This window comes from Symphodus melops (genome assembly GCF_947650265.1).
Source record: "Symphodus melops genome assembly, chromosome: 9".
Lineage (NCBI taxonomy): Eukaryota > Metazoa > Chordata > Actinopteri > Labriformes > Labridae > Symphodus > Symphodus melops.
This window is the reverse complement of record NC_136699.1, coordinates 10,181,714-10,425,340: the sequence shown is the minus strand read 5'-3', so window position 1 is coordinate 10,425,340 and position 243,627 is coordinate 10,181,714. Positions and strand designations below refer to the sequence as shown.

The 243,627-nt window shown below is 41.6% G+C and overlaps 4 protein-coding genes across 17 annotated transcripts; 3 read left to right on the top strand and 1 right to left on the bottom strand.

Moving 5' to 3' along the window:
- Positions 1-27,020: 27,020 nt before the first annotated feature.
- On the top strand, positions 27,021-67,523 carry atp11c (ATPase phospholipid transporting 11C (ATP11C blood group)). 6 transcript variants are annotated; one of them, XM_079352358.1, is made up of 31 exons: positions 27,021-27,627; positions 41,020-41,139; positions 43,034-43,123; positions 48,237-48,317; positions 49,782-49,889; positions 50,568-50,696; positions 51,110-51,198; positions 51,790-51,840; positions 52,250-52,314; positions 52,405-52,486; positions 52,802-52,952; positions 53,459-53,656; positions 54,038-54,208; positions 54,567-54,778; positions 55,204-55,275; positions 55,367-55,440; positions 55,536-55,639; positions 55,810-55,991; positions 56,843-57,109; positions 57,247-57,424; positions 57,821-57,923; positions 58,010-58,155; positions 58,477-58,536; positions 59,019-59,146; positions 59,575-59,710; positions 59,799-59,864; positions 60,007-60,110; positions 60,231-60,387; positions 62,820-62,928; positions 64,459-64,490; positions 64,800-64,862. In XM_079352358.1, exons 1-29 carry the CDS (start codon positions 27,601-27,603, stop codon positions 62,922-62,924), a joined length of 3,456 nt encoding a protein of 1,151 aa, XP_079208484.1. In that variant the 5' UTR covers positions 27,021-27,600; the 3' UTR covers positions 62,925-62,928; positions 64,459-64,490; positions 64,800-64,862. The 6 variants fall into 6 exon arrangements, with proteins under 6 accessions (XP_079208484.1, XP_079208488.1, XP_079208485.1 ...); XM_079352361.1 differs by lacking the exon at positions 27,021-27,627 and adding an exon at positions 34,221-34,402; XM_079352362.1 differs by lacking the exon at positions 62,820-62,928 and having other exon boundaries at positions 64,800-67,523.
- A 672-nt stretch (positions 67,524-68,195) lies between these two features.
- mcf2a (MCF.2 cell line derived transforming sequence a) lies at positions 68,196-89,715 on the top strand. 5 transcript variants are annotated; one of them, XM_079352310.1, is made up of 30 exons: positions 68,196-68,829; positions 73,165-73,233; positions 73,413-73,527; positions 73,882-73,972; positions 75,306-75,425; positions 76,085-76,201; positions 76,373-76,522; positions 76,661-76,776; positions 76,968-77,082; positions 77,302-77,421; positions 77,572-77,763; positions 77,853-78,044; positions 78,283-78,454; positions 79,754-79,830; positions 80,152-80,237; positions 80,405-80,471; positions 80,677-80,792; positions 81,536-81,605; positions 81,713-81,805; positions 81,979-82,071; positions 82,351-82,476; positions 82,631-82,852; positions 83,778-83,870; positions 84,265-84,343; positions 84,689-84,752; positions 85,997-86,097; positions 86,568-86,680; positions 87,239-87,351; positions 87,516-87,619; positions 87,720-89,715. In XM_079352310.1, the coding sequence occupies exons 1-30, from the start codon at positions 68,715-68,717 to the stop codon at positions 87,758-87,760; spliced, it is 3,342 nt and encodes a 1,113-aa protein (XP_079208436.1). In that variant the 5' UTR covers positions 68,196-68,714; the 3' UTR covers positions 87,761-89,715. The 5 variants fall into 5 exon arrangements, with proteins under 5 accessions (XP_079208436.1, XP_079208437.1, XP_079208438.1 ...); XM_079352311.1 differs by lacking the exons at positions 87,516-87,619; positions 87,720-89,715 and adding an exon at positions 86,279-86,387 and having other exon boundaries at positions 87,239-87,347; XM_079352312.1 differs by lacking the exons at positions 86,568-86,680; positions 87,239-87,351; positions 87,516-87,619; positions 87,720-89,715 and adding an exon at positions 85,070-85,254 and having other exon boundaries at positions 85,997-86,087.
- A 936-nt stretch (positions 89,716-90,651) lies between these two features.
- On the bottom strand, positions 90,652-93,670 carry f9a (coagulation factor IXa; the record flags this gene model as incomplete). Its single annotated transcript, XM_079352766.1, has 8 exons — positions 93,604-93,670; positions 93,238-93,425; positions 93,139-93,163; positions 92,816-92,929; positions 92,344-92,478; positions 91,951-92,252; positions 91,718-91,841; positions 90,652-91,241 (listed from the first exon to the last, which is right to left on the bottom strand). Exons 1-8 carry the CDS (start codon positions 93,665-93,667, stop codon positions 90,652-90,654), a joined length of 1,542 nt encoding a protein of 513 aa, XP_079208892.1. The 5' UTR covers positions 93,668-93,670.
- A 9,036-nt stretch (positions 93,671-102,706) lies between these two features.
- On the top strand, positions 102,707-195,620 carry fgf13a (fibroblast growth factor 13a). 5 transcript variants are annotated; one of them, XM_079352591.1, is made up of 7 exons: positions 102,707-102,942; positions 104,989-105,151; positions 148,627-148,794; positions 173,430-173,540; positions 179,468-179,571; positions 188,282-188,480; positions 192,505-195,618. In XM_079352591.1, exons 2-7 carry the CDS (start codon positions 105,103-105,105, stop codon positions 192,639-192,641), a joined length of 768 nt encoding a protein of 255 aa, XP_079208717.1. In that variant the 5' UTR covers positions 102,707-102,942; positions 104,989-105,102; the 3' UTR covers positions 192,642-195,618. The 5 variants fall into 5 exon arrangements, with proteins under 5 accessions (XP_079208717.1, XP_079208716.1, XP_079208719.1 ...); XM_079352590.1 differs by lacking the exon at positions 102,707-102,942 and adding an exon at positions 104,133-104,737; XM_079352593.1 differs by lacking the exons at positions 102,707-102,942; positions 148,627-148,794 and adding an exon at positions 104,134-104,737 and having other exon boundaries at positions 192,505-195,619.
- Positions 195,621-243,627: the final 48,007 nt, after the last annotated feature.

The following is a 243,627-nucleotide window of genomic DNA, read 5'->3' as shown; positions in this document are numbered from 1 at the left end:
CTGTCTCAAAGGAATGTTTTTTTTTTTTAATTGTCGGGGCTGTATGTTTACACAGACAGGAAACTTTGTACTAAAAAGTCTGTAGCTTTGGTGTTACATCGACTCCAGATAAACTCATTTGTCACATTTCATCCTTTAACATTTGAATTATACCAGAGCATTTTGAGTGGAAATTTTGAAAGATTACAGCACACAAACCAGTTTCAACGCGGCTGCAGGCCTTTTAGGTTTGTTTAAAGACATATTTGAAGCATCGTGAGCTTACCCTTTATCCAAACAGCTGCTCATCATACTCCCTGCTAGCATGGGAAACATTCCCTATCTGCCCGTCTCCATAAACCTATGTATACCCTACTTTCTTTTCCTCCATCTCAGCTCCAAACTGGGCCTCAAACAAGAAAACATAGGCTGGAATATTTGGTTACGGATGCATTTCCATTCGATTGTCCTAAAATGGGACAAGAAGAAGTAAACGATATGACTTAAGGGGATCATAGTAGTGTGACACACACATGCTCACATACACAATAATCCCACAGGACTTCCTTCCCATTCCCATTAGAAACCACACCCAAGAGGAGCGGTAACAGGAGAACACCTTTCACAGGGTCAGATTGGATGAGGTGGGAAAAAGAGGAGAGGTTGATCTCTCTAATTACTGTCACCTATTTAATCTTTTTTATTTGATTTCCATATTTACCCCTTACTTTAAAACTGTATTTCTTACTCGTTTCAAAAATGATCCGTTTTAGTAGTTATTGGCTGATAATTTGAAGTGACTGATTCTGATAGGCCAGTCACTTCTCTCCCCCTGCAGGCTGAGTGTTGGCGCTGTCAAAGGGACAGTAATATGCACTGATGTAATGTGTGAGATAGGGATCTTTTGTGGGGTGTGTTATAAATTGTCACCGTAATGCGAGTGCGCAGGGAGTTTGGGTTGATTTGGAGGGGGGAGGAGAGGAGAGGAGGATCAAGCAGTGTCACTGGAATCCACAGTGTTGTGAGAGCCCCATACCTTTCAGCTTCATTAAACCAATTTCACGCCGAGGTGAGCTAAGAGAGGAAGCTCTGAATCGCAGCCGAGGCAACAATGGTGCATTGAAGGGATGAGGCGAAAGTAAATTAGGTACCACTTCACAGACGGCAAATTAAAATCTAAAAGTTGGATAGGAAAAGTTGAGGGTAGATGATTATGTCTTTATTGTGCCCTCCCTCCTCAATCTCAAAAACCCTCCCTTCCTTTTAGCAACCACCTTTGCCCCCCCACTCCACCCCACATCCCCGCAACCCAATCCTCTAAGAAAAAATAATGATCTATTTCTTGTCTGGTAATTGGTTTCTAAGATGCTCCTACTCAAAGACCCTGATCTCAAATACCGAACAGCTTATGGCCCTCCTTTCAAACACTTAATTTGCTTGAGCTTATCTGTAAGATTTCATATCCAGGAAAATCATATAAATTAAACATTAATGTAGCGCTTATTTCTCTGCCATCATTGACCTCCCACAGCCATTGAGCTGTTGTATCAGGCCTGAGGCTCTGTGTTCATCCCTCAAACGAATGTGACAGTTTCAACCAACCCTCTTTGACAAAGACTGTAGCCTTACACGTTAGAAGTTCTGATGTGTCTTTGGATATATTACTTTTAAAGCACATTTTCCTTGTGTGTGTTTTTTGTAGAGATTGAATCAATTTGAAGCAACATTTTTTCTCATGAGAAGAAAGGATGCATATAAGGAACTGAAAAGTTCCTGAGTCAGGGCCACAGCGATTCTTAAGACTGTTGTGTCTTAAAAGGGCTTTGCATACACTCAAGTAGTTGATAAAAAAAAAAAAAAATGAAGAGAGAGAAGTGGAAGATGTTCAAAAGTTGTGAGAGGAGGCAGAAGTACTTGTCCTTTTACTCTAAATTTCACATTGTAAAAGAAATACTGCATAAAGTCCAGAACATAAAACTTTCTAAGTCAGGTGAAATTAAATAAATGTTTTCTTTTCATCTGAATATATTTAAGTATCAAAGGTTAAAGTAGTCACAGCTGTAGTTGCGTTAAGTTCACTTTATTGTAATCAACCTTTCTAATCCTTTGTGAGCATTTGAATGTTGCATCTGACCAAGGTGAAGCTTGAAACGTTACATTGTGCCATCCTGTATTTTTTATAGGAGGATTATAGACCTTGGGATTTTGTATGTAATGTTTTATTCTGCGGAATAACTTGTAATTTAAAATAGCTTATGTTCTTAAAGCAATGGAGTAAGTATTAAAAAGTTCCATCAAATTTATGGAGAATAAATGTAGCATTAAATAAACTAGGACATCAATTTATACTGAAGTTGAATGTTTTCCTAAATGTGCACATTCTCTTCACGCCCTCTATCACTTTGATGTTGTGTGGTCTTTTCTATCCCTGGTCTAAAAAGTACCTATTTCATCCACATCAGATAATACTTAACTCATATTTTGAGAAAATTAAAAAGAATTAGAAGCGAAAACAATGACCAACATCAAAGAGTTCTTCTAAGTAACACACAGAGGAGTGCTCACTACAGTTTAAGGGACTGCACAACTTTATGTGTGACATTTATGTAAGTGCATACAGGTTTTAGGGATATTTTTAAATTCTGATGTAAATTCCTGTGTGCATGTGCACTGTAATTAGTTATGTTGGGTGCTAAACTGGTCCCTCTCGCTGGTTGGTGGGGTCACTCTGGGAGCCACAGGGCCCCCACACAATGCCCTGGCAGCAGTGTGGCTTTTTACTAGGCCTCACGCCGCTGGCTTTACGAGAGCCAGACAGACGGATCCCCTTCACGCCATAAAGCCATCAACAAGGGAACAAAGAGGGCAGGTGCTGGGGGCTCAATGAGAGCTCACCTGCACCCAGCAGGGGAACAGACTGTGTCCAGCCGAGCCAAGAGGCCCTCCACATTCACAGCCCCACTCGCCACCCTCTAACAGGCGAGCGTGGGTGCACCGCCACAGAGAGAAACAATTTCTCTTCAAAGACAGAACCAGATCTGAATCTGACAGTGTAAATGATGACATATATGTTGTATGATAAATGATTTTGTTGAATGAATGTTGGCTGCTGTGAGACCAAAAACAGGCTCCAACAGGCTGCCACTAAACGCTGTAATTATCAGAGTTTGACAGCTAGAGAGAGTTTGGGCGCGAGCCAAATAAGACTTCCTTCCAGTATTTTTGAAAGAGGTAATTTTAGAGGATGTAAGATATCAGATATTTGTGTGTGCATTTAAAGTTGTTCCAAAACCTGAAACGGAAATGCCTCTGATTCATCCTTAAAGTCAGCATCTGTGAGTACACAAGTAAATGCCCAGCCAATAATCTAATTCATTACCCTGAGAAAAAAAACTTTACCAATAAATACACTATTCTGCCTCCATGGATGCAGAATAGTGCATCCATGGTAGTTTTCATGGTAGTTTGTATCACTAAATACTTTGGCCGGTTTTCTGGCTCCATACAGCAGTAATTGTTTAAAGGGTCTAAAAAAACTGATTTCAGGTACATCTAACATCTATATAACATCTAACCATGTTATTAACCCATTGAGATCAAGATCTTTCACAAGGATGGCCAAGAGGGCAGCAGCAGCACACAAAAGGCAGAAGGAAGCATGTGTTCAGTATTTTAACTTGGATTAATTCCAACACTAAACAGCCATGTGCAAAGTGATCAACAGTTCAGTTTTGAGGTGTGTTTTGCCATTCAGGGTTAGAAGTATGAGTCTAAAGTTGTGATATATTATGTTCTTTTTTTATCACGCTTGCCTCGCATTAGTGCCCGATATCAGCCAATGTACAAGTTGAGGCATTGTACTGCATATGGTATTCCGGAGGAGAAGATATTGTTTTGGAAATCTGTATGAAGTTGTCACACTGAGAGTTGGGTTTACATAAAGGGACATTTTTGGGAAACGGTTAAGATGACTAAATAGAGAGACATGTCAGGCATCAGTCTAACAGACCCCAAAGAAGAAGCAGATGGTAAAGCCTACCAAAGAACCCAACCACAGCCACAGGTAGGCATGGCGTCAGGCAGGCAGGCTGTCAGCGGGGGCAGCCTGAGAGCTGCCGCCCCGGCTGGAGTGACAGATGTGTGGTGAATCTTTAACTCTGCTAGTTCCCCACTGTCACCGCATCTGTCTCTGCGCGCCACAAGGTTGGCTCAGCCCCATCCTGTGTGAAAGAGGTGACTTAAAAAGAGAGCTATCACTACACTTATTGATTAGCCCAGGCTGTCCTGGCTGACTTCGTTTAATGACCTCTGGGAGTCATTATTGAAAAGTCATTGTCTTTGTGATTAGTTTTACACTTTCTCTTGCCATATGGGAGGCCTCCAGTTGCAACCTCAAGAGTGAAAATCGTGATGTGCTTTGGCAGAACAAAAGCACACTTGTTGAGAATAAATCTGAAGGTTTTTGATTTTTGTTGACATTTTTAATCCTCTTGTTTTGAAAAAAAAAAAAAATTAGGTCATGCTGAGGGACATGTTCAACAACAATGACATAAATAAGAGGCCAGCATATGCTTTCAACTGAAACACCAGCTCCATTCACTGTCTGAATTTAAATCCCACTATAGAAAAACATATCACTGATAAAAATGATACATCCCACTTTATTCTCATTTAAACATGTGGTCTAATCTCCTCAGACGGGCCGAATGGCAGGGACAGTGTCCCTCTCTCTTTCCCCACTCAGCCATGGCACTGGCAAGAGATGGTTTATTTTAATTGAAAATTAGCAAAACAAAACAAGGGCAAGAGGATCCCTGAATGGGGCCCCTTTCTCCGGGAGCTCCTGTGCCGTTGAATAATGCATATGGGAGAAAGTAAACAGCAGCCGCGGGCCTTGCTGGGGGAACAATGGGCTGCACACAGCCCAACCAGGGCACCTGATTTTATTACTGGCCTGTCAATCCCCCCAGCCTGGGAACTGTGGGACCTAGGCCAGGCAGCAGCTGCTGACCGCTCCACACTGACCCAACACACCCAACAACCTGCAGGATGAGACTGTCACCCTGCTGCATACCTCCACTGACTGCACCGTCCAGCCCTAATCTATCCATTCACACCATTTGTGAAGAGGGATATGAAAGAGGAATCCATTTCCAAGTGTACAGTTGGGCGATCCATTTCGACTTTCAGATAAACTGATAGGAACTTTTTTATTTCAGGACAAAATGTTGGAAAGTGGGATTTCTAAATATTGATGTAAGCACATTTAAATTAAAGTGTGGTGTACAATTTAAAGTACACTTCATTTGTGATTTCTTTCTTTCTTCTTTTAGTTGGGTTTTCCTCTTAAACTAAAATGTTGCGCTCTACCCTGTCTTGGAGGCAGTAGTCAAGCTTGACCTGGCCACTTGTAAACTTTTTCCTTCCTCTGGAACAGTCTTTGTGTGTTAGTTCACCCTCTGCACATTGAGATTCTGGTCTTGCTTCTGGCTTCAGCCAAGTCCCGGTTGCCATGCCGACTGGCAACTGGTCTCCCAGGATGAGTAATGATGTGATGTGGTTGTGCTCTAAAGTCCCAACAAAGACCTTATTACCGCTGCAGCACCTCATAACACACCATTGTTGTCAAGTGCTCCTGATATTAACCTGCCTGCACCGGGGCCACCTCTCTTTACAGAAGAGATGTGTGTATGTGTGTCTGTCTGTGTGTGTGGGTCGCTATCGTGTAAGAATTTTTAAGGCTGCACCTGATTAAAGTTCTGTAAAAAGAGACACTCTTAGAAGTTTACTCCGAGGTTGGATAACTTTAATGAGCCAATGGAAACCAAAATCCACAACAGTCTCACTTTGTATATTGCTTGTTTTGTTGTTTATAGTAAGCAAATCAAAGTAATGAAACAATTAATTTCAAATCAAAATGAAAATATTATAATGTATTTTGACACTAAGGTCAATTGGGCTGTTATACCATAATATCTTTATATTAAAAAATACTGTTATCCAATATAACCAAAAGTAACAGTGCAGCTATTTAGCTGGTGTCATCTGTTAGTAAAGTAAGTAAGTAAGTAAGTAAGTAAAGTTTATTTATATCGCACCTTTCCCAGCACAAGGTCACAAAGTGCTTTTACATCCTGTGCCAGTAAGCCAGGTATAGATGGCCGTAGGTAATTATGGAGAGCCACAGTTGCTGAGGGATGTGTGCTATTCTCAGTTTTACACTGCATGAGTAAGAAGCTGGTTGTGATGATGTATTTTGCTCAGAAACTTCAGTGTTTCCCATTCATACCTCCACTTCCCATACCTCATACTTCTCGCCACTTTATAAAACATACTGCAGAGAAAGATTTTCAAAAGCAAAGTCAAACAGAGGGAGGCGATTGAGGTTTGGACAAAAGCATTTGCTGAAGTGAATTGTAGGTGTTGACCCTAACCCTTGAACAGGCAATCTAGATAGGGTTTATGGAGACTGCTCTATGTCTGTCAAACCCTGATTCTAGTAATAATCAAGTAAAAAAAAAAGGTCAGTACAGCGCTTTAGAACTAAGTCAACATGTTTTTAACAGTAAAAAGAATATTGTATTTTTTATTTATGTTAAAATCTGCCTGTATAACGCCAAAAGGCAGTACAAAAAAAATAAACAAATGACATGGGGCCACCTGCCAGGCCTCCTGGCCCATTACATTAAGAATACCGTCACTCTGTGGAAAACACTGGGTTTGCTAAGCATGGACAGGGGAAGTTTATGATGGCTAATGTACACAGCCATGGTTTATCTTGACATTATTAGCGTGGGAACAAATCAGGGGTGAACTTTACACGTTTCACCCTCCATTAAGTGGCCTATTGAAATGAATATTTTTTGATCCAGGATCCTCAGGCCTTTGAATTATCTACAGTTGTAGGCCCCATTTAAGTGTGAACTGCCATAAAGGAGGTGTGTGTGTGTGTGTGTGTGTGTGTGTGTGTGTGTGTGTGTGTGTGTGTGTGTGTGTGTGTGTGTGTGTGTGTGTGTGTGTGTGTGTGTGTGTGTGTGTGTGTGTGTGTGTGTGTGTGTGTGTGTTGCAGGGGTGACAGGCTATAGGCAGGGTGATGCCACAGGATGTTTGAGTGTTTGACTTGGTTTAACAACATCCTCTGACAGAGAATCCACAGGCTGCAGATGAGGTGAGAGATAAGAAACGACTGTGATCCAGGCCTTCATCCCAGCCATTGTTCTGCTTATCTGTAATGTATCACTATCTGCTAATACTGGGAGGAGAGAGGAGGAGAAGAAGGGAGGGGTTGTCATTGATAAAGAACAGAACATCCTTTATTGTTTATTAACGTGTGATTTGGAGAGCCTATTTATGTAAAACCGGTTTGTTAGTTAACCGCTCATGTTTTTTGGGGGGTTTATTGCAGAATTTTTTATTTGAATCTAAATAATTTAAATAAACACCTTTTCATTATACAGTCATATGATATTGGAGAACGAAGTCTGTTATTTTGATGAGCCTTAATTGGAGTTTTCTGGATCCCTCTTTATTTTAGCCTGATGAGGCATACACTCAGAAGCATTACACAGGATGTCTCATCCTCTCCAGTTCCTTCATCCCGGCCAAAAAGAGGTGCACCGACAACGTTATCTGCAAAAATTAAAACACCACCACTCCAGGTCCAGACTCAACCAGTAAGAGAGGGGGTGGGGGAGGTTGTGGCCCTGCGTACATCACTGTCGCCGTGGGAAACCGCATCCATCAAATAAAGTCAAGCATTTACCTGTGTGGCTCAGGTGACAGTGGAGGAGGGGGGGGGGATGTCGGTGGGCCAGGGGTGAGAGAGCAACCCTGACCCTGTGGAAGTAGGGGTGAGAAGGTTGGGGGGGGGGGGGGGGGGGGGGGGGGGCGCTGCTCGGATGGGTCAGTCCGGCAGCGCCCTCTGTCCTGGAGCCAGACAGGCAATTGTGGGAACTTTGCCTCTCTCTAACCAGGCCACCTGTCCCTTGGTAGACAGTCCCCTTTCTGCGAGTATCAGTGGCCTCTCCCACCATCCTCCTCCTCTTTCCAGCAACTACGGCAGGACTGGGAGAACAAGTTTACACACACACACACACACACACACACACACACACACACACACACACACACAGAAATAAGACTTCCTCTCTCGTGGAGTAAATCCCCCACAATGTGTTAACTGCATTTCTATTTTTGGAGTAAAATGAAGTGAAACCTTTTCAGGAATTTGTCATTTTTAAAAACATATTTTTCCTAAAACAGAAGCTGTATAAGATTTTCCCCACAGCAACTGTGTCATCCATATTTACATGGGAGCTAAAGACCATGGGCATGCACATATGTCATCTGTAAAACGAGCAGGGTGTGGCTCTTCACTCTATGATCACTGACTGTGTCATATTTCATAGAAAAAGTCTTATTTCAAAACTGTTACGGAAGTAATTAAAAATAAATCACCACCCCCACATTTATTAGAAACTCTGTTATAGATACTGAGAAGGAATTAATGACACTCCAAAGTCATTAAAAGTAGACTCTGGTTTTAATTACAACCATTCTTTAATATAATCATTTTGAAAATTCATCATTTTTCTCAAACTCAAATGAAGCTGATTTCCAATTGCTAATATAAGGCAATCTGTTTGACATGTGACATTATTTATATTCAGCCCCCCAACCCCCGGGATAAATCATCCCTGTGACAATGCAAAACAGCACCAAAGACACTTTGGTTGATAAGAGAGAGATTTGGTTACACCTGGCGATTATTGATAAGGTTAAATTTGAGACAGAGGGATGAGGTGAGGCAGGAGGAGGGTGGAGGAGGGGTTTCCTCATTGGTGCATGAAGAACAACATCTAAGATGGTCGGGGTAGGAGCCATGAGGTTGTCTGAAGACCTGGTCTGATGCAGACTGTTATGTGTGCACAAAGGTGAGACTTGGAGCTATAGGTGCTAAGACTCATGATGGAGCTAATCTGTGGATTTAGACCGAGACAAGCTGCAGGGACCGGGACGGGGTCTGCTGAATGTGGATGGCCGAGGGGTCGGGGGTCGTGTTTACCTGCAGCAGGTATTTCCTCTGGGAACTGATAAGACTCAGGGAGGGGAAGTGCTCTGTTCCAGGTGAGTGCAGAGGGGCCCGCAAAATGACACCATATACAATCTTAACCTTCCCCTCATCCTTCCCCTTCAGGCTTCTCCCCAAAAACATACAGAAAACAGGCCTGTTTTCAGTATGATGCTTTGACCTATTTTCTTATCATGTTAATGCCATATATTCTTATTTAAAGGGCTTTTAAATATCCTCGAACTCTAGTGAATTTATTGTTGATACTGAACACCAAAAGAAATGTAATGTCTAAATTAAATGCATTGCAGCTTTTGTTAAAGTATAAATTAACACTGACTTTCTTTTTTCTTCCAAGTTTGTTTGTTGACTGCGTAAAGTGAGCTGCAATAAGTGGGCAGGACTTCATTCTATCAGGTGTGTCTCTGTGTCAGGCAGCTGTGATACGGCTGAGGTGTCACCTTGTTTGTTTACCTTCTCTCTTCCCTCTTCCTCTTCCTCACCTGGCCTCGGCTCTGCTGCTCTGCCCTCCCTGCCCCTGGGCGCTGAGAGGAGTCAGTGAGCTAGAACATGTTAACAAGCACAGCCTCGACCACTGTATTGAAAGACACCCATGCTCACTGCACAGGAGTGTAACAGGGCGGGTTGGGGAGAGGGCTGGCTTTATTTTATTAAGCCTGATTTATGTAAATTATCAGGTTTATGCAAAGTTTTACCTTGGTTTAAATAAATAAAAAATCTACCTGACTGGACAGTTTTTCCACTATAGCATAAACGGTTTCTGAGACTATTTGTCCAAACCCCATAGAGAAAAACAAAAACTTAAAACATCTCTTGAAAAACCAAGCTACATTAACAACTATTTACATTCTGGTAGAAATGTAACTTTTTCTTCCAAACAACAGATAAAAAGATCTATAACAGATTATTATATTTCTCGTAATGTAAGCAAAGTATATTTATCAAAACTTAAGGGGTTAAATAAAGTAAGTCTAAACTGCATTCTACTCCTTAGTAAAAAAAAAAAAAAAAGAGTGTTGCGGAAGCAGGACATGACAAAAAAAAAGATACTGTGGAAATCTAAGCTAGCACACAAAGTTGCAGAGTCCCACACTCTAAGCACAGTTTTTAATCAGATATCAGTGCTTCATGTTATTGGATTTATCCACAGAATCAACTAGCATAAAAGAGTATGGAACTGCTTCATTTCAACAATTAGTCGTGCAATGGTCTCAAAAAACAACTCTCTTCCTCTCCTGCTGTGAATTATCCTGAATGGTACCCGCTGCATTTACAGGTCAGCTCATCCCAACTTCTCAAGGAAACTTTACAAAGGGGCTGGCAGGATCAATGCCAGGTAACGCATGTGAGGGAAATTGGTCAGTTTGCATTCACACATACAGCTCAGCCTGTTTTGTGCATGTGGGAAACACCAATAGTGAGTATTGGCTATAGTAGCTGGTTAGCAACATGACTTTAGCTTGCTTACTTTAGCACAAGTAAGCCACATGATTACTAGCATATCGACTCTTCGTGTATCTTCCTCTGTTGTTGTTTGTTGGTTTTAACTGACAGCATAGATGTTTAGCCTATAGCTTGTTGCTACTAGATATCAAGATGATTTTTGGGGTAATTCTGGTGATTTCATGGGATTTGTTGAGCATGAAAAAGGTTAAAATACAGACGATTGTTAGTCAACCTACATTCTCAGATGCAGGAACATACAATGAAAAGAATAAACAGTGAGACAAAAAATTACTGAAAATTACTTTACTGTTACTTTATTGAGATCGAACAAAGCAAAACTCATTGGTCATACATACTGTATAGATAATAATGCTTATATTGAGCATTAATACTAGTGCATCAACAATAATGGTAAAAAAAAATACAAAAAGATTCATTCACACCTGCCTGTTTTCAAAAGTCAGTGCTTTTTTTGTCGGCTGATGATTAAATTGTAATTCCCTACAGACACCTATCTTACACTGTATGTTCATTGTAGGGTTTAATAATGGAGAGGCCGAAAGCATTTCAATCTTAATGACTTTTACTTAGAGCCTGGCAGCTATCCAGAAAAACAGCTTAAACAGCTTTAATGCATGGAAAAAGTATTGTGCTCTAAAACCTGTTTTCTTTTAATTGTCGTAAAAACATAAAGATCTAGACACCTGTTCTTGGACATTCAAAAGAGACACGAATAAGTACTTGGCTTGCAATACAAGATCGTTGGTGTGTACCTTCAAGAGTTAGCATCGCTGTTATCAGCCAAGGAGGGGAGGGTGGTGTGTGAGGTAGTTTTGTTGTGCTTCACTCCTCCTCTGTTCTCCTCTTCTCCACCTCCTCATGCCCTCTCCTCTCCTCCTCCATCTCTGCAGAAAGCCTCATTAGTGCTGAGGAGCTTCTGAGGTAGCACACGGCTGCCATTGTGGCCAATCCAAACATCAGAACCTCTCCATCCCCGAGCCCCTCCACTTCAGAAGCCCCCCGACCAAATCCCATTTTCAGGCTCCGCAGCTGCCGGGCTCTGCCAGAGCACTTAGCCGTGTCATTCTATCCGGCTCTCCAGGGCCGCGGAGGAAACAGGCCTGTTTTGTGCTTGGCAGTCTCTGATATGACTCCAGAAATGGAAATGAAGCCATGGATCTTCATTAGGGAGAGGCAGGTGTCCACAGAGACCCAGCCCAGGTGAAGGAGCGGGAGGGGGGTGGGCTTGCAGAGGGTGAGGGGGAATTGGATTGGTGGGGGTTTTCGATCCTTAAAAACTCAATGATGGGCCTCGGTTTCCTCTCCATACACACATACATCCATGCGCACATACACACTTCTTCCCCGCTCCTCCACCCCAGCACTTAATTGCCCATGTAATGAGCTGCAGTGAATGGGATTACTTGTGTGGAGGCACTTGAGGACCTTGTGCATTGGGGGGCACCTCCTGCAGGCCCTCATCTCTTTAGGGAATACATTTAGGATGATGTTTTCTATGAAGCGCAGGGGCAAAAACCTCAGCTCTCCTCGCTGCATCTGGCCTCGTTGCATTAGGCCCTCCATCCACAGCCCCACCCCACCCTCCTCTCACCCCCTCGGGCTCTTTTGTTTCCTTAATTATTCATTACAGAGAGGTGGCCTTCGCTTTGAAACCTGTGGAGGTGGATGAGGCTTGGCGCTGACCCATGAAGCAGCCGAGCATCCTGGAGCCTGAGACGTGTCTTTGTGACTGGACACCTGTTATTTCTCCATCCTCTAACTACACATTAACAAATCTGAGGTGAAAATAATACCGCCATTTCTTTGTGCGGATTAATGGATTACATATGACATTAAGATGATGTCCATCTGTCTTTTGAACACATTTTGCTAAGATGTTTAGCAATCGACACAAAAAAGATGAGCTTTAATTTCTGGTTATGCAAAAATTAAAACTAAAGCAAGTGATTAAAGTGCAGCTTTAAATCAGCAATGAGACTTACTTTGAGGACTATGCAAATGTTATTTTTAAAGTTCCTAAAACTAAAACAGACTTTACTGTCCTGTTATCTGTGTGTTAAGTGTGAAGGAGCCCTCTCCATGGCGCCCAGGGCCGCTTCTCTTCTCACGCTGTTTTTGGTAAAATATTAGCCCCCGCAGCCCTGTGCAGGGCGGCTGACAAATAGAGGGCTGTTGTCCCCCTTCTCTCACAGGGCTGAGGGTTAATGATCCCAGTTTCGGGGGGTTAAAGCCTGCCAGTAGGCCCTTTCTCTCGCACCCCAACAGATGTTGCTAGGACTTTAATGTGGTTATCAAATCGGAGTGCCCTCTGAGCCCCGGGAGCTCTTTGTGTGCCGTTGCATTCCTAGGCCTCGCCGTGGTGACAAGGCAACCCGGGGGCCAAGCTGGACTCCTGCTGAGTCTTCCAGCAGCCCCTCAGAGCTGACAGCTCAGGCTGCCCCCTCTTCCTTACACCAGCACCATCTCCGCTGGGCCCCCTCTCTGTTTGTGGCCCTGATCCTGTCCCTTCAGTGTCATAAAGTCATCCTCCTTCTCCCCCTCCATCCCACAGTGACCCTCTCCGTCATGTCACTCTCACAAACGGGCCCACTCACTCTCACTAGCCCACTCACATTTTTTGTCACACCTGATTAAGCTCTCTGCCACACATATGTGCAAACACTGATTGCAAAACACAGATGTATTTCTAAAGCAATAATTTATTGTAGCTAAAAACGAAACGATCCTGTTACACGTCTCTGCAGGTGTGGCTGTGTTTATACACTTAGCATGCTTACATTTTTGAATGCAGGTGATTCAGCCTCTACAGGCGTTATTATTTAATGCATAGGTTTAAAAAGTAAATTCAAAATCCAAGGCAACTTCTCAAAGTTCTATACTTTCACAAAATGTCAAGCAGAGTTCTTGTAAATGTGTAAAAGAAATGATGCACGAAACACCAACAATTTACAAATGGATTGAAAATGGAAGAGACAGCCACAAAAAGTACATTCGAATCTTCACCATGATCAAACACATTAAATTAAGAGCAAGCAGCTCAAAAGACGTGAAAGAAAATAAAAGAAAAAAAGTTCACACTTTAAATCCAAGGAAGAAGAACAGAAAAGAGGGTTTCAAAGCTTTTCCATCTGCATCCATAGAAACTCCTCTTCTAAGAAATTACAAAAAGTAAAAAACAAACAAAAAAAAAAGAAACAGACAAAGGATTTCAAAAGGACCTAATTTCAAGACATTAATGAAATACCATAACTCCAAAAAGAGCAAGAGAAATAAAACACGTGCAATACTGGGAAATGATAAACGGTAAAACAAGATTAAATGTGCAACCTTGACATTACTATGGAGAGGAAGGGGTTAATTTTAAAGAAGGAGGAACAGGAACATTTCAAACGCTTGTGTCTATATGATGGCTTTATGTACTTCTCTTGTACCACATTTCGTGCCATACTACACCTGAATGGAATATTTTGGCCGAGTGTGATTTCACACTTGAGAAATGCTCTACAGTGGGCACCTGATAATTTCTGTTTCAACATTACAAAAAACCTTTTATGTCAACAAAGAGCGCGCGCTGTGGTGAACAGTGTGTGACAGCTCATTTGTAATTGTAAACAGGTCGAGTGTTCATAGGTGTCACAAACACCTCCTGGATGAATAGGTCACAGTCTTGGAGGCGACACTGGAGCCCAGAGGTCAACCAGAGCTCTCTCTGCTCCTCTCTGCACATACAGTATCAATGCCAGCAGCTGTGGGATTGTTTGTACACAGATGCAGAGCAGCTTGATGATAATTGCCTTGCAGCTGCACTCCCAGGCTTGTACTGGTGTTTATTTCCTCCTTAGTGCAGGCTCATATTGTGTGTCTGTGTGGAGCATTAAGATCAGGAATGTGGGAAACAGTCGTAATTAAAGTATTCCGTAACTCAATTAAGGAGCCTTCCCCCCCCTGAGCACAGACTGCTATCCTACACCTTTACCCTGCAAGAGGAGATCCCAGTCTGTGGCCTTTGCCTGGCCTGGGGCCTTCACTGTTTAACTAATGTCAGGACAGGTTGCACTGAGAAAAGGGGGATTTGTTACCTGAACATTTGAAGGTAAAAGTGAACACGAGGTGGAGAAAAGACAGTGAAGTGGAATAAATGGGGAATTGCTGTTCCACAGAGGGGCTGCTTACGTGGTTAGCGCTCAAGAGGTGAGACACTCATTACAGCCAGCGGCCATTTGTCATCGACTGTTATCAACTCACTGTGCACTGAAGATGGATGGATGACAATTACACAGATAAAATCCTCACATACTGTTATATAGCACTCAACTAAAAATAATTATACCATTTTTTTAAGAATAGCTGAGTGTAGAAAAAAAAAACTATTTCACATCATTATGTTCATCTTGGTGTTTTCTAAATAGTGGTAAAAGTGGTCATTGAAAGAACAACTGTAAAGAAACTAACTTCATATCTTTTGTTTTAATGTTCCCACACTGCAGCAGATTATGGTCCTGGGTAATGTATCTGAATACTTTAAACAATGACAGGCAACAATCAAGGTGCTCAATTAACTGTATAATGATGAAGACATCAATTACCAAATTGATTGATGAGGCCAAATGATCCGATTCATTTTCTCCATTGGGCATAAAAACTGGGAGCAGCAATAAGAGAGAATTTGTTGATTAATGATTTTGAAAGTGCAGGAAGCTCTTAGCCATAATATTATATGCCATTTAGTATACCAGAAAATACTATAACACTTTTAAAAAGATATTCTGAATGGAAAATGTCGAAATAGAAACATTAAAAAAATGTATAACAGAGCAATATAAAATACACTCTATAGGTTCATGGTTATAAAGCACCAAGTTTAGCTTATTTCAGAGTTGTCAAAGATAAGGCTTTATTTACTTTTCAGTCTTTTCTCTCGTAATTCTCTGATTTGTATAAAAGAGGTTAATGTAAAAGATGGTTGTATTTCTTTTCTCCCCTGCCATTGATGCTGGTGATGTTCTTCAGCCCCTCAAACAATAGAAAGAACAATGTTTGAAGAGCGCCTTGAGACCAGCTTGGACTCCGGCTTTACTTTTTATTCTGTCCTTGTTGTCAATGTGTAGAGGGATAATTGAAGCGATCCTTGACTATGGGATCTATTTATACAGAGCATAATTCCCTCTGTATTCAGGCATTATCATGGTGTCAGAACAGGCACAATGGCACAATAAGGTCAATATAATGAAACTCCAAAACAATATGGTGACATTCGTATAATAAAAAGTGAGCCACTCCCGGTCTGTTTGTTGCTGTTATAGTGCTTGTTTTTTTTCAGGTCATTAGAAAATCATCACGATCTTAATATGAGACATAAATGGTGAGATGTTGTTTTCTTAACAATAGAAGTAGTTGTGCAAACATGATAGTTTGTTGCCTTTACGTTCTAAGAAAACCCTCTCTGACTAAATGTGGGTAATTGGGTTTATTATATATTACATTTTTGCTTCAGTCATTTACTTATTTTTTTTAAGAATAGACACTTTTTAATGAAGTTCTATATAATTAATAGGGCTATGTAGTTTATTTTTTTGCTGACATATTATGGAAATGACTGTAACATAGGAGTAGCAGTATACATATTTGCATTAGTAGTTTGCCTTTCCATACATAGATAGATACTTTAATATATACAGACTTATATACATACTTTTAGAACCCAATGGAAAGAAATGGTAATGACTGTATAATTACCTAAAAGCTGTTTTATCAAAATTACATTTAGTACTTGGAACTACATTTTATTTGTATTGCTATTACTTTATTTCTTTATTTTCTGTCTTTTGTTTTACTTACCAGCATTTGGAGCCACAATTACATCAGTTATCCTTTTTTTCCCATTAGCAAATTTGACATCCCCCCTCCCCCTTTATAACAGCCCCATATCATTCTGCTTGACTTTCCCCTGGGCCTGAATTCAGTTATTGATTGCCCGTTCAGTTTCACTTGGAAAAGGTTGATAAAAGGAGGTTTTCACTTTCTCAATTTGATGTGACAGCTCCCTTAACAAGAATAATGGAATGCGCCCATTCACAGGCAAATCAAGCTAATCCAGCGTGCCCCTCCGCTCTCAATGGAGAAGTCACAGTCCTTCCCGGCCCATTCCATCACAAGCCTCTCTCTTCAGAAGCCTTCGAAGTTAGTCCAACTCCTCCAAAAGACAACATCGCTCTTTGTGTGCCCTCTCACTCACCATCAAATGGATAAATAGCTCGATAAATGTATACAAAGTTAGTGGAAACTAAACTAAAAGCATATAATCACATTGTTCTATGTGTGATCTGATTTCACCGATTACCACTCATCATTCAGTCTTTTGTCGGAAGCAGATAGAAAGCTATTATCAGAGATGAAAATTAAACTAAATTAACAAAGTGGATTTTAGGACGGTGTAATAAATTAGTTACAAGCCTTATTTGTTTTGCGTATAATTTAAATGTGTATTTTTCCTCCTAAAAATCAGCAGCAGGTGTGATAGCAAAAGCTACCTGTCTCTCTTCACCGGAATTCACCGTGGCTTTTCTTGTGATCCTTTTTTTGGGGCAGAAACCAGGTGGTAAAGTAAAGCTGCATGTGTCTATGAAAGTCACATTAAGTGAGTAAGCAAGAAAGCTTGTCTTTGTGCATGACTTGTGTAATGACATGCATGCCTGCATTTGTAGGTTTGTGATAAAGCATATGCAAAGTATTATTTGAACTTTAACTATGTTCAATGTTTGATGACACTTCAGGCACTATGGATCTATCATTACTTGGGGCCCGAAAGCAGCAAGTAGCCTTTATTTGAGACAAATTCAGGCGCATTGATAGGCTCCTTTTGATTCAGGCAAAGTACCCAAAGGGAGATGAAAATCACTTAATTTAAATGTCTGTTGCAGTAGCTATATTTACGCTTTCAATGGACACTCTAAAGTCTGTTTTGGATCCAGACACTGCTGAGGTCTCATTCACATTTGACTTAACAAGACTGAACAATGACTTTGTAAGACTTTGGTTATACCATTAAAGTGCCTAAGGTTCACTCACAATCTGCTTTTAGACTAGAGAAAAGGGAGATTACCATGATTTTGCTTTATCCAGCACATGCAAGCCTCAAAACCATAAAACACTACCCAAAGGCATCCCTGTCCCGCTCTGAATGTGCACTTGTTACTGCTCTCAATTCGGCTTTCAGCCCCCTTAAAGGAGACAAGGCCCAATCACAATATTGTCAAGGCTCTGTTGGTTTTCTGGTTCAAATCCTTGTTCACGCTGTTTGCTGAGTACTCATCTGCTGTGACAGCCTTCAGACAAACAGTGAGTCCTGAAAGAGGTCTCCCCCAACCAGATCTTTCCTGCTGGGCAGCGGCTGAAACGTTCCTTTCTCTCTCCATCAAGTGGAACCCGGGCTATTGAGTTGGCCCCTGGGATCCCTCCATTGAGGTGGGCTATGGGCCAGTGCTTCGCCCCTCCTCACCCTGGGCCACCCTCATTCTCCCGGCACACCTGTACCCCTTAAACCCCATCGTGGGAACCTCCTCGCTGCCTGTGCCACCTGAGTGGATCACTGTGCCAGCTGGGCACATCTGACAATACCCACAGGGAGTCTAACTAAGATAGTCACAGAGTGCCAGATTGATGATCTCTTAGAACTTTTATACTGGCAAACTGTCGTTCTTATTGAAGTCAGAGAGATAAAGGAATCTCAGCAGGAGTTATGAATCGGAGTTGTTTTATTGTGTCATCCATAGAAGCTTTTTAAGACTTGCGTGTCTGAAAAATGCATTTAAAAAAAAAACACATTTCCAGCCTCAGATTGCTGTTCTCCCTGCTTCCCCTATCCTCGACATCTCCATGGCACACTGCAAAAAATGGCATCAATTAATCAACATTCATGAACCGTTTACTTGAGCTCCCCTTTGTGTGCTGCAGGGCCTGATCCAGACAGAGACCAGGCTGTTCTGCAGCAGTGCAGACTGCGTCACTCCACCCTTTGTGGGAGAAACCCATCAACTGGTGTTTCAGGGAAATGTTTCCCCCTACTGAGAGCCTAACCTTCCCCCCTCTCTCACCCTCTTCCTCTTGTGCCCTCTTGGTACTCAGGGCAGGAAGCTCCATCTCTTAAAGGAGGCCATCCATCCATCTTGCCTCTTCCCATCCAATTCACAGCCGCTCCACATGTATGAAGACATCTGTCCATATTTGATCAGATATTCCATTTTGCTGCAAATGATCCCACCCTCTATCCCCACCCATGAGGGAGGCAACTGTTTCAATGTGCCGATACTTTCCTGCATAATAACCTGCCAATTCTTTGCCCTTGCAGAAGAAGCAAGTTTAATTGGGCCTTGCATTTAGAGCTCTTCTACAATTACACAATTACAGCGGAGATGCATTTCTGCACGTTGCGATGTTTGCCCCAATTTGCTGCACTTTTCATACAGTTTAACGCTGGTTCCCTTTTCAGGGGATGCAAATTTGACTCATTTGGCTTCAAATGAAGCATAATTGCTCATATTGAAATCTACACCTTTCTACAAGAGGTTCCTGCCAGTTAGTTCTCATTAAACCTACGGAGAACAAAAATTCTCAATTCCATTTCAGCGCATATGCCATCTGTATCATCTTGTGTTAAAAGCAAGGAAATTGGACGCAAAATGGGTTGCATGGAAACTTCAAGTCAATTTGTTCATGTAAGTCAGAGCAGAATTACCTTCTTCTTTTTTTCCCCCCTTTTTTTTAAACTCCTGAATTCTGTTTTCTAAATTTCTCATGAATTAGAAATTTAGTAGGACTAGTTTGAGAGAAGATACGAGACATGTCCAATTGGTATTAAAGCTGCTTTCATTGTTGTCAAATACAGAAATTGTTTGCTGAAAAAGCTTTCAATTAAGTGCGTCCTAATTAGTTCGAAGGGCATGCACGGTTGGTCTCTCTACTTTCAAAAAAACTGAATGGTGTGTCAACCCTGTCTTGTGATCACCATCAAAGTGTTTTTTCACTCCTTCCTCTTCTTTTATATCACTGTCTGGAAAGTTATAGAAAAAACCTCAGTTTCTAAAAGGCACTCTGAGCGTGAAGTGGTGGCCTGAGCCACACTCCAAACAATGCCTTACAAGATACTGTTTAAATTCATATCCGCTCGTCCTTTCTTCCTGGGGGACAACACAACACACTACTGACCCACTGATACACAATTAGAAGTGATGCGGCAGTTAAGGCTACAAGCAACTCTGTTTAACCGTCTGTCTTTGACCCTCCACCATTGAATAAATATAATGCCCCCAATGAGAGTAAAGACACTGAGGTGGAGTGAAAAGGGAGCCGGGGAAGATTTTAAGCCACACATAAGTAGTTAAAGACCTTTATAGAGTATAACACCATTATCCCTGCTGAATAAAAATAGGATTTAGTGTTTTTTCCACTTAATTTAAATCAAAAGAGTCCCCACCTTACATATTGCACTGGTAATGTAATGGAGAGAGAACCACAAAAAAGGCTTTGTGGCTCTGACACCTCCTATAGTGGCACTGTGTTGTCCCACGAGCAAAAGGGAGAGAAAGGTTTTTCTTCCCTGCGTTGCTATCTGCTACCGCATTCTAATTGATGCTGCTGCATTCCTCCACTGGATGCATTCAGTGAATAACGAGCCTCGGACTGAATACCCATGAATTGGTCCCCACCAAGCAAAGCAGTAAAGCCTTTGGCCCCCCTCCCATCCCACCGCCACCATCGCAACCACCACCAAGCATCACCTCCCCTCCAAAAAACCTTCCCCAAAGCTCTCCTCTAGCTTCACCGCCCATTAAAGCACGACCATTGTGCAGAGATGCAGTCGACAAAAGCTGTCAATCTCTCCGGGTCCTCCAAAGCTTGGACTCACACAGACTAGAGTGACAGAACCCCCCCTCCAAACAACCCACCCGTGTTACCCCAAAAAATCCTCTCCCTGAAAACTTCCCAGCTAACTATCCCCCACCACCCCCCTCCTCCCCCTCTCTCTCTCTCTCTCTCTCTCTCGCTCTCTCACTCTCTCACTCTCTCCAGCCCCAGTGCACAAAGCATCAATCTGTCTTCAGCCCCAGCACCCTTGGCCCTTTGTCCCATCTGCAGGTGCCTCTGAAAGCACCCACGGTTGCCCCAGCCTCTGCGCACGCCACGCCTAGTCCAGGGACAGGAACTGCTGACAAAGGCCCAGTGTGGGAATGAGGGATGCGTGGAGGGAGGGAAGGGGGTGTCGAGGGGGGAGGCTGCTCTAAGACAGATGGCTGGGGAAGTCTACCAACTCCTCCACAGGGGCTGTCAGTTTAGATTCTGGACTACGAATGAGACACAAGGGGGAAGAACCAGTGAAGGAATGCCCACTAAATTCTGCAGCTACTGTACATTTAAATAAGGACCAGAACACAGAACCAGCAGCCTCCTCTGCATCTTCTCTGATATGATTCGAACACTCACAATTTATTTTCTTCTGAAATTATATATGAACCCTTTAAAATGTTAAAACAGCTATCACATTATAAAATACATTTCACATATTTAAAATAATCATTTGCTGTTTAAAAAATCTGTGTAAAAATAACAAGTAATTATTGATCGCCCTCAAGCGCTACCTCCAGCTTGAAGTGGCCTTTGAATTTCCAAGTATCAAGTTTTAATTGAGCTGTTATTATTTGCACACAGCTCGTAATAGTGTAATATCCAGATACATCTTGTGCTTATTCAATTCAATTAAAAACACTTTATTTGTCCCCGGGGGGCAATTCAAAGGCACACAGAGCAGTAAAGGAATGACAGCACAGCTACACTAAAGTTTAGCCAAACATAAAGTGTCAAGATCTAAGTGCAAAGTACAAAATTAGATAGTTAGATAAAAAAAGAAGGTATAAGTGGACAGTGATCGAACTAAAGATGTAAGTGAACAGATGTAAACAGAACTATAGCGCATTATATATATATATATATATATATATATATATATATATATATATATATATATATATATAATTAAATAAAAAATATAAACATTTAATATATTTGGAGGCAGATCCTAAATGATAAATTGATAGTGGTGCATGGCACATTGTAGAACAAGACTTAACATATACGAGAGCTATATAAAACAGATCAATACTAAAAGAATAAAGTGGGTGTAGTTCTTATATGGATATAAATATTCAGTTTAATAGGAATTTTGTAATTATTCTTTAATGCATTGAAGTATTTGCTGTTTTTGTGTGTGTGCTATCTAGGCTCACAGTTCTTTATTTATTCTGCTTTAACGTAAACATTCAAAGTTAAAATTCAAACACATTTGGAAAACCAGCTTTCAGAGATGCTCTGACGTGCAGATGTGAATGTGACTTCAATCTCAGTCTTCAGCAATATGTCGAGCCATAATAAATCACAGATTTAAACATCTAAAATGTTTGACTGAAATTAACTTATTTGAATTCTACTTGAAGCAAACTGTTCTTAGATTTGCAGCTTTTTTTTTAACTTACCTTTCCTCAGTGCAACAAGTGTGTTACTTCTGATCAGTGTCACTGTGCTGCCACCACGTGGACATGTGTTAAAGTACAACAACCAGTTGATCGGGAAATTATTTACAACTTAATATGCATGCAGGACTGGATGACAGAAAGTGATTTCTGTTTAAATGTGCCTATTTCAGAATCAAATATTTCTATTTATACTTTCTCTTCATCCCTGTTCGTGCTTCCTTGTCTTTCCTTTCTCTGGTTTTTACTGATGGCTCATATCATATCTGTCTTGTTTTTATCATGTGTTTCTGATTGGAATCAGAATCAGCCAATCTTTTTATGCACACAAGCAATTTATCTTCAGTAACTGTGTTCTCAATTTACAGAGTTTAACATAATATAAACATAAGCAAACAAACACTAATATATACAAGGCTTAACAAGACAATAGTGCAATGGAGAGTTGTGCAAAAATGCTGAAAAGTACATGACAATAAATATCTAATTATGTAACATATGATTTATATTTATAAGGTGGAGTTTGCTTTTTCTTTTTTCAGTTTTTAAACACCTAGTGTGCACAGATTGATTAGGAGGACAATATTAATATTACAGTATACACATGGTTAAGTTATTGAAAATATGTTATAAATAGTCTTATATAATCACTGTAGTGTGCTTGATCGCAGTGTTACTGGTATCTTACAGCTACAGGTGTGACATGATATATTTTTTGTTTCTTGATTTTACTTTACTTGGTTAATGGTATAGTCTTTTTGTTTTGTTTTTTTCACGTGTCTTATTCTTACTGATGGGTTACTTTATCTTGTTGTAATTGAGCACTGCTGTCACTTAATCGTGTTTTGTCCTGTCCGGTCATTTGTATGAAAAATGAGGCTGACTCACTCAATGTAAACCAAATCTACCAACAGTTACAAATAAAATTACCTTTACCTTCCCTCACCTTTCTGCCATTCAATGTATTGTGTTGTTCAAATTTATGACACATGAGCAGCCTAATTATTCATCAGTGGTCCTAACAAGTATAATTTCCAAGGAATTAAATCCAGGATTATGAAAGTGCTTTTGTAAACACAGAGTTGTTGCTGCTGCAGCATTGCCATTTTTCTCTTGGGATCCATGACATCATCATATTCTTCAGTTTTCTTAGTCTTAAAATAATCACAATCTCAATACAGTAGCTTCTCTGGAGTGTTCACTTACAGTACTTCAGATAGTAGATGAGGGTTCAGAGGAAGACCATGGTTCCAGAGCAGCCACAGAAATACAGCTTGTAGTGTTTTTTTCCCACAGTTTGTATGTATTTATGTTGAAGAACACTGAAAATGTATCTTGTGTGAAGATTTTCCTCTGAACAAGTGCTTTGACCTTGCTGTAAAGCTTCAGGGGCACGAGTTGGCTTCAATATTCATAGAGTATAAATAAAATGAAGCAATTCTCCATCTGGCCACATGGTGGAGATAGAGTACAACTAACAGCCTTTTAGCGTTTCACTGGGAATGTCTTGCTGTGACTTCTTCCTTACTAAGCAATTTCAGAATTATCTGAACAGGCAGGAGAAAGTTGTATTGTATATGGTTTTATATATATATATATATATATATATATATATATATATATACACACATTCACATGAATCTTTTTTATATCTGTAACTTTAAAGTAAATAATTGTTGCTCTATTTATCATTTTCTTTACTCAACACACACTTTTTTTATGTTTATTTGTTGCACTAAACCGCGATCAGTCCTCCCCAATCTCAATCTCACTCGACCAGAGGAGGGTGGGATGGGAGAGCTGTCGTTTGATCTCTCCTCCTGATCCCGACCCCAAAAATGGACAAATAAATTTACAAACTTAATTATAAGAAATAGGCCTAAAAGAGGTCAACTTTGTAAGCATGACCTAGTGGCTAAGGCCCAAAAATAAGGTAAAACAACCAACAACCTACTCACCTCTAAACATGGCCTTCCAAATATAAACCAAAGGCTGGGGCAGGGTTCCGCTCGGTTTCAAACTTGGTTGGTTGAGAAAGAGGAAGTGTAGGCAAGGCTGCAACAGGTGGCTAACAAGATATATTTGATATGTAGCAATGAATACAATGATTTAATGTGAAAATATTCAATGTGTGTTTTCCTTTGCTTAAAAATACAATGTTTGAAGTAATTTCTCAATGAGTTATTCTTCAGATTTCTTATGATTCACACACAGTACTTGCTGCTAGTCATGCTAACCATGCCAAGCCATTAACACAGGGCCTCTCAGTTGGCCTTTATGTTAATACAAGAGTGTCTGTTTAAACATTAGCACATGCATGTGTGTGTGTTAAGAGGCACAGGGTTGCACAGTGACAAACTTAATATAACTTAAAATCAACAAGATGAAAATTAAGGTATGAACTCAAAAAAACAGACTTCACACAAAGAGACAAAACCAACTCCAACACAAGGGGTAAACAAAAAATGGACGCAAAATTAACTGCAATCGAGAAAAAACTATGGTGGCCCTGAAGGTCAACTGTCTAAATATTTCACCTGCAGCAAATATATTTCACAGATGGAGAGGGTATGCCTATACTACTGGTTTGTGATTGGACTGAAGCCATGTAAGTACAAACCACACTCACTTTTTGTGTTAGTTTACAGTTAACTCTGGCTGCACAGCAAGTATCCACTTATTTTGAAATTTACTTTAAGAAATCCTGTCTTCCTACAATAAAGCTCTCCTGTCAACGGTCAACACCCGAAGCTGGTCTAAGAAACTAGCACCGTAGATGACACACGGAAGACAGTCCAGCAGAAGAGAGTCAAGTTTATTGACATGACCTGAGGCCAATCATAAACAAGTAGTATAGACATACCCTTTCCGGTTTGGGAAATCTATTTGACCTTCAGGCCCACTGTACTGATTAATCAGAATGGTGAGAACAGATTCTAAGCAGTTAGCACATACTTTATAGTCACTCATTTCCATAAAGCAGCGTAGTGCAGTACAAGGTGACATTATATTAAGTATGTTTGAAAAGTGCTCTGACTTAGCTTGCATAATTATCTTAGTTATTTAAGATGGCAGTCTAAATGTTAGCATTTACTCAGGTTTCTGGCCATTGTGTAGTCAAACTAGAGAATAACTGTCTTGATAGAATCACAGTTTGAATCATTTGATCATGTTATTATTGTCTGCTTTCTGTGTGTTTTTAAATACTGTGTTCATCAAGCTTGTTACTTAGTTTGAAAACACATTTGAGAACATATTGTTTCTTGAAACGTTTTGTTCTGCCTCGAGAAAAGGGAATGATTAATAACTTCCAGGAATTGCACATTTCAGTTGTTCTATTTGTGTTATGAATAGACAAAAATCTTAATAGAGGACGTTTATGGAGTTGATGTCATGGCAGCTTGGTTGGAGTTTGTGGTCTATCTTTATCAGTTTCTAATCAAAAAAACATGTGCCTGTTTTCCATCAGGATTGACTCGTCATAGTTTCCACCAGTCATACAACCAAGAAACCAAATAGTTGTTGTTGTTTCGTTTATACACATTCTTACAGAAAGACAAACTGAATTCGGCTGATGTAATTGACCTAATGGATACTATCTAAAATGTATCTGTCTTTTATATCTTATGCACCTTGACCAAAGTTCCTCTCTGACTCTATTTATCTTAAATTTAAAACTAACCACATTTTACATCTAACCAGGAAATCACTAGAGCAAAAAATGCAAACCTAGAGACACATGCAAATAGCTACTAAGGTCAGTCTCGCTATAACACACAACAGTACAAACAAAAGAGAGAGTCAGATTTCTGTCTTTAACCTACATGTTGTAAAAGTCACCAACACTGCAGGACTTGCAATATTACATGTAAAACATTTTAATTCAAGATTTAAAAGTTTAACGTGTTCTTTATGCAAAAAAGTAGTGATTATGGTTTAACTTAAAGATAATGCACATTGTCGAACTCCAACAAATAAACACTTATTGGCAACGTTTCAGTACTAGATCTTCATCAGGTAAAGAAAGAAAGAAAGAAAGAAAGAAAGAAAGAAAGAAAGAAAGAAAGAAAGAAAGAAAGAAAGAAAGAAAGAAAGAAAGAAAAGAAAGGGATTATGGTTTAGAACAACTAAAATGAGACTTGTTTTTAATGGTGTCACAGAACAAAACAATGTCCTTAAAGAATCCAAACATTTCTATTTGACTTTTTAGTAATCTCAATATGCTCTTCAATCACACTTAACAAGAATTAAGACATTGTTCTTTGTTCCTTCTTAGAGTAAGGGTATATACGTCTTTTGTGTTCCTTGTTCTTAATGGTTTTTAGCTTATGCAACATGTCTTTGCTTCAGATTGTGCCACATGTGCACAAATTTCCATTATTATGCACAATACAGCTGATGGCACTATGAGTCAAGACACTAATAGAGAAGTGTTTTTCTACAAACCAAATTACATAAAAAACAAACTATTCAGACTCAAACTGTTTTAATCTTAAGTGAGGTAACAATAATATTTTTTAATTGTTAAACACCCTGTCTGGTTATGTAAAGGCCCAGACTTTCTCAGAAACAAAAGGATTATACTGCACTGTTTTAGGCCTTTTGTCCCTCTCTGCACTGAGCTGTTTGACCTTAGATTTGTACTAGTTGAAGTCTCCTTGCTAAACAATCCAAGCACTGTAAACAATCACTGTTAAAGCTCACTGTAAAACATTTCTTAAAGTCATCAAATAAATTCATTGAAGTATTTGCTGTGGGTTGTGCTCAGATACTTGAATAATATACACCTACAGCTTATTATCAGTCATTCTAATATACGAGATGATGTTGTCTCTGCTCCATCATCTTTAAATCGAGTTATTCACATGAGGCTTGTAGTGCTCTGTGAGTTGCATTCACCAACTATCACCTCGAAAGATTGTAGTTTGACTTCAGACCACATTACCCAGAATGCCGTGTGGGAGCGAAAGCCGCCGCACCTTCGCCGGGTGGAGCTTGAGAACGTGGGAACGTTTGCGGGTTGCTGCTGCTGCTGCTGCTGCTGGTGGAGTAAAAAATTGTTTGACAGGGAGGTGAGGCGACCTGTGCGTAGAGATTACACAAGAGAAGGGAAGTTCCCGTGTGTGTGTGAGAGAGAGAGAGACAGTTTCCCAGTCAACTTGGAGGTAGACTTGAGCGCGACAAATGATTCGTACGAGTGTAAGCAACAGGGCGCAGAGCGAAATGTCAGGGACTGTCTCAGCCTGGAGCGAAGGGAAGCGCGACTCGTAGGCTACACCGCAACGCGGAAAATATATCAGGGGGGTGAGAATGCGAATGGTGCGAAGATACCGAAATCAAACAAAATGGAAACGATGTAGCGTCGCTGCGGCATTTCATATAGATAGAACTAACGTTAGAGTAGAGAATAGATAGCCAAGGAGCTAGCAGGTTAACTAACATACATGTAAAGTTATTCCCCGGAGAGACAGAGCCCGGAGGCGTCTGTTGAGTCAGAAGAGTTCATCAGTATCACCAAATCAAAAGAAGAGAATCAAGAAGATGCTACGGAGAGGACTCAACCGTTTGGTACGTGAGCATTGGATTTACACTACAACACATACACACACCCATATATAAACATTGTTAGCTTATTACATCCTCCTGCTAGCTGTGTTGTATTAACTGCTGGAAAAATGTGAGCTGCCCCCCCTCCCCTTTCTTTCCTGTAAAATTCACGAGAAACTACGGAGCTTAAAACAAACTGTTGTTACTTCACACAGGCGGATAACACGAAGCAGCTGTTGTGTGTCTCACTGTGTTATTCAGCCTGTTAGCTCACTGCTAGTTAAGTTCCCCCAAAAAACAAACCAGGAAGTCACGACAAGATGTAAGCTAAAACTGAAGAGTCCTTAAAATATACACGTCCAGGACACTGTTTGCCAGCTTATCACCATGGAAACCTCACCTTCTCACTACTCAGGCATCAAATGTAAAGTGATGAAAGCGCCATACCTCTATTATTATATATAAAACAGCCTTTTTTAAAAAACAACTGAAGCTAAATTAAGAGCGGAGCAACCTGTCTCCAGGGACCTGGACTGCTTTTCTCCAAGGTCCCAAAGGCTAAAAATATACACACCGACATGAATCAAACCGCATGCGCAAGTTTCATGGTTACATGTGTCCATTATTATCAGAAGGCAGAAAATCAATCAGCAACAAATTCATCAGTAGATCAGTTGTAGCCGTTTAACCATCCAAACGTCTGTAAGCTGTCACTGAAACCTGAATGTATTTGTTGGTTTTCTTTTATTTTTCTCTTTATTTAGAGTCACATATCAACACTTATCACATGCTGCATAGTTTTGATGGAAATATACAGTGATTCATCTTTACATGTTTTTTTTAAATGTACTTATATGAACAGAACATGGGGTGTTTTGAAATGGCAAAAAGATAAAACGATGCATTTACAAGCAGTTAAAGAAAAACAAGGGCGTTTAGGAGCGATACACATTTTACACTTTTCCCAAGTTTCCTCGAATTTAGCTTTCTCTCGTCTCACAGAAAAGGGTTATTCTTTCCATGGCGTAGATTTCATACATAATGTCATACCATTCCTCTACAAATGGGCCATTCGGCTTAAACCGAAATATTTGTTGGTTTTCATTCAATTTCTACTCAAACCTACTTTAAAACTTTTTTTTTTAAGCAATTGACACACAGGCATTGAAGGCTATCACAGTGTTCCTTTTGTTTTACTTAGACTCATGGACGAACAGTTGATCACTTCATGGAGAATAATAATCACTATTAATAATCATTCGGATGCACAAGGGTTGTCACTAGCAATCTTCCCGGGCTCCTGTGTCACTTCTATGCATTACCTAAATACACATGAGAAGTTGTTATTCGGCCTGGATGAACTGCTTTGATCTCCTGTTTCACGATTGGTCAATTTAATTGTCAGCCTTTTAAAACTCCTCCATTGGTTTCATTGCCTTCCTCATACGTTCATCAATCACAGGCCGGCTAGTTAAGAGTGGAGTAACTCTGTGCGAGGCAGGGTTTATATAGGCTAAACCACCTTTACTGCTGCTTTATCAGCCTCTTATGCACCACTAACCTGTTGTCAACGCTTGGTTGAATCCCCCAAAGGCTCCGTGAGCAGTATAGATACTGACAGTGAATAAAGGGAAGCAATATAATAATTATAGTGCCTGACCCTCCTCATGGCCTCCCTCTAAGTGTTGCCAGGTCAGCTGATTTTTTTTCTTTCCTGCTTCTGGAGAGGATTGCTGCTGTAATTCCTCTTCAGTGTGAGCTGTAAATAATATTTTGTGCGGAGCAGCCAGCCACACTGTCGTGATGCACACACAGTGCCGTTATCTCAGGCTTCTGGCTCCCTGCCTCCTGATTCACACCATCCTCCCCTTGCCCATGGGAGGTACATGCGCATCACGGGGAGGGAGAGGGATAAGGAGAAAATGTGGGATTGCCTACTCATGCCAGAAGGCACAGAGGAAGCTCCACATGTCTCACTTGACTCTCTCACTATGTGCCACTAAACCCTGAGTGTGTCTTTTGGAAACTATTAAAGAGGGCTATGGGAACGGTCGAGAGCAGGGGTTTTTTTATTGGGGGGGGGCTCCAGAGGTTGTAATACTCTGACAGGAATGCAAAATCACACACTTCCCTTTGATGTTCGTTCAAGCCCTTCAAGGCAGCAGTGTGATCTGTGAGAGGTGGAGCCTGTGCAGAAATGTGATAGCATTCATGGTGCGAGCCCCTGCTTCGACTACATGGCGAACATCACCGACCCATGAAAACACCATCAGCCAAGCAGCACCTTGCTGTGTCTTTTTTTTTTTTTTTAAATAAGGCCTCCTCCCACTCTGTGGCTCGATGAAACCGTACGTGTGAAGCGTCCTCTTTCTGTGGCCGTTGTAGTGTTACTCCTCCTCCTCCGCTTGGTTGAAGTCATGCAGCAGAGTTGAGCAGCCTCGCACACAGTCGGCAACTCCACAGGTGCCCTCATCCTGCGCACAAAGGCAGGATATTAGGCACAGTGACACCGACGGAAAGGCTTTGTGTTTGGCTTCTATAAAAACTCAGTGTTGAGACAATCAGCCAGTTCTTTGATAAATCAGATAATCTTCAAAGTTCTTTGTTAGGCGAAGATGACAAAACTTTGCCTAAAAAAAACAACTTTTTTTTTTGTTCTTCCTGAAATTCAACTCAGTATTTTAGTTTTTTTTCTCTCTCTTTTACACATCTTATTACCACAACAGTTAATCAAGTCAATAATGGCAGATTAATTCCTCATTAAAACAATGTCAGAAGGTGGCAGCTCCCTTAAATGTAATTACTTGTAAAACATAATGCGAGGTGAACCGTTTCATGCTTGTAAATGATGTTTCCTGTTGAAGAGTAGAAGTTGTCCCGGTTGGTTCAATTTAGCACCAACGTGCCAAGACTTGGCTCGCATTTTTAAGATCGGCCTCTCTGGGGTTACTTTGACACAACGTTATGGACCGGCAGGACCGCTCTCAGAGACTCCGCCTGTTTTCTGTCTCCGAAGCATTTTCAAACACCGCGAGACATTCCAATAAACAGGTTTTTACTTTGGTGTAGCTTTCAGTTCGTCGTGGCATTACACGAGTCATTTCCATAACGCAGAACATCCACCTTTGATGCTACCTGCTTTTTTTTTTTTTTTCCTCGTGGCCCGATACGGCTTTGAAGTGCATCTTTTGAGGAGGAGGATTTTGTTCTAAGGCTGAGGGGGTTCTCCACGTTCCTCTCCACCATGCTAATCCACTTATGTTCTAAGGCATGCGTCCTGATTTTTTATTTTTTTTTTGGACTCTGCTCGGGGTGCAACACTTGACTCGTGCTTCCCCCCCCCCTCAACTTTCCACCCTCCACTCCATCTCTCTTCGGACTATCTACCCTGCTGCAGGGTGAATGATGCGCTGAGCTCAGATGTGTCCCTACTTGACTGTGACCCAGGCGCCTGAGCAAACCCTCCCCATGGCAGGAGACGGAGTTATGTGTGAAGGATTGCATGTCAGCACCGGGGTTCTGTAAACTACTGTCATTTCCCGTGCACCCACAGCTCTCGGCCACACTTGACAATGTTGACATTCACAGCCGCACTGCACAGGTGATTTTCCATCCAAACATCTTTTTATGATACACACAAGATGCTAAGTTGTCTTTCTTGATAAACCGGTATACGTTTAGCTTGTGGGAAGCTCATGTTTGGTTCAGTGATAAAAATGAATGCAACTATTCTGTGAACTAGTAAAACGTCCCACATTTGGTGACACTCAAATGTTCATCCTTCTCGTTTCTTCACTGTGTTGCTCTTCTGCTTCATCGGCGTCCAAATAGGTTTTTCTGTTTTGCATGTAGGTCGGTCATGCTTCAATGTGCGCCTCACTTCTGTGAGCAAGCAAGCAAGCAAGCAAGCAAGCAAGCAAGCACCTGTTCTCAAACATTCGGGGGCTTTTTATTCGCTGATGAGATGCACGAGTCTTTGAACAGAGTTGTCACTTTATGGGTGAGTAATTAGGGTAAGAGTAGATCTGAAGGCCACGGACCACACAAGGCATGCAGGCCAGTGATTTATCAGGCCCTTTTTTTTTGATTAGGAGAGATGCGTATTGATTAGGGCTGCACTCAGTTTTGCCGCCATTAGTCTGGTATCGCGAACAGGCTGGCCAACAGAATTGCTTACTCTGATTTCTTTTTCTCTTCCTTCCTCTCCGTCCGCCTGCTCGCATGCATTCTGCCCAGTAATGGAAACCCAGCCAAAGGAGCTCATCTGCAACACACAGCAGGATAATAAATATATTTAGTGTGAGGAGGGAAGGAGGCGGTGTGAAGGAATAAACGACTGGCTGTGGGGTTAGCAGGCTGATGAAATATAGTGGGGGAGTACCGAAAGCCCTGCGTGACTCAAACCTGAGAAACTGAAGTGAAGCTGGGGGGGGGGGGAGCACCTCTCCATCTCCCTCTCCACCTAATGGACAGGCTCTTTTGGGCTTCCTGCAGTGGTTAACATTGAAGTGGGCAGGTTTGCTTGGATACAAGGGGACCACGGATGGCTTTTTGTGGCATTTTTTTTCCCACTCCCACTTTAAAAGCCAGGTTGAATTCTCAGTTTGTATCTCTAAATAATTCAGGTCGCTTCATTTATTTTGAATTCTCCTCACGCCGCTCCTCCCTTTTCTCTGACCCCGCGTATCCTCGCCAGTCTAGCGCCGCTCAGAATGCATCCTCATCATCCATATATGTATAAAGGCTCAGCCAGAGATTTCCTGTGCTACACTACAGCTCCAGCATTGCCCAGAGAGCATCGCAATGAGATGTGGAGGGAATGCTGAGGTGTGTGTGTGTGTGTGTGTGTGTGTGTGTGTGTCTGTGTTTTCTCTTTTTTTTTTTGTCGCTCTATGTCTCACTCTCTGTGTCTTTGCACGCAGGGAGAAAGAGGAACGGTAGCATCTGTGACGTTTCATCATCCCATCCCCCCCCCCCCCTTACACACACACACACACACACACACACAGTCACCTGAAGTGATAGTGCACTCGCTGACACCGAGACGGGAAACCGCGACGTCCCTGAGAGGATTTAACGAGGGCTTGAAGGCGAGCGAACGTGCCCTCTCCCAAACACACGAACACCTCAGCCTACAATCATTATCTGCACGGCGAAATCCCAGCCGCTGCAGGCGGCGTTGCTCAGTCGCAGGGAGGAAGAAAAAAAACCGAGTCTCTTTTAAAAGTGGTCACAGTTCAGTGGGAGGAAACGCTTGGTGAGGGAAAACCCAAATCAACCAAGCCCGTGTGAGCAGAAGACGGAAAGAGCCACATTGATTTTCGTCATTAGTCTCGTTAGCCCCGCTATGCAGAGTCTTTGGATAATTAATTGAAAAGCAATTACAGCCAGTGTAGCTTGGTACATTATTAAAGATAATGTCATCAGTAGGGCTGACACTGAGATGCAGATCTTTCTTCTTTAAAGCTTGTCAGCATTAAGATGTACTGTTAATGCCTCTCTGTTGTTATTGCATGGCTCTCTGCCAGCGGATTAAAGCCACTGAAGTGTGTTGCTGTTTAGTTAAGTTACAACCCGTACCATACGCAGAAGAAAAGCAGCTGGATCAAGAAACTTCATCTGAGGAGCTGAATCTTGTGATTTGTCATCGCGTGCGCACACGCACACACACACACACACGCATGCACTAAAACAGAGTACAGAGAGTATGTGCACTTGGCTGGAAAAAAAACACTCTCCATTTATGGCCACACTACTTTAAATTCTCTTTAATTATAGATTAAAGTGGGACTCGGCTGCTGCCTCGAAATGTGTTCGTCTTAAAACACAAAGTGTCTCGGTTAGAGGAAACCTTTCCGCTTTTGTCATTGGCTGGAGGACTCGCCAAGCTAGAGGATGGAAGCTCAGGGGGACAAAGTTCGAGCCAGAGGAGAAGAAGGAGTAACACGTGATGAAAAAACCCAAACCAGTGTGTGTGTGTGTGCACTCGTGCTTTAAACCTATAAACCAGTTAAAAAATAACTTGCAGAGTGAGCGCTAAACTTCGGTTTAACTTCAGTTCATCGTATAACTTCATGCGTGTCTTCTCCTTAGCCTGTAAGCTTCTTTTTTTAGGAACAGCCTCAACAACACAGATGACCACAGACTGCTATCAGCATTGTGTGACTTGCTTACACATTTCCTGTTGGAACTTCTTCAGCCATTTGTCTTAGTTCAACTTCTCGTCTGAAGCCAAGGGCCACTGGTTCCCCAACCATGATTTGCATGGTGTGTATTCACATTGTGCGCTGACAGAAACCAAGAGCAGTTCACTCCTCATATGAAAACAAAAGGCTTTCATTTCACAGCTACTTGTCACCTCGTCACAAAATGCCAACGGTTCCTCATAGCAAAACCTCTCAGTAGGCTACAGGCGTTGGAAAACTGGTATGAGTGTCTGTGATTTAAAAAAAAAAAAATATATTATTTGAGGCATCAGAATGATTGAGGAAGCGGCTGCCAGTGCGAGATCTAGATGAGTTTCCCCTCCTCCCCATTGTCGAGGGACACGGCGTAATGTAGGCCAGTACCAGCCTCATGGTACAGAACTCTCTGTGTCTCCTACAGCTGCAGGGATGCTGGCTGAACAATGGGCCTTTGCCTATCCACAACAGCTCCTTAGGATCAGCCCTCAGTTCAAGTTGAACTATTATTACGCTGTGGGGCCCATTCATCAGTGAGAGCAAACAGGGGAGACGGTGGATATGGGGTGTGTGGTCTGTGGTGCAGGCCAAATCCTGGTGAGCCCATGATGGAGGTAACTCGAGTTTTCATTTGGCTATGCTGGTACTTGGCTCTACTTTTACTTGCTTTGATATTATGGGTGAGGCAAAAATAATGACAGTACAATATATGGATGTCCTGACCATTATGATGCATTTATTGGATCACTGCTGTTGATATTTCAATTGCTTTATTTAATTTACAAAAGAATAAGCTGCTTGATGATCATGGAGTTCAGAGATGTTTGCAGGATTGCCGCGTCGTGCTTGTGTCATAATTGGAGGCCATGTATCTTAACTGATCTTACCATGAGTAACTCTGCCAATCGCCCCACGATTTGTTCGCCTTAACGTATCGACAGACTCTTTAGACACCAGGCTGAGTAACAATGTTCTGATGTAAAATGACCTCGTATGGTTTTTTTTTCTTACTCCCTCGGGTTTTAAATATTTAGAAGAAGCTGAAAAAGTGTATAAGAAAGGTCAACTGTAACTGAGAGATGTGATCGATGGGATAAATTGCTGAATGTAATTTCATTAAAGGGTAATCAGTCTTTGTTCTGAAAGAAGACAAATCAGGGGTGTGAAATAATTTCTTTATTTCAGCGGGAATGAATCAAAAAGGTAAATACTTTTAAAGCCACTCTGGTGACTAACTTTTCATGGGATGTTCGTTTGTCTCACTGCTATATTTTCTTCAAAAGAGAACCCAGCTTTTGTGCATTTTACTGCTGCCTGGAGCAATGAGCTCTTGGATGTGTAATCAAATCTAAGAGCGTTACAATTAGTGAGACAGAAGAAGAAGAAGAAGAAGAGCGACGAGTTGCTGAGAAGAAATGCTGGAGAGAATGACAAAGCATCGAGAGCACTGCAGTGACGAACAGCATTGACTCACTGTGTGCATCTTTCCCCTTTTATTCAAACATTCATCACTCAGCGCCATTCAGCCTGTCATTGTACCCACTTCATGTTGCAGTTAGTCTCCTTTTACTGTTGTCATCAACATTTCTCAAAGTGGTTTAGTGGCACTTAAGCATTTTTTCCTTTGGTCTTCCATCTTTTCCTGTTCGCTAAGACAACATTTCTTTTTAGTGTTCAGGCTTAGATGAATTACTGTAATTTATCCTTCCTTAAAGCTTCCCTGTTCCCAGGGAAAACTGCTCACAGGTACTGCATTAAGCTGCAGATAAGGTCGACCTGTGGTGAATCAACTTGCGCTGAGAGCAACATCATAAAAGCTGATAGGAGAGATAAGATGCACTCGGAGCAGATGTTGTTAAGGCGTAGAAAATGATAAGGGACTGAGGCACTCTCACACGCAGCCCACTCTCCTCATGTAGCGCTAAACCTGAATGAGTAATTAGACAGTGTGTGGCTCGGATCCTTTTTTTTTTTTTTTTTTTTTGCAAAGAGAGTTACATGAAATGGATACCGAGGTCAAACGCGAACACCAACCTAACAGCGCTTCCGTGGTTCTCGCCGCGCTGCAGAGTGTTATTAGTACACGTGCAGGACATAAAGAGGTACAAGCGCAGGTCCCTGGCGCTCTCGCTTCTTCACACAGCTCCCTCACACCTCATTAAATGTGTTTAAGTAGATTTTCTTCGAGCATTTTTTTTTTAAGCTTAATGGCACAGCTCCTGCATTCCTGACTGAATTAGCTTGTTTGTTTTTTTTTGGTCTCCTCATTCTAAATTACAAAACCACAGCAGAGCAGACTGAACAGAATAAAGCCAAACTACTGTATCCTTTTTGGAGCGTACTTTTTTTTCTTAATTTACCAGAGTGTCTGTCTATGAAAAGTAAAGCCATCCGTTTTAAGTGACCACAAGCTCTAGTAGACCAAAAAGCCTTACTCAGTCATCGCCTAACGTTCTCTCAGCCGCCACATTTTCCACCACACATCACAGCTTCATGTCCATTTCCTGTTTGCTGAAAAAAAACAAACTTGTCAGATTAGCTCGCTTGACGCCAAACACCCGCCAAGCCTCAGTTAAAAGCTCGACACAAAGCTGACCACCTCCAGATGCACACATTAAATAAAACACGTTGCTGTTTCAGAGCAGACCTCAGACGCAGAACCTTACTGGGTGCTCTCTGTCAGACTTGTAGACCTTAAAAGGTGACACGTCTTGAAGGAGGGCCATGGCAAAGGAAACTGGATGTGCTGGGAGTGCTCTATGGTTCTTATGTGATAGATAGACATAGACAAGCACACCAAAAGACGTAGACATAGACAAGCACACCAAAAGACGTAGACATAGACAAGCACACCAAAAGAAGAGTTCAATTCATGACAGAGTTGAGAAATCTGGGAAACTGAGAGGTGCCAAATCGGTGGCAGAAAGTTCCTGTCAGACAGTTGGTGCCATGATGGTTTGTAGCACAGTCCTGCATGCAGCCTGTGACAAAGCAGGATAGTCACCGAGTAGTGAGACGGTGTGACAGGACGCCGTGTCATAAGGCTTGAGTCATCATTTGGAGTTTGGCAGAAGCTGAATGCGCTCTAACAATCATTGTCGTCTCCCCCCCCCCCCCCGAACTACTTGCTCACTATGTGCAAAACTCAAGTTAAAGGCCTCATTTGTTGCAGTGTCTGAGTCCTTGAAAGCATGTCATGTTTATTTCTGACTGAGCCTTGCATTTTCAGCTCAGTTGATCATTGGATGTTTGCGTTATTGACCTTCATTCACATTTATAGAGCTGTTGCTTTTTCATCAGGGATGAACCACTGTTTGCTACAGAAATAACAGCACTTGACTCTCGGCCACTTTTGCTTTGCTTGCTAACATCCTTGGCATGGAATGGTTTTGTTTTGACCTTTGACGAAGGGGCAAACATAATGTAATCCGTTGCATTTTTGCCCCCGCCCCTCTCTTACATTAGCATTTCTCGTGAGGCCTTTTGATCCCCGTTTTGTGGATGAACATTACGATCACGTCAACGCTCCAAAATGAAGTAGGCCTGATGGTCCGACCCTCATTATATTTTCCAGGGAATCCACCTCTAATTCAATGACCGTTCAATAGTTTCTTTCTTATCTTTGACACATCAGGAGGGAGGGAACTTCTCACTTGATGTACGTACAGTCAAATTGTCTGCCTGAATTATGTGCGTGTATGCGCCACCATTGTCTTTTTGAGAATCCTCTCTGAAGACTCGAGCTGGCTTTTTGTAGATTGCTGCCACTGTGAACTAAATCTACATAAAAACAAGTGTTGATAGGCCTTTGACCTTGAAACGGCGTGCTTCAGCGTGGCCCGTGTGCATAATCAATCTTTTAAAGAGATGGGTACAGTTAAAAGATTGGCACTTCAGGGGAAGCCGGCCAACTCTTTGTGTTGACCGTATGACCTGTGATCCTGAAGCTGGAGCCCTTTGCACGTCCTCTGACTCCAGGCTAATTTGCTTTGTAAATTCTTCTGTGCTTGCAGTTCATGTTTTGTCTGCACAGCCTGTAGTCGGCCACCTGATTGCTTCTGCTCTTGCACTGCTTTTTTTTTTTTTTTTTTAAATGTTCTATTAGGTGTTGGCTGCATAGCAGATCCAGAATACTGATAATAAATTCAGAGATTGCTCAGAGGTAGTGTAGCTGCCAGCGACACGGCATCTGATTAAAACAAGAAAATGAACAAGGTAGTCCGTGGGGTTGTTCTTGTCTTGCTGCTCCTATCGGGCGCTTGTTGTTCGATATAAAAAAAAAAAAACAACAACCTGGATATCCTTGTGTCTTTGCATCCTGTTATACTTCCTCCCTCTCCCACACTTTCTCCTCCTCCCACTCTCTTTGCCTCCATCCTCTGGCAGCCAGGTCTGTCCGGTCCTGCTGACGGCGGAGAGTCACTGTGTACCGAGCAGACTGGAGATGGTAGATTTGGACAGAAACACTGAAGGTGTGATCACTGCTGCTCGTGCACACTGTTGGCTTGGTGCTCAAGACCGAGCCGTTATTGTTCTAAAAGGAAGATAAGGATTCAGCCTTTCGTTTGCTCCATTACTGAGAAGCACGGGATTGTGTAAACTGGAATGGTGTTGGAGCGTTATAATCCAGCACACATGCATAAATACGAGTCTTTCAGGTCCTTCTAAGCTCTAACGTCTCATCAGCAGCAGAGTCTGAGCAGCTCCCTGTCCAGGTGGCCATAGTTCACACGCTCCCTGGCGCCTATCCAGTGTCAGATGTTCATGGTAATTTGTCTCTTAAAGCCACATGTTACTGGCCTTTATGTCAGAGAAAACAGACCCCCTGCCTGCAAAACCTCGAACAATTAACAGGCAAAACTATTGAACGCACAAGTTGTATTTGAGCTGAAAGCACGAATGGAAACATACAGTACACGTGACCACTTTGTAGCCTATCCACTTATAAAATCCACATATAAATTAAAAAATTATTAGATTTCAAACCTGAAGAGAAGACCCAGGATATCCATAAAAACACATTATAAAAGTGGTATTACTGAGATAGTGGCAGTTTTTGATGATACAGGCCCACATGTGTATCCAGACTGATGTTTGAGAAAACCTTTTTGTCGTGGTGAGCCATGTTCATCGATTGTGTGTGTTTGCTGGATGTGTGCACATGATTCAGAATAAGATGTGCAGATGTCAGTTGACGTCAAAATGAAAGGCAGACTTAATATGTTCCCTTTTTTCTTTTTCTTTTTTTTTTTTCTCTTTTGAAAAATAAAGTTAAATTATTAACAACACCAGATGGGAATCTCATGAGTTCCCGTACATTGTTGAATAAAATATGGCCCAGAAAAATAAAGCGAGTAAAATGTCCCAAATGACAGGTATTTTCAGTATAGACAGCACAGGCTCATGAAGCAGCTGGAGAACGGCAGCGACCACATTCTCTCAGATGAAGCTGATGAAGCCAGTGATGGTCAAACATCACGCATCATACACAAATAGAATAGACCACTTCATGAATTAATCCAAATCTTCAACAATTCATCTCCCTGAAGCGCCTCAAGATTTCTTAAGTGGGACCTTGTTTGAGATTGTATTACCTTAAATGATGCAAACCTGGTTTGGTGCTTAAAATGGTCAGCAGCTTATCACCGTAATATCTTCACTATGTGTTTGTGTTATTCTGCCCCTGAGAGTGGAAAGAATCTCCTTCCATGTAGAGATAAGGATGAGAAAGAAGAGCAGGTGGAAACAAATCAGGGTGCAGTAGCTCGAGCTGATCCAGTGTGCTCGCTCTGCTGCTATCATGATCATCCAGCCCTCTCCCCCCCCTCCCCCCCCCCCAAGAAAGAAAAGCCAAAGTCAGGACAGAAATTGAGGCCATTGAAAGAACAGCAAGGGAAAGATTTCTAGGCTGCACTATTCAGGAACATTTTTTTTTTTGCTTGAGTACAGTCCAGATTCTTTTCATTTCCAAGTCCATTACAGTCAATGATATTTGTAATAAGGCAATATGCTGTATTGTGTGTGTGTGTGTGTCCGTGTGTGTGGGTGATTCTTGTGCCCTTGTTAAACAGACTCAGCATTGTTCAAAGCAGACCAGTCCACATGAAATCCTCTTACTTAACCAGTTTTATTCTGAAACTGTAACAAGGCTGCTTTATAGACTTTGATACAACCGAACAATGAAATCTCTCTAAAAGCCTTCAAAGAATGTTAATGATTGAATGTTTCCACTTGGAGATCATAAGTGACGTGTAAGAAACACCTCATGTTGCAGTTAGACTCAGTGGAGAAAAAAGAAAAAACGGATTTCCAATTCTTAAATTCTTTTTTTTTTTTTTTTAGTTCATCATTTACACACTTGTTTCTAACTTTTCAAACAAGGATACCGTAAAATAGTGTGTGTGTGTGTGTGTGTGTGTGTGTGTGTGTGTGTGTGTGTGTGTGTGTGTGTGTGTGTGTGTGTGTGTGTGTGTGTGTGTGTGTGTGTGTGTGTGTGTGTGTGTGTGTGTGTGTGTGTGTGTGTGTGTGTGTGTGTGTGTGTGTGTGTGTGTGTGTCCCCTATCACCCTGCCATCTGCATCACGACAAGACAGCTCAAGCCATAAATCTGAGCGCAGCATTTTTCTCTTGGCTGCCTGCATTTATTACTCGTTTATCATCGATGAGTGACCACCCAGGAGAAAAGAAATTAAGTTATGGTCCTCGCGCGATCCTCATCTTGGCCCGCTGACCCTTGTCATACTTTTCTTCATCCCCTCTCGGAGGGATTGGCTGGTGCTCAACTCTTTTCCGGTAGAGTGCTTCCAGAGCCTTTTTTTAAATTTTATTATTATTTTTTTTTATAATTATTATTCTCTGCACCCGAGTAGAATTTCTAATCTCTTAATTCTTGACCTGTGGGTGGACTTTAGGCTTCATCACCTTGTAAAATGTTTTATGGCCTTTACAAAAGCCTGGCTGATTATTGTGGATTTTCTGCAGCTGAGATAACAAAGAACCATAAAACATTTTATTCATGTTTGTATTGATTTAGTCTGCATCCTTCATCGTTATGTTAGACGGACAATTTAAGTCCTTTCTCTCTAATTCTTATTATAGTCATTTATTTTCATATTAAGGTGGAAGTCTAATCTCTGTTTATTTAAGAGAAGTACCTAAAACCACTAAAACATGCTTCCTTCTTCCTCTCCTTCATTGTCCTCCCCTCCCTCCTTTGCTCCCGCCTCCTCCAGTTTGGCGGCGATGAGAGAAGAGTGGACAGCCGAACTATCTACGTTGGCCATCGCTCAAGTTCAACCAATGAAGCTTTCATCCCACCCAAGTTCTGTGATAACAGGATCGTGTCCTCTAAGGTGAGAATGACACACAAACACACACGTCTCCCAGCGCAGCAGTCTGGCCTTACACTGAGATTAAATTCATATACCTCTCTGTGTGTTTCTCAGCTCCTCTGCATATTTCCTTCCAACTGCCTCTAGGCCTTTTTTTTTTTTTTTTTTCTTCTCTTATCTAACACTTGGAGTGCAAAATGAACTCTTGAACAGTCCTGAGCATTCCTGCGTCCTCCTCTCTTTATTCCTCCTCCCACTGCCGCTCATCCTCGCTCCCTATGGAAGGAGATTATTTGTCTGTCATGAGAGCAGTGGCTGTGGCAGTGAAATACACATAATGTATGTAGTAATGTACTTGCAGGGTGGGCATTTCGGCTGTCTCTCTCCCTGCCCCCCATTGAGGCTCTGATAGACCCCGAGAGTGTATAACACATGGTTGTCGTCTCAGGGACGTCACCTATTGGTTACTGGTGGGTCATTTTGAAGCGTACTGGTGGCAGCTGCCTTATTGAAAAGGCTCTCGACCTTACTTTTGCTCAACCTTTAAAGCGCGAGGTCGACTCCTGGTGAACAGCGACGACACCCATGATAAAGACGTGAGCTATTCAGAACAAAATAGTTTTCTGTAGCAGACTATAAACATGTTGTATATCCTGTCAAAATGTTACGAGGTTAGGCGTCTCTTTTTTTGGGCTTTTGGATCCAGTCTCAAGTGGACACATGAGGAACTGCAGTTCTTTTGCATTTCTGCATTGGCTTCTTTTCAATGCCAGAGCATGCTGCCCCCCCCCCCCCCCCCCCCCCACACACACACACACACACACTTCCATCTAAATCTCCCCCGTCAGTCCTGTGTCAGCGGTATGGCGCAGGTTATGGATATGAAGGGTGATGATGAGAAGGACGCACGATGTGAGAGTTCGACAGGGGACTAGGATTTATAGTGGTGCAGAGGGTCCCACTGAGGATGGGCCAATCAATTGGCTCCTGCCAGCATGTCAGGGTAAACAGCCTTTAATTACCCCGGCTGTAGTGTTTATGCTCCTCCATGCCTCCGCTCTCCATCATCCTGTTGCTTTTGCACTCTGCAACGACCAATCTCTGCCTCTCCTCCATTTCGCTCTCATTGCTGCAGCGCCGCAGCCCCCCCCCCACCCCCATCCAACCATCACCAACCCTTTTCTCATTACTTTCACTCTCTTTTCCTCTGGCAAAATGAGATGGTCCATTCTGCTGCCGTTGCATTTCAACACTATCCCCATTCAGACATTCCCCCCTTCATAAACACCGCCTTATTGCCATTTCTTCACGATGCCCTGCCTGTGTGTGTTTTTCACCCTGATGCACTGTAGTGTGGCACAAAGTTACTAACAGGGTATTGTTGAGCCACCTCTCAGGGATTTAAGCAGATAAAAGTGTCTGCGATGCTATCAGCAGCAGTCATGGCCACTTACAGAATAAGAAATAAACAGACACAGTCCCCGGCCTGATAAGTTTATTGGCTCAGCGTTCAAGGGGAGGCAAATTAAGCAGATAAATCGCTAATCCCAATCAATGAAATACCTGTGCCCCCTCCCCCCCCCCCCCCCCCCCCCAAGGGCTGTCTCCAAAGGCATAACCAAGAACAGAGACTTTTAGCTTTTGAAGGCCCCCCCCCTCAGTTCAGATAGAATGCACACATGTGAGAGTCTGTGAATATTGAATGCCTCTGATCTGGCTCCCTTTTTTTTTTGCTAAGCTTTTATTGAACCTCCCAGAGTTCAGCAGAAAACATGACGCCTGAATGAGAAAATGACACAGAAAAGATCAGGGAAAACACACACACACACACACACACACACACACACACACACACACACACACTGTTAGAACTGTTTAGTTCCTCTGTGACTCACATGCTCTTTTCCCTCCACAGTACACAGTTTGGAACTTCCTACCAAAGAACCTGTTTGAACAGTTTAGAAGAATTGCCAATTTCTACTTCCTTATCATCTTCCTGGTGCAGGTGAGGACGAGCTTTCTGTGTTTCAACCCTAACCAAGTCTTTGTTTTTGATGAATAATGATTGTGTGGCTGCTTGTTGTGACTAGGTGGAACTAGAACAGTGCAGTAGGATATTCAGATTGTAAAATGCTGTTTTACAGTCTCTCTGAACTAGCTCTGTTTGTGTGAGTGAGTCCATGCGCTGGGATAAGGAACCCACTCCCCACAAGTAAATATCCAATCACCACGCACTAATGTCGGGGAAGCTGACAACACGACACACATTACCTTTACATGGCGTGCTGTGAGGACAGGCTGCAGACGCTGTGGGGACGTTTCAGTTTCCGCGTCCAAACGGTAAACAAAAAAAATGCAAACATTGTTTGACAGGCGTCAACTACTCAAAGGGAAATACGTACAGGGTACATGTTCACAGCAGCACGCTACAGCATGCTGTCACGTAGCCACTAGCTGACCCCTGCATGACCCAGCAGAGGGAGAGTGAATGGAGATGTAGCGTTTGAAACCAAAGCTAACGTACACACTGAAATAGGAACGCTGCACAAACTGTGAGAGTCCACGAAAGCAATACAGAGATAAACATTGAAATGTCTTCTTATTTCTACATTCCTACGTGACTCTATTACGCTGCCGTCACACCAAACACCTGGATGTGTTTTCATTCCCCCGTAAAAGTAAAATCATCAACTAGTTAGAAAGTGTCCTTAACCCCTTTCTGTTCCTATAACATGGAAAGAAGTGTACACTTCGATTGAGGTCCAACAGTTCTCCTCTTCCAGCCCGTTATTCCAGAGCTGTCAGATCACACGTTACATAATGAATTGATTTATATTACCGGCTGTTAAAACTACCGACGGAGCATGTGGACATCTTTTATGTAGCACATCAGGATGGCATTAGTCTAAAATAAGATCACAAGGTTTAAAGAGTGAATCAGTGTTTAAGGGTCTAACATTATTTGGACTGCCTGTCCTTTTAGTGTCATGTCCTCAGTTTTAGCAGATGTTTGTGGGTATTGTAATAAGGTGATCCCTGAGTTCAGTCTGTCTGTTATTGTTAGCTTGTATTCTGTTTCCTTTTTCTTAGAAATGGAAGCTGTCAACTGGCCAAAAGCGCTGACAATAAGCATTGACTGGCATCCTTATTCCCCTGTTCTGTGCTCTGAAGTGACCTCTCCTCTCCTCTCCTCGTTCCTTGTCCCTTTTTTTTTCTGCTCCATGAAGATGGAAACTGATGTCTGTATTTTTAGCATAACCTAAACTTTGGCGGCACACAGCCCTCTCTAGAGTAAACAGGTGCTTGTGATGGGCCTTCTCAGGACCGCTGCGCTCTCTCCATAAGCTTACAGAATGAAACTCAGCGCCGTGCCAAACTGAGAAATATCACCGTGCTGCTGTCACAGAGTAATTCCATAATTCTCGAGCCAATGGCAGATCAATTGCTGCGTTTAAACCCCCCCCCCCCCCCCCCCCCCCCCCCCCCCCCGGCTCTTGTTTCTACCTGTATTTACAGTTCATTTCAGCTCTATCCTCCTCATGTCATCCCAGGCTCGCGGAGAGAGGTTCTGGATAACGGACAGTTGCACTCTTCTGTGTGAAACTGTCGCGCGTTAACGCCGAGCACGTTTGCATCAAACATGCACGAATCGTCAGCGTGTGCGATTTTGTGCAGCGCGCGGCGTTTGCTTGTGCGTCAACGCGCCGCATGTGCGCCCGTGCTCCGTGTGCGATGTATGACTCGGTGGGTGTGCTGACGGTGTTTACCCTCGCTGCAGCGTGGTTGGCGTCTCTCCACTAATCCAGCCTCTCTTGAGGGGCTCCTTATCCTAACCACTCCGTTTTCCAATGCAGCCTGCTATTATATCACAGAAGCAGAGTTGAGAGAGAAACAGGTACACAGACTCTGTGCGTGCTCTTTCTTTCTTTTCTTTTTTCTCTCTCTCTCTTCACTCGCATCGCACCGACGGAAATAAACCTTCTCACTTACCCCCGAGAGGCTCTATGCAAATGCTCAACCAACGACCAAATGTCATGCATCCTGCAACTCTGTCCTTGCCTCCTTTTTTGCATCTCCCTTTGTCATTTGCTCCCCCCCCCCCCCCCCCCCTTTCTCTCCCACATTCCACCCATCTCTCTGCAGCGCTGCACTGCTGACGTCAGCAGCTAGGAAGCCCTCTGTACTTCTGAGAGAGCCACAAATAGACACAGGCTGATAAAAAAGCACCACTCTGCTAAAAATAGCTCTGCATGTCTTTGCTCGAATTTGATCGAACAGGAATAGAATAGGGGGACCAGAGGGAGAGAAACGGTGATGAGAGAGCAAGGGGGGCGAGAGAAGGAGAGCGTGAAAAGGGGGTGGGAGGACACCAGGGGTGGGGGGGGGGGCACGACGCTGCCCTGGGACCCCTGGAACCTGCTGTCTGTCGCTCACTCTGACACACTTCCCCGGCACAGATGAAGGGCTTTATGCTGCTTTGCTCTTCAGCTCTGATATCACAGCGACACATCAGCATCAGCTCACTGTTCACTCCTGTCGCTGAGGGCTTTTTTCTTTTTCTTTTTTTTTTTTTGGCTTTGCATTTGGTGCAGAGCAGGAAAGGTATTTGGCCATCTGGAAGTTTAACAGGGATTGTTTTGAATCAGTGCAGATAAACAGTTGTAAGAGGAGCTCTGGGGAAAGGGGTTGTCGTGTTTTTGGCTGCTGTACAGTAGCTAAAGGTTTTGTGAAGGTTTTAGTGTTCTTTGGAGTTTGATGCTGCAGTATTTTCAATCGGGTAGTTTTGACCCTCAACCTGTTCCAGAAACGAGTTCTGTCCTTGATGCGGTTATCCACTGTGAGGCCTGTCGAGTCTGATTTCACACACTTTTTGTAGTACAAGATGAAAGAAAGCATTTTTATAGAATCAGTGTTGATGAACACTAAAAAAAAAAAAAAAAAAAACCCACACCATTTGATCCGTCTCTTTTTATAGTCCTCTATTGAACAAATGCCATCAAAATCGAAGGACCAAAGAAATCACAATCAAACAGCATTTAAGCTGAAAGTCTGCTTTGTGACGCGTACACTGTGTGCTGTGGTCACACTTTTTTTTCAAGTCTGGCCATCTGGCTGCTGCATTAGAAGGGACATGATGTCCTTAATTACTCCTGTAGTTGTTTCTTTTTTTTTTTTTTTTCTTTCCCTCTGGAAATCTTGAACCCGGACATGTGGAGGAATAAATATATAGAGTTAAAATGAAGAACGCCATCAACGCTGACCATCCGCAGTCAAGAAAAGAGCGTGACGTTGGGGATTGGATAATGCAGACAGTGGAGGTTTAACATAGTCAGGGGTACATGGATGTTTCCTGCAGAGGAATCTATAATCCTTCAGCAACGCCTCCAGAAATGTGTCATGTGTAATGGGTCTTTAACACAGAGCCCCATTTGCTATCCACATGTGCACACTCTGCTCTTTTTGAGCGTTGAGTAATCTCACCTCTGGCTTGCAACACCTGAGGCTACTGCAGCAGAATTATTACTCTCTGCTTCTGTCTTTCCACATTCGCTAACCACGACACTCCACACACATATAATGCAGACTGTCCTCTGAGTCGGCACTCCTCTAAAAAAAAAAAGTCAATGTCTACAACTCCATCTTTGTTTTTAAGTGACATTAGAGGAAAGCTTGGCTAGGCCAGCAGTAGAGTGTTTGTTTCCATGTGTGTTTGTGTGAGTAGGCGCCTGTACGGGTACAGAATGTGACTGCCCGTTCAGCTCTGTTTAAGATCCAGTGGTCCTGCAGGTTTTTTTGTTTTTTTTGTTTTTCTTCTCAATTCAAGCACAAGTGAGTAAGAACAGCGGAGACGGCTTCAAACCGCATCTCCTGCTCTTTCTTGAGTTGATGTCTATCTGACGGCGTGTAATGCTCCTGCTCGGAATACCAACCGACTGGCTACGTGGGAGCCTGCGCGAGCTCGGACACGCTCTCCGGCTCAGAGGGGAGAACAGCAGGCCTTTTTTTTTTTGCAGGATCAGAAATGCCAAAGTAAATCCATCTTATGAAGGTTTTAGGGAACACACACAAACACACACAAGCATGTTTTGTGTCGGGGGTTTTAGCTGTGAGCCTTGGTCATGTGCTCGTCTGGTCAGTATGGGATCACCTGATCACTCATTAAAGAAATACTGCACATGGCCAGTCCTCATGTTTATCAGTCAGTATTTATTTACTCGTTCACATTAAAGCCATGGCAGTTATTTCCCCTTGTTTGAGTCCAGCTCTACACCTCATCATCCTTCATAGTTCTTGTGTTTTTTTACCTGTTAAGCTCCTGGCTGGACATTGAAACATTAGTCGACGACTCGTTTCCTGTTTCAAACGATGTCTTTTTAAAGAGATCGTTTCCCGGTTGTAATTAACGGCTTGTTCGACACGTCTGCTGCTTCAGCTTCCGGTGAAGTCACGTGAGTGAGGAACACTGGAGAAGCCCGGTGCAGCTCGGCTCGCGGGGGTCATCGTGTGACGTTTTCACGTCGTTCCTTTAGAAGTACGCTGCAACACGACCTATCAAGGGGCAAATATTGGACGGACAAAACGCTTGTCACTTCAATGTTTTCTTTGCCGTGGATTTTTAAGCCGTGACTTTCAGCGAGCAGCAGCACACTACACGTAAAACGACAACACTTAGGATACAGTTTGAATTGCACACAGCTCAGTCAGGTAAGGTGAGTCCAGCAAAGATTGTGTTGGCCGTCGTCCATGCCTTGGCAGCGACACAGAAGTGCTGGCATGCCTGCAGATAAAGCACTCTGTCCCTTGCCCACTTAATTAAAAGTTCTGTGGTCCAGAACCTTACTGGCTCCCTTTGCAAAAATGTAAATGTCTCCCCTGTGTTTCCTCCTGATGATGAAACCGGGGGGGATAATAATACTGCCTCACAGAAAGAGACTACACCCGGCATTTAGAGGGCAAAAACACATCTCCCAAACTGTCACCACAAACTCCTCCCTCCGTGGCCACAAACACAGGGGCTGCAGTAAGCCTTTGAGCACGCTACATAATGCACATGTGTTGACTAAAGAGTGTTGTTGTATTTCTCTGGAGTGAAATGTGTGTCTTCTGCTCCCTTCCAGGTGATAGTGGACACACCCACCAGCCCAGTCACCAGTGGCCTACCCTTATTTTTTGTGATCACAGTTACGGCAATTAAGCAGGTAAGAGGCAGCTTAATGTTGCTGATGAGTGTTGATCAGAGATGTTTTTTTTACAAGGGGTCGACCACTATTGGGGTTTTTTTTTTTCCCAGATACTGTTTATTAGTAGTTCAAAAGGCCAATAACTGCTATGTAAAACTAATATGCATTTAGGGAAAACATGAAAACCTTTCTGCAGTTTTTGGAATATTCCAAAGTCCCAATCCAAGAGTTTGTGTAAAAACCAGGAACTCTGCTCAGCGCTGCTCGCTTCTCTGTGCACGTCACAGGCTTCCAGGCTTCAGTCTTGATTGGCTGTTGCTTGTGTGATGTCAGTGATTCATTGCAGGACTCTAGGTAGGACAGGCTGGTGAGTGATCCAGAGGGAAAAATACACGTGCAGCGGCCCCTGATAATGTTCAACCCCTTGTTTTCATATTCTGCTTTCTCTTCTCTTGTATTTCCTCATGTTGCCCCCCGGCTTTATATCCTTCCTCTAAATACAATTACCCCCCCCCCCCCCCGCCTTCTTCAATCCTGTGCTGTGCTTTTGTAAAAAGTATGAGGACAGCTGTCTAGAGTTTTGTATAAACATTCTTCATTGGTGAATTCGAACGGCGTAAAAGACAAAACGGGCTCTGGGGAAATGGGAGAAAAAATGGTTATGAGAGAGGGAGAGTCTATGACAGAGATACAAATGATCGGGCAGAGTGCTGTTCCCTATGACTCTGTTTCTGCTGAGTCTCAGCTTTAGAAATATTGTTTTAGGATTGTCTTTTTAGTAAGTCGACTGCTGTGGCTTTGAAATGCACAACAGTGGGCGGACTTCCTTCAGAAAATATGTGGGGTGCACTGATAGTGTCGGACCGCCTTCAGGCAGGCTTTGAAGTAGGACAGCAAGGCGATCTGCCCAACTCCATTAGTCAGGCTGAGGTGAACTGTATAGTTCGACTGACCATCCGTGGAATAGCCCTCCTGCCCCTCTCCCCCTTTCATCCACCTGCCATCACTGCTCTGCATCACTCAGCCACATTTTCTCTCTCCTCTTATCATCTTCCCTGGAAATCCAACTTTTGGCTTGAGAACCATCTTGGCACTCTCTGTGGTTTCCTCCTTTCGTACACTTTGCATCTCTTCAGCAGCTCCTCGACCTCTATCACTGTCTTAAAGTACTTGTGGAGTCTACACCAGGCTTGTAGGCTTCTGCTGCTGCTCCAGCAGCTCCAGGAATTATGTTTTTACCCAACTCAGTATTATTTCATGATATACTGTTTCAATTTAATGCTGGACAATTGCTTTTCGATCCTGCTGCGGCAGGCACTCTTTTTTTTTTTCTTTCTTTTTTTACATAGTAATAAAATAATAATTGTGCAGAGGATTTTATTGTAAGCAGACACCATGTGCCTATCGAACAGCTTGAGTCCCACTGTCCAGTAGGTAACAACACTACCATGATGTTAACCTGATTCTCATGTGCTGCCACAGGGCTATGAGGACTGGCTACGGCACAAAGCCGACTATGAGGTGAACAAGTACCCAGTGACGGTGCTGGAGGACGGCCGGAGGATACGCAAGGAGAGCGAGAAGATCAAGGTACCTTTTTTATATTTCCTTGGAGACGTGTTCAAAGAGAAGCTGCTGGCAGCTTGACACGACAGTGGTTTGAATAAATGCACAGGGGAGACCATGCACTGCTCAACTGATTACATGTTGAATCATGGCAGTGATTGTTATTATACATCCAGAGTGTGTTGTGCAGGGTGTTTCTCCAACGTAGAATCACCTGCTTGTTGTATGTTACAGCTGCAGGGTTAAACATGCATTAAAATCATGACGATATTAATGAATAATAAGTGAATCATATCATTTAAACATTAAATGTGAATATCTCGAGGTAAACACGTGACTTGTGATCATGTGAAAGTGCTGCTAGTGCTGCTGACTCCTCTGAGAATCAAGATCCAGCTGTCAAAACCAAAACATTGTCACTCTGTGTGTGAGCGTTTGGACAGCTGTCTCCTGCTGCTCAAAGGACAAAAGCTCAAGCAAACGTTTAGAAAGTCAAAATAACTTGGTAAAGTAGGAAGATGTTTGCTCCAATCAGAAGTGACGGATTTCACTTGAAGTCGTCCTGCACACCAGTGGTAATACTGCTCAAAGCTGTGATTGTTTACGCCTCCGACACTAACGCTGTGACGAACCCCGATGATCCGGTGACTCGCGCGACTGGGAGAAAGGGAAGTTGTGTCTGGATGTGTTTGTCTTTATCAGGTTGGAGATGTTGTGGAGGTGGAGGAAGATAAGACCTTTCCCTGTGATTTAATACTGCTGCAGTCGAGTCGAGACGACGACACATGTTTTGTTACCACAGCAAGTCTGGATGGAGAGTCGAACCACAAAGTAAGAGGGAGCACTCTGCTGAGCCCACCTTCCTACATTATGTGCATGCGCATGTTGTCGGTGGTTACTTTGTAAGGCTTATTGTCCAGAATGTGGCTTTCATTGGTTAGCGTTTAGAAACATGTGATGCTTTTAAAGATGAGAGAAGGTGTTGTGTTCTTCAGTAAATGTGTTCTAGTTTTTTAACATCTCAATTTTCTCGCTCTTTAAAAAAACATTTCTGTCTTTTTTTTTTTTTCTTTTTTTTTTTTTCCTGCTGAAGTTGGAGTCGTAGTGTTTGGGTATTTTAAGGTCTCCTTACTTTCATGTGTTGTCTGCGAGTGGGAGGTAGGGGAACAGCTAAAATGAAAAATGACCTCGCGCTCTCACTCTCCCTCTCTCCCTCTCTCCCTCTCTCTCCACCTCCTCTACAGACACACTACACAGTGCCAGACACTGAGAAGGATCTGGAATCCCTCAACGCCACCATTGAGTGTGAACAGCCACAGCCTGACCTTTACAAGTAGGAACTCATCATGTGGCCTCAACAAGTTTACAACACAAGCATGTTTTGCTATGGTTTAGAGTGTGTTAAATGTTGTGCATTGTTCGATGGAGACGTTTTTCCCGAGCCTTTATACACTTACTTTAGTTTTATATTAGGAAAGGGCAATGTGATTTGTCTTTGGTGAACCCATCCCAAAGCCGATATTTATTAGTATTAGGAATCTCAGCTCTATCCACAGACATCCTGTGGCTCCCCCTTTATGCAAGTAGTTGGAGTATTGTCATTTAGCCAGGCATCAGAAAGGTGTTTGGGACAGGCAGAGTAAGCCATGGCTCCAAATGCCTGAGATTCAGAGTCAATAAAACTGACAGCATGCTGCTGGCTAACAACCAGTAATTAGCTGGCTCCCAAATTTCTGCCACTGATTTTAGGTCACTGAGTATCTAAACTTTTTCAAAGTTACCGATGTAGTTTTTTTTCCAGATACCTCAATTTAAGATCCAGTGTTTTATGAGCAGATTGAATAATACATGAAAGAAAGTGTCAGACGTGCTGTTCTCACAAAGGTTTATTTAGCTTCTGAGTGTCTATGTCATTTTGCTCTAGGTTTGTTGGACGTATGCACATCTACAAAACCAATCAGGAGCCTGCAGTAAGGTGAGAGGACTCGTGATTCAGTGAACGCTGAATCAAAACACCGTTGCTTGGGCATTCAATTTCTTTCTTTTGAATCAACAAAAAAAGCATTATTCCATTGATCCCTCGTTGTAGAAAAAGCTGTAAAACAGGGCTGGCATGGCTGCTGCCAATGCTTCCAAAGCTCTCCCACAGGCATTTATCACTGACTATTTTGTAATGGCTGTATAAACAAACGCCAGTGTCCTTCTCAAGAACACTGGGACTGGTGAAAGCCCAGACCGCAGTCGTACTGTGTATTGTCACTGCGAATTTTAGAGTAGGTGCCTGCTTGCCTGCCAGGTTTCCATTTAGAGAATGGGGGGGGAGTGTGCTGATTACACAGCTTCTGTGTGCCTCAACTGTTTGATGTGCTGATGTGATTGTGCAGGTCTTTGGGCCCAGAAAACCTTCTGCTGAAAGGGGCAACTTTAAAGAACACTCAGAGAATCTGTGGTGAGTCAAAAGGCTTTTTGACTGTGTTACAATCCTATATAATTGAGGCTCAGTATCTTAAGACACTCTTCTCTTCTCCTCTCTCTGCAGGTGTTGCCGTTTACACAGGCATGGAGACAAAGATGGCCCTTAACTACCAGGGCAAGTCTCAGAAACGCTCGGCTGTGGAGAAGTAGGTTGAGAAGATTTGTTGTAAAGATCTTGGTCAGGGGTGGGACAAATTATCGAGGAAATCGTTTACCTCGAGGAGGGTTTTTTTTTCTGTTTGTAACAGGCTTTAAACCGAGATTGAAATTACTCAAAGATTCAATCAGATGTATTAATATTTGACAAGGGCAGAATCTCTGAATCGGGATATTATCCTGATCATGGTCTATGTATTGCATATTGTATCATGTGGTGTTATGAGTCACCCTGTGAACCTCCATCTGTAATGTTTGAAATACAACACTAGTGACACTATCTCATTTCTTTTCTCATTTTCCAGGTCCATCAATGCCTTCCTTCTGGTTTACCTTTGCATATTGGTTAGCAAGGCTCTCGTGTGCACAACATTAAAATATGTGTGGCAAGGCAAGCCCGGACAGGATGAGCCTTGGTATAACGAGAAAACCCAGAGAGAGAAGGACACCAATCTGGTGAGTACACAGTAAGAGAGTGTTTCTGTTTTTGTGGCCAAAGCATGAAACCATCAGAACAGTCAATAACAAAAATCTTTCTAAAAACTGGTATAAACACGACCTGCGAAGTTATAACATTATATCAATAGTCTTTATGGTCATTACAATTGTTTCCTGAATCTTGAAGGCTGCAGTTAACAGAGAAAATACTTACCCTGTAGAGGTTTGTAGTTAAAACTTCTAAGCTCAAAGTTTCATTGTAAAAGTGCATTTTACTAGCACTGGCCTTTCCTGATTCAGACTCATAAAACTCTTTTGGGGAAAAGGCCTCTGCAGACCTGTGTGGAGATATGGTCCATTTCATTGGTTGTTAACTTTCTGCTCTAGTCCTCAATGAACTGTCAGCACTGTGTTACAGCTGTGCTGTCGCTGCCTCCATGTGTCTGGGTAATGTAGGCCCTTTTTTTGTCTCAACTCAAGATATCACCTTAAAAGAAATTGTGTTTTCATTTTTCCCCCAACAGTACCTAAAGATGTTCACTGACTTCCTGTCGTTCATGGTGCTCTTCAACTTCATCATCCCCGTGTCCATGTATGTGACGGTCGAGATGCAAAAGTTTTTAGGATCCTTTTTCATCGCGTGGGACCGGGACTTCTACGACCCTGAAATCAAGGAGGGAGCGCTGGTCAACACGTCAGACCTCAACGAGGAGCTGGGACAGGTCAGTGCCAACCAAATACTAAAGGAATAGAACAAACTCTATTCATGTAGGTGTTGCTAGAATTAGAACAGACTTTTCCTTACTTCTTGATATTAGTCCTGCCTGTAAAAACCTCAGATTGCCTTCGTTGTCCTGACTTCACCTGCTTTTTTTTTTTTATCTCACTTTAAACTCAAACAGTGCTGCCATAGATCAGTCACACTCGGTTTGTCAGATGATTACTTGAATTAAATGTGACGCTTTGTTAAACGGATGGATTGTAGTTCTTCCTGTGGGTTACTTACTGCCTCGTCTTATTGTTAGACTTGTTAAATCCTCAGGCTGAATTTTTTTTCTGGGTTTGAAAGTGTCCGTCATGTCCACTTGTGACATTGCCTGCAGGTGGAGTACGTCTTCACAGACAAGACTGGCACCCTTACTCAGAACAACATGGAGTTCATCGAGTGCTGCATCGACGGCTTCCAGTACAAGTACCAGGACGCAAGCTCCGAGCTGGACGGATTCTGTGTCACAGATGGACCTGTGAGCAAACTACAGCAGAAAGCTGGCAGGGTGGGTTTGCTGCGGCATCCCTCCATCTGTTGGAGAAAAACACTTACACTCACGGGACGACATATGGCCATTACATAGCTCGCTGCTCAGAAAGACCCTTCATAGGTCACCTACATATATCCTCCTTGACATGTCAACATAGAGGGGAGCAAATTGCTCTTGAGCACCTGATCACACTTGACAGACTGTTGCACTTTAACAGACACTGATAAGAGGTCAGTGTAGACAAATAGCTCTAAATTCTGACCTTTATCTAAACTCCAGCTCCTGTATTTTTATTTTTTTTTTACGAGGCTGTAAATGAATTAATTTAATCCTTTATCTCATGATTTTAATCATGTTCACTTTGTGTTGCCAGGAGAGGGAGGAGTTGTTTCTTCGTGCCCTGTGCCTCTGCCACACAGTCCAGGTGAAGGAGTCACCAGAGCAAGGTCAGGGCCAAGCGGACGGACTGATAGACCAGGTGGATGGCTTAGGGGTGGACGGAGAGGTGCACCATTCACCTCATGAGGAGAGAGGCTTTATAGCCTCCTCACCTGATGAGGTTGCTCTGGTCAAGGGTGCAATGAGGTAAGAAAGAGGCTGGAGTCACACAGGGAGATGAACGTGACAGCTGTAGAAAAAGCAAGCGTGTTTTTTTGAATATGGATATATCATAGACCGTAACATTTCATCACAAGAATTATTCCGATAGCTTATGTTTTTCTTTTGTAAGACTAGTTCTTTAATCCTTTTATTGACACTCATCCTTTGTTATTTTTATTCAGCCTATTTATTTATTTCCCAGGCTGCTTAACTTCAGTATTTATTTTATTTTTCATTTTGTATTTTTCCCTTGCGTATTTATTTCCATCACTATTTTGCTGTGGTTTATTTGTCTTTTATGTACAAGCTGCTCCAAACAAATTGCCTCCAGAGGGATTAATAAAGTTTTCTGAATTGAATTTAACGAGTGTATGAATTGCTCATTTGTGAGGATTTGTCTCCATCTGCAGGTACGGCTTCACATTTCTGGGCCTGGAAAGCAAAACGATGAAGATTCTCAACAGGAACAAGGACATTGAAATGTTAGTTATTAATTACATCAAAGGTTTTACTCTTTTATTTTTCATGCTTTGATTTATTTTTGACCCCTTTATTATTTTTTACTTCCCAAAGGTATGAACTCCTTCATGTGTTGAACTTTGACCCTGTAAGAAGGCGAATGAGTGTAATAGTCAGATCCAAATCAGGTGAGCTGATGGCTTTATTGCACTGGCTTTGATTTAGTGCTGGTTAACAAGCTGTGCACTTTAAAGTGTGATTATTTCTGTGTTTGTGTGTCCAGGTGACACACTGCTCTTCAGTAAGGGAGCTGACTCTTCCATCTTTCCCCGTGTCAAACAAGAGGAGGTCGAAAGGATACGCATGCATGTGGAGCGTAATGCAACAGTGGGTGACATAACCAAACTGCCTTTCCGAGTCGTGTCGTTTCTCAAATGTTCAGACTTATATCATGTGTGACTCTGGGGTCAGATGGGGTTACATTTATAATGACGATGATGACGGACTTTTTGTTCCTTCTTTTTATGACATTGGCCGCTTTGTGTGTCGCTGTTCAGGAGGGCTACAGGACGCTCTGTGTGGCCTACAAATATCTGAGTGCAGAGGAGTACGCCCAGGCAGATGCAGGACTGAGGGAAGCTCGGCTGGCTCTGCAGGACAGAGAGGAGAAGCTCATGTCTGTTTACAACCAGGTGGAGACCGGCATGAGTCTGATAGGAGCAACTGCTGTGGAAGATCGGTGGGTGCTTACACAACACAACCACACACCTCTCACTTGAATAGCTGATGTTTTAATCTTCTCCGAAGCCTTGTTTTTTTTCCCACTTCCTCTCATCCTCCCCTTCCCTCCATTTAAAGACATCTCAAAACACATTTTAAATTGACTGGAGAAGCCACACTAGAAAGATGCCAGAAACCTCCTATTCTAAATAATTTACTGTCCTCACTTCTTCTGCTTATGCAACCTCAACACCTCCTGCAGTTGTTTAAAATTAGACACTTTATAGCACCCTTTTCCTGCTTCATGTCTGTTGTAACATATCATCCATCCTGATTGAGTTCTTCTCAGTATGACATTATCACTCTGATCACACTTATTTAAGGTGACAGCCAAAAGTCCCATCTTATCTGAACTTTTTTTTGCCTGAGTTTAGACTGCCATCTTGTGGTTGACGTTAGGTACTCTTCCTCTGTCCAAGATTTATTTGTGTGAAAGGTTCACACACACACACACACACTGTGGTGTGAAGGTGTGAGGATCATGATGTCCATTGTTGTGTTTGTGTAGGTCATTCCAGATGTGTTTGTTCACCACCTTATTTGCCTCTATGAAGGTTTATTCTCTGATGGGCCCACTGCCCAACAGAAATGTAGTTTTGCTTATGTAAATCATGTAATCTAATTTATTTTTTTTTTTTTCACACATATATATACTGTATGTACAATTTGAAATAGTGTTTTATGGGGTCATTAGATCTCCTGTGACATCAATGGTTGAGTAGCTGGCTGTTTTCTTTCTTTCTTGGTGTAAAATAATGAAACGTAATGTAGTCTTAAACGTGCTCCATTTCTTTTGTGTTCTGTTGCCAGGCTTCAAGAGGAGGCAGCAGAGACCATGGAGGCTCTGCAAGGGGCGGGCATGAATGTTTGGGTCCTTACAGGGGACAAGATGGAGACGGCAAAGTCCACCTGTTACGCTTGCAGGTTGTTCCAGAGAAGTACAGAGCTGCTGGAGCTGACAGTGCGGACTCTGGAGGATGGAGGGAGAAGGCGGGAGGAACGACTCCACGAGCTCTTGCTTGAATACCATAAGAAAGCCGTGCAGGATGCACCACCATTTAAAGCAGGCGTCACCAGGTTGGTACCGTGACAAACAGGCTCTCAGTATTTGGACTGAGTTTATTATGTGTGGTTTTTTTTTGTTTTGCTCTTGATCAGGATAATCATACACACGTTATTGACGATTAATCGGATTGCTCTCTTCTGTTTTGTAGGAGCTGGTCTTCGGCAAACCAGGACTACGGTTTTATCATAGATGGAGCCACTCTTTCGATGGTGCTAAACTCCTCCTCTGAATCCAACGCAAGCCGCTACAAGAACCTGTTCCTGCAGATCTGTCAAAACTGCACAGCTGTGCTCTGCTGCCGCATGGCTCCTCTACAGAAGGCCCAGGTCAGATCAATCAGTTACAACATGGAAAATGTTTGTTTATGATGGAGTTTAGACAATGATTGTTATTACGAATAGAATAAATAGATGTTGCGGAGCTCTAATTAAATTAGAGAAAATCTCAAGTAAAAAGTGAAGTTAAGTCAAACAAGTAAAAAAACAAAAATGAAGACATGAGGTAGAAGTTTCTGTTTAATAGATAATATGAAGTTATAATACTGCCCCTGTTTTTATTAAATCAAAATATTACATTTTTAATTGTACAGATAAATGTGCCGTATTGTCCAACTTGTTTATTCCGCCTGTAGTGCAGTGTTCAGATTGGTGATAGCTTTGGGAAACAAACTGATCAATTACTTTACTATTATGAATTGTTTCTCTCTGCATTGATTCTTTTAGATAGTTAAAATGGTGAAGAACTCCAAAGGTTGCCCCATCACCCTTTCCATTGGAGATGGTGCCAACGATGTCAGCATGATTTTGGAAGCTCACGTTGGTATTGGTAAGAAGTGTTGCGCTAGAGATCTGCAGATCTGTGTCTCGGACGAGTCGCTCCGATCACTCGATATGTGTTCTCGGTGTTTTCAGGTATTAAGGGTAAAGAGGGACGACAGGCAGTAAGGAACAGCGATTACGCCATTCCCAAACTCAAGCACCTCAAGAAACTTTTGTTGGCTCATGGACACCTTTACTATGTTCGCATTGCACACCTGGTGCAGTATTTCTTTTACAAGGTAAGAGGAACAGCGACTCCCCAGCTTCAGACTGAGAACTTGTTGTGGGTTTCAGCAAAGACTGTGTTTCCCAAACAAACCCACGCACTTGACTTTATGTGGTTGACTGAATCTCCCTCGTGAATTGAGAAGGTTTTTTGGCTTTATGTCTTTGTGATTGTATACTTTATTTATCCCTGAGGGTGAATTGTAGCTCTATATACAGTATTGCATTATTCAGCACTTCCCTGTTTGAATGCATTTCATGTTCTTTGATGTTTCCGTCCACCATTGTGAGCCTGTTCTCTCTCTCTCTCTCTCTCTCTCTCCGTTTGCTTGCAGAACCTTTGCTTCATCTTACCTCAGTTTTTGTACCAGTTCTTCTGTGGCTATTCCCAGCAAGTGAGTATGAGCGGCGGACCCTTTGAGGTTCAAAGATGTTGAGAAGATGAAAGGAGGCAGTGTCCCTAGAATCCAGGAGTCCTGGTCCTCCTCAATGCTCCACTCCTTCCCTCCCATTTGCCCCTACCCCTTTGCCCCCGGGATGTCTGACCTCTGATTGATTAGTCTTGCACTGACTTTGATTGCATGGCACTTCTGGGTGTCATTTTCTTCCACCACCTACCTTGTGGATATTATGTAATGATGACTTAATGATGCATTATTTATATATTTTGAAGTATCTAAAATATGAACGTCCTCTTCCTTGTCCCCTGACATGAACCAATCATAAGTAGATAAACGATCTATATAAGCTTGCTTATATAACATTTTGTCTGTGTAAGTATGATAGTTTGTGTGAGTTTTGTCCTCTCCATGATATTAACCCCTGGTTGACCCGCCCCCTCCTCCTTTCCCTTTCCTCCTGCTCCCATCCTCCCCAGCCCCTGTATGACGCGGCCTATCTGACGATGTACAACATCTGCTTCACCTCTATGCCCATCCTGGCTTACAGTCTCTTGGAGCAGCACATGAGTATTGAGGTTCTGCTGGACAATGCTACCCTCTACAGGTAAACCTGGGAACCGACCCGGGCACACTAAGTTGGAAGTTATACACATGCATGCTCAGTTGCTTAGGTCATATAAAGATGAGCAATATTCACATCATTTAGAATCCCTCTCTTTAAGACGCAGGAGTTATAATACTTGACTAATTAATTGCATGATCATCTTGTTTTTAATTTTTATTATTATTATTTTTAAAAAATACAGTCACAGCATTTACTTAGAATACGTTCATGCTTTTGATCCATTTCTTATGTTGAAGTGCATCGTTCTCACTGCTGTGACTTTTTTCAGTCGGGAGACATGTTGTCATTCTTCACTCAAATATTTCATGTTCAACCTTTTTATATTTGAGGCTTTGTGCACAGAGGCAGTTTGCAGAAACTAGGAACACTGATGTTGTCCTTTTTTCTCTTTTTATAACTTTGCTCAGAGACATTGCCAAGAATGCCATGTTGCGGTGGGGACTGTTCCTCTACTGGACTTTACTTGGAGTCTTTCACGGCTTGCTCTTCTTCTTTGGTGTCCGGTTTTTGTTTAGTAACCCTGCACTGCAGGATAACGGCCAGGTGTGATTTGAACTCATTTTCTTCATGAATCACCTCTCCAGCAATCTTCTCTTTAGTAACATTGCTCTTTTATCTTATTTGAATCCAGGTATTCGGCAACTGGTCGTACGGAACGATTGTCTTTACTGTCCTTGTCTTCACTGTCACACTTAAGGTAAACCATTCCTCTGATTTGTTTTTGTCTTATCTCTTGCAGATTCAGAGGTTTCATGTGAATGCACTTTAGTGCTCATTGAGATTATAGAGTTTGTAAACGCGTGTTGGATATTTGACATCTGCTTTATCTTAACTTGTAGCTTGCTCTGGACACACGACACTGGACATGGATCAACCACTTTGTGATTTGGGGCTCCCTGGCGTTCTACGTCTTTTTCAGCTTTTTCTGGGGAGGAATAATATGGTAAAGAAAAACAACTAGAAATAAATCAACCTATGTAGTCATATTGGCATAACTATTAGATTGTATTTCCATTCAACCCCCCCTGTGTTGTTGTAAACTAAAGTCCTCCCTCTCCTGCAGGCCTTTCCTGAAGCAGCAGCGTTTGTACTTTGTGTTTGCCAACATGCTGAGCTCAGTGTCAGCATGGCTGGTCATCATCTTGCTCATTCTCGTCAGCCTACTACCAGAGATCCTGCTTGTGGTGTTCCGCAAGCCCCGAGGGCCCAACGCTCGACAGGTAAGAGCTGAAACACATACACACACTTGACCTGAGACGCATATTCGCTCTCTACTTCTCTCTCTGTCTCTCTTCCACCTTTTCTCTCTTTCACCCCTCTGCCTCTTTCATCCCTGTCCCAGATTTACAGCAACCGAACCTTCTATAAATACGACACAATGTAGGCACTTATTTTTTTCAAGGGTTCTGTTGTAGATAATGGAGCCCATCTTTTGGTGTATGTTACTGTGAGGTGAAATAAAGTGAAGTCAAATCCTTCAAGTACAATTGGACAGACTCTTTACCTTTAATAACACCCTCCCTCCTGTTTATACCAGCTGGGCTTCCCACACACACACACACACACACACACACACCTCTAGTCTATGACATCACTGCACTAACTTTGATGACACACAAGCGTAGAGGTCAGGTATATTTTTCTTGATCATGTTTTGTAAGTTTAAGACGCGTCTTAAAGATATTCCACATCTTATTATTTTATGTTAAGGTATAATGTAGTTGCTGTACTCCAAAATAACAGATTAATATATACCATAACCCTAACATATAACTATTAACCAGGCTTTTCTTTGACACAATCGTGCCGTGAACATTGCTTCATAGTGTTAAATGCAAAGAAGATGCCATGCTAACAGGTTTCTATCTGCAACCCCTGTCTCTGGCTCGGCTGTTAGGATGAAAACAGAATAGCAGATTCTTTACAAGTTGCCGGTGTGACTGTCGAGGGACAGTCAGATTTTCCTCCAGAAGACGACTCATTAGCTCTCCATGTGGCTAATGTGTTTACCAAAGCAGCTGGAAGTGTATGGCGCTCGGCGCTGTGCTGCCGGGCGTGTTCCCAAATGTTGTTTTTAAATCGTGTCTAGACATGTTTTATTTAGGAAAAAGGAAAACATCTCGACCAAATGTTTTGCACATTTAAGGAGAGCAATTCTACACATTTATTACAATAAGCATATTTGTATGCATTGTTTGTTTTTGTGTTATTTCTTTTTGAGTTTTGATCCGTCAGTGAAAAATAAAAGGTACATATTTGAATACTACTGCACCAGGTGGTATACTGTGGAATTAAAGCCTACAGATTAGAATAACGGTTGCTATAAAAAAAAACAACACATCATTTATTTGATTTAGTAGACAGCCCTTTGATCTTTCTTTTGGGAAACTTCATTTCCCCCTCAACAACTTTGTTTATCTAACTGGTGCTGCTGCTTTCCCCCGTAATTTCTCTCTCCTAGCTCTGTCTCACCCTCTCGTTTCTTTTCTCTTCCTCACTGGACCCGCTCCTCTAAAGATGCAACATCGCCTTCCTTCCTCGGGGACTTCCACTATCTTCATGTTGTCGCAGACAGCTAGCACTCACAGCTTCTCGTGGAGCGACTGAGGTCTCTTTTTCCTTCTGTCAGCCCATATTCTTAAGCCTCCTCCTGCAGAGTCTCTGTGTCCTCAAGTCTCGTTTTCCACCATTTGTGTCCTTCCTTTCCCACTGTCAGACCTCTTTCTTACCTGTTGAAGTAACTCAGGGTGCCACTGTGGCATTTTAAAGTCACCACTTGGTTGACTAGCCTAATTCAGAAATACAGATGAAATGTTGCATCACATTTTCTATCCTTAGAGGGCCCTTCTTATGAACCTAGATGTGTGTTCTTTGTGAAGCAACGTGTTCCCAAGATGAGTAGTAGTTAGGAGTAGGACCGGGTGTCCCTGCTAAAAACCTGCTGTCAGTCCTTCATTCTTTGTCTTTGGAATTGTTTAAGTTGGTGTCTCTTTCTGGCCGCCTGTGCTGCTCCAATGCCTGCTGCCTCCGCATGTCAAGTCAGGTGAATGCAGCACGACAAAGCACCTAAACGTACCCGCATGAGGCTCAAGTGAACAACCTCAGCCTGGATCCTCAAACCACAAACCCTGTGGGCATCTGCCATCTCTCTCTGTGTGTGTGTGTGTGTGTGTGTGTGTGTGTGTGTGTGTGTGTGTGTGTGTGTGTGTGTGTGTGTGTGTGTGTGTGTGTGTGTGTGTGTGTGTGTGTGTGTGTGTGTGTGTGTGTGTGTGTGTGTGTGTGTGTGTGTGTGTGTGTGTGTGTGTGTGTGTGTGTGTGTGTGTGTGTGTGTGTGTGTGTGTGTGTGTGTGTGTGTGTGTGTGTGTGTGTGTGTGTGTGTGTGTTCACACATGCTATGAAGAAATGTTGAAAGGTAGCAGTCTTTGAAAAAAATCAGGGGAACAGTTTGCCAGGAAGAGGTGTCTCAAAGGGCAGCTGGACTGATTTTAAATGTCCACCTGTCCAGTTTTCAAGTCTTTGTGTTTGTGTTTGTCTGTCCTGTGTGTGTGTGTGCAGTGATGAGTACAAGATGGAGAGAGAGAGAGAGCAGCAAAGTATCTATGTGTTTGTCAGCATAGTGATGTCATTGGTGTCTCTTGCCTCACCTTTCTAGAAGAAGCTGGGTCAGTCGAGCGCCGGGGGCCCCCAGTCTCCCCGGTCTTCAGCCAGGCCCCTGCTCATGAGAACCTTTTCAGATGAGTCCAATACTGTCATTTAAACAGGTACCAGCCCAACCTCAGGCCAATTAAGCCAATCAAAGACTCACCCCCCCACCCCCACCCCCTCCAGCATTCAAACTCAGAGTCTCTCACTCTGACATTTCAAAAAAGACACAAAGAAGGTTTAGACACACAAGCTGCAATCAACAAGACCCAGTGTGTTTGTGTCATTTAAGCTGATATTGGCTGGCTGAAGAGATGCACTTTTTTTTTTTTTCAACACTTCAAGTTACAGACCATATTTGTTCATTGCTCTTGTGTTCAAATCACTATGCTCCTTCCAGCCTTCCTTTGGAATCCCAGCTTATATAACCCCTCCTCCCTGCATGTGCTTTCATAAAAACATTTTTTTTTTTTGTCTTTTCAACGTCAGCACATTGTGGAGCTGGATTGGCTGAGTGTAACGTGTTGATGCTTCTTGTGCACAAAAGAGCTGTTCGGTGATGTGAGACTCTCCAGTCTGACGCTCATGTTGGTGACGTGCTGGGTTAAACTTCAGACCGTCGTCGTCTCGTACTGTGTGCATGTTCCAAACCTGTGTCGCTGGTGGCTGTCTGCATACCTTCTTGGCAAATAATGGATGTGTTCTTAGGTGCTGAACTGAGCTCACTGCATGGTGTTACGTTGCCTTAACCTCAGGCTGAATGTTGCTGCATTACATACAGGGGGGTGACAACAAAATGAGTGAAATCATCACATTATGAAGTCGTTGAAAGATTATTTCAACGATAGCAATTATTGTTCAAAATACCTTAAAGAAATAAACAACACATTAGGGGATACATACAATTTTAAGTAGAGTTTATCTTATTTAGTATGAATCAGCCAACATCAGTAAGGTAAGCCTTGTTATGCAAGAACTCTTTGTGAAGTTAAAAACAAACATTTCCTGTCTCTAGATATGTGTAATATCAAATAAAGACCCCCAAAACACCCAAATGTAATCTGGAGACTGAAAGAAAAAAAAAAAAAGACAATAAACCAAATCAATGGTTTGTCAGTGTTGAGACTCGAGAAGGTGACAGAGCGTATCTGCTCCTTGTCAGAACCTTGAGATCTTCTTAAAAGCATAATATGTGACTTATTGAGACTTTAGCACCAGACTCTCAGAGCAAACCAAGCTACACTCTTCTTCTTTGGTGTTTGCATGAGTGCAGTACTCTGGCTACAATACGCCGCCATTATGGCTCTACAAACGGGATCCCTGATTGTGCTGGGCTGACCCTCTTCCCCTCTATTTGTTGGTCAGACATCCAAAACAAAAAAAGGGAGTTTGAATGCCCTCTTATCTTTTAGACACTCATTTATTTACTTTGGACATATTGAATGTGTATTATATTAATGTTGCATGTTGTGCCTTTAAATATCTAGATGTCTTCATTTTTTTTTGTCCACCCCCCTGTAGACAGTTCTGAATGTTTCTCCTTCCCATCACTGTTCACCAGGGTCATCAATATCTGCTGCTTAACAGAAGCACAGGGCTTTTTATGACGCCTTCCTCTGTTTAACCCTCATTTTTTATTCTTCCAATAGCTGTCAGAGAACGGCCTCCTCCCTACGTCCAGGTAAACCGCAGCCAGAGAAAGCTTAACAGTGTGCATCTGTCCTATGTCCCTGCTGAGGGCTAACCGTTAACTGGGGCTGAAATTTGGAGCTTTTCTTTAACTGATTTCTGCTCGAGTCTGGTGGTGGGGAAAGTGTCTTTTTTTTTTTTTTTTTTTTGGTTTTCTTTTATGTGTCTGGGTACGTGGCCAATCAAAGCTGATTCTTAAAAGATTTTGGTGATTTCATGGTGTCTACATGTGTGTGCATTCAATAACACTAAAAAAGAAAAGTACTATTAAAGTCAAATGTGTCCGCTTGTGCTCTTGCAGATTGCGCCCGTCACACCACTTTCCTATAAGCACCTAAAGGATGGCGACTGAAAGGCATCAAGGACTCACAACAACAACAGTGCCAGTCGAGTCAGAGCTGTATGCCTTCATACCTGATCGGGAAAAGAGGAGGACAAATAAGAAGAAGGAGCAGAAGAAGAGAGATTTGTTGACGAGGGGGAAGGGATCTAAAGGGGTTTAGCAGTCTTCAACTTGCGTTTCTCCACTCCGTCCTCTGCCCAATCCTAAACCCCCCCCCCCCCCCCCGCATGCCTGCAGAGCTGTGCCCTGCATTATTCTTTTTCTTTCTTCAAGATACAGTATCTGCTACAGCAAGACAGGCATGGGTTTTCTTTATTTGACTTCTATTTTGAATACTAGCTTAAAATGAATGCATACACGGCTGCCTTTTTGGTAGCTCTGCCCAACTGCTGTGTTTTAACTAGCGGTTGTAATTTTCTCTCCAAGAATGGTTCACCTGCATGAATGATGAAGAAAAGCTTCACTCCACTGAGGTTCAGTCACTGTTGTCAGCTTCCGTTTCATTTCACGTTGAAAGGTTATATTACTTCACAGTTATCAGACTTTTCAACAGACATTCTTTAAATTGTTTTATGTTTGAGGATATATACTCATCCACAGTGTAAAGTTACTGAACATGATTCTCGTTCTGCTCTGAGCAGCAAAATGATTCTTTTTTTTTTTCTTTTTTCTTTTTTAAACTCTGAATCTGCATTCTTAATCAAATGCTACAATAGACGGTTAACAGAGGCCATTTTATCACTCAAGAAAGTCGCGTGTGTATGTATGATTGAGAAATAGATTTGAGATGTTAAGCATGATCCGGCAATGAACGCATTGCTCCGAGTGTGACCTAGATCTCCCAACCTCAGAGATAATTTAAGGGTCCATGTAAGAGGCGTAAATTAATATATGTGCTGTACTGTATTTAGCATAAAGATGTATGATGGTATCTGCTCAAAGCCAAAAAAGATGGACGTAATACGATCAGATTCTGTCTGCAGCAGTGTGAGCTGAGAGTGACAGGTCAAATGTGTGTGTTTGTGTGTGACGGCGCTGGATGATGAAATCCAGAAACTTCAGTGCGTCATGAAAACCAGGATTACTTGAACTTTGTTTATGTAGTATGTTTAGACATTTCCTGCACTATTAAGGAAACTGGTTTCTTCATTGCATTGATGGTCACTTAAGGCACATGAGTATATGCCTGAGCACACACACTCATGCACATATCAGCTTTAGAAGAACAACACACACACATAGTAACGGCGCACATGCACTAAAGCCTAAATGAGGTATTTATGTTCATTACCCATTATCTAGTTTGTATCAATAGTCTCATACAGGCTGAGCTGGAGTGTAAAGAAAATCAACTCCACACCTGGATCATATTTAATTTCACTGTCAGGCTTTAGCTCCTTCTGTTTGTGCTCAAATCTTCTGACCAACAAAGTGACAGAGTGGACTGCTGAGCCTGTTGTCCCTCCTTCCACTTCGTGTGTGTAGTGCTTCATACATTCCATTTAAACATGAGTTGTTTTCAAATATTTTTAGATACTGTGTTCTTTTGCCCTTCCCCCTCCCCACAAATGTGTATTGTCCTTTTGGCATATTTATTATTAAGTGTAATTTTACTCACGAGTTATTCTTTTATTGTATAAATCTTTTTTTTTTTTTTTTTATTGTTGTGGAAAGTGATCAGCTTTGTGCCAGTTGAGTTCATCTGTGTCGCTCCAGAACTGCTGTGAGCCTGTGCCAATTTCATTTGAAGCCTTTTTGTCATACATGCAAAGACAGGCAGCCCCCCTAATGCCCTCCTAGTTTCCCACAATCCACCTCTGCACCAACAACACTCCTTTTGCAAGGATACACGGTATTTACACTTTTAAACCTATTGCAGATTCTTTCTGTTCTGTGTTCAAGTTTCTACATTACTGATCCCTGCTCAAACCGTAACTCCAGTACTTTTAAATGTGGGTCTTTTATGTCACCTCTCTGATTGTAACCTGACATATCTATTACAGTGCATCTGTGGCTCATGCAGTCATAATCCCATGTTGAGATACAAATGATGTACATGCAGATTTGATCTTAACAAATGGAAAATAGACATGCCTTTCAGTATCATTTGCGACTAAAACAGCTTGTTGTTGTTTTTAATGGAAAGGGGAGGAGACTGCTCTTACACGCTGTGACAGGTCGCCTACAGACTGCACTGTGCCGCACGTCAGATGAGAGAGGTCACACTAAAGAGGGGCTGCCTGCTTTGTTAACAAATGTAAAAAACAACCTTTAAGTAACATCAGAGATGCTATTTTCAGAGCTAAAAAATTATATCTTGGAATCTAATGTTTCTGCCTGTTTAAATGAAAAGTATAAAAGAATGGATTGTATTTTTAATGCAACCTTTTTTCCAGCCACTTTTTTTATGAAAAATAAAATGTCCAAAAAAAAACAAAAAAAAAAAGCAGGAGAGGCTCTGTGGTTGTGGACACTGTCCCTGTCTGTCTGTGAGGGGATGGAGGTAGATGTCTTCAGGCACCTCAGCAGCCCTTTGTCATGCAGCAGTGACACCTCGCCACTTCCAGCCCCTTGGGTGTCCAGCCTCAACACTCCAAACCTCTAAGCTGAATGTACCTCTTTAAAAACTATATTCAAAATCTGACGGTTTTCTGTAATAAAGAAGAATGTTTTAAACATAAACCTGTGGTCTCTGTGTTTGTTTCACCCACAGGAATTTCAGCAGAATCTGACTGATTTGAGGGCGTGTGTGGATGTGTGGGCGGCTGGGAGCGTGTGGATGTGTGTGTGTGCTTTTGACCCCACTAAGCAGATGCTGTGCAGTAATGAGATGGCAGTAAGGCTAAGCTGGATCAGCTGAGTGGCTGCGTATCAGGACAGAGTACGTCTGCCCTCCCTCTGCTCCTTGTGTGGCCTCACATCAAGAAATCGTCCAGCACTGAGTCAGGAGGTTTACATACATGCATACACAAGCTTTTTTTTTTTTTTTGCACTCTAATGCCTGAGCACTGATCCATTCAGAGGAGTTGTGGGCAGGGGAGTTGAGTTGAGAAAGGCTTTGTGTATCAGTATGTACACAATGACACCCTTTCATATTTGTTCTTCTGTTTGAATGTGATTGTTGTGTGTTATAAAGGCTGTGCGTTTGCATGGGCCAAACTTGTTGGCTGAGGGTGCAGTGGATTTTCATATTCTTCAACAGAGCTTTTCTCCACCGTGTGTGTTTAGATGTTAGTAAAGCAGGAGAAAGTGGGGACACGCAAACAGCAGACAGCAGACAGACAGTCCAGCCGTGCTGTAGTACAGTCCGCATAGAAAACAGCGAAAGGGAGCACGGAGTGTGATAGTGAGAGGAAAAGTTAGGAGGGAGTTGGCAGTGTGTCAGGGGAAGACTTGAGCTCTGTGCAGCGCAGAGCTGACGCACTAAAGCTCAGAGAGAGAGAGAGAGAGAGGGGAGGAGGAGCGACAGACACGGACAGCAGTGGTCAGATGGAGCCCCGTTTGTTTTGAAGAAGGTGACTGCTGCTGAGAGAGGGGACAGTCTGCCGGCACAAGTGTGCGTCTGAGAAGAAGAACAAAACTCACTCTCAGTCTTCATGAGAGTATAACACAACTGTGTTCTGGTTGGAACTGCTCTCACTCTATGCGGTTCAAGGTCAGGGAATATCCAGCAGCAGCCTCAGGGAACTGTCCCATCTGGATCTTTAGGACCCGCAGAGGCAGGTGGGCACGACTTTCTCTGTTGTCGCTGGAGAGCGACGCGCAGGGCTACAGGACTGTGAAGAGGATGTGAGGCCTGGACGACTTGAAATACCTCCCACAGCAGCGTCAATTCTCTCCCACCCTGAACCTGTGTCGGAGAATAGAAAGGGAATGGGCCCGGCCTCACTGCAGGAGGAGAGAGAGCCGGAGAAAGACTCCAGGGAGGAGATGGAGAGCTACCACTACCTTCTGCAGGCCGGCTCTCAGCTGGAGAGCACTCTGCAGCGTGAGTACACATGATGCTGACTGTCCTTATTTGACTTCTGCTAGCTACTAACAGGCGTTTGCACATAATCCTTTATCTGCTCTGCAACTATTTCCCATCCTTTTACATGATGCATGATTCAGCAGACTGGAAAATGAAATGTACTGCAGCAAAAGCCCATTTAGTTTGATTTAGAGCCCTCATTTGTAACTTCTGAGAACCATTATAGGAGGTAACGAGAGAACTGCACCTTCTTGCTGGTATTATTGATGTGCATTTCCCTGCAGCTTTGGTACAACATTAGGCCATTGCAGGGATTATGTCAGCTATTTTAAGCCTTCCCAGATGGATAGATATTTATCTATAGGAATGATTTGTAGACTGAGTATAAACTGTGTGGCACAGTTATGGTAGAACTGAAGGCCTACATTCTGTTGGTGGGAACTCTGTGTGTTAGTGTGTAACCTATCTGAAAGGAAAAAAGAAAGATTTTCAGAACAATTGAAATATTGTTTTTTTATTATTCAAGATGTTACCTTGGATTTTTTTTCATGAATTGAAAACATGTAGCACTTGTTTACCTTCAGCAGTTGACTTTTTGTTAAACAAAATGTAATTACTTCTAGCTTACACTCAACAAACTGAATGAAAGTAGGATAAAGAAATAGTTGCCTGACTTGAACGACAGCTCCATGGAGGAGCCTTCTCCAGAGGCTAATGGGATTACTTGGGGATCTTGGCAGCCTTGAGTTATTATTTAATTGATGGGCCTTTGCCTCTCTCTCTATCTTTGATAACAATGAAATGAGAGCAGGAAAGGAGACTTTGATGAGTTTCTGCTTTTTACCAGGTGACATTTTTTCATCTCCCTCTGTGTGAAATGTGAGCCCAGCAGTCAGGGTTTGTGTTAATCTGCTTAGTGGGGATGCAGTTTTGATCCTAAATGACACACTGCTGTCGTTTAGGCGGAACTATAACAGATTATTAATTTCCTTCATGGATGTTGATACATCATCCTTTATAAAGCTACCCAACTGACCGCTTCCTTTAAAAACTACAGAATCCTCAATTTGTTTTGCAAATCAGCTCCAACACACTTCCCATAAGTTTGTGAACACACAGTGGCCTTTTTTTCTTAAAAATGTAAACAATCCAGATATTATAATGTTGACAATGCTCATGATGAAGGGCCAAATGATGATGAGCACAGTCTAATACACAGTCTTGATAATATTGTCCTCCTGTTCACCAGTTAAAGTTTGTGAAACACATGTTGACACAGTAAGTCACAGACAAATATGACTGTCTGTGTTGTTAGAAATATCGTAGACGTCACACAGTCACGACAGCAGCCACATCAACCAACACTTTGACTAGCTAACTGCTTTCGAAGCCTCGAGTGACACTGGACGTGTCACAGTGTGATACAGTACTCACACTTCACCTCCAGCTCTTCACTTTTAAACTCAAAAGTTGCGTGAGACTTAAAGTTTGCAAATTATTGTGGATCAACTGACACTTCAGCTGCTTTCATGTTACTTCTCAGTTTTTAAAAATTCTCTCTTTTTTCATCTTAAACAAGTAAAGTCCATTTTCTCATGTCTTTCTTGCTCTAGGTTTCACTCCAGTAGCACAATAGTGCAAAAAACTCTTGTAATATTATGTGTCAGAAATGCACATGACTGTCGGTCCAAAGAGTAACAAGTCACAGGTACTCAAAGGTGTGAAGGCACATTTTGCCTTCTAACTCATGTCTGTCATCCATTCTGATCTAAAAACCAACCTTCTTTCAAATAACAGAGTGGTTAGATGTGTATTCTTTCTTTTTTCACCCTTTTCTATCCTAAATCAGCCGCCCACCACTCTAATCCCCTTAGCATGGAAAGCTTTGTTTTGCCAAATATCCCATGACCTAAAAGCAGTATGAGGCTCGGCCTCTGTGTACGATGAAAACATTTGAATGTGTAAGAGCGGATTTCTTACCATGCAAGAGATTACTTGGGTCCTTTTTGGTCTATATGAGGTCAACATTCACTTTCAGTATTTGCACTCTCTCCATGTAGACCAGCCTCATTTGGCTGCCAGTCTGCTACATTTAGACAAGAAAAATATATTGACTTCCTGAGTCAAACCCTTTAAATGACCAGTTAATGTGGAAGGAACACTAAAGTCAGGTTTAGAAAGAGGCCATGTTCATACAGCCTTAAAGCCTGAACATGGGTTTAATATTTTTCCTACATATTAAGTTTGACTTCTTGTTTTCATATAATGAATACCCACTCTACTAAAGCCTAAACATCTCTTGTGCTTCAGTGTTGACCATGAGAAATAAAGGTGAGCAGATGATTTTAAAGGAGCTGTATGTCATTCATTCAGTGCAGATGGTTATCACTGTTTGGACAACAGAGAAAAGCTTCCAGCCTCCAGCTTTGTCTGTAGACTCAACTAAAATCTGTTTGACCGAGGGCGGCCCAGGTTCGCGTCCGGCCTGTGTGCCTATTTCCCGCATGTCTCTCCCCGCTCTCTCTCCCCCCTTCCGACTCTATCCACTGTCCTCCCTCTCAAATAAAGGCAAAAAGGCCAAAAATAAAACTTTAACAAAAAAATAAAATAAAAATATTTTGAGTATAACTTGAAGTTTGTTCAATTAACTCTTTAACATACCCATGTATAACGGAGCTAATGCATTCAGGCATAAGTGACAGACTTCATCCAGCAGTGTCCTTACACAGGTTTGATGATGATCATGTGACAGGTTGGTTGTCAGAGAGTGTTTTGGGAGAGCTCAGTAACTCCACAGTGTTGGCAAGTTTATTATCAACACTGCGGTTTGCAGTACAAGCTGCCCTCACTTTGGTTTATTGCAGTAGAGGTCTGCACTGCGTATCCTTGTCTGTGTTTTAAGAACAACTTTCCACTGAGAGCTGTTGGAATTACATGCAGATTATGTCAGTGTTATTTATTTGAAAATGTAAGTATATATGTGCCTAAGCTGTGTCAAGAATAATAATTAATTAGCATGGCATACATGTAAGAACCATGCTACCTTCCTGAAGGTCTCGTGACACAGGGTAGAAAGGATTATATAACTTTTCCAGTGCGGCTGTAACTCTACCCTGCATCTGTGTGGAGTCAGTATAACCATTGGTCCTGCTCTGTCCCAGGATTGGCTCAGCTGCTCTCTGTTACAGACACACATCAAATATTCAGCAGGTACCAGTAGAGCTCATTACTGGCTCCCAGACAGCACAACGGACACTATTACTGCAGTGGACACGTGGAAAATAACACCTCTGTCTCCAAGTCGTCTGTGTGTCTTATCCCTGTAATCATCTTTGTTTTTCTTCTCTTCTTCTATTTATTTGTTAAAAATGTTTTTATGTGATAGGGATGAGGAAATAATGATCTGTGAGCAAATTTACTGCTATATTTATATGTAGCATTAACTGCCCATATTTCCAAAGTATCCTTATCTCTCTTTATCATATTAATATTATAGTCTACTGTAAGCCTATGTTTAAGGTACACAACCCTTTAAAGCTCAAGCTCCAGTTTTCACATCAAAACATGTACCTGTCATTCCTAAAAGTACCTCTTTCACTGCATTACATCATCCATGTATGCTTTACTACTTGTGCGAATGCAATGTGTGCATTGCACATCTTGTTGAATGACTCTCAGTGCATCAACAAAAACATCCTTAAAAGACTGTGCATTTACCAGACACTTACCTTGAAGCACTTATGGTACCAAGCATGAGACACTGGGCCAGCTGCCAGTTAACTTAATTCAGAGTGCTCTTAATGAGCTTATGGTTTTTTTTGTGATGACATTGTTTAATTTGCACCATATGCTGGATTTACGTCTGTGAAACACCATTTATAGCTGTGTATTATCATGGAGCACTTGGGAACAACATAGATGCATGAAATCTCCCCTTTTGGATAAAATGGGTCAACTCGCTGCTTTTAAACAGGAGTAACTTTCCATCATAATTTGGGTGACAAAGGCTTCAGTGTGGTTTTCCCAAGGGAAAAGTAATCACACGTTAAACTAAATTATGAATTGGCTCTGTTAAAAGCCATGCAAAATAAAACTCTTTGAGTGTTCAACGAGTTTTGGAAGATGGAAAATTGCATGACACGATCAGATCCTTAGTTTGTCTTATTTATATGCACCAGTCTGACAATGTTCAGAGCAGTTATAATCTTCTTCATCACAGTGGGTTTTCATATCTTTCCATTATGGAAGAAGTAGACAAACTGCAGACAACAGTTCTGTGCAATAACACATTAATTCACTTTTGCATTAACACACCACTTACTCAATTGGAATCATTTGTGTATGTTTTTGCAGAGGTGACTGTCCCGGTAAGCATGAAGGAGGTGGGGGGATACATACAGAAACAGGTGGCATACTTGTCAGGTGAGGCACTTTTTTTTTTTTTTTTTACTGTATGATGCTGCATAAGCTTCTTTCAGCTTGACTTGAACCTCTGTTCCATCCTCAACATTTTCTAAATGGTTAAACCCCCATCAAAATCTTACCCATTTGTTTGTCATTTTGTGTCTTACTCTCTTTAATTGATGACTTTTTCTCCCCAGGGGGCCGCGGGGAAGACTCAAGTGTGATCGTCACCCTCCCAGAATGCTCTGCTTTCAGTGACATTCCAGAGGAAGCTTTAACCAAAGTCTTCACGTACCTCACTCTCATCCCTCGGTGCGTCCTCCTTTCGTCTCTCCCTCTCCCTTTCTGCAGTGCACCAAAAGCCCTGTGCTTGTATTCTGGGCACAGCTGGCCTTCAGCTTTCTGTTGGATGTCCTATTGATGCTCTCTATGTCCCAACCACGCTCTCTGTAGGGATTTGGAAAGTTAATTTAGGACATTATTTAATCATTTAAGTGAGTTTTAAACAAGAACAAGCTTATAAATACTGTGGCAAAGCACATAGATGACATGAATGTGAAGCCAGACTATCTTTGACCCTTCTCATTTTCAAACCTGGCATCTTAACACTACCTTATTATAGAACATAATGTTACAACTGTATTTAATGGCCTAATTTTCTTGCAGGACACGGCAGCCTGGAGTCAAATTTATCATCATTTTAGACCGAAGACTGGATACATGGGCCTCTATCAAAACGGCTCTTGCCAGGATAGCTGTAAGTTTCATTGTTTTATATTTGCATTGTTAACATAAAATGTCTGATAAATATTTCCTCAACAGTTTATATATTCATCTATGCTTTTAGCTGCAGACTGTGCCTATGCTTATGTTTTTTGTTTTTTGGGGTTTTTTTACGAGTTGTTGTCCATGGTGCTGAAAATTTAAACCAACAACTTTGGCAGAAACAATATGGGCGAACTCTTCATTTTGCATGAGTCAAGGGGTTTCCTGCATTATGTATATTTCCATGTGAAGCTTAGTTTGAATCATAAACACCCTACCTGTACTGAGTGTCCCATTGCATATTAACGACTGCTGCCAAAGCATGAGTAAGCAAAAAGTGTGTGATGACGCGGGGGTGAGGGGAGGACAGGATGAGGAGGAAGGGAGGGAAACATTGCAGTTGGCGCTGCCACCCTCCGTCTGAGAGGCAGCAGCAGCAGCAGCAGCGCTGCGGCTGTGGTCAGGCGGCTGGAGGGAGCTGCTGCACATTGCAGCCTGCCATCAATTTCTATCGTTTACGGGCGGGAACGAACATTTCACCGAGATGGCTTCTGACACCATGGCGGACTGCTTTTACCGGCGGGGAGTCCCGAAGATCCGCCGGAGTCCGGTAACGAACTGCTGATCGGTTCTGATTGTACCGTGTGAAGAGTTTTGGGTTGAAGTTTTGGGCGGGCAGGGTGAATGCGGCACTGGCAGCGACTAGAGGAGGGGTGCAGCACTGCGGTGCAGCGCGCGCTTCAGCTTCATCATGCTTATTGGCTGTGTTTGACGCCTTATGAGACGGATGTCTGTGCTGGTATCAGAAGGCTTGAGATAGGGCAAATGAATGTCAGAGGTTGCAAATGCATGGGCCAGTCAGAGCAATGACAACATGGGAGAAAAATGTTTCTGCAGAGCGAGATATCATATTATGTGTTGCAAAACTGCAAGTCATTTGTTTTTTAAAAACAAGAGATGAAATACCAATAGGCCAATTGTGAATTAAATATTGTGATAACAATATAGCATCATACAGCACATAGAGGCAATGGGCTCAAACGACAACAACATTAAAAGCAGCGTATGACCTGCATGTGAAAGTTAAAGTGATTGAATCTTAAATCCTCTAAGTTATTAGCTTGAGTGACAGAATGGGGAGACCTGATCAGAGTATTTGCCTTTTTCCTCAGCGCCTATGCAAGTTCGCATACAGGAGTTATGTGTGAAAATTCACATGCTGAAAAAAAGCCACTATGCTTGTATGTCAGGGTGCTCTACAGGGAACTTTAATATGACTCTCTCGTGCAGCACCCTCACAAGAAACCTTTTCCTCCACCTTCAAGGCTTCCTTTCCCGGGAACCTCCACCTGGTCTTGGTGCTCCGACCCACCAGCTTCTTCCACCGCACTGTTACAGACATTGGCTTTCGCTTCAGCCAAGAGGACTTCATGCTCAAGATGCCAGTAAGGCAGCTCCTCCTCAGTTACCAAACATGCCCCACACCACAACAAGGTACACTTCATTCTTGTTGCATTCCTGATCTCCAAATGTTGTGTGGTGGACACAGCCAAGAACACATGTTGATGTCAGTTCCACTTTTGACACAAACATATTAAAATAGTGGGTTATCCAAGCATGCTGTTATTTCTATTTCCTATTTATTTGTGGGCTTTTATGCCTATATTCAGATAGGAGAGAGGGGAATGACATGCAGGAAAGGAGCCACAGCTCAGACTCGAACCTCTGCCACCTTCTGGACAACAGCCTCTATACGCACAAACCTACCGCTAGGCCAACTGTGCCCCTTTTCCAAGGGATTTTAATTTGTATACGTGGTACAAACCTGATAGCTGTGATGCCATTTTCAGCCACTGAGACTGTAATCAACTGTGCAGTTGTTCTAATGACCTTTTATATACATCCACTAGTGTAGCAAGGGGACATGTCTCATCTTTTTATATTTTATAAAAATAAAGGTTATAGAATTGAAAAGAAAAATGTTGAAAGCATGAGGTACTGATATGCATAAATAGATGGACAAATTAAAACGACTGCCATCATTAATTTGCTTCAAGTGCAACATTTTCTTTGTGAGGTCTCAGGTTTTTGTCCGTACCTTTAGGTGGTGATGCTGAGCTCGGTCACAGACCTGCTGCGCTACATCGATGAGAACCAGCTGACTTCAGAGTTTGGAGGCACTTTGGACTATTGTCATAGTGACTGGATTGTTTTAAGAACGGTAAGCCACAAATCACTTCAAAGACACAAAGGGAGCAAGAAATGAACAATATGAATCAATGTGATTTAGCCCAATCTTTCAACCAGTTTGATAAAGCTGCTCTTAAGACCTTCATATTAGCCAAGGGACACTTACTTCTGTATTCCTTGTGTCTTTTTGCTCCCACTACAGGCCATCGAAAGTTTTGCTGTGACAGTCAAAGACATTGCACAGATGCTTCAGGGCTTTGGATCTGAGCTGGCAGAGACGGAGCTGCCTGAAGAGGTGAAAGCCATCGAGTATCTCCTCGAGTCCCACACTGAAAAGTACAGGAAACTCAAAGTAAGACTTCTGTTGTGTTCCTATAAAATGCATTCATACATTTTACAACAAACTAAAAAAGTGTTGTTTCTTCTTGCTAAAAATGAAGTGTTTTTGGTGTACCAAATGTTATGATGTAAATTGTCCTCTATATGACAGGATGCAATCAGATCGGTGTCGAAGGAGGGTCGTCATCTTCTCTTAAGCCTGGAGACATCTGGGAAAGAGGATGAATCCCAGTGGGATGTGAAGTTGGACTGGGAGACGGTACAGAGGTGAGACATGTTTAAGCTTACTATTATTTTCATTGATTTGAGCTGTTGCTAACACGCTTATTGGTAGAACCTGCAATCTATTAAAAACAGAGCCTGCCCTCATTTAAATACAAATCTAAAATGTATCTTCATAAATTAAGTGAATGAGATCTATGGCATGGTTCCTTTCTCGTTCTTTTTTTTTCGTTCAGGCTTCTCGCACAGCTCAGAGACATGGAGTCGGCCTTTGATGGCTTCTTTGAGAAACATCACCTGAAACTCCATCAGTACCTGCAGTTGCTCAGATATGAGCAAAGCTTTCAGGAGGTAAAGAGTCCATGTAATTGCTCTGCACCTATACATGTTTTTGGTTGATGTTGCATAAACCCAAGTTTTATACTTTCCACAGGATAACACCTTTTAGTTTGGCTCAGTGTTCATTGCGGGATGTAATGCGTCTTGGAGGAAACCATGTTGTCGTTACACTTGTCTTTTCTTTTCTCTGTGTTTGATCTGTAAACATGATGCCGTGTGTTTTCTCATAAGATGGAGTTGTGTCTGGAGCACCTAATGGCTCAGGAGAGGGAGCTGTCCATATCTGTAGACACTCTGGTTCTGACAGAACAAGCTCTGAAAAGGTTGGACAGCCTAGAATTAAATGCACAGGTCAGTGTTTCTCATCTTGAATGCCACTATCTGCAAACACAATATTTATTTACCAGCTTTGTGTTCCGGATGGATATGCCAAAAACAGAAGGACCCAATGGGTTCAGTGATCATGAAACAGTCTCCTTCCTTCTTGTGTGTCCTCATCAGGAGGTGATGGCTCGGGCTCAGATCATCATTCTTCACGGACACCAGCTATCCGCCGCTCACCACTACGCCATGGCTCTTATTATGCAACGCTGCAACGAGCTTCGCCACTACTGTGATACACTAAATGCTGCTCTGAAGACCAAACGCACAAGTCTTCTGCAAACACACCAGCTGCTGCTTTGCATCGGACAGGTATTTAGGCATCTTCATCTACTTACACGTATACACACTAACACATGTACGTTAGACCTTCTTTTATGCTGAGTGTTCTCCATCTTCAGGCTCAAACTTGGTGTGATGACGGAGCGTATATGCTGGCCAATCAGCTGGTCGATAAGTTCCAGTCCAAGGAGGGAGCTCAGGCTGCTTTGAAGGACATTGAGAGGTTTTTGGAGGGGGCACCATCTATGCTGAGCTCGGGACCTGATGTCCTCGCCATCGAGTATGAGGCAGTCATCACACAACAGCTGCAGGTCAGAGACCACTACAATCATTTAATCAAAACATCGGAAGCAATTTCACCTCGAGAGCTCAAATCCTTTCTTGACCTTGAGTGAGCCAGCATATGAAATGCCCTTGAGGAGATTGGTCTGTTGTCTTAATTAAGTGGGGGGGGTTTTTTTAACGTTCCTCAGGATCAGCATAATTACTGAATTAGAAATCCAAGTTGCTAACCCTTCCTCTGTACCTATCACTCTCTCTCTGTTTCAGGCTCAGCTCGGGGAAACGTTTGAGAAGCATGCAGCAGTGCAGCAGATGATCCAGAACCGGCAGGCTTCTCTGAGGAAGCTGGCTGATAAACATGTGCGACCGGTCCAGCTGGTGGCTCCCAGGCCAGAAAACCCACCACGCGCCAAGTCCCCACTCTTCTCCCCCAAACATGGTGCAGCACACACACACACACACACACAAACATATAGTCCTCAAACAAAAAGACGTACATTTTCTCCAGCTTGTCTTTTTAACGGTTAGGTGCCCTAGTTTGAAGCATGTAAAGCATGATTTGTACAAACCAACCAATTCCCTACCCACCCTCGCTTTGTTTCTCATGCCCAGTATGGGGTCTCGTCCCAGCCCTTATGGCCTGGCACCAATCCCTAACCCCCTTGCATCTCTGCTTTAGGCATGGTGCTTACATTGACACATCACAGGGTCCCGCTGAGAAGGCCTAAGGTGTTCGTGAATGGGCTGCGGGGTTAAAAGGCCACCTTTACAAACAAGCTGGAGTTAGGGTGGAAGTTATAATCAGTCTACAGGGAGTAACCTGACTGCTCTATTAGTCAGGGCTGCTGCTATAGAACCATATGTGGTTCACATAGTGAACATTAAAGAACCTTTTCATCTTCCTCTTTGTCTCAAGGGAAGGTTGCGCAAAGCCAGCCACATACAGTGAAACTCAATTAATACTGTATGTGTTATCTACTTTTTTTTTAATGCCTCTATTTGCAACTTAATGTATCTAAATCATTATGCGGCATGTGACACTTAGAGTTTACAATTTTTTTTCCACTAAACTGAAGACTTAAGGTTTGTCCTGATAAGAAGTCATGTTAATGAATGTAACAACAAGAAAGAGAATGAAAGTGATTATGAACCCCACTGAGGCCCCCCTGGTACCAGACATTTAAAGGAAGAGATGAAGGGGAAAGTGGTTCGCTTTGATTAATCTGATCCTGTACATGCATACACACACACACGCATGTGCATGCACACACATGCTTGCGTACCACTGATGATTCCATCATGGCACATGCAGGGCCACGAGACTCGGCACAGGTTGGACTATCATGTGAGGGCTTCAGCTGCCCGGATCAAAAGGAGACTGATTGTCATGCCAAACTATCCGTCAGATCTGCACACAATGTTCCCTGGCTGCACCTTACAGTCGACACCCTATTATCATTGATTACCCGTGATGTCGATTACAGCGTATTGATGTTTTTTTAAGAAATGAAAAGGGTCATGGGCAGGTCAAGAGAAATTCCTTTGAGGCAAACGTGTTCACACTGTGCATGCAGTCATTAAAAGAAATATTTATTATTTAATGTGAGTGATCAAATGAGCCATCTCCGCAGTATTCCTCATCAGAGCACATGGCAATATACTGCACTGTATGTGAATACCACTCTGACTCCTTAATGAGCTGCTGCTGCTGATGATAATGATGACCTCGCTTTTACAGGTGATGGTTTGAAGTTTACATTCGACATCTCTCTGCCTGGAAAGAGAGCCTCCCGTAAGAGCCCGAACGCCAGAAAGGTGAGGGAAAAAAGTCATTTTCATGCTGTTTAATTATTGAAGTTCATTCCACCATCCAAGCTGTATTGAAAAAATATATATATGTATTTTAATCATCATGAATAATGTTCCTATCTTACTAATGCACGTTGATCCATTCATCTATTTATGTACTGTAAGTGACGTTGCAAAGAGCACCGTAAAGACCTGCTCAGAATGTCAATCATCAACAATCAATCCATCAATAGCTATAAAGTGATCGATTAAAAAGTTGTTACAAAGCTCTTTAACGTCAGAAAATCGAATGTAACATTCAGAGATGTCCGTCTGTGGTGTGTTCAGATAGAGGTGATTCACGACTTTCAGGAGAACCGGAGCTGCGTGTCGTACAGTCTGGAGGGTGAGGACAGCCCGGATCTCTTGAAGCGGTGAGGAGGAGGGGGAGGGGGAGGGGGAGGGGGAGGGGGCATCTGTCTCTCCTCAGTGCTGCTCTTGGATCTGTTTACTTTGTGATTCTCTTTGTTCAGTGTTAATGATGCCCTCTGGCTCTTGCTCTGTCTCCCTCTCCTTGTGCGTGTCTGTGTTTGTGCCACAGTCATGTGATGAGGGAACTCATAGAGACTGAGAGAATCTATGTGGAAGAGCTGCTGTCAGTTCTGCTGGTGAGAAAACACGTTTCGCCCCATTTTTTATCATCACACACACACACACACACACACACACACACACACAAAAAAAGGTGTTCAGTTCCTCTGTTTCTGCATCATATTTTTACATGGTTAATTGATCCTAGTTATATTGTATGTGCATAACCCATACAATATACACACGTGTCCTTAATTTTGTTTCCATGATGAAACCTTTCAGGGTTACAGGGCTGAGATGGACAACGCAGCTCTGTCAGGACTTTTGCCACCGATCCTGCGCAGCAAGAGAGACATCCTGTTTGGAAACATGCCCGAGATCTACAACTTTCACAGCAGGTCAGTCCATCACTCATACTGTAGACCTTTTTTTAAAGCAAAGATAAACATGTATTATATGCCATCAAGAGACAGAAGGTAACGTGTGCTGAATGTGTTGTGGGGTGTTGCTCCTATCATTTCCATAATTAACATCTTAAAGGTACCTGGCAGGTAGAGGTAAAAGTATTGATGAGAGCTTATTTGAAATACCTGTCATGTTGGTGAAATAAAAGTAGAATAGTATGTTAACCTCTTCCTTTAAGATGGAGGATGTGTTCAGCAAATAGTTCAGATTAATCGTTGACAGGAAAGTATGCTATTTACAGTAAAACTGAAAAATCAGCTTTGCCATAATACTAATGTGAATAAGGGTTTGAGAAGTCCCTCTGACATGAACACTGAAGGTTTTTTTGAAGCCTCATTCTGTACTAAAGTGAGGTGGATTTGGTCAAATATAGTTTATGAATGGCATGGATAGCACTCAAATCTAAAAGAAAGGGAACCATACATATATGATGCTGCTGCTGAAAATCCAGAGTAAATACAAACAAACATGTAAACATGGCCCACTTCTCTATAAATCAAATGAAATCAAACCTCAACTATCTGATCAATCCTCGCCGAGGCCCAATCAGCCACTGATTTAATGAATGTGTGTGTGTATGTGTGATAGGTTTTGATATGGTGTTTGCTTCAGTCCTTCTTCTTTTTTTGAACTTTTAAGTTCTGATACCTGATCTTTGAACTTTTTGGAAACCCAGGGTTTTTCTTCAGGACCTGGAAGGATGCCTGGAGAATCCTGAAGGTGTGGGAGCTTGTTTTCTGCAGCGGGTGAGATGATACAAATGTTTATGTTGTGCAGCTGCTTTGCATTCGGACCATTTGTAAAAAACGTGATTCAGTATCACTAAACAGACTTCTCCCTGCTGTCCCCTCAGAAAGAGAGTTTCCAGATGTACGAGTGCTACTGTCAGAACAAGCCTCGCTCTGAGGCGCTGTGGAGACAGTTTTCAGACTGTGCCTTCTTCCAGGTCAGCTGTGCCATCTTTCACTTACACTTTGTTATTCAATGTTCTGTTTCAGTGTCATGACAGAATAAGGGCTGAAAATATTTACTGTCTTTGTTGACATTAACAGTTAAAAAAGCAATGACGAAGCGTTTGCAAAACAAACATTTCCATAGTGATTTGTCGTCCTTGTGCAGGAGTGTCAGAAAAAGCTGGAGCACAAACTGGGTCTGGACTCCTACCTGTTGAAACCAATCCAGCGCCTCACCAAATACCAACTGCTGCTTAAGGTAAGACACAAAACATACTTACACCATTATCTATCTGCTCTTTAATGTCATATTTGCAATATTACTGTTCTTGAATACACACAGAGATCATAATAAAGCCAGACATTGGAGCAGCGAATGGGCCTAGTTAAAAAAAAACAACAACAACATTAAACAGAATTTTTTTTCTCTACCTTTACATCAAGTTGCGTGATACATGTGTTGACCACTAGAGGGCATTATTTAAGCCACTGCATGTGCGATTTTTCTCAGTCCGTACTTTTTGGTTTGTGTGTTCAGGAACTACTGAAATACAGTTCAGACTGTGAGGGGACTTCTGAACTGCAGGGGGCGCTGACAGCAATGCTGGACCTGCTGAAATCAGTGAATGACTCCATGCATCAGATCGCCATCACAGGATATGAGGTGACCAAAATCTGATCTGTGCTGGATTCTAGAAGAACACTGAACCTCCTAAATAACCAAACTAATTAGGTTGAGATAGATAGTCAAGATCTGAAGGGCATTTTACTGAGTAGAGATGTACAATAAAGACAAACTCTTTTTATTCTCTATGCAGGGGGACATTTGCGAGCTGGGCCGCGTGTTGATGCAGGGCTCCTTCAGCGTGTGGATCAGCCATAAGAAAGGTCCCACACGCATGAAGGAGCTGACTCGCTTCAAGCCGATGCAGAGACACCTCTTCCTGTACGAGAGAGCTCTGCTCTTCTGCAAGAGGAGGGAGGAGCACGGAGAGGGGTGTGACAAGACGCCCTCGTACAGCTTTAAAAACTGTTTAAAGGTTGGTTTCTCTCTCTGCTTGTGTTCATCTTAAACATGTAGGTATTGAAGTTAAGTACTGATTATGAGTAAATGACTTGCATGGCTAAATCTAAATAAATATGATATATTTTCATTACGTAATCTAGGTCATTGTTAGGTTTTTTTTTTTTACAAGAGGTAAAAACTGTTAGTATTTTTATAAATGTAATAAAACATCAAGAGAACTATCTCTTGCCTACTTTTAAAATCACATAACAATGACCTCTTCATGTTTTGTTATGGCGACACTGTGACTCTAGTTCAACTTAACTTCCTTAATAGCGTCTTTTTAAGCTGTATCATTCTGCTGTGTGTTCTAGTACTGCATTGCAGTCAAGTTTTAGACATAAACTACTGCATGCTGACACAAGTGAAAAAAGACAGAAAAAGTTATTTTTAGAACAAAGTCTATGGAGAGTTAAGAAAACACAATGCTGTATATAAATGCTGATGTGGATTGTATATCTGTTATACTTCTAAAAATGTAGTTGGAAGGTCAATGTCATACACAAATAGTTTATTAGATGTGTTTAAATCACACATGAGTCTTCTATAAGTTGTAGCACCTATCAGTGTCTGCCTCGTTACCTTTTCACGCCTGTATGTTCCCGCTGATGGCCACACGAGCGGCTCTGTTCTTTTGGTCGTACGTGTTGTGACTTGTGTCGCAGCTGGTGTGTCACCATCAGCAGCAGCTGCTGCTGTTGCTCTTGATTTATTATTGAGGGTGTTGGGAGGAAGCAGTCACACAGAGGAGGAATGTGTGTGTGTGTGTGTGTGTGTGTGTGTGTGTGTTAGTGTTCCGACAGGACAGATATGCTACATGATGTAAGTGGGATGTATGATGTGCTGCTCGTCTTCATGTGGAGTGTTTGCTGTTATGAGCAGTCTATGTCTCTTGGCAGATGACTGCTGTGGGGATCACAGAGAATGTCAAAGGAGATGTGAAGAAGTTTGAGATCTGGTACAGTGGCAGAGAGGAGGTGTACGTGGTTCAGGTAAGGTGTCTGAACAAGCTCATAGAGCATTTCAGCTGTTTTAAAACAACACTGAAGATAATTGAGCCTTTTTCTTAATTAAACTCACAATCAGTCTATTGGTAATCACTACGTGTCTGTTTGTACTCTGTACTTAAACAAACAGAAGGATGAAAATGTTATTAGTCCCTTTTCACAGTAACTGTTTATCTTTGGCTCTTGTGTTGATGGTCAGATTGAACAAGACATTTTAAAATTTCAAGATGAGCTTCGGGAATTGTAGTCAACGTTCTTAAAATCTAGCTGACATTTAATTTTTAAAAAAAAAAAAAAAAAAAAAGGGTCCTAACAGATACAATTAAAAAACATTGGAGCGTGGTGTAAACACATAAACACACTGTCTGTGGTCTCTCAGGCTCCTGCCGTGGAAGTGAAGATGGCCTGGCTCAATGAGCTTCGCCGAATCCTGACGAACCAGCAGAAGCTGCTCAGAGGTCTGTGAACAACAACAGCAAATATTGGACGGATGATCCAAGTGCTACAGTACATACTAGATTCATAGCGGTGAACTGTTTCTCACAGCCCCAGAGTGCTGGAGATGTGCTTCAAAGCTGTGAAACTTAAATGGAGAGATGTGTGCTTTGATTCTTCTCTCCAAACTGTAAACGGTTTCTAAAAGTAACTTGAAAGTAAATGTTAATTAAAGGATGCCAATCGTGTACGCAGGGAAAACAAACAAATAGACAAAACAAACATGTTGAACAGACACGATACAGGCATGTGAATTTGCATGAAAACACAAACAGGAAATCCTTTTCTGCACCCTTGTCTTCTGACAGATGAAGCGTATCAACATGGACAAATGGTTGGACACCTGCAGCTTTCTCCCCAGCTCTCAGAGAGGTCAGTGCCCGTGCTTGTTGACAGACTCAGGATTAATTAGTGGTAGTGTTAAGCGCATGACTGTAGGTCATAGTTGCACACATGTAAAAACACATGAGCAAAGCGCTCCCACATGCAGCCACAGCACTACTATCTGCGTTTGCTGAGTTTTCATATCTAATAGCAGCTTGAGTGAATGTGATGACATCCTCTCACGTTGCCGTAGTAGCAGCTTTGTGTGTAGCAGTGTGTGAGAACGGTTGCAGGCCCCATTTTCTCCACTGCTGTCTGGTTGCCTATCCCCAATCCTCCAATTCCTCCCCCCCCCCCACCTGCAGGGGCATGCGGCCATCCAGAGGGGTTCCTAGGGGCTGTCTGCCGGGGCTCGACTTTGTCTCGCTGTCCGCTGATGTCTTTCTGTGCCTGCGTTCCCGGAGCCCCCGTCCCAGAAGCCCCCGGCAAAGGCCCCGGCCGTGCCCTTGCCACCGCCCCCAGCGCCACTGACCCTCCCTAATGCTCAGTGGTAAACTCAGCCTGGCTCACCTTGCCCTGGCATGATCCACCCAGCCCAGCAAAACCTCAGGGCTGCTGTGTTTTCATACTGACCGTCACCTGCACACTTGTTTTAAAGCCTCCATTCTGGTTCATAACTGACCCTAAACACACCCCCTGCAGTGTTGAGAGGCCTGTGTCCTTCATGACATTTTTAACATGGTATCTTAAACTACTGTTCTCATTTCTGCATCTCAGATTTGCTATTTTGCATGTAATGCAAAGGGCAAAAAAAAAAACAGCCTGTGATTTATTTTTGATTTCCTCATGACAGCTGATTTTTTCAAGATGGGGCTGTTTTTTTTTTTTTTTTTTTCAGATTTAACAACTTCTGCAGAAGAAGCTTTCCAGAAACTTTCTTACAAAGAAAGACCAAATGTCTGAATTTGGATCTCGATCAATCTAGACCTGATATTCCCTGACACAAGCAACCCCTGTGTGAACATCAGTATTTTCCACTTGAACAGAGGAGCTTGCAAATGTCTGCTCTGTGCTGTGCCTCGCTGTCTGTCTGGCCGATGCCTGAATAATCATGATTGTGTGAGAAACAACAGGACAGAGTTGTTCTTTGCCACTGAGCTGGGGTCAAACAGTTGGATGCATGAGTCAGCTGACCCTCGTCTGTGTGGCTGAGTACAACATCTATCCTGTGTGTGTCTGCTGCTTACAGTGTTCAGCGTTTGTTAACGCATTGTTTGTTTTTGCTCCCCCAGCAAGCAGCAGAGGGCGTCAGTGAGCTCAGGAGACACTGAGTCAGGGAGGAGCAGTCCGGACCCCCAGCCTTACTCCCCTAAACACCAGCACAATCGCAGGAGTGAGTCAATTACATCCACACATTTATTTGTACAATCAAGTAGATACTTAGTAACTAAATAACAGAATATGTTGAAATCAATCCAAATCATGCTTGATTTGCACACCACTATTTCACTGCTGTTGCTGATCGTCTTCATAATCTTTAACTGATGAAGATATTCAACTTTTTCACTCCTCAGCAGTTCAGGTGTACTGTGACCTGAAGAAGCAGGTACAACGAGGAATTTTGGGGAAAAGGGTCCAACTACTGAGATTAGCTTTTGATTCTACGTTCTTGTTAATTTCCCAGTAAGTGACACAGGGCTCCTTTGAATGTCATTCAGTTACTAAGTATCTACAGTACATGGTGCCTTTAAGTGTGTAGAGAGAGGAAAAAAACATTTTTGAAATACTTGTAGAGGCCTAAATAGTGTGTGTGTGTGTGTGTGTGTGTGTGTGTGCGTGTGCGTGCGTGTGTGCGAACCCCAGGTTGGCCCGGAGCTCCTCATTCAGTAGACATCTGCGAGGGTCTGGAGGAGTGGCCTGGAGGTCAGGACGCCTTCCACCCGTCTGACATGGAGGAGGAGGTTTTGGTTCCATTGGTGAGTCCCATTACAAACATGATACCAATGACCTGCATCACATTACAAGCTTTGTGTAATTAATCAGCTAAAATCAGATGGAAGAGAATTCCTGATGAGGGGGAATCTGCTGTTATTCACAACGATCATACTGGAGCACCAAGCTTTAGACCAGCAACGAAAGTTCTTAACAAAATAAGATAGAAGTTTATTTAAAACTGTATTTCTTTTACTTCAGCAAATTATTGTCTACTGGATGATGTCAGACTTTAGATTAAGAAACAGTGGGCGTTTTCTGCCTTTTTATCCAAATCCTGAAATAGCTTCAGTTCTTTAGAAACATGTCATATTTTTTGTATTTTGTTTGACGTTATTTGTTTGTTTTTTTGGGTTTTTTTTTACTTCTTGAGCCTATTTTGATCCTGTCTGTTTTAATATTGTGTCTTTAATTGCCTTTCATAAGACGCCTGTTTCTATCCCGTCTTACTTTTTAAGAAGCCTTTTGTGACTTTCTTTGAAAAGTTCCATATGATTAAATCTACCCTTTCTTTGTTCTTGACATATTTCCGTCTGTATTAGTCTCCAGGCAGATACAGGGCTTTGGCTGACTGTCTTCAAAATGGACCAGAAAGCATCACTGTCAAATGTGGAGACGTCATCCAGCTGCAGTGTGAAGACAACAGGGGGCGCTGGTGAGTTTTCAGGCACTGGACTTTAATGACGTGAAGAGAAGCGCTCTAGATGGCTTTGCGATAAATTAAGCCCTGTAATGTATAAATCAACTCCTGTCTATAAAGTTTATTGATCTAAAATGTCTTCTCATTTTTTCACCCCTTTCTAACTTCTCATCCTTCAGGTTGGTAAAAAATGTGAGTCAGCGACAGGAGGGCTTCGTAGCAGCCGCCAGCCTGCAGCTGATTTTAGCCGACCGCAGTCGAAGTCACCACAACAGACTAGGGGGTGAGAAAAAGTAACAGACCTTCAAAATAAAAATATATTGTTCAGTCTTATTATTCTTCACTCAGCTCCTCTTTTTTTAAGTCTATGTTTTTATTTTCAGACCCAGGTACTCCCAAGGCAAGAAAGCTCAGCTCTCCATAGAAGCACAGAATGTGAATGTAATATTTACCTCTGCATGGTGACCACAGGAGGAACAGATTGAGCCATTGCTGCCTGCTTTCTTCAGCACACTTCAATCCTTGAAGGAATTAATGTGGGAATCTGCAGACCTGATATTCCTTCAGGTTTTTGACTGACGATCTTCTGGGCCAGTGTTTTCTGACAGTGTGTACTGTGACATTGGCGTAAAGGCTCAGGAACTGTTTAGCCCTTATTGGACAATCAAGAGCGGATACCTGGATCCTGATTGGTCTTCCTCTTTTTTAAATTGTAATGAGTTTTTTGTCCTTCTAGAGTTCAATCTGCGACATGAACGAATGTCAGGAAGTGCATTCCTGGCACATTGTGTGAACATAGCAATCCAGCTTACATCAACATATCCCACAGTGTGTTTTCCTGATATTCTCTGTGTGCTTGATGGGCAGTAACCCAGGATTTGCCTGAAACATTTCTTAAGCAGGAACTTTTGTAATGTTTGTGTCATTTTTAACATCAACTGTATGTCACTGTTTCATCTTTGTGCAGTCACTTGACATTTTCCATTGAAATACTCTATTGTAATTTTCTTAAATGTCATACCTTAAGGCACCTTTTCTTCTGTACAAAGGAGGAGTTAAAATGCCAAAACGTGCCATGCCATATTGCCTTTTTTATTCCTGCTCTTTGGAATGTTCTTTTGCAAGATCAAATATTGTGTTATTGCTTCGACCTGACCTCACAAATATCCAACAGGCACTTTAATTGAGACTGCAAATCCACTGTTTGCCTTCTCAGTGTGTGCTTTGCTCGCAGCTTTACCTCAGTCATTGTGTAATTGTCCTTATTTATGCTGTTTTCTCCTTTGTTGAATTTGTGATGTGTTGGAAGGTAAGGGAGACATACCCCCTGCATGCAGGCAGTGGTTGACATGTCGCTGATGCTAACACACCGTCAGACATGATGAAGATTAATCGCAGTCTTTTCCTCTGTGGTTGCCAAAGATGAGTTTTAGTCTCAGAGGCCACAGAGCACCAAACACTGTTACACTCTTCGGGATCTTTTGGGAGCCTGATGTCAGTCATGGCTAAAACAATAGAAGAGTGATTTAGAGAAAAAGAAATAGCGAGCTATAGATTGTACTGCCCTCCATCACAGAGGCAGATTGTTTCCTCCTCATCATTACAGCCCAGCTAACCTCGGCTTGCCATTAAAAGGGATCATACAGTTAACACGAAATATAGCCTCTGTGTTGAACGCTTAATTAAATATTGATTGCAGACTTATATGAATTTACCACATCAAATCGGGGCCCCAGTCGGAGGGCTGCCTTTGATACGCTGTGTTTGATATGGAAATGAGTTTAGAAAGCAGCAGGGGCTGCTGTGCACTACACATTTCCTATGTTGTTAATTTATTTATTTTCCTGTCATGTTGTTCCTTCATATTGTGAGGTATCTGTGCAGCCCCCAAAGACATAACATCTCCATATATTTACTGGAGTTCTGCTTCACTGCACCTCAAAATCCCATTTGATTCCTTTTTAACTTGTCTGGTAAAAATCAGATTGTTTCTTTGTTATTGTGATCCAAAATGCTGCATATCTTTGCACAGCTTTTCCATGGTGGAAAACAAAACAAAAAAGACTGGCTTGAATATCATTACCCTGATGAGTAAAGTAGCCTGAGCTTGTTGCTGAATGTTTCTTCAAAATGAAAATGCATGGCAACTGATCAACTAGTACATTTTATATTCTGAACAGACTTTTTTTCTACAGCTTTAGCACATTAAACAATAAACAGAAAATGATTCATGGCAATAACTAATTCATTTAGGTAGTGAAACTTGGCTGTAAAGTAAGGCTGCCTCTTTTTATACACCCTGATTTAACCCTTTGTTTTTGTTGTCTTGTTTTAATGGAAGCAAATGTAATAAAAATTGTACAGACTTTTCTCCATCTGTTTAGTTTCTGGTTTCCTGTAAGTTTTTTTCATAGAGCGCAACAAAGCATTTCTTCAAGTACTGTACTCTTTTCAAGCTTTTTTCTAGGACACCTAATTATTCAGTTCACTTGTGTCTGTCAAGTAATTCAAAGGGTAGTTTGTGTGAAGTCAAAAGTATTATATATTTCCCTCCACATTTCATAGTTATTCAAACTGTGTTAAAAGCAGAGTGTAAATATTAAGGTTACAACCTACCTGACTATGTGCCATGTCGCTGCTCTTTTTTCTACAAATTAAACAATCAAATGATAAAAAATTGGAATAATCTATGATTCCACCATTCAACGCAGCCCTACAGGATACTACTATACTATACTAGATTTAATCTAAACCAAGCTGAACAATTGGCTGAAGACAAATGCTCATTGAAATTTATTAGAATTATTACAGTGAAGTATCATTACCTAAAACCTAGTGAAGGATTTAAACTCCTCGACTACGTCTCTGCTTCTACTTCTTGTAATACATTTATTCACCAGCAGGTGGGACTAGTGTGCTTTTACATTAGTCTATGTATCCTAATGAATTGATCAGTTTTATATTGTGTTTAAAACAATTTAAAATGATGGAGGTGTCTTTAAAACATACCCATAAATACTACTACCAGTACTAGTAATAATAATACATTTTCCACTAGTTCTTTAAAATATAGCCTGTATGGAGAATTTATTCATATTGTGAGTGTAAACTACAGATTTATCCGACTGCTGACGAAGTGCTTTATTGACCAAACACACTTGAGTTAAACGAACCTGCATGGCACAGGCAGGTCAGAGTCCAGAGTTTCGCTGGCTTGCACAACAGACATATTGTTTGTTGCTGAGTCTAAACCTCTGACATTCTAGTTGTGTGGTGTCATCAGTGTCAATGCTATTTCTTAAAGAAGTAAAAATGTTAAGGGTCGGGGTCTTCCATATCCAGAACCAGCCTGTGTTTAGTTAATCCTATCACATGTTTGATCCAGGGGTAATAAAGTGACACGCGGGTGTACACACCATATTTCCCTTCCTTTGCACACTCCTCCCCCCAGCTCACGATGCCCGTCAGGAACCAGGTGTCATGTATCCTGTTTGTGTGAGGACCGCCGCTGTCCCCCTGACACGCATCTTTCTTCTCATCATAGTATCCTGCACAGAACATGACAGGGGTGATCCTGGAGCTGCTGCTGCGCTTACACTCTGTCCGCTCAGTAAAGGGAACCTCCACCTTCTGCAACATGTCAGCTGTTAATCCCTGGAAACGTGTTCTGCCCCACCCGCTTACTGTGGCCGGGGAGGACTCTCTCACCAGGCTCTCAGTGAAAGCTTTCGGCCCGATGCAGATGGGCCTCACTGTGGTGGAGAAGGTGATGGGGCTGTTCAGGTACAGCAAAGCGATGTCGTGGTTGTACAAGCTTTCGGTGGCATTGTAGCGGGGGTGTATGTGCTGCTCCAACACTTCATGATCCTGCTCTGTGCCCTCATTGATGTAGATGTTGTGCTCCCCTGAGGATAGAGAGAGTTGATTCAGATATTTCTGTTCTCTAAATAGATTTAATCTACACCAAAAACACATACTGCACATTCCCCAAAGGGAAGGATTAAAGATGTTTCTCTTCAAAAAATAATGAATAACATAAGATCAAGCTCTATTTGCTTTAATCATTAATTGTTTGATTTCTTGTTTGAACTCTAAACATTTATATTGTAATACTAAATCTCCTGTACTTTGCCAGGACATCAACATTCATGATAAAAGAGAAGAAAAAAAACAACTAAAGAGACAATTGAAGATACAACAAATCTTGTAGAAATCTCAACAAAGTATGTGAAGGTGGTGGTCCTAATGAATCTGTAATGAGAAACTGTTTAAGAAGACCAATGAAAGAAAATAAAAGAAATGTCTCACACTAGAGATTTTTTTTTTACTCACACAAGATCAATAAAAATAACACATTTTCTCAGGTGGCAGTGAACATTACCCAATCTGACGAAGAAGGAGCCGAGACCCTGCATCAGGCAGTGAGCAGCAGTGATTACCCAGCGTTCACTGAGAATGGAGCCACCGCAGAATAAATGACCACTGGGACGAGCTATTAATGCCACCTGAATCAAAGACAGAGTGAAAGATCAAGAAGAAGGCAGCTGTTTTGTTTCTCTCTTTTCTATATCCCAAACCTGACATGCTTCAAACACGTCCACCTCCAGACGCTACCTGCCATGGGATCTCTCCTGGAAGAACCACCTTGCCACCCACAATGCGTTTATGAGCCTTAGGCTGCTCCTCAGTGGGGGCCTCGTCGTCTTGGAACACCCAGAAGGGCAGTCTCTTCAAGGGATGATTTCTGACAGAGACATTTGCTGTTGTAGAGGGCGCCTGTGTGCTGGCTGGAGTTGAGGGAGGGGGTGTAGTATAGGTGGTGTTGGTTGGTACAATGATGTTACTGTGGCCGAGGAGAGACCTCGTGGATGCTCGACTAAACTTTGTCAGAGCGTTCCTGCCACAGGGAAATTCAGCTGGTGATGTGAGAAAGGACGAGTTACATGGTGGAAATCGGAGTCATTAGGAAGATATTTAGCAGAAAATAAATTTGGAAGCGGTCGATACCGTCTGCTTCACAGTTCTCGCCGTCCTGCATCAGTCTGTATCCTCTCGCACATGAGCACTTTGCTCCGAAGGTTCCCTTCGATTCACAGAAGTGCATACAGCCTCCATTATTCACATCACACCTTTTAGCTACAACTAAGGAGAAGAAAGACTAATCAAAAAACGTGAACAATTTACCACTATGTTGTAAAACTAAAACAACATCATAATAAAACATGACTTACAGCAAGAGCACTGAAGCTGCTGTTTTTAGACTCTCCAAAGAGAACAAACAATCTAATTTTAGGACCGAAACAACACAACCATTGCAGGCGACTGATTTGATTTAGAAAGCAGGAGCAAAAGGCATCTGGGTATTTATCCTCTGTGACTGAGATCTGATCAGATTTGATCTCATCTTTGGAGACAATTTGTATCATGTAGCATAAAAGTCACATGCCCAATGACATTTAAAAAAAAAAAATCCAATTACCAATCCCACAGTTCCTGCCAGTGAAGCCAGACGAACATGAGCATGTGTAGTAGCCGAGCTGGTCTTGACATGATCCCTGGTTCAGACACGGGTTTGAGATGCACTGGTTGCCATCTGGGGAAAATTCAGACACAGAGCTCAAACAATGACCTCGGTTTGTGCAGGTTGGCAATGTTTACTCAGGGAAAAAGGGGGAGAAAAACGTTAACAGAAGTGTCTGTCAACAGAATATCTATAACATTGATTAGTAGTATCTTAAAAAACCCCCCCAAAAATAACACATTATACTAGACAAACAAGGTAAAGCAACATTCTAATCTTACCTATATATCTCACCCAGAACTCCATCTAAAACACAGAGGACAGTTTTCAATCACTGTGGCTGAAGAAACAAAGAATACTTTAGAGAGCAAAATACATACCGTCTTGTCATCATCCTCAAAGATCTCCCTGGCTTCCTCCAGGTTACACGCTTCCTCTGTACACTCTCTCTCCAAGTCACCTTCGAGAAACTCCTCAAACACACCAGTGTTGTCGCGTTTGTGTCTCCGCAGAACGCTGTCTGCTGCCGGACCGGACAAAAACACGGGGCCTGAGGCTGGAGCTGGAGCTTTAATCAGTGAAAGTAAAACAAATGTTCTGGTTGTTGTTTTGAGAGGTTAAATCTGCAATTCAGTACAGACCCTCTGTTACACATGAATCTATTCTACATTTAATCCTGTAAAAGGAAAAGTACGAGCAAAATCCTCAAGAAGTATTTTTTTTAATAAAGACGTGATATTCAATACCTCCAAAGCCGAGCTGAGAGTCCAAAAGCAGCAAACATAAGAAAGACAAAGAAAACAGGTCCATTCTAAATACTTCCTATATACTGACACACTCAAACTTGACCATCAATCCAAAGTACAGACTTGTGTTTGCACATGAACACCCACAGGAAGAAAAACACAGCAAAAAAAAGACAAGGCCAGTGTGTCAACATCCACTTGCAATAACAGGAATTCATTTCAATATCAAGAATGTTTTTTTTTAATGTCATTTTTAGGTTTTGTAAATTACCAACATTAATGATTAATGACATATGAAAGGGTTCATACCAAAGAACCATCGAGTTCAGACCGTTAAATTCTCACGGCCTGGCTTTTCCCTGAGGTCTGAGGCCTGTGTTAATGCTCCAGCTCTTCACTGTCAGGGTTCATCTAGGGTTACAAATGAAACACCTTTTTCCCCAAATGCCAATTTAATTAGAGGACATGATGCCGCATCCGGTTGAGAGATGACCTACTCTATCAGCTGAGCCACATACACAGCCAAGGGTTGCATCATGTGCATATTGTCAGTACTATCATTCTGTGTCACTAATATCAATAATCACATTACAGTATGTTGTGCTTACAAATGGGAAATACTTTAATCCTTTAATAGAGACATAAAAAGTAGAACTGCACTTTGAGTTTTCCCCACAAGATGGCGATCATGAACCTCAGTCATAGACGCGATAACACAACAACAGGGTAAAAGAGATTTGTAAGATGATCTTGCATCTTTCATTTATTATTGGAGCACAGAGAAAGCTGATTTATAATCCTTTATTAATAGGGTTGAATAAAAACTTATCACATGTTGTTTAAACTAAATATCTTATGAAAGATTTTAAACTATCAAACACAGTGAGGAAAACAAACAAAGTATGTCTACAAAAGTTTTACACATGATGTTGTATTAAGATATAGAACTTTTAAAAGTGCAAAGAAGCAGTCCAAGATAGTAACACATGTCGTTACACGTAGATTAGATTTTTTTTTTTTTAAATGACGACACTTTGCTATGTTTTCACCCAGAGTAGTATCGTTTTTTTTTTCGATCAGGAGGAAGGGGGTGTCATGTTTACTCAATACTCCTGACATTGATGAAGCATTGATGCAGTGTTGATGGGAATGATATAAAGCGCTGATTCAGCGAGCCAGCTGATGATTTAACTCGGGTGTCACTTTGTGGTCTGGGTGGAAGAAGCAGACCCATCTCTGGCTCTCAAATCCCCCCACAGGGAGTCCAAAGTCTTCTCAAGTGTTGGCAACTATTGACCGGAGGCATTTATATTTCATTCAATCGTTCAGAGGTTGAATTATTCATACTTAAATAATTAACACTGCCTGCTCAACACAGGAGCTTCTCCATCACTCCAAGCCAGGATGGATAGCAGAGTAAGGTTCGGTGCCTTCACTGACGCTATCAGGACTCAGTTTGGTGAGAACGAAAGCAGATTTAATGAGGAAGGAGCAGAATGTAACTACTGGTTTTTTTTCCACATTTTCACAGATGTTTCTACTATAAGGCGGCATCTAAATACTCCACTAGTGCGGTTGAGTCGTATTTCAAGATGTCTGTGGGCTTTCTAAACATTTTTTTAATAGCAGAATGGATAGACACCTTTGATAGAGCTTACTAAAGTACTAAATGTATAAGAGAAAAAAGTAACAGCGGTTTATGCTATAAGCACAGAGGTGATGATTTGTTAGCCGAGCACAGAGTGCTGCATGGATAGATAGCATGAAGTCATATTGTCTGAGACTGACGGACGATTTGTGAAGCTCTCCCTGTCATCTCCGTCTCCTCTCTTTCTTTGGCAGCAGCTCTCAGCTGGGGAGTCTGCATCGACTCCGATTAGATTAGTCAGTGCAGCAGGGGATGGAGTCAGGGCCTCGCACATAATAAAAACTCTGATGCTTGCTCATTGCTATTGATTGTTACTGTACAACCCAGGTCTTTCACCAGGGACATGGTGTCATTTGCAGAGGGCTTATGCTCTGCTTTGGTAAAAAAAATTTACCAGTGAATGGGAAGTTTGTAAAGTTCAAACAAGACTAGCAGAATTTGTGGAAATCTATGCGAAGACAAGTATTTGCAGAATTCTTTATTTAATTATTTTTGTGAAATCCTAAATTACATTTGATTAAGTGAATTTAAACTAGAAGAGCACCAAGAGATCACAGACCTTTCAAAGTAGTTCAATTTCCACAATATACACTTACCTCTATATCTCCAAAACTACAAGACTTACAAGACTTACAAGGTTCTCAGCTGGTTAAGACCCAGGACCAACCACTAACTCCTTGACAAGAAACAACAACCCACGTTTCAGATATTTTTCAACCAAGGAGATTTGTTTTTAAAAAAATGGTGCAGTTTGGCCTTCGGGCAGAACAAAAACATGAGACCTAACAAAGACACGGATAAAAACAAACATGTTTAAAAGGGCGACATAGACTTTTTCATACATTATTTTTCCAGGAACACATTCACGAGAAAATGGAACCACAAGTTGAGAGCCACTGATCTCTGTGACAATTGAGCTTGTCAAAAATGTGATCACTGTTTTTCCCCCTCTGAGTCGGTTTTGGATCATCAGCCCAGCGGCAGTCAGAGGAAGAGGATCTGATGTACAGAACTATACAAAAAGACACGTGTGGTCTTCTAGAATGATAACATCAGGTGCAGGCAAATGTTTTCTCTGTGAAATCTTCTTGAGACGGAAAGAAACCTGCTGTACTCACTCAGAATATGATCACAGGAAGAAGAATCCCTTAAAAAGTGTATAAAAGAAACTTATGAAGAAAAATAGTGTGAAGAATACGCATGTTCAGTTTCTTTTCCAAAGTAATATAAGATGATTAATATACCACTGAAATCTCTGTTTGTTCAATATCAAACTACAGCTACAGTACTAATGGTCAACTAGACCTAGCATAAAATCAGAAAACATGAGGAAACAGCTTGCTTGTCACTTTCTGAAAGGTGTTCAAAAAGATGTTGCCAGTAAGTCTGAGGCTCAGACTAGAGAGTAGTTTGTCACATCTGAAAATGTTTAGCAAATAGCCTACACAAGCCAAAGAGAAAAAAAGACGGTTTACAAGAGTGTGGGCCTCAAGATGACAAGGTGTGCTAGGCTAACTCTTTACCTTTATGCTAAACTACAGTAAGCTAATCCTCTCATAGCTGCTGCTTTATTCTCAACAGGCAGGAGTAAAAGTGGAATCAATCTTGGTAAAGGTGGTTACATATGAGTTCTTTGAAAACATTCAAATTATTCCTTGACAGCAGCACGGACACTTTGGATTTTTAGTTTCTCAAGTCGCAGAAAGAGAAAGTATCTCCTTTATTCAAAAACACTCAAAGTCAGCCATTTTTAGTCTCTTGTTTACTTTACGTTTGAATATATAGCTGACGTTATCATGACCATGGCATTCAGTACAGAAACCTCAGGCAGAAAGCTTTAGGTCTACTGAGCCGGGAAATAAAGAGCTTTGATTTGTGTTTGATACTCACAGACTCGGGTGTTTCTGGGCGTTTCTCTCTTCTCTTTAGTGTTGGAAGCTTGTACAGTTACATCCTCAGGCAGCTGCCTATGATGGGTGCTGTAAATACAAAGCACTGCAGGCCTCAAAGCACTAATACCCCCATCACCTCCTCCTCTGGATAAAGTCATTGACATTAATGTGATATTTGAGAGAGCTTCGCTCCATTAATTAGTGCAGTCATTTTGAATCTTTTTAAAGCCTGATGTTTCCCATCCATTGCCCCTGCTTGCCCGCATCCATCCCCCACCATGCCAAACACATTTTAACAGGTTTTGGCTTGCTAGAGAAGGAGAGGAAATGTTTGTATTTACAGGCTCACAACACCAGTCACAGTCCAATAGTCTTAAATAGACTGTTGGAGGCCATTCAAATGAAATCCTGCCAGTAAAACATTAGAGAAGACGCATTTAAAACCCTGGTGCCATTTGTAGTTGTGCTTGAAATGGCAGCAGATGCAAACCTTACATACATAATAAATAAATATTACACTAATACTGCTTTCCTGTGCTTGCATTGATTCCATATTAAAGTGGGTCAGTGACCCAGTAGCGCTTTGTCTAATTAGATCATGAGTTTATCTAAATACATGTCTGCATGATATTCAGGAACAGTCTGATTTAGACAAACTATTTCATGTGCAGTTGTGGAACTAATGAGGATAAAGTAACAGAATAATCAAGTGCAATGTGAAATTTTATGAGTATAAATGAACTTAGCCATGCTTATTCCTGACAACAGTGACCCAGAAACGCAGTACTTTAAAAAGAAAAAAGATAGCCTGAATCCTCTCCTGGTCTTTTAAAGGTGATGCAGCTGAGCTGACAAACGCTGCTGGCTCGCGGATGTTCAGCCACCGTTAATGAAAAGTGGAGCTCTCATCCCTCCTGGTCAGAAAGTGGCTATGACGCTTTCTGTTTTCCTGCTGAATGTCAAGAAATTACTTTGAAAAAAAGCTACACAGCACTAACTCAATCAGGTGTGGAAAACATTTCCCATTATGATTATTCCATTCCACATTTATCACTCTTTACCAGGTAAAACCCGCTTCAGGTGCTAATAACTCAGTTGGCTGTGCACTGATGAAGTCTCCATCACCAGAGGGAAAAGGCAGAGTGTCAGCTGCACCAAATCCATGTAGATCATCTGTCCCACAGCTGAGATACATCCAGACTCGGTGACATGAGAGATATAAAAAAAGCAATCTGCAGAGCGGCCGGGTCAATTATGTGCTGCGTTATAGGAGAGACGTGACAGAAATATGACATGGTGTTGTACCTTTCGACCCTGACCTCTTTAGTTTTGAAATAACTTGCTGACCCCATTATGACCTTTAGAGCTGAGGTCAGAGCTCAGAGATTAATGAGCTGGGGGGACTCTCCTATATTCATGTTTCACTGAATGCATCACTCTGATGAGTGAGCCTATAGCCACATGTAAACATGCAGAAACAAATGCAAAACTCTTGCATGTCCTTTATTTCAGTCTGCAGTCCTTGGCTCTTTTATCCTGCATTAGCTTCTCTGCTATTACTATTCATTATATTCAGTTATGACGGCATCATGTGAATATTTCATGTGCTTTTTTAAAAAGCCTCACATATATGACATTGACCCCTCCTGCATAATGCTGCATAATCTTCTCCAGAAAGTAGAAACAGTTAAAGAAGAATGGTCAATTCAATTCAAAAAACGTTATTTGTCCCCGGGGGGGCAATTCAAAGGCACACAGAGCAGTAAATGAACGACGGTGCAGCTACACTAAAAATTTTACCAAAGTCAAAAGAATACAGTGTCAAAATGTTGGTGAAAAGTTCAAATACAAAATTACAATCTTAAATTAAAAAAAGAAGGTATAAGAGGACAGATGTGGACGGAGGACAATGTTTTTTATAGCGTCCATGTTTTATAATAGCTGCATGAATCTGCAATTTTAAAGCCTTAAATTAGCAAACCTGCAGGTCCCTGATAAGAGTGAGTGTCACCAGATGTAGTGATTAACATTTGACACGTTTGTCAGTGTGAAACAGAAGATGGTTTTGATCATTTCCACCCAGATTACACAAAACGCAGACTTTAATCCACCAGTGCTCGACCTGCAGCGTGTATCATCTGTCATCAGAACCTCAGTGTAACAGAACCAGCCTGATTACCTTATCAGCCTCACTCAGAGCCTGAATCAGCCTCACACCTACAGTGGGAGGCAGACAAATAACCTCTCTTCACAACAACGGAGCATTAATCACCCTCCAACACCTCTGGGTCTGTCCGAAAGAATGACTTTTAGGACTGAGCCCTCCCAGCACCCATACAGGCTGCTCCTCTATGATTACCTTGGGTGATTTTCAGTCCGACGGAGTTACAAATCAAACAGCTACAGGGTCAGTGTACCTTTTTTTCCATCCTATGCAACTGATTTATAAATCAGCTGAGGGTGCAAATGTGGTCATTGGCTATTACCCATGTGATGGGAAATTGATTTTCAGCTGACTTGCAAGATCAATACGCACTTTTAGCAAGAAGAATGACAATGTAGTTCCAAAAAGTTTGAGACAAATATCTCAATTAAAGTAATAAGTACATAAGTAAATTGCTTTCAGAAGCAAATTCCTATTTGAAGAAACACACCAAGCCTAAAAAACTCATTGAAGAACTGATGTAAAAGTGGAGGGAAGCTTTAAATGTTTTTTAAATGTTTGCATAGTTGAGAGATTTGGATTCAGCTGTTCATGAATGTTCATTCAACCTTTCAACAAACGACCCCCGTTTGGTATTGCTGACTATCAGCTTAAACCGTTGAATCTGTTTGAATGTGCTATTTTATTTTTTTAATGTGCTGAAGTAAACTATCAACTATCAAAAAACTATCAAACAAAACATTCATCATTTTTTCAACCAACTGCCTGAGCGCATGTGATGCTATTATTATAATATTCCATTACAGCTTTAGCTACAGCTAAATCTATACGTAAGCATGCTAAAATACACTTCCAGCCTGAACCCAGGTGTACTTAAGTTTGAAAAATGAGAAGATCATAATAGGTGTCCATAAACATGCTGGCCTCTCATAGAGCTCTTCATCAAATGTCATTAAAGTGATATATAAGGCCCCCTTCTTTTATGCTGTATATTGATATATGGAACAATTCTATAATAAGTTCTAACTTAGAGGTGAATTACCTATTACTTACAGTTGGAGCACAACACCTGAGGTAGCTTATAGGGGTTATGTAATAGACATTTAACACAGTAAATGGCTTTAAATTATCCAAAAATAAACAACATAAATCTGCAGAGTTTGCTGGGCAGTGTGAGCTAAAGGTGATGGTGCTTTTTCACACAGCAGTCGTGCAATCAGCAGCCCAACAGAAGAGATTCAGGGTGATTGTGTAGCTGCTTCGTGTGATGTGACATCAGAGGTGACAGACTGTGAGTCAGGAGTTTGTTTGAGCTGAGCCAGCCGGGCCGCAGGGTTTTTGCTTTAAACAGGCTGGAGCTGAATGTTGCGCTGTACTGTGACGTCCTGCTGGAAAGGTCAACGAGGGCCACAGGCCATGGACACAGTGGGCACACACCCCACCGACATTTACACTCTGCCTTACCCTCACTATTTAAACCCATTCCAAACACACACGCACATGTCCTGCTGCAAAGTAATCTGAGGAATTATTCCTGTGGTCGGGTCAGAGGTCATCAGGAACCTTTGGACTTTTTCTTTCCTTTATTCTACTCTTTTACTTTTGACGTAAAAAAATCATTCAGCAGCATCTTCAGACTTCTACATACAATTCATTAACCTGTAAGTTTCACAAGCTCAGTTAACATGCCCGTTTAACCAAAGACGTTTTGTGCACATTTTTTCACATCAACAAACTATTATACATAAACAGTAAACTCACAATTAGGATAAAAGGTTGTGACACTAATACCAAGGTTTAATGTTATATGTTCAAATAATTATTCAACATGAGACAAATGTTGTGAGGCGAGGGTGCTTTTGTAAATGTTTCATTATCATGACATGAAACTGTTCTAGTTGAGACTAAGTTATGGTAATATTAAATGTTAATTTATTGTAGTATTATAAGTTATTTTAAATGTCATAAAAAGACGAGGAAAACTTCAAGGCTGTTTTTCTTGTTTGTTTTTTGATGACTGCTTGCACATCCAACTACCACATCAGAGCTACACTTTATTGAGTCAGAGTGTATTTCCGCTATATTTCTTTTATATTGACGTGTGTTTACGTCATAAGTGCTGTTTGTTTGTGTGATAATGCTGATTTTGCGGGGCTCTGTTCTGATGGGACCTCTGTGACCCATAAAGCTACTCAGCTCCAATAGATTCACAGTTTTCCGGAATCGGGTACATGCTTTTAGTATTGCTGCTATAATGAATAATAAACATGCCCCCTTCTCACTGTCAGTGAAAACCAAGGAGAAAGCGGATACTGTCATTTTAAAAATAGCGATAAATCAATCCATCTTGAAGAAAAGAAAAAAAAACACGCTTACTAAGTTACTATGGGTGACTGAAAGTAGAGGATGAACTTTTCTAGATATAAACCAGGGTTTAATAACAACTAGGCACTTGGACAAGCAGTCAGCCGTCTCTATGATCATGACACTATCTACTGGGACAAGAAGGAAACAGAACAGGAAAGGTTCTGAGAGGCAACAGTGAGTGACATGGTTAAAAATAGTCCAGTTAAAATTAAACAAAGCTGGAGCTCAGGTAGTGAAATGGAGACTGATAAATAAATGTCTATCTACTGATAGAGGCTTGCACAAGGAGCGAGTGGTCTCTTTCCCTCTCAATCATAAATATCAATACTGCTTTTCTCTTTAAGCTAAAGGAGCGTGTTTACTTGTCATCCCTCCAGTGTTGTTTTTAATGGCACCCAAGAAATGAGCATCAATCTGTTGTATAAAGCGCAGGGAAGCTTGTGTTCTCAACGAGGCTCTATTCAGCTGTTCACATTCAAGGTACTGACACGTACAAAATAAGAGAGGTCAATATCACAATAAGATTTCAGTCAGAGTTACTTTTCTGTTGTCAGAATAGGAGCTTTTACTTTGACGATTATAAAGCTGTTGTAAAATCATTACTCTGAAGAAGGCACTGATTTGTTGGTTGAGGACCATTTAGTGTTCAGTTTCCAGCATTAGAATTATTTTATTTCTTGTAACATGATTGAAATAGAAATATGAATTCTGACGATTGCTGGATCTAAACATTTATCCTCTTGAATCTCACATGCCAGACATCTGAATGCATGTTGGATTTATTATCAGCTTAATTTGACTTCCACGTATTTAATCACAGAGGAGAAATATTCAACTTAACTCAGAGTAAAATCTGTTGTTAAGCCTATGATTGGAGCGTTCCAGGGAGAGCAATGAGCTGAAATAGAGCAAAAGGCTCCAGTGAGCTTTAGACGCCTCCGAAAGATTGGAGCATGTGAAGAAAGTTTGAAAGGAGTCTTGTTTCCTCTAAAAATAGCAACTATATAGATCTTGTAACAGTCAACCTGCAGGTCTTTTTTCCTCTGCTGCCACTGAGTGAAAACAGACGTGCACGTAGAGAGATGTGACAGAAAGCCTGCAGAAAAAAGGACTGTGATTAGACCGCTGATAACAAAAGACTTAGATTTTGAAATATTATATTGACCTCTGAAGTGTACTAAGAGTTCGGAAAGTCTTTGGATTTTTCCCTTTTTACCTGGACGGGTTTCAAGGACTGAGGTTTACCTTTTAGACTTGAGGCTTCAAAGGTAAGGAGCACACACCCTTTAAGCTTTAAAGTCAGCTATCTTTCTTTCTAAACAGCATGCTGTGTATTGAGCTTCCATGTCAATAGAAATGTGAGTGTTGACTGCAACTCTTAAAAACATAACACATGCCATTTCCCAGCAGTGGGGCCTCATAAAGGCTCAGATTCAGTTGTTTTATTATCAGAAGAATCTTAATGAGTAAAGTATCTGTTATCGTATTGATTACATGCTGATATGCTGTAAATCAAAGTTCTTTGGTGGCATGACTTTCAAATGTAAAGTGCTCTTAAATCTGATCATAGTTCTATAGCTGTTTTTTTCGTCTTACTTCTTTCATTTTTTGATCCTATCAATATATATATATATTTTTTTTCTAATACTTAATCTTTTTTTTAAATGTTTTTTTATTTTTTCATAATTTCTTCTGTTGTCGATTTCTTTTCTTATTTCCTGTCTTGTTTGCTCTTTGTGAAGCTCTTTGGGCTGCATGCTTGTATGAAAGGCATTTTAGTTGAGTTGATGAATTTCAAAACTATAGACAGTTTAGCTCAAAAGTAGATTAAAGGATCTGATGTTCTTCTTTTGTAATGCACACTGACTTGAACTCTCTCATTGAGTGCAATACAATTTTTTTTACATTATCTCCTGGTATGATAAATTAGATGATTTCAAATCAATAAACCGTTTTAGAAAAAGCTGGTGTATGTCTGTTTATTTAGGAATGTTAAAGATGAGGGGGCTCTGCATTGTTTTGAGAAGAAGCAGGGCTTTGTAGATAAGACTGTCCAACTTTGTCAGGCAAAACTTTGCATATAACCTGCAAAGTGTTGTAAGCTCACTGGGGAGACTTTGGGGGAATGTGCATTGTCTTCCCAACTAAGTTGATATGTTGAGCTGCATTGATCTCATTCAACAATACAGACTGTCCTGAGCAACAGATACATTGTACACGGGCCTATTGCAGGCACAATGTTCTGGGGTTACAGCCTAACCCGATGAAACATATTGCTTTTAATGCAATTAATACGAGTGTTGTCCAATAAATATCCATTATGATGGACAAAATCAATCCTCTTTGATTTATATTCTATTATGTCATCCAGCCGTCTGTTGCAAATGTCACCTCGTGCATTTTAAAAAGTCTAACAAAACCCCTTAGATCATAGAAGAAGAAATTGCGCAGGCTGCATGTGAATGGGGTGACGCATAGCTCTGCAAAGGCAAACTGAATGAGAGCAACAGCAAGATGGAGAGTACCATGCAGCACCACCTCCTGCTTTAAATCTCCAGCATCGACGGGCTGCCGCTGAACACACATACACACACTGACGGATGGAGCTCGTTTTGATCTCGGCGATGACACAGAAGGCAGAAAAACAAATGTGCATGGTGTGAATGTGCGCTGGAACGGAGGGAGCGCTCTCACGTTGTAGGCGATATCCTGTTGATCCTGCAAGCCGAGCGTTTAAGAGGACCACAGCTCGTCAGGAGGAAGAAAAGCTGCTCGCACGAGCTCCACTGGATGGCATATCTCCCAGGGTTTGTGTGAACATAGGACTGATCAGTGTTTTGACCTCTATTTTTTTTTCTCATTTCTTTTCCACGCTGATTAAAGACCACTCTAGAAGAAACCCGCTCTCCATTTTCAGCTTTTTGCTCCTCTTCTTTGTCACAGAAGAAGAAGAAGAAGATACAGGTCGTGATTTTTCTTGTATGCAACATAACGGGATTCATGGTGGGAGCGTTTCCTTTCATCAATGTGCATTGATGTAGCAGAAAACGTGGAGGAGATAAGGTAGGTTAACGCGTAAAAACACTGGGACGGCACACTGGCTTCTTCCTGATGTTTACTTGAACCATATGGGGCTCTTTGTCGTATTCCGCGTGAGTGGGCTCAATGGGCAACACTAGTTGGATGTTTCCTTTGATATCCAATTGATTACCACCTTCCCAAGTAGCTCTCACGGTCCATTGTCTCATTCCGTGGCCCTGTTTTGACTCCAAACGCTGCTCTTTGTGTGATGATGAATCTTTCTCTCTTCACAGAACCCTTATCTCAGCACCTAGAACCTTTGCTAAGGATTTCATTGAGGACAGTCCGAAATTAAAGGGATTTCGATTCTTGTCTAATTTGGGATTTATACATCCAAACTGGGATCTATGAGTGGAAAAGTGGCGAAGCCTAAAGAAGACAAGGATGCTTCCAAGGGTAAGAAGAAAGCCTTGTAAACACACACAAACACACACGCGCATACACACACACACACACACACACACACACACAGACTTCTTTAACCCTTAAATCACAGGTTTTCACCAGCGCGACCATCCAACCAGCCTCTGAGGTAAGACTGGAGACAATAGTAGTCAGTGGATGATGATCCATCCCCCCAGCATGGTGCATGTGGATACTGCTGTTTGATAGGCTATAGTAGGCCTGTAGCTGCACGATGTACTGGTTTGAGATCACATGTTTTACTTGCATTGATTGGTGATCGTCAAACACAGACGCACAATTCAGCAAAAAGGAGAACAATATGTTGCATGACACTAAGCTTGCGATTTATAACTGATTTTTTACAATAAAAGAAAACACCTGGGGTTGAAATGATGGCAGTGATTCCTCTTTTGCGTCGCTGGCATCCTGTTGAAATGTCCCTTTGTGTTTCTCGCCCCGCATACTGAGATGCACATTCACATCTGTTCCACTCAGAAAGCGCGGAGCAGTTTTTTTTGTGGGAATCTAAACCCCATATGAGCTCATGGCACATGGCGTCCAATATCGGGTCCTTCAGCACTTGGTGTAAAAAGGAAATTTAGAATGCAGCCTATCCATTGTCATGGACACAGAGCACAGACGGGGTTGCCAGAGAAACCTGGCGGGAGTAACCATTGTAAGCGCGCCATATACGCCGGGGATGTGCACGACACTTTACGCACAGACACAGACAGACACACACACACACACACACACACACACACACACACACACACACACACCTTAGTCTGTATCTACCAAAGAACTCGGAAAATAAATAGTCTAGAATACACCATTTCTGCTCAAGAATGATGCAGCTATTGCGTCAGTTCACTTGTTTCGAGATGTTGGCTATATGGAAGGATTTTCACCGCGAAAAAAATCCAGACCGCAGTCCATTGTCTGCTCAGCCTTCATTAAAACTCAGCATGCCTGACGTCTTGTTGCTTTTTCGTGTGGTGAGTGAACAGGTTTCCCTCCCGAGTGTAATATAATAACAGCTGCTTTTACACTGTGGCAGGCTGCCCACTGCATCACCCCTGTTTATTTACAGTGTGGCGATTCAATCGGATCTCCTTGTACTCAGGTTCCGGCTCCGTCCAACGTGCTCACAACTAATCAATAAACCTAATTGGCTTATTTTGGCAGCAGTGACATAAGTGATGACGTGCCTGCTGATGTCACTGTAAAGGCAGCATACAACAAGCCTAAGTGCAGAAACTTTAAATAAATAAATAAATATAGATATATTCTTTACATTGAAGGATGATATATGAATAATTGGTCTTGCCACACTGAGAACCAACTCTCACTAAGTGGGAATGTAAATTATACAATCAAAAATGATTTTAACCATTGTGGTTGAATCTATTCTGATTATTTAGAACAATGCTGTTGTCATTGAACTGTATAGTATGAGTCCTGTATAGGACATCTCTGAATGTACTGTACTTGCTGATTGATAAATATGTTATGTCCAATGCTAAAAAGCAGAACAAAACAGTAATAATTGGATATAGCCTGTAGTGCTGACAGTACAGTGAGCAAAATATACTCAAAAGAATTGATTTCAAGATTAACCTTCGCACCAACTTTCCCTCTCATCCCTGGCTGGAAATCAATAACGTGAGTGAATGGCTGACTCATGGATGCCCTGGGGCCGCAGCTCCATCTCCAAAACTCTCAGACACATCTTCACCCTGAGCAAGAAGCTTCAACAAAGAGCGCTCAACTTTTAAACATGCACAACTGAAAGCTCCGAAATGGAGGAGAAAAAAAAAAATCTAGTTGACTATCTGAATGGCTAAGAGGGTCACTCTGTGCCAGCTGCCCTCCATCAGAGACATGAGTGGCACATGAGCGGGGATTTGCACGTGGGAAAAATCAGTAGTGACCCTGCCAATGCTGGCAGTTTTCAGGGAAATAGTCCAGACACTACACCGTTTTTCAGAGCAAGAGTGTTGCCTGCTTTTGATCATCCGCCTTTATCATTAGAAAGAAAGACTTACGTTCAGTACTGATGTGAAGCATGGCTTATTTACCAGACTACTGTAATACCATTAACTTTGATTTAATTATCTAATATCAGTGTTATTTTTTAAAATGGCCTTCGGTTTCAGTTTTCTTATAAAGTTGTCTCAACATCAACAAAGAACTACCGCTAACCACTGACCAGCATTAACCTGTAACATCTATTGTTGGGCACTGAAAGGGGAAAGAGGACCACATTGTTCTTTGTTATCAGTCTATTGTTCGTTGGGGGGGGGAAAAGCTTGCGGAAATGTAGAGAGAGAGAGAGAGAGGGTGAGAGGGAGAGGGAGAGGGAGGAGGTAAGAAAGAAGAGGTGTAGCAGAGCCCCTGTACCAACATTGAATCACATTGTGTGAGCCCTTGTGAAGCTAAGTTGTGCAGACAAAGTGATGTGTCAAACCATGACGTAAACACACAACTTTCCTTAGCCTGAAAATATGGCTACATGTAGTGTTGTATCAACCCTGAATGCATTGTGCACCGATTATATGGACATACTGTAAAATGCCCTGATTACCACTTTCTTTCATATTTTGGTTTTTGATCACTTTTTCCACGTGTGTTTTCTGCATCATGAACGGCGCATAAAAGTGAGCAAATGACTTGTCGCACTTCATACTTATCTCGGTGCAGTGCATTCATGGCCTCCTCTCCGAGAATCAGCCAAGAGATTCATGTCTTCCTCTGATTGCAGAGAAGAAGGAAAAGGAGACATAAGTCTTGCATACTTGCAGGCAGATTAATTCAGCGCAAGGCCCGCCACAGAACCGGATCAATAGATTCTCAGAGATGAGTTTGGAGCAGCTTCATTAATCACAATGCAGGCGTCTCCGTCCTCCACATCTCTGACAACTGCCTCAATCTCATCTGCTAAACCACCACATGCTGTCACCAGTGTCACCAGAGTATCTCAATCTAATGCCTATCACTGAGAAGCTGTTACTCTTACTGCGAGTGCCGTAGTAAGGCACAATATCTGTATATTATTGAGACCGTTAGCAGAGTTGAACTTCCTAAGTTTTTAGCTGTGACCAGCAGTAACTGTCTGTGTCTCACAGTGCAATTGTTGACAGGTCAGAGCATTACACGCAGCACTTTCTTTCGCAATCACATTGGTGTATGAGCTCAACTGGTAGTGCAGGAGATTTCCATGTAGGGTTCCTAAATTCTAATCCCAGGGTTTGGGAAATGATTCCAAATAAATCTTGAACTCAGCAAGCTCAGAGGATTTTCTGCCGTTTGATGGGGTCAGCTTAAATAAAACTTTTTTTCCTCCGTTGAGGCTTTTTTTTTTTTTCTTCATTTGGATCTTCTTAGTGACTGTACAAACTTGACTGTGAACTTTGGTCACAACTTCAAAACAGCATGTCGTGTTTAAGGAATTCATTTTTCTTCCTGTCAGTGTAAATGTTACTCCTCTAAGTTTCACTTGAATATATTTAGAATCATGAAACACAGGACGTGATGGAAAACTGTCCATTGTGCCAATGGGTGGGAATACACGTGAGGTTTGCCGTGATGTTGAGATGTTGGCATGAGAGCTGTAACTCAGATGTGGGAAAGATGTAAATCTTGGGACACATTTGAATGTATTTTAGAAATTAACAACATAATAAAAAACAAAAAAATTCTAAAAGTAAATAAAAAAGTTACCATTCTTCGTTAGTACTTTTTTGTTGTTGATCCAATCAATAAATTGAAGAAGTAAACAACAGTTTGGGCTTTGTCAGGACACGCTCCTATGGAAGTATTTGTGGTGTCAGGATGGAGGAGTTGTTTCCTGTCAGATGCTGGCACTGACGCAGATCCGGCCCAACCGCCTGGAGGAAACTGGTTTCGCTTCGCATCAGAGATCTGCCACTCTCCATCGCTGACTTGCACGCTGATTGCTGTATGGGAACATCGAGAGCTCCTCTGTTCAATTCCTCTGTCAGATTAGGTTTCTGAGTGACGCTGGGTGATCTGTGACTGGTGCGTTGGCTTCTCAGTCCCAGTTTGTTGAGTTGTCAGGCGGTTTGCATAGTTTGTTTCTTTGGGAAGGAAGCTGTGTTCTATTATGCACGCTATACTACATCGCTGGAGGCCACTGTTCTTAAATTTAACTGGTCATTTATTGATCAACTAGTGGTGGAAGTGTCTGCCAACCTGCCTGGGTAGAGCACATTTTTCATCCTCTTAATTTCTCTTGACTTTGACAGTGAATCACGCACTGTGTTGCGTCATCACTGCCAAGAGTGTTCTGGCCCGAAAATCTCTAAATACCTGACAGTTCTGATGCATTAGTCAGCTTGCTGCGGGTAATCCACAGAGCAGCGTGTCTTCTGAGGTGAAGGGCTTTGTGAGCTGTCCCCATGGTGCCTATCGGAACATGGGCTTCTCTGTGTGTAATTTTTCAGTCCACAGAACCAATGAAAAACATGTCACCGGTGGCACTAGTTTCATCAGATCCTGATCGTGTTACTCATTTCTAAGTTGGTCATGTCATTTCCTTCCTCTCAAAATATTGTCACTCAGAAGGACTGACTGTGATTCAATCTTAAAATGATAAAATGGGCATGCTTGCTAAAACATCTGGCTCTCTGCTGGATCTCACTGCACGTTTGCAAACACAACAGCAGTCATGGTTGCTTATTTTAATTTCACAGATCAGCCTTCTGGAAAGGAGTATGCATATTTTTGTTTTGACATTTATAGAAACTGAATCTTTTTTCTATCTGTCGCCCACTGTTTAACTGTTGTACAACAGTGCTCCTGATATTAATCACATTTCTACGCATGAATTCTTTCATGAAAATATGTGGCTCCGATCCAAACTCTGACTTCCAAGGTGCAGCATTATATACTACCTGTGGATTTTGGATTACTGCATTTTTACTTTCAGAAATGCCCTCCATACTAAAGCAGATAATCCCATCTAAAGATAATCCCCCATAATTGTGGTTACACTGCTCTGATAACAAAGAGTGGTGTCTCTCCACAGGGCCAGGATATTTAAATACCTCAGAGTGCGACGACTGTTATACCATCAGACCCAAACATGATGGTTTACACAGATAGTTGTATGGGACATGCTAACCCTTTCCTCTAAATTAATAAACAATGGTTACTGCTTGGTGACATATTCATTATCTTTTTTTCCTACATTGATCAATACCAATATTTACCATTAAAAGATATTAAATAAGGCTATTAATGAAGGAGTACCCTCCTGAAAAAAACCCTTCAGAAAACAAGAACATTATTGGTTCACTTCAACTTCAAAATATATATTTACGTTAGTATTGGAAACGATAAGATAAACCAGCAATGCGTCCTGTGCTGAATAAAGCAGCAGCTTCATGACAAATACCGGCGTCTCTGACAGGCTGCTGTTGCTATATTAATCTTAGGTACAGTCGCACCTCACAGCCTGTTGTTGGTTAGCAGTCCTTCAGTGTTTATTATGTTTAATGTTTTAAACAGCAGCTGAATGATCAAACCCCATCTTCACAATCTCCACTATCAAGCCTGGTGAATGAAAACTACCAAACCGCAAAATAAAGCAGTTTAAGGTTAAAAAACAGTATCCAATGCTCTACAGCACACACAGCCTCCACTCTCAACCAGGATGGAGGGTCGGTTCCCCAGCCCATGTATAAATATGATAAGTCACTTCTGAAGGTTAATTTACAGAACAGCCTCGGCCATAAATGTGTGAATGGAAAGGTGTCACCTGCAGTGTAAAAGTGCTACAAGCTGTAGTCCATTTAACATTACTGTAACAATGCTAATAATTAATTAAAAAATGGCCAGTTTTAGGTTAGGATAGCTCAAACTAATCTCCACCATCTTTTTGAAATCCTCAAGTTCACTATTTTTCTTTAATAGAAGATTCCACTTTTACTCACTGGTGATTTGAGCCTTGCAGTGAAAGGAGAGCGTGTTGTCAACAGTGTAACTCACAGTCAAGCGAAACACTTCAGACTAACTGGCTATTTGTGCTACGACAAGCAGTTCCATCTACTCTACCACTGCACTATTATCTTATTTAGTCTTGTACATATCAGTCTTTAATTTCTTGTTTATATTGTTTCGATAATTAGAAGTATTGAAGTAATTTAGGGTATTTTATTGTGTCCTTTGTTATGTGCAGCCCCTCTGATAGAAGAAGCAGATTTGAGTTTAGCAGTCTTCATCTGGTGCTGGGCCAAGGAATTGCAGGACATGGCAGTTTTACTAAGGGCTTATCATTATCTGCTAGAATTGGAAAAAGATGACATCAGTACAGAAGGATCCTTAAGTGTCTTTTTTGGCCTCCTTCCCACTGCTGCTCTTGAGAGGGAGCACACTTCTGTGACATTGTGTGGTTTCTTTTTTTGAAACTCCTCTTATAGAGAGGATGACAAAAGGCAAACTGAATCTATCCGTCCCCATTTAATACCTCTGCAAGGGGTTTGACAATCCAAGTGCTAATGGGCTCACCGTGGATCACACGCTGTTAGCTCATCTGATATGAAGGAAAAGGCTCATCTGTTTGACTAAGCATGCAGCGGCACTGACTCATGTGTCTGCAAGCATTCACACTACCCCGAGCTAGCTTTCAGATTGTGTACATGCTACATGAGGTCCTGCAGGAACTGAATACCACCAATGTCATCTTTAGTTATCTCAAAGCCAATGTGTAAGACATCCCAGAAGGTCTGGAAAACTTCAAGTGTGTTTTTTTTTTTTTACCAAGGGCCTTAAAGAAAATATCCTCATGTTTGCTTCAGACTAGAGTAAGATTGTTTTGCAAAAACATAGAAACTCTTGAGTTCTTACGAGTGCAGAAACCACTACAACAGATGATGTATAGCACTGCAGAGAGCTATCAGAGATTTTAAGGTCACAAAAAGGTCACATAAGAAATTACAGCCCTCGAAGGTCACTGTAGAAGCCATAAGCTGTCATCAACAACCAACACAAACATTTCCCAGATCCCAATGGGACAAAAGCACTTGGTTGTAGCACTATTACATTTAAAGACCATAGCAATGGGTGTTTGCTTGTTAAAAGGGTCATCAGTTGAATTCTTGAGCTACATTCTGTAGTTTACATCAGACTCAAGATTATTAGTTGCTTTGGACATGAACTAATTAAAGCTGGTGAAAATTATAAAGGGGATTAGTGCTAGGCAAAAGAAAGGGAGGCGATAAGGCAGGACCGGTGGTAATAAACATAGACAGGCTTGAAAAGAAAAGGGCTTGGGGACAGCGTCTAGCTGTCCAGCAGGTCTCTGGGGGTGCTTGCTGGTGAGGCCAAATGATTGTCTCTGGTTTGTGCAGAATGCAGATTAGCGAATGGCAATGTCTTGCAGGGCTACAGTTCTCTGTAGCGATGATTCACCAGGAAGACACCAGCACAGCCAAGCAGCGTCTCCTCTGCACACATGCAGAGAATAGTTAACAGGATTACCCGCTTCTTGCTCTTCCCCAATCCTGCAGCTCATTTCACAGGCGAGTCACAAACAGGAGCCTCACATAGGCCCGCGTCAGCGTTCCACCTCAGCAGGTCTGACTGCCCAAAGGGAGACACATCAGTGTGGGAATCAGAGGGGAAGACCTGAGCTGACCTGATGGGTGGAGAGATTATGAAGAGATGTTTTTTTTAGAGGCTGGTCATGGCTTTACTGTCTCTGATGCTCTGGGTAAACCAAATGTTAAAGCCAACAATCTCAATTTCTGAAAGACACAGGAAATTGCTGGTTAACGTGCAGCATTGTGTGCAATCGAAGTGTGTGGCTGATGCATTAGTTAATGATATTCACACTGACAGAGAGGAACAGATAGGTACGGGGTTTAAAGATATTGTTGTTGCATTTATTTCAAAGGCATTGTGCTGATGTTGGCCGAGAAACGCATTTAAATTTCTGTATTTCGTTTGTGCTGCAGATAAGAAGAGAAATCCAAATCCCTTCTCCATGGATATTATACAAAACAAAATGAGACTGTGTATAGAATAGTACAGGAAACGCGCAAAGGGAAAGCTGTCGAGCAAGCGTCTTGAATCAGAGCTATTTCGTTGTCAGACATCTTTAAATAAACCTTTCACTTTATCAGTCAGCACCACTGAGGTAAATTCATGTGCAGCGACTTTGCACATCTTTTTGGATCATAAATATTGTTCAGAAAAATTACACATCGTGTTATTAATAGATCAATTCCTTTCAAATTCTATAAAAATTCTACATCATAAATGGAGGAAATAACATGCATTTCACATCTCTGGGGTATTAGCAGGGCCACACATCTTCAAACACCAAGTGTTTCAGTCACCAACACTTCTTCAACCATACTGAAGCTGCAACATGCAAACTTTTAAGCAACATGCAGCTGAAAAGCAGCAGCAGTGAACTAGTATAGCAACATTTGAATATCCCCAAATTATTTTATGCTTTTGATAGATATTTGGGTAGCAAGCATGGTTTTGTGTTGCTTTGTGAGCAGCAGGTGAGGATGTGGTGAGTGGATGTGTGAGGAAGAGTAAACAATTTCAGCCTTTGCTCATTAATTTAAGTCAGTCCCCCTACCTTCACCAGGCTCTGTGAACTCCGGAGGTTAATACGATTGACCACATTGATCTTTGGTCCCTCAGGCCCAGGATGCAGGGAAGTGTTTTCATTTTAGCCTTCAGTTGTTTTGACTGACCAATAGGAGGGGCTAACTTTAAGGTTTACGTGTGTGGAATATAACGACACATTCCTGTGTCAAGTCAGGTAATTAGATCTCATAGAAGCAAAGGAGACATTTAACTGTGTTTTAGGCTAACCTTAAGAGCCTTTTCTTGCCCTTTATCACCAGAAATGTCTGATAAATTTCACACTCGTTTAGGTTTAATTGAGTTAATCAATTTGATTTGATGTAGGAAAACAATATGTTGTGCCTTAAATTAATAACTCTAAATCTGATTCTAACTGGTCTCTGCAAAATGCACGTCATTTTTTAACCACCCGTCCACTCTGATGTCCTTCCGCTTGTTTTTTTATTACTTATATGAGGCTATATTGCTGATGTGTAAAAAAAAAGAAAAAAAGAAAGCCATTTTCATACGGCTCTAATCAGAAACACCAGATGTTCATGTACTAGCCATTGAGCAGGGATCGTTTTGGGGGTACAGTGAAGTGGGACTTTACTTTAAACGTGGTTTCCATTGTAAATTTATAAATACCTTCTGACTTCCCTCCATAGTCCATGGGCCCTTGGAAAAGTGCAGCGTGAACACAGCTCATCTGACATGCCAGAGTTTTGTTATTTGAAAACCTTCAAATGAGAGCAAATTGTCCAGAGCCAGAGTCTACAGCAACAACTGCAGCTAATTTTAAATCACATATATGTACTCTCTAGATTCACGTCTTGGGCCAGGGTATAATGTCTGGAATGACCACAGCACTTAGTCCTTAGGCTTCTGTTGAGCTGGCATATAAAAGATGATATATAGCAGAAAGCCATTAGTGCCAGCCGCAGAAAAAGCTCATTCATTCAGCATTGATGAGGACACAGGATGGAAGTGTAATACATACACGGGGAAATAATCAACAGGAAGGAGAAGATAACGGAGATTCACATCAAATAGCACAGGCTGAAAATCACAGTATATGAAAGAGCTGAAGAGCTAAATGAAAAAGGAAAAGAGGTAGGGATCCTTTTTATGTACGTATGTGTGTTAATTTCAGTTTTAGCTGTGAAAGTGACGAAGGAGGTGTTAATGTGAGTGGGCCCTGTGTTTCGCCGATGTGGGAAAGAATGGGGAAGAAAGGCATTGTTAAGACAACTGCTAAATATAGCAACGATCCCTCACTGGTCCCTGAAGCCAATTTTACACAGTCTGGAGCAGTGAACATCATGGCTGCGCCTGCCTCCTCCTCATCAGGGACACATCATTTACATAATGAGTCGCTGCCACGGCAACAAAGTCCCAGGAAGCATCAGTGGTCGGCCATAGGGGGATACTGAGGTGCCTTCATAACATGCGCTACGAATAAGGTGTGGGCTGCAGTGTTAAGGATGACATCACACATGACACATATACAAACATACGCTGTGAGCCCGAGAGAGAGAGAGACAAAGAGAGAGAGAGAGCGAGAGAGAGAGAGACAAAGAGAGAGAGAGAGAGAGAGAGAGAGACAAAGAGAGAGGGAGGGAGAGAGAGAGGAGAGAGAAAGAGTCACTATTGAGACAAATGCTCGATTAGAAAACTAATGGTGGGAAAGCATCAGTAGATGGGAGGTTCTCGAAAGTGGGGCAGGGTGAGCTTTGTAAACGTGATTTGCACATTAAATGGCGTCGTTATGTGATTTTGTGTTTAAGACAATATTTGTCAATAATGTTTGACTTCATAGTATTCAAGAGCTGTACTGGCTCCCTATATGTCTGAAAATATATACATATGTTTTGAACAACATAATGGTCACTACCCATATGCTCCAACGTATGCTTTATGTTGGGATGGACATTTAACAATACGTCCACTCGAGGGCCTGGTCTCGCTCAGACCTCCACTTCCTCTTCGCTGTTGTCTAACTGACTTTAACCCTGTCTTAGCTCCGCCCATCTGTTCAGTTGTATTTTTCTGTATACCTGAGTAAGGAAACATCATACAGTATCTTTACCACTATCTATATCTTTATAGTTCCTAACCATCTTGCACAACATTGAGTTCTGCCATTTTCCAAATATATCTTTGATCCAAAGCAGTTACATGGCCAAATTGAACATGTACAACCAAATTAAGCACGTACATTTATACACGATGTAGACACAGTCTTTTCACTTTAAACCATGTCTTGCTTAGTCAGTTGTCTGTGTGATTCAAAAATACCATCACAGTGTAACCTCTTTTCTCCAGTGTTGAAATCATTTGAGTGGCTAGAGGGAGTGATGGAGACAAAGAGGGACATCTTCACCAGGCTGCATCTCTGAGCTACCACTTTCAAACAGAAAAGACGTCTTTGTACGACTTCCCATTGTAAACACTTCACCGAGAGGTATTAAATAGATGTTTTTAATAGACACTTGATTTTGTTAGAATGGTTGAAAATGTCTGGAAAGATGGAGCCAGCGTTGTAGCTCCACAAGCCCTCACCTTCCCCTGTCATCAGAAGGCCTTTGGCTACAGACTTCAGTGCGAACCTTTTTCCTACCTGACAAACTTTACTTTGTGTTTTGTCACATGTCACCAGAGATTCTTGGCGGTGAATGATCACATCATTTTCAATGTAATTAGGCGAGACAAGTCACTGCCTACACTGCAGCACACACACAGAGAGAGAGAGAGAGAGAGAGAGAGAGAGAGAGAGAGAGAGAGAGAGAGAGAGAGAGAGAGAGAGAGAGAGAGAGAGAGAGAGAGAGAGATGGCAGTCAGTGATCTAACAGTAATCCATAACAGCAGAACTACCATAAAGAAGATGAACAGTGCTGAGGGCGAGATGAAAAGGTTACGCATAATAACGACAAAGCGCTTCAGCTTTGCTTAAAGGTTACACAGGCAAATTCAGACAATGTTAAATTGCTTCATTACCTCGACGAAACCCCTCTACAGCAATCCCAGCAGTTTTCTGTCTGTTTCCACTTTTATTCACTACAATACCTCTCTTCAACAAGCAGTGTGTCCAGCTTCAGTACACTGGGTGTTAATGAAGCTAATATCTACCCCGCTCTATACACCATGCTGGCATGTTTGGTGTGCAGTTAAATCATGTGTTTATCTCCCTGACCTTACACAATAGATGCATTTCTTTTTTATTACTTTTTCAAGCCTTTCTTTTATTATTCATAGGCTCTCGTGTGATCTGATTTTCACATGATGGTAGACATACAGTATATGTATAGACGTCTATGAATATATTCAGGGTGTCTATGTTTCCTGTGTGCTCAGCTGGTGTGTTATTGAGATTTTGTTTCAGCTGCACCAGATCAGAATGGAGAGCATCTGGTGTTTGTTTATAGCCCAGATTTATTTTCTTTCATGTTTGTTGTTGCGATAGTCCTCCTGGTGCTCCATTGTGCATTTATGGATATATATATATATTTATATATACAGTATATATATATGATCATGACGTTGATTATGACGTTCGTGGAGCACAAATACGGTCCGCCAGTTTTTCAGGCAATTGTGGGCCAATCACTATATACTGTATAGCAGTAATCCCTCACTATCCGCATACAGTAGTATTGAACATTTCGTTGAGTTTCTTCTTAAATAAAGAAACCTTCAGGGTTCCTTTGCTTAGTCATGGAGGTTAAAATATTCAGAAAATGCACAAGTTCATTTCAGCTGACAAATTATATTTCTGCTGCCCTATCAGAATCGGTGAATTTTTTGGCTTGTAAATGATTTTTGGTGGTCAAAAGCCACATCCCATATTGGTTAAGCTCTTGTACAAATGAACATTAGTCTCATTGTCAATTAGCTGACTGAGATAAACATTGACCATTCTTTTAAAACAGGCCAAAATGTTAACGTTTCCTGGTTGCAACTTCCCAAATGTGGGAATATCTGCTCATCCTCCTTTTCTTAAAAAATATTTGGGGGCCGTTTTTGCCTTTAACGGATTGAGCTGCCAAAGAGTGATAGGAAATGCTTTGGAGAGGGAGTGGGGGGGATGATGTGCAGCAAAGGGCCAGGGTCGGATTGGAACCCACACATTACATGCGACAAGGACTGTCACTTTTGTACATGGGGCTCATGCTCTAACCCCTGAGCTTAACAGACACCCCGTTCCTCGTTTTTTGCTTCTTTTTTTTTTTTTTTATCATTGTTGAATTTTGACTTTAGAGACAAAGACAGCACATTGTTTTTCACTTTTTTTTTCTTTTATCAGTTTTTGGGGAATTTTTGAAAATTAATTAGTTAATAAAGAGAAAAATAACTAAATTATAATTAATGAAATCTCAATGGTTTGCAACCTTTCAAAGACTGAGCCATCCTGGAAACAGGCCTGCAGATGGCCACATATCGGAGTGTTAGTCTCGGGGTTGAACTTGCACTGACCTGATGAAAAAGAGGAGATGGATCACTGTGATGTCTGCTGCACTTCAGAGAAGTCTTTGTGTGTGTAAGAATCTATAAAGTAATACAGTGTTATCCAAGTCTTCTCTGGTTTCATGCGCTTATAATCTAACACATTCACACTGGAGCATGAATTATTCAGGAGGTGTGAATATCTCCGGACTCTCACATGTACTCACACATTTCCACATTATTATGATATATGTCATACTTATGTCACCAGTCGGATAACATGCATCTCCTCATACAAGTAAGACTTCTCCTATAAATATTGATTTTAATACACCGTTTCTGAGTTATCCCTTTATTGGCCAAGTGAATGTTTTTGGTAATGTCGGTACACATTACATATGGCCCCCCTTCTGTACCTCAGTAAGGTCGAGAAGCATGTGATCCTAACTCAGCCAATCAGAAGAGATCCCCCTATGTCACTGATCCTGCTATTGTGGCATTTGAACCAAATATGGTAACTTTGTCAATGTTTATTTTTCGAAATGAAATTAAACATTTTATAAAAAAAATGTAAAAGAAATAAAGTTCTGTTATGTCCCCCAATAACACTCTGAGGTTGAATTTTGGAATTTCAAAGTATTTCAATGAGTGCACTATAAAGGGTTAAGCAGCTCTACAAAAATGTCACTCTTGTGTGATTGAGGCTTCGACATATAGTTACTGCTAAAACAACATTTCACTCAATGTTAAAGTTAGTAGAAACAGCATTTTGAACCCTGTGGGCATTTTTTTCTAGGATTACCAGAATGTGTTGTTAACACTGGAAGCAGTCCTCACACTTACTGTGAGACACAGGGCAGCAAAAAAGAATAGAAAATCATATTTTTAACTGCTGGTTAGTTGAACGTAGTGCATTGTTGTTTTTTTTTGTTTTTTTAACCATTGGCTGCTTGAGACCATAAATAGTTGTTATTTCCATCCTCTACCCGTCCCTCGACAGTGCCCTCTTTTGGTGCAGATGAAGTGGCTGTAAGGCATCAAACAAAGCAGATTCTTTCATTTACTTCTGAGTTTCAAAAACAAAAAAACATGTGTTAGTTAAAATGTTCCATTCATTCTTCATTCATTAGAGACGGAATTGTTGCATCTGCAGATTCAGATTGTGATGAAGCATGATGCTTATTCCATCAAACAAATACATTTGGGTAATTGTGTGTAGAATGTGTGTGTGTGTGTGTGTGTGTGTGTGTGTGTGTGTGTGTTCGTAAATGTGAGTGGGTGGGTGGGTGCACAGGGCTTCACTCTACAAAGCTCTGAGGGACAGATGGCTGCTCAGTGCTGTTGTGAATTTCTCTACCGGTCTCTTGTCTTTGGCACAGGGTCTCCATCCTGTCTTGGCTGTGGAATCACAGTATTGCCCAGAAAACAAATATAGTACACACACGGACTGAGACACACGCGCACACACACACACACACTTGGAAGTGTATGAGTTCCTTTTTTACCCTGCAGGCTAACCAAGCTGCCGACTCTGCGATAACCACTAACCCTGCGTCTGCGAGTGACCTGACCCATGCTGGGATCCAAACCAACACGCAAATCGCTGCGACAGCCCACTGACTCAGCGGCTTTTTTTTCTTTTAACTTAATGGCAGCACTTTGGTTTACACGCATCTTAGAGGCTGTTGATGTTGATGATATTTTTTTACTTCATTATTATAGTTCCAAACAAACAGTAAATGGATTGAATGTTTTAATCATCATGCCTGTCGATGTCATTGCTGAAGATTTGTTGTCTTTATAACTGTTCTGTGAAATAAGCACTTATATGTTGTAACTGTAACTTGACAACACCAAGGCTAAATAAAGAGTTAAAAAAAAGGTGATTTTACCATATTAACCATTTAAAGGGGGACCTTTTTCATTTGTACAATCAGAGGGACTTCATTTACTTCACACTCAGGGGGTTCACATTTCTGTACGCAGCTAAACATTACGGTAACGTGTTCCTTTATTTGTGAATCTCTACACATAAAGATCAGCTAATCTAATCGTAACAAGGCCAACACAGATTAAACACTCAGGAGTTATTTACTCGCTCTCACTGAGTGTTGCTTCTTACCATTTAAATGGGGACATCTGTCATTCTGACTCATTCCGATTCTAAGAGGCAGTTTCTGGAGCTTTTCATAACTAATTTGTCAGCCAATTGTTTGAATCACACCTGCGTTTTTCTAACTGAAGTCAATGATGATTGTAGTAGAAATATGTGTTGATGCAAATTGTGGAAATTCACATCTGAGGGTTTAAGAGTTCTGTAATTGCCTCCATGAGATGATTGTCTCAGCCTATAACATGCTGACCTTGTTGAGCACTGAGCCAAATCAGTGGGATAAACTACAATAACTGACTTCCTGCTGTTTTAGGACACCATGTCCCATTTCACCTCACACAGTATTTTGGCCTTGTGTTTCATCCCCTGCCTTGCCTTCTTTACAGTTTGAAAATTAATGTCTCAGATGTTCACATCTTCTTTCAGTCATAATTGACTTTATGTAGGAAATGTATAACATTTATATTTTAACCCCTTGACGCCTATTGTTGCAAATTTGCTTTAAACCGCTTCATCTCCAAATGCAGCCAAAATAGCATCCGTATTCCTCCACTTCCGGTTGATGCACTTTCAATACATACCTAGGAACCTTTTGCAAGCATTAGATTGTCATAGGACCAGTCGGAGAAAAGAACAACATCCGTTTGATGTTGCTATGTATGTGCTATTTTTATGTAATATCTATTTATGTGCTGTTTCCAAATAAACATTTTCAACTTCATTTAGCATCTACTTACAAGCAGTTTTTGTTTTAATACTTGGAAACAAATTCAGGCGTCAAGGGGTTAATGCTCTCATTATTTATCCTCACAGTTTCTAAGATAAATTCACCTGGATGAACTGCGCATGCTAAAGTAGTCCCACTTCTTGATTGCATAATTAGCTGCTACCTTAATAATTATGCTCTAATAAGGAGCAGATTGCGAGCACAAATTGAATGAAAGGCGCAGTCTGTGTAAATGTGGCCCCAGTGATCTATATAATGTGTACAGACAGAGGATTGATGAACAAATGTTAATTGATCCCTGGTTTGTGATGGGTTTGAAGTATGCTGCTTCCGCTCTGAATAAAAAGAAGAATATTGGCACACCGGGTGTCTGCAGGTGTGGAGGGCTGCAAAATGTTTATTGACACAATCACCTCTTTGCTTGCTTTAGCCACAGATTTTGAGATGGATAAAAAGCTGGGAGTGTGCAGCACTGTTGTATCTGTGCTCCTAACAGCAGCAGCAGCAGCAGCACACACACACACACACACACACACACACACACACACACACACACACACACACACAATGTAGGACATGTGAGTTGCAGGTGAAAGATCTTTAAAGTCTCCCCTGTTGGCTTGTTGACACAACATCAAGGAGGATGTCAACACTAAAAGCTTTAGTAGCCGTAATAATGGCACCCTCCCCCTTTGAATTAAATGAAATCCAAATTGGGCAGTCATAATTACAGTGCTGCTGATGTTATGTTTCTCACCCCCTTCTCTAAGCTATTTTGAGCTGGACTTATTAAAGCTGGGTTGCCACTAATTAAATTGTTTGTCTTTGCAAAGCGATCTTGGCCTATCCAATGCTGCTTGCTAATGAGCGGTTGTGTCACGGCACCCTGCCTGCTGATTGAAGGGGAGATGAAAGCAGAAAAAAAATGACCCCAAAGTGGCACATTATCCTAACAGGCGGTGCAGCGGATGTTGTACAAGTTCCTGAGTTAGGCAAGTTTGAGCTTGTTATGAGGCAGTTAGTCAGCAAGATTCCTGTTCCTGTAAGAGACATCACAGGGTTCTTTTGTAATTTAATTAAAGTCAGGATTAAGGAAAGTTATTGAATTCGAAGCAGAAAGAAGAATTATGTGACTTTCATATCCAGATCTAACTTTTTTTTTCTTTTGACAATCGTCCCTAAAAAGTTCTTTAAAAAGTTTTTAGATTAATATGACCATGTACCAACTGTGGCCAGTTTGTCTGTTGGAATGCATTTCCATGGCAGCAATTTTATAGGGAATTATAAAATGTTGATAAAAACCTCTCATGACATCATGCAGCATTATCAGCTCCTTGCAATAGCCATCTGTATTCTCAGTATGATGCAAAAAACTCAAACCCTTGCCAAAAATATTAAATAGTGAGTTTGAGGAGGCCAATTGAGCAGTGCATTTACTACTATTTTGGCAATACAATGGCTCTAGCACACTGAGAACACAGATGGACCTGCGAGAAGAAGATTATGTTGCAGGAGTAATTTTAGAAGTTTTTCTGTTCCAACATTTTAGGAACAAAAAGCAGTTGTTGTTTATTTACCATGCTACATAGAGCAATCAGAAATGGTCTATCATGCATTCTATTAGATACTTGAAATCTGGTCTGGACACAGAAGATGTCAACTTATTTATCAGCTTGCTTCTGCCAGATGAAATCCTTTTGCTGATTGTGTTGTACCTTAATCAGAATTCTCTGGTTCGGTAAAACAACAGCGACAACCCCCAAACAAGCAACCTACAGTCTGAGAGACGGATTTGGTGAGATTTGAACCATGAAATGAGGAAGACCTGCTTTCTCTGATTTCAGGTATTTAGCAGTTCTAATATTGTACTTAAACTTCTTCTGAAGGATCATATCTGATGAAGGGCGAGGGCCTGAAACATGGGGTGATTATTCCCATTCAATGTTCATTGGAGCAGCTTCTGGTTTGCAGACTGAGTCTTTCTCGGTCTTTGTTTTTTCCCCATGGATAAGGATTTTAAAAAATGTCAACGAGTGTTGAAGTGAATTTTAGGAAGTAAAGTATTGTTATGCTAACCCATTTTAGAGGACAGAAAAAAACCCTTATAGCTGTTGTTTGTAAGGATCAGCATTTGACCTTTGTACTTAAGGCAATGTAAAAGCAAACCCTCAGAGGTACGGGTTGTGTGAGCCAGTGTAAACCTGATGGCTTTCCCATCTGCTGTGTCTGCATCGTGTTGGGCTGCAGAAGGGCCCTGTGCCCTTACATGTCAACTAATACACACCATGGAGGCAGAGGGAGAGCAGGAAGGTAATCTCATCCTCTTCTCAAGACGCTACCGGACACAAAGTGTGTCCAAGGCTGACTGAGCCTGTGGTGGTAGTATGTAAATCTCTGTGCGTGTGTGAGTGCACTGTTGGTACACGTGGTTGTGAATATTTAAATAAAATTTGCATGCAAATGCATTTATGGGTTATAGCTACATATTGTAGCATGAATGAAGCCACAGTGTGGGGTAACACGCAAAACAACCTACACACGCTCATTCTCATTCAAGGCATAGCATCATGTTTTATTTTTTATTTTATTTTTTACAATGAATAAAAGACTCCAGAAACAATTAAATGGAATTTCAAATAATTAAAATTCAGTGTTTCTGGATTTTGATAATTTGGTAAATAATTTGTTTCAACAATATGTTTCCTTGACTGCTGCCCTTTCAACATTTTTCCTATATGAATTGAAGATATTCTTATATTTGAGCAGCAGTCCATTACTGCACACACGATAGCCGTATTATTATTGTCCATCGTGAGCAGTGTGACTGCCTTTGTATGCACGTGTAGATTGTGCATGGTCGAGGCCCTTTCATGCTGTCTTGCAAGGTTACTTGATGTGACTCTTCTGGCTGGAGGGTTTCTCACTGCCTCCTTTCCTCCCTTTCTCTCTCTCTCTCTCCTTTCTCTCTCTCTCTCCTTTCTCTCTCTCTCTCTCTCTCTCTCTTTCCTTCTATACCCTCTTTGAAGCGTGCTGCGCTCGAGAATGCTGTCTGAGCCAGCAGCAGTCTGAAAGCTGATGAATGTCTGCACAGATAACCTGATCTAACTGAGATTCTCTTGTCAAATTTACCCCAAGTGTAGCCATGCACGTTTAAAAAAAGAGGGGGGCTTAATATACACCATTTGCAGGATGATCGAGGATTTGATAACTCTCAGTAGCTGAGCAGAATAGCAGAAAGACTTGCAGTTTCAGAATTACAGAATTACATTGACAAGGAGTTATCCCTTCTGCTGCAGCATCCAAACTTGTTTCTATAAACGCCTCAGTAACAAGCCCACTCCTGTTACCCTCAGAAAAAGTCTTCCCGATTCACTGTCATCACCTCTTTTTTTTCCCTTACACCACCTCCCATTTTTAGCATTCCTAACTACTGCTAGCACATTAGGACTCCCCTTTTAGAGAGGCTTTAAATCGTTCGGCCTGTCGTCTTTCCCTTCTGTCACTACCACTTCACCTTACTCTCCTACCATTTCACTCTGCATAACTTGACGCTCAGCTCCTCCTCTTCCTCCCTCAGCGGCACTTAGATTTCATGTCAAATTTTATGTCCCTCTGTTGGCCAATGAGCCTGCAATGTCCCAGGCTAGGAGTTTTACAGTGGCCTGCTGATGAGGTTTGAAACGTGGCTGTGTGTGCGAGGAGGGCTGCAGTAGAATTTAAGTGAAGTTCAATTTTAAACAATCAAAATAAGAAATGGAGAATTCTTTTAAAGCTCCTGTAAGCTTTAGGAAAATGCAGTTGTGCTGCCTGCGGCCAAAACAGGACGAGTGATGTCTTTGCTGTTTCTGTTCTGTATGTGCAAATACAGTTTGGTGACAAAAAAAAAAAAAATCTAATCCTGATTTATATGAATTTCTAATAGTCTTGGCAGGGTAAGCTTTTATAAAAGGCAGTTTCTGCAGCATGTTGGTAAGTGCCTCAACGGACACCTACTCCATGGCACAGATGACAGGCCTATTAATTAGCTGTATAGAATTAATCAGTCTTTTCCCTGGTGGTCTTGTTTTCTGTAGGCTTTAGAAAGACATCAGTAAGATTTGAAGTTTGTTTCATTACCATCTTAGATCTTTATATGATAGCCTTTCTTCTATGAATGCACCAGATTTCTTTATAGTTCATGTAAAAAGGTGCAAGAAAAGTCACCCCCCCCACCCCCCCATCACAACCCTCTCCAAAGCCTTCTGGGATTTATTCAACCTTAACTGACTCTCCTGATGATTTGTACCCAGTTTACAAGTCTCAGTGGTCCAATGTGTAAAAAAAAATGACTCTGTAGATATTGATATAGCATTATCTCTGGACACTGTCCTCTAGCTTGTTCTGATGTTGTGTTGAAGACAGGTAGACGTATAAAAATGGAGAGGAAGCCCACTCTGGGGCTGACGAGGCAAACAAAGTAGTAGTTTGAAGGAAGTGGATTTCTAAGGTGTGCAACGTTTGGGAATTAAGTTAGATTTATATTTATTCAAGTTAAGTCACATTTAGTTTCTTCAGTTAAATTTGAAGATATTTTGGGCCATGTTTGCCTTTATTAGATAAGACAGCTAAAGAGAGACAGGGAGGAGAGAGAGGGGGGTGACATTCTGACATGATTCACACCTGGGCGTGCGACATGTCCCCTAAGCTATCCAGCTAAAATATGTTACTTATGTAACTCGTGTACACGTTTGTGCATAATTACTTGTTTAAGACCTATTGTTGACCTCTACTATTGCTAACGTCACAGCAGAGCCCTGCACATGTTGCTGTATGAGGTCATCATATTTTGAATCCTAGGGCAACTTACCAAGCTCCTGTATGTGACCATGGCATTAAGAACGTGTTGTCCGCACATAATCATCAGGTCGTCACATGTTTCCTCCCTTTGACATCACTCCACGCGAGTCTTGCCCCAAACTAAAAACGAGTTTCCACTTGTGTGTGCGTCGGAATGCGTCGCGTGTGCACATCCGACACACCGCCGGTTTGCTTGAAATGCTTGAGTGCATGCGGAGCAGCAGTGACAGCAGCGACAACACAAGGGTGTAGATCCCAGGGTGCACTGGGAGTGCTTGAGGAAATGTAAGCAGCTTAAGCAGTGCATGATGTTGTCATCTCTTCTCAGCTGATCTCCCAAAATAACAGGCCCTCTGGGCGCAGACTGGCAGCGCTGAGCAGGGGACAGTCAACAGACAGACCCAGAACAGACCGGCCCAGATTAGACCAGATCAGACTAGCCCAGTTATCGGTCCACTTAAAAAACAAAACCTTAACTGCTCAGATTAACAATGGAAAGGATGTTTTTCCCAGAGAAATTTGCAATCACAAGGTCTATTTCCAAGGGTTTAAAATCAGCAGGGACTTTCCAATAAAGCATTACCTTTATCACATGCTCATGTGTTATAGGCACGTCAATGAGCATGCCACCTAAGTAAACATAGTGTGTGGCTGGTCAGGTGGTCGTGGTAATAGTGGCAGGGGAGGGTGGATTGTTGTGACTCTCTTACACACAGAAACGCACAGACGAGGCCCCGTTAAGTGGCTAAGTGTGTCGGAGAAGGAGGGCTTTACACTTCTACTGAGACAGCAGACAGAGAAAAGTGTTTAAGTCTCCTCGCTGCCCCCCTTTTTTCCATCTAGGTCATAATGTAGGCTATAGAATAGCTTATGTATATTCCAAGTATGGTTACACTCAGCATGCATGTCTGTAAAAGGGAGGAATCTGCATGGAGAGGCCCACGCTCTCGCCGTGTCACTAGAATATGTGAGTCTGAGTGCTTGTGTTTGATGTCGTGCATGGTTGTTGATGTATATGACTATGTATGGTGTGTTATTTTTTAAGCATCAGTGTCGCTGAGCTCACTCTCACCTGTACATTTTTCTCTGAATAATTCACGAGAGCTCAACTGGATGGAGCTGACAATAAGCTATTTCTGGAAAGTCACATTTGGATATCACAGTGAATGGAAGAATCCCTTCAATATGTTGCCATGCTAATTTTGGTTTTTCTTTGCTTGTAAAATTCACAACATGTAAGCGGAACGAGAAGACATCAAGTCCTTTGTTTTCAGAGCTTACCTTAACATTTCACAAACAACTTAGCCTAAAGCAGATTACTATATTGTGTCTGTTATCATAGATTCAGATGAGGAGTGTTGGCCTGATCGTATCTATCATCTGTGTCTTTCATGAATAAGAAAGATGTCAAGTGGAGACTGAAGAGGAGAAAAAGTAGTTGATGCATATTTTTGGCTGTGTGTTAAATTAATGTCTAGCCGCTGTGTACAAAGTCATCGGCATGTATTTGAGATCTTACTGAAATTGAAAAGGAACAAAGCCTACTTGTCCACACATGGCAAGATTGCTGGGCTTTGTTTTTTTTTTTATTTGGGCAAGAGACGTGAGTAGTCCTATGTTTGGTCTTCTTGTTTTCTTGAGTTTAATCTTTAATTCTTTGGTAGTTTTATGGGGAGGTGCCGAGAGAGATGGACCATTATGTGGTTGGCTCTGAACTTTTCTTCCTTTTCTCCAGCTCCTTTTGCTGAGTTTGGTTTCTTGTTCCTCTCTGATTATATTGGGAGGTGATTTTGTTCAATAAAGCTGGGCGGGTTTAAATTGAAATTCATGATGATGATTCATAATATGTTTTGGTCTCCATTTTCTATGCCTTGTTTAATTATTTTTGTGTTAAGGAGGGCTGTAACAGTAAATGTGTCAGGGGAGAAACTTGGCAGTCCACACTTTAGCCTGGTGTTGTTGTACTGGGACTTAAAAGTAGCAAAAGGAATGTAGTGCAGGGACATTACGTTATTCTAGATTGGACACACACAAACAACACAAGCTAACAGAGAAAATACGTATATATAAAAACATTATAAAAGATTCAAAAAGAAAAATCTACCTCCAGAATTCCTATTGAAGCATCAGCTAAACACACTTTAGTTTCAACCAAGTAATCTGATTGGACAAGAGGCATTCCACGAGCGCTACAATAGAGTACAACAAACTCTTTACATGGGGATAGTTGTTTGTTTCTAGTTGTTTATTCTACTGTGGTGGCAGCTATATGTGTGCAGCACTTGGAGTCGAACACAAATTTCTCCATGGGGCCAATGAAGTGTATCATATCATTTTAATGGTTAAATGCACAACTTGTTTTTATGTTATCACATTGGAGGTTGTGCTGTTGTACTGAATATCACTATGAATGTGTTGATCTTTGGCACCCGGCCCGTGGCCTGATGCCCATGACCGAATCCCTCCATGCAGATATTTAACACATCAATCCCTGTTGTGGATGCAGTTTACACATTAACATTTTACAAGGTCAGAAGCCTAATTGCAGCCACCTCATCTTTCCACACAGTCCCTTTGGACTCCATGCGTGCCACTAGTCATGTCCACCCATTGAAGGTGTCACCCCCAAGGCTGCGGTCGGTTGTTGAACCACAGAACTAGATTTATTTATGGCGCTGATTGGTTGTGAAGCCGTCATCGTGCTCTCAGCCTTGGAGTGCCACGTTCACAGTTTGGCTCTTCAGCGTGTCATTACAACTGTTTATGGCACAGGTCAGGGGGCAGGGCACTAAGCAGGCATGGTGAAGATGAAGAGAATGATGATGGATGGAGTGATGTGATGTTGATTTCTCCTGAGATATGTACTTTATCTTTAAGTTTTGGTGGGGTTCTTTTTAGGTTAACCCCTAAGGTCCCGGTGTGACAGGTGGACAGTTAAGATGTTTTTTTTTTTTATTTAATAGAGAAGGAATTGGGTCATTAGGGTTAAGTAGACGAATTTTGTATAAAGACACATCTTTTAATGTCAAAGACCTTTTTTTGCAGGGTACATGATCTTACTTTTTTAAATAACATGTTTTTAAAAGCTACATTTGTCTTTGAAGGATTTCCACGCTGGTGTAAAAACATTCCTTCAAGTCTCCATGTTCTTCTTTTTTGTTCATATCTGTATCTTTCTTCTCTCTCAGAACAATGCAATCCTGAACCTCCCTCCCCCCATTATTTCTTGCTGCTTTACCCACAATCCCCTGTGGCTTGTGAAACTGCAGGCCAACAGCAGCAAAGGTCACTGAAAACCACTGCTGCTCCCTTTGTTGATTAATTTCCCCAGTCTGCTTTATTGAACCTTCCCGTTCAGATTAGCCTGCTATGTGGTCTGTTATATGGCTGAGAAAAATCCACTTAACCTCCAACTTACCTGTCTTCACTTTCAGGTTTTTTCTAGCCAAGGCATTTTGATTGACATTTGCAGATCAGATAAAATGGGAGGCTCACTGCCTAGAAAGGCTACTTGACCTTAATGGCTTTTTGACGCACCCAGGTTATCTGAGTTATACTGGAAAAGTTCAGTGAGGGGAATTGCATTGGACCAGAGGTGCTTTAAGCACTGAACTATGGTCCCTCTGGGTTTTATGGCCTCAAGCCATAATGGAGTGTTTGTGGTTAGGTCATATGAAGGACAAAGTCTAATCCAGTCTGCATTTGATTTAAACCTGATAGACTGTGCAGAAAGCATCTGATTCAAGTCTGTGAGCATGATGTGTAGACTTGCAAGCTCCTTTGCATACAGTATGTCTCCTGTGGGAGCATGTTCATATCTTCTGGCTAAGGTTGACTGCTCTGACATTAATAATGATTGTGATGTAAAGCTGCGACATGGGAAACAGCAGAAAAACAACAACCTCCAACCCAAACTATTTCATGCTTCCATGACCGCAGATTGCTGGCAGAAAAGTGCAATATGAAAGTGGGCCGACTGCCCTTTCTCTCACCTTTTCAAACTATATCATTCAGTCCCATCACCTAATCAACTTATAATTGAAAAATAAATGATAATAACTAAATCGATGGAGTAAAATTAAATAAAGTTGACCATTGAAAAGTTTGCAGCTTTCAAAATAAAAGGTAATACTTTCATCTCCATAAAATATTGAAAAGCTTGTGGTCACATGTCATTGACTTTGCATCACTTATCTTTTTTTCATAAAGCCTAATAAATCATCAAGGTCACCAAGGTTGTTGTTGTTTTTGTTGAAGCCTTAACAAGCAGGAGATATACATGTGTCACCTGATCCTGCTGAGCCTGGAGGAAATGTTGACTTCCTCTGAGCTCCATAACATATTAATGGTGAAGGTTGAATCCTGGCTGTGAAGCAGGAACTGCTGCTATTGATCTTCACATGTGGTGTGAGCCATGCTGCATGATTTGCATCCTGTAATATTATGAAGCAGCGAGGATATCGGGTTCATTCTTAGTATCTCTTCGTCTCTGTTTTGATTGGACATCTGGCCCTGCAGCAACAGAAGCATAATCATGTGATGAAACTGATGCTGCATCAAACGTCTCTTTCTCTCAGTGCCATATCAAGTGCTCCAGTTCAGCAGTGTGGCATTTGTTAGAAGATTTATACAAAAGGGCAGGTCTGTTAGTACAAATGGACTCCTGAACCCAGGGAGCTGACTCATTATCTCCATCAAATGTCTGCACAAGATCCATGACGTAGACAAGTGCACTGCTCTTTCTCAGAGCGTGTGAAACAAGGAAGCAGGAGGACTTTTTTGTTTAAGTGGTCACTGCGCTCTACACTTGTGTGTTAATGTTGGGTTTTAATATTCTGTTTTATTTTAAGCTTTTATTCTATGTAAGGTGACCTTGGGCAGCCTGAAAGGCGCCATCATACAAATAAAATGCATTATTATTATTAATAAAATGTTGAGTTTTAGCAGGAAACTGTAGGTCTGAGCACATGTACAGTATCAACATTCAGCCATGTTGACCACGTTCATCATTCCTAACAATAAGTAAATCCGGAACGAGCTACAGCACAGCCTCAAAATAGTTTATTTTAATAGTTTATTTCACATTCTAATATAGAGTAGGTAGACACAAATTCATTTGCAAATAATAATAATAATAATTTACACTTTATTAATCCCACGAGGGGAAATTCAGTTTACACTCTGTCTAACACACACATAGGCCGAGATACACACTCATGCACAAACAGGGTTCTAGTGACATGCATTAATGGAGAGGTCTCAGAGTGAGGGGGCTGCCCACAGCGAGCGCTCCAGAGCAGTTTTGGGGTTCGGTGCCTTGCTCAGGGGCACCTCGGCAGTGCTCAGGAAATGGACTGGCACCTCTCCAGCTACCAGACCAGTTTCCGGACTTGGTCCGTGCCGGGACTTGAACCGGCGACCCTCCGGTTCCCAACCCAAGTCCCTACAGACTGAGCTACTGCCGCCCTCAACTAATATTGAATATTGCTGAAAAATATTGCTCAGCTGCAAAATGCTGATGAAATATTTAACATATCAGAGCGTATAGTTGACATGGTTTGCTCTAACTGAGGTAAAGAAAACAACATACTCCCTTAACATGTCCTGTGTCAGTATACTGAAGTGATATCTTCAATTTGTTTCCCATAGAAAAACAAGAAGAGACACGTTCCTCACGTTGACAGCACATGGATCTAGGCATGCAGTCTTATTTACTGCTGCTTGTTTCGAATGAAGGCTTGCTGCGCTCGTGAAGAGAATCAACCCTGACATGAATTAGCAGGTGAAACCCACTCCGAATTTCCTCACTGATTCCTCCAGCACGAGGGCAGATAACTGTGGTGTAGTAATTAATTCTTAATTATAACAATTGTTTCTCATTAAAGTGGTATTGACCACGCTAATAGCTCATGTCTCGTGCCTCATGGGAAAAACTGCCTCATTTGATGGATTTCTCTAATTCTCATCGCAGTGTTTTTTTCCCCCTGTCTTCTCTCGAGCCGTGGATGTTGTCATGGTAATTATCTGCAACATTGCTAAGCAGTTTAGTGCTTTGTGGCCTTGGCTCTAGCTAAATATACACAAACACAAGCAGCCAAGCAGCTGTGGGAGCATTAATAAAAGGAGAACACAACAACATCCCCGTGCAGGTGGAAGCATATTGAAGTATTTGATTCCTTACCGTCTGTCTTTCATCTATGGGCAATGAATGAATGATTGCATATGATGATATTATCAATGTAGTCATAGAGAAACTTGAGCCAAACATGAGACAGAGCATGTCGGTCTGGTTCACCAGCTGCTCCCTTGGCATGGCAGTGTAGACTGTTCTGGAAAAGTGTGGCAGGGTTACAAGCGGTCTTGAGTTTCAGAAACATTTTCACACGGAGATCATCGACAACTGGCCCTTTCCTTCACCTCGCTGCTTCCCTCTCTGAAGCCGTTATTCATTCTCATGTGACATCAATCGATGTTTTGGCAGCTCGTCATGCTGCCAAAACATCGTAGTAGGTATTAACGACGAAATTTGTGTTGCGTTAAAGGTACCATTAAAGGTACCAAAGTCTGAAGCCTTACTCGTAGGTTTGTTCCTCGTTTTTGTTTCTCAGTTGGTACCACAAGTGGTCGTCCTGATTGAATTTATTGTTCTGTCCAAGTCTGTTGGAATTGGTAATTGATTTATTTTACATCGAGGTAATAAATGCTCCTGTGCTTTTTAAGACTGAATAGCTCACTTTGGCATTAACAGTGACTCAATTTTGAGATAGGGTTCTTTAAGTACCTAGATTTCTGCCAACAAATGAGGAAGAGAGCCAAGACAGAGCTGCCAAATACTGACTACACATTTACTGGATAGCTAAGTGTCGATAAGTTCCCTTTAAAGATATTTTGTCATGGTTCATTTAGGCCTGCTTGAGTTACAGTTTAAGTGAAGGAGGTAAGTAGCAGCTGGTGGTGACAGAAGTAATATTTATTTTTCCTGTTATAGATCATCGCAATCCCACATTCCTGTGGATTTTTGGCTACTCTCCTCAAGCTTGCCTTCAGGACTCTGTACCAGGAAGTGGTAGCTGCCATTCACTGATCTGCGGCCCCTCTGGGTTGGCTCCAAACAAGGACAGAGTGGATAGGAGTCTGACCCCTTCTACAAGTGCACAACTTGTCGCGCAAACCATGATTACTGCCTGAAGCTAACCAAACTGCAACTAGTTCTCAACGTATCACACCGTTAGGTTTTGGTACAAACACAGCTTGGTTAGGTTTAGAAAAAGTCAGATTTTGCTTCACATATTAAGTCATAAAGTCACTTGGTTTTGCTTTGTAGATGGACGGAAATCTAATGTCAAATATTTGACCCATACATCCTTCCGTCTTAGCCAATCACAGCACAGGAGGGCAGAACAAGGGTTCGAGAACGTTATTGCCCAAAGTCTCAAGAACCACACTTAGGGGCTACAGCATTTGCAGCCATTCTTTCACGAGACCATAAAAACCTGTCATGCCACTTTTAGACACTGATGATTTGTCTGATGTAAGAAATGTCTGGATGCCGATAATTCCAGGAGAAATACCGTCACCAGCGCTCTGGTTATTCACCTGTTGCGAGTGCAAGTGCTTGTAAATACCAGGAAGGGTGCGGATTCCCCTTTATTGCTGCTGTGTGTGCTGTCGGGTGTCAGCGTATGGCGAGTGTGGGTGGTTTGATATCGCTGAGTAAAGCAGCTGTCTTAAGCAGTTCCTGTGTAATTGTAATCCCTCTGATCAGGCTCTCTGTAAACACCAGATAGTAAACCTAGCCTGGAGCTTGACTCAGAGTTGGACGCACGCACGCACATTTCATTTTTCCCTCTGTATCTCACATACACTCACTTGCATGCCAGTACAAAGAAACCTGCAGTAATACATCTGTTCACACTCACACAGAAGCTTCCTGCTCTTTTGTGGAGCTCTTTTCTGAGAACTTTGCCTAAGCTTGAAAAAAAAAAAAAGAGAGAGGCCACTTACAGCACTTGTTTTTGATTGGTTACCATCTGCAGGGCTTAACATGATGACCCTCTTATCCAATCCAAATCTGACCAGATGGTGCCCCTTGTCATATTTATGCCCGATGGAGAACGAGTCTTGTTAAAACCTCTCACTGAGGCCAAACTCTACTCCATGTATTGTATCATTTTAAACCCTTCAAGTGACGTGCTCACGAAAAATGGATGGAGTGAACTCTTTCTGCCCCCCCACCCCCCCTTGCTCATTCGCTTTCTCTATGTGTACCACCGAGTGGCGTGTGGAAATGTTGGCTAAACTTGCTTTGACTGTGTAAGGCATTTATAAAAGATACACAGCTACATTCTGGATGGCCCCGGCTGCATTATTCATGTTTTGGTGTAGAGCTAAATCCTTCATCCCCCCCTGCTGTACTCCTCAACTGTGTAATGGGTTCTGTGTAGTCATAAAATGCTGGTACATCAGCTAATGCCCACACATACACATTCACACACACAAGCCACCTGGTACAGAGACACAGAGAATTGTAGTTCTTGAAGCCATTGCATTTTTCACACTTTCATTCAGTCCAAGCATATGTTTGCTTTGAACATTTGAAGTGAAATATTCTGCTTGTAACATTTTACAATGTACTTGTCTTTGAAGGATTTCCACGCTGGTATAAAAACATTCCTTCAAGTCTCCATGTTCTTCTTTTTTGTTCATATCTGTATCTTTCTTCTCTCTCAGAACAATGCAATCCTGAACCTCCCTCCCCCCATTTTTTATTTTTATTTTTATTTTTTTATTTTTAGCATGGTCCTATCCCATGTTTTTATCTTACTTTCCCCTCTCTGTTTGCATGTGATCTCCAGAGGTGTCTTTGTGGAAGCAAGTGTTGTGCTGTTTTGTCTGTGCAAAGACAACTACGTAATGTCTTAAGGAGAGTACTTGTTCTGCATTCTACTGGGACATGTATTCAATTAACATTAAGCGCTATTAGCAGAAGCCACAAACAATTACAGAATCTTTTTTGATGTACAGAGGCTGTCGTCCTTTAAGTGGTCAGCCTGGGTTCAAGTCTGGGCTGTGGCTCCTTTCCTATGTGCTATTACCTTTTCTGGTTTTCTAGTTTATTCTTTGTCCAATCCAATAAAAGTCGAAGGCCCCAAAATAATTAACAATTAAAAAAAAAAAAAGATCTAGATAAGCCCATTTTTATGTTTGCTTCTGTGTGTTTGGGCACAGTTTGCTGTAGTGAATCAGTGTTTACTCAGGCAGAATGGCACTTCAAATAAGGCCAGTGTTAACTACATGTCTCATTGGGGGCTGATGGGAATTGCAGGTTAAGATTTACTTTATCGATCCTGCAAGGAGAAATTCTGTTTACACTCTGATAATCATGCTACACACATAGGCCGGAAATATACATGCACAAGCAGGATGGCAGGATATGCACAAATGGAGAGACATCAGACTGACGTCCGGAGCAGGTGCCTTGCTCAAGGGCACCCCGGCAGTGCTCAGGAGGTAGTCTGGCACCTCTCCAGCTCCCAGACCAATCTCCATATCCATCTCCATAACCATCGACCCTCCAGTTCCCAACCCTAGTCCCTACGAACAGAGCTCCTGCCGCCCGCAGTAAAAGGTTAAAAAGGCAAAGAGACACGCAGACAAACTCCTTGTAAACGTACTCCACCAAAATAATGAAATTACCCCAGCAGAAACGTTGTCTTTTGACATGAAGTGCTCCATTAAATTAGATTACATTGTTGATTGAATTGAGTGTTCTGTTTTTTTCTCATGACTCAACCACGAGGCCAGCAGAAGACCTGAGTGTTTTGATGAGTGATAAGTCAACACAAAACAGAAAAATATAGACTGTTAAAGCATCACCTCTCAGATGTGTCAGTATAAATTATTATAATGCAAACACGTGTTTATCTAAAGTCAAGGTGGGAGCATGACATCAGTCTGCATATCATAGAGAAATGTCAAACAGCAGTCCATTAGAAGGTTATTGTGACCTTCAAGTCTGTAGTGAGTCATCTTACAGATCACAAAGTACATTTTCAATTCCTGTAATTCATTCAAATGCCAGTTTAGTTGTTGCACACGCTCACGTGCATGCACATTCTCCTGGTGTCCTGAGGCCGCTCGGGCAGATGGACTCCCTCGACAAGCCCGCCTACACACATTGCAGTGTGCAGTGGTATTATCTTGACACACTGCATACACACGCACGCACTTGTGAAAGTCTGTTCTGAGAACCACGGAGAAGCAAGATGACAAGAGTCCATGACCTCACCATAAACAGCGGGGCGGACATAGCGGTCGTTGTTGTCCTGCTGTGACGTGGCAGTCACATCGGTTGGATTTCTTCACAGTGACAGAAGATTGAAAACATGGTGATTTTCGCACAGCTTCAGAGGTTGTGTAGTATTTGAGCAGGGTGATAAAATGAGACTCTGAAACTTCCATGGATCTCTTCTTTTGAACACTCAATCAATCATTCATACAAAACTTACACAAACAACATGAACTTCTTCTGAGATGAAAACAGAAAAAAAAAAAAAAGAACTTCTAAGGGAAGTCATTGTAGAATGTGGTGTAGCAGATCAACGTGGATAAGTCACATGACCTGCACCCGCCTGGTGTGTACTTGTCTCCTAATGCATGCTCACAAAGGATGTTGCTGAGGGAAAAAAATGTCCCATTGAGCACCGGCATTAAAAGAAACTGAGACTGTAGCATTACTCTCACTGCTGACCACAAACACCAATCTTCTTTGTCCCTGTGCACTTGGCTTCCCTCTCCATTTGAATATGTGTGTGTGTGTGTGTGTGTGTGTGTGTGTGTGTGTGTGTGTGTGTGTGTGTGTGTGTGTGTGTGTGGGTGTGTGTGTGTTGTGATAGGCACATGATAGTTAATAGCTGGAATGACTTGGCTGATGTAGTAGAAAAATGTTCAGGCTGGGAGAACAGCTGCGAGTGAACAGGAACTGCTTGGCGTCACACCACAAGACATGGAAAATGTTTTTCATTTCATATTCCAAACACTGGCCGATAATGACAATAGTGCACCAACTGTGTTCTGGTCAACTGTGCATAGCTCTGACATATTTTAATTCTGAATAACCTTGTACCAGGATACTTGTTGAACTTTGCAGCTACTGCAAAAAAAGGACACGCTGTGAATCTGCAAAAAACCATAATGGCATAATCTGTATTTTTTGTTTAGCCAGACTTCCCTAAGTACAGCATGTTACCGCGAACACAGCTTTCCGGAGGAGATTAACAGCTTGTCCAGGTTTTTTTTTCTGGATGAAATCTGCCAATATCCGGTGTTACAGTAAACCGTGTCTTTTAAAATATCAACGTTCAGAGAAAATTCACTGATGGGAAGAGTTTGACTGGGATAGGAGGTGAAACTGAAGTAGGATTCATGAAAACCTTGAGAAGACAATAAAATAAATACAATTATTTATTATTAAAATCTGCATGCAGAAGGAACACACAGGGTGGCAACAGATAGTGTTTGTCTGATTGGTTAGCTCTTCCTTTAAAAAAGAATGACTGAAACATTGTCTTAGATAGTGACTTTACTTCTGGAATAACCTCATATATATTTATATGTTTCAGTTCAGCTCTTTAAAATCTGAGACAGGAAGAGGAACCTGCTTGTGCTCTTCTTCCCACTTCCTCCTCCTCCTGTGGCTTCCCTCACAAAGCAGAACAAATGTCTGGATATCATCCCAACAAGAAAACAAGAAGCAGAACGACTAAGGCGTGTGTGTGTGTGTGTGTGTGTGTGTGTGTTGTAAATGTGTGTGTGAGGATTTTGTCCCTCTTCAAATGCATCATCAGGAAACTGAGCCATCAAACACTAATCCCATATTTTTGATGATTCAGATAGCGTCGGTGTTAGCTGTTCCTAAATCTCCTCTCTTTGAATGGCTGCCTTTGAATCCTTTACGTAATCCTACATCAAGGCCAAGCTGGTGGGGACTCTCGGGTCAATTGAAATCTATGTTGTGTTCATCACTTGTTAATATAGCAGAAGGGTTCGCTATAATACCACCATAATCCTCTTCTTCATGTGGTCTTTTTGTCACTCTTACAGTGCTGCACTAAGGCGCTCTTATTGGACTGTTTTGCTTTTATCATCATTTTTACTTTCACCTATACTCTTCTCTTTCGTCCTTATTCGTGATACAACACACGTTTTTTTCCTACTTGTAAGTGAATAAGATAAAAAACATTTTAAACACACATTTAAATCAGAGATTGCATGTTATTCTACAGTACTTTGATTACTCCCTGTTAGCTGTGGGACTCTCTCCTCTTCATCACATCCTCATCATGTTCATCACAAACATGACAAGAAAGAACGTTTACCATTTCCTTTGAACTACATATTCATGTTTAAGGGCTGGGAACCATTCATGTTCACTATTATTTCAACATTTGTTTTTGTATTGTGTTCCAACGCTTGCCATGCTTCATAAAGTCAGGATTTATGAAAGCCTATAAAGTCTGTCGAGGGTTTTATTGGCAGTTATTAGTGATTCATCAGGCGTTGGATTCTTCATCAACATATATATTCATGTGTATCTTCAGTCAGTAAGCCATGAAATGATTCATTTCAGCCTTTTCTTTTCACAAGCACAAACAGAAAGAGAATCTCAGAAAACAACTTTGAAGCTTTAACAACTTGGAGAAAACTAGAAAAAAAATGCAACAGAATAGTCTGTGTTAAAATCTCAATTTTCTATGCCATAAAGAAACAATGGCTCAAAATAAACAGCATTATGTGTGTATATGAATTAAAATAAACTAAATTTAAACCCTTTACATAATGCACTCTGTTAATCTAATTGAAATGTTTTTATTTTATTTTAAAGTCATGTCAACAATCATTTCAGGTAATTAGATAAAAGTTCCTTTTTGTTGCCTTTTACGTCTCTTATGTCCCTCCTCCATGCTGTTTCTCTCAAAACGCTGATCTATAGTTAATAACTGAGTTTAAGAATTAGTCGCGTTCATGTTGGCTTCGAACGTTCAGTTTAATTTCTGCGTCTGCATTCATTTTAAGGTTACACTTTCTTCTTCTCCGACTCAAGCGTTCACATGCCTCCACCCCCTCTCCCTCTGCTGCCCACCCAACTCTGACAAACAGGAACGACTGTACATGTGCCTTTACTAAACTGCAACACTCTGTGTGTGTGTGTGTGTGTGTGTGTGTGTGTGTGTGTGTGTCCATCTGGGATTTGATCTGGCTGGCAGAGGGCACGAGGAAGAAGCTGCCCTCATATCTGCTCTGCCAAGGACTGAATTCAGGAGGGTTTTTTTGTAAAGTAATTAATAAAGAGGCTTGTCAAAACTTGTGAAGACTTAGTTAAGCAGTGATAAGATCATAGCAGACTCACAAACTGAAGTTGAGTGATGCTGTTACCGGTTTCAAAGTGGACAAAGATCATTTCAGTTCTGAGCGTGTGGCAGAGTGAAGATGTTATCAAGCATTGACGACGGGTCATTTGTTGCTGCCCTGTTTCATAGGCAAGCTGACAAATAAGTCATACCTTCTCTACTGTGTGAAAAAAGACAGGTGTCGTAACAGTCCCATGTGAACATGATTGATTTGACAGAGTGTTGAACTCTGTCATGGCTTGTGAAAAGTCAACAGATTGGTTTCTGATCGAATCTGTGTTTTGTTTGAAGATTTAGACCTGATGTGTTGCAGGCAGTGATGATGGACTTTATGATGCAGCAGCTCAGACTTCCTGTCTCTCTCTGAGCTCACACTGTGATTGCCTCCTCTTATGCAACCCAGAAGATGACAGCGTTCACACGGCAGGTTATTTTCTCTTTTTGGTGTGCATTTATGGAACCACGTGTCCATTGAAGGACATATTCATGCCTTGCTTGAAGACGTTTTTTTTCTTGCACATATCGCGGAGTGCACCTTTTATGGAGCCACGGTATAAATGTAAATTCATCTGCTCTCTCCTTGTGGAGTCAGGTTGCATACTGTGAGCACACTTGTATGCAGACAAGTGTGTGATTCAGTACATAGAGCAACGTCTTTATAGTCTAATACTGATCTCAAAGTGACTCTCAGTGACTCGTACACACATGGTGGAGACTTTAACATCCATATCGATGTGTGGATGCCACATGTTTTTTAGTCACCATGAGGCAACACATGCAAGTACACATCTGAGATGACTTTGTGACATTTAGGCCATGATGTGATGTTGCTTCCTTGTAGGCTTTTAGCAACTCTTTTTAAATAAAAGGCTATATATGCAGTTAAAAAGAATAAAAGTAAAAGGGGAAATATGAGAACAAATGTGGAACATAAGTTACGGCGAGTAATACTGGTACGTTAAATGGTTTCGAATCTGCATGCTGCTCCCCAGACTGTGTATCGGTTCACAGAACAGAGGTAATACACATGTGGGAGGGTTGCACTGTTAACTGGACACACACTGTGAGACACGGCAGTGACTTGGTGTGACTTGGTTCACCGGTTCATGATTATTTTGTGGAGGAGGTCGAGACTGCGTTCATCATCCTTTCCATAAAAGACGACTGATGTTTCCTCTTCAAATCTTTAACATTAGACGCACCGCGGCTGATAGAACGCGCCGCGAGCTGCCTGCAGACCAGAGACCATGCACAGGCCCCTCTATATGTGTGTGTGTGTGTGTGTGTGTGTGTGTGTGTGTGTGTGTGTGTGACGGCGAGAACAGATCCAGCATGAATGGAGCACATATGAAACATATGTGACTGTAGAGGATTTGACACATGATATACCATAAGCTACTTGGTGTCACTTACTGCATATGCTGCGTTGATCCTATTACTCTTGAACCTCCTCCCACAATGCTTCAGTCTTCCCCGATGTCAAACGCCTAATGATAACTGTCAGGGGTGTATATTTTACAATCCTATTTGCTCTTGTCAGCTGTTAATTGCCATGAAAGGGCTCCTTAGCATAAATCCGCCTTAGCAGGAGTGAGTGCATGATCCCTGTCTGTTGACTTGATATCCACAAATCATTTGAATCTATGATGATTTATAAATCTCCCTCAACCCCCAGCTATGAAATGATTTGTGTTTCACAGTGTGTGCTCATTTGCATTCTGGCAAGCGTTGAAAAACCATTCTATTTTATGTTTTTACACAATTTCTAAACACTTAAAGAAAATCAAAACTTAATTTAGCTACAGAAGCTTTTAATGGACACACTTCTTTGGGATTAAAAAACAAGTGTCAAGAAAAATCAGCTTCTCTGACTTTAGAAGAATAATATGACAGAAACTAGTTGTTCCTTTTTTTTTACGTTGTTCTGGATACTGTCTGCATATTTGTGTTTGTTGTTCTTTATCTGCTGTCATTCAAACATTCCAGGCCATTGAAGTTATACGAACAAAGTTTGAGAAACTGTGGAAGTGTGTGTGTGTGTGTGTGTGTGTGTGTGTGTGTGTGTGTGTGTGTGTGTGTGTGTGAGACAGAGAGAGTCAACTTGTCTGCACCCAAACAGTCTCCTCGTATTGATTTTTCTCTGCTTGGCATATTTTCAAGACAACTGATGCATTCCAGGAACTGAAGCCTCCATGAAAATACAATCAGGTGTGAAAAACCCTTCAGAGGGTAAAAAAAGGTGAAACTAGCATACTTTTTTAAAAGTGTGAGTTCAGAGATGGATGCTGGATTTGACTTCAAGAGAAAAAGGAGGGGGGGGGGGGGGGGGGGGGGGGGGTGTCTGGAGTTTCATCATCAGTGAAACAGAGTCCTTTAGAAAGCAAAGAGGGAAAACGTTGAGACAAAATCTCTTCTTATCAAGCAAAAAAAAACAAAACAGATTTTTTCATACATATAGATTTTAAACAGTTTTTAAGATGACAGTTTAGTCAGTAATACATTTTCATGCAAATCTTAAGCTCCTCATCTGACATGTGTGACCCCAAATAAATGACTTTCATAAAGCAAAATGTAAACATCAGCTGATCAGTCATTTCAGATAAATGTTGACTGAATCACGCCTTTTTCCCTTATGGGCAAAATACGCTAGTTAGCCCATTCAATCTGTTGTATTCAGGCCTAACGAATGTTTCTTCTTTTTGCCATTGAGTTAATGTGAGCTCTGTTTGAGATGACACTTTAAAGTGTGCATGAAGAGAAGTGGATCCACTCTTTGGAGGAGTTAAAAGTGTGTCACTTTGTGTCACACTGATATTAATTAAAGTTTCTGAAGCTGGCAGATTTTGATATGGTTCTCTGATGATCATGAAAGACCAATGTTAAGATGGACATTTTACACTGAGTGTTTTTTTCCCCCCTGATCTTTCTTTATCATCCCTTATTAAGAAGTTTAAGCCTTCCAGTTATTCAGAGAAACTATAGGTTGTACACAGTCTGTGAGGAGATATTCAGGGTATCTCACTGCTGCTTTTTAACAGCCACCAGGTGAAAATAAGAGTTAAAACCCTCGACATGACAGGACTTTGTTCTGTTCATGTGAAGTGTGAGAGGGAAGAGCCTTTTGACTATGTTAACTGACCCTTGTTTTCAGATGGTGCTAAACGTTATAGCACCTCTTTCCATGATTTAAGCTCTCCGCGTTCCCCCTGCAGAGTTGTTGACCCCCTCTCTCTAATCGAGTCTTTCTGGAAACATAGATCAAAGTTGAAGCCAGTTTCGGAAACCTTTTCTAAAAAAATATCGACATTTTTCAAAAGGGAAGCTCTCCTTTCAGATTCAACCATTCCTTTCCTGTGATCCTTTTTTTTTTTGAGAACAGAATGACATTCCACATTTCTACCTCACCCTCACAACGACTACACATAAACAACCCTACACAACAAGCTCATAAACAGATGGCATACAACATATATCTCTGACTCACCGAGGGGGAGTCGCATGAGCGTGTGCATGGACAGTTAACCCTGAGGCTCAGGAAGCCGTCACCGTGAGGGGAAATGGGCTTTTTTTCTTTCTTTTTTTTCTTTTGCAAGGCCACGACTTGACTCTGGATCAATACTTCTTCATATGAGAGCTGTGTCTGTCTGTCACTGCCACTTTCAGTGACACTGGATTACATTTGCGTCTGCTAACCAAACGTCTCATGATAGGGCTCCCACAGACTGCCAGAGTGAAGTGACGACTCAGAATGGCACTGTGCTTCTTTCCCATAATCCCCTTCCTCATTATACAACCTGCAGGTGCTTCAGAGAACGTCTCTATAGATGCCATTTCGACAGCATTTTTTAAAAACTGATATTGATTGTGATATCCCGGTCTTGGAGCGCATCAGAAAAAAAAGTAAACATGAAGTCCTGGTTGAAGCTTGTTCCAAGCCTTCCCTGTTTTGTTGGATTTCAGTGGATAACTCTTTTTGTCTGATTAGTTTCACCGGGTCATGATGCTCATCGGGTCAGAGATGACAGGTAGAGGAAACCCTGCTTTTTCATGTTCTCTCCAGGATGAATAAATAGAAGGAGACGGCAGATCCTCGGAGGCAGATTCAGAGCGCCCTTACACACTGGCTACTGGCGTAATTAACGTCTTTTGCACAGAGGGCATGACTGGAGCCGTGACCATGTTGTAGTCCTGTGAGTAATTACCAGCATTAGTATAGAAATTGTTCCCGATGCTCTGTTAAGTATCGTACTGTCTTTGTACGAATTGGAATTAGAGCCTGAGCAAAGTTTTGATAAATAACCTTCAAATTATGTTGGAAAAATAGTTTGAAACATAGATGTTATTTTATTTTACAGGACACAGGTTACAAGACATCAAAAAAATCTGTGATTAAAAACAACAACGCAACTGCAGGTTTTTGATCTGTCAGTGTATCTTACTTACTTGACTTTAGAGGGCCTCCGTTTATAATCATAAGGGAAGAGGAAGAAAGGACAAGAGGGAGAAAGGCACGAAGGAAGAGAGAGAGAGGACATACAGTAAGTTATGAGGGATAAAAAAAGAGCATGCATAAAGATGCGAGCTCATTCCCGTTTCAAAGAAGAACCTCAAGTTCAACTCAACTCACTCTCTCCTCTGCTGCCTGCAAGGTGACTTACAGGGAGAAGAAAAAAAAAACATTCCTTCTTGAGATGGAGCCACACAAAAGCAAAAGCATCCCAGAAGACTATGTGCTAGATTCTGCTCCTTGTAAAACCCACATTGAGGTCGCGGCTATTTTTGAAATGCAAACCTCAGGCTTCAGACCCCTTTTCTGTGCTTAATTCTGAGTCTAATTTGGGGAGTGTGCTATTCGTCAAGTCATGATGAATGTGCTCCACCTCCCTGATGGATACGAGCCATGACTTGAGTAGATTGTGCAGATTGCACCTCATATAGGGGAGTGTGCTTCATGTCTCTGTACCTGGCAGTGCTCCGGCTGATTACACACGACCTTGAACCCCTTTCAACGTAAGGCAGTGAACCGGGGGCTGTCACTTAAAGATGCTTTGCTGCATTGCAGTTTGGACCTTTAGATGAGTCCACACTTGAGCATTTGGTAAAAAAAAAAAAAAACTTCCCACACAGACAGTACGCCCACCATAATGTAGCTGTGAAACCCGAGCATGTCACTCTTAAGGGGCCTTAAATAGATGAGCAACTAACTGAAGCAAGAAACGTCCCTCCCGTCCTCCTACTTTTTTTGTACCCATCCTCCTTACGATGAGATTGATTCCCATCAGAGGAGCAAGGACATCCATTTCAGCCTGCCGAAGGTCCGGTGTGGCACCTCTGCTATCTGTAGATCACCGACTATCATGAACCGGAGTGACAGCTCACTCCAAGTGGCTGCTCTGATAGAGAGTGAGGTCCCAGGCCCTGCTGTGTCATCCATCACGCATCCTCTCAATCCCAATATGGGCTCTTTATCAAGGCTGGGGCAAGGATGGAGGAGACAGGCTGTAAAAGATGGTACCCACCCCCTCCTCTGTTCATCCTCTTAGCCCCGTCGTCGCTCATTTTTATGGCCTTGGATGAGCGGGCAGTTAGCATGCTCGTTAATGTACAGCCGACTGGAATTAGTTGTTTGCAGAAGTTCTCGGGAGTTTGCTCTCCCTGCCCTTCACAAGAACAATTCCTGCCTCTGCTATGGCATCAGTAAGCGATATTTAAACACATGAAGATGGGATAGGGGATGCTGGAGCGAAAACAACTGCAAAGAGTGCGAATGTTTGTGCCAGGAAGCAGTTTTAGGTTTGACTGTTTCGCAACTAACCAGTGGAAGTGCCTCTGTGTACCTGAAATCTGCCTTGTGCAGATAAAACAGTCATTATTAAGTTTCTTCAAGGACAAGAAAACCTGACTGAACAACAGGGAAAATCAGGGAGTGACTGCAATTCCATTTCGCTCACCTGTTTATGTCTTTTAGAAGTGTTAAAAGCTCTGGGATCGCCGGTGGCGCAGCGGCAGTGCGCGCGATCCCATGTATTGAGGCTATAGTCCTCGCGCGCGGGCGGCCCGGGTTCGCGTCCGGCCTGTGGCCCATTTCCCGCATGTCTCTCCCCACTCTCTCTCCCTGATTTCCGACTCTATCCACTTTCCTCCCTCTATAATAAAGGCATAAAAAGCCCAAAATAAATCTTTAAAAAAAAAAAAAAGAAGTGTTAAAAGCTCGATTTCTACTGCACCAACTACAGTTGCAGCTCCTCTGCGCCTCAGGAGCAAAGAACGGGATCACATTCCTGGAAGGAAACCCAGACCTCTGCTCTGTCGTTCCAAAGCAGCATTAAAGATTCAGCAGTGCTGGGGTTCTGCTTGGCTCAGGCCTGAGATGGATACTGTCTGTCTGTGGGCTTTTCAGGGCCTTCTGCTGCAGCAGAGGTGCGAGTGTAACAGGTTACCCCCGGAGCAAGAAGGAGGCGCAGAGATACTGATAAGTCCCGCAGGAGAAGCGGCATGTGGTGATTAATAGCACCGAGTGTGGCGCTCTGATTATTTGCTGCCTGCGAGTGTGTGTGTGTGTGTGTGTGTGTGCTCTATGGTGTGTCAGGAAGTAGCTGGCTGACTGGATTGTCTACTTGCTTTTGTTGGTGTGTGAGAATTTATTTCCTAACTTGCGGCCCAGTCTGTGGGCCCTATAGAGCCTTTTTTTAATAGACAGCTAAGACAGTGATGTGCCATATTTAAGAAAAGCTTTAACTCATGAACATGGTGTCCATCCAATCAACATCATCTGCAGTACTTAAAAGCACAAGTCAGGATACATTTACTACTTTGTCATCCGCTCTACCTACGTTTGACTGAACACTGACGCAGTACAGCTCTTTAAACTCCCAACGATATATATCAACAATGATAAAGGAATACGACACATTTAAAAATATGGATTTTTCTGGACGTTTACTTTGTGTCTTTTCTAGAATATCCGTCCGCTTTGTGCCAGTCGATCTTCGTTTGGAAATCACATGCAGAAACTGGTAACAGTTTCAGGGAGTCCAATGTGTCCAACGCGTTTGTGGGGTGTTTGTTTTGCTCCTGTGTGGGAGACGACTGTCAATCATCTTTTGTACAGCCTACTCAACATCTTCATCAATCACCACCTCTCTCCATTTGATTGATGCACAGCTCTGCAAAACACTAATTTAAGCGCTCTCACCAAGCCTTTATTTGTATCTCAATGCCAGTCACTCAAAGGTTTTGTTCAGGCTGAAGTCATGTTTGTGCTCTGGATAAAATTCTTCACTGTAGTTATTATTTCTGAAGCTGCATCCCTTTTCCTTGACCAATTTCTTCCTGATATAATTTTTTTGTTTGGCACTCTGTTATTCATAATTTGGCCCCTTTCCTGCCTACCAGTGCCTTCAGTCAGGTCTCAGATCTCACTAATCTAATGAACTATCTGGTCATTTTTAAAACCCCTTTGAAAGAACCCTTATTTACTTGTAGTTTTCAGTAGTTTGGCTCTTAAGTCGTCATTATCAGAGGAACAGCACACGCTTATGTCAGCAGAACTGGACTGAAGCAGCCAATGGTAAAGGTCATCATTTGGAAAAGCTGTAAGCAGCTCAACACATAGGCATCGCTGCAGTGTTGTTGGTCACTGTCAACTCTCCTCCAGTTGCTCCATCAGCAAATAACAGAATTGTAATGAACTATGAAAAAAGCCTTTTATGACCGATTGGACTACAGGTTATGAAACCAGAGAATGGTTCACTGAAGCAAATTACAATAAACGTTTGCTGTGTTAAAGGTTTCTTTCAACTAAACTACAGTTATGTAGTTTGCAGGCTCTTGATTCTAAATAGAAGTTGTTTAGGATTTTGAATATATTGCAGAAAGTCACTTGAGTTCTGTTTGTACACAGTGCTCACAATATTTTTTCAGACTGTCTGTCCTTTATCAGAATAAACACTATTAATGGAAAAGTACATGCAGCTCTAACACATGCAGCCATATTCATTGTTCTTGTTCTTGTGCTTGAGACACGAGTGGAGAGAAAGGTTAGCGTGTGCGTCTTGATTTTGAAGAACTCACTCAGTGTGTGAACATTTAATACATGTGGCTCTGTGTGTAGGAGTCGCTCTGTCTACATAATGTGTTTATTCTATATTTTGTAGTTAAGGGTTACTGGGAGTCAAAACTAACGTCAATATTGTAATCCATTCAAGTAGCCTACTGAATAAAAACAGGCATTATGATATTACAAGAGTGATGAGGTCATCAAGACCATCTCTATGTGAAATGGTTCACGAGTTACATCTGTGCATTTCAAACACGATCAATTTCCTCTTGTGGGTCTAGTTAAAACTTAAAATAACTGTTTGTCACACGTGTCATTAAACAAGTGCAAATTAAGCAGTGTGGTGGCTCAACATGGGCTACTTAGCAATAGCTTTCTTTAAAGCCATTTTCATTAAGTGGTAAATGTGTCACAGAGAGGCATGGCGATGAAATCCATTAGGCAAAAAAAGATGCCATTTATTTGGGGCTGATTCGCTTGTAGCTAATCCATCAGCACAAAGAAATTAGGTCAATGATCGAAGCCAAGCAGAGACTGTGCCCAGAAGAGGACACATGCAGTGGAGCCAATACACACAGATAGGAACGCAGGGCTTTTCACACAGGATCCCAGGAGAGAATTCCTATATGCAGAAGATGTTATAGGGTTCATGTCACTTACAGTAAGCATGAAAGTAAACTGTTATTCTCCAGTGTAGGCCTGTGCATGCTGTTGCATCTGCTTGCTTTAGTAGAAAGTAAATGAGGAGGATTTGTGAGGATTCTGGGGGGGGACCATTATCGCCCACCAGGTGACCTTAGTCTTGTTGATGCTGACTGGGAACATACGGTAGCAGACTGCATGCTTGCCTTGCAGCCTCTTTCTCCTCTCTGCCATAACACTGTTTATGAACATTGAACTGTTTTGCCTTTCTTTGTGTTATTTTTCCTTTTCAGTGACCAAGTACATATTTGACTGTTTCCCCACTGATTTTGGATGTCTTTAATTTGAGTCACTTTGTGGATGTGATGTTCTTGATATAAGTCTCTTTCTCTCTCTCTCTCCTCCTCTGTCCCTCTCTCCTCCTCTGTCCCTCTCTCCCTGTTCTTTCTCTCACACTTTGTGCTAAAGTTAAAGTTATTTAAAGCTATTGGTGTTGCTAATGTGTCATGTATATTTTATTTGCCTGTGTTTCTGCCTTGTGATTTTGCTGCTGTTGTTGTTTTCTTTTTTTATTTCCACGTGTGGTGATGTTTTCTAACCCCACTTCATTCTGTTATGGCACCACCGCAGTCCAGGATGACGCTGCCCCAGGTACCCAGGAGTACATTATGTTACGGCAGGACTCCATCCATTCTGCGGATATAAGGAGTAAAGGGTCCCCCTTTCGTGCTAAGTGTCACGAAATCTTCTGCTGCCCACTGAAGCAAGCCGTCCACAAAGAGAGCACAGAGCCCGAAGGTTTGTTTCACACCCCCTCCATGTTATTATTTGCTGATGCTCTTCCGTATCCCTCCCTCTCTGCCCACTCCTGTCTTGATCCCCCCCCCCCCCCCCAATCTCATATTCTGCCCCCTTCAAACTAACCTCTCTTTCATTCCTGTCCCATTTGTTAAGAGAGCATCTGGTGTGTTTGTGCATGACAGTGTCTGAGCACAGTGTAAGACTGAATGCTCGGGGCAGGTTTGCTTGCAGAGAACCCGTCGGAGGGCATCTCTCCCTGGAACCCCTCTGCTCCCCTCCCGGTGTGCTCGTGTGTTTGTATGAGTGTGTCTGACTGCACACACCCTATATTGGACTGAGGAGCATAGCGTCTGAAACTCCTGCCCACCCCCTCCCTTCACCGAAACCATTAACTCGGTCATTGCCACCCTGAGGCTCATGCACAGACCCAAAACAAACTGCAAAAAGAAAAAAGGGGGTTATAGATGGAGACAGCTGCAGCAGCCCTAACAAGTTCAGTGACTCTGCATTTTCAGTGTTTGCTTCCACCTCAATTGGCCTCAAAGAGAAAAAAAAAGAAAGGAGTAAAACTCTTATATATTTGCCGTCCTCAAGCCTAACGTGAGATTGAATGTTTCATATGTATGACTTAAAAGCAATTTACTCAGCTGCAGACTGCAAGTCAGCAAACCCCCTCCTCCCCCACAAACCTCTCCCCCTTCTTGTTCCCTGTGGCTCCATGGTCTCTCTGGCTGCACCCATACCCCATCTCTTCCTTCATTCACTTCCCCCTCCTCTGCAACCTTGTTTGATCTTTTCACCTTCTTTCATTTTTCTTTTCCTCCTTTAGTGCTCGCTGCAGCACGCCTGCGTGCCGTACATGTGATCAGCCTTTTGTAGAGTCAGGACATGCAGTTAGGTAAAAAAAAAAGAAAAGAGAAGAGAAGAGAAATAATAATAAAATCCCTTCAAGCATGCCATCCTCCCCTGCACTGCCCGGCACTCAGGCTCTCTGACTGCCCCATTTATCATGTCTCCCTCAATCGAGTGATACGATTGTAGATTGTAGTGCTTTTTCTTTGCAGACTTCCTGATAGGTAAGATATGAATGATCTCACTATTGACATGTTGTCCGCAGTGTGATGCTCTGTCTCCTGTTGAATCGGAAACAGAGTCACATTTGGTCTCTTGTTTCAACACTTCAATATCAGCCAACCTGTTGAAGGGAGTCTCTGTTGCCACACTTTTTCTTGTGTGTGTGTGTGTGTGTGTGTGTGTGTGTGTGTGTGTGTGTGTGTGTGTGTGGGTGGGGGGGGGGATGTAAAGATGTATTATTCAGTTTGGCTGCAGCTCCAGTTGGACGTGACTGAATTTACAAAGGGAGAAGGGGAGACTTTGAGCTGTTACGTAAGCTGTTCGCGAGGAGAACGTCATTAATGTTGCTACATGATGTGGATGCTGTAAAACTGTGCCTGCTAATATTCTGGCTAAATAACACCTGAACACTGGACGTAGCAGTTTAACGATAATAAAGTGTGTTGTGTTTGCTTCATCTATGGTGTAAACATGGTATTTTAATGAACAGATAAAAAAAATTAAGTTGTTCGGAGATCTGAGAAGGAAAGTCACAGTTGTCGTGGCAACAACCCTCTTAATGTTGAACTTATCAATTATTTTTATGGATGCTAGATTGAAGAAGACATGTAAAAGGGAATCTGTAAGAAATGGTTCTTTAGATGACTGAGCATGTACGCTTGGTTTGTTCTCTGTTCTCCTTCACGGGTCGATTAAATTGAAGTTAGTTGCTGCTGTTACATTAACAGATGACGACTTTGTTGATTTGTTAAAGTTGAAATCCTTGCCTATATATTTCTTTGACCTTTATTTAACCAGGAAGAGAAACTCATTGAGGTCAAAAATCTCTTTTTCAAGAGTGTCCTGGACAAAACAAGCAGCAAAACAAGTAACAGAGTTTCAGACCGACGACGAGCAGTCAAACATAGACATATATAAAGATAGACAAAGAGTCTGCCTCATCCTGTTGTGAAGTGGTGACGAGTGCTGACATCTTGCACTGATGGTGTTAGTTTGTACAAAAGTCTGAGCGAGTCCAAGGTAAAGTAAAGAGATAGAGTGCTGCGTCCCACCATGTAAGATTACAGAAAGGACATTTAACTTAGCAAAGCTCCCCAAAGGTCTGCAGAGCAGATACCTGAGACAGTATGACGCAGACACATATCGTTACGGAGAGTTCAATGAACTTTGTGTTGTGTTTCCTCTCATTACTTCTCCTCTTTTCTGTCAACTCACAACTCAGTGCTGTTAAAGGCACATTTGTCAACAGAGCTGTCAATCATTGTGTGACTCACCTTTTATAGCAGCAAATAACTAATTACAAGTAAACTTCTCAGAGAAGTGGACACTTTCTCATCCATCAGCATTATAAGACCTACCTTTAATGTCAGAAACAATGTTTGAGGAAACGTTTACGTTCATAGTTTTAATGAAAGCATAGTGAAGCCACATAGATGTCACATGATCGTACCCATAAAGTCTACAGTGGGAATAAAACACTTCACCTTGTCAGGAGTCTTGTGTGTGAACGTATGGATATGTTCCATCTTTTTAAATAATCTATAGTTCAGATGTTTGTTTCTGCTGAAAGAAAAACGTGCATACTGTCAAGTGCTCAGAAAGATACAACCATGAAATGAACCTGTAACATTGCATTGACAGTCAGTTATCTCCAGTGCCATCTCCTCTGAGCCGTCCTCTTACCCAGCACCACACTAAGGCAGAAGACAAAGATATCGGTTGTAAAAGTCACAGGAGACACGCTTGACAGAACAGCACATGGGCTTGGACTGGAGCACCCCAGAGGACGAGTTCAAATCATATCAGTTCATCCATGCGGGCAAGAACAAATCCTCAGAAGACGAGGCGGCTACTAACATGAACATATCCACAAGCCTGTAGAAAAAGTAACTGACAAATCAATCAATCCATCTTTGTGTGTATGGATCCAGGCTAAGCTGTGTATTAAACAGACAGAGATGTACAACCTCGACTTGTTAAGTGCCAATTCAATGTCAAACCTTATGATACAACAAAAGAGCAGGTTCGACCTAACTCTTTGTTCTAACATTTACAAAGAATCAACACTAATCCATCATGAGCATTGAGCAACATTTAGCTAAGTGACAGTGGCAAGGAAATACGTCCTTTTAACAGGCAGGAAGCTCGAGTGAAATCAGCCAACAAAAACAATGACTACTAAAGATGTATAGTCATGACGTCAGTGATAATGGGGATGTACAATATGATAATAGACTGATTAGTGTCATCTTTACAGTAGCAGCTGTTATGAGGATGAAATGGGTATAACTGACCGTCTGAGCCTCAGCCAGCTCTAAATGAAAGTTTTATAAAGAGAAAGTTTTAAGCTTTCTCTTAAACAACACACAGACAAACTGGCCTGCATTCAGGGAGCATGATGTTTTTGAGGGGTGCTGTACTGTATCATTATTAAAGGTAAGATGGTGCTATAAAGAGCTTTGTTGATGATTTTTTTCAGTTTATTTGTGTGAGTCAGAACGTAAACAGAGTGAACTCGACTTGCTTCGTTCATCCTCAGGCCTGTGTTTTGATGCCTTTTGTCAAACAGACACTTTCCTATCTGTCTTCAGCTCTGTCTGGCTCAATCCGTGTCACCGCCTCTCGATTCCTCTTCATTCTCGAGTCATTCTCTCACGTGTCCCTGGCTGTCTCTGTTTGGCTCTGTGCTCTGTTTCTCCTCAGCAAAAATAAAAGACAGGGCCTGAGGGGACCGATCTGTGTAAATATCCCATCCATAATTCAGACGTCTGCAAGACTTAGTGTTTAGAGTTCCAGGCTGGGCGGTCTATACACAGACAAGTTTGAAGCAGGAGTCGGATGTATGTTTCATTTTATGTTGGATAAACCCATGGAATAAGGAGGCTCCAAAGTTCATTCAAAATTGTCACTTTTAATTAGAAGTTTTCATCTTTCTTTCTGGCTGTTAGTGACAAGACAAACATCCTCACGTCAGCGGGATATAAATGAAAAAGAAAATGACTTAAACACGTGACTACACCAGAGAAATAAAATGTCACAGACGGTCTGCTCTTCATTTTCACAATTTGTCTTTTTTATTTTGAGAAGATGATCAGAAGTTACTCGTCCCTTCAGCCTTTTTTAGGAAAAGTGCACACATCCTCTTTGAGTTTCATTTTTCTCTCTCCCTTACACACAATCTTCTCTTAGTCTCACAACTGATACTTACTTTGACCGATTTAGGTTTACAGTGGATATACACACAAGAGTCATGCAACCAAAAGAAATGTCTATTTGTATGAATCTGAAAAAACAAAACAAAAAAAAAGATTCTGGGGGCCCAAATGTTAATTTTGAGAGCAGCATTCGCAGATTAAACTAAAGAGCATGTAGTATTTAAAGTCCCCTCAAAACAAAAGTCAGGTGCCCATTTTAACACAAATACAGTGTTTGACTATCAGTGAGGAATGACTCAATACATGATGTCATGACTTTCCAAATTGTCAGAAAGAGAAGAAAAAGTACCGGAATCAAAATATAAATGGAATGGGGCACCATTAGCCTAGTGGTTAGCGTATTTGTCCCATGTATAGTGGCTACATTACTCCAAGCGGGGTGGCCCGGGTTCGAATCAGACTTGTTAAAATTCCAATTTCATTCCCTATACTCTTTCCCTGATTTCTTACTCTTTCCACTGCCCATCCAAATATCAATGGCGTGAAAGCCGTGTAAACGTATGGAGTCTGACAAAAAGTCTTTCCTCTTAATGACTGGTAAGCATCCACGCAATAATAGACAATTGGTCCACATTGGTCTGTAACACTTCATTAAATTGTGTAAACATGCTCTCAAGATTCATTACAAAGATGTTAGGGATTGAGTACAACAACCTATGTTAATAGTATTTTTGAGCACACTTATCCTGCCTGGTCAAGAAACAGGTATGGTCCCCCATTGAGGTAAATCTTCCTTTATACAAACAGCACAGTTGGTTTGAGATGAAGTTGAACCAGTCCTTTCTGAAAGAGAAAGGCTCATGGTTTCATTAAAAACTCAATTCTAACCAAGCGGAGAGGCTAATATAAAGTGTTGTTGAAAAACCGACATGAGTTTGAGGTCACAACTCCCACAAATGAACTTGTAACTACAACTGCACGCTCTGGGCTGCAATCTGAAGAACCAACAACCAAGTCGCTTAACATTCAGACCACTATCTGCTCCTTCTCTCAGCCTTATTGACAAAATAACTCATCTACTTCCCACTCAGCCAAGAAAATGTAAGCTCAAGTGCAAGAGTAATGACTAGCAGTCTCATCCATTTCCCGCATCCAATGTTAAATATATTGAGGTGATTTACTACAATGCCGGCTCATGGGGGGCACAGCGGGGGGCCAGCGGGGGCCAGCGTCCTTACGACAAAGAATCTCATTGCAGTGTCTCACTTAGTCGGGCACAATACTGTAGTGGTGCCAGTACACAAACATGCAGCATCAGGATGCACGCATGCTACAATAACAGTATGTTTCACTTTCATTCTTTTGGCATGAAAGCAACAACTCTGCTTGTCTGAGTAAACACACAAACAGATAAATAAAGGGGTGCATGAATAAACCATGAGTATGATTATGCGATTTGGTGCCTGGAGAGAGAAGGCTGGCAGAAGAGTGTCAGTGTCAGCTCTGTCAGCCAAAGAACAATAAGAAGTCATTATCTAAACTGGAGTTTTATAAACCAATCAAGCTTCTCTCTACTCCATGTATGCATGAGCCCACACTCATAGCATGAACTGAAATCTGCTCCTGGACCAATGGCGCAAGTGCATGTAAGTGAGGGGCGGGGCTTTTGACGAAGCACAGAGGGGAGGGGGTGAGTGAAGACGGAGAATGGAGAGTGAAGCTACTTTCAAAATCATGCCCGTTTTTGAAAATGACCAACCCTGCCTTTAAGAGGCTGTGAAATTCCAATAATCATTTGCACTTCCTGACTCAGACAAGGCAAACTTTACACAGCTAAATCCACGCTTTTTTCAGTCGTCAATATTCTGTGTTTAAGTGCAATTGGGTGGATTTACTGCTAAACTGCCATCCAGCTCTGAATCTGTGCTAAACAGGAGCAATCAGTAGAGTAGTCAGGTTATAGTAACTATGACACAAGCAGTGTGTAAGTTTTCCCTCGAGTAAACAAGCAATAGGCTATTTAATTGGAGCAATGAGGCAAACTGCTGAGTCGGCAACACATTAATGGGAGGCGTGCAAAGTGGCTCCTGACAGCTGCCAGGATAGAGATTACAGATACACACAATTAGGTGTCACTAATGGGAAGGAGAAGACGTTTAGTAGATTAAACACAGACTCTGAAAAAAATACTGACTCCTTTTTTTGGAAGCACAACATGTTTACCTTTTGTACTCTCCATTACAGTTGCTCCAGTGAGTTTTAATAATCCCGGGCTTTCAGCCACTGATTCTCTGTATGAACAAACATTGTTATAGTGAAACCAAAGATGAAGCATTGGAGCTTAAATTACGGAGAAACAGAGATCTATCTTGTATGGACAATTTGGCGTCTACCCATTCTCTCCTATCATGTTGCCTGCCAGTCATGGAGAGGGTTTGCCTGTCTGTTCAGGCTCAGAAAAGTGTCGTTATTCTTTTCATACAAAGGATGATTTGTGACATGATGAAAGATGTTGAGCAAACATTTATTTGCTTCCATTCTAAAACCTTTTGGCCTGGCATGGGATCAGTTTTAACACCTGTTGTGTGGAATGCTGCCAGCTAACAAGAGTTAACCCCTTGACGCCCATTATCGCGAATTTGCATCAAACCGCTTCCGCTCCAAATGCAGCCAAAATAGCGTCCGTATTCCTCCACTTCCGGTTGATGCACTTTCAATACATACCTAGGAAACTTCTGCAAGCATTAGATTGTCATAGGACCAGTCGGAGACAGAACATCCATTTGATGTGCTATTTTTATGTAATATCTATTTATGTGCTGTTTTCAAATAAACGTTCTGAACTTAATTTAGCATCTACTTGAAACACACGTAAAAAAATAAAATAATAATCATAATACTTGGAAACAAATTCAGGCTTCAAGGGGTTAATATTATGTATTTCTTGATTGTATTTTTGCATGTTGAACTCCAGAAGGACAGTTTGTCCAGTCCAGAGTATCCACTGTTGCCTTTGCCGATTGAACAGTGACTCAGTGATCTGTGAAGTGCAACTTTGGAGCAGCAGCCAATGAAGAGAAATAAACAGGAAAGGCATCCAAGTCCTATATTAAATCATTATGTAAATGTATTAAACTGGCTGTTTACATAGGTGTGCTTACATTTCACCCCTCATCTATTTGCATATATTTGCTTGACCTTGCACTTCTCACTGACAAGTGCATCACAGTTTAATAAGGGTAGGTGTGCGCATGTCAGTGTGGCAGATGAAAAAGTCAGACCTCTGACTGTGACTCAAGTGTAGGAATCACAAGCGTGGATCCATCATCCCAACGTTCTGCATTTTTAAATAATCTTAGTCAGAAGAGGTAGATGTGAACGAGAAAACGCTAATTATGAAAACACTTAAAAGTTTCTCTCCATCATTAGTCAGCCAGTGTAATCGCTCAAGGTCACAGTAGATACACAGTATGTGCCGGAGCAATTGAGTGGTGATACATAAATAATGCACATTGTTAATGAAATGGTAATTTTTCAACTGTCATACTGTGCTCTCGCTTGCTTCCTCAGTCAGTGTTGCTCTCTGCCTTATCAGCTCCCTCCTGGATGTGTTTGCGTCACTCCGGTGTACAGCTCTTCCCCATTACCCTCTGCAGGTGTTTGTCGAATGAGCCCTGACGAGGGTAACTCAATTGGCCTGTATGATGAGCCTTTTTCCGTTCAACAATCTCCTGCAGAGTGTTGTTGTCAATACACACAGACGGCCTCAGTCGTGCTGCCTTCAGTACGCTGTGAACACGAGGCCCGGGAGTCATTATCCAACACCTAAATCTAATTTTACTGCACGCACACAAGCGACCAAGCGGGACAGGCCGTGGCATTGGACTGAATAAACACCATTAGAGGTGGTGCATGTGTGTGGTGGTGCTGAACCTCAGCTGCCAGGTGCCGGTGAGACGCGACAGCACGCAGGCTGATTTACAAACACACGTCCACACACAGGAACACATCTACACACCATGGAGTGGTTAGAGATCTGCCACTATATGGTATACTCAGCTAACCATTCATTGTCCACAGAAGATACTCTTAGAAAGCCTCCCCGTGAACATCAAAGAAGGAACCAGCAAGTTATAGGGACAGAGGTGCTCTCCTAAAACACAAATCAGTGCATTTGAGTGAAAGTGTGTGTGTGTGTGTGTGTGTGTGTGTGTGTGTGTGTGCCCTCTTGGACCTACGGCCTTATGGCAGCTATTAGTGTTAGCTCGTTAATCCACTGGTGGAGAGATAATAAGACATCGCACATCTCATCAGGCCCTGCCAGCATACATTGACAGCTGTCTCTGTCTCTCTCTCTCTCTCTTTATCGCTCTCTCGAGCCTCCACCCCCTCATACACGTAAGATAAAATCCATCCATCCATCCGTTAACATTACATTTTCAATGTAAGAGTCAAAAACTAACTGTCATTATAGGCTCTGCTCTGGACGTGTGTGTGTGTGTGTGTGTGTGCGTGCGTGTGTGTAGGTTAGCAGGATGTCACAGGCCTTAGATCAATGTTCAGTGTGATGTAATGGGTAGCAATCGGGCAAACATTGAGCCAGACCTTCAGCAGTGATGAAGTTCACACGTTAACCATCCTCACTACAGTCCGGTGTCACGCAGCCTCCCCTCTCTAATCTGTGCGGCCTGGCTGCCAAAGCATCAGTTAATATGTCCTAATCTCCTCGTGTTATCTCCTTAATTGCAAACACACAAACTGACCCTGGATGGTGGTGCGTATCAAAAGGCCATGCCTCGACATTTCGGAGTCCTTTTACTGCAGTCTGTGGGTACAGATCTTTATCCAGCAGTACTGAAACAAACACCTTGTTGTTACTTGTTGAAGAGGAGTGCGCAACTGTGGCAGGCAGCTACTTGTGCAAACCGACTGATCTGCAGACACACGACACCACAACAGCTGTGTGCTGCTGTGGTGTTAGCCTTAGTAATACGATATAATGGGTTCCAGTCATTTGTACTGATCCGTGAATTGGTACAGTATCGAGGCCTTACTGTGATCACTCAATCATGTCAATGCATGACCTCTGAGCTACAGCACGCATGAGGGATATAGGCCCTGTGTTACAGCGAGAGGGAGGAGCCTGTAGAGGAGGAGGAGGATGCATCTTCTGGACATTTGTTGGCTTATCGACTCATAGGAGTCAACATCCCCGAGAGCCCAGCTAGTGGTGGTCCATAAGATTGTAATTTTAAAATAATGCAGCAGGGAACATAACTTTCATCGTCTAATTTCTACAAATGAAATGATGTCTAACACAATCTAATTGATGTGGAGTCTTCTGTCTGATAAAAGGAAGTTTTTCCTTGCCACTGTTATTGCTCATGTACTTGGCTCTGGGTAGATTTATAGGTCTCTAAAAGTTCACAAAGATTACATCTGGACTGCTCTTTTTTGTAAAACACAATGATATAACATTGTTAGGAATTTATGCGATACAAATAAAAATGATTGATTGATTGATTTATAGACGGGCTGGGAACGGGGTGCAGATTTTTTCTGACTATAATAGTATGGAAGAAATAGCTCCACTATACAGGGAGGAAATATAACAGCCTGAAAAGTCTTGAGTACAGAAGGGAGTACAGGGAGAAGCTGGTTTTAGGGCCTGAGTGATAAGCCACCTTTGGGGCCGATATTGATATTAGGTAAAAGAAAAGAAATCGGATATATGGACTGATATCTTCCTTCGAGCTTCATATAGATAAACTCTTTTTTTTGCGTTGATCCCTCAAATACAGTTAAACAATTATGACAAAAATCTCAACTGTAAAGGAAGTGTGCATGTGCGTGCATAGAGAGTGATAATGCTTACAGCTCACTCTGCTGGTGAAAGACAACTGCTAGTGCTAAACAACAATGCTCAAATTAAATGCTTTATGAATGGTGAATAAATGTAACAATATCGGCGCATATCTGCTCTGAAATTAGCCGAGACATTACGCTTGATATGCTAATATTAGCCGATAATATTAACGGCTGACCGGTTAATCAGTCCGGCTAGCTGGAATTTTATCAAATGCATTACCTGCATTAAGTGTTAAGAAAAACTTCTGAAAGTAAGTAGAGAAACTTATTACCATGGTGGACCAAGCACATACTCTCCACGCGGTCACATTAAACATTTCTTCTTTTCTTTTTAACCCAAAGTGTAAAACAAATAAGCTTATGGTCAGTTAGTTCAACATGAAGCTAGTTTGACTGGATGTTGATACCAGGTCATGCAGGCGACCACTACAAATGTATTTGGATTTTGCATGTCCAAGCTATTCTGCATTTTGTATGAAGTGCCGACTACAGACCACAGAGAGCTGTTACCACTCGTCTGCTGTGCTTTGCCCTACTTTCTCATACCTCTGTAGGATTCCCTATCAGCTCTGCACAGCTCCTCCCACCTGGTCTGTCCCAAACTCTGGCCCACAACTATCCATTGTCATTATGTGCGCATTGATTTCTCAGCATGCTGACTCCACTAACAAGCCTTGGGACTGAAAGTGAAAAGTGGGATATGCTGTGTTGGGTAGGGAACATGACCTATTTACCCACCCACTCCCATAAGTTGAGTCATGTCTCCTGTCGTGTCATTTGCAGCTTAGTCGATCTGTTCCAGCCAACACGTCGGGTTTTAAGTACACTGAAGTAATCCATGCCAATCCCAGCCATGCAATCACACTGCCATGTTGAGACACATGATTTCTTTTCTTTTTTTTTTTTTACACAAATGTATTGCCAGAGATTATACAACCATTCAGCACTGAGAACTATTCTCTCTGTGCAGCCTCTTTTTTCACTCAGATCTTCTCTCAGGCATCAGGACTCTCTGTGCCAAACCCCACAAGGGAAATGAAACCCCAAATACCTTCCTGGAGGACAATCATGAGCGGCAAGGGAGCTCCAGAGCGTGTGGTTGGACTAAAATGAGCTTCATTAATGTTCACACTCTGCTCCCTGCACTACACACTTTTAACTCCTTGCATAACATTCACAGTTATTCTTGAGGGGCCAGGCGAGGGATGTGATGGGGTTATTCCGAGGACAGGAACTGCGTAAATGGACAAGATCAGAGCATTTTACAAACGCTTGGATAAAAAGCATGACAAACACCCAGACAGAAATGAGCGCTTTCGTCTCTCATAGTGAGCCTAAAAAATAAAATAAAAAATCTGTTTTTGCTTCGTTTACTTTGCATTTCTACATCAAGACAGACACAGTGCTGGCGTTTGGAATAGCAGATTTGCAGCTTTCATCTGCCTCGTTAGGAAGTGTCCATCACCCGTAAGACAACAATGAGTCTCAAGTTAGCAACCCTAAAAAAAGCAGGAAGTGTGCCCTCGTGCTCCGGTGCCAGTCTCAGAGCTTCCCTTTGTGTCTGTCTCAGTAAGTAGACAGTTTAAGCCAGCTGGTGTCTGAGATGATGCCTTTAATCTCACTCCATCCCCACTTCCTTGATGTGTCATCCTGGAGGGAATATGTAGGACAACATCACTTCCCTTACTGTATTCTGGGACTTAGACAGCTCTTGCTAGACGGAGGTTATAATTAGTGTGGAGTTATTAATACAAACTTTTGATTTTTTTGAGAAAATCTGAGCTTCTTCATTTTTTTTTTTTATTTGTTGGCTGCGGCATACTTCTGCAATGTCTCTTTGATACCAGATGTCCCTCTTCGCTGTGACGAGAGAGCCCATTTCCTGGGTGGGTGGGTGGCAGTTATAATGGAGGAGGGATGACATGAAAGAGAATAAAAGTGGATTTTTTTTTTCTATGTTCTTTCAGCTCCTTAAATTATCTCTCTTTAGCTTACCCATCCTTACCCAAACCGCCATCAGGATGGATGGGGGGGGGGGGGGGGGGGGGGGGGGGGGTCATCACTCTATGATCTACACGTGGCTGTTCACTCATTCATTTTGGCAGAGGGATCATCTCCTGCATTCGATTTCTCCTCCGGCTGCCTCCTGTAGTGATGCTTGCGCTGATAAATCTGGATGTCGTACTGATAACAGGCATTTAGAGGCTGTTATTACATTTTGTAGCCTGTGTGTGCACGTGTGTGTCTTTTATGCATACTGTATGTGCGCTTGTTGACTTATCTATGTACTCAGTGTGCATGTGTATACATCATGCTGTAAGATCTTGTCTCCCACTTGCTCTGCTTCAGCTGGCTGATGGAAAAGTAATGCGACAGAGACTGTGGGCTGTCGCTATCTACTGTAAGAAGGACAAAGCTTATCGGGTGCAGAACATTATGTACTAACTGATATCATAGAAGGTCTGGAAGTTCCTTCAAAGTGTGTCCTCTATATACCTTAAACTGAAACCTGATTATTGAATCAGCCTTGTAATGTGGCTTTCGCTTTGTAACACCTGCTGCTGTATTCACACCGTCTACAGCTCTCTACAAAGCAATCAGTCACAGGGGCTTTTAGCCACCGTCCCCTGGCTTACAACAGCGTTGGTTATGATTAACCAAACAAACCCACATGGGACCTGGGAACTGCGGGGTCATGCAATTGGTATTCACAGATATTACGTTTCAATTTCCATTAGCAGCCAAAATAAAAATCAAAGCCTGCTGACTTCCTCTCACTGATGCTTTACAGGCGAGCCTGACTGGCCTTTTTTTTATATTCCTGCTCGGCGTAACAGAGAGACAAAGACGCCTTTAGAATCGATGCCCTGCCGCTTCATTGGGTAAACTATCACTATCTTAGTTTAAAATGGGAGTAAAACATAAGCTGTGCCCTGTTTTACACTGTGCTATGTGTCCCGGGTAATGATAGCACATCGGAGGTACAGCTTTAGTCTTTGGGAGCAGGCTGCTGTCTGAACTCTCTGGTCAGATCACACCCCAGTTGGTTCCTCTGATTGAGATTTGTCCACGCCATTACAGCCTTACACACACACACACACACACACACACACACACACGCACACACACACGCTCAAAAAATAACAGGCACAAAGAGCTCAGAGGGTGAACGTGAAAGCCCACGGTATGCTGAAACATGTACTTCCACATGCAGATCAATGAAGACGTGACATCATGTGGCGTGAAGCTTCTGAAACAATGATGACTGGAGTATTAGCTGTGTGTTATTCGCCGATTTTTGCGCCTGCGGGGAACAGCTTACATGCCCCTCTACCAGTCTCCTTTACGTGAGATGCTTTACTGACAGCACATCAGTTGAAGAAAACATTAAAACTACAGTATGTAAATATATTTTCTTGAGCTGTGATTTAATTGAATTAAAACGGGATGTAAGGGTAAGCACGAAGGGCATCATGGAACTCCCAGTATAAAGCCTACAGAGTGTTTGTCACATCAGTAACTTTAAGAAAAAATTTTCACCATGAATAAAACAAGCAACTGGCTAAAGAACTAAGTAATTGAAAACAGTAGAAAAAAAACCAAACTCTAATATGTCTTCATGTCCTCATTACGAGAGGTCTTTTAAATCAGGTTATTGTTGCCTCTAGTTTAAATGTCGTATTTACGTGATAAAGTCTGGCTGCAGAAACACTGACATCATCTATTGTGCTTTTGGACGAGGCATGCACAGGCAGAATTTATCAAAATGTCATTTTCTTGGATGATCACAACCCTTCCTCTTCATAAGTCTTGCATTTAACCGTGTAAGTCCAGATTTCAAATAAAACCTCTCAAAAGGTAGAAAAGCATCCAGCCGTGCACCTTATCGTCTCTTTGTGACAGAGAGTCTGGCAGATGCTCAACTCCTGCGATTGTTTCGGCTCTGTGTTTCGGTGCCATATTTAGCTTTCATTGATGTACAAAATAGAACCGTGTTCCTCTCACGTGGGTAATAAAAATATCTGCAGTTATTCTCTGTGTGAGAGAGAGAGAGAGAAAATATGGCAGCGCTGATGAGTAAGACAAAGACTTTGAAGCCAGTTGTTATACAAAAGGTGAAAGGTGAGATGACAAATGCCAAGCATTCTGTCGGCTCCTAATTAGTTCCAGAGTTTGAAAGTGAGGTGGAGAGATGGAACGGGTTTGGTGGTTTAATGAGGAACAGACTGGCACATGTTCAGTGTTGCTGTCGAGTTGTGTACGCTCAAGCTGAAAAAAAACAACACGTTTTATGTTTTTTTTTTTTTTTTTCAAAGCAGCTGAAAACGTACTATATGAATAACTGAACAGTTCCTCATCTTTCTGGCACCTTCTACAATTCATAGAGCTGAATATACCTACAGAGGTCCAGCACAGTTTGAACTTGTTAACTCAGCTTGCTCCTTGGGGTGGAGAAGAGTTTTGGACACTCTGTCTGCACTCAGTCTGCGAGCTTTTTGTCCCAAAGGTGGAGATCGAGTTTACCTGCTGGAGGTTTCGGTCTGCTGCCTCCTTGCTTTTATGTCCTGAATGCAGTCATGTAGTGCCAAAACAGGGGAGGGATACATGATACAATCATTGCCTAGAGTCCGCCACTCAACCAACCATGACTGCATCCAACCCCCACCGCCCCACTCCGCCCATTTTCTGCTGTTTGGGAACCTTTGAGTGATGCTTCTGTAATATGTAACCCCCCCCCCCCCCCCCATTCTCAGCCCCCCACACTGTCATCTTTCACACACCCTCGCTTACGTATGTGCAGTCTCCATGGCAACGCATGGAATCACTACGGTCTAACATGCTGCAGGCGGCTGTTGTAGTGGATTTACAGTACCAGCACATGTGCGGAAAAAGAAGCAGCCTGCAGAACGATGCAGCCGGAGCGCTGATAGGTCTGACAACCATTGGCCCCTTTCAGCTTATCTGAGATTATACTTTTTTTCCCCACATGATAATGTTCCATTTCATCCCCTTTGCTTTGCATCAAGAGGTTTACCGAGAAAAAAAAAAAGGAAAGAAAAAAAAAAGCCTTCGACTGCACTTTCAAATGTCGTGTGAAGACACTCATTTAGCTGGGCGTCAAATATCTCGATATAATCATGGGCACAATCATTGCATGCAACTTTGCCCTCTATTAAACACCAGGAGCAAGGTTACACTACTCATTTATTCCATGTTTGCCCTTGGAGGCCACTTTTTTCAATGAATTTTTAAATTCATTAAAGCCTGGGTGTAATGGAAAGAGCCCCGGGTTATTAATAAGAAGAGATAGCATTAATTGTTTGGTTATATTTAATAACACAAGGGTCAACACAGTGCTCGACCTTGGCATCACACAGCTCCATGCTTTCTTTTTAGTCTGGACTTCTGCTCTCTAGTGGCGGGAGGTGGTAAGAGCAGCAAGGTACTGGGACCTTATACAGTACTTGTTAGCATTTTCTGCAATACTCTCTGACAGTCCTCACAGAACTGTCATTTTCTTTAGCTTCTCAACTATTTTCACACTCACTGTGTGTGTGTGTGTGTGTGTGTGTTTGTGTGAGAGTTCACAGTGAAGGTGCCCCAGGGAGGCCACAGTAGACTGGCATTCTGGGGCAGTACAGTAATTAATGTACCCGCGGCACTTTCGCTACACAAGCAACCAGAGCACAGCAGAGAGACACGGGGGCAGTTTGTGTGAGTGAAAGTGTCCTTGTGCACTTCTCATTGGTCTTATTCACAGCGTCGGTACTTTTACGAGGCAGCGTTCAACTGTGACTGAAACGTTTTTGGTTTTGCACTTTTAAGTGAAAGCCAAACGTCTGTGCATCGTCTCTCATTTTCGAGGATTGACTTATGTCGCTAAACAGCCGATTTTCACTTGAATATCAGCACATTTTATTATTGACTTCAAATAAGTGAAATATAGCTGTATAGCACTTTTATCTTTAAGAAGCCAAAAAAAAAAGGAGAAGCTTTATTTCCTTCAGAGCCATAATGATACTGAAGAACTAAGATGAAATACTCCAGTCATTGTTGTTCTTTTTGTGGGTTTTAATGATAAAAATGGACTCTAGCTATATTTGTCTTGTGATATTTTCAGATAAGTCAAATATAGAGATCACACACTTTGGTCTTTCAAAAATGACAAAAATACAACGGAGAAAGAGAGCTTTATTTTCTACTGATACTGAGAAAACCAACTCAAATGTGAACAACCAATAGTTTGATTCCTTTTTGTCTATTTAAAACATGACGTTCTTTTTTTTTTTTTGAATTGGACCACTTTTATCATTCGACTCTATTTTTGTACTTTCCCTCTTCATCCAATCTTCATCCTGCTTCAAAGAGAAACAGCAGGGCGGACATTATCAGGCCTGTACACATTTGCACTTTAGCATTATCTCAGGTGTTTGATTTGTGTCGCTGTTGTACTATGCAGCGCGGGACTCTCACCTTCTCTCTGTGTCCTCCTTACTGTCAGTGATAAACCCAGCCATCCTCTTAAAGGGCTGCGATGTCTGTTTGAGTGATGGCCCACAACCTGCGATCTGTTTCTGGTAGTCAGGAGATGTGTCTGTTTTTGTTTGCTCAGGGCAGCACCCAGAGGTGTCAGGTGATACCAGGTGGGCAGGGTGATGGTGGAAATCAGGTTGTACAAAGGTTCATTAAGCACCTTTTTAAGAGTGAACTATAAAATATACTGTAACTGAAGGTAAATGCACGGTATGCTTACGATAAGGCCTCGTGTTACAGCGTCAACATGCTGTTGTAAGGTCACATTTTACAAGCCGCAGCATCAAGTATTCAGTGTGAGTCAGCAGACAAAGTGGAACATGATGCACCGTTACACAGTACATGCGGGCATTATCTCTATTAAATGTACTTTGAATTGTTTTGCTCAGATTTTGTAAGTTATCAACGCTTGCTTAACAAGAAGATATCTGACTTAACGTTATGACTTTAAACTTCCTGTGAGTACGCTCAGATTGAGTTACATTTGTTCTGCTGTGAAGTTCCTTATCCGACACCAAGGAACCACCCCAGCAGTGATTTCAGGCATTATACTGTAGATAACTTGAGATAAATAATCAGTCTTCTTACTGATGGTCTGGATGGATTTTGTGGATTTGGATTTTGAGCCATCGGTGGTCATTTCAGCGTGATTCCTTAACAGCTAAAAACTCCACACCTTAGCTTTCAGGAAGCAGTGCTACAACTTCTTCTCATGCTACAGTGACCTTAAAGTTCTTACTTGTCAATGATTTAGAAAGATCTACATCCAATGATGTATACATCTATATTTATATATAAAGGTTTGGACACTGAATGCATCAGATATCTACAGTATAGCAGAACAGTGGACGTTTTAGTCCATTATTTCAACCAAAAAAAAAAAAAAGAAGCTAAGAATAAAATCGTTAACGAGAGATCATTTTTCATCTTGTTCATTTGTGTTTGTGGGATCATTTTCCTGTGAGCAGGAAGAGGAAGGAAAGAAGTCAAATGTGCGGTATTGTGTCAAGGGTCAAAGGTCAGAGTCCCTGCTGTTCCGGTGAGCTGCTTATATAGAACATCAATGAGAGGAAAAGGAGAACAAAAGCTTTTATCTCTATAGAGCTGCATGTCATTTCAACCACATCCCTTGTTAATCAATATATTGGTAGCCAGCTTCTGTACGCTGACTGCAGAGCATTATGGGATATAACTCATTCCCTGAATGAAATATGATTTCTCTTCTCAATACCAGAATGTAATTGATTTGGGTTTTTTTCCCCCACACTGATACAGAAAGCTGTTTGTAAGTCAATAAACTGAACAAACAGTTTCATGTTGCTTTAGTCAGAATATTATTTTTCATCCAAGCTTGTTCATCTCAAGTTAAGATGGTAAAATGAATGCCAGTGTATAATCTAACTGGCAGGAGAAAGACTGTTTGTAGTCATCTCATCTTTGATAAATTCTTTAGATATGGAATCATGTGAATTATTAACAGAGACATGTGAACGGACAAGCTTTTTATGAAATAAAACTTATTTACACATTAAACCATTGAATCAAACTCAAACCTCTGTCTGTCAAAGGCCAGCTAAATAGGTGAGCTTCACTGTGTGAAAGTTGCTCAGAACCCCTTTAACTGTGTTATATGTCATTTTAACTTTACACATGTACATGTTATACCTTTATGTTACTGTGGCTGATTTACCTTTAGATCCAATAATGGATACTCATATTATGACTACTGATATTTCAGGCTACACACAATTATTTTATGCTCCCTATGTGCTGTATTAGTTCTGAATATCTTTCCTGTTGTATTGACCTTTTCCTGTCAGGTTGTATAGTACAGCATGTTTTCAAAACATGATAACTGATTGAGTGTTGAAAACACGTAGACAGTAGGCCTTTATTTAATTCACGTTCTGGTGCTATCATTGTATATTGTTTATTTATTTATTTTGTTTGTCTTTTAGATTTTCCCTTGAGCTTGTATAAGTTGCTTTTTACAGCCTGTACACTAGCTCCACCTAGTGGTCAGAGAGCAGTATTGCCTTGGCAGTAAAGAACAATACTGTATGGTGCCACTTCGTGAGCTCATTGTTCGGTCAATCATTACAAACAGAGCATTCATAAATCCGCTTTTATTTCTATGACAACGTAAGTAAAGACTCTGACGTCATGTGAGATAATAAATAACGAGAGTTGTCAATTATAGTCTACATGAAGAAGTGTTACATAATCCCATATCAAATCAGGTGGTGTCAGTTTTTGTTTGAAAAGCTCAAAACTGTTATTCTTTTTCTCTCCTTTTTTACAGAACAGAGAATTGTGCTTGTAAACACACTTTGCTTAATGCATGTTGTCTCGGTTCACTGTACATCGATATTTTTTAGCCGAAAGTGGACAGGCCTGTATAACCGGTTTAGTCAGCGCATTATCGGATCATTTTACATCATTTTTTGTAACGTGAGAGCAAAGTCTTCTCCGTCCCAAGAAGGAAGTCTAATCTCAGGCTGCATTTTTCTCTCACTTTTCTCCAATCCGGCCTCTCCGTGCTCAGCAGCAACAGAACAGCAAACACGCCCGTGTGTGTGTGTGTCGGATCATGCAGACCTCCAAATGAATGTTTAATGAGCATTTTAGGAGTCATAATGGCATGTCGCTAATGTCCTGTAATGATCTTCCTGTTGATGGCCACGCCTCGACGCTTGCTTTCTCTTCCCCTGCGTCTCGTGCAGTTTGTCTGGCAATGATTTGAACTTTACTTTGTCTGCTCCACTTCACTACACAAGAGCTGCAAGAATCCAAGTCTGCGCTTTGGCTTCTCCGTAGACAAAGAATGACTTTTCCCCTGAGAAAATCTGTGTCAGGTAGGCTGATCTGTTTACAATGTAAGTTATGCCTTTTTAAAAAAAAAAAAAAAGTTTAAATACGTGTTTTACATTTATCTTGGGTAAATGGTTCAAGGTTTGAAGTAATGTCATGAACTGAAAGTAGCTTTTTAGTCGTGTTTTAATCCACTCATAAGGAGTTTCGGTCTGGAGCTGTCCGAGGTGCTGAAAGAGAGCGGCGTTAAAACACTTCCATCAATTCACTTCTTTGCCCTGGATTTTTTTTCTGATGGTTTCTTGTTTGTTTGAAACTTTATCAGAGACTGTATTGTGATGCTTATGTTTGTAGTTAAGTTTTTAAACGTTCTCTATTTGCAGTCCTACTTTACGAGATTTAAGACAAAACCGTGTCGCTTCATTTGTAATCAACACAATCCCGGTGTGTGCAACTGCATTCAATTACTCTTTGAAGGACATAATACAATGTTAATAATAATGGACAGTTTGGTGCTGAGGACTGTAGATGGCACCATTGGTTAAGCTGTTAGATGTGCTCAACCCGGGACTCAGACTGACAGAGGAGGGAAGTCAGCAGTGGAAAATGACAGAGAACAGAACTTTTGATCTGTGCTTAAAGAAATAAAAAAAACAACAGTAAGGGGTATGCTTTCTGCAGGTGGCATGGTTAGATGTAAATTAATTATTTAACACAAATAGACATTTAAAAAAAAGAGAGAATGGACGTCTTAGCGGAAGAATAACAAGAATTGATTTTGTGTGTTAATTTAAAATGAATATAACTTGTCTTTGAGTGCATGTGGTTTGTATAGTCGTAAAAAGAACTGCTAGAACCTCTGCTGTTCTTCTTCTATAAGATCACTGCTGACGTCTGAAGATCGCTGCCTGCTGTTCCTCACTCACCACTACAGCCTGCAATGACATCAATGTATATGTTTCATTCTTCAATCAGCGTCGTCGTCTGTTTTAAATGTGGGAATCTAGATTTTATACGGTGGCCTGGAGAGCTTTGCAAAGGTGTGAAACACGAGATCCCTTTTTTTGTTTATATTCATCACAGCCTCAGCATTATTAGGTCTGCTCTCTGTGGCTTCATTATCGTCATTTTCAAACGGTCGTATATTACATCCTTTGTCTTTTCTGTTTTTGTTTATTTGCCACCTCCTCCATCAGCGCCCCTCTCTCTGTGTCCGGCCTGTATGCTGATGTACATTGTGTCTGTGTCTCACGAGTTAGACTCCCTGTCCCCCCCCACCCCTTCCATCTCACAGCTCAGCTGAGTGTGTGCTCTGCGCCGGGCTCACATACTGCTTCTGACAATGAGGCGCCTCCTGCTATTACTCTGCGCTGCCTGGATCCAACAAAAGAGAGAAAAACAAACAGAATCTCCCTAGTTATTCCTTCACATCCTCTGTGTGGCGGTGTGAGTTTCTCTCTCTCTCTCTCCCCCTCTCTCTCTCTCTCTCACACACACACACATGCACACACACACACACACACACAACTTTAGCTTCAGGTGAGGATTAAGGAAACCAAATTGGGAGCTTTGCAAACACTGTGCCCGCGTCTGCAAACAGGTGTTTCCATCCTTGAGCTGCGCACTCAGCTTCATTTGCGACAGTGTGCCTGCCTGAGCACCATGTGCGCGGCCATGTAGTTTGGTGGGGTGATGCAGAAGTGCGACCAGAGACGGGCTTTGTGCGTATTGGTTGTGATGACGACAAAATGATACATGTGGAGAAACATGCAACGTGCCTTGGTGGAATTCTTTCTGCAGCTGTTTTTTTTTAAATTTTTGGTTAAGTTTACTTTTGTCTCGGAGCTACAACGGACCGTTCCGGAATAACGCCTGAATTCATGAAACTATGATTCATGTGGACATTATCTAACTTGTTTTTTTCCGCACTGTTGGGACTATTTTATTGTCCACCTGAAGAAATAGTTGTGATTTCACGACTCGTTGTAGTTGCCTTTTCGTTACCTCTGCCCTCGGACATTGTCCCTCTGAATCCACATCACCTGGGTTCAAAGGGTGTTATTATTTCAACGTTAACTCTGGAAGTTATTTCCAGAGCGCTGTCAAACTGGCCATGGCTGCAGCGATAGCCAGCTCCCTCATACGGCAGAAAAGGCAGGCGAGGGAGCGGGAGAAGACTAATGCCTGCCGCTGCGTCAGCAGCCCCAGTAAAACCAAAGGAACCTGTGAAAAACCAAGCCGACTTAACGTTTTCTCCCGGGTCAAACTCTTTGGCTCCAAGAAGAGGAGAAGGAGACGACCAGGTCTGTTGTGCACTTTCATCTTGGCATTTATCCTCATCATCACTTACTCCACATCTACTGTGGAGTGCTGTTTAATTTCAAACACCACACAACACAGAAACTATCGAGAACTGCCCTTTTCTTTTCTTTTTTTATATATATAGTGGCCGAGTCATTAAGTCATCTGGAGGATGAGGGGGCTCACTCTGTGGAAGTTTGTCCACAGAGAGCTCAACCTTTGGCTTCTCAGACTCCTCTGAGAAACCATAAATTCTTTATTAAATACATGCTTCATCATTTCATTAACTCTCTACTTATTCAGTGCTCACGGGACAGGTGGACTTATTAAGTCCATTGTAGAAATGACTGAAGGCTGCACTGTCACTGAGGGGTCAGCTCAGTGTTCACGTTAAACTGCATCATCTCAGATCACTTTAATTGTCTATATTATTGGACAATAAACATGATGAATTAGATCAATACAATGGGTTAATCATATATAGACAGGCTGGCACATCGATCAATAATAAATAAACAGGTTGTAACTTATTTAGAATCAACTGATAACATAATAAACTCTTTAAACAGGTTCAATACGATGCTGTGTGCGCCTGAGAAAATACTTAACAGCAAATGGAAAGGAAATAAGTCGGACTTCAGTGTTAGAACTTGAAAACAAGATCTAAAACATGATAAATACGTATATTTATACCTTAAAAAAGTATTATCAATGTATGAAGTATGAGTGTATTTGTGCAGGATTGAGTCCAGGTTCAGGGTGGTACCTGAAGCGTTCCTATCAGTGACAGACGTGTGTCCCATGTGGTCAAGAGCACCCACTTCTCTTTAGAAATCACAGATGGGACCGTGACTGCAAATCATGTGATCTGATCAGACTTTACTGCAGGCTCAAAAAGGACTGTGTGTTTCTTTTCAAGTGAGTTAAAAAAAAAGAACATTGCAACTCCTGACAACATTCAGCCACAGTAAGTGATCTATAGCCCATGAGCGGTTCAATCCCTCAGACCTCTGGACTTTCCATCAGTTTTGGATATCTCTTTGTTGCCCCTGCAGATGATGCTACCGTGCTTGTTTACGTAACAAAGCATTGCTCTCCTGCAGTTTTAAACTCCCTCTCTCACTTATAATCAACATCTGTATCCTAAGCAGTAACAGGCAAGGAGAAGGCGCTGTGTGCATGGCTTACACATGGCGAACGCAGAGGACTGGCATCTTTTGTACATGGTATTGGGAAGTGCAGCTAATGTAGTGTGCACATGGGCTTTATGTATTATGTATTTCTTTATATACAGTACACTTCTCAGTGTATGTGAGTCAGTCCAGCTCCAGATCTGAGGAATATCTTCAGGCTACATTCAACAGACAGAACTCTATAATAAACTGTATGAACTTTTACAACACTGTTACAATATTCCCAGAGTATAGACGGATTTAACCTTCTCTGCAGTAGAAGTATCCTTCGGTGTGACAGCGAGGTGAGATGAAAGGAGAGATGAAAGGTGTGGTTAAACCACAGTAAAGGACCCTCCACTAGGGACAGTAACCAGGGAGTGGAGAGCACTTAGCTCTTATCAGACATTACACTGATGGAACACAGACAGACAGGCAGCCCCCCACACTTCAGAAGTAAAACGCTCAGCCACTTCAAACTATTGTCTTTCACAGAGATCGAGGTTTGTTTTCTGAGCTGCTACACGGTGGTGTAGGGAGGCTTGTTGCCCTTTTGAAGCCTCACTGTTTCCACTCCTGCATCTTACTTTTCTCTCCGTTTTAAATGGTCTTATACATTTTGGACCCAACTTCACTGCTCAACAAATATACTGAAGACTGAAGGCAGCATAGAACCTTCATGCACCCTCTGTGTATTATTATTATTTTTTGTTACATTTTGTCTTTTATTATTCTTAATATTTGACATTTTTTAATTTTGATTGTACATGTTGGTAATTCTCATATTTTATTGAAGTACTTTTAGCCTTGTCTTTTCATTCGCACCAAAACACCAAGACAAATTCCTCGTCTATGTAAACGAACTTGGCAATGAAAGGGATTCTGGTTTCCTGTTATTGTTTCATAAAAACACAAATGAACTGACTTGAATCTAGTTATTGTTTGTAACAATTCCTTGACTGACGTTTGAATTATTGTTTTCATTTGTTTGTAACTGCATTTATCCAGAAGCAGATATTATGAATTTAAAACGTGACAAAGCAGTGTACTCCAAATATTCTTTCTAACATTCACGTCGAGTAGAGAGGGCTTGCTTCAGAGAAAGCGTGTCGTGACCAGTGAGCCGCCACACATCCTCAAAGCCAGTTTTAAATGTGCTACTATATGTGCTGTTGTCAGTTTCTGTTCTTCAGCCGTGTCCGTAGAGAAAGGACAAACTGTTTTTGTTTGAGCTCCTCCGACATGTTGCTTTGTTTGTTGGTATTAATAAAAGGCCTCACTTGAGCTACAGGATCAGTGGGAACTTACACATCGAATATCAGCTAACTCAAAGAGTATCAGGATGATTCATGAAGTGGTCACCGACATAAAAGACTTTAAAACAGCTGTCGGCTTCAGCCTTCGACAACCCCCACACCTCACTTAGCTTCTTCTGATAAGCTGTTTATCATGTTTGCTTGCGTGATGTATATCACAGTCAGCCTTCCTAAAAGCTCATTTTCCTTCAACCTTTGCGCCACTCAGACTTATTATCTTTTCACTTCATTGCATTTTTCCCCCCAGCAGCTCCTAAAGTTGCTCAAAGAACCAACACTGAAGCGTCTCTGTGTTCCTTTCTGAGGCCATCACGCTGCTACATTTGTAAAAAAGTATGTTTTACTACAGTGTGTGAATTCATCCTTTTGTCTTCCTGTGTCTGTCCTCTCTGCTCCCACAGAGCCCCAGTTGAAGGGGATAGTGACGAAGCTGTACAGTCGACAAGGTTTCCACCTGCAGCTGCAGGCAGATGGAACCATTGACGGAACAAAGGAGGAGGACAATGGCTACAGTAAGTTTATCAAATACGCACACACTGCCACCTTTGGCTAACTCTTTACAAAGATCTTTCACTCACGCACATTATTATCAGAGCTGCATGAGAAATGTTGAGTAAACTAGAAGTGAAAGTAGATACTAAGATACTAATCGATAGTCTGCTACAATACGCTTAGGATTCATTTGAATTATGTGGCCTCCAAATGTCAACCTGCAGTATAACCATTAAACACGATTTCAAATGGGAAAACTAAAAATGCACAGAAATGGTGTTTGGTGAAAATGACCGTAGGGATCGATGTCTTCGTCTAATAGGAGAGAACATTTGGGCATCTTCATTGTTAAACTTGTGCAGACTTATTAATGTTTCGATATAAATGCTCAGTTGTTCTTAATAACTGCAGACATGCCGTTGGTCCACAGCATTCAAACCCAATCTTGTTTGTATATCATCAGCATGGAGAAACATTTTAGCTGCACAGTGAAAACAAGAGCACCTTCTTTTTTTTGCCTGCACATGTGAGTGCTGCAGAACTGACGATGTGTATTTTTGACCTGTCCAAATCATCCTATAGCAGTCTACACAGATGATTATTTGGCTGTTTTTTTTTCTTCTCCTACACGTTTGTGCAGTCCTATCAACGCCATTACACCCACAGGCTCTTTTTTTTTTCTTTCTTTCTTTTTTTAAATACAGATTCAAGAAGAGATCAATGAAATACTTGACACACGTCTGGTAACAATGCATCAAAAATAGAGTCTTACATAGTCGTAATTAGACATTTCACTCAATGCTTTTAAAGATTAAAAGAGATACAGATGTTAATGAAGTCCGCTTTGTCCCAATATAAAAAAAAAAATCTTTTCTTTTTTTTCCTGAAAAACGATCAACACGGCACGCTGAAACAGCTTTGATGTGATACTTAGTGTATAATCCCGACACTAAGCGGATGTAAACACGTGTGAAGCCTCGGAATTAGTACCACTGTATTCAATTACTCTGGTGGTGGAGGTGGCGTGTGTATCTTACGTATAAATAGCAGCTCTGTGCAAGTGGGATGTTGTCGAAGAAGAGCAGCACTTTGTAAAATAAATCAAAGCAGACTTAAATACGACACAGAGCAGGCGAAGTGAAGGAGAAGAGAAAGACATCGTGAAATGACATCGTCAATATTACACTTCATTTAACGCACCGTTCACCCCCGCCAATACAGTACGTCTGCATGCTATCACTTTACTGTCGACTTGCATAAAAAACTGGCCCGCATCAGCACGAAAATAGTTTTTGAAGAGAAAATTAAGGAGTGCTGCTGAAAAGGGAAAAAAAAAAAAAAAAAGGGAGAAAGAGTGAAGCTCTTTGCACTGCTCCAAAAATAGCGTTGTTAGGCGCTGGGTGCGCTTGTCTCCATGGTGACGGAGAGCACAGTCCTCTTGGAGCTACTGGTGTCTTGTGATGGTGGGAGAGGACCTACTCATACACACACACACACACACACACACACACACACATACACACACACAGACACACGCAGAACACACTCACACAAGCACGATCACACTCACAGAAAAACAATGATGCGATCTTTGCTGAGAAGACTTTACTGTTTGGCTGTGATATTAAAAGATATATTTCTGTGACATTTTCATTCAGAAGGCAAACAATGTCAGAACAAAACAAACAAGCCCCTCAGTCTCATCATTCCCACTGCTTTTTCTCCCACTTTATACACTGTTTTCTTGTGTTGCATCACAAGCGAGCAAAACCCCTCCTGGGTATGTGGAGGGAAAAAAAAAGAGCTGGAAGACTTTTCTTTGAAAGAAAGAGGGTACAGTATCTATGTTTAAATGCAGCCCATACAGTCTCAGGCTTGTTCTGTCTTCGTTTGTGGAGAACTCAGCTTTAAAGACAAAAATGTGGAACTCCAAACGTTCAAGTCCATTTACAAAATAATGTCAGAAACACTTGAGATTGATTGATGTCTTTATTTAAAAAAACAAAAAAAACAAAAACGTGTTGACAGGCATATTTTAACACAAAGCAATCAGTTCATTTTTCAATGGGAGTAGAATTAAAGTTACAATTAAACAACCTAACCCTTTTCTGCTTTTCAAAAACTATCACACAAAAAATATCCACAAAGGGTCAAAAGTAAAAATCCACCCCAAAGATTGTTTGCACTTTTATTTCACCACTGTTACATGGATGAAAGGATTTGGGAAAATTAACTAGCATGTCTTGTAACGGGTATTTAACATCATCCACAAACCAAATGTGCCTGTGCCTTTAAAACATACCTTAGCACTGTACACGTGGTTAGCCATGATACTAAACAAATGCAGTCAAATGAAATTAAAAGGGTTTTGGTCTCAAATGATTTCTAATTCAGCGTATCATGTGTCTGAAAGGAGCTGGGTTTACTACAGCAGCGGAGCAGTAATCAGATGTGCGGTGTAATTTTGTCACAACAGCTTTTTTTTTTTTTTTTCTTAGCTCCATTACTGTCATGCTGTCATTTTTCAGCTGCACAAGTTGGAGCCTGCTGCTGCTGCTTGGATAAGAAAGAGAAAGATTCTTTAAATATATATTAAAAAAAAGGGATTTCTGGGACTCTTCAGGTTCATTGTCACTCTGGACCGGTCAGAACTTCTCCAATGTTAGCAGGTGGAACTTAAAGACACGGAGACAGCCTGCAGGTAATGGTGAAAGCTGTCCTTCAGGGCCCTGTCACCCTTCTTATTCTACGTTCTCCCTGTACCCTGAGAGCTCTGAGAGTGGGTGGGAGCCCTGTCATCCTCTTCAGTGTGCTCAGGTGTTTCTAGGAGGCAGGAAGTAATTGAGTTTCTGCTCTTGAAAACCTCCACTGGTCCACCGGCTGGTAATCCTCCCCTGAAATGAAGAGGACTGCAGATGTGTACGTGCGTGTCGCGGTGGGAGTACGAAGCGAGGAAACTCCACGAGCGACGCAGACTGTGAAGGGGTGCAATTATACTAGACAAGAACTGCTCACATAGCAAAGTGTTCCAGGAGAGAAGAAGGTGAAATCATCACATCTCAAACTACACAGTGGAAGAGAATTAGGATACAAAATGTCTCCACAAGGATCAAAATGTTACATCAGAAAAAGTCTGAAAATATTGTCGGTTTGACAAACTGTAGTAGCTAGAAGTGATTATTCTCAAATCACTCACTTCCATCCCCTCAAGCTCTGCACACAGCTAAGCCGAGCTGGATCGATGAGAACAACGGTCTTGGACTCGAGGAGAAAGTTTGCAGATAGTGCCATCTGTAACCTGTGGATTTCTGGCAAGACGATGCTAAGCCCCCGCACTGCAAAGTTGAAGAATGCTCTGAAAAGCAGCGAAACTTGTAGAAAAATTTATTAACTAACCAAAAGATAAAGAATTAGAGAAGAGTCCGACATGATGGTTTAGTTGCAGCAGGTTGCGCTAAAATGACCAGGCCAGCTGAATACTTAAAGAAGATTAGTGCTCAGCACACAGTACAATACTGCATATAGTTAGATTACAGTTCCAATTTCCTGTAGGTGAACTCTTTTTTTTATTTTTTTTAATTTAACCTTCAAGACAGAGATCACAGTTTCTTTTCACCATCTCCTGACAGCTGTTCCATAATGCTGTTTTAGCGTGAGCACACAAATCATCTCCGCACTGTTGAAGCTGAGGGTGTAAACCGCACATCCACCAGGCAAAACACACCTCCAGTGTCTGCCATGAGAAGTCTGTGTCATGAGAGAGCGTGTGGCTACGCAACGAATACTGGGGAAAGTTCAAACCTCACAGAAATCCTTGTATGTGGATTGTGTGTCTGAGATCTTCCGATCGATCACGTCACCCTCAGCTGGATCCACCATTCGTACGTAAATGTAGAATTTCATCACAACATTAACATGACTGTAGATACGTTCATTAAAGATATGTTAGCTGTTAAGTACTTACTTTACCTCAAATATTTCAAACAGCTGTCAAAGCCAAATCCATATTTTTTAAACTTGTGTCGGGACGTGTCTTCACGCGGCGGCGGCCACCATGTCAGAGCCCTGACAGAATGTCTATCGTTGCCGTGGAAACACCAATTGGTTCTGAAAGCTGCCGTACTGTTGCAGGATGTGCTGCAGTGATAAAAACGTTGTGTATATCATACTTTGATCCATCGTCAGTAAACATATTCCCTACCAGAGAACGACCATGAGAGAGCCCCCTGGTGGTGGAACGTACATGTCGCGTCTATAAAAGGGGCCGACGACAACACGGATTGTGTCTTCGTCCTTTCGAAATCCTTAAGGGTGTTTTGTCATTATTGTTGATAGACCCTGTGATTAAATGATCTTAAACACTTCATTGGTGACATAAGGACAGATATGTTAAAAACAACCTTTTATGTGGCTTTCAAATAAACAAAAGAACAAAATGATGAAAGCTGCAAGGAGAGGCACAGAGCAAATGAAGAGAGAACTGCTAACTGAGAATATTCTGGCATGCCTGTTTAGTCTAAGTAAACACATTATGCATTCCTGTAGCGGTTGTTTACAATAAAAGCCCAGAGAAACCGAGGTCTGTGGTGCTAAAGTGATGTATAGAAGAAGAAAAGCCTCTATAGTGTACCTCTTTTAAAGGAGTCTGCCGATACAGATCTACTTAGTGGTCGACAAGAGGAGCTTCAGCACGGTCATCCTCTGACTCACAGCTTGGCTGGTGTGTGAGTGAAGTTGAATTACCCCTCCCCTATGTCTCGAAATGTGGAAGACCCCATACCCACGAGTCAGAGAGCAGCATTAGCAGACTGGACTTTTGTGAATTTTCCGTGGACGGTGATGCATTTTGTGATATCAAAAAAGATCAAGACAAAAAACCCTCAGCAGTGGTGATGGCATCCCTGTTTGGGAGGATGTCCAACAATAGTCCGGATAAAAAGGCGAGCGCATTCCTTTTTTCTTTTTTCTTTTTTTTGGGACAGAAGCACGACCACAGACTTTCAGGTGGATGTTCATGTGCTTTCCTCTATTCAGCGTTTCCTGCCAGCATCTTATGAAACACACAGACACACTCGTACACAGCACAGGCAGACAGTAATTAGGGAGAGGTGTACCTCATTGACCAGCTGGGCTGCCGCTGGCTCTCTCACACTCACGACTCATACTCAGTCACACACAGGTTTATATGTGTGTGTGTGTGTGTGTGTGTGTGTGTGTGTGTGTGTGTGTGTGTGTGGGAGCAGGAAGTCTATGTACAGAGGTGTGCGAGTTTTTCTGCAGTGCTGCATTGTAAGTGGATCACAGTGCCCGCTGGCAGAAAAGCAGTTTACATATGTCGTTTCTTTCCACCTTAAAGATCTTTTCTTTTCTTTTTTTTTTTTTGCAACACTTAACAAAGCCTACACTATCAGTGTGAATACACAACACTGTGAGCTGCTTCAGCTATTTCTCTGCTTCCGTCTCTTGTTTCTGATTTTGATCATTTGCTTTATGAAACACTCCTGGGAGAGAGCGGCTTAGTCCCTGAGCTTATGTCGTACCTCTCTATTTGTGGTTTGTTGTTGTCAACTCACTCTTCCAGAAAGAGAGAAATGAATTTTAACACCTTAATGTGGAATATTACAGTCTGGCTGGTGCAGTGACATTAACAAAAAACAGTTAATCTGAGGGGTTTGTTTTGTCTCTGTAGTTTTCTATAAATGCTTTCTCTGTTTATATTTCTACTAAATTACTAAACGCTTATTTCGCCCGACACACAATTAAAATTTCTCAAACATTTCTCACATACATCATCATGATACAGGGATTTGAAATTTCCCCTTGTGGGAGAATACTGAATCTGAATCGAAAGTTTTATATGTCTTTCATTGAAATGAATGGGTGCACACCGGGGAAATTAATGTCTCACTTTGCTAACACTTTGTCTCTGCTGTCTTTGTCTTTCCAGCCGTGTTCAACCTTATTCCAGTGGGGCTGCGAGTGGTGGCCATCCAGGGGGTGCAGACCAAACTCTATCTGGCTATGAACAGTGAGGGCTTCCTGTATACATCCGTAAGTGCCTCAACTATTAAGTTTGTGCGTTTCTATCCTTGTGGCTGACCATCTCGTTTGGCTGTATGCAGAGAGAAACGTGAGGTCTCGAAGATCTGACATCAATAATGGAGAGGTGGTTAATTCTTCTCAGGAGCATAGGGAAGCCATTTATTTCACTTGCATTTTTCGCAGGAATATGCGAGTCAATCTCACCATGCAAACCAAGATGCTCAATCCTGAGTCTGAAAAGAAAGCGGCATCATTTTGTAATCGTCAGTATCGCTTCAAAGTTCAAGGATTGTGTCAGCAGGCAGGGCAATGATGGCAGCTGGCTCTTCATCTTTGATTTCACTTGTGAGGTTGTGAATAATTCAGTTTCAGGACCAACAAGGTCCCTGTGACTCTTCCTCCCAAATGCCACCGTTGTATTGTGTTGATGGTGTCACTGAGGAGACTGACAGGCAGGTCTGATGTACACCCAGAGGGCATGCAGACACAGACGTTCAACGTTAACAGACATCCCTCAGAGTCAAATTAGTAACGATTGTTCTGTATGGTAAAGGTCTCGGTTGGAAGACAGAATGGTGATTGATGGAAACAAGCTTGGAAACAGCAAAAAGGAAGCTAATGATCTCGTAGCTTTTTATTCTGCAGCTGCCACTGACAAATGACCCATTATGCACTGAGGCAATAATGTGATGAAGGAAGAAAGAAATGACGCTCCTCTCGCTCTCTCTCTTTTCTGCAGATCATACTCTCTTCATAAGCAAATAACACAAATGCATTGATAAGCAGGGTTAATGTGCACGCTCTCAGCAAGCATTAGTTCCGTCAGAGACACTCATGTCAAGTAATTGCAAATGGTTATTCAGTTACATCGGGTGAAGAAGGCTCTGCTCTTTCAGGAAGATCTGATAAAACAAAACCCGACAAATAAATGGAACCATCCACACTCCATATGTCAATGTAAGATTTAAGCAAAGACAAAGCTGTCTTTAATGACACCGCCTATGATTTTTGTACTGTCTGTGTATTGCTTGTGATGTTTTTAAACCCTGTTTGTGAAGCACTTTGTGGCCCCTGCCAGCGAAAAATGCTATATAAATAAATTTTACTTTACTTACTTTACTTTACTTTAATATGCAGCAGAATAAATGGAACATTAAGGCGCTGTAGCTTCAGACAGCGGTTTAAAGATATGAGGGTGTTTACCTGTATAGATATAAAATGATCGTTCTTAAAGTAGAGGAACGGTAAGACTGATAGCGGAAAATGTAAATTGATGAACTAACAGGCAGTCCTTTAATTCCAGGGTACAAAAAAATGAATATATTTTAACACTTCAGTCACCCATTGTTTCTGTGATTTTCTTTTTTTTTTCTTCCATCATCACATTGTGCATTATTACTATTCTATAATGTTTTAAAATTACAATTACATTACCTTTGATGCAGAGTACATCCGGCAGAGGTGCTATCCACTGTAATAATGGTGGTTGTTCTACAGTTATGTGTAAACAGAGATCTTATTCAGTGTAATATCTGTAAGAATAAAAGAATGACAATATAATCACTGTAGAAAGAGTGGTGAGTGATTGTGTGGACGGCCTATAATTACTTATAAATACATGTTAGCAATTGTTTGACAACATATCCACGGGGGTTGCCCTTGCTTAGCATGCCTGGGGGAGGATATACAGAAAAAATTGAAATGAGGATTTTCTTTAAAAGCCCAGAAGAAAAGAATCTCAATTTTTACAGAAATTGTTTTCTTCCTCAACTCTACAAATGAGTGTAATAAAAGCATGTTAAAGTGTATTTGTATGATATGGGACCTTTAAATAAATGTGAGTCTGCTTAAAGTAAGCTCAAATTAGATTTCTATACTGCTTAAAAAAATGCAAGTTGAATTTAGTAATAAAAAAAGGAACCCTTAACCTTAATACTGTACGTATACTCTTTTTTTGTTTTTGTAATATAAATGCATACTTTTTATGAATGGTGAAGCGGATAAAAGGCTTTGTATAGTATATAATCTATGCCGATGTAAATCCCAGCCCTTTTGTAAAACCCAATATACAGTTGGTATGGGGTGTACTAGTGTCGGAAGAATGCAGTTGGGGGATGGGTTGGTAGTAGAGCTTCCTCCTTTAGCTAAATCAGACGGGGAATTGAATTGACTCTGTTGCTGGCTGCCTAATAGTGCCTGTCTTGCTGGGATTGCTGCTATGTTGGTAAAGCACTGCCTTGAAGCTACACAGTCAACCAGCCAATAGCAGGCCCTCTTTGGAGGGAGATTCCCAATGAACAGCAGAGAGACAACAGATGACGTGGACTGGGTGGAGGGTTGAAGCGCTTCTGCTGCTGGGATATTGAAGCCTCCCCTTATTGTCATGTATGTGCGTACTGTGCATGCATGAATGGAAACCTGAGTGAATGGTTTGCCAACATAAAACAGGATTCATCCGATTTACATAAATAGTCAATTTGCCTTTGACATCAATTATAATGCATACTAAATTATAAATGTGTTTGTTTAGATTTCAGCTGATGTTTTATTTCTTGTGATAGCAGTAATCTGAGTTGTCCTACATACATTTAAGTGCATCCACTCTGTACATCACTTGGTGTAGACTTATATGAGCATAAGTATCAAGAAAAAGGGATGGAGAGAGTGAAGGGATTGTGTAGTGAGAAAGGAGTGTACGTGTGGGAGAGGCAGAATACACCAGTGAAAATATATTCCTCTGTCGGTGTCAATGTGTGGGAGTCAATTAATGTAAATGTATTTGAATGTACTATCCTGTCTTACTTTTTGTGGACCTCCATTTCTCCAAATGTAAAGTGCTTGTAATACACACAAAACATATTGTCGATTTAATTCTTCTTTCCATGCAGTGAATCTTAAATCTAAATCTGAAAAAAAAAAAAAATTGGAAAAAGGGATTTGAGCTTTCTTGATAAGTTTCCAGACGTGCCTTTATATTTTAGCAGTGTTCCAATATGTTTCATGAGGTGCCTTTAAAGTGGTGTTATTCATTTCCTGGTGGGTCCTATTTGAATTAGTGCGAGTCACAGAGGCTCCAGTTGAGTCTTGTCTAGACAGCTCTGTGCGAGAGTGTCAAATGGAGAGTTCAAGGCTCTTGGGGTGGAGAAATATTTATCGGGTTAGCACTGAGGTTTACGGGCTCTTTACACCCCTGTGATGGCAATGCATCCTGTGAAACATTTTCCTGCCGAAGACACAACACCCATCACTTTCTCACCCCAGTCACCAGGATATTCATTAAGCACCAGCTATTGTTAGTCAAGGAAAACAGATTTAGTCTGGATCATATGAAGGGAAAAAAGCATAGTGGTGTTCATGATGTTAATAAAAGTTAGAACTTTAGATAAATGTAACAAAAACATAACAGGTTTTATGTCCAAACAAATCACATGAAGTTTTTTATTCTTATTCTGAGTCCTGATTTAAGGTTATATTCCAACATAAAGAGAATGCCTCGGCACAGGTAATGGACCATATTAAAACCATTTATGATGCCATTGAAGACAGAAAATAGTAAGACAGTCTGTGTTTTCTACTTGTACATGAGTATGTATTTTAGTACACTGCTGTTGGATATGTACTTGGCACACACCCATGCCTTTTCATCCATTAATCAGACACACAATGCCTTCGGTAAATAACCACTGCTGAAAGGTTTCACTCCACTGAGCTGTGTCATTAACTACTTTGTGGTATATGTGTGTGTGTGTGTGTGTGTGTGTGTGTGTGTGCGCGCGCGCCACAGGCCTCAATGTGTACCCTGTGTGGGTGTTTTTTATTTGTAAAGGGTCTTTTCTACTAGCTTAAGCTCTCCAATTTATTCCCAAACAAATGAGTGTACCTTATCTTCAGCTAAAGCAAAAGGTAATTTTTAATCCACTTCCACTCTTGTTAAAGACTGGAACATTGAAAAGCCGGATTTATGGAAGATTTGGCTTCACTGCCCATCCGTTGTATTGGCTTTTGTGAGTCCCTCCAGAATTGATGTCAGGGCTGCGAAGAAACAAGAACAGGATTCAACTCTTGATTCCTCTGGCATAATTGGTGTCATCTTAGTTTCAATATGGCTGCTGAGTACACACGGGGCAGCTTGCAGCATTGATTTGGCTGCTCTTGTGAAAAATCTGGCCAATATCTTTACAGAGAAGATCAGATCCATTATGTTAGCATTTCTGCGACAGCTGAGTGGAGCAGGAAAACCCCACTGGGCTGAAGCTCACATAATGCTGTTTGAGAGTGTGTCATCATTGAGCGGGATTTCTTGACTTGCTAAATGCAATGTTCATTTTACAGTTAGCCTGAACACAGCTGAACTATGTGAGTGGATGATAGATAATAAAAGGGCTTCCAAGATGGGCAGTGCGTGTCGCTGTGATGATTGGCAACATGAACATTCTAATTCATCCTTCACTGATTGAACCGGTCTCATGTGTGCCATCATGACTTTACATACTTCTCTGGCTTTGAAAGCAGGCAAAAGTGAGGAAACCCAATGTTCTGGCCAGGGTCAGCTGCGTATTTAGTGAATGGCATGATGGATCTGTGTCGTGTCCAAATGTCCTTAACTCCAGCAGACGTTTGTCTGTTTGACTTCGGCTTTAGTCCTTCCCGCTACTCAAGGCTTTTAAATGTTTTGACACTCAGTCCGACTGAGTCTACGTGGTCAGTTGAAAAAGAGACATCAATGAATAGGCTGGGGACTTTAAATCTTGCTCTCCTAAAGTATGTATGACGGTGCTCTCAGCAAGTCAGCTAGATGCTACTGAAGGTGAGACGGTAAGGAACAGCTGTCAAACTTTGAAAAAAGAAAAAAAAAACAGGTGTGTCAACAGCATCTAACAGACATTGCTGTCATTTATATATTTTTAACAGAAACGCTTCCCTGGACATCACGAGTCTGCCAGCTGTGCATCATGTTGACAAAAAGTAGGCTGTAGTGTAATGGAACCGTCGGAAGTCCATTTAGCTAAAGAACCATAGAGAAGGGGTCGGGGGCTGACGTGAGCAATATTATTTCTATGCAGATAATGCACAGCTTTTTTTCTGAGATGAGTTTCCTTCTCTCCATCTGGCACTGGAGCCGTGATTAAATTGAGATTGGGTTCAGAGAACAATAGATTTGCTATCGATTCAAGACGACACTGTCTGTCACAGTCCTGTTAAGATGGAGATGGGGATCCCCTGCCATTTTGGCCCCTCCTTGTGTCAGTCTGAGCGAGCCTGTTATCCACGGACTCGCTCCAATATACAGCAGCGTCGGCCAGCAGCCTCCCCTCCATCTTGGCTCTAAGTGTGCCTGTATCTTTCTGTATGCGCCTGTTTATCAATAGACTCTTATTCTTCTCCAGGGCGAGTGTAACCAGCCAAATCCACATAAGCTCATTATTAGAGGTAGAACAGAACTCCTGGCTCGAGAGCTAAGCAGCCCATTGTTTAGCTCAATTGCTGCTTGTGGATAACTGAGATGGATGCTGCCAAGGTTTTCTTAGACCGCTGCAGCTAATCAGTTTTACAATAAGAAAAATAGAAGACATTAAGATAGTGTTCATAAAGAGAAGGAAGGATTTAAAAAAAAAAAAAGCAGCAAAGAAAATATATCTGGAAAAGGATAAGTGGGGATAAAAGGTATCTTTAACTATTGGACAAAGCCTTGTTCGCCAGGTTCAATCTAAGCAAAAGAAATCAAGCAGCCCAGCAGATTAGCAACATGAAAATATGGTTCATACTCCGTTTGCTCTTTCACTTTGATTCTTTACAGTACATCTGATCCTTCAGATAAAAATACAGTCAAAGTGCAAAAACAGTGTTAATCTTATCCTGATTCTAAAATCTTAGTGCTTTAACTTAATGCAGTCAGATACACAATTGAATGGCAGTAAGCCAATTGGAAAAACGGGTAGTATGATTCCCAATTGAATTGGCTTACTTACCTTTATCTTGTCTAGGACTGAGGCTACGATTAAACTCTTGATTCCTCATGGTAAACTGTGGTCTAAAGATGGTAAGAGTTGGACACTCAGAGTTCAGCTGTCAGTGTTTCTGGAACTTTGAAGTAGAAGTTGGTGGCTTGATTAATTCCCTCATCTCAGTTTGAACTTTCATCAAGGAGAAAGCCCAGTTCAAGGACTCTGACAATGGTTGTTCACAGAACAAAACCTAACTTCACAGAAGTCTGTTGGGATAAGAAGTACGGCACAACCCTTAAAGCAAAATAAAAACACTTCACCAATGACAAGGTTCGTTAGCCATTCTTTAACCAGATTAGTCTACTGTTTAAAATATACTCTGAGTGCTTCAACCTTTTAGTAATATAGAGTTCTAGTCATGTGTTTCAAACTTTTAAGAGCTGTTAACGAGACACATTTTGTAGGAAAACTTTCAGTAGATGAAATAAATCATTGTGTTAAGAAAATAAGTTCACCAATGATTGATAAGTTAGATATTATATCAATCAACTAATTAGATTAGGTATTTTTTAATGTTAGGATTTATCTTGATTGTGTCATTTACTGTAGCTTCATGTTGTTCTTTCACTGTAATAGTTGTCACTATCATTTAAATGGAAAGGGGCAAATTTAGGTCTGACGTAGGGAGGCTTCTTTTTTGTTCAAGCATGTGAGCAAGGTTAGTTTGAGTTAATATATTGTAGATCAGAACATGATGTCACTATAATGATATAATACTGTGAAAGGTATCCCTGGTATATAGAAAATATGAGAACTTTTAGCACTTGACAAAGATTGCTCGACTTCATATTATTTATTTCTTGCCAGCGTTACCAATCTTTGGCCTGAAATACGAAGGCTAACATCGAACTTAACCATGACACTGAGCTCCCAGCTGGTTGTGGAGAGCCCCTGGTGAGCTTAGCATTTATCCAAATGGAGCACTTTGTGCCCCTGTGTCTTTGCAGCTTAACTGAGAAGCCGCTGAGCCAACAGGATGTATCCTAATGAGCTGATATGTCACAAGCTTCCTGTGACTTCATCTCTGTTTCTGTCATAGATCTTTGTTTAGAGTGGTTTGGATATGAGGAGATGATGAACGAGTGTGCTTCTTGGTTACTGTAGGTTGGTTTGGGTATCGTGTCAAAAAACGGTCTCTAGATTTGGTAGTGAAAACACACACACACACACACACACACACAAACAAGGTTGCTCTTTAAACGAGTCCAATGAGGGAGCATTTTAAAACCCATCACAGTGAAGAGCTTTCATGTCACGTGCCATTTGTATGTTTAAGCTGCATTCTACTGGACCTAGTGAAAACCTCACCAGACCCATACCTCATTCAATCTTTTGAAGTCCTCTTTCCGCGGCACGTAGAAAGGGACGTTATTGGACTGTTGTAAAAACCAGAGCAGCTGTTACGGTATATGACTCCGTATCTGCTTGTGACCTGATCTCACAGTGGATCTTTGGCTCAGGTGAGCCGTCGTCACTCTCACAGACAAATGGGATTTTCTTTTCACAGTATTGGAGGGATCCTGGTTGGCACCTGCTTTGGTCTGATAGGGCCAGCTAACCCAGTTTTTTTTCCCCCTAAGAAATCTCATGTTGTATCCATTCTTTGTTTGACCCTTTGGCTATTCCAACTCTTTGTAACTGAGTGTTACGGTAGTGTTTGTTGATACTGTACATATTTTTTTTATGTTCAGACAAGTGTCCTTAGAAGAAAATATAAAAGCTTAGCTACAAAAAAAATTCACAGCTGACTAGCTTCACTTGCTCTAAGTTCCCTCTGCCTCACACAATGTCCCTGATGTCTCTCGGGGGAAATTGTCTTCTAACGGATTAGGCTCTGTTCTGCGGACTCGCTGCACAAGCAGCTCTACAAATTGGACCAGCACACACATTTACACACTGAAGTGCACACACACACACACAGAAACTCTTGCCTCAGAGGACACAAACCTCAGCCACTGTGTTGTAGCACTAATGGCAAAATCCTATATAGGCACTAGGCTCTTAACCACACAGAAAGGGGGAGTGAAATCTTGCACAGTACCAAGTCCGGAAAGTAAACCACTAATTGCATGCCTCTTAGGAGTTTCCTCATGCCAGAATCATTAGTGAAGGAGATTGAAAAGTATGTGCAAAACATAAAGATGGATGGAGAAAACACACGCCTTATGAGCTAAAGAAGTGAGCGTCAATAAGTATGTATTAGATTAAAGCTGTCTTATCAATCATGTCTGTGTTGTGCTATAGTATTTAATAGTAAATGAAATGTCCGACATGTACATTATCATGTCCAACAAACTGTTAAATACAGTGGACAATACTCTAACAGATAACCAACTGCCCATGCATAATTAATAGCTTGAAGCAAAATGAGAATACTCTTCATCTTGAATATTTTATTAATGCCCCTCTGTATCAGTCATATCAAAGTTATGTATGCTATATAGTTCTACATTATTCACCACAGTAAATGGAATGAATAGATTTAGATGATTCTCAAGAGACTAAAACTTAAAGCAGGGCCTTAAGTCTTGCGGTAGTTCTTTCTCTCTTTCTGTGCCCAAGTGTGTTCGACATGCGGCGCAATGTACCATTATTAAGTTGCACTTCCACGTAATGTACTATTGCATTTCACCATGTCAGAGACTTCAGAGACCTTGTGAATTACTGTCCAACAACTACTGTAAACTGTATCTGCTTCTCCTTTTCCCCCGCAGGAACACTTTACACCCGAGTGCAAATTCAAGGAGTCGGTGTTCGAGAACTATTATGTGACATACTCCTCCATGATATACCGACAGCAGCAGTCGGGCAGGGGCTGGTACCTCGGTCTGAACAAAGAAGGGGAAATCATGAAGGGGAATCACGTGAAGAAGAACAAACCAGCAGCCCACTTCCTTCCCAAACCTCTAAAAGGTAAGCCTGCCAAGATCCTGATTTACATTGGACTGTTCAATATAAAGATCGGGGATATATAAGGTGTTGGCGGACTAGTGGTTAGGTCGCGTCCCATCAACGCAAATCATATTCCTCCAAGTGGGCAGCCCAGTTTGAAGTTTGACCCGTTCCTCTTTTTCGACATGTCATTCCCAACTCTCTTTCCTGGTTTCCTTCTCTGTCCACTGTCCTCTCAAACAAGGCAGAAAAAGCTCAAAAGTTTGGAGAAAAAAAAAAAAGGAAAAAAAAAGAATAGGGTTGGTCCACTTGAAATAGTCCATGTAAAGTGTGCACAACACTCAAATATGATAACTTCCTATGAAATCAAGCTCAGATTGGGGGGGGGGGTTCGATGCTGGTCTGTCAAACTGCTGTTCGACTCCTGTCGTACTAAAAAAATGAATCCAAAGATTGTAAATGAACTTAAAGGTAATGGCAGTGACTCATTAGTCATTGTGGTTTGGCCATAATTCAATTCTACAGCTAGCTGTTTACTTTGAGGTGATCATTTGCAATCAAAGATTTGCTTTACCTTAAATATGGTCAGATTTGCCACCTTTAACAAAAGCTGTATAAAATGATTACAGCATGTCAGCTTCTCATCCTGTGTGTGACATCAGAGGAAGATTGTTGATTCTTGAGTCACGATTTCATTTGATATCAAACAATATGCTTTGATATTGATTCAATAATATGCATAGATGTCAGCAATACCCAGACAATTAATTACAGTATATTCTGAAATGTGTTAATAATAGTATGTGCAGATTTTGTATTGAACCATGTATTGAACAGATGTTCTTTACTCAAGTGGGGCCTCTGTCCAACACAAATCACTGTTCAGTGCCCCCACAGGAGGTGGGCTTCATTACAATGGAAATAATTGACTTCAGGATTTTCTGAATCAATAAGAATTGGGGAAAATATATTGCAATGCATTAATGAACGGATGTTTTTACTCAGCCCCAAATGGTAATGTAATCATGTTTCTAAGACAATCCCTTGATGGACTACTTGTTTTCTTTTTCATTAAGCGTCCCATTTTAATATATTTTTCAGTTCCAAATGAGCTATATAACCCTCTACTGTTTAGCGTATTTCTTCGAGATGCTGGCACAGACATATTCTGTAGCTTCCCCGAGCAGGTCACACTCTGCTGAAGACTTTGCAAAAGGAGGCTGAGCCATTGTCTCTGTGCATCAGCAGGAACAATGTGTTTTTATTGCTTTGAATAATATCCCATGAGACTTTATTTTCAGTACAGTGAAGTCCCACAGAGCCCCACCCATGAAGGCTGTGTGTGTGTGTGTGTGTGTGTGTGTGGAGAACAGAGAAAACAGGGAGGAGAGGGGAAGAAATGGGTCTGTTTTTAATGTTGAAAAGGCCACAGTCCTTTTATCTTTTTTTACAAGACACAGACTTACCTGTCAACACCGGGTAGACAGACACAGTGTGTGTTTTCACTTCACAGGGATCAAAGAGGAGCACTTTTTTCTTTCAGTATGAAATAAAAGGCTTGCAGTGCAAAAAACGCAATGACAGAAAAAAAAGAAAAAAAAACCTTTCGACTGTTGCGTGATTTCATGTTTGATATGCCAGATGTTATTCTTTGATTTATTCGCTTTGTCATTTGTTTACAATTTGGGTTTTTTTTTCTGTTCACAGACAATAAAATATCTAATAGCACTATCACTTTATAAGTGACGAAACGTAATAACTCTCTGAAGTGTAGAACAAGTCATAAAATAAGTGCAATGACTTCAGTCCTTTTAATTCGTTTATGATGTAGTGCAATCGGTCCTGAATAACACGTGATGTATTGGGTGATTTGGGATGATTTCATGAATAGGAGACTCACTTTGATAGTGGTACATCATCACCTTAACTTTAACATACTGTAGATTTTCTAAAAGAGATGTGTGATACGCTTACTTGCTTTTCTATTACTGCTACAATATTCTTCTGGACTGTTAAACGTTCTACTGAAAGATGTTTCTTATACTGTACTATACATCCCTCATGGACATGTTCATTAAAAACACTTTTTGTTATTTAAAAAAAAAAATGGAGGGAATCTTAAAACATCTTTTAAATCTATCTTTTCAAGACTGAACTATCAAAAACACATAACTCGAACCAATAATACATTCAAATGGTACGATGATGCTGCTGATGTAGAATATTTAATCAGTTGAGTTGAGAGTGTTTCTTTGCAGAGTGGGTCAGTTAAGGTCACTGCAAACTTTTTTTCTAGTGAAAATCAAGCCCCAGAACTTAATAAGAATTTATTAAAAATGCATGAAATTAAAAGATGGGATATTTAATTATTAATGGGATGACGAAATATTACGAGTCGGATACAGCCTTTCCTAACCACCTCCAGAAGATACTGAAGATGATTTGAGTTTGTTCTGTCTTGGTGATTTGGGGTTTATTACGATATCCAGCAGTGCTTGATGGGTCGGCTATTCCAGTGTGGAGTTAAATTCTTTTTTCCCCCTCTTTGTCAATTTGTTGGAGTCTTTTCTTGCCTCGTCGGTCGAACCGCTCCAGCCAGCATCTTATTAACAATCTCAGTCTGCCCTCAGAGATCACAATAATAGCCTTTCTCTTTCATTTAGCGGGCCATCCAGAGGGTCTCCAACACACTTTAAAAAGGGATAACCAGAGAATGATTAGATTTACGCTGGACAGCAAATACTATAAAAAGAGAAAGCAAGATTAACAACCTGATAGATACAGGCCAGATTAAATAATGTTCTCATACAACCCTAACACCATTGCTGTGCGCAGATTTTTCTCTTCATCTTTAAGGTCCAACAGCAAATCGAAAATGAGAAAATTATTTGAAAATACATTTGTTGGAAATATCCAAATATTTAAGACGTTCCAACTTGAAAATCAAGCAAGTAAAGCACCATACTATAAATTTCAAATCATTTGAAATTCACAATGTACTGTAGCAGGTCGCATCGGAGCTTTGCAAGGCGGTGAAAGAGAGCGAGAGCGTGAGAGAAAAATAATGGAGAATTTGTTCCAGCAGCTCATAAAGATTCAGAGGCAGTGGTGTTAGGGGCACCAATTAAGAAGCTGTCTCCGCCTTGGCAATGGCATCTCTTCCCGCCATTACTCAGGACTGCTCTTCTGGTTCCAGTCTGTGAGTCCCGGCCTCTCATTCTATCACTGAATGAAGCTAGTTCAGCTCACGTCATTCAAACAGACGCAGGAAAATCCTCAAAGCTTCCTGAAAGTCTTGATGCGAGCACAAAGAGACGCCTGTGTCTGTAAGTGTAGTTGAGTGAAGTGCCGTTTGCCGCAGAAGCACCAGAAGGCGACAAGATGGACGGTTGTTATTGGGGATTAATGTTAGAGTAGTAGCAGTGGCGGTGAGGTGACGCCATAATCCCGAGGTCTATACTAATCAAACGAGGCCGTCACTGACGAGACTGCAGCCAATCATCAGCAGTTTCTGAGTGAAATCCAACCACTGATTGACGCTCGTCAGGATGGTGTGCACATTGCTGCTGTAACGAGAAAATGCTGGGCTCAGTGAAGTGTCTGAAGCACTGTGTTTGCTGTTTCAGCGACAGAATCCCCTTAGGAATGAACATCAAATAGCATCCTAGGCAGGGGGATGTTGACACGGTCTGAAACCGAAGACTGGGAACCTCAGATTACTGATAGTTCTTCTAAAAGGCTGCTGAGATGCAGATTGGGCTGAAGCTGCAAACACAGCAAAGATAAAGCACTGGCAACTACTGAATTTATAATGCCATGCTGTAAATATAGGACTTTTTTTTTTCTCTTCAGCACCAACCTGGTCTGCTGTGATCTCAGCAGTTTGCAAGGAACGATAAGATCTCGTTATATCATCGCAGGGTATTCTTTGAGTCCAAACATAGATTTTTTTATTTAAAGCTATTTTAACGATAACTTTTCTTTTTTGTTTCTTTGTCCACGAGATGGTTTTGTCTAATTCTCCCGTCATTTTCTGTTTCCACAGTTGCAATGTACAGAGAGCCATCCCTCCATGACTTGACAGAGTTCTCCCGCTCCGGCAGCGGCACGCCCACCAAGAGTCGGAGCGCCTCAGCCGTGCTCAACGGAGGCAAAGCCGTGAGCCAGAATGAGTCGACGTAGCCCGGTAGCCCAAACCAGGCCTGGGGCCGAACCACGAAAACCTTACCTCCAGCAGAGCGTGAATCCAAGAAGACTTCTTTCACCGATCAGCAGTTCAGGACTAGCTACAACAAAGCATTTGCATACACCCTGACTCCATCAATAACCAACATCTAGGAACCATCTATACATTATTCTTCACTGAAACATCTATAGTTCGATACTTAATGGGACATAAACCATTCTGGACTGAAACAGTTGTTGAAATCTTTCTTTTGAGCTTAAGATTTATCTATTATCTTAATCACTCGCTCAAGTGATGATTGCATACCAGTTAGCTCATCTTTATCTTCTTTTCTTAAATTCTTGTGGATACTTTCATTTCTTAGGTCACGTAGACACCAAGCATTCGTCCATTCGTCAGACAGGGACAGAAAGTTCGACATGTAAGCATTCAGCGCAGCCAGTAATGGTGCTGGTCCACGAGGCTACAGTGGTACAGCGTGAGCCCTGATCTCCGTCTCATCCGTGCTTCTGTGAATACAAAGCCTATAAACTCCCTGGCGTGGCACGGCCCGGTGCTGCTGGGACTGTGGCCAGCCAGACGGTAGCTCTACTGCGTCCTAGTGCACACGCTCAGAGACTGAGCTCTCTAGCATGGGAAAATGAAGCCTATGTTCAGCTGACCTGAAATATAAGAAGGGGCAGTGTGGCTCTCGCAGTTTTTTTTTTTTTTTCTTCTTTCTTTCTTTTCAGAAATGCCACAGCTGCACCTTGTTTTTTTGCTAATTTTCCGAATTAGCCGAGAGCTGTTTATTTGACTAATGGTTACGTTTATATTTGTCCCCTCTTGTTGTCCTTCCTTAAACCATGGTTCGGTATTTGTATTTCTTTGCGTCCATCACTGAAAGGGGTTCCAGCAAACCAAAGACGGAGCAAAAGAGTGTCCCTTTAAGCCGCTGAAAACCAAGCCAGTGTAAAGGCAAAGCTGGATTTTTTTTTCTTTTCACTGTACATTTGTGGTTAAAAGAAAGCAACGATTGTTGGAAGACAAAAAGAAACAATGGACGAGGAGGTGATTTTAAACACTTTGGAGTTGGCAGCGTGATTGACGTTGTGCTTAATGCTGAATATGCTCGATGGTATCAAGGTATGAAACAACTACTCAATGTCCCCATCTCCCTTCTGTAACCAATGTGTCACACGTCTTTTGTCCTCGTGATCTGTTTACTCCCTCCGTGCTCGTGTCATACTTTCACCCCCTTCCCCACGCCACCCTTTTTTTCCGTCAACCTTAAATGACCGATACGTGTCACCATAGAAATATGGTGCAAGCCCCATACCAGGATGCTTGTTATGTGTTTGAGTAACTTATTGTGGTGACAATATTTTCTATATTAAAAAAAAATAAAATACTGTGGACTTTTAGGTGGCTTAACATTTTATAGGACACGTCATATTTGTAAAAGTGAAAAAAAATGAACATCTTCCCTTTCTTGCACAGGGCATGTACAAACACAATTATGTACTAAAAGGACCCCTTTTTTGTGGGCTAGATCCTCTTCCCGTCTGCTACATAACTTCTTTCTGGTACATGCTTCTGGGAGGCTTTCTTTTTCTTGGTTTCCTCTGGAGGTTGTATTAGGTGAACCTATCTGTTGCATGGGAGAGAGCGCAGGGAAATTCCGGTCTAGAGCTGCATGATGTAGGCTATGTGTATAAAACCCCATGTTGGATCATGTGATCCAAACTACCAGGCTTAATCTGATAAAACAACATTTACAGGCACACACTGGGGCTGCCTGATAACTTCCAGTTGTTTATTATTTGTTGTATACACAAAAATGCACTGAATAAAATGTTTATATTAAGGTTTACTTTTAAAATGTGTCTGACTTCCTTCTTCCTTCATCCTTTGTCCTATTGGTTGACTTATAAATGCACTTCGATTAATACATAAATATTCCAGCATCCAGCCAATGTTTTTAGAAAACATTTCCAGTTGACTCATAAGACTTGAGAGCTGGCAGGAACTGTAATAATTGGTGGTGCAGAACTTGGAGCCATCGATGCTGTGTTTCTGCCAAAAAAAAAAAAAAGTCTCCTCCCCAGAGGAACTGCTGGTCACACACTCCCTTTCCAGCCTCTCTCCAACCTGTGGCCACCAACATACTGTATAGAGGTCTAGGGTAAGGCTTTAATTGCCTCAGGTTTAAGGCGGCCATTCTTATAGAGCTCATACTATCATATAAATCAATATCTCTATTTTTACAGGAAAGGCCAAAGCCTGGAAATTGCTCCACTGCAAGTTTCCCCTCTGTCAGTACGAGTGTTGCCTCTGCCCGGTAGTGAACTAAGTGAGAAAGTTCAACTTTACTTTCTTTGCCATAGTTGAGCTGGATGTTTTTTTGGGAAGAAAAAAAAAAGTGTCTTTTTAAAAAAATAGATCAATAAAATGCTCTGGCAACAAAATGCACAACTTGCCTCCATTCGCCTCAGATTTCCAACGTGAAAAAGGTTGACCGACTGTCCATGACCAAATACGTCTCAAATATTTTACCGCAAAAAAAACAAAAGAAGAAGAAAAATAACAATCCTGCCTCGACACTTCAGAGCTATATTGTCTTCATTTGTGCACAGAGGACATGACACTAGGTAATAATTACCTTCTGTCAGCTGCGTCGGGGATCTGAATGATGGCATGACGCTGTGTTAACCTACCAGGCTCTGTTAATAAGGTCAGTGTCCGAGCAGGAGGAAGCACTTCCTCTAATGAGGGGGGTTTGGTCCATGATCACTCTGCTCTGATTGTCACTCACGGCTCATGTCACGAACGACAAAAGGTGAAGGGTGTAAAGGAAATGTGATGAAAGCCAGAGGAGAAGAAGGCAGGAGCATTTAAATCAATGTTGTAGCGCAGGTACAGGAGTCGTAGGATTTGAAGATTTTCTGAAGTATTAAAATCAATAGAAATGGTACATAAGACACGTCAATCAGGGAAATGTTAGATTTGATTTTCAAGTAACTCCTGTCAGTTTTAATATTATGAAAATCTTAGCAGATAGGACAGATTAGAATTAGCATGATATTAACAAGCCAAGAGCAAATAGGGAACCGTGACAACCACAAGTGAAGTGTACCCCATACTACCCTGATAAAATAGCTTACTGTTACTGGACAAAAGCAAAAAAGAAAATGTGACTCTGAGGTCTATGCCCACCTCTATTTAACCATCTGGATTTGGATTTGGACAACTTAACTGGCAAACACTCATGTTCTGCACACATTGAGCCTTAACTGTATTCATTTATTGTGAGAACTGTTTTAATTCTGAGCTTTATGTTGTATGTAAGAAAGAAAACTCGGAACACATTGGCAACATGTTTCACAAATTCCACCTCCTCTGCAATGTCACTGACAACAAAATACTACCACAACTTTCACTTTCACAATTAAAAAAAAGAGATGATGCAAAGTCAAACACTTTAGGCTGCAACAACCTGGGGAAAAAGAAAAAGTGAGGAATCCTGGAGGGACTGAATTCAGCTCGCATGCATTTCTTAACTTTTGACTTTCAGTATAGATTTAAGACAGAATTTAAAATGACCCAGAATATTTGACATTTAAAATCAATACTAGTACAACAATGTTGAGCAGCAGTTCAACCACTAGCATCCACTGTAGCATTGTAACAGCTAATTGGCTGGCACAGATTTGTGCGTTTGCTGTGTATACATCATGACGAGCATGAGGACACTGAGCAGCTTCAGACTAATCATCAAAATCAAATGATTGCATCTGCAATTTCTAATCTCCTGACTGGTGACACTTATTTATAGTTAACACTATGACTGAGGACTAAAGAGATGAGAAAAACTGTTGTCTAAATCCCAGTTTGAAAACCAGTAATCAAACTGAGAACAAAATCAATGACCTTAAAGATTGATACACTGCTTTACAGATACAGTTCTGAGTTGTGTTGCACAATAAGCATACGAACACAGACAGACACTTTTGCTGGTTAGTGCTGTCCATTTTAAAACTCTGCAGTAAACTCGTCCTCTATCCGACGTCTGTGAAATAGAGTGGGCATCAATTTGGTTTTTGGAGACTGCCTCATTACGCCCATTGCCAGCAGAGACATGAGGACTAATAGGTCTCTGTAATATAGGCCCCGATATGAGCTACTTCATCGTTCATATAGTTTGACATCCCCCAACTCCCTTCATTTCCTTTTGTCTCCATCCATTAGCATGGGCCAGTCCAATTCATTAACACAGGCGGCCTGCCTTGCTCAGAGACGTTGATGAGAGGAGTGGCCCCTGTCACTCTGTTTTTCACACTGCTTTTCCTGCTGTTTCTCCATTTTTTTTTTCATTCACAACTGGTCAATCAGTTATTCTGCCATTCACTTGGCCAGACTAATGAGCTCCGAAAAAGGACAGTTGAAAATCCTTAGGGAGCACACACACACACACACACACACACACACTTAAAGAAAGCTACAGGCACTGCAGGGAGCAGGAGTTTCAGATCCTGAGTGACATCAGTCTGCAATAATGTGTCACGAATCAGACTTACTGTAGCTGACGGAGCTGTGATATATGTGAGCACTGTGTACCTGTGAATGCTGCAACTCATTACCCTTTATCACTGCCAGCACAGGCGGACTGGCGTCACTCTCTCTCTCTCTCTCTCTCCGTCTTCGTCGTCTGCTTCACATTTGCTCTGATGTCAATCATTTTCACTGCCACTTTCTGTACCTACATATATCAATGTTTCCATAAATGGCTTTAACGTTCATAAAATGGAAAGGTCTTACAGCCACTTTACAATTATGATTTATGGTTGTATGAATGGTTAGTAAATGATGCATTAGAGCATTACAGAGAAGCAATAACATATGAAGTTACAATAAGCATAGAATCAATTCTTTTTTTATTTAAATTGATAAAATCACAAATAATTCAGGACCCTCCTTGGCACTATTATATGACACACGTGGATGTATGAATAATCAAAGTGACTGCTTTAAGAATCTAATTGATCATTAGGTTTTCCCCCTCGATGTCCCAGACGTGCATTTCTTTTTCCCGTTTCTCACAGTCTTGTCAAACAGAGACGTGTTAAACAGAAAGCTATTTTCCACCTGCCAGTCATGAAGTCAGTGCATGAAATTACTCAAATTATGGAGCAAGCTGGAATGATTTGCTCCTTAACTTTTTTGCCCACAATTTGATGAACAGCAAACCAAGTTAAGTGCCGCTTCCCAGAAATATTGATGCTTTTACAACACTGGGAAGAAGGCAAAGACAACGGAATTGAATTGAATCCTCCCACGAGGGACAGCTGCAGCTCTTCCTCGACTCCGTCTTTGTCCGTTTGTCCTGGACCATTCACAACCAATTTCCACCCTATGTTTTAATATATACTCTTTACAAATTAAATAAGTAAATAACAGTAAATTAACATTATAGGGTGACAAGGACTGGTATATTGTAAGAAGGGTTAGGGTTAGGAACCTCATGGTTCATTTCCTGAAAATGGACAGTGCTAAAAAAAAACACAGTAAAGGGGAGAAACTGAAGCTGAGAGCAAATAAACAAAGCTGAAGGTGATGCTGCTAAACCCTGGAGACATAAAGAATGTAAACGAGCAGAATTGTGGACAAAATACAGTTAAAAAAAAGATGATAGAGGAGCGAGAAATCACAGAAAGTCTGAGCATGAAGAGAAGTGAAATCAGCCAGCCAGCTTGGAAAACAAAGTCTCCCTCCTGGGGAGAAAACAACACTACAGAGTGACACTTTGAATCACTTCTTGTATTAAACTGGTGAGCAGAGCTGGTGTCAACATTTGGGCCTCACATGGAAAACAAAACTTACTCAAAAAAGAATAAAAAATACATAAAGTTTATAAAGGGGGCACCACAAGCTGACCAACGTTCTGAATCCTTAGATCAGGATCAGGATATTGAATGAAAGGCATCACTGCCAACCTTGAGAGTGTCAGGACTCCGAGTCCATCAACACCTTGGTACCATGTGAGAGCCTGGACATCCAAATAGAGTCTACTCCCATTAGTCCCTCTAACAACTCCCCCCCCCTCCCCCAATGCACCCATAGGTTGGCACAGACAAGGCGACAGCTCCTTTCTCCACAGATTACCCCGAGCAGAGAGCGTCTCACACCTCCGCTTATCAGCAGCGGCAGCAGATCAGAGCACCAGGGATAGGCAGGAGAGATGGGTAAGACTCTCTGTTCAGGGAATGTGCATTGATAACATCCACCACAAATAGCAAAGGACATCACTGCCTCCCCCCCCATTAGCAGAGGGGCTCAGCTGGGGCGTCGCCTCCTGCCTGTTCTTCAGGCTATTGTTGGATTTAATCTGGTTGTTTGTCAAAGGTGCTCCACTCAGTCACGGTTGGATTTTGTTGGCTTAGTGATCCAGCAAACTGCACAAAAACACCAGAGATAATAGCATTTTAAAGGATCAACTTTTTCATTGAACTCCATGAAGCATTTATGAGATCCTTCATTTCCCATTTCACTTATAACAGACAGTAATCTGTGACTGATTCAAATCACTGTAAAGGAGATTTTTCTGACTTTTTGACCACCACTTACTGAGCTTATATCAGTCGGAGGTTAAGTGATGCACTTTATAAGTCACAGAATAACATTCCCGATTTAAAAAAAAAATAAAAATCTTTGAAAGTTAAATTCTGGCATTGTTCAAAATGTCAGAAAAGAAAGTCACACAGGAAGTACGACTGAGAGTTGGGAACATTCTTCTTGCATACATCGAAATAAAAGCCCAACAATATCTATGAAAGCAGGAAAATCAAACAGCTGCTGTGTCAGGGTCCAGAAAGTCTGCTCAGAGAAAAACCACCAAGGCCAGGCTGATATTTATCAGTTATAACATGTTAACTAGCTTTATAAGGCTAATGATGCTAATATCTATCAAACACAAAGTACAGCTGAGACTAATGGAAATGTTGTCGTACATTTTGGAGATATTTGAGAAAAAAAAAAAAAAAAAGCAAAATGTGCATTTAAAGATGGCAACAGGTGACTGGTCAGATCAACAACACAATGATAAAGTTCACTTTAAAGCTTGTGTCAGTTTGTTGGTTGCAGTTTGAAAACACGACATAGAAGTTGGGCCCTTCGTCCGTGGATCATCGTCATCAGAAGTGAACGACCTCTGCCGGCTCGGCTCGCACCTCCACTGGATCCGGTCTGGGTCATGTGAGAAAATCCTGCACACATGTACAGTGATTGTATCATGGCAATATGGATAAACTAGTAGATACCTTTTCTTTGTGCTCCTCATATCTTACTATAGTGTCTGATACACTCTGCATTCTGCTCTACAAGTTTGGGATTATTGTGATTGGCTGTGTCTTTAAACGACTCTTCGAACATGTCAAGGGTTCAAATCGGAGTAGCAGGAAGAGTGATGCAGACAAATGCTTTCATACTCACCGTGCTTTGCTCTGGGGGGAATTTCACTTCTGGAACATTCACGGTGGCGCTGCATCACTCGTTGCTCAGCAGGAAATCAATTTGCTGATCTGTTGCTCGAAACCATTTTCACATCTGAGGAACTCTGCTAGACACAGAGACCGCATCATCGTGGAAGCTTTACGTTGCTGTTTAGCACTTCTGTGTATTAGATAACAGGACAGCATTTACGAAACTGGATGGAAAATCTGTTAATTTACTAAGCCCTTTATCTGGACCTTGTTTGCAAACTCCTCTAATGCCATATTAATTTGCACACCTGCCATGTGACAGGTCTGCTGTTCAGCTGGATGTCAGCGTGGATGCAGTGACAGTTTTGCACATCAACCCATTGTGCTGAAGATTACACAAACACACAGAGAGTAATTACTCACTGAATCATGAAAATAATTGGTTGATGTGCACCGCGAAAGCCGGAAAGGGGTTTAGGCAACAAATGAGTGATCACATATCCCAGTGTCAGCAGGAAAGACAGATTAACATTATTATAATCCAACAAAAGAGAATAACCCATTTATTTAATGAATAATCCGCAGTGACATGAGGGAGCAGCTTTGGTTGGGAATTATGGATAATGTAAGGAGGGAATGTCTTTTTTCCCCCCAGTTGTGTGAGGCAGCTGTCCACATAAACCGGATGTGAGTGATTCTTTGCTCCTGAGACACTGATCCTGTGTCCGACCTGACAGCCGTATCCCTTTGCTCTATACTCAGTGAAACATTGTGAAGGTCGGCAGCCTTTAGCAACATTTAACCGCATCGCTACATAAATAAATGTCATCGGCTCTTACACACATGTATCCACAATTAATTTTGCAGCCTGAATAAATATTGAAAATGACATTTATTCAAGAGATGGTCCAAATAAACCACAGGGTGTTATGCAACTGCTTTATTTGAATTCTGCTTCCAGGTTGTTTTTTTTTCTCCCCCCCCCCCCTTTACTTTTTTACCTTTTCCAACTGGATTCATTTCAGTGCTTTTAACCCTAACTTCCCTCCTGATGAGAGGAAATACTAGATGGAATACTCCCCCCTCCAATGCCCGTGACAAACAAACTCACTGGATCTGAGTCAGCCGTTCTTTTTTAACATAGTCAGCGACTCAAACAATAAACACACAGATCTTGTCATTGTTGTTTCCGTTAGCATCCTATCCTTATTGGCAGATGAAGCACTAGCACTCTCCTTCCATTCCGCCTGTTTCCCCTCTTTACGTCACCTACATGCTTCACGTTGTGCTGCATGATACTCTCCCTCCCTCTCTTCCCATCCTCCCTCTCTCTCTCTCTCTCTCTCTATCCTCCCTTCTTCCCCACACTGCTTGTTGCCATGTGCAGGAAGGGAATCCCAACTCTTGCCTCACTGCAGTGGATGAGGTCAGGCGTTACGTAACAGGGGAGAGAAATGAGCCAGACAGCCAGCACTCACCTCTGTTAGCATGCTATCAGGCAGGCAGTGAGGGGCCGCATGAAATATTTATGAAGCCTCTGCAGCATAAATTCTTCCCTGGCTCTGCCTCAGTCAAATACAGTAGACAGCAAAAAAAAAATAAAAAAGGTTTCTTTTGCCTCCAGTTGTTGAATAGCGCATCATTCATTCCTACATATCCTCTCTGCCTATGAAACTCTTCAATTATACATAGAGCACACGAGCACTGATCCAAGATACATCAATGAGAACTCACATCTGAAGACAGAGCAAATAAGTGACTGGCAACCCTTGATGAACTGTGTTTCATTATTAGATATTACATTGAATTAGCCCTGTTTAATAATTCAGTTTTTATGTATGATGTATTTTCAATGGGAGCATACTCCGGGCATCTTCAACCAGATGTTAAATGTTGTATTTAAAGGGATACTTCATCCATTTACATGAAGCTGTCTCAGGGCAAAATGAGGGCTGGATTCACGACCATTCAACACTACTACCATGTTTCTAATGATACACAGCTTCATGTAAATAGATGAAGTATCCCTTTAAGCTCACACGTTTCTTAGCCACCACTGTTGGTTTTCTCCTTTTCTTTTTTTCCGCTGCAAAACAGAAAACAGGGCAGGACAGCCAGCAGACGTCGATTGTCCTCCATGTGTTTTTCTTCTGAAGTCAAATTTAATCCCACAAGTTTCTGTGTGATCTTGTCTCTCTTAATGCCCTGAGCTAAATCGTCCTACATACGGCGGCTGTGTGGTCTAGTGGCTGAGTGAGTCGTCTTGTGCATTTGTGCGTTCAGAAGATAATAATGTTAAAATCGGTTAAAACTGTCCGTATATGTCGGTGGTCTCCCTCGTTATTTTTAAAATCAGTAAAGGGTTAGGGTTTACGTCCTGCTGGAGCGACTGTCACACTCACAAGTCTGGGGCTAGTTCAATATTTCCGCCTTTATCGCTTTTGGTAGGATAGCATGACTTACTGATCTGACAATAAGGATAGATCTTTGCCAGCCTGAGAAAACGTTGCATTTCCGAAGGCCATTTCCTCTCTCACATATTCAAGTAACACCCACACAGAAATAAAAAAGGCCTTGACATTAAACACGTGACAGAGAACGGAGCGAGAGCACATGAAGATAAAGAAAAAAGGCTTAAGACGCGTGAGCGAGGGGAAGTTACAAAGGGTGAAGATGGGAGAAGACTCAGATTAGGAAATGAAGAGAAGAGAAAAAAATAGGGCGAAATATGGAGCTCCCTGCAGAGAGGCCCTCTGTTTGATCGTAGGCTGCTTGCACTAATTGAACGTTTTGTAACCAGAGCATGGATGCACAGTTTTCTATCTTTCTGTCTGCCAAAGCCGAGAAATTGGCCTGCATCTTTGCCATCCTTGAGCGGACTGTCCAAACTTTACGAATCGCAACGATTATTTTCTAAGATTCTGAATTCAAAACATCCAAAATATTTTTTTTTGAAAACATTCTTTCTTACATCATAACTAAATTTCAACAACAGCCAGTTGCACAAAAAACCCCAAAACCACTGCTGGCATTTTCTTTTAAACACCCTCTCCCTCGCCTTCCTTGTTACACTGAGGCGGCAAGGTGTGTGTGTGTGTGTGTGTCCCTGCTTGTCAGTCGTGCTAAACCGAGTTTAGCTGTCAGTGTGAGTAATGTATGGCATGCTAACATATACTGCCTGTACGGTTTACGGAGCAACGACATTTAAATTTTTTTACATTTTTCTCTGGATTTAAATTATTACAGTCAATTCACTGAGCAGATGCTTTCGATTAGTACATCAGAGAGTTAGTACAACACAAGCAAGGAACAAGCAGAAGCAGAACATGGACCGCAGCGTCACGAAGATCAGACGAATCCTCTGGTCATTATCAAACAGAACATCGTCATCTGAGTTGACTGCGGAGACGTGACTTTGGAGCTAAACTGTCGACAGCGACGAGCATAGAACAAAGCGGGCCCAGCTCAACTTGCTGTGACCCGTTCTCATGGGCTGGACTCTCAGCGTGCTCGGCCAGAACCGTCTTTACACACAGAGCTTCCTTCCACATTTCTCACCCTCTCTCATCGCTCACCCTCTCTCTTTCACAACTCCACACTGTCTCTCTCTCTCTTCTCCCACACCATTACCGCCATCACACCCTCTCTCTCTTTCCACCTTGAGCTTTCTCTTTCTTTAAGCGGATGTGCAAAGTCTCTGTCTCTCTGTGTGTGATTGTCGTCTCTTTCCTTCACAGACAAGAAGACTACTGTTGTGGAAAAAGCTTCGGTCCAGCACGTCGTCTCCTGTCTGATCATTTGGTGTTGATCCCGCTTGTCAAACAATGGGACTTGTGGTGAGGAGGTATGACGCACATGCTTGGGAGAGCTGTGGCTCCGCCTCTGAGCTCAGATGAACCAGGACGTCGATATCTCGGCCGACTGTCTGTAAGATGTCTAAGTGGAGGTGGAGAGCAGCCCGGGGGGAAGGTTTCAGAACTCGACCAAAAATCACAGAATCTCAACTCTGCTGTGCTGCTTTCACCACGCAGGAGACTGTGGTATTGTTCATTATGACCATGGAATATCCTCGCCTGTCAGAGGAACAATCAGTCCTGATGTGAAGATCTTTTCACATTCTGTTCACTGTATTTAACCCATCTCTGATTAAAAGTCTTAATAGTGGTTAGTGGTTTGACATCTTGAAAGCACTAAATCTTTCCACACAGCGGTCCGGCATGGATCAGTACAGTTTGGTCCGCTTTGGTTCGGTAAAGCCAGCCGTGCCATGTATTTGACAGGCGGCGTGTGAGCCCGATGCCGACAGCCACGTAACAGCTACGTAACAGCGTGACGTCATAGCAGCGTGACACAGTGTGCCCTGCAACATAAATTCGAGGAAGAAGAAAAAGGGGACACAGTGAACAAAGACCAACGATGAAGACAACCAGCAGTTCATCTACTCCGTCACTGACATGTGGCTCTTTCTTACAAAACTCCATCAAGCTTTGTCTCAGTGAAGGCTGTGTGCCGCCAGGAGAAATACAGACGAACAGACAATCGGCTGTTTAAACACGCCCGGGTTGTGTTTGCCGCTGTCACGCGGGAAGTGACGATTCTTTCGACCAATCAACGGACTGCAGTGTTAAGCTCCACCTTTTAGGGCCAGATCAATATTCTGGGCACCCCGACATAAGGGTCAAAAAAAAAGAAAAAAGAAAAAGAAAAAAGGTGGCCGGTACGTTTCAGTCATTTGGGAATCTTTCCTGGCTTTAGTCTGTGGAAACGCCACGAAATGCGTGCCGAACCGAACTGAACCGCTTGTTTGAAACCATTTATTGCTAGATTGAAATACACCATGATTAAAATAATGCCACAATACGAGTAGTCATACTTCCTGACAGGCCTGATTACTACAAGTCATTACAGTTACAGCTACAGAAAGAAGATGCGTCTAGTGAATGATCTGATCTTCCGTTAGCATAATGCCACGGAGTGTTTACATTGGGAAACAGAGAGTTTAGCTCGCTTCACCAAGAGGCTGAAGCGTCTGCCAGTCTCACTGTGAGCTGGCACCAACAAAGCGTCTCTGCCGCCCACTGTTCATCAGCGACACATATGTACGTTTGTGCACGAGGCTTTGCAAATACAGGCCCACACAGAAGCACAACACTGCCCGGCATCGCCAGTGATATGTCAGTTAAAAACGGTGTTTAAAAACACACAGTAAAAAAAGACATGCAGTTAAAACACGTAGTACGACTTTAACCGTAACCCCTTATTTTAAAATGAGAACATTAGAGGATCTGGAGAAGTTGTTCTACTTATTCAATGATGAGAGATGACCAGGGACCATCTCCATCATCTCCACTTTGCACTTTAAACACATTAGAAACACACATTTCATCAACAGCATTTCTAATGTTGGTTTATTTAAGAATATAGCACCCACAAGTGCAACCAGCTGAAGATGAACCCCCCCAACCTCCAAAAAATAAATAAATTAAATTAAAATATAAAAGGGCCCTGAAGTCAAAGCAAACCCTTCTAAAAAGAAAACAGGCAATATTTCTATATCATCATTTTAATATTCTTTTTATATTTATATAAAGATCCCTTACCCGGGGAGACACTCAATAACTAGCAAAGTTCAGTGAACTGAGCTTGTAAGCAGGGTTTTTGCTCTGCACTCGATACAGTTCCACAAACTTCTGTCTGAGGTGTTTTAAGGAGCCGGTAAAGATATCAACATTTTCTAGAAACACATTATTATAAATGTTCAGCTTGTTGTTGGTCTCAGCTGTGAGCTCCATTGATTGGTTTCGAATGAATGCCCATCGACTAAAGTTGGGGAATGTGAGGGCTGTATTGGACTGATGGTGATGGAAGGGTTTCCCTGAAGCTCTGAGTGAATAGAATCAATCGCTCCACAGGAGATGTGCTGAAGAGAGGGGCCCTGGGAGAATGGGGAGGAACCCTCTGTGGGTGTGAGGGAGAGACGACGACAGTTTGAGCGTGACGTTGTGTGAGCGCGGCTTCAAAGTGCGCGACTGTCGATGAGTGAGCCTCCGAGCAAGCGGGTCACTGTGATGTGTAGGTTGTCCCCAGTGCCACACATACAAATGTGTCACGTGACCACAGTACACTGAATACAACAGTCCTGCTTTACATTTGTCTAGAAAATGTGAGGAGGGAGAGGAGGAGGATTTCAAGATTCATCTCAGAGACAAAAGCCCCTTGACATGGTTTGCTAAAAAGAAGCCAAGGAGAGGAAAGAAAGCAGAGGGGAATGGGGTTCACTCGTTCTTGGCATCCAGCAGAGGGGAGCTGGTTGCCATGGTTTCAGATTAGTTGTGGCTGGTGTTGCTGGGACGAAGGGAGGCAGGCAGCTGGTTGCCTAACAAGAGGCAGATGGAGCAATGCGGGTTTCCAAGAACACACGCGCTGTCCCTCGCCTACATGTGTCATATCGTCCCAGTCATCATTTTCCTATATATACACACACACACACACCTATACAGTATACACACACTTCACTGTGGGGAGTCATGACTGGGCTCCGGCAGCCCTTTAACCTTTTTAATTTGGCAGCACTACTGTAAGTGTTTGATCTAAACTGAACGTGAAAACCACAAAGTGTGAATTTACAAAATCATCTTTTGGGATCTTTTGTTGGATGCTTCAAAATGGTCCTGCCTCTCTACTTGATGAGGTCTACAGGATCACAGATCATCAGTTGTAACACCTGAGCGTCTTATCTGTTCAAAACACAAACAAAAAAGAAGAGAAAAAAAAGCATTAAATAATCTTAAACCCAAACTATATTTAACCAAGCACAAGAAAAAACAGCCTGAACATACCCACACAGTAACAAGTTCTGCTTCTACCGTACTTCAAGGTAGTCCGTTTATCTGCTGTAGAGCCCAAAAATCTGTAAATCACAGATGCATGATGATCAGGTCAAGTGTGTGAGTTTGTTCGCGTCTTCGTGCTCGTTATTTAAAAGTTGAAACGAGAGATAAGCAGAGGAGGAGGCAACTGGAAACAATAACCAGAGGATCAGTGAACCTACGGCTCTGAACTTTAATAACTTCATAGACCTGTGCTCCCACCCTGGCTAAGATAAAGCCTAATAATAGTTACAGGCAGCATGAGACATGAAATACACTGTAAAGCTTCCATCGTCCTATATCTGCTGCAGGCTTCATCAGAATGGTATTAGATGAGAGCAGGGGGGAAACAAAGCATACAGCACCATACCTTACTCTTGATATATTTTCCACAAGCTGTCATGACTTGAGATTTTTTTTTTTGTGCAGTTGCTATGGAGACCATATTTAGAGTCCAGCATTGTGACACTGCCTTTAATTAGGCTCTATACCAAATTGAGCTACAGCCAACTGGTTGCTGGATTTTTATCTACAAGGACAGCACAGAGGGAGAGGGAGAGAGAGAAGATGGGGAAAAAAATGAAGTACAGAGAAATATAGACTGGTGTAGTTTTGAGTCCTAAAACCAGGAAGTGAGTTAGCATTTTAGCGCCATGGGTTCCTAACTCTAAAAGTCAATGGGGATTTTGAATGGGTTTGTGTTTAGACGCCTGAAATAAGGTCTGTGGTTAACACAAGCTGAAGAGATGTTGACGTTTTGTTAGACGAGAAAAACTACGTTACTTAAGACCCCACTTGTGACTTTTAAAGTTTTTACGCGAACTTTAAACGGCGGTTGCTAATGAGTAGCTAACTGAAACTACAGTGGTTGTCACAGACATTAAACGTCATCACGCCGGGAACTCTCTCCCTAATCCTTCTTACAGCCTCTTGTCATGTTTTTCAGTGCTCTTGCAAATATTAGGTTAATAAACATATATCTTGTCAAATCCACTGATTAGATCGATGATGCATAACGGTCGTGACGTCATTATAAATCGACCGCGGTGTAGTTAGCTTGTAGCATAACGTTAGCTTTTTACTTCTCTCGGCTTCATTAACTCTTCAAACTTCATATAAATGATGTTCATCTGTAAAGATTATCCCGCTGAACAAAACAGTAACGCGTCAGAAACGTGTGTTTGACACAGAGCTTATTTTCTGCAATGATCCAAAATCCAATGCAAAAATCCCATAGACAAATTTAGGTAGGAACCACCGGCGCCATTTTTTCGGGTTGGCCTACAAAAATACATCATTACTATAACAGTCTATAGAACGATTGGTAGAGAAATGGGAAGTTCATGATTGATTGGGGCTGTGACTGAGATTTCTTTTTTATTTATTTATAATTAATTAAATTCAATACTCATCCACTGATCATGTAAATAAATTAAGGTTAAAAAAAAATAAATGCAACAATCTCCACAATCCCTCAGAGTCAAAGAAACATCTTCATATTGTCTTGTCCAATCAGCAGTACCCAGTACAATCCTTGACAACAACAACAACAACAAAAAACAACCAATGCTCAAATTGAGAAACCAAGCAAATATTTGACATTTTCCACTGAAAAATAACTTTATTTATTTATTTGTTGTAGAAACAATTGGTAAATCATTTCCATGAGTTTGGTTCCATACTAAAGGGCTAGTCATTTCAGCTCGTACCATGACAAACAGAAGGACATTTTTAAACAACACTGGCTTGGCTGACCTGGCACAGATGAGCTAACATTTGAACGCTTGTTTAGCCAGAGGCGACCGTGTTAATATCAGCTAATTGATAGTCATCACATGATCACTCAGAGCAGCAGCTCCCTAATCTCTCGTGTTGCACTTGCTTGAGTGAATCTCTGATGAAAACATTCCCGGGCTCGGCACATACAGACCCCCTCAGTCACGTTCATGGCTTAGCTAAAGAGAACAATTTAATCACTGCATACATGTCACTGTTGCACTCAATCACACATCTCATCCATCTCACCCCACATGCTAAGCACGGGGACTGGAAGCGACAGTGGAATTAAGCCCATTAGAATAATTCATTTCCCCTGGCTGGACCAAATGAGATTTATTAATAATGTGGTAGCCGGGTCCAAAAACAGCCCTGTGATGACAAAGATGGAGATGGCCGGTCAAATTAAGCTGAAAAAGTCCCCACAGGCCTCACACTGCTGCTTCTAATGAGCACCCCCAAAGACCCTGTAGAGGAATCAGCGGAGAAAACATTTTCACTTGTGTTCAATATGTGTAGTACACTATTCCAGCGATGTATGAACTCGATGTATTGATTCACTCCCAAAGATACAGAAGGCAATTCATCATTTCTATAGGGCGTTATACACTTTGCACACGGCCATAAATCATGGTGTGTAATTGCCCACAGCATGATGCTTTTTTCTTTATTTCTCCCAGCTGACAGAACATGTTTACAAGTTCTACTTGTGTTTTTCTGTTCGAAATTCCCTCGATATTTTACCACAGGTTTGTAATCACAGCTCAGTGCTTCCACAGCACTTTTTTTTTTAAAGCTGTGTCAAATAACATGAATGTGAAGAACTGCCCTTCTTACATTGTGCTTCCATTTGTGTTCACCAAGCAGCCTGTCTTTGTATCAACTGGTCAACAGCAGATTATCAGTTCATGTCACTCAAACTGAGGCATTATGAAACAATGCATGTTGCACTTCCAAACATCTCTGAACACACACACACACTGTCTGTCACACATAAACACTTAACACAGCCAACAGGTGTTTCTGCCTGCTGTAAAAAAAAAAAAAAATTAAGGATGGAAGGATTCACTCAACTCAGGATACTGAGCTCACGATACAATTTATTTTGAGATCATCTGGAGAGGATTGGAGCGTCTTGTTGGTGTGTTGATTAAATGCTGCATCTTGTCAGCTGTGCTGTGCTGTCTTGTTGCAATATTTGCACACAGTTTTTGGTCTCGTCTGTTATCTTCTCAACTCTTTTCATTTTCTGTCTCAGGAAGCAAAAAAAAAAGAAAAAAGCTTCCCGACTGCCACGATAACGCCTGCTGACGCTCAGTTCATTTTTCAGAGTACACATTTGAACCTTGACACCTTTGAATCGATTTTAATTGCCTCATGATTAATCTTTACATCCCGAGTAAAAAAAACAACAACAACAATAAAACACAGGCTGGCTTGTGATGTCATCGTTCATGCTTTTAAACAGCTGTGCAGATTTGTTACCAAACAAAACAATCTGCCATTTTGTAAAAGGTCACAGCCAATATACGACTCTGGCTGATTATCATAAATGGAACAAATGATGTGCTGGAATTCTTCAATTATTCTGCTGTAGCAAAATAACAAAAACAAAACAATAAAGAACCCTTTAAACACTGACTGTGACCGCTGAATCGAGTGGTGTTATTTCCTGCCTTCAGCTCGTACATTTTTTTAGCTGCTTTGACATCAGCATCCAACACCTTTTAAAAAACTATAAGATGCTCATCTCAACAGATTAGAGACATGATACCAAACCATCACTTTTCAGTTGCACGATTACATTTTAAGGGGCTTCATAGTGTAACTATGATAACAGTAGCAAGTGAAAGCTAATATGAAAGCAATTCTGATTTTGTAAAAATATATGTAATATGATCACATAAAGGCAACATACAGTAAGTGGTGAGTAGTGATACATTTTAATGTTGTGTGAGTAAGATTTGACAAGTGATTGCATGCTGATGCAAGTAAAGCCTTTCCACTTTACCTCAGCGTTTGAACCTGGCAGCACCTTTTATAATTCATGACTCCAGCAGAAGCACTTTGCCACTTTTCGCTGTTTATTCACCAACTGACACTTTTAGAAGCAGCTCTTTTCTGTCTTTGATCTTTGTGTTGGTCAACGCAAATCTGAGATAAACACCAGAACAGGATATTTACTGATAGGTAGGCATCCTGAAAATAAAAACACAAAGCTCACAGCTGGTGGTGGGGCTCTACAAACTGAGTCGTTTTTTTAAAAATGCAATGGAAGGATTCTGAAACTTACAGTAATAACACTTTAACCATAGGCCAGTTTCTCAGCTTTTCATGCCAACATTTTGTGCATTTTAATTCTCAAATGGCCTCATAAACATGATGGAAAGGAATACAACATTGTGAAATACAATATTTACAACCCATTCAGATACATAATTAACCTAAATGTGATGATGACCAGCCCATTGCTCAGTTAAAGATTGCTGTAATCTGCAAGTAGATCTCAGAGGCCATTAAAGCATCAGAGAGTCATTTCATAGCGCGGAGAGTTACATCTCTTACAGTCACCATCAATGCCAAAAAATGTCACAAACACTGCACCCTGCTGGCTAAATAACAAGACTATGCGTCAGCCCTCAGCAGTGACCTACACTTCTCACGACAAAATGCAAACCATGCATATGCCACAAGTCCAGCCTCTTTCTTCACAGTCTAACCAAACAGTCTCTGCAGTCTCTAACATACTGTATCTAATAGCAGACTGTCAGACCAAACCAACTTAAAATTGCAAATTAAAACCACAGTCTTACTGTAAAGACCAACAGTGTTTCAAACGTCTGTTATTGAAAAATACAATCCACCTGTGTGATAGAAGCCTTATCATGAATAAGCTCAAAGTAGACTCCGTTGATCACTGCATAATGATGGGCACGGAGGCCGACAAAATCACAATACAAAAACCCATTAATGAAAAACAGTGCACTTACTGTTGGTGGTTCTGCTGCAAGAGGATGACGTCCCTGTGGGTACAGGTTGTTGTAACAGAAACCTCTTCTCAGTCTGATCTGGTAATATAAGTCCACTTGTGTTTCCTAAACTTGAGCGTCCGATCCCTTTTCAAGTTTTACTTTGAGTGTGTTGTCCACTGAACCAACTTAGCCGCGAGCTGGCTTGTTTTTTTGTTTCATGGGAAAAATAACACCTTTCCAAAAAAAGGTAATTCAACTTTAAAAACTCGAAAGGACTTGAAACAAGTATTGCTATGTTTTTTGAACGGCAAATATGACCCAGAAAGAGGTCTCTTCGCCGTTTGACCAAGTGGGTTAATATAACAAACAATAACAGGAAGATAAACGCATTTACATAATTGAAGTTGCTTCCGGTTAGTTCCCATCGTTTTGAGGTTTCAAAGTTCCTATTTTAAAATAATGCAAATAATGCTATTTTAAAATAATACAAAAACAGAAAAAAAAAAATATGGTAGTGTAAGATGGAGATGAGATAAGTTTTATAGATCTTTATGTTTCTCAGGTTGAGATGTTAAACATGATTTGATTTGATGCTAAGTTGATTTGTATTTTGTAATTTTTATATCTTTGCCTTTAAGGTTGCCATGGTTACAGTGGTGGTTAGCGTTGTATGCACGTGACGCATGGTTACGGACATTAAAGTTTAGGGACATACAGCAGAAGTTGTCCCTTCTTCAACCACACCCGAAGATACATTTAATTATGTATACTTACATATTAAAAAATTTAATAATTAAGTACATGTATATCAATTGCACGAGACACCAAATATCACCAAGGAGTGCAGTTACAGTATAGCCTGCTCACATTGTTTGTTAAAGAGTAATGAAACAGATGTCAGCATTGCTTATTAAGGTGGGTGAATCCACCTGTCTTAAGTTTAATATATTGCAATATGATTTAGTTTTCTTTACATGGTTGTGTGATAATTGTTGTTGATTTGTATGAAATAGTTTATTAACTTATTTTTATTGATTTCTTTTCGTTTATTTCTTTTATAGGCTCAATCCAGCTGAAATGGGATTTTTGGCTGAGTACACTGCTGTAATGAAGCCTGTTGCCATGGCGCTTAACATCCTCCAAGTGGAATCATCTGTGCATGTGGGCTTCCTGCTGCCAACACTTCACCAGTTGCAGGACAAGTTGAAGAAGCTGGAGTCGGCTTGCAAAGTTTGTGGACCTCTCATTGACGCCCTGCAGGATGGGATCCAGAAATGTTTTGGAGACATCATGAAAGAACCAGAGCTGATTGCTGCAGCTATACTCGTACCAAAATTCAGGACATCCTGGATCTCTAAAGAGAGCATCTTAAAAGCTGGTAAATGTACTTATGTATCAATTTAAATGTGAATCTGTAGACCTTGACAAACACTTACCTGCCACTTCATTCGGTCCACTTGTACAATGTAATTTGATCCATTACAAAAACTCTGCCATGATTTCTGTCTTTACAAAGATAAAAAAGTACATTTTTGATTGACACTGTCAGAGAAGGATTGATTTGACGACGTTTATTGTTGAGGATGCACAGTAGTGTTGAAACAGACTGTATTGTTTTGAGATGAAATGATTTTGCACACCGAGAGGGCCGGAATATTAGAAACACCAGTCAATATACAGTACTCTAGTACAACACCACCACCCACTACCACTTCAATAATAAACATAAAGTAGAATTGTTACCTTTCTGGCAGTGTCAACAAAAACAGGAAAATTGTATGCTTTGTTAAAGTAGAATTCATGACAGACTTCTTGTAGTGTATTGCATTATACTCAACAGGTATCCCTAATGAAGTGGCCAGTGAGTGTATATGAACCTATGTAATGTTATTGTCATTTAGGTTTTTATTGTGTCAGTGACAAACTATAGGCTGGCAAGAGTTACAAGCACAGAGGGCAGACTTTACAGTAAAGGGTGTGCACCTAATTCTTTCGAAAACAATTTATCTTTCCACAGGCTACTACATCAAAAATCATCTGGACGCTGACTTGGAGTTGAATCATGATGATGCCCAAACAGCAGCCAGTCTGATGAAGATGACTTTTTAGCATCCATGAGGGCAGGAAAATCAGAAACAGGAGAGCCAGAGAGGCACCTTTCATGTCCGTCCAACGGAGGTATGGATGTCTTACACTCCTTTCCTCAAATCAAGAAACTGTCACTCAAAGTCAACACAAGTCTTCCAGCATCTGCAGCCTGTGAGAGACTCTTTAGTCATGCAGGTCTCCTGTTCACTGCTATAAGATCACAGCTTCACTGCAAGAACCTTGAGAGCCAATTTCTGTTGAAGGTTAACAGTCACTTGACTGACTGATTCTTTGGGACAGAACATGAATTTTCAGCAAAACACAGTTTAAAGTAAAAGAGTTGATTAAAGTTATTACCATTTCTTGTGGCTGAATTTATGTTATTAATTTATGTTTTATGCTATTTTAGTTATTTTATAGAAATGTAATTCATTGTTTGCACATTGCTATTTTATGTTTGTGTGCATGTGATTACTTTCATGCTTTTATTTATTGAAATAATAAATCAGAAGCAGATGCCCGCCTTGTGATGGGCATAGTTGGTCCTGTACAGAGACGCAAAACAGGAAATCATTATATACTGGTTATAACAGACTATTCTACCAAGTATCCAGAAGTCTTTCCACTAAAATCCATAAAGGCAAAATCAGTTGCTTCTATTTCGTATTTTCTTCTTATTTTCGTAAGTGTTTTCAAATGTGTGCTTCCTTTGTGAAATATTAACTAATTAGGGAACTAACTTTATGTCTACTCTGCTGAAACAGGTGTACCAGTTACTTGGTATCAGGAGACTCAGGATCACACCAGATTATCCTTAAACAGATCGGCTAACGTAGTACTTTAACCAGAGCAAGTTTGTACACAACACTGGAATCAATGGCTTATTTTTGATGAAAAAATGTTAATCCATGATCATTTATGTACAAATATTACTCAATTGCTTATTTGCTTTAAATAGATGATTGAAAGTCATAAACTCAGTGAGTTTTTTTTAAGATTCATCATTTCAAACACATTCATTTCAAAATGATGGGATTTAACGCACCTTTCCACTTTGTCACTATTTAAAATGATTATGTCACTGCTGAACGCTACCATATGTTTCGATAATCACAATAACTGAACAATAGGAGGAAGCACAAGGCTAGCGTGCTGATTAATAAAGGATATCTTATTAAAGTCTCTGATAAATATATTATATACTTATTATATATTCCTCAAATTAACATATATAACCCAAAATAATGTGTATGACAGCTGAAAGTAAAAAAAAAAAACTTTTTTTTTATCATGGAGCTAGTGCAACATTTTACATAAACACAGCAGAAATCAATTCTCTTTAAATGTCTACAATGAGTGAGAAGCAACAGCTGTACTGTTGTCGCAGTCTTGGGACGATCTTGCGTATAACGTTGTTTTAGTCAAGGAATGTATGTTCAATGTGCTATCAGTTAACAGTGTGCTAACATTAACCTGCTTACAATGCATACCATGGCATTTTGCTATTCAATCAAAGGACAGTTTTTTCAACCACCTGCACTAAATGGTGCTTAATTATAGTGTGTTCAAATGTATTGATCTTTGTGTGAATGTGAGTGGACAGGGTTTTGGAGGTGTGTTGCTGGAGGAGAGCTGAGACTTCAGAATAGCGGAGGTGTTGCTTCAGAGATGCTTTGCAGAAGAACAGGATGCATTTCTCTTTTTTCTATATGACATTTTTTTAAATTATTATTTTGTCTTCTCCTTCTCACAGACTTAGTAAACAGAAGATGGAGAGGATGGACTTTTCTAATAACGGGGTTGGTTGACAATTGCATCTGTGATAATTGATGGTGTGTAAGACTCTTATACATGTGTCACAATAAACAAAAAAATACAAAATTCTTTTCTTGAATATTAAGTGTTTCTTCAAACATTTCTCACTAACATTGAAGAGCTACTATAGGACTGTTTACAAGCACGGATGAATACACACATTTCCAACTGGGTGTAATATCTAACCTTATAAAGCAACTGCACTGGTAAAACAAGTAAATTCAAAATGTCTTTAAATCTTTACATTTGTATAAATATTTTAAAAGCAACTGGGGGTTTGTTGACCGACAAGGAACAAATATTAAAGTAAGAAAATGATGGTAGTGTGTATTTTACATAATACGTGGCCTTTAATCTCATTTGGTTACGATCTTCCTTTCAGATAAGACGACACAGCCTAAAAATCTTTTAACTGGTGACCCCGATGTGATGTCTGATTGACAAGATGAGTCTGAAGTTAGGACCATGTGCGGTGGAGTTGGCGGACTTCTCCGCAGACGATTCAGGGGGCCCCCAACAAAAAGGTGAGCAGAAAACCTTTTGATACCAGAATTTCTGTTATTGGATAATCTAAATAAAATTCTCCTCTCTCTCTCTCTGTCTCCCGATATCCGTATCTATCCACTTTCTCGCTCTCATAATAAAGGCAGAAAAAGCCCGAAAAAAAAGAGAGATTCTGTTAATAACTGTAGAAGAAGGATGGGGATTTTCATCTAAGCTGGCATATTTCTGACGGTCAGACCCAGAGAGGGGTGAAATGTGTTAAAGGGTGGCAGATTGACAAACAAATGACAACTTTTGACGTGTATATTGACATTGTAAAGACTTCCCAGGGAAGACTCGAATTCGTGTAAATATCACATGGTCATTGTCAATCATATTGGGAACAAAGGGTGGTAATAGGTAGCGAGTGGGATATACATTGTGAATCATAAATTCGGGTGTGGTCACTACGGTCCGAATTCAAAGCCGATCCGGAAGATCTAAGATTGGAGGGCCCGGACTCTCAAATTAGTTGAGAGCCTAGAAGCTTGGCCTTCACTCCTTGATCGGTAATGAATCATCAAATGTATTGGTGAGACATTATTCGGACTGAATTGAATCACACGTGTATGATCTGTTTGACCCTCACATAAATTAATAATGGCAGAAAAAGTGATTGAAAAGTGGGAGGATGGAAAGCCCAGCATGGTGGTGTTGGCATTGCTTACCATATGGCAATCATGGAAATAGGAGTTTGAAATGAAAGACAGAGAAAAGGCAACGTTTTTTTGCTTTAAACTTAAAACTAAAAAGTAAAATGTTTGTCAATGTTAATACATATTTTAAAAGCATTTATTTTTACACTTTAAAAAAAAACAATTAACACATTTGAAGCTATATATTTTTAAATTTAAAAGCAACAGTTAAAAACAAACAAGCTAAAAGTCTTTAGATCTTTGTTTGTATTAAGTATTTTGAAAGCAATGGTTACACTGTTACAAAACAATTGAAATACCTTTTAAGCTATAGATTTATAAAAAATGTAAAATCAATTTTTGCATCGTAAAAACCCACAAGTAAAATGTATTTGTGCAAATATTTTAAAAGCATTTTTTTTTTTACTGTTAAAAACAATCTTTCAATCTAGTGTTTATTCAGTGTTTTGTCAACTGTTGCAATCTCACAATGATTCAAGAGGTACGTTTAGACTTTCAGACAATTTATTTTGTTTCTTTTGTAATGGTTTAGATATTATGTTAAGTGTGTGTTCACAAGCACAAGTCAATACACGCTTTTTCCAACTGGGAATGATATCTAAACTGTTAAATGACCTTTCTCTGTTTATGGTAACCTTCCCTTAGACTATCTCAGAACATTGCAACCAAAAACCCTTCTCTGCCACATGGTGTTACAGTCATCTTCGACCACTTTGCTCACATGTACCCACCCACTATACCATTTATAATTGGTTCCATCATCACTTTAAAGTTCCAGCACGCTCTAAAAATAGGTTTGTATTTGAGTGCCTGAGGAAAATAACAACAGATGTGTTGTTTAGTACAGTAAACATCTCTTCTTAGCTCCAATTTGCCAGCCTGCAGAAGGTCAAACAGCCATGTGTCTGATAATTGAATTAATCTCTCTGAAAATGATTTCCACAAATTCAGTTCAAATGCTGAACTTCTAACAGATGTACCAGCACCTACAGAACCTTAACGACATCAGGGACTTAAAGTATTAACAATCAGTATTCTTAAATAATCTCACTATTGGAATCCAGTGCCAGTATGATGTTCTGTTTTCGTGTTTTGTCAATCTCAGATCTCCTGATCTAATGTTGGCAAGTTGGCAACAAACTATTGAACTTGAACTCTGCTTGAATGAGTCACTTTGTTGGTCAGTCAGTGAATGAATAAGTGAGTCAATGAGAGATTACACAGCAAGTAAGAGTACGAACAAAAATGACAACTTGATCTGCCATTCAAGCTCTCAATGGCTGACATTGATGTTAAGTGAACAATGCTCTGCTTTTGTCGTTTCCGGGCATCTTTGTATTTACAGTATGCGTGTAGCTGTTGAACGTGTATATGTGCGTGTGTGTGCATGTTTGTGTATCAGGCTGTCAAGGCTGTCCTCCACTCCTAATGGTTTAATGGGCACCCTGTGGTGCCTCTCAAGCCCCCTGGAGAGGGACACACTCAGAGTGTGGGGGAGCACAAAGGCGCAGCCATGTCTCTGGAGAGGAGTGTCTTTGTGACAAGGGGCCACTGCTGTGCTGACTGTTGCTGGCCTCATGGTGATTACCCTCCCCGGGGGGTCCATATTGTGGGCCCTGAGACCCAGAATTTCACCTTTACATACCCCCCTGCTGCGCCTCAACAGGGGGCCGAAATGCACCCCTGTCGATCATCCCACTTTGGTGGAACAAGCCGCCTACCAAGCAATCCATCAAGCACACTTAGTCACTTTTCCCAGTCATGGGTACACACATGACTGTGCTACATAACCACAAGGATCCCTATAGTATCATGCAAACACCTACATGATATTTAAAAATATCTAGTGTTTAAAACGACCTCCTGATTTCATAAATGCATACACAGTTATGTTTAACAATGATTGCAGTAGTCTGTATTCACAGAGATGTATAAACACACAGGTATAATGTACATACAGTAAATGCATCTGCAACCATTTGAAGTCTACTTACATATCTTGACCTACTTATAAACAAATGCATTTTTAATATGCCAAGCAATTCAACCATATCATGCACACACACAAAGCCAAGTACAGTATGCAGATCCAGTCCCACACAATCTGCCCACTGGCTTCTGAATTCCACAACAAACTCCTTTCATTGGGCTATGATTGTGAGAAGAGTGTGTTCCTTAATACAGCAACCCAAGCCTTGATATACCTTTGAGAAGGCTGTAGCCTGTAGCAGAGGTGCAAGCATCCCAGAGCCTGGCTTCAGGTCTAAGGCATCGGAGGCGAGTAGCTTTGCACCTCTTTTTTTCCACTGATCAGGGTCACACTGCGGGGGCCGGTCCCTGGTGATTGGTTCAACACCCACCTTCATTTCTTGCTGTCATGGAGACTGTGGTTGACTCTTCACATTTCTTCTTTAAATCTTAAAGTGCTGTATCTTGAGAGTAAGTGTATGTCTTATGAATGTCTGTGATGATAATACAATGAAGATGCATTCTACACTACCAAGCATCTGACCTTTTGCACTATTTTTTTTTACTTGAGTGATTTTTACTTTACACTCTCATCACAAATTCCTCAATGCATATCGGACTACCTACTTTTACAACGTAGTATAAGTAGTATATATATATATATATAGTATATATTAATCATTAAATAGGTATACACTAATCAACTTTACTGTAACTAGCCTTTAAACTGGAGAAGATTTGATTGGAAATATGAGGGGATGACTGTTTTTTCCTTGAGAAAAAAAGGCATTTCAAAAGAGCATAAACTGTTTTTACAGTTTCTGCAGTATTTTTTCTACATATTCTCCTCATTATCCATGCAGTGCCAGAGGGTGTTATCTGCCTCTGTTATCGGTTTCTCTCTCTCTCTCTGCTCTCTCTCTCTCTCTCTCTCTCTCTCTCTCTCTCTCTCTCTCTCTCTCTCTCTCTCTCCCTCTCTCTCTCTCACTCGCTCTCTCTGCACAAATTATGTTCTTGCCGCCTCAAAACTCAAACGATTCCGAGCTATTGGAAGGACATGTTTAATTTAGCTCTTGGTGATCGAGGATGTATCTGTGGTGTTTGGCTGTCCACCACAATCAATAAGCTTTTTGAGCAGCATCTGGGAACAATGTTAGTGTAAAGGTTAGTGTAATGTGGAAATCAATAATTGAAGAGTTTCTGGGAAAAATGCTGACATGGAAACAGCCATTTCTTTTTTTTCCCTTTCATTTATCAGGAAATGCCTCTCTTGCCTGAGAACACATTTTGCTTCTTGCTTTCATATCATTCCTCACAGTGTACATTGTTTTGTTAGCTTGTTCTTAACCATGAGTCCATTGATTGCACAGTTAGCTGGCTTCACTATGTGGAGAAAGCTTTTTTAATAGAGAGTCAGGGTCTTTGGACAAGGCTGTAGAAATCAGGTTAACAATGCTTACAGGATACATAAACCCCGTTCAGCATGTTCTGGGGGTTTTTTCCCCCCAGGGTCTCTTTCCTGTTGAACATGCCAACAATTCCTTTTAAGGGTGCTATCCAGATGGCATCCCAATGAGATGCCCTTACCTTTTTAAAATTCAGTGTCAAGGAGAATCCATCTACTTCAAGCTTCTTATGAATGTCTGAGAAGGGGAAGCCAACCCACCTTGCAGAAAATACTAATTTCACTGTCTTCCAGTCTTTAGCCTTTTATGCACATCTTGTAACAGGTCAGGGTTAGATGTAGAGCAACTGGCTAATGAAGACATTGTATTTCTTCGTTCTTTATCAGTCTGCTCCCACATGCAAGATGGACAGTGTGCTTGGAAAGGTCACAGTTCAAAAAAGATTGCTAAAGGTAACCTCCATGATTGGTCGATTTATTTAAAAATGTGCCCTGACTGCACTGGTTTCATATTACCTCTCGTTTTTCTGGCATGCCAAGCTGCAGCTCAATGGCTGTTTGTGGCTATTCAGTGTTGGCAGCAGCAACAAAAGGGGGAAGCAGTGAGTTGTGACAGACGCGATGTACTCTACTTTCCTACGACCCTCTCCTTTCCAATTAACTTCTTTCATGCTCAGCTGTGATTCAACTCCACAATAAGCATTCAGGCAAACATTCAAAAGCCCCTCCCCAAACAGGCGCTTGTTAAATGGAAATATTTAGACAGGGGACATGCTTGGCATTCGTGCTCCTGCTCAGCCTCCATTTGAGCTCCCTGCTACAGTCGAGGTTTGTTGTCAAAGGCATAATCAGCTTAGATTGTATAATATCTTCGCCGGCTTACAGGGAGGGGAAATTTGCAGTGAAGTGGGCACTTCAGCTGGGATCAAATATACATTTATGCCATAAATCCGGATTTATTGGAAAGATAAATCCTGATAACTTTCTTTTACTGTCTGTCACAAAACACCCTTTTTTTCCTTTGTTTGTTTTCAGGGCAAATAAATGAATGACTGTCTCGCAGAGAGCAGCTTGTATTTCTGCAACCAGACATTGCTCACAGCTAATATACGCCAAATTACCTCTCTTTATATGTTCATATAAATAGTGTGTATTTGTATGTATGTGTGTGTGTAAAATACAGAAGAGAGAGAGTAACAATTTCATGTAATGCGAGCAGTGCTATCTGTGTGTGCCAGCACATTGGCAAACAAAATACACTTCTGCTGCATTATGTAATCTGGAGGAGTTCCCACTGTAAAGCCAAGCAGCCATTCAGAGGCTGCAAGGTGTGCTGCTGCCTGCAGGAAAACTGCTATCAACTATTTATGACACTTCCATTAGAGCCACAGTGTTTCTGCATACCTTTCTTGCTTTTTTAAAAACAGCTGTGTAAAGTCACCATCATGGGAAGTCAGAAGTGATTAAGATCATTTGACGGGATTAATGCACGTGAGTGTATGAATCCATGATTTACAGGACCGCACGTCCTTACAACCTTTTTTTCATACCACTTGCATTCCACTTGGGAATTTACCCAATTCACGGGCTGCAAGTGTTGTAAAAATAAACAGTGCCTTGTGCCGTCAAATGCATGTACCTTTTTTAATGCATGCACCTTTTTCTTTGTGTAATGTGAGTTGATTCAGCGCAGGCCTTTGACGGGATAGAAGCTGATCATAAGAGGTATGTTGCATTTGACTGTGTGATATCCACAAATAATGACAGGGGAAGTGGAAATGTTGCAGCTAATCCACTGTTAGCTCATTAGCTTATCACAAGTGTCAGTACTTTAATGGCAGAAGTTGGTTAATGGGAGCCAGAAGAGTTAAAGAAAGACAAAGGATGAAGTAAGATGGGCATTATAGTCTGCTTTTTACATTTTGAGGTATGTCGTCAAAATATTCATTCTTATTTGAAATACAAATTCCACACTGAAAGGAAACATTAGTACAGACTAAGCACTGAAGAAAAATAAGTGTTGTTCTAGAGAGCCTGTTGATTCGTGTTTGAATCTATAGTACCATAGCATGGCATTTTGCATGACAAGTATGAGAAAACATTTTGATCCCCATCATGTGATTGGGCTCTTTTTATTTATTTTTTGCTTTGTCCAGCATGTAAGGAACAGGGGAAGAGTGTAACAAAACAAGCACTTTATAGGTTTGTTATTCTGCGAGGAATTACTTAATATTTCATGAGGTTGGTGTGCAGAATATCTAAGTGGCGCAGACTTTGATGGAAAAACTGTGAAAGTGATTTGCTAACAGGGTGGAAACAAATCGGGTTTTGTAGCTTTCAGACTCAACACCTTTCTTAATCCCCTCTTCTCTGCATGTATTTTTTAAACATCAGATTCTTACTTGATCATGCTCGATGTCTCATTAAGTACAATATGAGGCATCAAACCCAATAGATATTCATCTTCTGAATGTCTTTTCAAATTTTTCATTTCACAAATCTCCTCCTGCATTGATTAACACAGCCGAAACCCCATCTGAGGTATGTTACGAACAAGAATATGCCAAATAAAAAAAAGAGGCATCTAAGAAAAAAAGAGCTGGCTCTGTTGTTAGCCTCCCTTTTGTGGCTTTGCAGATCATTTATAATTAGGTTCATACAGGTGCAGAGGGCACCCATGGCCTTCAGGCCCCCCTTGGGTGTTGACACGGATGAATTTGCTATTAATGATCGCACACAACTTCGTTCTGCTGCCTGGTGACACAGGAGAGATGAGCTACAGATTACCAGCCCTTTAATTGGTTGAAGGTTTAACGTCCCTCTCTCAAAGTGCAGATGATACCCATCCTGTTTCTCTACGAAACCAGGTTATCTTCCAGTTTACTGCAGTGCTCATGGTAGCCAAGTTTTGCGTTCAAAAATATAGCTTCCACTGCACAGGTTAGGGGTAAATGCTTTTGACAGACACCATATGTCTGCAAACTCACTGCGGCATATGTTGTGTGCAGCAGCAAACACAGAGGGGGATGAGGAGGTGTGTGTGTGTGTGTGTGTGTATTTGGGCTGGGGGAAAAAGGGTCAGCTGTAGAAAGTGTGGTGCAGTATTGTGCATTAGGTGTCAAACCAGAGTGTGGATCTTCTGCAGATCTGCCTGGGTTATGTAATGGATGAGCCTGGTGTGAAGCCTCTGCTGTTATCATTAATTCATGTCACTCAGGACAACATGCACAGGAGCTGAGGAGCCAGCGTGGGAGACACCAGGAAGGAGGCCTTTCCTACAGTGTGGGAGGATCAGGTGAAACAGAGACTGGGGGGGGGGGGGGGTTCTCCTTTAATCTAACCACACCTGATTGATATATTTTAAATGAAGAAAACAGACACTGCTTGCAGAAGAGTGTGACTATGATGTCTCCTGCTAATGACAAAGTGAGACTTTCCCTCTAACCTAAACGGATCAGTCAGACGGTTAAAATGAGCCCATGCGACAGAATAACATGACATCATTTTGTTGACCTCAAGTCTTTTTGTGCTTCTCTTCTGCCGCGTGTTAAGTCTTTAATAACAGGTCTAATGTTCTCTGAAAACTGTGGCAGCATTTTCACTCTGACTGGGGTTGTTATTGCGAACACATAGGCGTTGTCACCAGGGAATGTGCTTCATAATGTGTTTCAGCAGTATGAAGTTTTGTCAGTGTTATCACATTCTTTTTGCAGGCTTTGCTTTTGCAAACAGGTGCCCGCTTTTTTTCTTCTTCTCTAAGAGCTGGTAGATAGCTCAAACTAAATGCAGTTTTACACTGCAATGCTGCTTATCCATTTGTTCCTATTTCATCGTGGCTTGAAGAAACAAGTGAAAGGTTAAAGTTTTGTTCTTAACAGTCAGCCACAGAAACATTCTGTGTAACCACAAATGTCTAAGTGCATGCTTGGCCACGTTATACAATATTAAACAGCTTAAAATGCTAGGTGACCCTTTGAAGCTTGAGCTATGTTAGTGCAGAGAAAACTGGGATTATGTTGCCTCCATAAACCTGTTTTAGTCATGAGTAGCTGTGTGTTTCAAACCCTGCCTACCACCATCACTATCTGTAATTAATAGCCAATTACAGCTGTCTAGTCTTTACACATTGAAGGATGTCTTTGATTGAACTGGAAATGGGATGGCTTAAACGTTGAAGAGCCTGACATTGAAAGTAGGCTACTGAAGTTGCAGCTTTATGAATGGACACTAAAGGAACTGTAGCTGATTTAGAGGCCCTTTTATGTTGCACAGAGGACTAACCAAGATCCCATGTCAGTGCTGTCAATGCCTCAGTCACACATCAGAGGGCAGTCGTTCCCTTGTCTTCATCCATCTTGAGCTGTTGATCTTGATGTCCATCTTGATCCATTGAGCGGCGCGGCGAGCCTTTGGTGACACAGTTTTACAGCGAGCGAGGGGGGCATAAAATACTCGACTTCCTTCCACATGGGTTGGTGTTCACTTTTCACTTTGCTTCTGTCTGACTGCTTCCTTCATGTGATTTACAAGCCCAGTCATGTCACCCATGACCCTCACCCCTAACCTGACCTCTGACCGCACTTAACCCCGACCTAACAGCTCCCAGGAGGAGCCGACATCATCGTCAGACAGCCAGTCCCGTAAACACGACTCCTGCAGCAGCAAATGTGTCACGAACACTGACATTTGTAAAAGTCCAACGGCATAAAGTTGATCTTCTTTGAGCTGTGCAGCGTGGAGAAAAACTCCCCTCAAGTATGCGTGTATTCTCATTTGTTCACACAGTGTAAACAGTTGGCATTCTCTCCCGACAACAACACCACAAGCTCATTTTTTTACTTCAGCCAGATGGCAGGTGGCTGAGCGGGATGGGAAAGTTATTGCCATCAATCAATGGAGAGTAAACAATAATGCACGACTGCTCCTCAAAGAAATGAGAAAACTCGAGCCAGGAAATCAATAGAGGCTCCTTTTTATTTTGTAGGATAATAGCTAGGCTTGATAACATTATGAACTATTCTTCTTAAATCTTGAGGTCACATCTCAACCTGTCTTGGCTTTTATCAAAGTCGTTACAGAGTGAAATGCGATTGACACTGAGGCACAATTGGAGACTTTTATCTGTGTTGTAATTTGAATCATCTCAGTTGCTTCATTAACTACCCAGTCATTATTATGAGATGATGGCGCAGTCAGATTACAGAGGGATTGTACGAAGATTAGCCGTTATTAAAAAATGCATTACAAATGCTGCAGAGGTGCTACCTTATCCTCTGTTACTCTGTTACTATTAAACCTCATTAAGAATCGGATTCATCCACCCTTCAAAGAATCCGAAAGAAATCCAAATTTACAGTTTGTGTCTCTGATCTTTTGTTCAGTTGATTATTATCTGAGGCTGTAACAGTGCTGGGATGGTGTGCTAGATAATTATCATCAGTACAGTATGTCTGTTCCTTCCTGTCTTCTCTCCCATATTCAGATTCTGGTTATGTAATCGCAGCATGCCCGGTCTGTGGAGGCTGATAGCGTTGGATGTCAGGCTGCAGATATAGATTTGCTTTTATAAACCCAAAAAATGCCTCCCTGAGCTATGGAGTGAAGTGTACACCTGCTGAATGAAGCTGGTCATTGGGATTAATCAAAGGTTACTGGTTTCTGTTTAATAGCATGGATGTGTAACAGAAGAAATGGAGTACAGGTCAAGGCCAAAGAGAAGGTTCAACAAAACGTCCTCCAATAATGACAGTGAAAGAAAAAGCAGGAGTGAAGCAGACACTGTGTATATGTATCTCTTTTATAAAAGAGGAGTAGTAGAATCCTGTGGGCGGCTGGCTGGGGAAGGGTGACTTGTTCGATGCCGGAGTACTTTTCATCTTCGCCACGGGCAACATTGATGGTGGCCCAGGAGAAAGGAAGATACATGCAGAACATGCTGAAGTGTTTGTCATGTTAACCTCACATGGCCAATAGACTGAAGCTATGATGTTCTACTGGCCGGGAAACGAGCCGTGTGTGTGCAGGAGTTTGGGCTTGCATGATGATGTGTGTGCGTTGGTGCATCAGTGTAGAATCACTAATGTAGATTGCCCTCAGGAAAAAAACCTGTTCCCTGTTTGTTTCTTGAGAGTGCTTCGAGAAGTTGCTGACAGAAAAAATGAGCAGGGAAACAGCAAAGCGATGTGAAAAGAAGGTCTTGTCTGTTGTGTTTTCAGAGCTTAACCCAGCTCAATCAACTCCTGATGCCCGAGCCTCCCCATGTTAACGCCCCCTGTGCTCCAGCTTATCTCACTCTACACACGTCTTTGCAGTGAGAAAATGCCCTGGGGTTATGTTTCTCCTAACAGCTCCATATCTCCTCCTTTTGCTAAGTGCTCCTCCTCCTTCTCGGCCACATCACATCATCTCTTCTTTCTTTCTTTCTTTCTTTTTTTTTTTAATCGCACAAACTTCCTGGTTTGGTTGACACCTATTTCCTTTTTGGTGCATTAGAGCGTCCACAGACATTCAGCCACAGCCTGTATGAGTGCTTTTTACAAAGTGGCTCCAGAACCTTTTGCCCTCATGAGAGGAAGTGTTCCCCCAAAGAGCTCCGGCCTATCAGTCGGATCCATTTCACACTGAGGAGTCAATAACCAAGCTGTTTGTGATCAGACACAAGAACGAGGGAAGGCGCTTTTGTACTTTATTACTCCATACTGAGTACTTAAATTACAACTCTGTCCAGCTCATTTAATGGGAAGATAAAAAGAGACAGGACAAGTGACTAATATGCCCAAAATCCGTTTTTGCATTTGTCCTCTGTGCAGCAGAAAACCTCAAACAGAGCTGCACTTCCTCTTTAAAAAAATAGATTTAGTATTTATGTATTTTAAGTGTTCCAGCTTGTCTAGCTGAAGCCATGGCTCAGTATGCTATAAGTGCAGTGAGGAGACAAGGGGACAGAGGTGACTCCCATGAGACTCGTTGTCAAAACATGTTCTATTGAATTCTTTTATTGTTGCTGAAACATTAAAAATCCTGCTGCCACCAAAGCACCTGAGCCGCCTGACGCTGGATGACAGCAAGAATGCTTTAGATAAAAATACATCAATGAGATATGAGGAATTAATTATGGCCAATGTGTCAACTTCCTGATTTTCAGGTTTCTAGCTGTGGGTTGAATTCTATAGGCAACACTGCCACCTGCTGGAGAAACTTAGGAACTGATTGATGTTAAAGCGCCCGGTAGTACGTACTCAAGAGACGTGTTGGTGTATAGATACTTGTACTTTACTTAGTGATGTCTCAGCCACAGCTTTTATAAACCGGTACATTACCTGTACAAAATAAACCTTAACGCAGTAATTAAACCCTTAAGCTTGAAGAAACAAATGTATATATCCAGGACTCTTCACAACAGTTATACATGATGAACAGCCTCAAATACATTCAATCTCATCTTTGAAACTAAAATAAATCTAAAATGTTAACCTACTAAACAGGGAGGTTAGTTTGCAATTCAGTGTAACGGAGCATAAATTCAGTTCAGAGCAAACAATTAAATGCTGCTTCTTTTTGTTAATGTATATTATTGTTGAAAAACTGACTTTACGTTTTTCGGTTGAAGATGATACGTTTGCTGTTTCTTATCAAACCTGGTGCAGATTGCGTTTTCGTAGAGTAAGACATGGCATCAACATGGAGTTGGCATCTCAAAGTTTTGACTCACATTGCACAGCTGCCACGTTTCATCAGCATCAAAACAGGCGAGAAGACAGATTTGTATTTTAACCGCTACACGCAGGTTTAGTAAAAGCTTTCATGCGAGAGTTCAGATTCTATTTGAGGACTATTAAGAGCAAAGTGAAGTTTGAAATGTTTAATTACAGCAGCACGCACAGATGAGCTTTGATCAGTGTAAGCTAAAAATATAGAGTTTTAAATCTGTGTCACTACTTGGCCTCTTCTCTCCTCTCCTCCTTCCTCACCCCATCCTCTACCTCTGCCCTTTCCTCAGCTTCCCCCATGCTCCCTCGGGAGAACTAAACTCCACACTGGCTATCTTTGCTCTGGGATGAGCACAAAGAAAGTAGGTTACTTTGAAGTAGCATATACAATCCAGCAAAGGGCAGTGAGCCCCGGCCTACTGGCCACACTGAGGGTTCAGACTATTTCCTGCCATCACTCAGACCTTTTAGGCTCCACAGATCGTAACACAGTCTTTTACCCCAGGTCCCAAATGACTATCACTTAGGGCAAAAACACAGACATTTTCTGAACAGACGAGACTGAGAGTTTGTAACAACATCGTTATGTCTTTGACAGCATCCTTTATGGTCTGTCTGCACGGGGTTCTAACAGGATGCTGTGGATGAGGAGGAGGAGGGGGACGAGAGAGAGAGAGAGAGAGAGAGATGAGCTTAACTGTCCGGCCTCTTATCCTCTCTAAAGGAGCACAGGGGCCAGCTCCTGATATGTGTGAAACCTCAGGGAGATTACACAGTGGTAATTAATAGGACGAGCTGAGATTACACAAAAACTTGTGTCTTTGTATGTATGTGTGTGTGTGTGTGTGTGCATGACCCTCAAAGCACACAGGAGGTCTTCGGCCTGACATACCCCCCACTGCACTCCCTACTGGGAAATGTCTCGCCAAAGTCCCCATCTGAGAGGTTTCCCGCTACTGTCTTCTTCTTTAGCCAAATGAACACAGCATTCCTTGCTGGAAGGAGTAAATTCTCAAACAAAGACATGACTTCTTGTTACTGTGCGTGTTTTTCCTTATGAACATTTTGTTTCATTTGAAATGATCTGTTCTGAGAAACATAAAGTTACAGATGTGCTTTTATTCTCCCCATAAATGCTGTCTTTCGTTTTTGCTTTCATCCTTCATTTCTGAACACGTGTTGTAAGGGAGCTTTCATCAGACTAAAGTAAGGTTTATAATTGAAACATGAGGTAGGTGGCGACAGCTTAAGATCAAATGTAATGATCCTGACAGGAAATCATTCGCACTTACAACTTCAGCGATGAAGCTCATCATAAATCCTTTCCAGATGAGTAGTTACAACATTTATTATGCGCCAACAGACTTGCACACACTTGAAAAAGCAATTGCCACAATACAGGAAGGCCCTGTAATGAAGATTAGTTCATTCTGTGTGAATCCAGATGTAATGGATGTGCTCACATGTGCTCGACGGGAAGAAGGCAGGACGTGAACAGTAAGAGGTCCACACTTTCATGTCGTCCCTTTCTCACTGGGATCCCGCATTTCATCAGCTGTGCCCTCAAAACACCATTTTCACATCAGATCTTCCCTGCACACGGCAACATGTCAGTGTGTGTCAGGGAGGGGGGAGGTCAGAGGTTTGAGTGAGCGCTCCCTCTAGTGGTCATTATGGGACACTGCAAAGAGGAAGGTTTTGGTTGTGATTCATCTTGGGCTCAATATTCACTGAATAGGATTTTAAGTATTGCATTAGATTCTGTAGAATATCACCAGAAAATGTGCACTGAAAACCCCCCCACTGCCGTTGTGTTTCAATTTACACAACAAAAACAAATATAACTTTACAATAAATCACACTATTTTAAAATGTTACACACTATTCTGCGGTAAAAGTAAACCTTTTTTTTTTTTTTTGGGAAAAGTTAAACAGCACGTTACATTTGGTCTTGAATAAAATGAAACAGGGCTTACAGTCAAACTTTAAATTTTTTGTGACATCTTCATCACTCGTCTAACATTCATTCAGATGATAGATAAAGAAAAACACAATTTGGAATCATCATTTGAAAAAAAAAAAATCAAACATGGCCTTCAACCTACGCACTGCTTTAGCTTGTGTTTCTCGTCTGTTTGCCACACTGTGTTGCTATTTGATAGATAACTGCAACCAGTTTGCTTGGAAGGATAAATCGAATGCTTAACATCTTAAAGAGACAAGCCTGGCCCTCTCTTGCACATCAGACTCCATCCTTAATTGCATAATGGGATGAATTAATGTGCTCCATTAATCCAGGTGACCATCTGTTGGCCAGTCTCAGTCCAGACAGTGACCGACTGGTGATACTATAAGCCAGTCCCAGACCAACCTTTAATTCCCAGTATCATAAACAATCTCTCCCACTGTAGCAGACCTGTCTCATCACAAACTCCTTTAAAAATTGGGGTACAGCACTGTGACGTGCTTTCATTCGACTCTCCACTGATTTGAAGGAAACTGAAGTGGTAAAACTGTGTTTTTCAGGGACTTATTTTGACATAAGTGTCAGGAAAAAGAGTCGCTGAGTGTACATACGTACTCCCCCGTATGAATTTCTTTTTCTCAGCTCAGCTGTCACACAGTCAAAGGCGAGGAACAAAGCAGCAGCTTTGTGTCATGTCATTTCTGAATAGACAAAGCAGTGACTTTTTTTTTTCCCCCTGAAACTCTTTATTTTGTCTCTCTCTTCTCTCTCACTCTGGGGGCCTTGAGCTGCTCTAAACTTTAATACATGGCGTTCAAATAGGTGCAGCTTAGAGCTCAGCATACACACTCAGCAAGCCGGGAACAAAGAGTTACCTCCACCCTCTCTGCTGCCTTTCAACTTGAAATCAGCAGCCTTATCACTTACCTACAAAAGAACATTCGATTTAAATAATGTGTCACTTCTGTCTCTTTTAAAACTGAATCCAAATGTCCAAAATGAATAAAATTGTCTCAGACATTCTCTGTAGCAAAGACATATCCATTGGTGTTAGTTTGAAAAAAAAAAAAAAAAAAACTAGATGCAGCCTAATAATTACTGGTAATTGAAGCGGCAACTGGACAAGAACGCTGTCATGCCAGTCCCTAATAAAACCGTTGGACAGAGAGAGGATTAGTGGGCTTTTGGTGTAAATATAACCCACTTCTTGTTTACTGTGAGCTGAAGCTGCTGGAGCCTGTCTCAAGTTGTGAAATGGCTGTGGGTGGATGCAACATAATGACGTTTTATTTAAAAGCGATTGACCCATTTTCAAATGATCTCCTAATTGAGTACATTTGAATGAAATATCAAACAATGATTGAGATATAAACCAGAGAAGAAAGACTGTGATGTCTGCATTAGTCAGTGGACTGCAGTGAGTACAATCTTACAGCAAAGATAACCATCATTTCATATTTTTCCACTGGAGGGCGGCACAGAGCCTCTTCAAGAGTCTTTCTCAGCGAAATGGCCTCAGCTGGCAGATTTTTTTTTTTTTTTTTTCGTTTGTGTCAATTGAAAAGCTGCTTAAATTGTACAATCAGACTATTTACCTATGATCTAAAAGTCCTCTGTTGGCACATTTTATTTCAATTTCTGCATGAAATACCCTCATCCCGCCTAATTTGTGCTCACAAGGATAACAAGGTAAATCAGTTCCAAAGAAAACTATGATTTTGTGGTTTATGTTGTCACTTGTATGGCTCTGTAAGCTTCAGGCAGGAATACACGTGAACGTTATGGCACCAGGCACAAGCTGGTATGACAAGCCTGTGCTCTGCTGAGGTTTTTTTTTTCTTCTTTTTTTTTTTGCACTAAATAAATCCTTTTCTTTCAGGGCCATAATGAGCGGGAGGCGTATAAAACTGTAAAGAGGAGAGAGAAAAGAGACGCAATGAGTGGAGAGAAGCAAAGAGAAGAGAGACATGATGGTTTGTGCCAGATCTGTGGAACAGGCAGGGAGAGAGAGAACGAGTGCTCCTCTAGTCTTAGCCCTATTTGAAACAGATGCTGTTTATAACCCAAAACCTTAATGGGGAGCTCTCTGGTCTGGTGCTGGCCTATGATCACGTTCCAGCCTAGCTCCAGTGCCCATCTTTTTTTTTTTTTTTTTTTTGGTATGGGGAAAATGCCACAGGAAGAAAAAAAAAAAAAACCTCGACTCCCCCTCCTGTACCAGGGGCAGCTCCTCTGTGAAGCCCTAGATTTATCCAATCAAACCAAGCTCTCTGTGCTCACTTCAAATAGCCGCCCCCCCTGACTTCAGCCGTGTACTAAAAGGAGCCCTCATCTTTCCTCTGACCACACAGCAATATGACCAAAGACATGCTTATTATTTTATAGACTGTGATCTCCGAGCACATGTAAAAGCATAACCTAAAAGTGAGGATTTTTTTTTTCAGGTTACACGTGATCCCTTAATAAAAACTGCACCCGGCTCTCTGGCACTGCATTTCACATGAGGACTTCAGAAATACATCAGCTTCTACCACTGTCATGCAGCTGTTGGTATCACCCACATGTGCACATGCTCCTCATGTTTTGCATAAAGCTATTTTATTTAAGCGCCCTTCTAAAAAAAAAAACGATTCAATATTTATTTTGATTTGGTGAACCTTTTAATCTACGTCTTCCCGGTGAGTGCACGACATCAAAGAGGGAGCCGACCACATCTCATCATGCAAGAAATCACATAATATCTCTTCCATTACTGGAAAACATTGCCAGGATTAAGACACATGATTACTCATGTATATGCTTTTTCAAGCAGAGAATTAACTGGTGTTTGGTTTTTGCCCACTTGTCACAGGGACAAAATGGATTTTACTTTTTTTTTTTTTGAAAAGCACATGAAGCAGAATGGGATGAAGGAATCAAAAGAGCTTAATGACGATATTAGCACATTGATTTGTATACCCTGATTATCAAGAGTGTATTTGCCGAGTCAGGCAGCAGCCTAAATAAAGTTTATGACAAAGTACAAGCAGCCATACAAACATGTTATCAGATATAAGAATACAGTCTAAGACATGAAATGACAAATAAACAGCACATAACTGTCATAATCCAACTCAAACATAAATTAGGCTGTTCACCTACAGCCGGATGTTCCATCCTCTGAGTCATTAGACATCACCTTCAAAGGATCCAATCTGAAACTCATCTGATTTGATATATACATATGCATATATGTATATATCATATATATATACATATGTTGGCCAATCGATATGGATGCACACAGTTATTGTGTTGATCCCTTATATGATGAAGATATTAGGAAGACACGATGGTAACTCAACTGAATTAACGACACATGACCGCATCACCGCATCACCGCTTGCCTCTCTGGAGGGTGACCGTGCTTGTTTTAATAAAAAAAAATGCTATTTGACTGGTGAATGAATCTTGTAATATCGTCTCATATCAGAATCAAAATGAGACAAAACTAACAGTCACTGGATATGTTAATATCAGCTGATTTTAATCAGCTGGTCGATTCATCGGACAGCCTCTATTTAAAGCTGTCGCATTACACTGTTCAATAGATATTACCAATCAATAACTGCTGGAAATTATTAAGAAAATCAACTTTTAACTTGACATCGGTCTATGATTTTAAGGGATAAGATGAAATATCTCAGCCAACATTACCGTAATAGAAAGTCTCATGGTTGCAATAGAAGGATTATGCAATGTAAGAAATGCCCCAGTCTCTAAAGTAGGGTCAAACTATGCAGATTTAAACTGTCTAAAGGCCTGCAGACTTGTGTGCAGGAGACTTGGCAGCAACATTAAGCTAATGTTTGGGATTTACAGCAGATCTTCAGGCTCAGAATGAACACAAGGTTACAGATTTTCAGCCTGACACATAGTGCAAACACTCTCTACACAGCCCAAGGGCACACACTCTCTGATTTACAACAAACACTGACAGGAAGTAGAGCAATGGGGAAATTACACACTTAAAACTTACGTTAAACATGAAAACACTTCCCATTCAAATACAGAGTAAACTTTGTTGTTTGCAGGCTGCGAGCTGTGGAGGAGCTTGAATTCTTCTGGGGCTGTGTTAGAGGAGAGGGGGGTCGGTTTTATGGTGGTTATGGCGGATTACTTGAATGGAGTTGGAAAATAAAAGATCTAAACAGCATCTTACTGTTTAGCCTATTCTTTGTGACAGAGATGGAGAAATGGGAGAAGGCTGTAGAGGCATTGATATACACTTTCTTCTTTAATGTCTCTGAAAGAATTCATGTGACATCTCTGTGTTGTGTGAGGTTTCAGAGGTGTTTTGAGGTCATGCCATTTACTTTTTCTTGTTTGTCGGCATGAGCAAAGCCCCACTGTTGTGCAAACTATGTGATTATCCGGCTATAATTAAAACGTCAGCGTTGATAAAAACTGATTGTCGGCAATGCTCACCGATCCAACCTGTTTATTTTCACCTTTTTTGTGCTGCGCCAACTTTATCTACATCCATAGAAAGAAGAAAAAGGGCGCCATTTCAACATGTTGACGCCCTTCTCCCCATAATTTACAATATAATTGACTGTTTTGGCCCATGCATTAGACTGGGATCACAGGCCCCCGAGGTTGAGACATCTCTTTTCTCAGTGCAGATCAAATGCAGCCAGCGAACCAACACATTGAAATCCCTCGCAAGGAAAATTGGGCTGCATAAATATGGATTTTTATCACTGCCCAGTATTTATCTTTCTTCTCCGCTCATCTTTTGATGTTGCCACATTTTCTGCCTAAAATATGACTAACATCTTAATCAGTGTTTGACAGGAAAAAAACACTATTTCTACTCCTTCCTTTCATTGTTGTTTCGCTTGAGAAAAGGTCCCCATCTTTAATTATTTACCTAAACATAATAGTGCCTTCGTTTTGGTTTAAATCCGGGGAACTAACTGCTATAAGGAAAGAAACAAATCTGCAGCCAAGTGTCTGTGATTGACTTCTCTCATGGACCCAGAGCGTAGACAAAGACTCAAAAGGGGGTCCAAGTGGGAAAGGCCTAAAAAATGTGCCCAGCAAGCTCCTCCACTATTTTCCAGCCGTCTTTTGTAACTACAGCCACATTTCTTAATTGTCAGTGACTCTCCGGCACCATCTAAACACATCAGTCACAGGGGCTGTCTTATTTATTTTATCTGTTGTTCCCCCTCCTTCTCTTTGTTTTTGTTCCTTTTCTTACTGTCAGGTATTTAAGCAGCCTGCCGGTTTTATAGAGTCCGCTGAATGGTCTTGATGGACCCAGGACTCAATGGACAGCATGTGACCCATCTGACCAGAGCTCTTTTATGTACCGCCTCTCTTTGTTGTTTTGTTTTTGTTTGTCTGTGAGAAAAGGGAGAAAAGAGCACTTCATTGGGTAGGAGGTTACCAACTTGCTCCATTAAGGCGTTGGGGATTTCATTAGCCACAGTCAAACAAGGCAATAAATAATAACTTGTGACCTTTGAAGTCTTACAGACCGAGAAGCAGAAAAAGTGAGCCTCATGAAAGCTCACAAAGACGCTCCTCAAGCCTGTTGAAAGTTTTCTCTGGGCAAAGAGCCGAACTGTTATCCTCATTGTTTTAGCATTTTCTCACCCTGGATTTTTTTTTTTTTAATATAATGCTTACTGGAAATCACTGAAAAGCAACGTCTCTGGTGTGGCAGTGTTTGCCGGCTGAGTAAAACAAGTTTCATTGTGAAGTGTGCGAGAAATGGTGCCTTCACGCTTCAGTACACGTTTGCTCAGGGCTGATTAACTGCCCCCCTTAGAGGAAATGCTGCTTTACTTTAGCCACTGTGTTTCTGAGGAGGGAATGTTTTGGTGAGTGGAGTTGTAGAATAAGAAGCTCAACCTGAGACTGGGCCCCAGAATTGCTACATCCCCCAACTTACACATCCTAACTGAAGAAGAAGACAGATTTTTCTTCTTTCGTTTTAAAATTTGCTGAGGCAAAGTGTGAGTGGGGTTTAATTAAAGATTAAGAGAGCATGACCCCCTACTGGGCCCAAATTTCATTGGCTCCTAAATTTGCGTGACCTGGCCAGGAAGGGGCTTTTTGCTGAGTTGCCCCATACAATGGCCTCTGGGAATTCACTGCCTACATGCCCCCACACCCACTCCTCACCCCTCCCAGAAGTCCCCTGCAACTCTGCACTACTTCCTGTAATCATCCCCACATGTGGTGGTGGCACTTAGCCTCCTCTACCATGGCACACGTCATTAGGCCTCGCTTTAAGCAGGTCTACCTTGCTCCAGGCCTATAGTGTGGACTTTCTTTTTTGAGCTGGGGGCGGGGGTTAATGAAGCACCAACTGAATCCTACCACCTAGAGAGGTTTTGACATGATGAGTTTGCAGTAGTAGCCTAAACGTCGGTCAGCAGAGGCTGTCGTCCATCTCTGGGGCTGGCTTCACGTGAAGGGAGTGTCTGTAGGAGTGTTGGGGACCAAAGGTCAAGTCAGTGAAAGCTGTAAATCCCAGAAGGGGACTGGCCTAGAGGTCACCCAGTCATGGCGATTAGAGGAGCCAGCGACAAGATGCGAGAGAATCGGGGGTGGCACAGAAAAATCTCCAATGGACCCCTGCGTTGGAGGACAGACACTATTGTTTTCCAAAGAGCCATTTTGGCAACATGCGTGGTTTATTTTCCAGGAGAATAGCGAGAACTTCCTCAAAAAGAAAGGAGTACTTAAGCAAACATATGAATAACATGTGACAATGCTTGCACTGTTGACTGAAAGTCTTGCGTGTTGTTTATGTGTGTCTGCTTGTCTAAATTCAATGTGTTTGCAGGAGTCATTTTGCTGTACAGATGAATGTATTCAACAGGATTAGATTTATTTGCTCCTAGAAGTCAGTGACAGATGTCCATGTATAGAGATATAATGGAATGCTGTATAATCTAAATTACTTTGTAGTTATGTTCAGCACAGATTGTTGTGTTTGGACTGCCACAAGTAATAATGTTTGTTTTATAGAAATTCTATTTTTTGAGTAGCAAAAATTGCTGCTCAATGTAAAGGAGAAAGAGGCTCTGTGGGCTGATATTTTTTGTGATACAGAATTTCAGTTGACAGCTACAGCATTTTCACCTTGACAAAACGTGTACTTAATAGAAATTAAGATTGACTTCCACTTAGAATAAAACCGTTTCGATCAGGAATTTTATTATGTTCGTAAGTGTCTTCGATCCTGTAGTTGCACTGATTTCATACTGCTGTGTGTATTTTTCGCTGGTGCTTTCATCGCCAGTCAGTGAAATCGACTATTGTTTCTTGGCAACCACTTACAGACTCATCTCTCATTTATGCTGAACTGTATTTCTGGGATTTCTGTGCACCCCAGAGGCTCACCGGTGCGATGCTGCACACAATATCTCTCAAACAGTGTTTCAGTTCTTTGCTATAGTTGGCTGATTTCACATCCATCAATGCTCACAAGAGATACTTAAAAACATAAATGGACATTTCTAGTAATTCTTTGCCAAAATTTCCTGTTTTTTTGGGGGGTTTTTTGGTAATAAGATCAATGCTATGAAGAGTTTACCGATACAAATATAAAAAAGAGGAACAGTTTGGGTTCTGCATTTCTCTGTAAATACAATTCAGAACTGTACTTTATGAGTAAAACACAGTAAAAGCCCAGTTTTACCTTAATAATCAATCAGTTCTTCTAAAAAATTATATTCCGCTAAATAAAATAAAACGTTTTCTTAAGACCCTTTAGAAAAAGGAGGCAGGAGGGTTTATATGCATAACACTTGCCTGCCAATTGAGAGCAAGTCAGGATTCAGTTTTTTTGCCCAAAGACACTACAGCAGGCCGACGGAAGGAGCCAGGAATCAAACCATGCGAGTCTTGACTTCTGTTAGAATTTGAGAGTAGTTTGTTTTTTATGCTTGTAAGCTTTCATTCCTTACATCCTCCCTTTCTGGGAATGACTTTTGGGTTAAAATAATAATAATAATAGTTGTTTCTGCATCTGTCGTGCATATGATGTACAAACACAAAATATTTCCACATTTCTTGCAATAACAATGCTTTGTGGTCATTCATTTCACCAAATGTGTAGTCCAACTTGTGATGAAGGGAAGGGTTACCGCCTCAATACTCTTCCCATACTGGGTTTTAATGAGGTCAGGAGAAAATCTGGAGGAGAATAATGGAGAAACAGTTGCTGTTCTTATTATTTTTACACACCCAACAGTCTAGTCTGTTGCACCACAGACAAAGAGGAGGTAAAGCCAGTGTAAACAAAGCACAGGGGTTAGCAGCCTTGTTAGTGTGACAAGTTAAAAGATAATACACTCATAGTCTGTGCAAAAATGCTGAAAACAATATCAGGCTTTGAGATAGTAAATAGAGATTTATTTAAAATTGTTTGATTCACACTATTGTTTTTTTTTATTTGTGTTTAGATCTGAAAAGTGGTCTTCATATGTCAGCCTGAGAGGGATCGCTTCTGTCGACACTCATTTATCTACAAGAATCATCTCATCTGAGTTCCAAAGCTGACACGCAACCAAACATTTCATTTTACTCCATGATGACAAGTCATTTCTTATTATATCAAGTCAACAAAGCTGCTTTTACTCTCAGAAGGGATACATTGATCTTATTATCTTAAAAAAAAGCATGCTTTTTTTGAAAGGATTTTTTTTTAAGTCTAGAAAAGAGAACAACAGTCTATTCATTGTTAGGCCAGACCAAGGCATGCAATGCTGCCATTGCCCAATCTAATAAAGTAAGTTAAGCCTCATTCTGTTTGTTTTGTGCTTTTTGCAACTCTGGATACAAGATTGATTGTTTATTATTGTTATTAATTATGGAAATACAGCACAAATGAAACATGCTAGTGCATGTCCGCTTAAGGCTTCTGTAGACTTCATTGTTGAGGCTAAACTTCACCTTACAGCTCTTGTTATAATATCTCCGATTTTTCAGGCGCTTCTTCGATGTAAAAAGAAAAACCTACCTGTTTTAATATTTATGTTAAAGGAGCAGTATGAAACTCGGACACCTACCGTTTAAAATTGGTACTGCAGTCCAAATTCAAAGCCGCCACCCCCCCAGAATCAATGCTCAAGAGGGTCGCCATGTCGAGGACTCTCAAGTCTCAGCTCTGCATCGGTCTTGAAACCTTTCTCTCTCCATTTTTTTAAAGCATCTCCAATGTTTATCCAAGTTTTACTACGTAACTTGTTCATGCAGCGTACTAGAATAATTCAGAGGCTTTTTAGGTTGGTGGAATCAGTTTTATCGGAACCAGTTCGCTTACCTGCTTCCATCACTGAAACACCTGTTGGTTGGCTTTGATGGTTTCGTATCCGGCAAACGGAGAGGGTTTTAAAACGGTTGTGTGTGATATCTTATGTATTGGTCCTTTAAGTAAAGTAAATGGTATTAAGGCATGTTTTTAGTGAAAGATGAACCCCTGATCTCTCACAGATGACATTTTATTGTATATTGGGAGAATTTAGCCCAATGATGCTACTTTGTGCTTCACAGTCATATGATAAAAGATTTTATTTTTCATTTTTCATTTTTTTATTAATTAATTGAACTTAAGTTGTGAAGTACATTATCCCGTTTCTCTCCCTAAACTCTTAAAACAAGACAGATGATGCTGTTACATAATGTAAGATTTTTTCAAATATGCAATGTCACCTGGGAAAATTCTTCAAACATGGGAAAGTACATTTTTTATGACACAAACATAGTGTACTGGTATCACAAGCTATAAATACAAACTCTCATTCATTAGTGATATGGTACTAAAACTCTACCTCCTACTCAAATGAAGAGGTGTTTGAAGTAGTTTGTGTACGGACTGACAAGTTTAACCCAATTATTGAAGGCACAAACATTTCACTGAAAGAAACACAAACACTCTGAAGCGCTCAGTTGTGAGTTCAGTCTCCGCTTTTGTCCACACAATAGCTATAGATCCTTCATCCTCTATCAAGGAAGCCTACGCTCCTCTTCACACTCACACCGTGACCTCCAGACAAGTTAACTATGCCCCCTCCTATACACACACACACACATACTTACCCTTGGAGCAAACCGAGGGAGGATGATTGGTGCGCCACTTAAAACAAGCTGGCCGAAATAGAGGCGTAGCCATCACCTCCCCACATTCACAAATACCCCCTTAAATGAGGAGAAGTCAAAGACAGAAATTCTAATCACTTGCCTTCCCCTCCTGTTTTGTCGAGGGAGATAAATAGAGAATAGAATACGATTTGAACCGAGGCCAAAGGCAGGGGAGGCTCTTAAAGTATTGTTGGATGATCTCCACTAAGTGGAGGCAGGGGCTGAAAAGAGCGTTGTCTTGTTAGTGTGTAATGAACAACTTTCGCAAGCCAGTTGGTCAATGGGAATCACAGAGTTCCATTTCAGTCTTAGGAATTCACATTGAAGATGGCTGGCACGTTACCGACTCGCCTTTAAACAAATAATGAATGGATTAATACTAATATCATGATAAACAATTCATTTTTATCTGCTGTGTTTGTCTCATATTGGTCACCAGAGACCTGAGCTGCATCTTTCATGTAGCTGGTTAAAAGAGAACCAGAGTGGAGGCGTACAGAGGCTAAAAAGGAACCGCCTCTGTTTGGTAATGGTTCTCTCTCTATCTTTTCATATGACCAGACCTTTCATTCCATCCTTTTCACCACAAAAAGAAAAAGAAAAAAAGTTTGTCAGTCCCCTGTTCCCTTTGTTGTGTGCTTTCTTCTCCACGCTCTTTCTACTTTTATCCTAATCCCAGCCATGCATGAGCGATCAGTTGTGTCCTGTTGTTTCACTGTTCTGCTAGTTTTCAGCCAGTAGGGTTCCTCCTTTGTTCCTTTTCTTTGCCAAACAGAGCAAAAGGTAAGGAGAGGAACGAGTAATGAAATCTCTTCTGTAGACTCAGGCCTTTGTATCCTTCATCAGGATTTTTAGATATAGCTCTGACTGTAATTAAGGGAGATTGTTGCTGTGATGCTGCTCTCTGCTGACTTTTCTGTTGCTCTTTGGAGAGGTAGAGGGAAGGCTGCATCAAAGCTTGAAGCTGGAGTCCAGCAATCATGGAAACGGCTCTGTTTTGATGTATAAATCCAATAAAAACATCAGCGGACATCAGAACGTGTTGAAAACAAGGACCTGACAGGCTAAGACGTGACTGTTTTTGTCTTCAAGAGACAAACAGAAGGCAGAATATCAGAAAATCTACCTGAGACTAAAAACGGAATTACGGTCCGACTCCTGCAAGACAACATTCTGGGAGGAAGATTTACCCCTCCCAAAGACATTAGATAAATGTTGATCAAATTTTTATCTTTAACACTCCCTTGAATGAAAGTTCAGTTGTATTAGATTGATTTTCCCTCCCTACTCCACTGAATTTTAGAGTATCATATAGTATCATAGAGATTGACAGAACATGTTCTCCGGTGTGCAGACTACTGCTGTGTGCTATTGCTGAGGTGATGGTTATTAGCGTGATCATGGTGCTGTGCTCTCCATATGGGCTCGGTGGGGACAGAGGCTGAGGCCTGTTCAAAGGGACAGTCATTGTTACAGGCTGATCTCTAATCTCCGTGGTTGTCTGTCCTAATTAAAAGTGTTGTGGGTGTGTAGGGTGCCTGGGCCTCTGCTCTGCAGGAAATTATGATCGCAAACGTCTTCCTGTCGAGTCCTGCACTTGGCACTACAAAGTGACGCGGGCCGCCGTTACCTGAATGGGCTGGAATCAGAGCAGACAGCCGCATCATCCCGGCTCTTAGTCTATCAGGCCGTGCACAAGTGGCCATTGTTGACGCCAAAAACGGGATTAAGGAGGGTCTTCAAGGGAATTGATTTTCATGTGAGAACAATAGTGGGGCGCAGAACACTGGGGCCTGGGTCTGAATCACACAGCCAAAGAGCTTTATGAAAAGGGGTGCGCCGCAAGCACTGAGATTAAAGCAATCAGGTTCTTTACCCCCACTCTTTTTGGATAACCCCCCTCGTCCTCCTGCCTCCCTCCTCCCTCCTTCTGTCCTTGTCCTCTCGGCACCGTCATTTTAGCTCAAATAATGACCAAAGAGGAAGAAAAGAGGCACAAGTTGTTTACTTTCCCCCAACATTTCCTTTTTCACTTTAGTCTAACAAAGGTTCAAGGGCCATCAACTGGGTGGAGGTATGTGAGTTTAGGTCGCAGAATGTCTGAGCAGATTCTGGACACTCTTTCCAGTGCTGCCAAGAGCCAGGGTAAGAGCTCATCTGTGTGTTTAGAGAGAAACTGTAGGGAGCGGCGTTTCTGGGCTGGGAGGCGACATGGTTCTTTGGCGGGGTCCAGCGTCGGGGTGAACGTGACGTGTCACTGAAAGGGGATCAGGGGTTACGGATGAAAGGGATGGCCGCCTTGTCCTCTGTCTTTGGCCGACTGCTTGCAGCTGTGGGCACCATTGTAGACGAGCTCATTTGCATACGTTTGGCAGGAGCTCCGGGAGGCAGCGCAGGCCAAGAGGAGCAGCCCTGTTTAAAATGGAGGCGAAAGGGCGGGCAAGTAGACACCCAGTGTATGCAGATACATACCCATACATTATGTGCCCTACAGTACACACAACGGCAGTGTCCAAGAGAGAAAAAAGGCTTGTTAGCCCAGTGTCAACATGTAAATACAAACAGAAGATCAAGAGTGTAAGTTGTACCTCAGAGGGTGATAAGGCCGTGTCACCCTGATGTCATAATGACAGAGCGACGGCTGAAGGAGTGTGCTGTGTGGGGCTCTTGGCCGGCGGCGGAGGGGTGTGTCCTACCCTGACTAGAGACAGGTTTATTGGGCCTGATGAGTGCTAAGCTCCTGTGCCTACCCACAATGGAGCCTGTGATCTCCCTTTGTGGCTCATTGGGAAGCACTGGTGCGCTCGGCAGCCCCCGCTCTGTCATTAGACAGATTGTGAACAGGCTGCACAAGGCCCAGCCAGGGATGACGGAGCCACCAGCCACTTCATTAGGGGCATTATGAAGAGGACTGAAGCTTTCTTCTCTCCGCCTGTGTCCAGAATTCACAGGTCTGTTTAATCACATAATTCTCCTCAAGTGCCCCAAGGAGGCTACAGCACAGCAAGGGCCCTTTAGACCCATGACAACTTGGAGAGATTAATTATATTCATCTTTTGGAATATCTGCAGAATAAGAGGGAATTTGATATTGGCCCGCTTTTATTTTTTTCCTATCCTCTCGTCTTTTTCCAAGCGGCTCTTTGATGTCGCCCTGTTATTATTGGGGGACGTCTGCGCAACCCTCTGCTGCTGAAGCTTTGATATGCTCCAGCAGGGGTTAAGGGTTAGCGTCCAGAGGTCCAGGGCCAGGACGATCTAACTTCTGTCTTGGAGAGCGCTGACCTCTGGACCTGAGGGTTGGTCAGAAAGACTCCAAATTCCGCCTCCCTTTGATGCGCGTTCATTCACAGCAGTTAATTAGCCAGGGTGGCTAAACGTTTAGCCAGGGTGTGAAAGAGTCTGGGCTAGCATGTGTGTCCAAGTCATCGCCTGCTTTTTTTTGTGTGTCACAAGGTCTTTTGAAACAATGTGGATCTTGGATGACTTGTTTGCATAGGACATTGGGTGAATGCTGCAGCCTTTTCACACAAGCTCATTCACCGGGGAGAGTTTGGAGAAGTCCTTTCTTGTGATGAAGAGGAGTCCTTGACATTTCACTCACTTCCTCTAATCA

Coding starts and splice junctions, on each gene's coding strand:
- atp11c (XM_079352359.1), top strand. CDS start 27,601: ATGCTACGGAGAGGACTCAACCGTTTG. Junction 58,156..58,476: donor TGCAGTATTTCTTTTACAAG/GTAAGAGGAACA, acceptor GTTTGCTTGCAG/AACCTTTGCTTCATCTTACC. Junction 60,388..62,819: donor GAGGGCCCAACGCTCGACAG/GTAAGAGCTGAA, acceptor TCACCTTTCTAG/AAGAAGCTGGGTCAGTCGAG.
- mcf2a (XM_079352310.1), top strand. CDS start 68,715: ATGGGCCCGGCCTCACTGCAGGAGGAGAGAGAGCCGGAGAAAGACTCC. Junction 81,606..81,712: donor GAGCTTGTTTTCTGCAGCGG/GTGAGATGATAC, acceptor CTGTCCCCTCAG/AAAGAGAGTTTCCAGATGTA. Junction 83,871..84,264: donor AGGAGGTGTACGTGGTTCAG/GTAAGGTGTCTG, acceptor GTGGTCTCTCAG/GCTCCTGCCGTGGAAGTGAA.
- fgf13a (XM_079352591.1), top strand. CDS start 105,103: ATGAGTGGAAAAGTGGCGAAGCCTAAAGAAGACAAGGATGCTTCCAAG. Junction 105,152..148,626: donor AGACAAGGATGCTTCCAAGG/GTAAGAAGAAAG, acceptor GCACCACCGCAG/TCCAGGATGACGCTGCCCCA. Junction 173,541..179,467: donor GGAGGAGGACAATGGCTACA/GTAAGTTTATCA, acceptor TTGTCTTTCCAG/CCGTGTTCAACCTTATTCCA.